Genomic DNA, 288,358 nt, shown 5'->3' with positions numbered 1-288,358 from the left:
TTCTCATGAAACGATTTTTCTAAAATAATTTAACCCTTCTTGTAAGTGAGTTCTGTGTAACTCCAGGTTTAATTTTAAATGTAAATTTGCCCAATGCTATTTTGTTTCTCTTGACTTTCTTCAACTTACGGAGATAGTATAAGGAACTGAAAGTAACTTCATGATTTGCATATAATCCAAAATTCATATTCATGCATTCTATCATTGTATCTTAATTTTTAAAAATTAAGTTTAAAGTCATATTTCTTGTTAATAATTGGTTCATCTGAAACTTTATTTGAAAGTGATATTCAGATGTGACAATTTTTATATTTAATGTCTATTTCTAAGCTTGTAAATATTTGTAATATTGCAGCAGTTTTCAAAACTAGGGATTCCAAACTCTGAGGAATTGTAATAAATCCCTGACATGCTTTATTACAATTTTAATATATGTGTTTATTTTATAATGATTTGCTGACAGAGCTTACTGTCTGAGCATCAGCAATTTCTGGACAGAAACACAAGTTCAAAGATAAAAATATTATTAAGAATTTCAAGACAGCAACAGCAGAGGATTAAATTGAACACAGAGACCTTTTGAGTCTGGGGCCCCGTTCTATAGCACAGGTCAAACTTCTGTGAAGCCAGCCCTGGTCTAATATGCACGGTTCGTGAAATTTATAGTCTAGGGGAAGACACCAGAGATGAACAGATAAACAAGGCAATGTGTCTCAAATACCTGGCAGTGATGAAGAAATATTATAGAACATAAAGCAGGGAAAGGAGACAGTGTGAGGGGTGCCATGCATCTACCAGGTAGGGTGCTCCAGTAAGGCCACTCTGATAAGATGACAATTGAGGAAAGACTGGGAAGAATTGAGAGAGTGGAGCCTGGTAGTGACTGGGGGCAGCTCATTCCCTGCAGAGGACAGAGCAGGCACCCAGTTCCTGAGATGGGAACACGCTTGGAGAATTCAGGCATAAGCAAGAGAAAGGGTGTACCAGGAGGCCAGCAAGCAAGGAGGACAGCAGTAGGAAGTGAGGTCTGGAGAGGTCAATGGGGCCTGATTGAACTTTGGCTTTTATAGTACAATAAGTGTGTGGGAAGCCACTGGAAAGCAGAGAGCTGGGACCAGACAAGATCACGAGGTGGGTGGAAGGTACAAATGCATGAAGTTCTTCCCTGCAACCTTACTGATGCCACTCTCCTCCTCTCTCATTACCTCGCTCATTGCCTCTTTCCTAACAGTCTTCTCCCAGGTCTTCAAAGACTTATTCCTCCCCAAGGGTCCTTGTTCTTGCTGTTCTTCTTCACCTGGATGCTCTCTGACCACTTTTCTCATGTCAGACTCCTTTCTACCCTTCTGGTCTCAGCTTAAATCTTCACCTCCTCTAGTAGCTGACACCCTGTTACATGTATATCCCCAAAATTCTGTCTCATCTCTTTTCAAGTTTCCTTCATGACCTTGACTTATACCTGTATTATCTATTTACTTACTTGACTACGATGTGGACTTCTTGTTCATTTATTTGTTTACTTATTTTTGGTCTCTATCTCCAATGAAAATGTGAGATCTAGCAGGGCAGGGACTGTCTTCCTGTCCCCTACTATTAGGACACAGCCCTCTCACAGAGCCTGGTAAATGCTAGTGATGAATAACCATTTCCTGAATGAATGAACCTCTCCTCTGTGCTTACCACCACAACATTCATCCTGTGGCTTAGCAATTCTGCTCCATTGCCTAACATTATAAAATTTCATTCTCAAATTGTGGTCCAATAAGTGTGTATTCAGTTTCAAGTCTTAGCTGTATCCTTATCTTCACTGAGCGAAGGCTTGTATGTTACACACAGCCACACATACACCTACACACGTCACCAATCCATCTACTGTTTCTTCCTCGTGTTTCCAACACACTTTGCCCCTACCTGTCAAAGAACCCATCTCATTGTATCACACTGTGTTATAATTATTATTCTGTTACATCTTTGTCTCACCTTAATGCTGTAAGCCCCTTGATGGACAAGAGCAAACCTAGCTCACTTTGGCAATCCCTGCTTCTAGCATTGCCCTAGCACATGGAAGTGACACATATATGTTTGGGAAATAAATACATAGATGCATCTTAAAACATTTTTTATGTGTGGGCTGCTTCTGTGATCAGATCAAACATTATTACACCCTGCAGTTATATTAGCATGGTGTTATTTACATCGCTTTATGATTTTTTAATGAAATCTAAATGTAATAATACACAGTTGTGCTTTTAGAGTCACTCTTCAGATTGATATCCCATCTTATCTCTCCCTCTCCCCCAGCTGTGAAAGAGCATGGTGTATATTTGCGATGCCTCGGGCTCAAAGAGAGGAAGTGCTGATTCACAAAGACATCATGTTGGCTCGAAGATCTCATTATTAACCAGGATTTATTGCTAGACAGATCTGGAGTGGGAATGGGAGAAACCAGAAATGGAAGAGGCTCTACTTGGTGTCAGCTCTGAAACTAAACAGCCTAGTAGTTTTTCCATTACAGGTGCATACAGTGAGGCCAATCTCTAATTGGCTAGGCAATAATTATCCTTCAGCTGACAGCCAAAACCTAATTCTGACTCTACCCCAGCCTGGCAGATGGAGCCGGCGCATCGCAAGGTGGGCTTATTAAATTCATTAGAGATTATGGCTGCTGCTCAGACAGTGGTCAGTGCAGAAAGGGATTTGTAGCTCGATTTAACCCTTCTCACTCTGATTCTCCTGTTACCAGCACAAGACTTGGTGATCCTCTGACAAAACCCTCTTCCCAGTTGCCTCCCTGGGCCTCCCACTCAAAAAAGTACACACACACACACAGCATGTAAGTCACTTTATGCTCATCATCTTACTTAAGCCTCAGGGCAGCTCAAAGAGGTAAGCATTGCAATATCTACTTTATAGATCAGGACATTGGGCCTCCACTAGGTTAAATAACTTGCATAAAGAATCCTTGGCTTAGCCAGGATTCAAGCTCTTATTCGTTGATATATGCATGCTGAGAAATGTACAAAATTATTCAGTAGTGACTGAGAGCAAAAATTTGTGCCTGAACTTAAAATCATAAACATAAAAACATATTGATTTAGAGGGACCTTAAAGATTATCCAGATCATCATTCTCATAGGACAGAAGAGGATAAGATGGTCACAGAGCCACTATGGGACATCTAACCCAGAATTCGTAACTTCCAGTTTGTTAAGCCCTGGATGGGAATGCCCCAAGAATAGGTCTGTCCTATTGGAAACCCCCTTTTTGCAGTTCTCAGCTGTGATTATAGCTTGAGTCTCACCTGGTCATGGTTTTCCTGTTTGTTCCTTTTTCTTATTAAACACCTCAGCACCTAGCATAAAGACCCACTGCCCCAACCCCAATACAGATGTGTGAACATTCTGCTGTAACAGATTATTAGCCAGGCCTTCAAATTTGCAGACTTCTTCCAGGTGAAAAACCAATGCACCACCAGAACTTGTGATGGAAACATGTTTCATGCCCCAGGGGGGCAAAGGCTAGTGTTCTAGAAGTTCCATAAGAAACTAGGCCCTTATAGGCCCCCAAAAGCCAAGTCAAATCTTTACTATTGTTTTAAGACATATCAAAGGACTTTGATGTACAACCACTCAAAGCAAGCATAAGCTTCTTGCTCAAATAAAATATATTTTATGAGATCCCCAGGGTCACCTCTTTGGCCGGGGGTCCCGTAAGCTGAGATTCAAAATCTGTGCAGCTGGGTCCAACGTGCAGGCCTTGAGCTCAGAGGCACTCCTAACTGCAAAGGGAATAGGCCTATGCATAACCATGAGCCCAGATCAGCTTCCTCTCACAAAGCACAAAAAGGAGGAATCCTGGGGGAAAGCTCACATAAGAACAGATGCCAGAACCCATTCCAGAAGTCTGTTTCCCATCAAGCAGAGAAGATTGAACATGTTTACCAGCTTACAAGCAAAATGATTGCCGACTCCTTTGGAATCAGCTCAAATTCCACCTCCTCTATGATTTGTTCCCTAAGCCCCAGAAGCAATATGCATCTCCGTCTCTTCTGCTTGCCCCTCTAGGACTCTTTTTAAACAAATGAGCTTATATGGCTTTATGGCTCTTTCTTTCTACATCTTTTATGACACAATGTAAGTTAATTACCAACCACAGTCAGACACAAATTTTCACTCTCAGTCATTCCTGAAAGGTTTGGTACATATATCAGCATGCATATATCAACAAATATGAGTTTGAATCCTGGCTAAGCCCCTTCCTTATGCAGGTTTTTCAGCCTAGTGGAGGCCCAGTAAATGAAGATTGCAATGCCTACCTCTCTGAGTTGTCCTGAGGTTTAAGTAGGATAATGCCTATAAAGTGATTTACATGGTATTTGATACTCAGTGAGGTACTCAGTAAATGTTTTGCTCACCATACCAGTCTCTCTCCTTATAAAGCCATGTAATTCATACATAGAAACTCTTACAGCCAGAAGCATTCAGTAGTCAAAATTTTCTTAACACCTGCATCGAGTCTAAGACAGCGTGCCATAAATTAACATATTAATATTCTTCAGTGAGCTATCTGAATACATGGCGTATGTGTAAATAATTGGTATGAAGTCTATAAATGGCTTCAAATCAGTTGGGTTAGGTTTGCTGTCAAACAAGTGTTGTAAACTTCTGAAAAAGCTTTGTTTCAGAATCCTTTGGACTTTGGAACTATAGGTAAGGGATTGTGGACCTGTGTTATGATTATTTTTAAAGACATTGAATCCCCACTAGATATTAAGGTAGATTTAGCTTTTGTTTTCCTTAGTGCCTGCCTCATAGCAGAAATTCAATAACCTATTTTGAATGACTAAATGAAGGAAAGGATGTTAGTCCTTAAGAAACATAAGAGTGGCCCTTTTCTTTATCACTCACAGATGGAATTACTCTTTGTTCTTCCTCTGTATTTCACCTCCAGCACGCAGACATTCGATTAGACACTGAGGAGCGGAGGTGGAGATACAACATCAGAGCAGATCTAAAAAGATAATAAAGGGTTTATCTTTTAAAGGTAGAAAGCCATGAGAACAAAGGAAACAGGAGAGGAAAAGAAAACAACAAAGAGTTGAAAGCTGGGAAGCAAAGGATAAAGGGCAACTGACTCAGCGGATTTCAAAACATTGAACTCTAATCTAGCCACAGGAGAGTCCAGAAGCAAGCTGATACATAAGACAGAGCTGCAGAAGGACTCAAGAACGGGCAACACTAGGGATCTATGAAAATGTGTGTGTGTGTGTGTGTGCATGTGTGTGAAGACTGAAGATCTATTTACAACACAGTCATATTCTTTTTCCCTTCTCTCACATCTGTCCTTTCCATTGAAGGAGAAGACAGAATTTGACTCTGGAGACAATGATCCAAAGGGACTCTAGATTAGAGGCCATCTGGAAGTAGGGCAGGGATAATAAACTGAAAAACAGGGAATTTAATGAAAATCCACATATTGAATTCTCATGCCCCCTCCTCCCTTCCCCATAGGCTGACAGTTGAGTTTAGAGTCTCCAGACTGGAGATGAGAAAAGCCTTCATTGGGTAATCTGCCCACCCCAAGAGAAAAGACACAGAGATAATGACATTGCTGATACTGACCTGCCTATGGCAAAGCCCCCCCACCCACCAGCCTGGCCCCTGCCTCTCCAAGTCTCCCTGTGGCTTTTTTAGTATCCTATACTTAAATATGTGCTGACAGCCAGAGGCTGACTTGAAGACACTTGAAGAAAACCTGTAACTTGAATGTTCGACAAAGGCCAAAACAAATACCAAAAATAAGAGGGGGCAGGAACTTATAGAAAAGAGACAATGTAGGGAAAAGTGTTTAAGAGAGAAAAATAACTATCATTCATATCTTTGTAGAGAAAAGAGATTTTATTGCATCCACAAAATAACAAGTTTTTATAAGGATTATTTATAAAACAAAAAAGCACTTGTAAATCTAAAAATAAGTTACCAAAGATGAAAAGAGGAGTTGGCAAATATCAAACAAAAAAAATTGTGCAAGAGAAAAGTGCAAACTTTATGGCTGGACTCTGAATAAAATGTACCTGGTCATTTTGATGTCACCAGATACTATGATATAAATATTTTAAGAAGATGGGTGAAGCAAAGTTTGTGTTTTCTAGGAGGAGGATGAAAGAACTGAGTTCTCATCTTCCATAGGAGAAAGTCAAGGTGTAATCCCTAAAATAGAGAAGCAGTAATGTAAGAATGTTATTGAGATATTTTTAGATAAATAACCAAAGAAATTGCTCTAAGCATTCAGAGCAGTTGACTCTGGGTCGCAGAAATGATGTGACGGAGGCGGGCGAGTTTGGCAGGACAAGTTGATTACCTGTAATTAGCTTTGTAAAAATAGTTTCTAAAACCATGTACATATACATTTTTTAAAATTGCAATTAATTTTTTAAAAGACTAAATAGATGTACAGTGTCTGGCACATAACAGATTACTTTTACAACATTATCCTTAGTTTTCTATTATTCTTATTTTGCAATTCATTCTTATTATTTTGACTCTTTGAATGTTGTTTATAATATTACAGAGAGCATTCTTTTGTAAAAAACAAAACTCTCTTCTGTATGCCAGCAAAGACACTTACCAGGAAGTTTTTAAGGTATATTTTATAATGAGAATGAATGAGGTGTCCCACTTTGCAACCAACCCATCTCCATCCCACTGCTGATGAAACCAAGTACAGGACGTGTTCAACTCCATTTACTTAGCCAGGGTCTGGAGTGAGCTGATCTGGTCAGGGATGGCAGGAAAGCCACTGGTCTTGCTCATATGGACCGAATGCACCAGCAGGAACCTCCAAACGGATAGATGAGAAACAGGAGAGGGAGGACCTGAGCAGCTCAGTTTCCAGTCAGGTGGAGAGTTGGCAATTCTGATGCTTTTTGCACATACACTTAAATTACTTTTCTGGTCCTTCTAAGTGGCAACTCATTAACACCTTGAGGCTGATGGCTGGCATTTTACATTCTAATTGAATGTACATTAGCATAAGGAAATGTGTGCTATGGCTGCTTCTCTGGAAAAGCTGCCCTATTTAGTTAGCTGTCCCAGAAAAAAGAAGGAAGTTTTTCTGACAGAAGCAAGAAATAGCTACACACTGCACTGAACACCTTAGAGTTTTAACTTTCCAAGTGTTGTTCATTTATACTACCTTGTAACATCATATAATGTTGGGAAAATACATATTATTTGTTGTCATTTGGCAAATGAGAAAACTGAAATACAGGTAAGATTTGTTCATATAGTCTCACAGCTCAACAAAGATGAGTCAGGGAATTCACTTTGATTCCAAATAATTTTTAAAAATTTTTTTAATTGAATTTATTGGGATGACATTGGTTATTAAAATTACATAGATTTCAGGTGTATAATTCTATAATACATCATCTGTATATTGCATTGTGTGTTCACCACTCAAAGTCAAGTCTCCTTCCATCACCATTTGTCCCCCATTTACCCTCTTCTACATCCCCCCACCTTCTTTCCCTCTGATAATCACCATACTGTTGAGTCTATGAGTCGTTTTTTATCGTTGTTGTTGTTGTTAATCCCTTCACCTTATTCACTTAGCCCCTAAGTCCCTCCCCTCTGACAGTTGTCAGTCTGTTTTCTGTATCTATGAGTCTGTTCCTATTTTGTTAGTTTATTTTGTTCATTAGATTCCACATATAAGTGAGATCATATGGTATTTGTCTTTCTCTGACTGGCTTATTTCACTTAGCATAATGTTTTCCAGGTCCATTCATGCTGTCACAAAAGGTAAAAATTCTTTCTTTTTTACAGTCAAGCAGTATTCCATTGTGTAAATATGCCATAGCTGTTTTACCCACTCAACTACTCGTGGACACTTGGGCTGCTTCTAAATCTTGGTTATTATAAATAATGCTGAAATAAACATAGGGGTGCATATATTCTCTTGAATCAGTGTTTTGAGTTTCTTTGGATATATTCTCAGAAGTGGAATCCCTGGGTCATAAGGCAGTTCCATTTTAAATTTTTTGTAGAAACTCTATACTGGTTTCCACAGTGGCTGCACCAGTCTGCATTCCCACCCACCATACACAAGAGTTCATTTTCATCCTTGCCAACCCTTGTTTGTTGATATATTGATGATAGCCATTCTGACAGGTATCATTATGATTTTAATTTGCATTTCTCTGATGATCAGTGACATTAAGCATCTATTTATACTTCTACTGGCCATCTGTATGTCTTCTTTGAGAAGTGTCTATTGAGGTCCTTTTTTCTTTGCCCATTGTTTAATTGGATTGTTTGGGGTTTGTTTTTTGGGGGGAGGTGTTGAGTTATATAAATTTTTTCATAAATTTTAGTTATTAACCCTTTATCAGATACATCATTGATGAATATGTTCTCTCATTCAGTGGAAGATCTTTTCATTTTGTTTATGGTTTCATTTGCTGTGCAAAAACATTTCAGTTTGATGCAGTCTCTTTTGTTTCACTTTTCTTTTGTTTCCATTGTCTGAGAAAATATATTAAAAAAGATATTACTAAGAGAAATGTCCAAGATTTTACTGTCTATGATTTTTTTCTAGCATTTTATGGTTTTGAGCCTTACATTTAAGTCTTTAATCCATTTTGAGTTTCCTCTTATGTATGGTGTGAGAAGGTGGTCTACTTTTGTTTTTACTTTGTACTTACCTGTTCAGTTTTTCCAATACCATTTATTGAATAGACTGTCTTTACCCCGTTATATACTCTTGCCTCTTTTGTCAAATATTAATTGACCATGACGTTGTGGGCTTATTTCTGGGCTCTCTGTTCTGCTCTATTGATTTCTGTCTGTAATGCCAATACCATGCTGTTTTGATGACTATGGCCTTGAAGTATAGTCTGATATCAGGTAGTACGATTTCTCCAACTTTATTCTTCTTTCTCAAGGTTGCTCAGGCTTTTCAGGGTCTTTTGTGGTTCCATATAAATTTTTGGTATTTTTTTTCTAGTTCTGTGAAATGTGCCATTGTTATTTTGATAAGAATGGCATTGAATGTAGAGATTGCTTTGGGTAATATGAACATTTTAATGATGTTAAATCTTTACCCATGAGCATGGTATATGCTTCCACTTATTTGTATTTCCTTTCTTCAGTGTCTTAGAATTTTTGAAGTACAGGTATTTTACATTCTTGGTTAAATTTATTTCTAGGTATTTTTTATGCAGTTGCAAGTGGGATTGTTTTCTTAATTTTACTTTCTGGTAGTTACATATTGGTGTATAAAAATGCAACTGATTTCTGGATGTTTATTTTGTATACTGCTACTTTGCTGAATTCATTTATCAGATCTAGTAGTTTTTGGTGGAATATTTGGGGTTCTCTGTATACAGTATCATATCATTTGCAAATAATGACAGAGCCACACATCCCAGTCTCTCCTCACATGATTCTAGTCCACTCTGCCCTCCCTCCTCTGGAGCCCATGGTGAACGGCTGTGAATGAGATTTTGTGTGCTGGCTTTTAACACAGTGTGCCTGTGTCTCTAGCAGACTCTTGTCTCTCTCTGGTGAACAGAATCCCCTCTGATTTTCACAGTCAGATGTTACGTAGATGCTTCTTCCTTCCTGGCTCTGGTGCTCTGGGCTAGGGAGTCCAATGTGGGGTTGAGACCCCACACTCCTCAGGGGGAATCTTTGCAGATGAAATATTCCCCTGGAATCTCAGCTGCTGCCCATGGGAGCAGGGCCAGCCCTTTTCACATTCTTGCCCTTCCTACCAGCCTTGATGTGGCTTCTGCAAATCCTTGGCTATAAGACTTCCCTTCAGCTAGTCTTTAGTTGATTATTCAGGTCCATTGTTCTATATTTTAGTTGTAATTCCAGCTTGGTCCTGAAAGAACGTGAGTGTACCTTCCTCCTACTCCACAGCTATCTTGGAAGTTGATTTCAAATCTTGAACTGTTCTCTCCACTGTATCAGATTACATACGCTTATTTCCACATGGATCTAACCCAAATGTTTAAACCAGCACAGAGGAATATAAAGATAGTATGAAAAATACTAAGACCCCATAAAAGATCACTAAAAGTAGGGAAGAGGCATGGCCAATGGCCTAAAACAATTTAAAAATATTTTGGAGAACTGGCTCCTGGGCAGGCTAATGGTAAGAATCAAGAGAAGGGATTCCTCTCCAGTGAGATGCCATGGTTCTGGGAGTCGAGATGCAGAGATGAGAGTTGCAAGAGCAGTCACAGGGCACAAATAAGGGTCAGCTGGGCAGAGGAAAGAAATAGGCTTCACCTCTCACAACAGCATTCATTGAATGCTGACTCTTGTCAGCTATTAAATGGTAGTAGCTGATAAGGATTCTGAGGCAGAGGCCAGGCCTCTCAGGAAAGAGTGCCACGATCAATTTGCAGTGTCTGCCCAGGGCTTCAGCAGAGGGTTTTGAAAGCTGTGGCTAAGTATTTGTCATCCTGGACAAGGGTCTCTGTCAGACATTCCCTCCAGGATGACAGGGCTGTCCTTTGAGCCATGTTGTCAGGAAGGGCACGGAGGTCCCATCAGTCAGACAGTCCAGAGGTGTCTGCCAACCATGCTGGGGCACTCTGTCTTGGATATCCACATGAATCAGTAATGACACTTTATAAAAAGATACATGTTTGGGTCTCACCCCTATTATTCTTATTCTGTGGGCCTAGAGTGGGGCCAGAGTCAATATTATTTAAAACTCCAAAGTATATTTTCATGTACATTCAAGATTGAGAAAAATGTATGGCCTGTTTTGTGTAGGGCATGACCATACTTGCTTGTTGTGTGTGTGTGCAGGTGTATTCTTAGCTCTCCCTCACCCGACTGGTGAGGGAGGAAATCTCGCCCAGGGTTCTGAGGGTGCACGAACACACCAACCTGACACCGGAGGGATGGGGTCCACACTAGCTGGCTGTAGTTCCCCCTTATCCTCATTTTTGCGTTTTGTCATTTTAGTTCCCCTAACCAACCATGGTCCTAAGCTATTAGATAGAAAATTCCAAAGTTAAACAATTCATAAGTTTTAAATTGTGCCCTGTTCTGAATGGCATGGTGAAATTTCACAGTCCCGCTCCCTCCCACCCTGGACGTAAGTCACCCCTTCCTTTGTTCAGCATTTGCACGCTGAATACCGCTCCAGCCTGTCACTTAGCAGCCATCTGGGTTGTCAGGTCCACTGTCATGGTATGTCAGTGCCTGTATTCAAGAAACCTTATTTTACTTAATGATGGCCCCAAAGTGCAGGAGGAGTGATGCTGGCCATTCGGACATGCCAAAGAGAAGCCATAAGGTGCTTCCTTTAAGTGAGAAGATAAAAATTCTAGACGTCATATGGAAAGAAAAAAAATGTATGTTGAGGTTGCAGGATCTAAGGTAAGAATGAATCTTCATGAAATTGTAAAGAAGGAAAAAGAAATTTGTATTTAGTATCTAGTTCGAACTGCTAATGTTATGGCCACAGTGTGTGAAAAGTGCTTGGTTAAGATGGAAAAGGCATTCGATGTGGGGGTGAAAGACACGATATTGTCGCAGCTCCAGGATCCTCCTTCTGAAGTATCAACCGGTCACCCTGCCTGCATCACTCACCTCACTTCATCTCATGCCGTGGGCACTGTAGCATCTCACGTCATCACGAAGAGAAGGGTGAGCACAGTGCAGTAAGGTATTTGGAAAGAAAGAGACCACATTCACATAACTTTTATTACAGTATATGGTTATAATTTTTGTATTTTATCAGTTATTGTTGTTAATGTCTTACTGTGACTAATTTATAAATTAAACTTTACCATAGGTATGCATGTGTGGGAAAAACCTGGTGTAGGTAGGGTTTGGCACTATCCTTAGTTTCAGGTATTCTCTGAAACAACCCCATGATGCAGGGAACTACTGTAGGAGACACATAAACTCACAGCCCAGGAAGCAGGACACCACACACCAAGCAGGACTGCATGGAAGTTGCACTCGGGGGAGCGGAGCGGACCAGCAGGGTTTGTTGCAGAAGAGGGTGAATTGCCCCCAGTTTCCTGTGGGAAGATGTGATTGGACTATTTAAATAATTCTGTGGGCAGTCCGGAAACTGAAACCCATTAGACTGGCCGATTCTGCTGATAAGAAGCTTTCCTGCCGGAGGGGAGGCGCATCTGCCAAGAGCAGTAAAACTCTGGGGCCCCAACAGGCTCACAGATTTCAAGGCATCACATGACATTTCTGGCTTTGTAATACAGGCTGGGATGGGGGCTCAGTGGGTAGGAGGAAGTAATAAAAGTGAGCAAGACAGAAATAGTCCCCAGGAGTCTACTGGAAAATAAAAAAGGCTAAGCAGACCAGTACTTATTGTGATAGATGCTAGGATATGGGACTCAGTTTCTGTGGGTGCACATAAGTAGGGCAGCTGTGATAACAATTTGGTTTTGTTTTTTGAGGGAAGGAGGCCATGGAAGTAACATTTAACCAGAAGTGTGAGGGTTAAGAGGAGCTGGTAAAATGCAGGTCTTTCTGACTACAAAGCCCAGGCTTCTTTTCTCTCCACTACACCAGAATGCCTTCTTCTTCAAGATGTATCACATTAGCACAATGCTTGCATGTGGCAGAGACTATGTATATATACGTATATATACATATACCTATGTATATATATGTGTGTGTATATATATACACACACATACTGTGTATATATGTATATGTGTGTATATATGTATATATACTATGTCTCTGATACACATATATACATATATATGGCAAGAATTTATTCCTTAGAGAAGGTGTAGAGGTATGTGCTAAGGCTTAACCAAAGATAAGACAACTAATACTCATGTTTGTCAGACTGAGAAAATGAAGACTTAAAAAAATAAAACAGGCCCCCCTGTGTATTTGCCATCATTCTGCTAGGCACTGGGGATGCAAGAAGCAGATATGGTCTCCGGCTCATTGAGCTTATATTCCACTGGGGACACAAACAAAAAAACAACACAGAAAACCATATCAATGGTGACAAGTGCTCATCTAAAGGACATGAACAAGGCACAGAGAAAGACAAAACTGGGGGAGGAGGGAGAGCACCTGCTTTGGCTAGCATGGTGAGAGTTGGCTAGGTCTCTCTGGAAGGTACCATTTAAACTGAAACTAAAAGTATGAGAAAGCCCTTCATGTTAAGAGTGGATGGGCTACTATTGCAAGTAGAATAACTAGTATATGTTAGGATTCCGAAGTGAGAGAAGCTTGGATTGTCTGGGAAGATGAAAGACAATTCATATATAGGGACGCAGAGAGCAAAGGGAGAACAGACAAAAGGCAGCAGCAAAGGTAGCAAAAATATGCATATTATGATAAGGAGTTTGGATTGTTTTCTGAATGCAACAGGAAGGCTCAGTGATTTTTAAGCAGAACAGTGCCATAATCTAAGAATCTAGATTCTAAGATCTCTCTGGCTGATATTGTAATTAGACAGATTATAGGGAGAGGGGACAAAAAAGTAGCAAAGATCCATTGAGGAGCTTATTACTTTAATGGCAAGAAATAATAGTCGGCGGCCCCATCCGGTTGACAATGCAGGGGGGAGAACTGGATAGTCTTAAGATGTTAGGTATTTTGGGTGGCAGAATCAATAGGAATTGCTAGTGGGTTGGATGAGAGTGGGAGTAAGGGATCAAAATTGTACCTAGGTTTCTGGTTTGAGCAAATAAGTTGATGATAGTGCCAATCTTTGGAAATTTAAAAAACTGTGGAAGAATGACATCTGGAAGGTGGGAATCAAGGGGCCTTAGGCCATCCAAAAGTTAGTAACTTGCTAGAAGTCACAGAGCTAGAGACTGACAGAGCTTGAATCACTATTGATCCTGTGGTTCCATCATATTTGAGAATAAATTATTACAAATTTCCATGGTTAAATCTTGGCTAAGAGGGAAATAAATTCATTATGATTAACAGGCAATTACATTAAGTTGCAATCAAGCCTTTGCACTTTGGAACTAAAGCTAAGAAAAATAAGAAAATATTAAGGAGAGGATTGCCAGAACAGTCACTAAATGTGCATGTGGGGACAAATGTTTTTGTGTACAACATTGCTAGGCACTTAGGGGATGCCAATATTTACAAGACATGGCTCCTGCCTTCAAAATGCTCATACTGTAATTTAGCAGTTTCCAAATAAGTGTGTATCAAAGATATCCGGGAGTGTTACATAAGAAAGTGTCCACACGGGCAATCAGCTAAACCGAGATGGGCAGATTGCTATATTACAGGGCTTCTCAGAGACTTGAGTCAACTCACATACTTGGTGAGAACTGAGAGGGGAGAAATATGGTTTATAGACCTTTCTAAGCATATTTGACCAAATAATCTTTACTTGGAATGTCTTTGTCTTGTAACATTATAATATACCTGTGTTTCATAAAGCCTGATTTGAGAAAACATGATCTAGTTGGGAACATGCCACATTTTCTTTACCCATTCATCTACTGATGGACATTTAGGCTGTTTCCCTGCCTTGACTATTGTAAACAATGCTGCAATGAACACGGGGGTGCAAATATCTTTTCAAATTAGTGTTTTCATGTTTTTTATTGAATAAGTACCCAGCAGTGGAATTACTGAATGATATGGTAGTTTTACTTTTAATATTTTGAGGAACTTCCATACCGCTTCCCATAGTGGCTGAACCAATTCACGTTCCCACCAGCAGTGCACAAGTGTTCCCTTTTCTCCACATCCTCACCACCACTTACTTCTTGACATTTTGATAACAGCTGTTCTAGCAGGTGCGAGGTGATATTTCATTGTGTGTTTGATTTACATTTCCCTGATGATTAGTGATGTGAGGCACTGGACCTTGATTCCACCAGAGTGTTTGGAGCCCAAGGACATACAGAGACCACAGGTGAGGTGTCGCTCAAAGTTCACCCCTTGCAGAGCCTAAGGAGCTGTTCTCTTAGGAGCCGAAGGCAAATCCGTCAGGAAGGCAGTGACACTGGGACTGTGGCTCCCCACACCAGGCCCTCATCCCTCTGGTTGTCCTCTGCTCTGCCAGCTTCTAGTTTACAGATGAATAAACTGAGGCCTGGTGGGTTTTTTAAATTTATCTAAAGCCACACAACTAGTAAAAAGTGGAGCCAGGATGCAAATCTAGGCCTGTAGAATTCAGGTCCTTCTCATTGTTCGTTTTGCCAATTAAGTGCATACGAGGGGAAAGGCCAGCCATGGGAGCAGAGAAAGTGTGAGGCCTCCACCCACTCATTTTCGCCTCTGTGAAGGTTCTGTTGGGTCCTGGCCAGGACTGTGGGAGAAGGTGCATCTGGCATCCCAGCGAGTGCACTGCAATCTCGGGAAGGCCAAGGCTCTCTCTGATATAAAGATTTCAGACAGCTTTCCAGGGAAGACTCACCAAGACACAGAGGCCACCCTGATGTCAGGCTTAATTTTAACAGCAAAGGTGCACAGAGTGCTCACTATGTGCTGGGCACAGACTTAATTGTTTTGCAGGTGTTAACCCACCTGTACAATCTTTTACCATCCTGTGAGGGAGGTAGTACTATCATTATCCCCATGATTACAGATGGGCATGCCCACTTACTGCTCGGGCAGTAAGTGGTAGACCCAGGTTTCAAACTGTGATAATCTGTCTCCAAATCCCCACTCTCCTCATTCAGCCTCTCCACACTGAGGACTGCAACCTCTGAAGTTATACTGATAGGTTCAAATCCTGGCTCTGCTGTGAAGCTTCAAGCATGTTACTTAAGTTCTCTGGACTTGTTTTCTCAATCACAACAAAGTGCTTCCTAGACCTGTTGGGGCTTTAATGACATATGAGGCACTTGGCAAGATGCCTGACACTTACTATACTATATTGCAATTCTTACAGTACTTGTATATACTATGTATTGCATATAGTAGGTACACAATAAATGAGTGTGGGTTTTGCTATAGGATGGATTTAAGTTCCCAGGAAAACCCTCAACTGATCCAACCCAGCTGCCCATCTGTAACCTGGAGAGTGACTGGCTGAGGTGAGAGGAGGGGGTGCAAGGATTGGGATGGGGTTTAGGGGTGAGAGGCAGAGGGAAGCTTCCTCTTGGGGCTGTGAAGCTTGAAGCTGGAGAGCCTCCAGAGGATGAAAGAGGCCAGCAGACCCCTCCCCTCAGCTTCTTAATAAACCGAGAAGGGGGTGCTTGATTTACAAGGGAAGGAAGAAGAGAGAAGCTGGATTGAGTTTGCAAAGGGCAAAGCCAGCTGATTTCACAACACCCATTGCTGTAAGCTCTCTGGGTAATCCTGGACTTTCTGCTCCATGGCTGATTCCTTCCAGAGCCTGGCACTGCATATCAATGAGGCCATTTTCTACACCCACCCCCTCCTGGTGGCTGTAACCTCCTCAGTCTGAACCAGGCTGGTCTGAGCCGGTTCCCCCTAACTGTCAGGTCCCTGACCTCAGAAACCTCTCCAGGTTCAGCCTTTTGCTATTCCTATGTGTCTCTACCTCTAGAAGCCTCAGCCACCTGTAATTATTGACAGGAACCCACAGATGGCCTGGAAGGACGTACAGGTCTCTGGTCTTCCCACACCTACCCCCAGACATGACCTTACTGAGAAAGAACATTTCTGGAATGTTAGAGATTAGGAAACAGGTGCCCAAACTCACCGAGTTGGGGACGGAGCCCAGTAAATAACTGTAATCATGTTATAATAGCAGCTAGAGTGTTAGTTAGCAGTTAGCTGAGCACCAGATGCCGGGTTTACCTGCACCATCTCTGTTAAGCCTCATAAGAATCCCACGAAGCAGGTCTGCTTAGGACCCCCATTTTGAGGACAATGAAAGAGGCTAGGGAAGTGAAGTCTCTGACCCCCAAGTCACACTAGGAATTGGGTGTAGACCCAGGATGTAAACACAGGTCCGACTAAGTCCTGAGCCCTTGCTCTCAGACCCTGTCTGTGCACCAAGATCCTGACTGCAGCTTCTGTACTCTGCTCACAGGTCTCGGTCCTGCTGCGGCTATTAACCAAACATCAGAGCTTGCCACTTGAATCAACTATACACTCCCAGTGAAATTAATTGTCAGTGCTTTTTAAAATCAGAAGCAAATGTGAAAACAGAATATTTTCAAAGGTTAATGAATTCAACTCAACCTGACAAATACTTTTAGAGTATCAACTCAGTGACAGGCACAGGTTTGAATTCTATGGGGAATGTGAGAAAATAAAATAGGGAAATGCTCAGTCCTTGTTCTCAAAGAGCTTTTTACCTACAGGTGAAAACACCCAGTAATCAAAACTGGACCTGAACAAGTTTTGGTGTTTTTTTTAAATAACTGGGAGAATAAAAAAAAGGTGGATAAAAATATTGTCCCACATGAATGCAAGCCAGGCTGATATTTCACTGGGCTCAAGTATCAGACAGCGACACACACACCCCAGTCTCTGGCTCTGCTCCACCTCACCATGGTAACCGCCAGAGCCCTCATCTGCCAGACGGTTTTTTATATCTTCTGTGTGTAGCCGGAAAGGAGAACATGCATGGATGGATGGCCGAAGTACCTCACTCTCTCAGCATCCCTGAGACCCTCAGTGTGTTTTTCAAAAAGAGTCCCCTTATAAGGTGCGCCTCTGGAGAAACCCCACTGTGTGTGAGAAGCTATGTCTGAAACAGGTGCAGACTGAATCCCAAGTGTTCCAGCCTGCGGGGCAGACCTGGGATGGTGTGCCCCTGTGCTTGGGCTGCCATGAAAAAGTACTACAGACTGATGGCTTAAACAACTATCCATTTTGTCACAGGTCTGGAGGCTGGAAGTCCAAGATCAAAGGATTCAGCAGGTTTCAATTCTCCTGAGCTCTGTCTTTGGCTTCCAGGTGTCCGCCTCCTTGTTATGTCCTCACGAAGCCCCCCTCTGTCGAGTGTTCCTGGTGTTTCTCATGGGTCCGCATTTCCTCTTGTTGTAAGGACACCTGTCAGATCAGATTAGGGCTCACCCCATTGGCCTCGTTTTAACTCAGTCACTTCTTTAAAGGCCCTATCTCCAAATACAGTCACTTTCTGAAGTACAGGTGGTTAGGGCTCCAACATATAAATTTGGGGAGACGGGACACAATGCAGCCATAACACCAGACATTGCTCTAATCACATAATTTCTATTCCTTCAGTTATTCCTTACAATGAGCCAAGGGTGAAGTACTACTATTAGTAGTATGTATTGCGGAAACTGTTGTTCAGACAGTGAAGTAACTAACTCTAAGACTCTAGCGAGAAAGGGGTTGTGTTAGATTCCTATTGCTGCTATGACAAATTCCTACAAACCTGGTAGCTTAAAACTATACAGGTGTATTATCTTATGGCTGTATAGTTCAGAAGTTCAAAATGGGTCTCACTGGGTTCAAGTCCAAGTGCCAACAGGTTGCATTCCTTTCTTGGAGGCTCTAGAAGAGAATGTTGCCAGGGACTATATTTTTTTACCCCTGAAATCCCAGTGTGTAGCACAGTGTTTGCATATTGTAGGAGTTCAATGAATTAAGTAAATAAATAAACATTAAAAGATGAATGAATAAAGCAGGTAGCGAATAAGAAACTTGGGTTCCTCCTGGTTCTACCACTATGCTACTGTGGGAGCTGGAGAAATTTATCTCACTTCTCTGCGGTATCTTTTTCATCTGCATTATGAAAAGGTATCTGCAAGGTATCTACAAACACCATCTGCAAGGTATTTGTCTAACTTGACTATCGATATCAACTCTAACATCTTGCGATTCTCAGCCAAGGTACCAGCAGCTCCTGCTTTGCTTTTATTTTTGTTTTCCTACTTTACAAAGGCTCCGGTTTCCCGCAGGTCCAGGGAGCCTAATCCTTATCACTTGTCAGTCTTGTCAGTCACCACGTGGCCGCCAAGCCATACTTTCTCATCTTTCCCAGATTGCTTCCTGGCCTCTACTCAAGCCATTAGCTCTGCCTCCTTCAATAAGCCCTTTTCATCATTGGAGCCTCAAAGCAATTTTCTTCCTTTGTGAAATGCTCCCAGACACGCCAGTTCCCAGAGCTCTCTCCTGCCTTGGTATGGCTCACCAGACACTGTAGGGCTCAGAAGAAAAAGCTTTAGTATCACTGCCTCAGGAGTAAAGGGACAAAGGGGTTATTCATTCATTTAACACATATTGGTTGAACACCTCCTGTTTTCCTGTATTCCACCAGTTGCTGAGGTACAGTAATGAGCAAAACACACATAGTCCCTGCCCCAAGGGAACCCATTGGTCTACGTATTCTGGAAAACAAAAATGCCAACTGTGGGGATATGTCAAACATCACATGTTAGAGGGTGGGGAGGACAGGAGAGATTATAAAGGGTCAACAAGAAACATTTGGGGGTAATGATACAACAGCATTCTGATCATGGTGAAGATTTCATTAGTGTGCGTACATATGTCAAAATTTGTCAGACTGAACATTTAAAATACATGGCTTATTGCATATCAAGCACACCTCAATAAAGCTGCTTAAAAGTTGAGTTTTTCTGATCAAGATGAGAAATTGTGTGTGTGTGTGTGTGTGTGTGTGTCAGGGTGAGGAGAAGGGAAGTGGAAGGAGGCTTTTTGAAGAGAGAGAAAGAGGACATGTATGAAAAAGCATACTTAAAATTTGACATTGCCCCAAAATTAGAAATTGTGTTGTATGTCTCTAAACATTAAACATTTACATATCGGAGCTTAGAAACTTTCAGACCCACACTTTTAGTTTCCATCTGGGAGGCTAAGGCTCAGAGAGTTATGATAATTTTCCTGCAGTCCTATAGCTCTTCTCTGGTCTTTAACACTATGAATAACAGCTACCATCATTTAGGCAACCACTGAGAACCATGCCCTGTGAGAGGTGCTTGAAGTCCATTATCTCACCCATCCTCATAATTTCCCTTCTAAGTAGACATCATTATTCCCTTTTATGAGAAATGAGGAAACCGGCTCAGTTAAATAACTTTCTGAAACCCACACGGCTAGGAAATTGAAGGGCTGTGATTTCAATCCAGGTCAGTCTGAGTCCAAAGACAGAGCATTTTTCGTTTTGATAAAACCTAACATTAATAATTACCTACAAAGCATTTCGATTTCAAGTATAAGGCAAAACTACCATATAAAGTCTGTTTTATAAAACACAGGGCCTTGAAAATGTTTTGGAACTAGGTAGAGGTGATGATGGTCACACAACATTGTAAATGGACTAAATGCCACTGAATCGTATACTTCAAAATGGTTGCTCTTCTGTAATGTGAATTTCACCTCGATAAAAACAAAAGATAAATATTTAATTTTAGTTAAGGTAAAACAGAACTTTCTTTATATTAAGTTTAATAAAAATGGAGTTATTTCCAGCCCAATATTTTAATGGAGCTATCAGTTTGAAAGACCTCTGGAAAAAAATTTTAAGCTTCAGAATAATAATATATGACAAATGAGAGCACATTAACAGTACAGAGGGCATAGCAGAAAAAACTCTCGATGTGATCAGGGGTCTGTGTGGAGTTGGGTGGGCTGGGAGTTTACCCACCATCTATCTTGGGTGAGCCTCTTTGCTTCTTGAAAGCTTAGTTTTTTAAAAATGAGGATAGTATAACCTGCTCTGCTTACTTCAAAGTCTTATTGTGAGGCTGAAATGAGAGATTCAGCCAGAAGCCTTTTGTAAATCTAAAAAGCTAATCAAAATTGAGGCATGATTATTATCGTTCAAAACAGTGTAATTGAAGGGAGAGTGCGCCTCTGTTGTATAGCCGCTGGTGAGGAGCGGAGATGATGCTCACAAAGCCTCTAATGAGGTGGCGGTGAATCTGGACAGGCTGCGTGACTCATGTGGCCATTATATTATGACAAAAGTCAGACAGGGCCAGTTTCTGGGCTTAACATTTAAAACCCCAGCAGCTCTTAACTCCTGTCTCTTCCTGTCGTTCTTGGAGAAGCCAGCCACCATATAAAAAATCTGACTATCGTGACATGGCTGTGCTGTGTGAGAGCCTGAGCTAACGACAGGGAGAGGCTGGGTGGGGACAGAAAGGGGTCCTGTTCTAGCCCCCAAACCCAAACACCGAATAGTGAGTGAAGACACTATTCTGGACATCAGTAGATGCAATGTGGAGAATATCCAAGGAACCCTGTGCGAAGACCCCAGAAATATGACTCCAGTAGAGCTGGCTGAGACCACAGTGACTGAGGAGCAAGTAGGAGAGGCAAGCCATTCCTACTGTGCCCTGCCTAAATCCTTACCCACAGAATTGTAAACATGATAAATCGTTTGTTGTTTTTACCCCACTTCCTTTCGGGGGTGGCTTGTTATGGTGGCAACAGCTAATAGGAACACCAAGACAGGGGAAAGATCACAGGCCATGGAATCAGGCTGAATTGGATTCCAGGCTCCTCCACTTTCTTACATATTGTGTGATTTTGGACACCTTAATTAGCATCTCTGAGCCTCAGTTTCCTCATCTCTCCAGAGGAAACAATCACATCTACATTGCAGGGTTATTGTAAGGAGTATACAGACTATATGTGAACTTGCAGGCATGGAGCACTTCATAAATGGTGCATATAGTACTTATTTTCATTCTTGCTGAACTTTGGTCTTCATACCTAAGAAAAGTGGAAACATTTTGGGAAACATTTCTACAATTAATTTTTAGTTTAATTCAGCTGAATCCAAATAGGCTATAAGATTGCTTTCCTAATCAGAGTCCCTTTGCTGGGACTGGGCCCAGCTGGGAGCTGCTTTTCCTTGGGGATGCCACTTCCCATACTGCCAGCACCCTTTCCAATTGTCCACATTTCATTTCCTCTTGAACCTGGGCTCTGTGTCGGATATCCAGGGGTTCAATGCCACAAAAGGCTTCCAGGTCAGGATTACAGTGTGGGGGTTCAGTCCTTTTGACTTTTCTAGCTAACTAAACTCCTGGCTGAGAGTCTGGCAGAAGGCATGATTTATAATTTGCAGCCAGCTTTAGACTAGGCACTCTGGGCCATCATTTCTGCACGGCCCTATCAGTCCTGGCTGGGGTCTACCCGGATCTTTGGTGATGATGTGTATCCCAAGTACTCCCCTCACTCACCTGGTTCTCCTCTTTCATTTGCTTTCTCCTACCCATAACCACTGTCAAGCAGGGGTGCAGAGAGAGAGTGTGGGTTGACAGCCCCCCTTCCAAGGCTATTTAATTTCCTGTCCCTCCAAATGAAAGCAGCCTCTCTTAGGACCTGTTTAGAAAGACTGATTTATCAGTTGCAAATACCAACAGCGGGATTGCAGGGGATCATGAGCAGCCGGGCTAGAAATTGGAAACATGGCTTCTTTATAAATGTTTCAATTAACTAGACAATTTTCCTTGCTTCTGTTTTCTCCCTCCCATAACCAAGTACACGTGGAGAAAAGAGGAGGTGCTGAGAAAATAGAAAAAGTGAGAGACCTTCATTCTTGGGCACCAGGCCCTGTGTGCCATCCCCATGTGAGGAATCTGGATGGCCTTGAGCATTTGGACCAGCCACCCTGTCACATAGAATGTGTCATCATTGGCCTCTATCCTGTGAAACAGCAGCCAGAACACCATGGTCTTGACATTTTCCCATCTTCCTGTAAACACAGTAACCCCTTAATTAGTGCCCAGCCGTCTCTGACGTCAGACAGCAGCCCTCCTATGGCCAGCAACGCACTTATCACCAGCTAAAACCAGTCTGGCCTCCAGGAGCAATTAACTGGTGCCCCCAGATGGTTTTCTCCATCTGGAAAGAAAGAGCCAGAAGGGAGTCCCAGCAGTGAAGAGAGGAAAGAGCTCACACCACAGAACAAAGCTAACTTTCTCAGGAGCTGACTGTTCACATAGTCCTGAGAGTAGCCGACAGATCTACCCATAGGGGTGCTGTGGGCACCTCTTCCCTCTGTTTCTCTTGGACCAGAACTCAAATTTACTGAACTGGAGGCTTTAGAAAATCCTACTATATGTGCATGTTCTTATCCCCATTTCTCAGAGGAAGAAACTAAGGCTCAGCTAAGTTTTAATCACATCACTTATGTTCACTTCAGTACAAAAACTGTGTGGCTGAAAACAACTGGAATTATTCTCTCAGGGCTTTGGAAGCTAGAAGTACAAAACCAAAGTATCGGCCCAGCCATGCTCTCCATGAAGGCTGTGGGGCAAAATCAGTAGATGTGTAGCGGGTGTTGTTGCGCCCCATCCAGATACGCGTGTCCCAGCACTTCAATAAACTTCAACCTGACTTCCTACCACCAGCACCTAGCTTTGTCCTGTTGCTGCAGCCTTTGTTGCTACCCAGGACACAGGCCTGTCATGCCAGGGAATGAACACTTCCTGGGGTGGCTGTCAGGGGTCACTGTTTAAATATCCCTCCTCTCTTGTCCCATGAATGGAATGGCTTTGAGCTGCATGCTTTGCATTGCTCCCAGAAGTTCCCCAGCCTGGTTAAGCTCCAGTTGTCCACAGGGGTGGGTGGCCTGATGAAATACCCTTTCTTGGCCATGTAACCCTCTCACACTCCCCTACTCCTCTCCCCGTGATCCCTCTTTACTTCTCAGATAAACTGCTGGCACCCAAATTCTTATCTCAGAGTTGGCTTCTGGAGAATTTTAAACTAAGACAAAGGTAATGCTGTTATTATGGTAATGATACACATCTTGTGGGTAAGACTCTGCAGTTGTTGAAAAGATTTCTTGTATTGAGCTGAAATCTGCCTCCAGGTAGGTTTCAACCATTGGTCTCAATCTTGCCCCTGAGCAATATGAGCTGCTTTCTTCTCTGAGGCTCAATTTCCTCAGTTTAAAATATCTCTAAAGTTCTTCTCCGGGAGCAAATGGTATGGGGAAATACTTGAATTTACTTTTCTTGTACAATGCTACTTGAAGTAGGACAGGCATGATTAGAGAAAGACAGAGAGGTAGACAGAAACTTTCCAGGAGATGCTGAAGGAGACTTCTGAGGACTTTGAAGGACTTTGCAAGTGATGGCACCGCTATTATCCTGTCTTCATTTTCCCCGAACACTTACAGCTCTCTTCTTCCCAGCTGTAAGCGAGTCGGTAAAGTATCATTATGCCCATCATTTGTAATTAGGGTCATTTTTGCACTCATGACAAGTCTGGAGAGAGGGAATTTCATGATATAATTAGGTAAGAGACAGAAAAGGATCTGGGTAAAGGAGAGGTATTTGTGTGAGGAGATGGCTGGTGATGATGCTAACTGGTTTGTAAGCAGAGAGTGACAAGAAAAACACAGAAATGATGTTCCTCGTGAGCAGGAAGGAAGGAAGTGGCAGGGAAGAAATGCTGGATAAACCAGCTCTTCATGCTGTGCATCAAAGGCAATATCAACCCAGAGTGACTTGAGGCAAAAGAGAAGAATTTACCTCTGTGAGAGAGGAGAGATCAGTGACTCTTTTGCTGTTTTTAATTTTTTTTAACTTTCTGTTAACAGAAGACCTTCTCTTTTTACTCAGTACCTCAGTTCTTGTGCTGTTTTTTTTTAAATATTTTAATCAATCCTATATAAGTTTCTCTATATACTGACAATGAAGCAGGTAGGCAGCTCTGTGCTAGCTGCCTCTGGGGAGGAATCTGGCAGGCCTAAAGGAAGCACCGCCCTAAAAATCTCTCCCTAGGTAGTCAGTTCGTGGTGGAGAATCAGGAAGAGAGAAGGTTATTCTCTAGGGCAGATAGAGACCAGCCTGAATGGAGGAGGAGATGAGGGCAGAGAAGACTGTGGATCCTGGAACGAATGAAACCACAGACAATGTGTCAGAGTCACAGAGGCGAGGGCACCAGCCTCTGCTTCCTGGATCGCTATGAAGGGGAGGACCTGCAAAATGATAAGTGCCTTCTGGACCCTACACAGTACCAGCAAAATCCCTGTGTCCCAAGCATGGCATTGAAGAGTGTCACTGAATCTGAAAGGGATAATAAGTTTCAGTGGCTTTTGGGGAGGGCAAGAAGGCATTCCACACTCCTCAGCCCTCATTAAACATACATATCTTGGTGTTTGCTATGGTTAAATTGTGGCCCCTGAAAAGACACATTGAAGTTCCAATCTTCAGTGCCTATGAATCTAACCTTATTTGGAAATAGGGTCTTTGCAGATGCAATCAAGTTCAAATAAGTTCTCACTGGATAATGGTGAACCCTAATCCAATATGGCTTGTGTCCTTGTAAGAGGAAAAGAGATACAGACACAGAGGAAATATGACCTTGTGAAGACAGGTGGAGATTGGAGTCATGCCACCAAAGCTAAAGAACCACTGGGGCTACCCACAGCTGGAAGTGACCAGGAAGGAGCCTCCTCTAGGAACTTCAAGGGAGTAGGGCCCTGCCAAGACCTTGACTTTGGATTTCTGGTCTCCAGAGCTGTGAGTGAACAAATCTCTATTGTTTTAAGCCACCCAGCTTGTGCTACTTTGTTATGGCATCCCTAACAAACTAATCTAGCACCCCGAAAGAGCTTGGAATTGTGATACAATCCGAGAGGAGAAACTCTGGAAGGGTAAATAAAATTTTGTTTAATTAAATTTAAAATTCTCCCTCTAGCCAATGGGGAAAAAAGCTTTCCCCCTTCCCCTCAATTTAATGTTTTCTTTAGACAACTTGATATTATAAATGCTTTCCCTGTCTTTTTGATATCTATGTAAATCTTTCTGAAAGCTAAGTAAGCTACTTGCCAATTTTGTATCCCGAGAATGCCTTCCTCAGGGTCCTCTGCGCCGAGTCATACAAATGTCAACATCAAAGAGGCGGTGCCTGTCCTGTGGGAGGTTAAGCCTACTACTGGCTCCTGGATGTAATGTCCTCTTTCTCATAATAACAGAAGTTTTTATTTCTCCTTTGGTACAGATAACAGGTATGCAGTAGATTGTGTCTGCCTGACTACATCGACCTGTGAGAGTTCTTTCTCTTTGGGCAGATTGCCTGTGATATTCATCGTGGCGTGATTGAATACTGGGTTGGCAGGAGATTTTACATTTAATTATTTTCCTTAACAACTCCAAGACAGACTGAGGTTAAGTTTTGAAGCAGCCGAGCCGGATGGGGTCATGTTGGCAGAAATTAAGTTGAGTTTAATAACTCATTAGGAAGAAGAGAAGTTATTCCATACGTCATCAGTTCTAACAGGCATAATTTTTCACATTTTAATATAGCTTAACACCTCTGGAATTGGGGTGCACACTATTGATGGTATATCAGAGTTTAATTGACAATACTTCTTTTTACTGATATATACAATAATTGTGTGTCATTGGAGCCTATACAGATGGTACTTCTTATACACCCAGATTATAAACTGAGTTTTGTTACATTTGGAAGAAACGCTGGGTGTTGTGCCAAATGCTCTGGATTTGAATTTCATCTCCCCCACTTACTAACTGCTTTATATTACTACAGTGACTCAGCTTTCTTGTGCTCAGTATTTGCGTGATATACCTTTTTCCAGTTATAATTTTTAGATAAACGAACTCTATGATTTTCATGCTTAGACATTTCAGTGGTTTCCCACTGTCAACACACCGTCCACACCCCTTGGCATTGTATGGGAGACTTTGTTGTCCAACTGCAATCTTCCCAGCATCATCTACTGTCAGTGTTTTATAGCGGGAATTTGTGACATCCTTATGTGATGAAGTGATGTCATACTGAGTGAAAAACTAAGGGAAAAAGTGATGTAGAAAAGTTTTCTAGTCCTAATGAGGCCATGAACTATTATTAGACTTAGGTTAAAAAACCCACCTCATTTCTTTGGTCTCAACATCTTCATCATAAAGAGAAGGTTGTAATAAATGGTTTCTAATGTTTACATCTGGTACACATCAACTGTGATATTTTCTGGTTCTAGCAGAATCAAGTTATAGTTTTTCAAGTCACTCACCAACATGATGTTCTGGTACCTTCGTTGGATGTTCAAAGACAAAAAAGAAAGAAATTGTGATGTTCTTTCTACCCCTCTGAAACTCACAGGAACTTACTACTCTTAAAAGGAACTTATTACTCTGAAATGACCAGCTGGTCCCTCTCAAGGTCTCTCCAATCTTGGATCTTCCCTCCTTCCTCCACTCCCTCACCATTCCCTTATTCATTAGCGAGAGCTAGCTCGAATGTTATCTCTGCCCTGGCCATGGGCTCTGCATCATGGAACCAACTCTGAGTGTCTTTCTTGACTGAACCCCCTCACCAGAAAATACAAGGTTACCATTAGGATTGGCCTAGAGAGGAACATTTGGCTGGTACGTTTCTGCAGCGAGCCTGATTCCTGCCTCAGTCCTGCCTCACAGGTGATGGCAATGGTGTGCTAAAGCTTGTGATTGCCACTTGTCAATATAGACTGCCTTTCCATGGTTTGGCCCCTGTTCTCCCTGAAATACAAATGTTGAAAGAACATGGTACCTTAAACTAGACTATTCATCCACCCATCAAGTACCTACTGTACAGCAGACATCATTTCACACACTGGGGATGCAAAGGTGAATAAATCAGGTTCCTGAACTCACCGTCACAGTCCTCCTAAGTGCAGGAAATCTTCAGGTTGTCTGTGTCCACAAATCCAGGGAACACATGCATATTGTGAATATGTGACTAATAACCCCCACCACGGCACCTTCTCCCTACCCAAAACTGGTGCAGCACAGTGTTCCTGCTTGACACGTTCCTCTGCTCTCACTAACATTCAATTCATTTTGAAAGAGACCTTCAGGTAAGCCAAGTATGAGATTATCTTTAACTTGAAAAAAGCTAAATAGCAAGAAACCCATTAAAAGGGTCTTTAAGTTTCCCAGTCTCTTTGATGTTAGCTGTAAATAAGTCAAAGCTAAAGAAGGCTGCAAAAGTAGTTCCTACTTGGACACATTCCTCTTCTGTTTAATTTTGACCTGCATCAGTGGTACTAATGGTTTCAGAGGCCGCATGGATTGACATCCCTAAAGAATGTTCCATGAAACACAAATAAAAGAGTTATCCAATGAAAGGATTCTGAGATTAGAAAAGTCTGGAAAACATTAGGTCAAATAGGTTTCCTTATTGCGAAGTCTAGAGACATGAATGTACTAATGAGGACCATGGATCTCTAAGAGAAGGAATATTGTATGGAAACAGATCGGGGCTGGTCTTCTTTGGGAAATCTTCTTCCATGTGATCGTTTGACTTTGGCCAGGGTCACCCGTCAATACACGTATCAATGGGGGATATAATATGTGACAATAAGGAAAGCTGGTCCCTCAGGGGAAAATTAAACTTGAATTGTATAATACTTTGTGTCAATGACTTTCAAAGAATAACAGTAAACCCAGACATTGAGCTCCTGGTGGGCAAGGATCGGGTCTGCCTCCTCAGTGTTTGGGGCAATATCCAGCACAGCCTGGCATTCAAGACATGTGTGCTGAGATAAATTTAATGTGCAGGTTTTCACACACAGTTCTGGCTTCACATGGGTATATATGGGTTTATATGCATGAGAAACTGCATTCACTTAATTCATCGTAAACATTTTGCTTCCAACTAGTATTTCTACCACTGCATGTATTAAAAACTTTTTATCAACAACACAGAGAACGTAGTACTTTTTGGTTCTAATTTCCTCTGAAAACCAATAACACTGTAATCAGAAGAAAATCAGTCCTGCTGCTGAGGCTGAGAGCCACTTACAGGTGACCTTTTCAGCATGGAAATCGTTACCCTCTTAGCTGTGCCCGCCCAGAAACTGCCCAGCACCACAAAACAGCTGTTATTCGTACACCCCAGCTGATTGTAGGGTAGCACAGAGCAGCCCCAGAGCGAGTAAATGTTACTTTTACCTATTCCTTTTGGAAGAAGAACTCAGTAGCCATGACTTGCTGTGGGCCAGATTTCCCCCCAGATGATATTATTTTCCTCTGGAGTTTAGATAATTCCTATATTCTTAGGAGAAAGGAGGAAGCACCTCCCAGAGAGTGCTGTGCCAGGGGCTGCCTGATTCTCTCAGTGTGTGCCAACAACATGGCCAGCATGATAAGTATTTTGTGGGGCTATTTTTCTTTTCTAAAATGTCAATGCTGTTGTGATCTGAAAGAAGAATCATGCCCCCGGGGAGCATTTGGAGAGAGGCTTAGTATAAGGACACAGGTATTGATTGTATTGACTTTCCCTTCCATCCCCTGCAAGGACCTGGAACTTTCAAAGAAACAGGGCCTTTATTCTTTACCTCTATCTTTGGACTGAAATCTCTCCATTGACAGGGCTGAGCCAGTTGTGTGTGTGCAGGAGGGGTGTTTTATGTTTTTGTTTGAATTTTCTTACTGTAAAAAAATTTTAATAAACCCCAAAGTAAGATGATTCAATAATTATCAAGGCTTTGTCAAATTGTTTCTTCTTTCCTGACTCCCTTCTCTTGCTGGAGTGGTTTAAAGCAAATCCCACACATTATGTCATTTCATGCTTGCATGCTTGAATTTACATCTCTAAAAAATAGTAATAACGCCCTGGTCGGATGACTCAGTTGGAGTGTCGCCCCATACAACAAAAGGCTGTGGGTTTCATCCCCAGCCAGGGCGCTCACTTAGATTGTGGGTTTGATTCCCGGTTGGGGAGCTTAAGGGATGCAGCCAATCAATGTTTCTCTCTCTCTTTCTCCCTTCCTCTTTCCCTAAAGTCAGTGAACATGTTCTCAGGTGAGGATTTAAAAGTAAAAATTAAAACTAATAATAGCCAAAATATTATTATCTTATCCAAATATGACATCCTAACTCACAGTGGGTTATCATATTTGCAATATCAAGATGTTTTCAATTACCCAATTGTCTTTCTTATTATTGTTTATTCAAATAAGAACCTAAAAAAGGGCCACATATTTCATTTAGTGTATGTCTCTTAAGTTTCTTTTAATCTAGATCAGTACCGTCTCCCCTACTTTTTCACGCCAGGAAAAGGGGGCTTTAATATCCATGAAAGAGACCACTAATTACCAATATTATTTCTCTCCTTCTCCAAAGGAATGGAGTTTTAAGTCGGGTCCATCACTGCCCAATATAAAGACTACATATCCCTGTAACCCTCACAGTGAGATGTGACCATGTGTGCAAAGGCGACAGTGAATTTTCCAAGTCTCAGGTAGTATCCTTTAAGGATAGAGGCATGCTGTCCCCTTACCCATTCTTTTTCCCCACTGCCTGAACTGCAGGCATGCTGTGACCCACCCTGGATGGTGCAAACAGGACAGCACCCTGGGAATGGCAGAGCCAGAGCGCCGGAGGTATCAGTGCCCCTGAGGATTTTGTGGAGCAGAGCTGCTCTTCCAGCTCACTCTGCTCCCTCCTACAAGCCACTGTTACCTTGGAATTTTGTCACATGCAGCCTCATATTTATGCTTACAAATTTAATATCTATATTTCATACGTCTTCAACCCAATTTTCTGTTCTGTGCCTTTAGGAAGGTATTTTATCTCAGTAATTCTGGGTTTCTTCAATTATTAAAAGGAATGATATCAATATCTATCTCATAGCATCATTGTAAGAATTAATTCATGCATGCATTTACTCAGCAGATATATAAAGTGTACCACGTGTCAGTTAATGTACAGTGCACTGACTTAGGGTCTGTAGTGTCAAAATAAGACACGCTTCCCGACACTCTCTCAAGGGAGGCAGCGAAAAGAGATAATCACCTTATAGTGCAATAATTTTTACAAAAAGAAATGAAGCACGTCGTGCTATGGAAACGCATGTCAGGAGCATCCAGCCCTGCCGGGGTGGGGCATCACGAAGGAGTTCCAGGTGGGGAGTATCTGAGGCAGGGTTAGGTCAAAGGAGCTGATGTTCAATCAAGAACTCATACACTGTCAGGAGCTTGTACACCATTGGGAGCTACACACACAGTTTGTTGTCTCTCCTCCTTATTCACTTGATAACGTATGTTGGTGTCCTGTTTTGTATGAGGCACCGTGCCGAATGCTACCCATACAGCAAAGACTGAAATATGGCCTGTGTTCTGCTTGGGGATGTTCACAGTCAAGTGAGGAAGACAGACATTAAGAGAGAACTTATAAAACACAGTAAGAAGTACTTCAATGGGACCCAGAATGCATCAGTATAAAAACAGAGCACAGATAAAAATAATAGTAATTAGCTCTTACTGAGCTCTCCTCTTGAGCTCAGCACTATGCTAAACACTTTATACACATATGTGATTTTTAATGACGATAACAATAACACAGAGTTTGAGCCAGGCACTCTTCAAAATGCTTTGCATCCATTAATTTAATTATTCTTCACAATAATAGCCCTAAGAGGTAAATAATATTATCTTCATTCTCTGATGAGAAAACTCAAGTACAGAGAGCTTAAATAATTGCTCAAGGTTGTGTGGCTGATGAGTGGTAAAGCCAGGACACGAACTTGGGCTTCACCTCTGCATTCTCAGCCACTCTGCTGGGGCTCCCCTCACAGAGCACCCAACCACATATGGAAACAAGGGAAGGCTTTGGGGAGTTGAAAGCCGATAAGGCCCTGAGCTAAAGTAGATCAATGATTACTTGGAGGAGACTGTAGCTATCTGAGGGAGTCATGACAGGACTTGGCTTATTAGATATTGGTGTGGGTTGTTCTTAATTTCAATGTCTCTGGTTATATTTTATTTGCTTTTTTCTTCTATTGATTATGTTCCAGTTAAAGGTGAGATCATATGGTATTTGTCCCTTACTGCCTGGCTTATTTCACTTAGCATAATGCTCTCCAGTTCCATCCAATAGTGGGGGGGGGGGGGGACAGTGGGAAGAGGGGATTACAGGAACTACTATAAAGGACACATGGACAAAACCAAGGGGGAGGGTGGAGGTGGGGGAGGGAGGTGGGTTCAGCAGGGGTGGGGTGGAGGGATGGGGAGAAAAGGCATACAACTGTAATTGAATAACAATAAAAATTTTTAAAAAATAATAATAAAATAAAATAAAATAAAATCTCTCTAAAAAAAAAAAAGAATACAAGAGAGCCAAGAACAGAGCCAGGGGAAACCCTAATGTTCAAGGGTAGACTGAGCTGGTGAGACCAATAAAAGAGACAGTGTCAGAAAGTTTTCCTCTTCTTATTACCATGAACATAGAAATAAATTCTGGAACTTCAGCAGCCGTCTTATAAATGTGAGGCTACAAGAGGAGGAAAAATCAAGAGAATCACAAATACATTGATCCTGACATAATTAGGGCACCAAATCACATTAGCATTTGGCTTTTTTCAGACTTCTTACTAAGTGCTCATTAAACAGTAGAAATTATTCTTAGCTATAGAGTGAGAATAGCTGTCACAAAAGGCAGTTGTGAAAGCCAAGCCTAGAACAGTGTTCGTTGCATATTCTACACTTCCTAAGCAGACGGCACAAAGATACATGGCAGTAAAAGTTTCTTAAGCAGTCATGTGACAGTCTGGGGGCAAATCGAGGAGAGCAAATGGTTGAGTAGCTCTAGTGTTGGGGACCAACTGCAAGGGATAGAGTAAAGAGAACAGGTGAGGCAGAGTATATGGTAAAAATATGTTTCTTTGATCTGTGGGCTCAAGGTGGGTAGGGGAGAAAGAAGATAAATCCATTTGAGTGTTGACATCTTGGATCTCCCCATTTTGTAGAGAGGCTGAATCTTCAATGAGGACCAACTACAAGATGAGTAGGTGAAAATGGATAGAGGAATAGATATGGTGATCAAATACAGGGATTCCCATAATTTAAGATTTCAGAGGTAAAGTGGTTTCACAAAGAGACAAGTACAAAAATGAAAGGTTGTGATGCAGTGGAAGTGAAGCCTGTTGTCAAAACAATTAATATTAATAGCTAGGATTTTATTTTCGACCTTGTCTACCAGATCCCAGGTATTGTTTTGTTAAGGCTGCCAATAACAAAACACCACAGACTGGGTGGCTTAAACAACAGACTTTTGCTTTCTCATGATTCTGGAGGCTAGGTCTTCAAGATCCAGGTTCAACTTCTTCTAAGGCCGCTCTCCTTGGCTTATAGATAGCTGTTCTCTTGCTGTGTCTTTACATGGTCTCCCTTCTATACCTCTGTGTCCAAATGTCTTCTTTTTATAAGGACAATAGTCATACTGAATTAGGTCCCACCCTAATTATTTCATTTTACTGAATTAAGACCCTATCTTCAAACACAGTCTCATTCTGAGGTACTAGGGTTTAGAATTTCAGCATATCAGTGTGGTAGAGGGAGAGGGAGAGACACAATTTAGACCATAGCACGAGCAATGTGCTGTTTCTTCTATACCTGAGTGTTTCTCTGTATACTAGGTTTCTCTATACACTAGGAGGGATCCCAAAAACCCAGAATTTATTTGTAAAAAATTGTGTATTTATTCTTACATGTTTAAACTTCAGTCACCTTCAAACTACTGTCCATTTGACGCAATACACCTATTGAAGCATTTTTTCTACTGCTCAAAACAATTTTTGAACTCATTGATTTTAATGCCTTTTAGTGCTTCTGCCATTTTTTTTGTTTCACCTCTTCCACATCACCAAAACATTTCTCTTTGAGGACTTTTTTCATCCAGGGAAACAAACAAAAAATAAAACTCTAGGTAAGACAGGGTAAATAGGGAGGGTAGGGCATTGGGTCTTGTCAGTTTTTTGGTCAAAAACTGCTGAACACTCAGGGTGGTGTGGACAGGTGCACTCGTAAATCCCCCGATATGAAATGGGCGAATGTGTTGAAAGAGTCTTCAAAAAAAAATTCACTGAAGCTAAACACAGCCTCTCATAACACCACCAGCTGGTGTACTGATACAGATGAGTTCCTAGAACACTCACCTAACAGGGGACTCCTGTACTACAAAGGGCCCACTATCCAGAAGATAATTCCAGTTTTACAGGGGCCCCCTCATAGCATTTAATCCTCACACAAGCCTTTTGACACAAAGGTACTATTTTCAATTTTACACATTAAAAAACCCTTAATACTCAAGTAGTTCAGTAACTTGACCAAGCTTGTTTTGGGGGCTGCTATAACAAAGTATCATAGAGTATCATAGAGTGGGTGAATTACACATTGATTTATTTCTCACAGTTCTGGAGGCTGGGAAGTCCAAGATCCAGGTACCTGCAGATTCAGTGTCTGGTGAGAACTCTGGTTTGTAGATGGCCACTTTCTCACTTCATCCTTACAGGGAAAGGAGAAAAAGAGCTCGTGTCTCTTTCTCTCTCACTTTTTAAATCCTCATCTAAAGACAGTTTTTTCATTGGTTTAGAGAAAGGGCAGAAGAGAAAGAAACATTGTGAGAGAGAAACATCAAATGGTTGCCTCCCATACACTCCTGGACTGGGAAATCGAACCTGCAACCCAGGTTTGTGCCCAGACCACAAATGAACCCGCAACGTTTTGGTTATCAACCAACTGAGCCACATCAGCCAGGGCTCTTCCTCTTTTTATAAGGACATTTATTCTATCTTGAGAGTCCCGCCCTCATGACCTAATCTAACCTTAATTACTTCCCAAAGGTCCCATCCCCAATCACACTGGAGATTAGAGCTTCAACATATGAATTGAGGGTGAGTTCACAAACTTACAGTTTACAGCACCCAAGTAGACACTACTGTTATCTGGACATGCTTGCATTGGAGCTTGAATCTAACTGATTCCCAAGCCCACGCAATTTATTTCTATTTTGCTTCTTTCTCTAAAACTTATATACTATCTTTTCCCAAAATGTATTAGAGGAGACATCTTCCTTCTGACATGGGTCAAAATATTTTTATCCCCAAGTCCTGAGCTTGGATAGGTAATAAAAAATAGAAAGTAGGGACCATCGATCATCAAAGAAAAGTAATAAGAAAGTTTTGAAGGAGACCAGTAGGGGAGAAGAACTGGGTGGGAGGGCTGTGAATGGTGCACAACTCCAGGATGCTGCATTCCTGTTTGCCTGCAGAGTTAGTTTCCTATTGCTGTTATATCAAATGAGTGCAAATTTACTGGTTAAAATGCCACAAATATCTGACAGTTTTGGAGATTTAAAGTCCAAAGTGAGTCTTATGGAACTAAAAGCAAGGTGCTGGCAGGGCTGTGTTCCTTCTGTAGGTGCCAGAGAACTCATTTCCTTGAATCTTCCATCTTCAAGAGGCTGTATGCATTCCTTGGAAAAGGCCCCTTCCTTCCATCTCCAAAATGCAGCACTCCAAGCTCTGTTTAAATCATTACATCTTCCTTATCTCACTGTGACCCTCCTGTGTCCTTTCTTATAAGGACCCTTGTGATTATATTGGACCTACCCAGATAATCCAGGACACCCTTCCCAAGTCAAGACACTTAATTATATCAGAAAAGTCCCTTTTCCCATTTAAGCAAGATATTCATAGGTTCCCTATGGGCATCTAGGGGTGGAAGAAAGAATTGTTCAGCCTACCACACCTACTAATTGTCCATTAGTGAATAGTTAAACTAGGAGAGAAAGTACCATGGGTTCTCTGCATTTAAATACTTTTACAAGAAGAAATTGGGACTATAGCACTGATAAACCAGTTGAATAATGTTTCTTTATATGGTAACGTATGCAATATATATGGAGTAGTCAATGGGGGCTGATAGTGATTGCTTTGAATAATGAACGTGTCCAGACATAAGATGTATACCTGTTATTATGTTAATGTTTGGGAGCTTAAAAGCAGAGCATGGATTATGGTCATGATTCACTTTCCTATGTGAGATGTGAAAGAAGCAATAAGACATTACTATTGTCAAGCACGGGACTTTAATTGTTTCTCTACCCTTTATAGCAAAAGCCATCTTAGGCAAGCATGGTATACTTTCTCATCTGGAGAAAGGAAATAATAATAACTTCCTTGTAGGGTTGCTTGGAACTTAAACGGAGGTAGGGGATGGTGCATGAGAACACATTGTAATGTTACTTTAATTAGACTACCTATGGCTGTGCCACTGTTCACAAGTATTTGGCACCCACTTCCTCCAGACTTACAGGAAAATCCCCTTCTTCTACTCCCTTGAAGTTAGAAGGAGCCACATAACCTGAATTAGTCAACCAAATATGATGGAAGACTCCCAAGCTCCCCTTCCCCCACAGTGGTCGTTGTGGGAACAAGTCTTGGCATCAAGTGTCACAAACACGAAGTGCCTGAACTTCTGAACCTACACATGGAGGTCAATTGCACTGAAAAGTGGCCCAGTCTCAAAGCAGAATGGATATGAACCAGAAATAGACTCTTGTTTAAAGCCACTAGAACCCTGGGTGGGGGTTTGCTTTTGCAGAATTAAACAAGTTTAACCTAACATACTAACACAGAGATAAACCTTTACAGGTAGAAGAGGCTGCCTCAGACAGATTTTGATGATAAACTGCTTCATGGCTTTAAAAATTTCACACTAAATTTATGTTATAGCAGTATTAATAATAATATAACTGCTGTTGGTGTTTATTAAACTCAAGGGACCATATCGAGCACTGAGATTCTTTGCACGCATCTGTACAGTTTACACTGGTATCTGCAGTGCCAAGAACAGTATAAAAATACACAGCAGGCACTTAATAAATATTTGCTGAATTAGTAAATTTCTGTTTTCTGTTAGGAAGGGATTTTAGCATTAAATTAAAAAAAAAAGTTTGATTAAGTAGTAATTGGTAGAAGTTAATGTTAAATGAATAAAATAACTCACTTTATGTAGGCATTCATTTGCTTTTCAAACTCGCTCTTTCATATTAATTGTCATAATCTACCAATGTATTGCATGTTTGCTGTAACTACATCTCCTTCAATCTTTAATGGTTTTCCTAGGTTCTTTAGGACTTTATAACAAAGGGCAAAGGAACAAGCAAAAGATAAGCATCATGAGAGAGCACAGTAAAATCTTTCTTTTTTTAATTAAGCAACATATCCTAATTTCAAAACAGTATGTATGATTATTTGTCTAGTTTAAAGAGGTTACATGCAAGGTATGCTTAGAGTTTCACAGAAATTCTGGTACCTCTGACGTCCTCTGCGTGCCCCATCCTGACAGACTTCCCCTTCAGATGTTGTGGTAATCACTCCCTCTTTCTCTTAAAGTTGTACTTCCTATATGTGTACAATGTCCCTAAAGAATATATATTTTTGTATATTTTTGAACTTTATTTTATATGTCATATCATACTGGATGTCTTTTTCTGAGTAATTTTATTACACTTAAAAATATGTTTTGGAGATTCATCCGTATTTGTGTGTATGCCTGTCATTCAATCACTTTCATGACTGTAAAATATATTTTATTACTTTGCAGGAAAAATTTGACTCATTCCGGTTTTGATGGATTTGGGCATTTCCTTGTTTATATTTGTAATAAACAATTGTTCTATGGATATTCTTGTACCTGTGCAAAATTTTCTCTAGGTATTGTTTCAGTTAGGATTTCTTTCAGCCACGAGTGATAGACTCAAAAAATAACGATGCGTTAAACCAGATGAAAATGTATTTTTACCTAAGTGAAGACTGGATGGATGTTTCACAGCTAGTAAAGCAGCTCTGTTCTTCCAAGTCCCTGGAGCCCCAGAGTCCAGCTCACAGTGCAGCCATTGCTGCTAGGGGGTGGCTCCCATCCTCCCAGTCCCAGATAATGGCGTTCTGTATTTCAGTCAGCGAAATAAAGGTCGCGTGAAAAAGTAGGTGCAAACCACATATATCCCCTGTCTATTAAGTTTCTCAGGAAATGCCACGCAGTATTTCTACTTATATCCCATTGACCAAAAATGATGTGGCCACAACAGAGGGTGAGAAACAAAGTCTGTATTCTTGGCAGTCATATGACCAGCTAGAAATTCTATTTCCATGAAGGAAGGAAAGAATTGATATTGGGAAAGAACTAGAAGGCTCCACCATAGGTACCCACTTTGGAATAAAATTGTAGGTGACAGGGTATGCATGTATTTATTTGTGCAAGGCAATGCAAAATTATTCTCCAGATTGTTTATACCAAACGGTAGAATTTGAATATCTTTATTTATTAAACAAGTCTTTATTGAACACATACTATGCACAAGCATTGTTCTAAGAGTTGGGCTATCACAGTGAGCTCACATTCTAGTGGAGACAACAAATAAACAGGTAAATAAATACATGTTACCATTTGGGGAGTAACGTGAGTAGCAGTGAATTAGAGTAGCAGATAGAGATGAGGAGGGGGTACTAGGTCTTAGTGGTCAAGGAAGATTACTCTCCAGGGCCCTGAAAGAATAAAGTTGAAAGGGCACGAGAGGACTAACTTCAGGTCCTTTTGTGTCTTCCCTTGGCACATCAGAAGAAACTTGTCTTTTCTGAGAAGTGGCCTTCTTGTTAGCCCATCAAAAGAGCTGAATGCAATGGTACTAATTATTCAAATAATGATTATTCTAGTGAGGACCTCTTACCTGAATGCAACAGAACTAGAAGTTCAGAGGCCAAGGCCTTTATTTACCATTTATTCATCAAGAACATCACATGTGGCCCTGACTGTTGTGGCTCAGTGGGTTGGGCATCACCCCACAAACTGAAAGTTTGCCTGTTTGATTCCTGGTCAGGGCAAATGCCTGGGTTACAGGCCAGGTCCCTGGTTGGGAGCGTACAAGTAGCAACCGATCAATGTTTCTCTTGCACATTGATGTTTTTCTCCCTCCCTCTCTCCCTACCTTCCCCTCTCACTAAATAAATAAATAAAATCTTTTAAAAAACCCATCACATATGCAAAGCATTGTACTGACTAAAGGGGTATTAAAATGCACAGAAGAGCGAATTCCAGTGAAAATGGAGGTATAATAAACATGCTTCACCTCCTTGCTCAACTACACAAAAGTTACAACTTGACCTCAAAACAAATAACACCCAGAACCATCAGAAAATTGAACTGTGTGGAAGTCCAACAACCAAGGATTAAAAGAAGCCACATTCATCCAGATGGATAGGAGGGGCAGAGACATGGAGATGGAGCACGGAAACACAGAGATGCGGTATGGCATGAAGAGGCAGTGGGATGGGTGGTCCCATATTCATGTGTGGCGGATAGAAATCCAGAAGGATACCTTGGGACTGAGGGATCCCAGCCCCAGGCCAGGCCACATAGCCCAGGGTTCTAGTGCCGGGAAGATAAATCCCCATAACTTCTGTCTATAAAAACCAGTGAGGGTTGGGGTGGCCGAAGAAACCACCAGATTTTCAGGAGACCCTGCTTAAAGGGCCTGCACTGACTTAGAAATTACACAGACCCACCCATCTGGGATTCAGCACTAGGGCAACAACTGGAAGGGCACCAGTTGCATATGGGGAGTAAATGAAGAGACTGGAAACAGGGTGCGTGCTGGGCAAACCTCCAGAAGCCAGAGTGCAGCAATGTCCCTCTCTGAGCCCTCCCCCAACACAGAGCCACAAAGTAGTGAAGCAGGTTGCCCCTCCCTGGCAATTACCTAAGGCTCTGCTCCACACAATTTACAGGTGTCTTTTCTATAATAGGCCATAGTACTAAGACAGGGAGTCAAAGCAGCTCTACCTATTACACAGAAACAAAAACACGGGGACTGCCAAATTGAGGAGACAAAGAAATGTGGCCCAAATGAAAGAAGAGAACAAAACCCCAGAAAAAGAATGAAATGAGATGGAGATAACCAACCTATCAGACGCAGAGTTCAAAACACTGTTTATCAGATGCCCAAAGAACTCATTGAGTACAGCAACAAAATAAAAAGACCCAGGAAGAAATGAAGGTTACATTAAGTGAAATAAAAATCTACAGGGAAACTGTGGAGGGGATGAAACCTAGAATCAAATTATTGATTTGGAAACATAAGGAAGAAGTAAGCATTCAACCAGAAGAGCAAGAAGAAAACAATTTTTAAAAAAGGAAGATAGTATAAGGAGCCTCTGGGACATCTCCAAACGTACCAACATCTGAATCATAGTGACGCCAGAAGGCAAAGAGGAAGAGCAGGAAATTAAAAACTTATTTGAAAAAGTAATGAAAGAAAACTTCCCTGATTTGGTGAAGGAAACAGACATAAGCCCAGGAAGCACAGAGTCCCAAACAAGTTGGACCCAAAGAGGACCACACCAAGACACATAATAAGTAAAATGCAAAGAATTAAAATAATAACAAGGTAAAGAATTAAAATGCAAAGAATGCAAATAATTAAAAGGTAAAGAATCTTAAAAGCAGCAAGAGAAAAGCAGAGGGTTACCTGCAAAGGAGTTCCCATGAGACTGTCAGCTGATTTCTCAAAATAAGCGTTACAGGCTAGAAGAGGCTGGCAAGAAGTATTCAAAGTGATGAAAAGCAAAGACCTACCACCTAGATTACTCTATCCAGCAGAGCTATCATTTAGAATGGAAGGGCAGATAAAGTGCACCCCACACGAGGTAAAGCTAAAGGAGTTCATCATCACCAAGTCATTATTACATGAAATGTTAGAGGGGCTTATTTAAGAAAAAGAAGAAGATCAAAATTATGAACATTAAAATGGCAACAAATTCTTGATTATCAACAACTGCATCTGAAAAACAAATAAGCAAACAACCAGAACAGAAACAGAATCATAGATATGGGTATCATTTGGAGGATTATCAGCTGGGAGGGGAAGAGAGAGAATAGGGGAAAGGTGCAGAGATTAAGAAGCATCACTGTAAGGTACAAAATAGACAAGGGCATGTTAAGAAAAGCATAGGAAATGGAGAAGCCAAAGAACTTACATGCATGCTCCATGGACATGAACTAAGGAGGGTGAATTGCTGGAGGGAATGAGGGTACCGAGTGGAGGAGAACAAAGGGAAAAATATTGGGGCAACTGTAATAGCATAATCAATAAAATATATTTTTTAAAATGCATAGAATAAAAGTACAAAGGCTAACCTAACAGGCACAAAGACAATGCAGTTTCACTGGCATTAAGGTAGGTATAGGAGGACAGGTAACCTGCCCCAACACGTGCATGGCTGGGGTGTGCACTCTAGGAAGCAAGCTTCAGAATATGCTAAGAAGGCTTCCTATGATAGAGCAGCCAAGCTGATGACTTTGTCTTTGCTACTGTAGTTATAATTGTACTGCCACATATACAGCTCTCCTTGCCTAGGAAAATTATATATGAACCAACACAACTTGAACATTATATAGATTCTCTCTCTCTCTCTTTCTCTCTCAATAGTGTATGAGCTCAAAGGTATTGTAAAAACACATGTAATATAGAAAGTTCTATTTATAGACCCAAATTTCCCATATCTGACTATTAAATCCTTGAATGCAAAACCTTACTTAATATAACTCAATATCCCCATTACCCTGACCCTATCACACTATTTGATCACTTATTACCAACTAAACTTTTGCCCCAATGGTCAAGTAACAGCATGAGGCCAATCTACTCATACCTGGCTTCAACTTGGAACCTTGTCCTAATCAGGCATCAGCTTCAGGCCACTGAGTGAACCAACCACCAATAGCAGGGAAGCCAAAACAAAGCAAGCAGCTACCATTCAACAAATGAACATCAAAGTAAGTGTAAAAAGGAATCTCTGCATGAACACCAAGGCGGACCCTCTAGGGTGCCTACCCTTGAGGAGCAAAAAAAGTCAAGTGGGGTATCAGATCTACACAGAACTAACATTGTAAAGCAAAGCATAAAATGAAGTAGGTGCCATGCAACCTGGTGATGAATGGCACTTGCTGCCTTTGGAGCCCTATAGATGCTTATGTGAGCTCCACTGCTGGGACCACCTATTAAACTGACTATTTCTGTATGTTACATCCCACCCCATCCCCTGCCACACACACCATCTTAGAAGCAATCTTGGCACAAAGCAATCTTGGTTACATTACATAATTTCATCACCCTAAAATAATCTAAAGACATTAAGTCAGGAGACAGAGTAAGACATTTGGCAAACCCCTTCCCCAGACTGCCAAATTTCTGATGTTCAGAGTGCCCTTCACTTCACTTGTGAGATACAAGTCTAAGGTCAAATTCCTAGCTTTTAGTTTTTCTGGGTCCAGAAGACCATCACATTGCCAAGGACACATCCTCATCCAAGTACCATTGTTCGAACCTAGGCATTCAGGCTCTCTGTGGACTTCAGTGAGAGGAAACGGAGACTTTCTTAGCCAGTTATCAATGCCTGTGTCCTGCGTTTGTCCCTCACTTATCTATATCCAGAATATCCATCAGCACCCCACAAAAAGCGAGGATCACTTCCTACGTCTTCTGGAAGCCTTCACACTTCACCAATCCACACATCTTCATTTCCTGTCCAACTTACCCCCATAGATTCCCTGCACTGAAGTAACCAACAGCTGATGCATCTGATAGAATCAGGCATTTAACAATTATGTGTTAAAATTAAGTGAGTGGCATGGGGTTTGTTTGAAGTCCTGCTGAAGCTACAGGACTACTGAGAAATGACTTGGTAATTCCATCTATGGTGGGGGTGAAAAGGGGGGAGAAAGCCTCCAGGAGGTGTCATCTGAGCCATATATCATAGAGTATGGAGTTGGTCCTCATAGGCAAAAAAGAAGGTCAAGGTATCCAGGCTGAAGGAATAGCATGAGTAAAGGCATATTCAGGGAACATAGAAATTTGGTGGCAGCACAGACATTATGAAGTTGATGGAAGATAAGACTGAAGAGTGGGCTAGAGCTGGATCATGGAGAATCTTGATCAAAGCCAGGTTAAAAATTTGGCTTTGCCTCAGTGGGCAACTGGAAGCCACTAAAAACTGTTGTGGAAAATACTTTACCTATCCTTTAGCAAGGCAGAGAGACAAACTTGGCGACCAGTTAAGGCTACTGGAGCACTTCAGGTAAAAGAGAGTAATAGAGTAAAATTGAGGGAACCAGATTAAGCAAGGCATTGAGGAAGCTAGGACTTGGCTGCTGATTTTGTAATTCTAAATTGAGGTAGTTTGTATAACCTAAGGATAAATAGAAAAGTTGTGGGTCTGCCCATGTTTTTATTCAAGGACAGAAAAAGAACTAGGCCTAAAGGATAAATGTATAAAAATACAGGAAACACAAATAAAATTGATTTGTAGTTAAGTTCCATGAGTCATGCCTCTTGAACATACTGATTACCTTAGGGTTTTTCTTATATATTCATCAGGAAACATAGTGTTATCTCTAAGAGCAGTTGAGTGTCCTTAATAAGTAGAAAGAGCTTCACTGATTTATTCTTCAAATATTTATTGATTGCTTACTACATGCTAAGTGCTCCGTACATAATGAATACAATGCAGTCCTTGGCCTCAAGCTGTTTATAATCTGGGTGATGGAGGGGGTGACACAAATGAGCCAATTCCTAAGAAGGGGGTAGCAGTTATGACACGGGCAAGCAGAGGGTGCCAGTAGAACACTGAGGGGCAGCTAAGTAAATCCTGAAAAAATTAAGAAGCATCAGCCAGAAAAGCAGGAGGGCAGTGAAGGGAACAACACTCAAGTCAAGAGCAATCTGAACAGAGCCTTAAGGTGAGAGAGGCCACAGTGTGTTTAAAGGAAACAGTATGGTGCAAGATGAGAAAGAGTCCGGGATGGTGGGCACAATGCTGTGTTCAGGCCATGCAGCCTCCCAAACCATCCCGGGGACTTGGGACTAGGGCAGTGGGAGCGACCGAAACCTTTTAAGCCAGGAAGTGACAGCGATGTGTTTTAGAAAGCTCACACTGGCTGCAGGGTGGAGGATGGATCAGAGGGGAATGAGGCTGCAGCATGAGTATCTACCATTCATCACGGGGCCGTTCCTGTGCAGTGCACCCCTCTGCAGAAATCTACCTCATCCATCAAAATTCAGCTCCTGGGACACCTTCTCTGTGCCTGCCAGCCACTCACAGTTAATTGCTCCTTCTTCAGCACTTCCACCATTCAGTTGCACGTACCTCTGTTTCCCTTAATAAGCCCAGTTCTATAACACCTTCTGGGAAACTGAAATCATGAGAATGACCTTTGTAAACTGTAGTATTGTACAAATGTTTGCGATGTGATAACAGTAGCACTGAAGTTATTTATCTTCCCAGCTGGACTGAAAGACCTCTGAGAACAGTGACTGTGTACTAACTGTCCCAAGGCCTACCCCTCAGTTTGTGCAACTCTCATTTCAAATGACCTTTCGTGCAGAAGAGGCACTGAGATATACTCCATTAGGGAGGGCTCTGGATCTAGACAGCCCGAGTTTTCATCTTGAGCTCATTTTACCTCTCTAAGCTTTAGTTTCCGTATATTTAAGTAGAAATAAAAATAGCTTACCCCACAAGGTTGTTGTGAGAATCAGGGGTAACACTTAGAAAGTGCCTGGCACGGCACCTGGTACAAAACGGGGCCTGTACAGTGTACCCATGCTGGCGACACCAAGTCCCAATTTAGGAAAGGATACTCTGAAGAAACTAATGATGAACAGGAAAAGCTGTGACAAAAAATCATTTTGCTCAGATAACAGTCAATGAACAGGCCCCAGAAAGTCAAACAAGCTCCTCACGGCGACAGTTTGTTCACATACAGTTTCTGTGAGGATGGAAACCTTTTACGTCTGCACTGACCCCTGCGTAACCACCGGCCGCATGTATCTCCTGAGCACTTGGGATGTGGCTAGTTTGAACTTTATTTAATTTTAATTGATTTCGATTTAAATAATGACTCATAGCTTGTGGATACCGTATTGGACAGTATAAGCAGATGCTCTGTGCTGAACTAGCCCTTAAAGTCTATGGTAAGGGGAGGGAGGAGCTTAGGAAGGATGTGCCAGGTCAGGAAGGGTGAACAGGGAGATCTGTTTCCAAAGCTGTCCAGGAGGATTTAGTCAGTATACAATAGTTATAAGAAGTTATAAAAAGGAAGGGCTAAATGGCCAGGTAACAAGGTAATAGGGGCTAAGGAGGGCCAATGCCACTCCTAGCATATGGACAGAAATGAGCATCACTATGTGCGAGGAAGGAAAAGCCAGCTCCAGAATCCTGTGCTAAGTGCAGGCCCTCTCCAGGTATAACATCCTTGCAAATGAATTGCATCAATAGGTTGGACAGTTTGATGTGTCAGGGTCTTGTGATCTTGCTTCATGACCTTTGGCTGAAACCTAGGTTTTACTCCAAAGGCAATGCAGTTCTGGGAAGCGATGAGCAACTATCAGGGAGACTGCAGCAGAGAGATTCAGTGCTGGAGTAGCATTCTGAATTCCAGAGAAGGACCTCCTACCCTGAGTCATCTCTACTCACAACATCGTAGGTGAATTTCATGACAGAATGAAAGAGGAAAGGGGCCCTGAATACCTGCCTTCTTCTCCTGCCAGCAGCTAGACAACTGTCTAGTACATTCCAGGTCACCATGGAGACAGTCCCACAGAAGGTTACCTTCCTCTTTCTTTGTAGGACCGTGGAACAAGCCAGAGGAAGAATTAAGCTGATCCCATGCTACTGGCCATGTAGAGGAGGGGAAGGCAAGCCAGTGACTGAGACAGAGATGAGGAGAAAGAGTGGGACAGAACAAGGACCTCATGAGGCAACAGTTTCAGCTTGGTGGCATCTAAAATGTCTAAAAATTTGGAGGGATCAATAGAACATAACCCTATGGAATCTATACCCACCCCCTCTCCTCATTTTTCTTCCTGGGTGATATAACCAACGAATTAAACTTGCTCGTAAAAGTTTAAAAAGCTCAATTCAACTAATGTGCATTGAGTATCAGTTATTAGCCAGGCCCTGAGGGGATAGGTTAGGCAAAATCCTAGCCTTCCAGGAAGGAGCCAGGAAGAGTGTAACCATTGTCATAAAGGAGTGGACAAAATGCAGCAGGAGCAAAGAGGGAGGGATCCCAACAGGTCTCAGGGAAGTCTGACGAGAAGGCAGAGTCTGCAGCTCTGCCTGAAAGACAAGACAAATCCCTACTAGCTTTAAAAAAATGAAGAAAGAAAGAACATTCTTGGAAGAGAGATTAAGTGAATAAAGGCCCAGGGACGTGGAGGTGTAGCTGGTGACCGGGGACAGAATAATGCTGGAGGCTGTGTTGTAGGTGAGGACAGTGTATGAGAGGAAAAGGGAATAATGGGGAATGGACCGGGAAACACTGATTAGGGAGGGACTTGGGAGGCATGTTAGATGCCACGCCAAGTTCCTCAGACGTCAGGCAAAAGGGAGTGGGGAGCCAGTGAAGAGTTTTGTGCAAAGGGGTAACATTCATTTACATGTCCTTTCAGCACACTTTACTGAAGACAAATATTCATAAAGGTGAAAAGACCTAGACCCTTTCATCTAGTTCTCAAGGTGTAAATAACAAAATTCAGGCTTTTAAGAACTCTAGGGCAGGAATGGATGCAGAGGTCAACGTGGAACACTGAAGGATGACTTCAGCAGGTGGCAGGCGGGAGCTGATGGAGAGGGCCTAACCTTCGGAGCTGTGATGGCAGCAGAACAGCGAAGACGGGGTTATGTGGGAGATACTCAGCTGGCCAAGCCACTGAGATTTGGGATGGGGGCTGGGAGGAGGGAGTGAATGGAGAGGCTGTATGAGGAGTTAGGAGGTGCACAAAGGGAATTTCTCGGTTTGTTTGAGGGAAATGAAAGGATCAACTATTCTCTCTCCTATGCACCCAATAAAGTGAATTGAAAAAAATAGTAAACTGAACCCCAGGGCAGTTGGTAGTCAATATTAATCACCATCCCAGAGAAGACCATCCGTCATCTTACCCAGCTGTCCCAATAGCTCTGGGTCTAAATGCATGTGTGCATGTGTGACAGGAATACACCTACACCTTTACTTGGTTTCTCTTACTAACCACTCTGAAATTGCTACCGTCTAGGGGAATTCATTCTGTATTCCCTAAGGCAATGGGCTGAGGAAGAAATTACCGGCTCAGGATAACCAATACCATAGTGTAATATTTCATAAGATCACTGTAAATTCAAGGTAACTTTGGTTTGGGTTTGCCAAATTTACCCAGTGAAAGCTGAAGAAAAAAGAGCACCAGCAAATAAGAGCACTAAAAACAGTTAAAATTTTGTTTGAACTTAGTATTCTATGGTCCAAAAAAAAAAAAAAAAAGAACAAAATAAAAAAAATGTCTGGACACTACCAGGAAAGTGAAAAGATGACCCACAAAATGGGAGAAAATATTTACAAAATATATATCTCATAAAGATCTAGATTAAGAATATATAAAGAACTCTTGTAACTCAACAATATAAAGACAAATAATCTGATTTAAATATGAGTAAAGGATTCAATAGACATTTCTTCAAAGATGTTTATAAGTAATCAATAAACATGAAAACATATTTAATGTCATTAATGATTAGAGAGATACAAATCCAAGCCACAGTGAAATGCCACTTCACACTCACTGTAATGGCTACAATAAAAAACACAGACAACAAATGCTGCTGAGGATGTGGAAAAATTGGGACCCGCATACATTGCTGATGGGAATGTAAAATGGTGCAGCAACTTCTGGAAATCAGTTTGGCAGTGCATTAAAAAGTTAAACATAGAGTTACCATATGGCCCAGCAATTCTACTCCTAGGAATATACCAAGAGAATTAAAGACATGTATGAACACAAACATTTGGGCATGAGTGTTCATAGCAGTATTATTCATAACGTCCAAAAAGTAGAAACAATACAAATGTCCATCAACTGATGAATGAATTAAAAATGCAGTGTATCCATTTAATGGAATATTACTCAGCCACAAAAAGGAATGCAGTACTGATACATGCTGCACCATGGATGGACCTTGAAGACATTATGTAAGTAAAAGAAGCCAAACACAAAAAGCCACATATAGCATGATTCTGTTTATATAAAATGTCAAAAATAAGTAAATCCATAGAGACAGAAATTAGGAAGTTGGCTGCCAGGGGCTGGAGGAAGGGAGTGGAATGGACAGTAACTGCTAATGGATATGAGAGTTCTGATTGGGGTGATGAAAATGTTCTGGAACTAGGTCGGTAGTGGTGGTGATGGCTGTACAAACTTATGAAGATATTTAAAATTACTAAATTGTACACTATAAAAGAGTTATTTTATGGTATGTGAATTATATTTCATCTTTGAAAAATCTGTTGACTTCTTGGTCTAGTAGTCAAGATGTTCTTCTGAGGGTAATGTCTTTCTCACTTGCTGCTTTTAATATAGATGTTCCCAGTAGTGCATGTCTTTTAACTTAACCTACTCTGAATTCATTGGTCTTTGAAATTTAAGAATTAGTCTTCCATAAATTCTGGAGCCATTAGTCTTCAAACATTTCCCCTCTTCCATTATCTCTGTTTTCTATTTTGCGGCTCCAATTAGAGTCATGATAGATCTTTTCACTCTCTTTTCCATATCTTTTATCTTATTTTTCATATTTTTAAATTTCTTTGTCTCTGTTTGCCGCATGCTGGTTGATTTTGTAAGATACATTTTCCAGTTCTGTCTTGATCAATACCTAATCAGCTGTGAAGTCATCAATTAAGTGTTTGATTTGATTCATTATTACCATCCAGGTAATGGGAATTCAGTCTAAATGAGGCTGTAGTGTGCTTATGAATGTCCACGTGGGTATTTCCCCTGCTAATAAGCATCTAAGCTAAAAGAAAAAAAAAAAGTAGGCAGTTTTCCCATCTGTCCTCTGCTGGTGAATATTTTCATGTTTGTACATGAGCAAAAATGCCTGGCAAAGTATAAATGAATGGCAAAAACTAATTAAAGATAGTGTATAACCCTAGAGAGATTTGCAAGTTTATCTCCCTTGAATTACTTCTCTACATTTCAAAGTGTTATAAATACCCAGGGACCTTCCCCTTCTCTTCCCAGGAGGGATGTGTTTACATCCGGGAGCAAATCTTTCTCTCTCTGCAGAGAGGGGAAGGGGGTGGCCCCTGGGGTGGCCCCTGTGCAGCAGTTCCTGCATAAACTCTGAGATTCATAATTTCAGGGCTCCCCTCCTGTAAGACAGACTCCTTCTGTATATGCCGGGTGAATGCAGCCTTGGGAACCACCACTGTTAGTGCTTTGATCTTTGATCCAGAAACCTGGGGTTTGCTATCAGGATAAAACGACTATAGGTGGATACAAAAACTTATCATCCCCCAAGTGTGCAGGGCGGAGAGGCTGATTTACTTTACGGTCGCACTTACATTAGCGGTGTAGAACTTTAAGGTCCCAGCTTCCACCATGGGCTCTGTTATTGCACTTACCCATTTGGGCTTTTTCTCTTTTTCCCCTTGCCCGGAGAGGTTCTGAAAGGGAAACTCAGGATCACTAGTGTGAGGTAGCCCCTCAGGGTAAAACTATTTCACGCCCAAAGTTTAAGTCCAAGTTCCAGATATCACTTTGTTTTTTGTTTTTCAGCTAGTTTTTTTACAAACATATTGCTATACAGAGGTGGGCAAAGTGGGTTTACAGTTGTCACTACATGAAACACAGTTTATCCTTGCATTATATTATTTCTTAATTATTGCATTATTTTCCACAGGAACAACTGTAAACTTACTTTTGCCCACCCCATTATAATCAAAGTGCCATTAACTGTACATATTGGACCAATTTGAACAGTATACATTAGTGAAACCATCACTATAATCAAGACAACGAGCATTTTCATCAGGCCCGACCTTTCTCCTGTCTCTTGTAACACATCCCTCTGCCTGCTCTCCGGGAAACCACTTTCAATCACTGTATGTCACTCTCACTGTAGACCTACTTTCTATTACCAAAGATTTACTCGCATTGTCTAGAATTTTATAGAAATTAAATCATGCAGTATGCACTCTCTTTCGCCTGGCTCCTTTCACTCAGCATAATGGTCTTGGAATTAATCCATTTTCACTTTTTTTTCTGCTTTGGTTTTCCAACTATAAGTATTCTCTACTTTGTTTCCAGCTTGTGCTTGCACTTAATTTTAAAAAGTATTTTATCCAGACCTTTCACTTGTTTTTTTGCAGGAAGGTCAGTCAGAAATCCAGTTTGTCATACTTCCAGCAACAAATATTTCATCTTAATGTCCCACTAAAACATGTCTTCTGAGACTTCTTGATAACCATTGTTGGGGAGTGAATGGGTCATGCCTAACAGATCCACTCCAGCATCCCTATCTTCTTAAGAATTTCATTTCTTTTGCTACATTATACCAATGTATGCCTGACATCTCAGCTGCATGTGGGTAGCAGAAGGCTCCCTAAAGAAGGACTTTATTTAGGGAGCTACAGAGGAGCTACAGGGTAGTTTGAGGAAGGTTTTAGCTTTCTCCAAGATCTCTATCTGCCCTTTACACTTGGATGTGAACAACTGGTATTTTTTTCAATCTTATGTAGTACCAGGCAAATGCAGTTTGCCACGTATCCTTTCCCTTCCAATTTGATTACACCTCATAATTTCCTCCCACATTGACACTCTAAATTACATTCTATGTAGGAGAAAGTTATGAGGCCATTTAACAAAGAATCAATGTGTATTGGGTCAGCAGACAGGATCCAGGACACTAAACAAGCTAAGGACATTAGAGGGGGACTCGGAAATCCTAGGAGGCAGTGGCTACCTCCAAGGCAATAGAATGGCTATAAACAGGGCAATTACTATGGAATAGCAGTCCTAAAATTTTCCCTATGCATTATACCTTCACCGCCTCCCAACATGTTTAAGCAGATAAAACAAGGTTAAAATGAAACCTATGGCAACTCAAAGGTGGGAAAAGAGGTCAAAGGCATCCTATATTAAACTGTCTTCGACTATTTGTGTTGTTCAGCCCAAGCCTTAGCATACAGTAAGTGCTTAACAAAAACTTACTAATTTGGGTGACCTATTTAGGGTTAAATACTTCAAGTACTGAAGAGATTTCCTTCTTTAAAGTTGAAGTTGTAGACTTGGCAAATGCTTGCTAAATATTTGCCAAATTCAATCCAAACTCAAAATAAATAATTTCATTGTTCAGCAGGGGCTAGACAAGGAGAGACTATCAATACAAGGATTGTGGAGAGAATGGACACGGTGTCAGAAAAACCTGGGTTCAAATCCAAGCTCTGTCACTTATTCACTGTGTGGACATGTCACTTTGCAGGGAGGGAAGATGCATCTCAGTCTCTTCACCTTTAAATGGAACAAAAACATCCTGCCCTGATTTCCTTATTACCTTACCAATTGTGGCAACCTAGAAATGAGAGAATACAGATGGTCTGTCTTTGAAAAATGTATAGTGGTAAATCAATGCAAGGAATGATTATTATCATTTTTGTTGTTGATAATAATACCAATGTCTCAACCTACTCTTCCATTTGAATGGGTGCTTTTGCATAGGAAACCCAGGCAGGAAAATCTATTTATTGTTTTTTCAAACAACTGCAAACATTTATGATGTTTGTCTGAGTCATGGTCTTCCTTCCCCCTCACCAACCTCATGACAGACTGGAAAATACCTCAAATTAAATGAGGAAAAAAAGTGAAATGACAACCATGTGGGCCAGGTACTTAGAAGGAGAGTTTGCATAGGCTGGACCATGGGGAACGTGGTTGCCTCAATGCCAAGAGTTATTTTTACCCCACTTAAGATGGGGGGCCACAGACTATTTAGAGCCAGGAAGCTCCAGAGGCAACCACCTCATTCTGACTCACAAAGATATTGATTTTTCCACTCAACAGTCTTCGCCCACCTTCCTGGCAAACAGGGTTTGCATTTTATTTTGGTGTTTAATCCTTTCCTTGAATGAGTCGGAAGGAAAGTTCTGATTAGTTTACGTCAGCCTTGGTGACCCCATTTCCCTCTCAACCTATATTTATTGAACACCTACTAGGTTCTGGGAAATCAGCAGTAAGCAAAACACAGTCCCTTCCCTCAGTCTAGAGGGTAGATAGATAACAAACAAAACAATATAATGTTTTATCATATGGAAAGAAGTGCTTTAACAATAAAGAAGCAGAATAAAGTTTCAGAGAGAGTCACAGAGGGTGCTGTTTTAGATAGCATGGTTAGGGAAGGACTCTCTGAGTTGACATTTTAGTAAACTCAGATTTATTATTTAGAAATTTAGATACAAGCAGGTGAAAAAATAATTATAAGCACACCTTGGTATACCAGTATCTAAAGCACCTTTGTATAGGGACACCTTCCATTTAAGCTTTTTGGTAATACTTGTCGCTCAGGATTCAGAATGGAGTGGTCCGGGAGCAGACAAGCGCCACAGGCTACCATTACAGAGAACAAGACCAGCATGTAGAACCACAGCCAGACACCAGCCGGTGGCTGGCCTCCCGTTGCTTCATGAGTCACTTGGGCGCTGTGTTTATGTTCATCTGCTCAATGACTATAACACAACCAGCTGTGCGGTGTTACATATTTTGCAGAAATGACAGCATAAGATGGATGATGAGTTTATAATTTCAAGTGCCTTTAAAATAAAGAAAAAACATCCTAAGGGCAGTCTTCACAGACATTACTTCTAGAGGCATGGGGGGACCAGTTCACAATCCCGTCATCACCAAAACTGTGTTTCTGTAATTTGTGTGACTGACCCCTGATGGCTTTGGCTGGGAGCAGCCATGTGACTTGGCTCTGCTCAGAGATGTGAACAGAAATCTCCTGGAGGTATGCAGTTAAGCTTTTCTTGGTCTTAAAAAGAGACACCTAACTGAAAAGGCCACATACTATATGATACCTATCAACACATTCTGGAAAAAGCAGAACTATGGGGACGGTAAGAAGATCAGTCATTGCTAGGAGTTAGAGGGGAGGCAGTAATGAGTAGGTGGGGCATAGAGGGTTTTTAGGGCAGGGAAAACATTCTGTATTTTGTATGTATGATGGATACATGTCATTATATTGTACATTTGTCAAAACCCATAGAATGTACACCAAGAGGGAATCTTAATGTAAACTGTGGACTTTGGGTGATAACAGTGTGACAATGTCGATTCATTCATTGTAACACATATAGCCCTTTGGTAGGGATGTTAACAGTTGGGGAGGGGCATGTGTGGGGGAAGGAGCTATTTGGGAACTCTGTACTTTCTGCTCAATTTTGCTGTGAACCTAAAACTACTCTAAAAAAATAAAGTCTAATGAAAGAAAGAGAGAGAGAGAGAGAGAGAGAGAGAGAGAGAGAGAGAGAGGAAACCATCCCTCTTTCTCCATTAAGCCTTGTCAGGGTAACAACCACTCTTATGAAACACAAGGGCAGCCAGATGAGGATAAATGAATAAGAAGTTAGAAAGAACTTGAGGTTGTTTAATTTCTGAATTAACCAACTCTAGGGCCAGCCTAAATTTATCTATAGTTTAAGCCTGTGGACCTAGGAGTTTCTATAACTTGCAACCCAAACCATTCTGGTTAATACAACATTATCTAGGGTGGTCAATTCCTCTTGGTTTCCCCGGAACTCTCCTGGTTTTAGCACTGCAAATCCCACATCCTGGGCCTCTGAGTCCCAGGCACCGGGGAACAGTCAGTTACCAAGTCAGAACTTCATAGACTTCATTGACAAAAGTCTTCGCGTCTTCTCTGTTATTAAATCCAGTGGACATTTTTAAAACATTGTCTTATTTGACTCTGAGTCAATTGGCAATTGGCTCTGATGTTTCTGAATTTTGGCACTGTTTGCCACTCCCTCCTAACTCGGCAGGCACATGTACAGGAGAAGTGTAAGCATAGTGGCAAGATTTATTGGGGTGAAAGGAAATGACACACCCCCGGGGATGTAGGAGGGCAGGCAGGCTGTAGTAGCAAGTGCTTTGAGATCCTTATAACCCTCCACATATTTTCTTGGTTTGGGGGAATGACTGCCCTTTTTTCAAACTGTCCAACCTACTTTTTTGTTTTTTTCTGGGCTTGTTTTGGGCCCTCTTCCTAACCACTCCCTTTCCTGGACCTTCCAGGGTTCATGCCCTTATTCAAACTGATCCTTTTCCCACAATTTTTCTGGCTAGACTCTGCCCCTTTATGTCACTATTTTGGTTTCTACTGCTCACGTGCTTACCTTCCCCTGCATCATCTTGGTTTCTACTGGGCATTTGCCGAGCAAAGGATTTTCCCTTCCTGTTTTAGCCCTCTCCGTCAGTAATCCCAGCCACTAGGCAGCTGTTCCCCAAGGAAACTGGGGAGTGACTTCTTCCTGCTGCTCTGGGATTGCTCAGGGATTAAGTCTGTGAATGTTATGGCCTCTCAGTGAATAGGGCTTCCTGTCTCATTGAGCTACCTAGTTCATGGCTTCATGTCCGATTCTTTCTGCTCCCTTTCTTACCTAACTAGCTATCTCCACTAACACTATGACTCGACTCTATTATGATTCTCCTTCTGCAACCTGGTTATTCCTTTTCAGAGGCTCCTCTTTTTCTTTTCTTTCTCAAATGTAGTGTTCCTAAATTTGGGTCCTCAGTCTGCTTTCCTTCTGACTAATCCTCACAGGCTCCCAAGATGATCTCATTCACCCTCTGACTTTACTGCCCATCTCTATGATTGCAATCACCCACCTTTATCTTAGAAGCTCCCAGGAGCCCCAAACCCCTGCAGGTAACTCTTCTGGATGCTCAAATCAAGACTGGGTGTGCAGAAGGTATGTACAGTTTCCTTTCTGCACCCTGTACAGGACACCTGACAACTAAGAAAGAGAACTATAGCTGCTTTTTTTTTTTACACAGTGGGGAGCTCTTCACTTTAATTTTAAAAACAAACAAATAAAATCATCACTTTCATCCTTTCCACCCACTGGCGGCATCAATACTTGCGGCTAAAGCATTCACTTGGATGAACCATCCCACACTCTGGACTCTCAATTCCAGTAACATTTTTTTCACACCACTTCAGGCATGTAATCCATGATATTTTCTGCTCCTTGTCATCATCAGAAAATGATTAAATTTACCATAAAATAAAACACATTTTTGAATTTTTTAAAAGATTCATTTATTTATTTTTAGAGGAGGGTGGAGGGAGGGAGAAAACCATTGATGTGAGAAAGAAACATTGATCAGTTGCCTCTCATATGCTCCCTGACCAGGAACTGAACCTGCAACCCAGGCTTGTTCCCTGATTGGGAATCGAACTGGCAATCTTCAGCTTTGCAGGACAATGCCCAACCAACTGAGCCACACCAGTCAGGGCTGAGTTTCTTTTCTTAAAGAAGGACCCCCAAATTGTATAAGCTGCAGTTCCCACAAAACCAAGTCTACTTCTGCCAGCTGTTGAGTATTTTGAATATTACCTCTGGCCGTCACCCAAGCAGCTGGACACTGCTGTGTAATACACCCATCGCATCTACCCATGGCTAGTAGGAACTGGTCCCTGCCCATGTCCCATCTGTATCTGCTCATCCACCATAGTCCTCTTCACTCTACCCTCAGCCACAGTGGTCCTCCTCTACTTGTCTGATCTTGCCAAGTTTGTGCCCTCTACGTCCTTCACACATTGATTCTCTCTGCTTGAAATGCTCCTCTCTCACTTACCCATCAATTCTCCACTCCTGACCATCCTTTCTAAAGCAGGTGCCCCCATGAATCACTTTTTTCTCAGCCCTTCCTTCAAAACACTGCAAGATTAGATTTTATTTTATTTTCTGTCAAGTTGCTTTTTGTCCATATCCTCCATGCAACTATATTCTCCACAAGTACAAGGATGGGATCTGTTTGTTCACTGCTGTGTCCCCAGCACCTGCCACGTAAATAATTTGAGCTAATTATGAATGACACTGACTATCTGGGGTTGTTAGTGAGTGTCTACAGCTGAAGGAAAAGTCTGTCATGACCAGTAAAGGTGACAGAGTGTCCTTTCTGTGAGAAGTCACCATCAGACTAAGCTCCTTCTGTGGCTAAGAATTGAGCTGTCTTCCCAGTCACATGGCCTCTTGCAGGCTGGTTTTCCTGATTCCTGCAGAACCCTGACTGTTTCCAAAGCCTCTGCAGGAAGGCACAACAGTTTCATGATGCTCTAGACAAGCCACAGTACTCCATTGTCTTTTGCTGTAGCAAGAGTGAGGCCTCCCTTTTGGGCATCTGGGTGCCTCCTCCTTTGCCTGCAACTTCTCATAGCTCTCTCTATTTGGCCAGTATCTCTGGGCTCTGACAACTCCCCTCTGTATTAGGAGATGGCTCAGGGAAGAGGATATCCCCAGCATGGCCACCGTAGACTATAAGTTGGAGACTATTGAACATAGCATGCAAAATTATACAAGTGTTCATGCATATTCATGTGAATGGTAATTATATGAAATTTATGTTCTGACTGCCTGGGGCTGGAAACACGGTGACTTTAATCAATGATTTCCTGAGGGAGGTAATGTTGACAACTTGCCTGGGATGTGAGGGATTCCAGGTGTGTTTGTGAAGAAACTGATCTGTAAGAACAGCTGTTTTTTATTCCCACAATCAATTACTATTAACAAACATCTCCTGAACCCTTTTTTGAAAAGGGCACTGTATTAGTCACTATTACCTGCCTTTCCTGCCTACTGTCATCATTCCCACTGGCACAATGCATGTTTTCAAAACATTTTGAAATGAGATAATACACATTAACTCATGCAATTCTCACACTAACTTTGAAGTACGAGAAGAAAGGTATTAATATGTCCCTTTTACAGGAAACTGAGGACATTCAGAAGCAACAAACACTACAAGAAAGCATATGATATACACCAATGCCTATGCCTACAATTCGTGCTCCCAGGTTAGACCATAGATGCCTAATGATGTACTGGCAGCATAGTGTAGAAGAAAAGCCAGGCCTAGGCTTCCAAACATCTGTGTCTGGCCCCATCTATTCCACAAACTAGCTTGTGATGGTTTACAACCCTTTCAGGGGTGTCCAACCCCTGGCCTGAGGGCAGCATGCAGTCCAGGATGGCTGTGAATATAGCCCAACACAAAATTGTAAATTTACTTAAAATATTATGAGATGTTTTTGTGTGATCACGTGTCGCAGTGTATTTAATGTGTGTCCCAAGACAACTCTTCTTCCAGTGTGGCGCAGAGATGCCGAAATGTTGGCACCTGGGCTAGATGTTTGTTTCTCTGACTACTAAATGAGTCATTGGACTAGCCAGTGCTTCTCCACCTGGACTGCACATGAGCATCATCAGGGGAGCTTTTAAAAATCCCTCGGCCCAGATCCCATTCTGGATGAATTAAATTCAATCTCCGGGGCTGAGGGACTCAGATTCACCCATGTTTGTCTAATACTCTCCTGGCTATTCCAAAACGCAACGAAGGTTCAGAATGTTCACTTTGAACTAAATGATCCCTTGGATTTTATAACACACTGCAAACTTCTATCTAAAGACAACTTGCAGCCTCTTGCCATAGAACTGTTCACTAATTGAGCTGTCCCCAGAGAAACCCATTTAAATTGTTTTGCCAAGCCTCTCCCAATCATACACGACCACAAAATGCTTTCTTCATGTGATAATTATTAATACCCTATTAATGCTGCCCCAGAGACAGGTATCCTGGAAAACACTCTATTCAGGGTCTATCTTGAAAAAAGTGATTTTGAAGAGTTTCATTCTCTGAGTTGTTAGGAGCTGCAGATACCTGCCTCAGGGACCACTCTTTTGCAAATTGGCAACACTTCCCAGCACATCCCCAGGTGGGATGATGGCCACTTCTTACCTCTCTTGGGTTTGGGTTTAGCTCTATAATTAGCATTCTCTTCAGCATGTTCTGTGTCTACAATAATAAGATAGAACCTTTTGCATATTTAATGTGTTTCATATGTTTTAAAGAATCAAATATAAAAGCAAAACCATAAAAGAATAAAATACAGCAGGATACACAAAGAACAAAGTGAAAAAGTAAGAAAGATAAATAAATTTGGGCACATGAAATTTTAAGTGACAGAAGACCTCACAGACTAAAATTGAAAGAAAGTTTAGACTGGGAGGAGATATTTACCACATATATAATGAATCGCAGATATGTGGAATATGTAAAGAAATCTTATTAATCAACCAAACAAAGATAAATAGTCCACAATAAAAATAAATGAAGATATGAGGAGGTAATCTGCAGAAGAAAGACAAATAGCCAAAGTGAAAAGGTGCACAGCCTGGCTTGTAATCAAGGAAAAACAAACAGAAATAAGCACAACACCCCATTTTTCACACATGAGATTGGCACAAAATGTAAAAAGATTGATAACAGCAGGTTTTCCTGAAGAATAGCTGAAGGTGTATTCTTACACACTGTTGGTGATTAGATTAATCATAAAGGCCTTTTGGAGAACATTTTGTAGTAGCTAATAATTTTTTTAAATTCTCGTTCCCTCCCACCCAGCAATTCCACCTCTTGGTCTCTGTCCTGAAGAATGACTTGCGAGTTCATAGAGAGACATACAGCGATGGTCAAGGCCATGCTATTTATAATGGTAAAAAAATAACAAAGGGCAAAGTCTAAATAGCCATCAAATGCCTATATATAAATGCAAAGAGGAACATCTGGAACCTTGGTTAAAGTGCACTACTCACTTGTCTTTTCCTTTTCTCTGTCTTCCTTTCTTCCTTCCTTTCTTTCTCTGTATAAAACGGTCTCAATGACCGTGCCAGTCTCATAAGGTTGTGAGTATTAGATGAGTGAACACATATAAAGCATTCAGTGCCTGTCCCATAATAAGTATTCAAACACATGTCGTTGTTAGTGTTTTCATCATCTTTAGCAATAGAGAGTGGTATTTAATAACTGCCTGTTTCTCAGAAGTGTTTTCTTGCCTCTGCTCTGCCATTGCTGTGGAAGGTCTTATGTCACCTACTCTGGCTTTGGGGAAGTTGTATCTTTAGAAGTCTCTTTCTCCTATATTCATGCAGTGATACATGCAGTGATCACAGAATTTAGTGTTCCTGCCTCCAGATGACAGAACGCATGTATTTTCTCAAGCCTCAGAGGTGCGGCTTGCCACAGGCATCATGGGAAATATGCCCACGATGTGCTTAGTAATTTTGCTTGCTGACTACCCAGTCACTTCTCCTGGAAAACCCATTTTTCCTTATATCAGGAAAGATCCCCATCTCTGCTGGGTGTGGGGAGAGTGTGGAAGGGCGAGGAGACAGTAAAGGGGCATCACAAATCCTCAGTCAGATTTTGGAGATAAATTTCTCAGCTTCTCTAAAACGCATGGACATTTAGCCCTGGAAGAAATTAACCAGTAACCATGGAGAAAATGCATTTCAATAAATTAATTTTTCTCCCGGCACTGATGAAGCAACAACAGAGGATAAGGGAAGGGCTCATTTTAGAGACCGTTAGGTTGGCAATGCCCCAAGAAGGGAGCGAGGCCTCCAGTGGTGAGTCGCTGGGCAGGGAAGCCATCAGGCACAGACTAGAAAAAGAGCAGCGCCTTACGGCAGATCTGTTTATTTCTCTCTTTTTCTCTCCAGTTGCTTTCACAAACACAGTTCTTTTTTTAACTTCAGCTTTGTAAGTAGGAAGACCCTATATTCCAAGTCAACCCTATCAGCTTTTCCTCCCTGCTCACTTGAAAACCTGCTTCCCTTGACCTCGTTAACCAGGGTACAGCTCTGGCCTGCCCGAGGCCTTTACCCCAATCACCTCTTTCTGAAATTGACTTGCTTGACTTCTCTTCTCCTTAAGGAGACTTGATCCAGAGATTTGGTCCTATTCCCTGCCTTTCTTCTCTTCCTCTCCGTTAGGGTGTGTCTTCATGATCAAATTTTCATTTCTATTCGGAGGCTTGGTCTTAGAGATAGATTCCTTGCAGGTCCTACAATTCTGATGCAAGGCTATTACTTCCAAAGCTTTCATTCTGCTCCATCTCCCTGAGCTCCCACTGAAGTCCCAGCTACCTCTGAACCCTGAATTGTTAGGGAATATCCTCCTCATTTCTCTTTGCCAATGTAAAGTTCACCAAGTCAAATGCAAGTTCCACCTCTTGTAAGGAGCCTTTCAGGTCCTCCCCAACCAGAAGTGATTTCTCCTAGACTGAATTCCTATAACACAACGTCTAAATCACGTAAACGCCCCACCATCTATGCAGTGTGTGAATGACGGTGAGGAATGTATGAGATTCTGACAGGTGAGGCTCTATGCATATATTCAAAGACACATCTCTACCTTCTAGGTGCAGCGCTGGGCATGAGGAACGCAGAGATGATCAAAAAAGGGTTTCTCTTTTCACAGGCTCTTACAGTCTAGGAAGAAAAACATATTTTCCCTGTATACAAACCCCCTGGTTGAATCGGAGGGTTGAAAGTATTATCATTTCTGGGATCCTTCTGGGGTCCTTTGCACCTAATGCCTGAACTCTTCAGTATGACTCAGGACCTTTGATGGGACAATATGTACATAACACTTTAATAAGGACAATTTTTGGATTAATTCCTTGAGACAATTAGTTTCATGGCATAATTTCTCATTAGTGTATTTTCCTATTTTCTTTTCTTACTACTCTAGGAAATAGCAGGTATATAGGGCATACAGCCATGATAAAATCATAACAAAGATCACATCATTTGAAGAGAAAATGCTATACAGAGTACATATTTCACATTCAATATGCAGACCGTGTCTAAACCCTGAGGACCCCGAGTGAACCCAGTCTCTAATACTCATTCACTTTGCCTCCACATCTGCTTCCCTAACTCTCCGAACAGACTCATTTCTGAAACCTCAGATTTCCAATTTTCATAGCTGTCCTAACTCTATTATAATTGGTGATTTAAATTCCATCCAAACCTACTCTTAGAAGGAGCTACAACTAATTTTGTGCTGCCCTTGCCCACAGGATGCTCCAAATATTCAGACTGAGCAGAAGATGCGCCCTGAATTTAGCAACGCCATTTCTCTGCACCGTCCTGATATCACGAGCGGCTTTTCAGGCTCTTTCACTTTGGCTCCGAACTTTCAAAGCCATGAACCTTCCCTTAAAAAGGTCATTGCACTGGTGGGAACTCTTCTATTTCTGTTCCCTTTCAAATATGTTCACATTGTCTTTCTCTCTCTCTCTCTCTCTCTCTCTTTTTTCTGTTCTTGCTCTCCCAAGTCATTTCAGGGTCCCCTTAGACCACTCCCTCAGCCGATCGATTTCAAAGGTTTCTCTATACACACAGCATTCCTATACTGTGGCCTCCTTCCAGGTCAATCACTTTTTGTTAGCATCTTTTATTACTTTGTCTCCCAGTTCTGTTACCCCTCCTGCATCAGAACCCCTGTAGGACATCTGACTCTCGTGCATGTCACTTTCTCTCTCAGTTGAGAGTTACTCGACTCTGCAGCTGACGTACCTCGTGGATTATAAATTCCGTGAGAAGAGGAGCTATGGCTCACTCATATTTCTACTTGCCATAGCACCCAGTATAGTGTCTGGTTCATTACAGGCACTCAAAAGTTTTGTTGAATGAATTAATGATGAATGGTTCGATGGACAGGTAGGAAATATGAGTTGAAGTGGAAAAACTTTGGACTTAAATTCAGAAGAATGGATTTCAGATCCAGGTCTTCTCCTCCTGTGTCCCTGGCCACATCATCATACCTCTTTGGGTCTCAAATTCTCCAGAAGCAAAACGAGCTACCTTACCTAAGGTTGCTCTGAAGATCAAATGAGATGTTTTATGTGAAAGTGTTTTCTGAACTATAAGGAACCTACAAAATAGAAGGAATCAAATGGCGATTTGAAGGCTTTGCATGTAAACTGTATTGTATTTAAAGCATCCAGATAATTTCTTCCTCTGGTACCATCACAAGAGCACTAGCATTGTATAAATATGGCAAGATAGGGCAAAGATCCAAAATCCAAAGATATTAAGCATATTAGCATCAGCCACCCTTTTAAATTGCTCTCTCAGTAATAAGTAGAAATGAATTTTGGTAATTAGGTAAGTTTATAGCACTGTTATATTACAAATTAATTATGATATCTTACATTACAAATTTCTGTTGAAAGCATAAAATGTCTCCCGTGTGTTTTATAAACACTACATTGCTTTAATCTTTCCACCTTGGACAGTTGTGCACTGTATTTCCCAGGCCCTGGCTGCCAAGAGGGAAGATAGGGGCCTATAACCAACCACAGGCTCCACCTGTGATTTCTGAGCCAAGGAGACTCCAGCAGTCACCCCTACCTGCTCAGACACTATTTCTGAAAAGTAGAACTCACAGACTGGAGGTCTTTTGGGCCAGGAGGGTGCTAGCTGACCCACTCTTGTGATAGCTAGAGGTCTGTGTCAATTTTCCAGCTTGCTAAACAACTCGCTCTCAGCTGGGACCAGGACGTTTTGCATTTGCACCCATGCCCAGAGTTTCCATCAGCATGTATGCTAAGGTTACATCACCTAGGAAATGAGAAGGATTAATGATCAAAATGTGACTCATTATCCAGGGTTATGAATTAACCAGTTCTAGTCTACTTAACAAACATTTGTGAAGCAGCTACATTTAGTTCGACACTAGCTAGGGCAACAGTGGCATTAAATGCAAACTTCCAGATGGACTGGTTAGAGAAAAAACTTGACTCTCCACCCAATTCCAGCCAGGCTGCTCTAAGAAATGAATGATGAACGAGGAATGGTAGAGTTGGAAGTTTTGTGTTCTAGTCCAAACTCTGACACCTTTTTGCTCTGTGCCAGCAAGCAGGTTTATGAACCTTGCTTGCTGTCACACAATGAGGAGTTAATCAGTCACAAATAAGGTAATGAATGTGAAAGCTGTTTTAATGCAGTTGAGGGGGCTCTTTGTGTGAGGGGTACAGAAAAGTGCTTCCATTTTTGTAAAAACAGAACAAGAACACATCCATAAACACTGGTAAACGCATAGACTGTCTTTGGAGTGTAGACAGAGACTAGTCATATTGCTGACCTCTAGGGCAGGTTGCAGTGAGGAATGTCAAAATGACACGAAGGAGAATTCTTAAGGTAAGAAAATCGAAACATATGGAGGTTAAATAACTTGCTCAAGGACACCGGGTTAATATCTTAAAAAAAGAAAAAAGAAAAAAAGGAGAGATTCAAACTGAGGTAGTCTAATCATAGAACTTTGTCTGTGACCGCCAGGCCCCACTGCCTCCTGCTGTTCTGAAGAGAGGGTGTCCACGCCGGAAAGTTGAATAACCTCTGCTCTAAAAGCACATCTCACATATTTAGCCATCATCTGGAGAGTTTAGTCTAGTCTATCGACCATTTTCTCCTCATTTCCAGGCTGATGTGCTACCCGGCTGAGAACATTATGTATTTCATTAAATTACTTACTTTCTCTGGTACAAATCAATACAAACCACAATGATTTCTCTAAAAACATACACATATTTCTTTTCCCTGTTCTCTTCTTCAATATCATATCCCTGAGAGCTAGAGAGAAATCATTTATTTTAACAGGAATGATCCTCCCTGTAGGACACTAATTGAAATGTTGTTTGTGTTCAGAAGACGTCTTAACAGAAAATGTCTAATTTAATTTGTTGGTGCCTTTCCAAAAGTCACTGTCCACCTTGGGGGTCTTGGGCCAGACATCCCCTGGCTCTTTTCACTGAACTGGAGATGTTTGCCCTGCATTTTGGCTGTGGTGGTGGTTTATGCACTCACCTCACAATGCCTGTCTGGCTGCCCTGTTTTAATCACTGGTCGTCGGCCCATCATGGACTTCTTTCCAGAAACTTTCAATGCGACCTGCCTGTTTTAAGATGGACACTGAAGTTATTACTCCTCTTGGTTTCAGTTATGTTAGCAGACTTCAATTGATATCAATTGATACCATACGGGCTCACTTCAGTGAACAATCTCCCATTCAAAAAAGGCCCACAATTTCTGGCCCTCCTTTATACCAGTCACTTCATTTCCTTTCTACTGCAGCAAGCTCCTCAATTCCAGGGCCTCACCCAGGCTTTAGAATTGTCATTCCCTTGATGTCTACCACAGAAATACCAGCCTTAGAAACCCCACTGCCTGATCACAACTTCCTGAGCTTCTACCTTTAAAGCCACTCCAAAATTCTCTTCAAGAATCCAATACCCTCATCATTAGTTCTTACCTGGCTTCACTTTCTTGTTTCAACCTGGATCCCAAGGTCAAATGCTTCAAACCCAGTAGTAACAATACTCTCATTTCCTCATTTGACAATCATTTTGCTATATCTACTAGAATGGCTCCCAACTCAACAAATTTACCACATCTGTACCTCTGCTTCGTCTCGCAGGCTTCTAGGAATCAAGAAAAACACATAACCTTGCAGACTGATGACTCCCTCCACTGAGGCCTCAGCTGATGGATCCCTTTACTAGTAAGTTCCCTTTCCCACTCACCATGGAAACTATACTAAGGCTTTAATACTCTCCTATTTCAGTTGGAATTATATTTGGGTGCATATAACTAAAACACTAAATAACAGTGGCCTAAACTTGATAAAAATTTATTTCTCAGCTAGGTAAAAGAAAATCAGACATTGGCGAGCCAAGTATATCATAGAGACACCACAAAGTCATGGAAACCTAGGTATCTATCTTTCTGTTCTGCCACCTTCAGCAGATAGCTTCTATCCATGATGTTGCCTCATGACCCAAAATGGCTGCTGGAGCACCAATCATCATGTTCACATTTTAGAGAGCAGAAAAGTACAAGAAAGGAAAGGAAAATGAATGCTCCTCAAAGCTGAGTTATATGGCTTTAACAACCTTTATAGATATCCCATACAACACTATTGATATCTTGCTGGCCATAACTTAATCACACAATCGCACTTAGTTGTAAGAGAAACTAAAAGGTGGCAGTACAGTTTTCTCTGCGGGCTTTTTCATTTTTTAATATTCTTATAAAATTTTCAATTACAGTTAACATTCTCCATTCTATTAGTTTTAGGTGTACAGCATAGTGGTTAGACATTTACATAATTTACAAAGTAATCCCCCCAATAACTCCAGCACCCACTTGGCACCATACATAATTATTACATTATTATTAACGATATTTCCCATGCTGAACTTGACATCCCTGTGACTATTCTGTAACTACCAATTTGTACTTCTTAATCCCTTAACCTTTTTCACCCAGTCTCCAACCCCACCTCCTATCTGGCAATCCTCAGTTTGTTCTCTGTATCTATGAGTCTGTTTCCGTTTTGTTTGTTAATTTATATTGTTCTTTAGATTCCAAATATAGATGAAATGATATGGTATTTGTCTTTCTCTGTCTTATTTCACTTAGCATAATATCTTCTATGTCCATCCATGTTGTTGTAAATGGTAAGATTTTATTTTTTATGGTCAAGTAATATTCCATTGTTTATCTGTACCATGTTTTCTTTATTTAGTCATCTATTAATGGGCATTTAAATTTTTTCCACATCTTGGCTATTATAAATAATTCTGCAATAAATATAGGGATGCATGTATCCTTTCAAATTAGTGTTTTGGATTTCTTTGGACGAATACCCAAAAGTGGAATTGCTGAATCATAAAGTAGTTCTATTTTTAATTTTTTGAGGAACCTCCATACTGTTTTCCATAGTGGCTGCAGCAATTTGCATTCCCACCAGCAGTGCACTAGCGTTCCCTTTTCTCCTCATCCTTGCCAACATTTGTTGCTTGTTGATTTATTGATGATGGCCATTCTGACACATGTGAGGTGATATCTCATTGTGGTTTTAATCTGTAGAGAAATGCAATCTTTTAGCTATGTACATCACCAAGCTAAAGATAATCGAGACTCCATTACTAAGCAAGAGGGGAGAATGGATTTGGAGTAAGCATTTAACTGCCTCCACCACATCTACTTCACCCTCTACTTCCACATTCACCTTTCCAATTTCAATCTGGCAGCTCAACTCTTACCTGGGAAAGAGACCTTCGGGTGGCAAATACCTTAATATCTCTCCTCCTCTATTTTTAACTTATCAGTTTATAAAACCAGATTTCACTTATTTTTATTCCTATCTCAGAGGAAGAAAGGCCCCTACTTCTCCCCAAGGCTATAAACTGCTTTTAACATGTGCAGTTTATCATATGTCAAGTACACATCAATAAAGCTGTTCAAAACTTAAAAATGTTAAACTCTTTCACTTTTTAAAGTTTGCCACAGTCATTATTCTCCTGAAAGTCTTCTAGCTAGGCTCACAATTAATATCAAATTGCCAAATCAAAAGTAAGTTTTAAAAAAACGGTTGGTTCGCCAACCGGGGATTGAACCCACAACCTAGGTACGTGCTCTGACCGGAAATCGAATATCCAACTTTTTGGTGTATGGAATGCTGCTCCACCTAACTGAGCCACTTGGCCAGGGCTTGTTTTCTTGACCATTATTTTCTTTCTGGTATTCTACCTACTTTTCTGACCATTCTTATTCTGTCTCTTGTGCTGGTTCAACATTTTTTCTAATCATGTGATTTGGGAGAATTCTCCAGACTCTATTTTGGTCCTCTTTTACTCTTGTTCTCCTAGGATTCTCACCTCCATTACCTCCTTTCTGTTAGATAAAACTTTATGCTCCTGTCCTCTTGTCTCTGGATAAAATATTTTCATTTCCAAGAAGAAATAGTATTGGAAAACCCCACCTAAATGGACCCTTTTTTCTTCTATAGAAGCAGTGGTTTATCTGAGTAATTTTCAACCTTTTTTATGTTATGACACGTGTAAACTAATTACTAAAATTCTGCTGCACACCAAAAAATCTATTATGTTTTTGCTGATCCGACTGAAAAATAAGGTATAATTTTGATTCATTCTCACCAGACGGCTATTGTGTTGGCTGTTGTCCTTTTTTAGTTTGACAACCTATGGAAAAAGAAAGAGGTCAGTGCTCCTCACTAAATAATCAGGTATTGCATATTTTAAAAATTCTTGTAGCACACCAGGGTGCTGTGGCATTCCAGTTGAAAATCGCTGATCTAATTGAAGAATGCCAAAAATCCAACACCTAGTTTTACACAGTCCTTCAGTGGGAGAAGTTAAGGTGTTGAAGCTGGTGGTTGCCACATGGCCTGGCCTCTCTCCGTTTGTGTTAACCTGTGGAAAGCACAGATTCTGCTCTCTTCTATATGCTAATGAAACTTAACCATGGACCTTTAGAAGGAAATTAGTCATTTCAAATCAGAAGGGATAGTTTTAGGAAACCCCATTGTGACAATTCACTGGGCCAGTCTTGTTAGTAATGAAACAAAACGTTGATCTCCATCTACTGACATCTTTGTTTATTTCTCTACTAGTTCTTAATTCAGAGGGAGAAGGATATGGTCTAATGGCCCCTTAAGCCTCAATAGGTTCCTCAACCTTTGCATCCATCAAGCACCAAGGCAGCTGACCTTGTCCCTTTTTAAATCTTCTCCTTATTGTAGGAGCTACACCCGTGACCTCTCAAAAGTACCCCTTGGTTACTTTAGGTGGCTTTATAGAGTTTCTCTTACTTGCAACCAATATCTGATGTTTACTACATTCTTTACACCTTCCATTATTTTCTGTGTTTTCCTCAAGCATGTAACAATTAAAACAGAAGTTTTTAAGTATAAAGTAGCATGCCCACATGTCTTAGTCTATCTGGGCTGCAATAACAATGTATGGTAATCTGAGTGACTCATAAATAATGGAAATTTATTTCTTACAGTTCTTTTTCCCCCGAGCAGGGATGATTTTTTTCTTTTTAAGTATTTATTTTAAAAAGTGTTTTTCAATTACAGTTGACACATAATATAATCGTAGTTTTCAGGTGTACAACATAGTGATTAGATGTTTGCATCCCTTACAATATTGCTCATGGTTCTTGAAGCTGGAAGTTTGTGACCAGAGTGCCAGCATGGTTGGGTTCCGGTAAGGGCCCTCTTCTCAACTGCAAACTGTTGTCTTCTTCTGTTTCTTAACCTGGTGGAAAGCAGAAAGAGGAAAGATGCTCTCTCATTGCTCTTCCTCAAGGGCACTAATCCCATTCAGCAGGGGTCCACCCGCATGGCCTAATCATCTCCCAAAGGCCCCACCTCCTAACATAAGCACATTGGGGGTTAAGATTTCAACATACGATGAGCGGACACAAACACTGCATTCATGATACTAAACTACCCTTCACTTGCTCCCTCTGAAGGACTGATGGACTGACTGCCTGCTCAGCCTCCTATTTCCCCTCCTCCAGTGTGCCTGTCTATACTGCAGAGGCTGGGAGACTTAAAACTTCATTCTCAGACTCCTTTGCAGCTAGGGTAAGGAATAAATGATATCCTACCAATTAGATGCACTTGTGCAAGGCAGAGGACTTCTCCTTGTGCTCTTTGGACTGCTTTTTTTTTTTTTTTTTTCATCTGGAAAACATTATCTTGGGTATGGGAGATTTTGCTATGGCAGGGTTCCAATGTTGTGATGGAGGCAGTGAGGGGGAAGCCTCCTTACTCTGGCTTCCTGATCCTTGGAAAGTACCATGCAGATCATGCAATGCAGGGTCCTTGGCTACAGAGTGGTGGATTCTTCTACTTAAAATTTCCAGGGGCGGCCTCAGAGGTGGTAATTCCCAGGGGTTGATCCAACTGTTACTCTTTTGTCCCTCCCATACTTCCACTGATTTTTATTGGCAGCTAATTTCCTTTATTAAATCCCTTCTTCCATAAAATAGCTAAAGTGGCTTCTCTTTCCTGTATTGAACCCCAATAAATACACTACGCTTTCTATCCCCAGGAATTAGAGTGAGATATCAGTGACTTCATGACCCAGGAATGCCCAAATCCTTCTCTGCATATCACCCCTTCCGTTGGAATTTCTGATGGAGACATCTGAAAAAGGGCTAATAAATACAAATCAAAGTACGACTTTATTACAAGTTGTGCACAATCTTAAAATGAAAATACAATGCCTTGATAAAGGTTACAATGGGGGGCTTGGGGAATCCCGCCCCAAGTTTCCATCTTGACATTTATTTCTGAGGCAGAAAGTTGAAGAGTGAGCCAACAGAGTCATCTAGAACCCAGACTTATTCATCCAGCTGTGAGAAATAGGAGAGAAAGAGAAGGTTACTATTGTATTGTAAGATTTAGTAACCTTGCCCACTAGTCACGATGATATAGTCAATTGTCCTAAACTCTGACTACTCAAACTAGCAATTCTTCTCCCCTGGGGGGAATTAGGAAAGGAACAGAGAGAAACGGTCAGCCCCTGAGGAAAGGGGTGGTTACACAAGAAGAGACTGGCAAGCGGAACAGGGGAGCAAGCATGAGTAAATACCCCTTGGGTCTCCTCTTCTGCTCCATGTAAATGCTCCAGTGTGTGTTTACATCTTGTCTGTTCCTCTGAAGTTACTTTCAGAACTATATCCTTCCAGTTTGCATGAACTTGTACTAGATGCAAGTGTGTGTGAAGGAAAAGAGGATAAGAAGGATGGGGAAGTTGGCCTGTGGGTAGTGGTATGAATAAGGCAGGAGGTGCTGATCATCATCATAAAATCTGAGCACATTTTTAAAATTAATTGGCCCTAATGGAAATACTAGCAGACGCTGTCAGAATAGACTGATTTTCTGGGTGGGAGAGACTGAAAGCAGAAATCCTGCTTGTACCTCTGACAGGCTGTTGGACTTAACCAAATGGGAGAGAACAGGTGAAAGGAACTTTAAAGTTCCTGCTGACTACTCTGTACTTCAAACTGGAAGTGCCTCAGAGTTTTTTTGCACACTCTAAATAGCTTGTAACTCAAATATACGAACAAACACTCCCCTCTATGCTGGTAATAACTACCTTCTTAAAGACACCTTGCCCATCGCCTTTACTTTTTCCTGCGCTAAAGAACAGAAATACACCTTTCTGAAAGAAAAAAAAATTTAAAAAGGCAGACTTTGAAATTTTTTCAAATTAAAATTGATCTTTTGTGAAAGTAGGCCAGAGAAAGTCAGAGGGGTTAAAATATATAGAAAATAAAATCTTATTTTGTTTGTAATGTTGAAAGTATTGTTTATATTGTTGAATAATCGGATTGTGAATGATTCATATTTATAGCCACATCCTTAACTATCACTCTCACAATATTTTAGAGCTTTATATTAATACTGTCCTTGAGGGTATATCCCAAGAATTATATCATGTCCACCAGACACAAAATTTCGTAGGGGCAAAATCTGTCTCATTAACACCTATGTCCTTCACAGCATAGGTGCTACCTAGTGGGCTCTAGGAAACTTTGGATGAATGGAGAGAAGGTGGGGTGGACAGTTAAACAGATGGCTGCACAGACGGCTGCATGGATAAATGTGAGGAGTTATTTTTGTTATCTCAATCAATGTACTCCTTTGGAAAGGCTTCAAGATGACTCTGTATAATGTTGAATTCTGTTGAAAGAGAGTCAAGAGGAGCCAGGGATTAGAGTAAAACCCAGACAAAACACAACAAAATTCATTAGTATTAAAGGTTTTTAAAAATGTTACATTCTAAAGTCAATAACCCTGATTAAATATTTTTCTTTTTATATTTTAAAACCCTATTTTTCATTTCTGATCTTTCAGTATGCTCGAAATAATGCCGTGTCAATATTAGCTCCAAGGAGGGAATTGGAGCACCGCTACGCTCTAATCTAGAGCCGGACACTCTTAAGTATCATGGTCCACCAAACAGCAGCACCCTATCTCCTGGGACTGCGTTAGAAATGCAGAATCTCAGGCGCCTCCCTAGACCTATCAAACCAGCATCTGCTTTGTAACAAGTATCCTGGGTGATTCCTACGCACCAGTAATTTTTCAACCGGTGTGCTACAAAAATTTTCAAAACATGCGGTACCTGACTATTTAGTCAGGGGCTAAAGACCTTTAGATTGTCAAATTAAAAAATGACAACTTACAATTATTGATGTTATTATTATTTATTATTATTATTATTATTATTATTATTATGGTTATACATACATGTCTTGTATTGAACACAAATAATATTCATAGTCTTGTATGATGAAGAAAAATATTTAAGACTATGTCTTCACAAAGATATATTTGTTGGCAGAGATGTCCAATTAAAAAAGATCAATACAGAAAAATGACAACAACCAACACAACAATAGCTGTCCTGTGTAAATTAATCAAAATTTTACCTACTTTTCTGTCAGATTGGCAAAAAATATAGTACTTTTTTGAGGTGTGCCACAGAATTTAGTAATTAGTGTATGAGTGCCAGGAGGTGGAAAAGGTTGAAAATCACTGCTATACAAATTCAAGTCTTAGAATACTGGTCAAGATTGGAGATAAAGAACAGGAAGTGAGATGGGCCTAGAAGCCATGGCTCTGGCACCGTAGACTCAGTCCAAGCAAAGTGTGGTAAATCTCGCGTACTGTCCCACTGGTGGAACGGTCTAAGGTGCTGAGGGATAGAGTTTGATGTACTGCAACATAAAAAGTGAGCTTTGGAGGTAGAGGATGGAGGCTGTGGGGAGGTGGGGCTGTGTGTGTGAATGGGGGGAAGAGGACGGCGGTAAAATTCATCGTCTGAGGAACAGGAACCTCAGGAAATGCAGGAGGCTGCAGTCAGCTGATTGAAATACAGCACAAGGCCTCCCTCAGATTCCATTGCAACGAAAGAGAATAAAAATTGGGAGGTACTCAAGTCACCCCCAAAGCAACCTGAGTTCCCTGACATCACTGCTGAGAGCTTTAGCCTCAAGGAAGGGCAGCCAAGTCCATGTGTTCAGGGAGGAGAACAACGGCGACTGCTGGCCACATAAGATTTTCTAACTGGGGCCAGAGGCCAGGCAGCCTGCAGTGTGCTGGGTGCTTTCTTCAGAGAGCCAAGTCAGATGTAGGGTGGGAGGTCAGAGCCTAACCGTGAAGAGATACGGCTGTGTTACTGACCTGAGTTGACATATGGAAAACTGAGGCACACAGGCGAAGTGTTGCCTCACTCCCACTAGCTGGCTAGGTGACTCTGTAAATCAATTCACTCTTTATATATTTCTAGTTATCTTCTTCATGGTTGCCCTTGAAATTATAATATATATCTTACTACAATTTATTTCAGGTTAACACTGACTTAATTCTGGTAAAATGTAGCAAGTTTGCTCCAGTATAGCTCTATTTCCTTCCTCCTTGTTTGTGCTATTATTGTCTATATATACAAGGGGGGACCCCCCCAAAAAAAAACACAGAATTATCTACAATTACCTTGTAGTACAGGCTTCCCCTGCTAGGTGAGTGTTCGAGGAAGCCATCTGTAGCAATGTACCAGCTGGTGTTGTTGTGAGAGGCTGCGTTTGGCTCCAGTGAAATTTTTTTGAAGACTCTTTCAACACAGTTGCCTATTTCATGATGGGTGATTTACAAACACACCTACCCACATCCCACTGAGTGTTCAGCAGTTTTTGACCAAAAACGTAATGACCTCTGTGCCTGATCCTCCCTATTCGCCTGTTCTCCCCCCAGACGACTCTGTTTTTGCTTCCTCAGATGAAAAAAGTCCTCAAAGGGAAACATTTTGCCAATGTGGAAGAGAAGAAACAAAAAACAGCAGAAGCACTAAAAAGCATGAAAATCGAGTTCAAAAAATGTTTTGAGCTGTGGGAAAAACATCTTGATAGGTGTATTGCACCCAATGGAGAGTAATTGGAAAGTGACTGAAGTTTAAACATGTAAGAATAAATACACCACTTTTTATAAATAAATTCGGGTTTGGGATATATATATATATCCAGAAGTACAGTAGTACAATACTGTAATCATTGCTTTGTACAATCTTATATCTTTTAAACAAATTAAGAAATATATATTTATCAGATAGTACCTTGGATCCACAGGAAGAAATTAAGAACACTGGAAATGGTAGATATAAGACATGTGTATAAATATAATAATACGCACACACACAGGCAGGTTTCAAGTGGGCCCCGGCTTTCCCTTCCCACTGGGCCCCACCAGGACTCTGCTCACATGCATCCTCTCAGTCAGCCAGTGATGTGTGGAGAGTTTATCTAATTTCCAAAGTCTCCCTGTTAAATTTCTGCCCACAACCTCCAGCTGGCAAAGCTACAGGCTCTCCCTGTTCGCTCTCTAATGAGTTCTCTAACATCACTGACACCGCCCTCCACTACAGTCTGTCCCCCGCAATTTTTCACAGGCAGCCCCACCCTGGTAGCAGTGCTGTGCTCACAGATCCAGGGGAGGGACACTCAGCAGCCCTGGGCAAGAAAGCCACAGACTCCCATTGTTCTTACCCAAAGTTCAACAGCCTTTCATGAATAAATGTTTCTCAATTTGTTGTTTGCCTTTGTCAGTCCCCAGAGGGCTGAAATGGGGTTTTGGATCATTTTTGCAGTTGTTTTTGGGGGAGAGGATTTGTCATCTCCTCCTCTCTGCGTTGCCAGAAGTCTCGCCTCCCATTCACTTTAATGGGTTTTGAGTTTCTCAGCAGTAAAATCTGGTCTCTTCCTCCCTAGTCCCGCGCCACTTCCACTGGACCAGGATTTCCAATGGTGGGGAGGAAGTAGAGGAGTATTAGAAAGTGACACAGGATGCATCACCTGAGGTTCAGGTATGAAAACCTCACCCGGCTCTGACTGGCTGAGGTGGTTTAGAAGGATATGGGGCAGCTCAGAGACCAGACTGCCACTAGAACAAATGTGAAAGGATGCTCCTTCTCCAAATAGAAAATTGTTAAGTTAGTTTATTATTGCTCAACTAAACAGCATACTCAGGCTACCCAGGGAAAGTGGAGAGTAGACAGGTAAAGGAAGAAGAGAAGGGAGAGGGAAAGGAGTGAAGGAATAAAATGAAGGGCAGGAGGGGTGCTGACATCAGAAATGGTCAAACCTGCAGAGAATTTTTATTAGTATATTTGAGCTTAACTGATGACAGTTGCTGGGAAGCAAAATCTCAATGGATGGAGAAGATGCTCTGGAGAATGGCAGTTTTGCACCTTATACCCTACAATCAAAGGAGCCATAAGAAGAGTTACATGAAATCCACTGGTGGTAGATTAAGGGGGAGGCAAATCTCTGGAGTTGGATAAAAAGTACAACAGAGAGACACACTTGTACTAATTAACACTTATAGCACCTAGGGATAGTATTCAGGAATCAAAATAACAATGAGGGGTTCCGGGTCTTGTGCTCTGGTGCAAAAGTTGTGCCCATTTGTGCCCTGAGGGGTCTGGAAAAAAGATTACTCTGACATTTCAAAGGTATGTTATCTTAGATTCAAAAGAGACAACAGACAAGTTTACTTAAGATAAAGGTTGAGCTTTGTCAGGAAACCTACAGGGCTAGGATATGAATACCTGCCAGGAGTTTGTAAGGTTCACCATGCAGGCCTCCCCTGAGCTTGTCAGCTTTAGTCTATGGCCCGTTTTTCACTCCCAGAGGGATGGCTTTGATTCCATAAATCAAACTTATTAAAAATTGGCGGTCCAAGTATATGTGTCCCACTTAGAATAAAGTAAAACTAAGTCTTCTTGCTTCAACACTGCTATAGTCGGAATGTTTCTATCTCCCTCAAAATGTGTAAGTTGAAATCTTAATGCACGGTACGATGGTAGTAGGAAGCAGACAGTCTGGGGTGGGTGACGAGGCCACAAGGGAGAAGCCCTCATGAAGGGCACTGCTGTTCTCATAAAAGAGACCTCGCAGTCTGGAACAGGGCCTTCTCCAGGACTTGACTATGCTGACACCCTGATCTGGAACTGTGAGAAACAAACTTCTGTTGTTTATAAATTACCCGGTGTTAAAGAGAAAATGGCAGGCCCCAAATGGCATCACTTGTGCTGAAGCCCATGATACCAAACAGAGAGACAATACCTGCTCTAACTCTAGTTTCAGGAGAAATGTGATCTGAATCAACCAGTCTGGAATTTCCTGGTCGGCACCCAAGTTGGTGAGCTGTATCAGGGGCCTTTCCCATCCCCCCACCCCACAGGAAGAATAGGCCATCTGCATGACAAAACTGTTGCTCATCCTTTATCTTCCCCAAAAGACTTCCTGGTCTAAACTAATCATTTTTTTTCTTTTGCTAATAACTCCTCTGCCACATCCTCCTTCCTATAAAAACTCTCCATTTTGTACAGTCCCTCAGTATACCTCTCTGCTTGCTAGATGAGCTGCTCCTCAATTCATGAATCATTTAATAAAGCCATCATTAGATGTTCAAATTTACTTGGATGAATTTTGTTTTTCAACACCAGCCTGTGGTGTTTTGTTACAGCAGGTAGAATGAAATAATACAGAAACACACCTTGATCTTTCAGCTGTTCTAAAGGAAGTTTGCAAGGGCCTCAGCAAGCAAAAGCCGTAGCTACATGCTCACAGGTACCCACATTCCTAGCTGCTCGGCCAGTCCCGATAATGGAACATACACACCTTTGGCAGTAGGCACACTCTGTGCCCCCAACCCTACTCCCCAGCCAAGGTAACTGTGTCCAGATGGGTTATCTCTCAGGCGGTGTCAAAACATCTGAGAGAAGTGGAAGAATGAAGAGAATGAAGGAAGCAACCTCAGCAAATTCCTGGGGTTACACAGAGACAGGACTGGGTTGTGCATGTGCAGGCATCAATGAGATGGTGCGGGCGTGTATGCAGATCTCCAAAACGAATGTCTATTTCTGGATGCTGATACAATTCTGCTTCATCGGGAGCTGTCTCTTCAAGATACAGCCAGAAGTCACAGCCCCCCATGATCCACCCCCATTCTCATAGGAGTTGTATAGGTATGCAATACGATTCACGACCCAAACTGTCATATAAGGGGAAGCTCGTGATCAAGTGAAAGCTCAAACTGCTCCCCGCACGAGACAGCCACTGGTCAAGTGACGAGGAGCTGGGGCAAAAACTTTATTCAGAAAGCCAGCGAGCTGAGAAGATGGCAGACTAGCTTCCTAAAGAACAATCTCGAGAACATACAGAAATCAGGCTTCTTTAATGTCAGAGGAAAGGGGGAGCGGGAGGGGTCTGCGGTAAGGAGGTGATTGATGACCGCAGACATCTGGACGTCAGCAAGGGTCCAAGGGGGATGGTGAAACTCTTTTTTTAGTCAATAAACTCTGGTTACTGTGGTCTCAGTCACAAAGTTCCTATAAATCTTTTTGATAAACAACATTATTTTTGTACATACCTTCCTTATCTCCTCGAGGAAGTAGTTTTGAGCGGGGTGGCTATTTGAGTAATCCCTTGGCTATAAGTTAGATTCCTTTAATAATTAGCATTTCTGTGTGCAGCATTAAGCAAAATTTCCTAACAAACAGGTTATGGGAACCAGGCAGGCTCAAGCAAGAGGGAGTCAGAAAGATTGATTATTTTATTCTTTTACAAGCTGGATAATCAAAAATTTTAAAGCACAGGAAAAAGAACAGTTTGAAAAATCCAGGAAGAAGGGTACCACCACTGGGATAAATGAACTTCAACCATCTTTAATCACTGCATTCCTCTACTCAAGATGCACATTCCAGAAAGAAAACCTCTGATTGGCCTCTCTTGGGCTGTGTGTCCAAACCTGGAGCAGGGCTAGGCACCTTGGTTAACAGCCTTCTAGCACTGTGTCTAATCAAGGGCAATAGTTCTTCAGAGCAAAACTAGGGTGCTGTTCCCAAAAAGGAGAACCCATGCTAAGCAGGTAAAAACAAGTGGTTAACACAGAAAAATTAATCAGGGATTAGATTGTTTTACTGTAGAATATCTCAGAGACTTTAATTAGTAAACTTTGTTTTTGTGAATCTTTAATAGGAGATAAAATATGCAGCATTCCTCATTTATTTTCCCAAGGAACCCCTTTTTTGGACAGAATATTTCAAGATACTAACAAGTGTCCCCAAAACACCTATAGGGTTTTTAGATCATGTTGCCTCTGGACCTGCTTGTCCTGTACCCCGTGAGGGCAAGAAGTTGTCTGTCTTACTTACCATTGACTCTCCCATGCTGAGAACAGGCCTGGCCTAGAGAAGGCACCCAATAAATGGGGGCATTAAATGGATCTGTTCACATTTTCTGTGTATTTCATCCCTGAAAGTCGGAATTGCATGAGGCATTGCAAGAGCCATGTTCGTGAAAGAGGAACTCAGGTTAATTGTATCATGCTCACTAAGGTCCCAGCAACCTGTCCATCCTCACAGAGCCCCAGAGTCATATCACTAAATGGAAAATCTAATCACATCACCCCCACACCTAGAACTCTTTAAGGCCTGTTTCAGGCCTAAAGAGCATAAACTCTGGAGCAGGGTGTACAACAGCTTTCCAATTCTGGCCCAGATCCATGCTTTTCCTAACTGTGTCTCCTGCCTCTCTCCGAATCCCACTTTATTCTCCTGAAAAACAACTATGTGTGTCTAAATTTGGACGGCTGTTTTACACCTCTGTAACTTTGCAAACAGTGTTCTTCTGTCTGGAATGCCAGTTGCCCCTCCCTTTAACCACTCAGAAAACTCATCTTTCAAAATCTCACTTAACTCCACTGTGAAGGTTTTCCTGATCTCATCCAGCTGCCAGTCCAGACCTCCAAGTAATTTCTCTCTCCTCCAAACTGTGCATATTTGTGAATTGCTGCATTCATCACATGCTGCTGCTTTGTATGCTTGTTTATCTTCCCTTTTAGCCAGAGAGCCCCTTGGGAATAAAGAACATGCTTGTTCACATGAGTCGTTATCATACCTAGTACCTAGCCACATCTAACCAGGATGAGAAAATCCTCCAAGAGTTTAAAACAAAGGGAATGTTTCGCTGGAAACTGAATTCATGGGTGATAGAAGAGGCTGAGAAGCCAACCCGGGGCAGTGAGTGTCTTGGTTTAAGTTTCCAAGAAGCTAGAACCAAGTTCAAATGCAAGAAATTTATTGGGAAATACAAGGAATATGGGTCAATGAGGGCTACTGCTATAGAAAGGGAAAGCAAGGCAGCCATTACAGAGATTCTTATTAAGTTGAATGCCCAAGTGGACAGCAGGATCTTAACCCTGTTACCAGTCCAAAGTCCATGTGCCTGACACCTTGAATGAGCATATAGAAACATATTGATTGAGATGGCACTACTTAACAAGACAAGAGACCTAATTCTCAAATCCTTCTTAAGAAAGTACCAAGTTCAGGCTTCTTTTATGTCAAGGAACAGGAAAATGGGAAGAGCTATTTTTGTACAACTCAAGTAGCAAGCAGAATTTCTCTAACTATTAGCACATCTATATACAAGACTAAGCAGAAATTATGAGCCCGAAGGCCATGGGAACAAGGCAGGATTGAACAAGATGGACTCAGAGAGATGCAGCACTTCACCCTGTTATAATCCCACATGGACTTTCTGGAAAATAGCGCAAATACACAGCTCAGAATCATCCCGGCAACGCTGAGAGAGAGCTGGGTATTCATGCCAGTCCATCACTGGTTATGGGCTGCCCCCTAGAAAATGTTAATTCTCAGGCACTCTCAGCCTGCTGTATATACAAACAAAGTGGGTTCCAGAAACTGGGTTGCTGGGGGCAGGTAGCCTCCCAACAAAGACCCAGGCGGGAGCTGATGTTTAGAAGTCAGGCTAGCTTGGAAAGGAATGGTAAGGGGATTCTCAGAGATGTGGCCAGAGTACTGATAATATGGGCTAGATGAAGTTAACAAAAACATTAATTGCTCTACCCCTAGGCTTGACCTAAGGGGTCAAGTGGGCTTGTTCAGCAGAGCTAGAGCCATAGAAGGCATTTAGTCACTCCCAAAGACTCCACAGGAGCTGAAATTATTCCTTCCTCCTGCCCTCCAGTCTCCCACCAGTGCCTCCCATTGGCCAAAACCAGCTAGAAGACTCTTGATAAGAGTCTGCGAAACCAGCCTGCGCTTCAGTGATGCAGAGGAGCATACGGTAGAGTAGATCAGAGGAACAGCAAACTGGCCCAGGACCAGATACTGCCATGACATGGAGGGACTACACTCTCCCCCAAAGCAGCAGCGTCAGAACTACCTGGGCAGCTTGTCTAAAATGCAGATTCCCAGGCCCTAATGAATTCTTGGCCTAATTCAGAACCTTACCCATAAGGATGGGGATTCTAGGACCTGGTATTTTTAACAAATTCCCAAGGAGAGTCTTATATATAACAAAATTCAGGAACCACTATAGAAGTGACTTAACACTTGTTTTGGAGATTAAAAAAATTAAATTGAATGGAATATGTAACAAGATGAAAATTCTATTTCTTGCCAGTCCAAGAACTCAATTAACAAAAATGGTCCTTTTCAGTTCATCTGAATTTAACTGCATAACAATAAGTCCTTGATATTCATTTTACAGAAAAAGTAATAAAAGTCAGAGGATATTGGAAAATGTATTCATACGTGCCTGAGGTAGCACCAGAGAGCAGGGTTCGAATTATAGAAGCTATTGTCATACTATATAGCTATAGGTATTTTATTTTTGTTTTTATGTTTGCTTATTCATTATGGATCATGGGTGTCTCCTTTCACAGACTCAGGTCCTTGAGGACAAGGATCGCGTCTTCTCACACTCTGTGCGCCCACCACAAACCGTGGCTTGTTACACAGCAGGAGTCCGATAAAAGTTTGTGCAATTAAATTCAAAATCTAAAGCTGCCCCTTAGCCAGTCACGCCTCTGGGGCTGCTCTTTCCAGCACAGGCCAACTCAGAATGTGGCCCAAGAATTTTCTTTTTTTAATTTCTAATGTTTTCCATTAAACTGGTCTTTACAACTTTTTCCCTTGGTTTTGAGCATTCATGTGGTAAAGCTGTTCAATGATGCATTATACATGATATATTGTGTTTATTTCAGAATAATTAAGCAATTGTTATCATAGAAATTGCATTGCTCAATTTTATTAAGAAAAAGCCCCTTTTCCTAAGACAGTAATGTATTCAAATTAAAAAATATTCCAAGGCAAGAATCAGACAAAACAAGCATTCAAGAGCGCAAATCCAAAATAAGAAAAAGATTAACTGTGTTCTAAAATGAAATGAACAAAACCAATTTATCAATTTTACTGTTTCAAGGGAATGGACAAGAGGATGAAATATGTATAAAAATTTTCCATTACCATAAAAACTCAAATAGGGACATTTATTTACAGGGAAATAAAATAGAAACATAATGTTGCATGTAAAATAAGAAGCATGTTGGTCCCAAAGCTAGAACCATTTAGGGGACAGTTCCCACAAATTAATTAAGAGGATACACGGAAGTCAGCCCGACATGGATTGAAATCCAGGTAGACACATGATCTTGAGCAAATTGCAAGCTCTGTGCCTTTATTTTATGTCAAAAATACAAAAAAAAAAGACACCTACTTGATAGGGCTGGTTAACCAGTGCACTTCAATTATTAACTACTGTCTCACTATAAAGTTTGGAGCTAAATAAAAATACTAACTGTGACCCCAGAATAGTCTTCTAGCTATCAAGTGTGCCTAGTGAAACGAGCCATCATGGAAAGTCACCACTGCAGGGACACCTGGCAGTGAAGGGACATGGATCAGGGAGAGGCCCACCATGGAAGGACATCAACTAGGAGGCAGAAAGGAAATTATTCCCGGGTCAAGCAAGCCAGGGGCCTCAAGTTGGTGCATGTCTACAGCAGACAGTTATGGGAAGGTGATGAAGAGCAGGGACTTTTCAGTCACCCTGCGTCCCAGTCCTCACTCCACCATGCACTAACTAGCTGTGTGACCTGGGAAAAGTTACTTAGTCTCTCTGTGTTTTAGTTTCATCATTTAAAAAATAGCGTAACAGTGCCTAACTGATGGGAGAGCTGTCAAAATTAAGGGCGACTGTGTGTGCAGGATGTTTGTCACAATCACATAATAAATGCTCAGAAAATGCCAGCTAGTGGCACGGCAATAGTGGAGGCTTTGTTTCCATGCTCTGGTTCAGGAATAAAATAGCAGGATACAAATGCTGTAGCTAAAACAGGGACCAAAAATCCAATTTTAACTAGAAGCAAGGATGACCCTATGGGGTTGGGTCGAACCTACTAACAGATCAAGCTGGCTCTGCTGTTGATAGAGAAGAATTCTGGGAAAGGCAGATAGGAAACTCATAAAAATATTTTTAAAAGCAGCTTGCCATTTACATGGAGTGGACCGTGAAGTACAGTTAACTCCTTATCTAGCTAGAAATCATTTATGCGGAAAGTGAACAAAAAAGGCTTTTGAGCAATCTAAACCATTGTCATAAAGCCCAGGAAACAAAAATTTTTACTCATGGAAAACGTCTCATCTCCTGATTCAAATCCTATTTACTCTTACTTCACATACAGTTTTAATCAACATCTGTGTCTGGCTTCCTACCCCAGATGTGAGAGAGAAGGGTGAACGTCCAGCGGTGGGAATCCTTTATAAAAGGAGCACTATAAAATCACACAACCTAACAAGCCTTACAAAGCACAGCAGCCTCACACCATGTCCTGTGAGGGTAAATTGCCCCGGGAGACTCCTAAACTAAGACCTCGCAGGATATAGTTAGTGCTCGACGGTCACAGTGATAATACTGAGTCCTTCCATCAGGACACATAGTACGGCCAGCCACCCAGTGGATCAACTCAGAAAACCAGAAGTCACTTTCATGCCTCATCCTACACAGCCAACCCATCAGCAGGTTTTAGCAGCTTTAAAATATATTCTGGGTTTGCTCACACACGTCTTCTCACCTCCATTTTCAACATCCTAGTCCAAACCACTACAGTCTCTTGCCTGAGTCATAGCAATATTCCTAACTGGCCTCCTCAGTACCTAAGTGAGCCTTCAAAAACAAATGTTAGTATATGTCAGTTCCCTGATTTAAACCTCTAGGAGTTTTCTATCACCTGAGAGGAAAAATCAAAAATCATTGTTCTGTTCCTGAGACATAAGGTCTGACTACTGTTTTCCTCATCCATTTACCACCTCCAGCCACACTCCTTCTCTCTGTTCCTTGAATAGTCCAAATCACACTCTCTAAGACCCTCCTCTCTCCCTGGAGTGCTCTTCCCTCAGATCTTCACAGCCACCAGCTCCAGTGCCACCTCCTCCCACAAGTCTTCTCTCATCACGCAGCCCAGAGTAGCTGCCTCGTCATCCTGTTGCTCTGCCCTGTCTCAATATTTTGCATAACATGTAACATCACCAGATATTTCTGCTTATTTCCTAGAGCACAATCTGTCTGCCTACACTGGCAGGTGGCTTTGGCTCTCACATTCACTCTTGTGTCCCTAATAAACGCGCCATAAACATTTGTGAGGTGACTGTAAATAAACAAATCTTCCCCCCCCCAAAAAATGTAAAAAGGACATCATCTACAAATCTTAGAACATCATTACTGGATACATACAGACAAGTCACTTGCAGTGAACGCCCGCTCCACCACCACCACTATTCAAGTCCTGCCAATGGCTGGGAACCTCTACTATGTGTGATGACAAGCGGTAGGAGTATGTTCCCACAGCGGGGCAGCATGACAGAGAAGGCCTTTTAGAAAGGTGAACCTGAGCACCATGTGCAGGATAAGTAAGAGGGAAAAAGGCACGAGCCAAAGTGACCAGTGAAATGTCTAGTTTACCTGTCCAGGCATGAATGGTGGAGCCTGAAGTAGCAGCAGCAAAAGGCACAGATGCAAGGATCACAGTGGGAAAGAAACGACAAGGCTGGAGTCTGACTAGATTTGTGGAGGGAGTCGCAAGGGCGGACCTCTGGGAATTCTGACTCTTGGCCATGATTTTCTCCCATTTATATCAAGACCGCTCTATGTAAACGACAAGCTGCTTGATTTAATAAAAAAATATGGGTTTATAAATTGATATAACAGAAAGTTGTTTTTTAATTTGATTTTCTTTCCAGATAATCATGAAAGTCATGCATTCCTTTCTTCTTAACATTTTTTAATTTTTATTTTTTAATTGCAGTTGACATATTTATTGTATTAGTTTCAGGTGTACAGCCCTGTGGTTGACATTACAGACCTTACTAAGTGATCCTCCTGTTACATTTCACACCCATATGACACATACATAGTTATTAGAATATTATTGACTATATTCTCTATGCTGTACTTTGCGTTCCCATGAGTATTCTGGGACTACCAATTCGTACTTCTTAATCACTTCACCTTATTCACCGAGCCCCACAACCCCCTCCCATCTGGCCACCATCAAAAAATTTTCTCCGTATGAGTCTCTTCCCATTCTGCTTGTTGTTTTTGTAGTTTAGATTCAATTGTTGATAGATATGTATTTGTTGCCATTCTATTGCTCATATTTCTTAAGAATAATGTTTAAGAAAACAACTAGTATTTTAAGCATTATTTCCGAAGTATGCCCTCTTGAACAAAGTCCAATCGTTTTCCCCTACAGCTATAATTTTGTTCCTCAAAACATACTTTCAGGATGTTTTCATACCTTATGAGTTTCATCAGGACCTGCAAGATCCAGCCCTTGGGGTAACAGGGTTCCTTTCACACTCCAGGACCCCCTGCCACATCACTTCCTGTGTGCGTCGCCTCCAAGGAAAGATTCCGTAAGGTTTAGAAGTTCAGAGTTTGAGTCAGAATCCTTCCTCACTCTCCACATCTCGCCCTAGAGGTTCAGGATAAAGTCGTATCTCCCAACACTCTAATGTTGTTGCCCTCATCTTTTCTTCTTCTCTAAATAGCTTGCTCCCTACTCTGTATTTGCCCCGGGCTTTTTAAGCCTCCCCTTGTGCTTTTTCTAGCCTGTGCTCAGCCCAGCCCCCTGGTGTCCTCCCAATCCTCGGTGACTTTCCCATGATGGTGGCCCTTATCTCAGTTGCTGAGGGGCTCCAATTCTAAGGATGGATACTCAGTCTGTGACTCGGATCTGGGTGTCCAAAGAGTGGTAAAATCCCAGCTGGACACACACGCTGTAACCAGTATGTCCTGTCCCACAGATCCAGAGCACAAATGTGGCCACACCACCTTTCTTTTTCACCTGAATACTCAAACACCATCATGCCCCATTAGCAAAACCTGGTATCTTGGGTTGTTTTCAACTTTCAGCAGTCCAACAATCTCCCAAGACCTTATACAATGCAACAATGCTCAGGCCTGCTTCTCCACACCAAGCTGAAAGAGAAGTAGATGGCTGGGCCCAGGGCTACCATGTCTTCTACCTGGTGTCACTATGGGGGCTTGTTCTGCCCAGTTTTTCAGACGACACCCTCATTCTCAGGAATTCTTCCCTGCATTCCTTTTCTGTGCCAGGATAGCTGGTCCAGAAGAGCAACTGGTATGAATGATGCATCGTGTAGGAACCAGACCAGTATCACAAACTTTAAGGTCTTGATCCTGGCCATCAGCCTAGACACCCCCCATCTATAAGTTGACTTTATGTTAGGAATCTTATAGCCCCTTCTTCCTTGTCTTGGGTCTAAGGGGAGCCCTTCACCTTTCCTCAGGTGCTGGACCTAACCAGACCTCAGGGAGCAGAGTTTGGTACCTTGGCCCCTGGTCTTCCAAAGCACCTTGGGCTCTTAGGCAAATCATTTGTTATTTTCCCTTCCAAGCAGTTTCCCCAAGTAGCAGCCTTGCTGGATGACAAAACTCAGATATGCCCAAACTCAGAACAACGTGGGGCTATAAACCCTGCATTAAATCACTAAAGGGACCGCTGAAGAAACAACAGCAGAGAGATGAGCCTATCTTGATGTCACAGATGCCCGGACATTTCAGATGAAAAAGCAAAGGCTGATGACCAGAATCAGATAATGCAGTGTGAGCTATTTGTATCTGACACATTTTTTATTTGATCTGTCTGAACATCACAATACATTTCATTAATTTCTTCTTTTGTCTGATTTGGGTGAGCCTGCGAAGGCTTGAAGAATTAAGAAGTGCAGACAGTAATGCAGATAGTGTAACTCTTCTTTAAACACGTTAGTTACTGACAGAGCTCTCAGAAAGATATTTTGATATAGAAACTCCATTTTCTCCTCGGTTAAAAATGTTTGTTAAAAGCAAATTGCTACCAGATGGAAGCCCTCAAGCCCCCTCACAGCACGAGGAAAGTGTTGCTGCTGTGGGTAAGCGAGACACAAGGTCCACAGACATTAACCTGTTTCCTATCTTGTGCTGAAAGGAAGTGATAGCTGCATGCATCATTTACTCTGAATAGTGCATTATAGCCTGGAGACATAATGCTTTAAGATGTGTGATTTGAATAAGCTGGGAGAAACACATTCCGCTCACCAGAATTGTTAAACAGTTTATGAAACGACACTTTGGGAGAAGCTGATCCCGAGCCAACAATATCCGCGGCCGTCTTAATCTCCAGATCTGTCTCCACACGTCTTTTTGTCTGGAGCTTATTAGAAAACCTCAATTTCCTCTCAAAGGGAAAACTGATTAGGAGTCAGCTTGCTCAGACTCTGAATGCACCCCCTAAGCCAGGGATAACAAACAGATCTTCATCTAAAGGGCCAACTCTGATCAATAATGAATTCTGCAGCTACGTGCAGCTGACAGCCAAGAGCAATGTCTGTTTAGGCATGAAAGGGGGATGAGGAGCTTGTCTCGTTCACCTCCGTGTTCTCAGGGCCTCTAACAGTGCCCAGCTCAAAGGAGGCACTCAATCACAGTGTGCCGGATGAATGAATGAATGAACAAATTAATCTATTGCCTCTGACTTATATCTTTGAAAAAGTGCAGGGTTGTAGAAATCACACTATACTAGGAGCTGTTAGTCCCAAGGCTACCGACTACCTAGTAAGTGTCTTTACTACTGAGTGTCAATGTCCCTCTCTTTAAAATGAATACAGCAATATTCACCGTGACTGATCAGCAATTGAAATAATGCATTATACTGAAAACAACCCAGTTTCATATATTTTTCTGTACTGAGTCCATCAATTCTCCACTTTCCCATCAGTCTCTCAGAATAAGCCTGCCTTTTGCAGCCCGTCTCACCCTCAGGACTTCCTACAGACATACAGGGCTCCTTTTCAGGTGCAACGTCCTCCTGGAAAGCAGCCTCAGAAGGACTGAGAAAGAGCAGCAGTCAGAAGAGCAGAAAAGGGAGTGTGCGACACCCAGACTCACCGGTAGTGAAATCGTTAACTCCTGAATGAACTTTACAATAACGTAATAAACGGAGAGCATGGATAATCTAAGTGCTACACGGTGACATTTAGATACAAGAGAAGAGGTTTGCAGAGGTATCTCCTTGACAACCAAAGGCAGAGTAGAGGGAGCGTAACCTTCTGCAGCCTGTTTCTGTCAAAACAAGCTATCACTCCGTTACATCTGTTCTAGATGGGGGCTCTCTGTGTTACACACACACACACACACACACACACAAATCGTATTTATTTATAAGAGTAGATTTTCTACTTGTTTTAAATGAATTCAAAAAATGAAAAGTTCCAGGGACAATGGAGAATCACATTCAAAATTTTAGAGCAGCATTCTAGCTCCTTAATGATCAGGGCCCATTCATCTCTTCCTTCTCTCTCCTCGGCTCAGATCTCCCCAAAGGCTTTCCATTCACCCCAAACCCTTATAACACTGGCAAGGTCTGCATGATCTGGTCCGACAGTAGCTCCCACATGTGCCTGCTACCATATCGTCCCTCAGCCACTCTTCTGTGGGCAAGTTATTCCTCATGGTGATTCTCCTGCCAGACCTTTGCGGGTGCTGTGCCCTCATCCCAAAACACTTTTCACCTAGACATGCACAACACTCTCCTTCCCTTCTTTCAGGTCTCTGTTGACATAGTACCGTATCAAAGAGGACTTCCCTGGCCATTGTATTTGAATTAGCACCCCAACCCCATCATTCTAAATTTTCTAACCCTTTTAACATTTTTTTCATTGCTCTTATACCATCAGACATTTATATATATATGTACCTATGTATATATTTATATATTTGTTTATTTACTTTTGCTTTATCTTCCCTTGCCAGAACATAAGCCCCTAAAGGCAGACACTTTGCTTTCATTTCATTGCTATATCCCAACGCCTAGAGCAATACCTGGTATGCATTCAATAAAAATGTCTTGAATAAATGAATAGACCACCCCACCCATCCGACTCTCCCATCATGTTCATCCACTCTCCTTCCCCACACTCATTACACATCACATCTCCAAACCTTGGCACATTGTTGTCCCTTCATCCAGACCAGTTTTTCCTTTGTTCACGAGTCCCAAAGGGAGTCTGTCTACCACATGCAAGAGTGGAACTGACTGGGAGGAAAGGACAGGAGGTGGGAAGGGGGAGGCTGCCAGAAAAGAGGTTGCAGCAGAAAAGAATTGTGAGAGGAACACAGGGAGACTTGGAGGAATAAATTACTCTAGGGAAGGAAAAGGGAAACTGAGGGGAGACCCTGAGTGACCATCCTCACTAACCTCAGCCTTGCGCCTCAGACCTGCATTTAAGTGTCTGTTTTGCTGCCAGCATCTAGGATGCAGTCCTCACTTCTCTCTTCCCACCTTTCCACCCGTCAAAATCTTTCTTATCCCTGCAGGATTGATTAGATGCCCACCCAGATGCCCACCCAGATGCCCACCCATCTAAAACTTCTGAGTGTGTGTACCCATAAAACCTTGGTTAGTTAGGTCCTCTGTCTGACATTCAAGAGAGGTACTGTTTTTCTTGTTTTCCACTTTTTTTCCTTCCAACTAGATGTAAGTCCTTGGGAAACATAAGTATATAGACTTTTGCCCTGGCTCAGTGGCCCAGTTGGTTGGAGCACCATCCTGTAGACCAAAAGGTTGAGGGTTCGATCGCCGGTCGGCACATACCTAGACTGCAGGTCAATCCCCACTTGGTGCATGTACAGGAGGCAACCAATTGATGTTTGTCACTCACATCAATGTTTCTCTCTTTTCCCCTCTCTCTAAAATCAATAAACATCCTCGGGTGAAGATTTTTTTTAAAAAAGTGTACAGGCTTTTGAGATATATTTGAATCCTCACTCTGATATTTAGTATTATATTTCATTCAATATAAGCTGATAGAAGGCATGGCATTATTTTATATAATGCTATATAAATGTTATTTAGTGCTACACAGCATTTAAATGAGAAAAATACTGCAAATTAACTGTAAGACACCATCAATTGTATAACGCATCCTCACTGCAGAGATCTGAGAATGTGAAAAGGATGCAACAGAGAATTGGTGAAATATGGAAGGTATGTGGACTTAGACAAATGGCTAAAGCTCTTTGAACTTCAGACTTTCCATTTGTGAAATGAAAACCATACTTTTTTAATTCATTGAACAAATATTTATTGAGTGATAAAGTATTAGGCTTTTTTCATTGAAGGGAATAGGAAATGGCTCTGGTTGACTTAAGCAGGATATTTACCTGAAGGATATTGGGAGCTCAGAGAACTAAAGAGTCTGGAGAAAAAGGCTCCAGAGAAAATGGGAACCATGGCAACAGTATCCCCCAAGGAGGGATGTGGTCAGGACAGAGATGCTAGTGTACTCAACACTTCTTGTTCTTGGGCAAATTCAGAATCCTCTGATGGATGGAGTCTGCCCCCTGGTGTAGGGGTCTGGGTCAGCATCTGCCCCCTTTGGATTCCAAATTAGGAGGTAAACACGTGAATTTTCCATCTATACATAAAAGGAGAGAGATAATTCTGCAACGTGATCTGAAACACTGTTAATAAGGCAAGGAAGGGAGATTGACTGCTATGTGGCAAAACAAAAACCCAAAGAAAGATAAATTTCACAGTTCCTAATAGGTTTCAGGCAATGAGCCCAAACAATCATGGTCCCTGCTTTCTTAGGGGTTACTATCCAGTGAAAAAGGCAGGCATCACAAAATAGTAATGATTAATAATAATAATAACAATGGGATAGTTTCAATGAAGAAGACAAACTGCTATGGGAGAGAATAACTGGGGAGATGTACTGCTTGTCCAAACCCAATGACCCACTTCCAGTCTCATTTCACATTAACTGACAACTTTTGACACAGTCGGTCACTCCCTCTCTGAGAAACAGTTTCTTCACTTGGCTCCAAGGAGACCATGTCCTCTGGTTTTCCTCCTTCTTCACTGGCTGTGCCTTCTCCTTTGCTGGATCCTTCATCATCCCAACCCTTAAATGCTGGCAGACCACAGAGCTCAGTCCTCAGACTCCTACTTGTCTGCACACACTCCTTTGGTGAATCCATCCAATTTCAAGGTTTTAAATAACATCTATACACTGAAGACTGACAAATTTATTTCTCCAGCCAGAACCTCTACACTGAACTCATATATCCAACTAATGTCTCAGTATCTCTATTGAGATGTCTAATCAGAGGTACAAACTTATCGTGTCTAAATCTGATTCTTCATTTTGCCTTTGCCAAGCTGGCCCCATAGTCTTCTTTTCAGACAGTGGCAATTCCATCCTTCCACCAGCCTTGATGCCACCTTGGACTCTGTCTTTTTCTCACACCTCAAAGCTAATAATCCATTGGCAAGTTCTGGTGGCTCCAGATCTGACCACTTCTCACACCTCCACCACCACCAGCACCACCTTCGTCCACGCCAAGCTCATCTATCCCAGGCTGTGGTAACAGTCCCCAAATTGTTCCATCTACCGCTGCCTTTGCACAATGCCTTAAGTAATCCTTTAAAAATCTAAATCAAATTATGCACCCCTTCTCAAAGCCTTGTGACAGCCGACAAGTCCTCACAGTCTTCTCCTAACCTCTCCAAACTTTATTTCCTGGCTTTCTGTTGTTCATTCACTCTGCTCTGGCATTATTTCTTCTTCCAAGTTTTGGCAATGGCTCTTGACTCCTCCCAGAATGCTCTTTTGTTCCCAGGTTTCGGGTCTTAACCAAAATGTCGCCTTCTCAATTAGGCACTCTCTCACTACCATTTTTAAAATTGTACCTTCACCACCTGAAGAGCACCCAACCTTCTTCCCAATTCCCCATGTTATTTTTCCATGTCACTCCTCCCAATGTGTCATATGATATATTTTACCCATTGTGTATTTCCCCAGTAGAATGTAAACTACACGAGGGCAGAGCTTTCGTTCACTGGTTACAGCAATGCTTGTCACAAAGAATACTCTCAATAAATATTTGTTGAATGAACCAGGTTGCCTAATCTTTCTGAATATCAGTAAAGAAAATGTGAGAAATAACCCGTGCTTCCAATATAAAATTCACGTAAGAAGCCAGTGAAGGACTGTGACTAATAGTCACATGTGCACTGTTCACATGTGAGGAAGTATGAGAACCTGTGCTGCCCACGGGGGTATTTTGACACTCTGCCCATTCAGCAATCATGTGTGTAAAACTGAACACATGAAACTTTGTTTTGCCACCTGCAGTACAGGTTAAAGACCAAAAATCTTCTCCTTCCATCTGTATCAAAGGTACATTTCCTATCCTCTTCTCGCTCACCTCATTACCCACCCCCCAATAATCCCACATGAAGTTAAAAGCTAAAAACACCCATAAATCAATGTTACTGAATACTATAGTGATTATTAGTAGCATTTCTGACACATCTTTTTAAAGCATCCAAATATTTTGGGAAAATGAAGCATCTGGTGGGGTGATAGAATAGGAAAGGAGGGAGATAAATAAATCCACTGGGGGGAGCTGGCTGGCCCCTGCTGTAGAAATAGTCCCTGTGGCCGAACCACAGGTACTAGCAAAAAGCCAATTTCTTCCCAAGACAACTCTAAGCTGCATTCACGTTGCGTCAGCCTCCAAACAAGATGAGCTTGGACCTATCCCACCTGGCAGGCTGGGAATATATAATTACAAGCCTGCAGATAGCAATTGTACATCTTTCAGTGGCTTAGGAAAGGCAACCAAACAGAAAATAATTGAATGCAATGCTGTCTGTTAGTCAGGGGCTGATTTTTTGGCCTTGGTGTTTCATCTAGGTGCTTCCTCTCTCTCCCCCTTCATGGCTTGCCTGTCCAATTAGACAAGTCAATTGCAGAAGGGTTCCATCTTCCTAAAAATAAAGTTGGCGGGAAGCAGTATCAAGGAGGAGCCCCTGCCGTGGACCCAGGCTAAGAGGACCTGGAATGGAATCCGCCATCTCGTTGTGCTTCGGCTGTGAGATCACGCCTGGAAGGCTGCCCACAGCCAAGGTTGCCATAGGGTGAAGCCTTGAGGGAGGGAGATTGCGGATAAGGGTCATTGTGGGCGTAATAACAATGTATTAGGTGCTTAGTTTGTACCAGGACTGTGCTAGGCACATTATAGGCATGTGTTATCTAATTTTATACTCACACTAGCCCCATGAGGTTGTGATAATGTGCTCACCATTCTGCAGGTGAACAAAGAGGCTCAGAGAGGTTATATGAGGTTTCCAATGTTACTCATGTGCTCACATGAACAACACTTAGGATTAAGGGGCTCTTCATGAAATGAAGCACCCAGATCCAACACACACACACACTCACACACGCGCACCTTTGTCTCCTTGTAAGAGCCGCATAAGGATCTCGCTCATAAAGCTGCGGCTGCCTGTGCACATTCCTAGAAGTCAGCAGGCGGGGCTGTACTTGCAAAGATTTTGAGTAGACTCTGGCTGTGTGCCCCACAAGGATCCACCTTGGTGTAGATGAGAACATACAGCTTCTACAATAAATCTGGGCTTTTATAAAGAAATATTGCCATCTGGTGGACACCTGCCCACACTATTTAAAATTTCTGTGAAAAATCCGAAAAGCTAGGGGAAGGAAGATGTACTTTGGACTTGAGTTGTTTTCTTTTAGTCTCAACTCTTTCAGCTTCAGTTGGCGGTCCCTGGTATTTATTACACCATTAAATAGATTTACTGTTTTGTAGACATACATCTGTCTTCAGAATTTACATACATCTAAAAATAACACGACCGCTGCCTACAACCCCCCATACAAATCAAGTCCTCCTCTTTCTTTTACCATCTTAGTAAAGTCACCTCCATTGACCCACTCGTTCAATCAAGCAAACTGGGAGCTATTTTTACCACCTCCTTCCTCTTCACCTGCCCTCCCTGCCCCCAACATACAGTCCCTTACCATGTCTTGTCAATCCCCACTCCAAAATATACTTCAAAACTATCCACTTCTCTCTCCATTCCCTTGGCTACAATGCTGGTGCAAACAAGTTGGACTTCTACAGTAGCCTCCTAGGTGATTTCCTTGTTTCTTACCTGGGTCCTGCCTGGATGCTCAACTCGTCTCCTATCCCTCTGCCACCTGGCCCTGCATTCCTGCTGCACTAGCCTGCCGTCGCAGTTACACATTTCAAGCTCTTTCCTGCCTCAGGACCCTCAACACATGCTGTTCGCACAGGCTGAGTGGCTCCGGGCCCCACCAAACTTGCACAGCACCTATTCATTTTTCGGGTATGAAGACTCTCAATGTACATTAAGTCTCCAGTATTCTTTTTCATGATTTTTTTTCTTTCAAGACATCACTTTTTATCATTATACATATGTGTATTCATTCTAAAAGTTTCCCACATCCTTACCTACCTCATGATTGTAAGTTCCGTGAGGGGAAGAGCTGTGTCTGTTGAGTTAACCTTTGTACCCCTGGTTCCTAGCACAGGGTTTCATGCATAGGAGATTAAAAAACAGATAGAAAGATTGAAAGCTTACTATTATGACACATATTACTACGTTGGTTGATGATAATACTCTATTTTCTTTCAACACATTGTCTTACTAAAAATGCTGCTATCATTTCACCGAAGAGGACATACCAAAGATGGCACCAGGGACTGTATGTTTGGACCCCTCCCGCCCACCAAATTCATATGTTAAATCCTAAGGCCCAGTGTGATGGTATTAGAGGTTGGATGTTTAGGAGGTAAATTAGTTCATAAAGGTGGAACCCCGTTGATAAGATTAGTGTCCTTATAAAAGGATTTGAGGAGATAGTCAACTGTACTCCAGGAAGTGGGCCTATACCAAGAACCTATCAGGTAGGCACCTTGATCTCAGACTTCTAGCCTCCAGAACTGTAAGAAATAAATGTTTATTGTTTAAGCCACCCAGTCCATGTTATTCTAGCATAGATGCCCACACTGACTAAGACAAATGGCAAATAAACACATGAAAAGATGTTCAACATTATCAGGTGTTAGTAATCTCTCTACCAATACCTATAATGTTATTTTAATTGTATTACCCTTTGCAGTTATACCAAATTGCTTCCCTTTGTCAGCCACTCCTGTCCAATCCATTCCCTAATTCCTGCTTCACGTATAACCAAACAGTCCCCTGATATGTTTTATAAACAAGAGCAGCTCTTTCCTCCAAAACTGTGTCACCAAACTTCCTAGAACAATGTTTTCAAGTTGAGGGTCCAGACCCATTAGTGGGTCAAGAAACCCACTGAGTGAGTTGCAACCAGCATTGATTTAAATGATAAAACAAAAGACACTAGTTACAAGCACTGTTTTTAATAATTGGCATTTTTATCTCCACCAAGCAGTAATGTTAAGAAGGAAACCTGTTGTTTTCTTCTCCCCTCATTTCCACCTCAACCCATCCCAGCTTCCAGAATATTCCTACTCACACTTACAACCCTTTTCTAGGCCCCTTCACAGTCACCCCAAGGAGGGAGCCAGCAGGCACTCATCCAAGAGGTGGGAGCCTAATTCAAATCAGGCCACTTCTTAATGGCTGCTGGATCTGTTCTTTGCTTCATCTTATACTTCGTGGTCCTGTCTGCCTTTCCTGTCCCTTTATGGAAATCCCTCCTTGGGCACAGCTGTCTCTTGGAGGTAGGCTTAGCAACACTTGTGCTCCCTGTCCAGCTTTTGGTCTGTAACGTAAGGGTGAGGCAGCCAGACTTTCTCTGCTGCACAGCAAGTTAGGTGGCTAGATTAGAACCTGCTGCACAGGCCTTGCCCTTCTGGGCCCAGCCAGTCTCCACAGAAGGGAGCAGGAAACCCCACGTTGTCTTCCAGACCCAACCCTGCAGCACAGCTAACCAGACCTCCCTGCCATTGCATCAGATAAATCTGGTTCTCTGTTTTCTAATTGGCTATTGATCTTTAGATATGTAGCTCCATCAGCAGGGAGCCTCTGTGGTTTGGGACACCGAAACCGTGCTTCAATGTCTGAAAAGGAATATGGGTGGCTTTGATTCATTTCATGAATATTTTAAAACTTCACTCATTTGATGTAAGACTTTAGGCAAGTTTTTAATCTCTCTTAGTCTTGCAGTTACAAAAAAAGGTGATAGGACCTGATAGTGCATCCATAAAGCGGACTGAGAGTAATACCTATCTCATAGGAAGATAGAAGAATTTCATAAGACAATGAGTGTAAAGCTCTTAGGACAGTGTCTTGCACACAGTAAGAGCTTAATAAATATTAGCTATGAGTCATCCTATTATTTCTTTCCAACTTAAAAAAATTATTTTACTGTATCTCAATACATGTATGCAATGACTAGGAATTTACTCCAAAATACTCTCTTATTATGGACATCAAAACAAATGAAAATATGAAGGTCAATAATAAAAATTTTTAAAAGGGAAAATATGATTCAAAGGAGAAGAAAGTTAAGTAAAATATGTTCTAAGTTCTGAGAAAAAGAGTGAAGAAGGGAAAGAAAACAAGCCACAATAATAGAGGCCTAGAAACATTAAGCTTATGTATCTTTTATGTGATCTCAGTTCAATTCAAGCAATACAGCTTCCCAGAGATGTGACTGTCAGAAAATCAGAGCCTGATGCCACCACCAACCAGGCTGGCACCATTTTTACCTGGAAAGCAAGCAACTTTGTACCTGTATAGAGAGTTACTGGCACATGATTAAACATAGCTGATTGAATGCAAAATTATCTCTATGCATCCCCCTCAAATCCCACTAAAATAATATTAAATGAAAACAAAGAAGTATAAGCCACAAGAACAAGGAAAGCGGGAAAGAAAGCGAAAACAGATCAGGAGCAGAAAGCAGATGAACAAGTAGCAAGTCAATGACTTAGCAGAACAAAGGAAGCTGAAATTCAAATACGAAGGGGAAGGGGGATGCTAACATCATCAAGCTGGTTCCTTCCATCCTAAACCAGAAAAGCTCTGGGATGGGAGGCACTGAGCACTTTTAAAGATAGGACGTGAGGTGAGGCTGAAATAGGAAGATTGGTCCGAAGTGTTCATTAGAGAGCACTTAGACCTCCCTTGCAACTTTGTTTTGCAGTCAGCCACTAAAACCACCCCCACCCCCATCCCCCATTCCCCCCCACCACACACACACACACACACACACTTCAGTGGAAGACTGGAGATGTATTCCTTTTAGAATGTAAGTTCTGTGTGGGCCGGATTTTCATCTATTTTAGTTGCTGGAGTATCCCCGAACACCTAGGATTCTGCCTGGATAAATATTTGTTTTATAAATATTTGAATGAATAGATGATTCAGACAGTATGGCCCTGAGCCACAGTTCAAGTGTAGGGTACTAGAAAAACAAGATTAAGTGAGAATTTAGATTTAAAGAACAAAACAAAAAACCATGATGAAACTTCCAGGCTGCTGGAATGCAGGCAGCCAGACGTAAGCCCTCCCTCCTCCCAAGTGGAGGATCTGCCCTCCTTTCTGGTGTATCTGACTAGACCAAGAGAAGAGACCTACAGAAAGCCCTGAGGTCTGCAGACAGAGCGCCAAACCTCTGCCGTATTGCCCACTCCCACCGCTCAGTAAGCCCTGCACACAGAGGGGCTCCCAACAGGTCAGCCAAGGATCAGCAGACATTTGAGGAAAGCTGCTAACATGAAAAACACAGCTCAAAAACAAGACAACATAATTTTTTTTAAAGTAGAAAGAAAAGAAACTCAAAGGAAACAACAGGGACAATTTTTAAAAAAACAGAAAAATATCTCCAAAAAATATATAATGCTCTCGAAGAGATGAGAAGATAATGCCTGCGTGTAGCCAGAACATTTCTTATTAAAACATAAAGTCTGTATGCAGGGGGAGAGAGGTAAAAAAGGAAGCATTCAGCAAATAAAAGAAGCTTGATTTTTTTAATGCCAAGAAGATAAAAATAATTGCCAGTAACAATAGATATCATTAGAATGTATATCTCTTAGAGGCAAAATTTATAGTGGGTGATGCTGTTTTGGAGGAAAATATGGATCACGTAATACTAATTTGAAAAATTCTTAAGTATTATTCACATATAAAAAGAGTATGCAATACCATTAATATAAGACTAAAATACATTACACAAAATAACAATATATTTCATAAGGACAAAAACAAGTAAAAAGATACACATCAGAATGATATTTGTCTATGAACAGGAAGGGAATAGGAGTAGGAATAGGATAAAAAGTATGAATGAAAATCTAGTCAATCAAGCAAGAGAAGTTCTTTGCACAGATGAACAACGAGGGTAAATTAAGAACTGAGAAATGACTAGCTGAAGCTTCTGAACAGAAGCTAAAACACCATCACTATATTTTTCACAATTCTTTTGGTTGGAAATGGCAGAAACCTAACTTGTACAATACCAGCATGAACCAATAAACTAAAAGCTATGTACTGGCTCACTGAAAAATTACAGGGGTAGTACTGCTTCAGACAGAGTTGGATCCAGGTACTCAGGTGATACCTACAACTCTCAGCTCTGCTGTCCCAAAACTCCAGGATATAAAATACCAGTTCACTTTGTTCATGGACCTGTGTATTAGGAATTCAGGACAGGTTCAGCTGGACTCTTCATTGCCCATTCACTTAGCACATGGGGTGTCTGGCCAGGGCCAGAGGTTCTTCTTCAATAGCTTCTTCGTCCACATGCCTGGTACCTTGGGTGCCCTCCATCCTCACTTCTACACACACACACACACACACACACACAGTGTGTTGTAGCTTAGTGTTTTCTCAACTGCTATTTTTATAAACTACTCCAATAGTAAATAACTTAGCACATGTAAAGTTCTTTATTTCCATCACATCTTCAGTAATTCAGTCTGTTTAACATATATACTGATGGAATCTAGGCATATATTCATGGCCTTGCAGTTATTGTTCAGGGTTCACAGTTCAGTCTCTAAGTGGTGGGGCTAACAGGCTACATAGAGGAGAACTAGATACACGCAAAGCTTGGGTGAGAGCAGACCCATGTTCTTCTGAAACCAGAAGCCCTGTAGGCAGAGTTCAGTGCGTTGTGAAAGTATAACATGCCGTGGAATCATGGGGCTTATTACCTGTTGTGGACGGCGTACTGTGTCTGCTTAGAAAAACTCCCTTCAACTTCACATACTGCAAAAAGTGTTTTATACTGAAACTTTAGTATATTTTGGGGGTTTGGTTTTGTTTGTTTTAGTAAAGGAAAGGGGCACAAGTAGAGGTGCCTTCTAGAAAGAGCAATCTGGCTTCATTAGGGGGAATTGGCATAGAGACTAGACCTGTAATCTCTAAATATTTTTCATGGTGCATTTCATCAGGAAAGACTTTGAGCATGCAGCCCCAATATATGTTTTTACTTATATATTATATACCTGAACCACTGTACTAACAAAAGGAAAGGACACAAAATAAATGCAGGTATAGTTTCCAATATTTCTTTCCTACTATAATCTAATATTGTGCCCCAGAGGACAGTCTTGAAGACTGGGGTCAGATCAGTGGAAAGGCTATTGCAATTATCAAATGAGGTCTTTTCAGAAAATTACTCAATTGTGAAGCTTACTGATAAAATACTAATTAATTTAAGGATGTTGGTAAAAATAGTACCCCAGCCTTTCTCTTTTAGGGAAGAGGACTGCGCTCGCTGCTATGGGGCTGGGGTGCTGAACACTGACTGGTCCCGGGGTGGTCAGGCTAAGAAAAGAGGTGAAGGTGGCCACCCCATTGGAAGACATAATTAATATTTGTAAAGGGCTTAGAGCCAATCAGATTAAGGGGCAGGGTCAAAGGCAAGATTCATAATTACTGCCAGGTTTGTGAATTCCGAGCAGACTCCAAAAATGTGACTTAATCCACCAAAAGTTTTGGCAGATTTACAGAGTAGCTTGAGTGAAGTTTCCAGCATTGCACCCCACAATGTCCTCAAATTGCAAATGAGTAGAATTTGACCTTTTAGTCTCAGAATAGCAGCCTCTGCTTGCAGCAAAACTTGTTCAATTTTCTTGCTTGTCATTCAAAGCCTCCCATGATCAGGCCCTGATCTAGCTTTCATTCATTCATCATTCATTCATTCATCCATCCATCCAGTATTTAGTGAGGACTACTATGTGTCAGGCAATGTTATAAGAACTAAGGATATAACAGTAAACGAAACAGACATAGCAAATGCCCTTGTGGAGCTCACAGCCTGTCAAGGGAGACAGACAATTTTTTAAATGTACAAAATAATATTAAGCAATAATAAGTGGAAAAGAAAGATAATAAATGGTTTAGAGTGGCAGGGGAGACTGTGGCTGGCAGTCAAGATGGAGAAGAGAAACTGGCTTTATCCTTCTACCTGAAACAACCTGAAAAAGACAAAATACATAAAACAACAGCTTGCAAAATACAACATACTGGGTGACCGAAGGGCAGCATCCCTGAAAGTCCCCCTGTTTACTGCCCTGAGGGAGCTTCCAGGTCTTAGCAGAGATAGGGGAAATTTACAAAAAGCCTGGTGCTTTCCTCGGGTTGAGGAAGTGGAGATGAGAGTTGGGAGAGATCAAGGCAACCAGGAGTCCCAGGACAGAGAACCAGAGGGGAGAGTGCTGAACAGGAAGAGAACCCAGAGCATAGCAGAAGGTCCCCTTTGAGCACGATGATACCTGTGATGAGTTTGAGGACGGAAGACGAACTCACGCAGGTGAAGCAGCTACTCAAGGCCAGGGAAAGAAGCATCTGTCAGAATTAGAGGTCCTGGTGCCTGATGCTCACACAGGGTCCAGAATGATGCCTCTTTCCACCAGACTGGAAAACCTCAAGATTTATAGAGCATTGAGTAGACATACAGGTCTTGCTCCAATAAGGGGAAAAATTAGCCCTAGAGTGATAACTGCTCCAATTCTGCTGAATAAATCTTAAAAGCAAGATCTAAAAGAATAAACCTCTTTCCAAGTAACTTAACAAAGCTCAAGGCTATTTATAGGAACACAAAAATATTCACCACAATCCATTAGAGACCGTTGGAAGTAGATCCATGCCCAATTTGGTACTGGGTCTACACACGACTAATAAATGTACAAAAAGGTGCTCAACCTCCCTAGTAACCCTAGAAATAGGAAAGAAAACAAAAAGACACCTGGGAAGTGTTTAAACAGAGGAATATGGTCATAATACTCTTTAAAATAAGGAACCTATTTTACATCTAAAATTTTAGTGTGGTTATGTAATTCTCAGGATAGTTTCAAGACCAAAATAGTTCATGTTTTTATTTTGAAAACTACTAAGATAATATAGTAATATTATCTTACATGGCTGTTGTGATTACTCTATCATCTCAGTATTTCTAGGGCAATGCTGGAATACTAAAACAAAACAAAACAAAACACATTTTAATCACATTTTTTGAGATTCTCTTGCACTCTGGAAAAACATTTTAGATATTTTGAGAACCATGCAGTGTAAATTGGAGTCACAGAGGTTGCAGGCTTGGTATTTTCCATTCTCACCAGAATGTAGAGCTAAATGAAATTAATAGGTCTGTTATCAGAGCACCAGACAAAATACTTTCAATTCCCAACTAAGCTTACAGGTCCACACAGCTGACTATGTCTGAGTCAAAGCCCAGTAGCACAGACCATAGGTGGACCAATCATCTAGTCATCATCTGCCAGGCTTCTTTGCTTCCCTTTCTGACACTGCAGAAGCCTTATATTTTCTTCAGGGAGGATCTTGGGTAGGTGGTTGACAAAGAGAATGTTTCTGTTGAACCATTTAATTACTTAGCATCTGAGTGCATTCCACATCAGGGCCAACATCCAGCTTTCCTGGCCAAGTTCTGGAAATGAGCGAGGGCCTGGCACCCCTCGGACTGGCATTAGTTACCCTGGCCCGAGTGGTTTCTGTAAGTGAGAGCACTGATGCCTGGTACCTCTGACAGTGAAGGAGAAAAATCTCTTTTGTGTACCTGGAGGCCAACGGGATTATGCGGGAGGGGAAGCTTTAAGGAAAACTGCAGGAGAGTGTGGTGGAGGAATGAGGGAGGAGAGAGGATTCTTCTCATCCAGTTCCCACCCTTTCTCCCTACAGCCCAACACCTTCCTTTCCTCCACAGCTCCCTTGGCTTTGGGACCTCATCGCTCCTGCTCCAGGATGATTTATTTTGTTCAGGACTTCCTCAATCATTCTTTCTGGACAGACGTAAGCCAGAAGGAGAGAGAAATTTCAGTCTTCAACCTGACCTGCTCTTAAGTGGAACAGCATGAGAGGGCAGAGGAGAGAACACGCTGCTTACCTTATGTCCTTGGAAAAAAGAGAAGGAAGAGGTCATGCAGGAGGAGGAGGAGGAAGAGAAGGAGGACCAGGCAGAGAAAAGAGGGAAGAGGAGGAGTAGAATTAGGATGGGGAAGAGGGGGAGGGAGGAGACTACATTAACTACTTAAATACTGATATCACTCTGCTCTTTTATTGTAATCACTACTTGGAACTGGGAGGCACTTTCAGATAGACAGACCATTATTTTTAGAAAATTAACTTTGGAATCTGAACAATTCGTAATATCTAGGTTGCAATTTGCCATTCTGAAAAAGTTTTTTGGTCTAATTGTCTATACCAGAGGTTGCCACACTTTTCCTCTAAAGAGGTGGATACATATTTTAGGCTTTTCAGGCCTTAAGATCTCTGTCACAACTATTCCACTCAACCACTGTAAAGCAAAAGCAGCCAAACCACGTAATAAATGAATAGTCGTAGTTGTGTTCCAATAAAACTTTATTTACAAAAACAGATGGCCAGGGGGGCTGATCCCTTGTCTGCACAATGCCTTTTTCCTTCTTTATATAAAATATTTTTTAAAAGAAACATGTATAATGTGAAAAAACATGTTATTCATAGTAAAACTGTACATTCATTGTAAAAAAATTCATGCATTATAAAAAAGCATAGGTTACCCAAAATCCCACCATCCTGAGAAAATGCTGTTAACATTTGCCAGAAGAATTGCAGATATACATTTGTGTGTATGTGCTTTTTTTAAAGTACATGAGTAGGAAAGTCTATACACACTCTTTCACAACCTGAAATGCTCAAAAATATATTCAGGGCCTCTTTCCACGTGAATACATCCGTATCTACATCTTTCACAGGGCTCTTTGGATGGAGGTACCGTGTCTCCTCTGGTGGACTTTGGGTTGCTTCCCCCAATACCTTCTACATTTCCACTTCCTAGTTGACCACCGGTTGAACCCTTCCAATAATGGGAAACTCGCCAACCCTGCAACCTATCTATTTGACTTCTAGACAGCAGTGTTCAGACACATCCACTCTCTAGAACTAGAGGGCCTGGCACTGTCATAAGCCAGAAAGCTCATATTGAGTTAGTAATCAACTAACTTGAGTTAGTACCTCAATTTTGAGCCACTCCCCTCAAGGCTTCTGAAGGGCCTTTGAGGATGGAACTGTGTTAAATTTCTTACAGATCTGTAGCCATAGTTCTGGCCAAACTCCTGCCCGTGGGGATACACGCTTCAACAAGTTACTTGGGAATTTCCGGGATGTGGGTACTTCTCCCTGACCTAACTTCTACATGGGAGTATGGCAGCCTCTGACTGAGCAGAAAAACCAGTTTGTGAAACATTTACCCAGGTAATCTATTTAAAAGGTGGTAGCTCTCCAGCACTTCTAGGGCAGGTCCAGACAAAGAGTGTGGCCACGTGCAATAGGATGAATAAAATCCTTAAGATGCAAAGCCAATATCCCAGAATATTGCTCTGAAGCCTGTGAAAACCTAGTCACCCACGGACTGACTGATTTGCTTCATTTTTCATCTTTTTTCACATATTTCTTTCTGACTGATGCTTTAGTTGGGGTATTGTTATTGAATATTGAATAGAAGTTCACAGAAGTAGAGCTTCACATATGAATTGCAGCTAATTTTAAAAATCAGTTGTCCTGAGTCATAAAACCATTTTTCTTGCTTGCTTCGTGAGGGATCATGCAGCAAAGGAAGCCATCTTTTTTAAAAGTGCAATTTTTGTAGAGAATTAGAGACCATTCTCTTACAATCTCTTTATTTTAAAGACAAGAAAAAGCCCCATGAAGTGATTAACTGGGTTAAGTGAGTGGCCCAAATTCAGAGTTTGTTAGTGACAAAGTCAGAATATATTGCAAAGGCTTCAACTCATAATGCATAATATTTTACATTGTTTACTACACTGCCATTCTTTCATAGGCAACTGTTTTATTTATTTGTTCATTTCAAGTTGCCATTGGAGGGATGGAAAATAGTTGGACCAGACATAAAAAGGGAAAGGAAAGAAAGTTGAAAAGAAGTCTGGAGAAAGAAAAAAATAGGAAATTAAATAGGCTCAGTATGAGAAAGGTAAAGTACAGCCAAGAATTGTCCAGGTGCCACATGGAAGACCAAGGGGTCAGGCCCTGGGCGGGGCGGAGTAGTTCTGTTATCCCTGACTGTAACCCCGAGATCTCAGAGATAAGCAATCCTGAGTGTGTGTTGTGGAGTTAATCCCAGACCCCTGTTCAAGGCTAACACACTTATTCCTGGGCTTCTGGCAATATTGGTTCCTGACCACTCACAGCTGTGTCAATCAGTGGGCATGGTGCGCAGTGAGCTCCTTTGCCCATGACTATACCTCTTCCTGGGAATGCAGGATATGGAGATACACAGGCCCAGTCTCCCCACACTGCCGGCCCAGCTGTAACCATGTTGAGGGGCAGCTTCTCCCTCTGCCCAATCCTGCCAGTCTTACCTCCTTACAGGTGCATCTGTTTAACCACTCACCAATAAACTGTCTTCATGCAAGGTGTGTTTCCAAGTAACTCAATCTATTCTAAGATACTACCTACCCCAATTCACACTTTGTGTGTATCACTCAAAATCGGGACTAAAACCCAGGTTTCCTACATCATCATCATGTTAACCCAAACCATTCTCAACTGCGATACCTCTCTCTATGGCCAAAGCTCTTTTTACACACAACTTGACATAACCCACCCCCCTACAAGCGGTGGTCTCCCAAGAAGTGGGATGCTGACCATCCGTGAGGGTGTTACACAGGTGATTTTGATAGTACATGGATGGGCTGATTTACACGTTAACAATTGTTATCTCAGCTTGGGACTCCCCAGAATCAGACCCTGAGATGAGGACTCAAGTGAAAATGATTTATGAGCATCCAGGCCAGCTTCACTGATGTACACTCTATAGAGTCACACACACACCTGTGTGGTCACATGGCCTGGGACTTGGTTTAATATTCTTGAAATTCTTAATAATTTATGAACTTTTAAAAAGTCTTTCGTTGGACCTTGCAAATCACATAGTTGATCCTGATTAGAATGTGCTCCTGGGAAACACTGATAGGGGAGTGAGGAGTGGGACCTGGAAAGATAAGAAAGGCAAGAAAGAATGGGTAGAGGAGGTCAAACATGGTGACCGATGGACATTTGGTGGTAAGCATGCGATAGTATATGAAATTACTGAATTATAATTTGTTTTCCGTGAAACTTAGATGTTGTTAACCAATGTTACCTCAATATATAATAATAATAAAAGAATGTGATGTCAAGCAAGGTTCCATAGAGAACGGGAAATAATTTGGCCCAATCTCATAGGGAGCTCTGTAGACAGTGGAGATCCAACCTAGAGTTGTCCCAGCTTGGGGCAAAGGAACTGGAGTGTTTATAGTTCCATATTCCTTAGTCATTGGGAAAAGGCTGGGCCAGGGGCAGGGTCACATTACTTCCTAGGCACTTTCAGCTGTGCCGTGTGCCCGCAAAGCAAATCCTGCAAGCGGAGGGTGGTGCTCTGGCAGGGTGATTCAGCTCCAGTGATGAGAATGAAAGCGCACCTGAAACCAGGATGTACAAAATTCAGAGGGGATCGGAGGGGCTGTGGTGGAGCACTGACAGGGATTGCCAGGGGTAAAGCATATACTTCAAAGTGATCTAGGGCAAGAAACAGATGCTTGCCTATCAAACCCAAGATTTTATGGGTGAAATTACCAATAGCAAGGGTCATAAATGTAAAAAATAACCAAAGTGAGTATATCAAAAATATAAATTATAAATTATATATGATATGAAGATGAAATATGAACGACTGAAGTTTGAACACATCAGCAGAGTAGAAAGAACACTGGACCCAGGGCTGTGGGTAAAAGCGCGAAATTCCACGGGTTTGAATCCCGGCTCTGCCATTTTGGACTGCATAGCTTGATTTCCCTATGTCTACCTGTTAGGGTTGTTAGGAGGATGAACAGTTAACATACGTATTTAAAGCAACATCTGCCATGTAACTCATTATTCCTACCTAGCTACTAACTAGATCTGTACTTCTCAAACTATGTGTGGTATGTCATTTTCTATCTGTTGCAGACTGATGCTTTTATACAACAGGATGGATACAAAATGGGTAATAAGAAAATGAAATAAAAAACACACAAAACATAAGGCCATTTTTTTAGTTATTAAATTCAACAGGCAGAATATTACTCAGTCAAACAGCTATAAAAGTTTCTACACACTCGTCTTCAACTTCTATGCTTAATCCATTACAGACAGATAACAGATCCCAGACCATCACTGTTCTATGGGCCACACTTTGAATAGCACTAAATTAGAGTAAACCTTCAATAAGCCACTTAAGTTTCTGATGCCTCAGTGTTTAGGTCGTTGCAAGAGATGAATGAGATCATGTACATGAAAGCATTTACTGAACTATAAAGTGCCCCAGAAATGGAAACTACTGGTAGGACTGTAGGAGTTGATTCTATAGTCTGTGGCCAAAAGATAGAAACTCCAGCATATGACAGTCTCAGGCCCTGTTTGCATCATGCTGTTCTGTATAGGGTGTATCCTTGGAACTGTCAGTATCTGTAAACCATTCGAGCATTTTCTCTCACTGTACAAAGCAGGAAATAAGGGCTCCCCTGGCAGGCTGTGGCTTGCACCCCAACAACTACTGCCATCCACAGGTTGCTACAACCACACTTCAAGCATCCAAGCACAAACTTCCTTTTCCTGCAGCATGCCTTCTACAGCCTGGTCAAATTTTACCCAGAATGATATCTGAGTAGCTGTCAAGAAGAAAGTAAGACAATGTCCTTACTGCGTTACTTGGCTCCTAGGTTCCCTGGGCCTCACTTCCCTTCGCTCAACTCACAGACATCCCTCCCCACTGCTCTTAGACTCCATTTCAAGTACAGACTCTTCCCACACTGGTTCTAAGTGACCTACTTTGGCCTCACCTCTTTTATCTCCACCTTGTCAAACAAGAAAGCAAATGCTTAGGGATATGTGGGAAGTCGGGTAAGTGGTAAGATTTCTGGACATCCATCTTTTTTGCTTTCTGGATTTTTTGAGGTTGGGCCCCCTGTCTGATTCATCTTGGTTTCTCCTCCATCACCTTTAATGCAATGTGTGTGGCACACAGCAGGTGCTCAATGAATGCTCATTGAATAGCTTTATGTACGAAGAGTTTGAAGTCTTGGAAACAGAAGTGGCTCTTCACACTACTGGATCCTGAATCCACCAAGGGGGGGGGAAACAATTCATTTCGCACAACTCTGTCAGGTACTGGGCATTCGGAAACAAATTTCATGGGGGAGAAATGGAAGTAAAGTTCGTAATGTGTAGATGTATTTCAAATACAACAATCCCTCGCTATATCTCCACTTTCTGGGGAACAAAATCACTCTGTCGCCCCAGGGCCCTTTAAATTTTACTGTGACTGTTTTCTTAAGAAACTCCTGGAGCGGAGCCTAACTTTGGTGTGGGGGGTTGGCAGCGCACATATTCGCGGTCCAAGGGACTGCTGGCATCGGGGTTGACGAGGCGTTCGCACGCGAAGGAACCTTCCGAGGAGTCAGAGCAGCCCCCTGGAACATCGTGAAGGGGGGTCCCCGAGAGTACTTGAACTCCAGGGCCTCAGCGAATCCGGGGAAGGAAAAATAGAAATGGCCAAGGCGAACAGACGTTTGCGGAGCTTCACAGCTCCCGACTTCCCCACTCTGCTTGCCCGGACACTACATGCTGTCCGCGGCCGAACCGAGAACAGCCAGGGCGTCTGGGGCAGCGGCAGGGCCAGGGCCGCAGGAAGGAGTCTGGGCCGCCACTGCCCCGCCCGACGGGCTGTCCGCCCCGCCTACCTCGAGCGAGGCGGAGCCGGCGCGGGAGCGGCGGGAGGAGGAGGTGGTGGAGGAGGAGAGGTCGGAGCCGTCTCCAGGAGCCCTTAGAGACAGAGTGCCCGGCGGCGGCGGCAGGGCAGCTCCTGTGCAGACGAGTGAGCACCAGGCGGAGGACCCAGGTGGTGAGTCGGCTGCCCGCGGGGACACGGGCGCAGCGCGGGGCGCAGCGCTGGGCGTCGGCCGGCCAGTTTGGGGGCCGCCTCCGAGTTCCCAGTGCTGGGAAGCGAGATGGAGGGAGGGAACAGAGGAAGGAAGGAAGGAGGGAAGTGTGTCCCGGAGGGCGGGGACTGGTCGGGGCACTGGGCGCCTGAGAAGGGGTTGGGGGAGGGAGGGCAAGGGACGCCGAGACCCGGGACAGACGGCGCGCCTGCTTCGACGGGCGGCAGCCGTAGGGCAGGGGAAGCCGGGGGCCCTTCGGGGCTACGGCCGGGGAAACGGCTCCTGGGATGGGGGCGGGAGCCGGGGTAGTCTCCCTGCTCGCTCGCTTCCTCGCCTTCCCGGGGCCGTGCGCCCCGCGCTCGGTTGGGGCTGGGAGGCTCCCGCGTTCCCAGCCCTGGCTTTGCGGTGGTGCCAGGTTCTGGAGCAGAGCCGGCCTCCGGGGGCGACCCAGCGCCACGCCCCTCTTCCCTACTTTCTTCCGCTCTTTCTTCGGACTAGCCCGCGGGTGCGCAGCCCTGGAACTGGCTCCGCGCTGAGGGTCTAGCGGGGAGATAGCGGGTCACAGAGAGGAGGACCCAGAGCTCACACCCCGCGAGGTACCCCCGAGCAGGGGGTGACCCGGAGACTGTATTTGCAGGGGTAGGTGTATGGGAAAGTCAAGACTCAGACATGAATCTTGAGTGATTTTTTTAAAAGTACTGTCCAGGCACTTATCTCATGGATCAGGGTGACTTCCTTTTTAATTTAATTAAAAAAAAAAAATTTAACTAGGGCATATCACCTAAAGCTAACTTTCAAACGCTGTAGCTAAAGTCTCCCGACGCTCACTTGTCCCTCGCCTTACGTTTGTATCTTGTAAACGTGACTTAAGCCATTCATAACTTTCGAAAAGGAACTCGTGATTCTCGTTAAATCACCGCCGTGGAGTAAAACTTCGGACAGCAGGAAATCTAAGAGAAGGAATTGACAAGCCTGTCATCTTGTGGTCACCCCTGTCCGGGTGTGGTTGTATGTATCCAAACAAGTGCATAGAGAAGGAAATGGGCACAAACCGGAGAGAAGGAAGGTCCCCTGTGCCCGCGTGTCAGGGCACGTTTAATGGCTGCTCCGAATGGAAACAAGCTGGGAATTTATTAGACCTTGTGGAGTTGGAGAAACTTCACATGATCGGCTTCCTTCCCATCAGTTATCCCCCACCCCCGGCTTTGCGGACACTGTTTATATTTCCTGGGGCTGTTGTAGCTTCGTCTGAATAGATTGTCTATAATGAATCTTTTAGATCTTGTCACAGGCAGGGTCTGTATCTGCGAGTTCTCTACTTTAGAAGCGGAGTTTGCCCTGGTTTTTAAAGTGCTAGTCACTGTAGTGCACTATTGCTGGTGCCTCTCAGCTCTCCACGTAAATTATCGCAGGATGGCGGCCCTCACCTAGCAGAACCAGGAAGGCAGGCAGCGCTAGAGGGACGGGTTGGGTTTTACTATTGCCAAAACAATCACATCCAAGTAAGGAGCTGTTTTTTATTTCCAAGGCAAATTGTATGTATTGTATTAGCAAGTCCCCTTTCCAATAAACAAACATGATTCACACACCCCAATTTTTAAAAGTAATCAAACGTTTTATAGAGACTTCAGTGATAAAAGGACTTTCGAATTAAATATTCAGTCCTTTGAGTTCCCTAACAGTTAACTAGCCCCATAAAACCTTGGTGTAGGTCCAGAAATGCTAACCAGTGTAGGAACTGCGACTTTACACCTTATAAAAAATGCAGTCATATTTTTACTATGTGTAATCCAAGTCATTCCTTTGATACTGAACCCCAACAGCATTTAGATTTGCATGGAAAGACATAGATATGTGAATCCGTGTTTCACAAGAGACTGAAAGGTTAATACAAAAATTCTTTATGCAGGGAGCTCCAGGCACATTTGAAAGACTAGCTCTCTAACAATGAGGTTTGCGGGCTGGTGGTGTCACTTGTTGAAGGACATGGGTGGTTTGTCAAGTTGGAACAGCTAAGAGCTTCACAGTGAACACGCTTGAGGAAATGGTTAGCTGATACACGATTAGGTTTTTGTTGTTGTTTTTGAAAACCTCTCTCTGGGAGAAAAAGAAAATTCACATTTAGAATTACGTCATTTATTGTGTTGGATTTGTAATTGGGAATGTTGGGTTTTTATTTTTATTTTTTTAACTTTACATGTCAGCTTAAGCTTACTCTAGAGAAGAAAACTGTGGAAGTTAAATACAATTTTTCCAAGGCCTGGTTTGGAAGAGAAGCAGTTTAGCAGTGGTTTGTGGCATGGGCTTTGGTGTCAGAGACAGACCTGGATGGGAATATTAGTTATTTAACCTTTTTTAGTCTGATTTGTAAAATGAGGATGAGAGCAGTCTCTATTTCTAGGGTTTTTATGAAAGTATATGAAACAATCTTTGGAAAACACTTTGTAGCTAACACACAGTTAATGATCAAAATTATTAGATATTTTACTTATCCAGCTGACTCCAGCAGCAGGCTATTGGATAAATTACAAGATGGCAGCTTGAATGTTCAGGAAGCACTAGATATTGCACTTTTAAATTTCAAAGAAGGTGCCTGATTTTATAGAGAGAGAGATGTAAAATATTTGTGTGCATGTGTCCTGTTTCTACCACAGTGATACAAATGATTAGGATTAATGTATTAACAGTTTAACATGCTTTTAGTGTTCAGGTAACAGATGTGTAATGTTTTTAGAACTAAGCAGTCAGAAACATTCATTAATCATATTTAAATTTAAAGAGAATTTATATTTCAAATAGTCCAGTTTATTAGCCCTGGGTAGGAAATTAAACAAGGAACGGAAGTATTTGTCTTTAACCAAGTATGACTTTTAATTAAAGTATGAAGAAATGTGACCCAAGGGCATCCAGTTATTTACTTTTTCATGTACTGATGTCCAGTGCCAACAGATAAGCCATAAGTAGTGTTTAGGGCTGATTGGGGGTGTTTCATAAATGTTTTATAAAAGCATTATGACTGATTACATAAACTTTTGTGGGAATGCATGTTCAGTTAATTCAGGAAATCTACTCATCATATCATTGGATCATTTGCAAAATTTTAAAAATCCTTCCATCTTTAAAAACAAACCCTTTTAAGTGCCCATTGTTTTTTTCCTAACGCACATCGGGTGCACAGGATCAGGCTGATGGGAATCAGCTCACGCCACACATGACTTCTCATTTTAGTCATCACTCCGCAGGGACACAGAGATGGTGCTCTGTAATATTTTAAAATAACTGTAAAGGGTGCAGTGTTGTTATGAATCATTTCTTGCCTATCACATTATACTCTGAAGCAGTGGAGGACTTGATTGAATAAAGTATTGATTTTTTTGACTCCTACAGCATCATGGCACAGTGATGTGTTCCTGGCTTATGCTTCTAGGTGTGTCTAGTGTGGGCAAATTAACATAATATCTCTGAACTTCAATGAGGTGTTGTGAGGAATACGAGCTAATCTATCTAAAGCATTTAGATCAGTGCCTGACACGTAGTTTATGTTCAATAAACATTAATGTTAAATTATTACTTACTGAAATTTTCTCTTTCTAAATATTATGTGATGTGCATGTATTATTATTGTAACAAGAAAACAACTATATGACATTTCAATGTTTCCCAAAAATCTAAAAAAGCTTAGTAATTTAAAAAATCCTGCCAAGCAGTGCTTATGAAGTAGGAGAATATAATTAGGCAATTGTCATTGCATCTTTTAAATGTGAAATGGATTGCAATATTAGTTTTTTCAACAAGTTAATTCTCCTAGATCTCAATCTTATTTTCCTTTCTTCTTAGAAACTTTTTAAAAAATCGGTAATCCATGAAATTCATGTTATGCTAGATTAAGTAGGGGAAGGGCGATGTGCACAGTTATAGTGCGTTATTACAATTACAACCAGGATAAAAAAAAATGTATGCGTAGAAAAGGAAGTCTAGAAGAAAATACAGAGAAATGGATGGTGGGACTACAGTGTTCCCCCCACCCCGTTTTCCTCCAGTGAGCATGTATATATAATAAAAAATAACCCATTTGTGTAAAAGTTACTCAGTAACAATTCTGGTTTATTAGCTACAAATACCAGAACTTTATTGTTGTTTTAGAAAAAACACCAGCTCACATAGCAATTAAATGTCAAAACCTTGGTAGTGAGAATTGTTTAGCAGTAAAAGAGAGGCTTTTTTTAGAAGTTTGCAGGTTTATCTCTGTATGTTTGTAATTAGCATCTGCCTACAGACCAAGTCTACCAACCTGGACTTAGGGAAATGGTCACTTCCCAGGCCCGGGCCTTGCATCAATGAGCTGCACGCTCACGGAACCTTCAGCATGTCAGATGCCCACGAAGACAGTCACGAGGAAGACATAAGTGCACTTAATTTAACAGGAAAGTTCAACAGATAAAAATACTTATAGCAGAATTGTGTGACTCCATTTATCGAGCTGTTCTACATCCTGGGCCTAGGTCTAAGCCTTTTACATACGTGGTCTTGCTCAGTCTTCTCAGCAGCCCAGATGAGGAAGCTGAGGCTCACCCAGTGGCCAGAGCAGAAGTCCACCCATAGTTGTTCTGATTGCAGGTCCCATTCACTAAGCACTCTGCTAAGAGCTGAAGTGGAGGTGTGTCCAGCCCTTTTTAGGGATGAGATGACCCACTGAGAATTATCATTGCCTTTCATTGGTCTCATGCTTCTTCAGCCATAGAAGTTGAAACTTCCAAAATTGCCTCAGAGACCCAGCAGGCCTGAAGTGGTCTGTCAAGTCAGCCTCTCGAATCCCTGGACTCCCAAAGTGGGCTTGAGAATACAGGTGAAGGAACTGGCCTTCTAAGTTCTATTCTAGAACCAGCTCATCCCAACAGGTCCTGTCCTCCACACTTGTCCTTTCTTGGGAATGAAAGGAGAATAGTGAGCAGGTGGCTTGGATCCAGGGCAGAAAGGGGAGGTGATTTGACTAAAGGTTACCTCTAGCTGAATTACTCCACTTATTGCCGAGTCTCTTGAAAATCATTTCTAGTGTCACTTAAATGTTTGGTTTATCATGTCAGGCTTTATTGGGTATTGTACAAGTGCTTAGCTGTGAGTGTCTGGTTGCCATCCTGTGACAAGGAGGGTTTTTGTCTTCTTTTAATGGATCTGCATTTCAGAGGATTACTGTATAATAAAAACCAAGGTATTGCAGTCTCTTAAGACTTTTGATACTTTCAACTCTGATGGAGAATTAATAGCTAAAAGAAGAATCTCTTTTAAGTCTGCCTTAGTGAATCAATTGCGAAGAATCTTTTGCAGTTTTTCACATTCATTGATTATAAGCAGGTGACTTTGGAACCAGAGGGACAGAAGCCCTTACATCCCATGTGCTTTCTTACAGAATAGACTACCATTCACTTTGTAGTCAATGTCACATAATTGACATAGAATCCCCTTTGTTGATTCAGGAGAGAAGAGTAACTTTCAGTTTAACTTGGGCTGGCCTCATCGCAAATGCTGACTGAGCGGGATCTGGATCAGTTGTCCTCTCTGCTCTTGTATTCCGTGCATAGAGAGTTGCCTTTATTCCAGATGGCGTAGTGTGAACCAACGTGAACCCTTCGAGGGTGGAATCTGAACTTTACTGATATAGAATAATCAGGCTTTTATTTAGCTGCAGGTTACCAGCCAAGATGTCCCTGAGCACTGGACATTAATCCCTCAGCCCCTACTGGGACCCTTTGATTCAGACCTGAAGCTTGTGGTAATCTCAAATTATGTCTATTTTTCAGGGAGAAATTATTACAGGGGAACAACATGGTTTAGCTCTCAACATGAGCTAAATAAACATAAAGATGGAGTGAGGAATCAAAATCTTGGGCAAATTGGAAAAGTGTTGAAACTAGCAGACGTGGTGTCCGTCCTGTACCTAGACTGCCAAAACCTCTTGCGTTATTAGACCGTGGCTGGTACAGGAGACCATGGGGCTTCACATGGGTGAAGAAGGTCATGATTGGCCGCTTAGACTGGTTATCAGGGGAGGCCGGATGTCTGGCCAAGAAGCAGAAGGTTTGCATTGTGACTTCTTGACAGGACTGCCTTGAACTCTTGTACAGGTTGTTCACTGAGCAAGAGTGCTGGCCAAGGAGATAAGTGCGAGCTCAGATCTGCTCAAAAAACCACGTGTCCTGGGCTCACACTGCCTCTGCCGGAAGGAAGGGGCAGTTCTTTCTGACGCCATCAAGCCTGCAAGGTGGTGTGGACTAGGAGGGGTTGCCTCTTTCTCACTCACACAAAGGCGTGATGTGGCCAGCAGTAGTTCTGCCTCTCACAGCCCCTGCAGCCACAGTCACCCTCTAAATGCCATCGGCCAGCAGAGCGTGGCACATTGTGGGTGCTTCATAAATGCTAGCAGAATCGAGGAGTAAAGCCACGTTCTCTGCAGTGTGTGCCAGCCAAGTACATGAGCCACTGTTCTTTTTTAATCAAAAATATAAAATTGATTGTCTTGGATGGGAAATGCACGTTCACTAGTGCATGTTTCCTGTGACAGGCTTCTTCCTCGTCAGTTCATCATTTCCTAAGGTGCAGGTAAAGACTAATACCTGGGGTGTTGGTGACATTGCTTACTGTTAGTCGACTACCAACAACATGCTTGGCATTGCCTGCTATGTACCAGGGTCTCGAGCCCCTTTTGTAGTCCACCTGACAGAGGGGCCACAGTGCTGACTCCTGGGAAGGTTCACAGGGCTTCTTGTTATTTATTGACCAACTGTGGGCCCTCCCCTGGGGACAGGATGCAAAGGACAATGGCCTCAGAAGCCTTTGGAACTTACCTATGAGCACTACTTCTTGTGTAAAAAGATTTTTCTAGTTTAGGGGGTAAGAGATGGGGAGCCTTATTGCTAAAGCTACCAAAAACTAAGAAAGGGAAGTTGTGTGTGTCCCACTCCGCCCCATGCGCCTGCCCCCCCCCCCCCCCCCCCCAGTGCCAGCTGGTAGCTTCTTGTACATTTTCTCTTAAGTTGATCCTTTAGAAAGCCTACTCTCAGAATTAACTTCCCTTTCCTGGCTCCTCTCCTGGGATGCAATCTGCACAGCAGGTAGGATCAGCCACGCTTAGTGGATCAAACTGCTAAGGCTGTGGTTCTGAGGATAAAGGCCTGGGATTGAATTTAGGACCTTGGTCTTCTGCTGTCTCTTGGAGAGGCTGCACCTTATGGGAAATGCCCACAGGCACTGAAGGGTGAATGTTTTTCACATTTAATCTGGTTAAATGCAGTGTTCCTCAGGCAATCTCAGATTCCCAAAACAGAAATAACAGGAGATAACAATTCCTAACAAGGATTCCGGACAGAATTTTTCAGATAGCAAATTTACCTGTTGCATTTACAGCATGATTAAAATTTACAAAATCCCAGGAGTCTCCACTTTTCAGGAATATTTCTCTGTCGAATTAAGCAGAATATTCCAGCACATGCTTTGCCTTTTCTTTTCTTAACATAAATATATGACGAGCAGCATGCTTCAGCCATTACTTTCCAAATCCAGAAAATAAATAAATATTCCTGGTGCACAGCCTGGGAGGTAACCCTCATGCCTCCCATTCACTTACAGTTCTCTTGACTTCCTTCTGACCGTGATAAATATCAGGGGGCTAAGGGACACCCATGCCCAGCGGCTAACATAAAACAGGGCAGAGTTCACCTCTCCACGTTCACTGTGCTCATATCCTGAACCCTGGACTAAGGTTTCTCTGATTTACTGATATCAACTTGAGAACTAACCCACCTCAACCCAGTTTCCCGGACCCCTGCGCTAAACTTAGCCTTGTGTCTTCCAAGATGGTCTTGTCCTTCACACTCCTTTGGAAAATGGCTTATACAACCTCTTCATTTTTTTAAAATAGGCAACATATGTATATGGTACTAACAAACCTTACAACCCTAGTAAAAGGTACACACTGAGAAATCTTGCTCCCATCCCATCCAAGCCTTTCCCACACTCCCCACAGGTAGCAACTTGTAAATACCATCAAATAAGAATATGTATTTTTATTCTTCGTTCTTTCACAAAAGGTCATATATTATATATACTCTTCTGTGCCTCGCTTAAATTAGCAGTATGTGCTGGAGATCTCAGCACATAAAGAACTCTGTCTCTCTGTTTCTCTGTGTCTCTCTTTCAGTATTAATAGTTTTCCATTGTGTGGACGTATCATAGTTTTTTTAGCCAACTCCTATCACTGGACCTTTGGAGTATTTCCAGTCTTGTGCTATTATAAACTGTGCGGCATCAACTAAAGATGTAATAAGTCATCTTGCTCTTGTGGAGGTGTACCTAAAGGGTGGATTCCCAGAAGTGGGGCTGCTGAATCACAGGGCCCACAATCCCCCTCTGGAAGGGTTGACTCATTTTGCCCTCTTCCAGGCAATGTACTGGATGGCCTGTCTCCCTGTAGCACCACCAGCATCATCAGCAAGAAGTGTGTCATCTCAATTTTATTTTTCCTAATCTGGTTAGGAAGAACTGGAAACTTCAAGTCATTTAAATTTATCAAATGATGAATGAGGTGGAAGTTGGGGACCATTTATATTGGGTTGGCCAAAAAGTTTGTTTAGTTTTTTTCTGTACGATGGCTCTACTAATGCTTAGTTGTCTTTAACTTCATCCGAAACAATTTTATTAGATTGTACTGTGATGTGACAGCTGTCCTATCAGTGTGCACTTAAAAAAAAAAAACTTACCAAAATTGGTGAATTTTTGTGCAGCCATTTTAATATTGAAGATGGAAGAAGATACTCAACATTTTTGGCATACTATGCTTTATTATTTCAAGAAAGGTAAAAACACAAAAAAATGTATGCAGTGTGTGGAGAAGGTGCTGTGACTGATCGAACATGTCAAAAGTGGTTTGCTAAGTTTCTTGGTACTATTGACATTTTGGCCAAATAATTCTTTGCTGTGGGGCTGTCATATTCATTGGAAGATGTTTAGCAGCCCCCCTGACCTCTACCCACTAGAAACCAATAGCAGGAGATAGCTGACATGCTCAGACTATCCAAATCAATACAGTTATTGGTGAAAATGAAAAATCTGTCTTTTATTTTACGGAAACAACCATATGGACTTTTTGGCCAACCCAGGATATCTTTTCCTGTGTGCTGTGCATGCCATATTGATCCTCCTGTGGGCATTTATTGACCTTTCCTCCTGAAGCAGGCTTCCTGCCTACACTGTTGTCAAAGTCTCTTAAATACAGACTTAAGAATGTGATGGCTCTTTTGGGCCTAAGGGTAAAGTTAGCTGCCAAATTGTCAGTGCAAAATCGAGAGAAGTGGAAAGTAGGGGTTTATGCCAAATGCTAATGTCTGATTTATAAATAGTTTTCTGCTAATGGCATTATTAAACTGGGGCTTCTCCAAAACCAGTACAAGGATGATCCTCTAGTCTAGAATTTCTCCCTCTCAGACAAAAACAAGAGAGAGAAGTTGAGAATATATAAATTCCAATGACATTTTCTGAAAAACCTTTTAAGAAATCTAGAGTTTTCCACTTACATGCATCTCTTGAAAGATTGTACATGCTGCATTTTTTTTTAATCTGCTGAATTGGGCTCCTGTTCTCCATTTGATCTCACCATCAGAGCCGTTTACACTATTTCCAAGGTGAAAGAGAAGAGAAAGTAAAAGCACAATGTAAGGAGACCGGCCAGAGTTCAGGATTTGACAGTGGGTGCGGGGTTGGAGGAACACAGAGTCGTCTTTCTTTTTGAGGTGCTCTTCCAGTCAGCACTTGAGATGCTAGTATAATATAATTTCCCTCTTTTTAAAAATGAAGTCCATAGAGAGAGATTATGGGCTAGGACATAGACTGTGGATTTTTTGGTATGCATGTAGAATTTCATACAAGGCAGTCCTATATAAAGTTAGCCTACAACTCCATTAAACAGAAACAAACACAAAACCCCAAGAAGACCTCGGAACAAAGATAACAAAAACTCTCCTCAGAGTTCCTACATTTAGTAGCATCTCATGGCAGCTCCAGAAAGGAGGATCTGATCTTCCAGGCCCTGCTGCCTTGTCAGCTCCTGAAAATGTGGATTGTTATCTTTGTGAAGATTGCTTTCAGCTCTCTAGATGCTTTCTTCTTCTTCTTCCAGTGCTTCTCTTTCTCTGTTACTGTAGTGTCGATCTCCCCCACTATAGTATTGGCTCCCTAAGGACAGGCTCATGGCCAGTTCTGTCCCCAGTATTACTCTAGAACGCTGCCTAGCACTTTGAGGTGCTCCACTGATGGTGGATAATCGAATGCGACTGCAGGTACCTTCCATGACGTTCTGTTTAAGTGCTGAATTGGGCTCCTGGCTAGGTCTTTGTAGTGAACATGTTAGGGATCCCATGCCTGGGTGGAGTTGGTGGGGGGCAGTCACGTTAGCCATTCTTTGGCCCGTTAGCAGGATTTCCCAGCTCTTCCATGCTCTCTGACTGTGTGCATGGTGGTTTAGAGCCCAGGCTTGCAGCCTGAATCACCTAGACAAGTCATCTGACCTCTCAGATGACTCGCCCATTTTCAAAATTGAGATAATAACACCGTATTTCTACAAATCTCAGAGCCATCAATAATGAGACCTGCCATTATCCTGTGTGCTGCAAAGAAAAAAAATTGCTCATTCAACCATAACCCACATCAACCCTAAGAGCATATTAGTTTTCCATGGCTGCCGTAATGGATTACCACAAATTTAGCAGCTTAAAACAACACACGTGTATTATCTCACAGTTCTCTAGGTCAAAAGAGAACTTGTCACGGGCTTGGCTGGTTTCTCTGCTCTGGGTTTGACACATCTGAAATCTCACTGGGGAACTTTGGCAAGAATTATTTTGCAGCGTTATTTAGGTTGTTGGTAGAAACCAGTTCCTTGCATCGTGGGGCTGAAGTCTGCCTACTTGCTGGCTGTCAGCTGGAGGCTACCCTCAGCTCTTAGAAACCTCTCTCTGGTCCTTGCACTTGGCCTGTACATCTCAGAGCCAGCAATAGCACAGCAAGTCCTTCTCCTGCCTGGAATCTCTTTGAGGGCCCATTCTGCTTCATTTCTCTGCCTGTAGCCAGAGGAAATTCTCTGTAAAAGGCTCATTTGATTCAATTGGGCCCACCTGGAAAATCCAGGCTACTCCCCCTATATTAAGATCTGTAACCTTAATTATACCTGCAAAGTCCCTTTGCCATGTAACAGAACATATTCACAGGTTCCAGGGATTAGAACATAAACATCTTTGGGGGAGCCATTCTGCGTATCACAAAGAATTGTCCAATATCAGAGGTGTTAAAATGTAAACAGAATATGCTTCTTCGAATTGACAAAATACTACCTTTATCTTTGGTTTGGGAATAAAGGAGCTACTAATGTATATAAAGCATCCAGCATGTTAATAGTGAGTGGTCAGGTGTTAACTATTATTATTGTAATTAATATTTATCATAATGCTCACAGAATACCGATCATTTTTAATTTTAGTTGAAGTTATTCTCACAGGTAAATGCATTTGGCAAACACTGAGAGAAAATAGTGTACCAGCAGTTGATTTGATAACAGTGATGATAATAGCAACTCCTTGAATGACAACTACACACCATGTGCTAGGAGCTTTACGGACGCTTTCTCTTACCTCGCTGCAGCCCTCTGTGGTAGGTCATGCTGGCTGCATTGACAGGTGAGGCAGCAGGTTCAGAGAGGCTGGGTACTGTTTCACAGCACGGTAGTAAGTGGTGGTGGCATCTTGCTTTCAATCCAGGTCCGTCTGATTCTTCAGTGAGTGGTCTTCATGGTGCCATGTGACCTGTCCCTCAGTCCCTGGTGGTACTGTGTGAAAAGTGCAAGAGGAAGAGGTGTCCACCAGGTGTGCGGCCTGGAGGGGTGGCCTCCCAGAAGGAGAAGGAACACAGGGAATAGACATTGCCCTGTGAGGTGTCTCTGTTGCAGACAGTTCTTTGCTGGTTACTGTTTAGCTCATTGAATAATAAGGACCTGTCTCATCATCTTTTTTTTTTAATAAGCACAAAATGATCTTTTTTTCCCCTCAAAAAGTACTTATCAGTTATCTACTCTATGGGGGCATAGCTATGAACAATATTGTGATATTTTGATTTTTAAAAGGTATATGTATATTATACATATACACATACACACACACACACACACACACACTTGATCTTCCTCCCTTTCCTGGCACAGAGCTCCTAAAAACCTTGGAATTCCTTAAGTGAGGAGATAAAGGTATCTTTTTTCTGTTAGTGAGGTGACTTTTGGATCACAGTGAAGGATAGGGGCCGTTTGCCAGGAAAAGCAGCCGTGTGATTGGAAGATTGGAACTTTCAGTCCTACTCCTCCGACTTCGTGGAAGGGAAGAGGGGCTGGAGTTTGAAGCAGTCCCCGATGGCTAATGATTTAATTCATCAGGCCTGTGTAATGAAACCTCCATAAAAACCCAAAAGGACAAGGTCCAGAGAGCTTCTGGGTTGGTGAACAGGTGAAGATGAGGGGAGCGTGGTGGCCTAGAGAGGCCTGGAAGCTCAGTGCCCTTTCCCCATACCTTGCCCTGTGCATTTTCCATCTGGATGTTCATCTGTGTCCTTTAATATCCTTTGGGATAAATCAGCAGTCTAGTGAGTAAATGGGTTTTCCGAGTTCTGTGAGCCACTCTAGCAAATTAATCAAACACAAGGAGGGGGGTCATGCGAACCTCTGATGTGTAGCTGGTGTGTGAGAAGTGCCGGCGATAACCTGGGTTTGTGACTGGTGTCTGCACTTGGGGGAGTCAGTGTCGTAGGAATGAGCCCTTAACCTGCGGAATCTGGTGATATCTTCAGGTAGGTGATGTCAGAGTTGAGTTCAATTTTAGGACACCTGGCTGGTGTCAAGAATTGCTTGGTGGTGTGGAAACACTCCCCTTTCTCTCCTCAATGAGAATTTGGATGGGTGACCAGAACCCCTTCAGACATTGCATGTGATTTGAAAGGGAAGAAAGTAGGGACTGTCTTCTTTTTAAGCCATTTTAAGTATTACCTGGACAAAGGGGAAAGGAAAAAAGGAGGAGAGTGGTTTAGCAGAATTGGTTAAAAGTAGTAATTACCAGAATTTGATAAACTACTCTAAGATCAGTTTCTAGAGTTTTCTCAAGACACAACTGCAGATCGTCTATCTTAGGCTCTTCAAATTCAGGGAGAATTGTTGGAAACCATCTCGTTTTCTTCCCATCAAAACGTACTTTTCTTCTTGTCTTCTCTGAAAAAGTCATTGCAAAATATTTCCCTCCACCCAGGAAGCCAGGCTCTGAACCCCTGAGTACCTGGAACTCCTCCCTGCTCTTCACCTCCCTCCAGCTCAGACACCTCTCACTCCCCACCATGCCTGCTCTGTACCCTCCCTGCCTCTCACCTGGACTGTGGCCATGGCTTCCTAGCTGACCTCTGCCCTCCACGCCAGCACCAGGGTGATTTTTCTAAAACACAGACCCGAACATATGTCACTTCCTGTCTCGCAGCTCCCCAAAGGCATCGCACTAATGGGTTTCACACTGACCAGGTCCAAGGCCTCCCTACGCTTCTTATAAGCTCTGGAATCTTGGAAGAATTATTTAGTTACTATATCTCAGTTTCCCCATCTGTAAAATGGGAGTGATGATAACACCTAACTGACAGATTGGTTGTGCAATTGGAGAGAGTTAATGTGTGTGGAGCTCTTCAGACAGTGCCTGGCACACAGAAAGCCCTCAATAAATGTTTTTATCCTTGACAGCACAGCGGGAGCTCATCTTTCTTACTACTCTCCATGTCATCCCTCCCCCCGCCTGCGGCCACTCAAAACGTGCGTGGTCTGCAGACAGAACTGTTAATGACCTGCTGCTAGGTGAGTGTGCCCACATGGAGAGTACATATTTAGAGGTTTTCATGGCAATTTAAGAGTCATTTTTTGCATCTCCTGAATCTATTAAAAAAACTGGGCTTGCATTTTATGTTTCATTTTTCTAACAGTTTGCTTTTATTGCATTTTATAAAAGTATTGGTCCCTGATGAATTGGAAATAAAACTAAAAAACTAATCTTTCACCATGGATAGTTTGAGAAGCACTTCTGCGTTCCCACACACCCTTTCTATTGATTCACACTGGCCAAGTTACCCATACTCACTGCGTACCCGTATTCACTGCGCTTGAATCTCTCTGAATTTTGCCTGTTTCCTCTGCCTAGAGTTTATTACACAGTTATTATAATAAGTGCCAGACTCTGGGGAGATAGGCTGACTAAAGTACTTCCTCTACTTTTGGAAAAGTTTCACTCAAACAACCCAGTGAATTCCTACCTGTCTTTTGAAACCTGGCATAATTTTATTCTCTCTTTCATTCATTAAGAAAACGTGTATTAAATATCAACTGTGTACTAGGCACTGGCTGCATTCCGTTCCTGCCCTTAAGGGCCACCAGGCTAATGGGGGTGATGGACACAAACACACAGACACTAGAATAGAAGTGTTAAACAGCAATGTGAGTAGCGAAGTGTGGAAGTACAAAGAGGGTGTGCCTGGCTTTGCCTCAGCTGCGGCAAAAGCATGGGGAGGTCAAAATGGTTTCACAGGTAAAGTAGATGCAGTGTCATCAAAATATGAAAATCCTGATGTTGAGATCCAGCCCAAGGCCAGGGCCCAGCTCTGCCACTCACTAGCCATGTGACTCTGAGTGAGTGACTACTACTCTGTCTTAATTCCGTTCAGGTTGCTATAACAATACCATAGACAAAGAGGCTTATCAATAACAGAAATTTATTTCTCTACTTCTCTTCCTGGCTGGGAAGTCCAACATCATGACACCACAGGTCCAGCATCTGATGAGAGCTCACTTTCTGGTTCATAAACAACTGTCTTCTCCCCGGGTTCTTGTGTGGGGGAGAGTGGCGAGCTCTGTGGGGTGTCTTGTATGAGGGCACTAATCCCATTCATCCACTCTTAAGACCCAATCACATCCCGAAGGCCCACCTCCTAATACCATCACGTTTGGGTTTAGGATTTCAGCGTGAATTTTCAGACCATAGTACTCTCTAAATTTTAGAATCCTTGCCTGTATAATGGGGACAACAGTACCTGTCTACCTCACAAGGCCACTTTGGCGCTCACCTGAAATCGTTGCATACACAGTGGGTGTAGAACAGGGCCTGACGCCTGCAGCTCCGTCAGCGTTAGGTGATGCTACAGTTGCTGGCACCATTTTGATCTCTTTTTTACCGTCATCGTTGGGCATACTTAAAATCTCCCTGGTCTGGGTTTCCAGTGGTATGCCGTTCGACCAATGAGTACACTGAATTGTATGGTTTTGCCTGCCATAGTTCTGTGTCCCCTCAAGAATGGGATGTGCCCCTTGAATGTCAGTGACATTCTTTCATCTGTATGTTGCCCGTGACAGGCAGTATCCAGTGTAGAGAAAACTCAATAAATGTTTAGAGAATTTATATTGTATTAAAATAATCCAACTTTGAGTGCTTCTTTTCAGCAGGAGTTGTGAGGAGTCTCGTTGTTACGGAGTGAATGTGTCCCCCCCAGATTTATGTGGTGGAACCCTAACCTCCAGGACAAGGGTGTCAGGAGGGGAAGACTTTGGGGAGTGATTAGGTCATGAGAATGGAGCTTTCACCAGGGTTAGCTCCACCCAAGCTCCAGTAGGGTTGGGGTCGTTATAGAAGGGACCCCAGAGAGCGGTCTTGCTCCTCGCACCGTGTGAGGACACAGTGAGAAGACGGCCGTCCATGAATGCAGAAGCAGGCTCTCACTGAGTCTGCCAGTGCCTTGATCTTGGACTTTCAGCCTCCATGACTGTGAGAAATAAATATTTTTGTTTAAGTCACCCAGTCATTGGTGTTTTTGTAATAGCAGCTCAGTGGACTAAAACACTGGTCAAACATTCATTTTCATACAGACGGAGAAACTGAGGCTCTTTCTGCACAGTTTCTGTTACTGATCCAAGGGCATGGAGCTAGCAAATGGCAGAGATGAAATCAGAACCACACACTTCTTGTTTTCCTGTTTTGTGCAGCCTTGTCCAATTTACCCTGTGAGCAGGGGGGCTATTTGGATTCTGGCCAGGCTCAGAACCTCTCATCACCCAGTCCCCGCCTATACCAGAAAGGCTGAGTGGGCAGGGACCAGGCCTGGCGGAGCCTTGTGACACACCCTCTCCCCACCCAGCTGCTCTCTGCTGCCTTACTGGTATTTAGAGTTCACACCCTCGGTTGTGAGGGCCCACCGGGAAACCTGGGGTGGAGGTGGGGGGCAGCGGTGGCTTGGGCTGGAAACAGGAAGCTTCAGGAGAATGGAGGCGGGAGGGAGGACCTTGTGTAAGAGTGGGTAATTCGTAGTGAAGAATATAGGGCTCAGTGAGGAGGAGGTGAGTAAAGGTTGGAGACTTGGGAAAACTTGCAAAGCTACCCAAAGGGCAGTGAAGCTGTTCCTTAGACTTCTTTCCCCCTCCATAAATGTCTTGGTGCATGTCCCTCCCCACCCTCTGTGAAAGGGGTAGGTACCCTTTATTCCCAGGAAATAGTCTGTGTTCTAATCACTTATTAGGGAGGCAGGACAAAGGGGTGAATTCACATCAACGACTTTGTCCTCAACCTTTCCCACTGAGAAAAGTTTAAAATTTAGGACTTTGTACATTAGTTATCTTTTTAAAAATTTTTTATTAGAAAAAAAAGAAAAAGAACAAAGGGAATTTTAGTGGCTCAGGCAGCCTTGATAACAGAAGGGACCAAGGTAGTAGTTTGGAAACTCATCTGCACATTAGAATCAGCCAGGGAGTGACTTTGAAAACCACCAAGCCTTGGCTACACCCCAGACCTGTGAAGTCAGTCCCTCTGGCATGGGGCCCGGAGGGCAGCATCTCTCAGAAAGCTCCCAGGTGCATCACGCTCCCAGTCAAGGGTGGGGAGCGCCAGGAGAGTGGCCTTCTTGCTGTTTGACTTAATTCCAAGTCTCAGAGGCAGTGAACATCTTTGACCTGGGGGGACGTTGTGATTTGGCCGCAGATGAGTCTTAGGAATGTGGGCTGTAATTATGGGGCCGGGGAAGCGCCTTCCAGCACAAGTGCTGTCAGTGTCGGCCCACACAGCCCCTTCCTCAAAACACCTGAGCTCTATCTACCTTTACGCACTGTCTAACCCAGCTCTTCTACTTACTAGTATATCTACTTATTTGGATATACTTATAGGGTATATCCGGTGAGGTGAAAACAAAAGAGGAGTGTCCTTGAAGGAACTGTCACCGTTTGTGCCCATTTTGACAGTCTCCCATACCATACAGCACAACTCTGGGGGTGCGCTGTGTGTCTGCCCAAGGAGCCTTAGCCAAGAACTCTTTCTCCGAGGCAAGTCATACCATCTCCTGCTCAGTTTTCTTCAGGAAACGGAATCTTGGGATTCTGCAACGTAAGTGTCACAGGTTCATCCGAGGGAGCCTAAGAGCAAATTACTGTTTGTGAGGGCTACATGTAGGCAGGCTCTTGAATTTTGACTAGAAGTGGCTTTAGTGGTCAGCGCTCATTTTGTTTTATGTCCAATAGCATATTTTATTTTTATCAGACACTTAGTAAAGGAAACATTGTGAGGGAAGGTGTCCTGTGAAATTCACGTTTATGGAAATGATTCGTGGATTTGTTTTGCTGGATACAAATACTTTTTTCTTTTCAAGGTTGTGTTTGGATTGAATGTCCGCTTCACGTAGATTTTCTCTTGAGAGCTAGAAGCCTTCTGTATGGTAACACTTTCCAGAAGCATCGGAAAGTGAGAGTCCCTCGGGAACTCTTAGGGTCATAACTGAATAAAAATGAAAACTGAAATCTCAAAAGTGCAGCTTGTTTTTCATACTAACTTCACTTTTTACAACTTTGATGATGAGGGCAAGAGGGAAGTAATTTTTCTGCGTGCCTGTTCTTGACCAGGCACTACAACCCCATAAATTATAATTAGTTCATTTTACTGAAGAAGAAACTGCATCTCAGAGAGGTTCAGTAACTTGCCCAAGGCTGCACAGCCCTGAAGTCAGAGTGCAAACCTGTACCGTCTTGACTAGACAACACAGTCTTCTGGTTCTAAAAAAGAGAACACACACACACTTAAACTCAGGAACTGTTAATTTAATGTTCTAGTCCTTTTAAGAGACTTTTCTTTTATTGTCCTCAGAAGCATATGAAACATAAAAAGCACAGTAAAACCTGAGGCTTTACAGAGTCAGCATTTATGTGAGTAGCGAAGTGGAACTGCTTCCTGGCAGGTACCATGTTGAAGAGCCCAGCAATCACTCATGCAAATTTGTTGTTAAACTGACTCATAACAGCTGCAAACACTGGAATTATCAGTTCCCAGCTCAGTTGTCTTTTTTATTATCTGTGACTTGCCCTTGTTAAGTATGGAGTTGTCACAGGTAGGAATAGTTTTGCTCAGTGTTTTTATGCTTTTAGTTGTTTGTTGCTCCGAATGCAGACACTTTGATTATTTCACCAGAAAACAGTGTTGAGGAAGTTTAGGGTAAATGTTGGAAAAGTGACAGAACTGAAGGGTTGGCATTCTCTAGAATTTCTAAACAGGAACGGCTCAGGGCTGGCAGTGGGAAGGGGTGTTTGCTTAGCAAATATAATTTTTTTTATTTTGCTTGCATGTTTTGTAATGTTTTCTAAAGAGGTTTTAAAATGTATACTTTACAAGGTGAGACAATGCTCTGTAACGGCAGACAGCAGGAGCCTGACTGAGGGAGACCAGTCCCAGGTCTGCCACTTGCTACTCTGTGACCTGGAGCAAGTGACTTAACCTTTCGATGTCTCAGTTTCATGTCCTGGAAAATGGACATGATCATGTGCCTTTTTCCTGGAGTTACTGTGAGACATAAGTTAATACACATAGAACTGTGCCTGACAGTAAACTAAGACACTCACTGGGAATTGAATTCATTTAATTGGAGAGGCTAACAGGGGAAACAGTGGGGAGGAGCATGCCAATGTCCCCCTAAGCCAGCCTTTTGCGAATTCTGCCAGAAGTAATTCTGTTCAGCTCATTGATTTGAGGTTCATGTATTTTATTCTCACCGTACTCCAAGTTTTATCATTCCGCAGTGTGGTGTAGTGGGAGGGTCATTGAACTATTAAATTTTTAAACATATTATCATTCTGGCTGTACTAAGTATGAAACTAAATGTGAGATGTGGCCTCTGCTGAAAATACGTTTCCAGTGGGGCAGAGCTACGCCCGCAGAAGCCATCAGGACAAGATAGATCGGCGTTTCAGGTGCTATGGAGATGGGGCCCTGTGCTCACCGTTGACTGATGCTTCCCCATCTGATCCTCTGCGTGTCCAATACCCCTCCCCTCCTCTCTCAAATCAGAGGGAACGATGGAGGTTCATTCCGTGCTGAAAGGAAACATACCAGCTTTCTGGAGAAATGCACTATCTTTCTGGCCCTAAACCCCAACAAATGGGTCATATAGGTCCTTACTTGAAGGACATTAGTAGGGATAGGTTCCTTAGTCTTTAGAAGTTGCTCCTGGGGAATATTTGGAGAGGTGGTTCTTCTGGCTATTTCTTGCATCAACTCTTGAAGTAATTAGAAAGATGCTGCTCAGTTCTTATTCAGTGACTGCATTTCTCCAGGAAACACTAGAGATCTAATTTGTTAAAGGGTCAGCGTGGGAACCCTGGGAAAGAAGCATAGGTGCCGTCAGGAACCTGCCAGCTGGAGCTTCAGGTACAGAACTAGGGAATGTTACAGTTGAGAGAGGCTGTTGTGAACACGGAGCCCACCTTCTGCTTTTTGCAGATGAGGGAGTGAGGTTCATAGAACTAATTGCTGGCGTCCCCGAGACTCCTGGTTCCAGGTCCAGCTGCCTGTCCACCTGCCTACATCCTTGTCATGGCATCTGTGCCGTCACGCAGCTCTGCGCCATGAAACTCTGCAGTGATGGAAATGTCAGTCTGGTCTGTACGGTAGCCGCCAGCCACATGTGGCTCTCGAGCACTTGAAATGTGACTAATTAACTGCGAAGTATTTTTTGCTTTCTTTATTTTTAATTGAAATTAAAATTTATATAGGTACATGTGGCTAGCGGTTATCATTTTAGACAGCCCTACTTTAGAGGCATTGGGAAGGAGAAAAGGCCTGTCCTTACCTCCTACCTCATTTTCACCAGGTGAGAGGCTCTCTTTTCCAGTTGCTCAGGTACAGCTGGCCTGTGCCAAACCAGGGGAATCACCCTAGGCCAGTCACTCCCATTTTCTGGATGAAAGGTGGCTCCGCTGTAAAATGAGGGTGTTGGACCAAATCTCTCTCCAAGTACGGACCTGACCATCCACTGATCAGCAGTGTGATCTTTAACAGGGCACTTAGCCTGACAGTGCCTCCGTCTCCTCATTTGTCACCTGACATCTGTTCTATCCCACCTTCCTTCCCCCTGTTCTAACTCCCCTTCTTGCACCCCCTTCTCCGCCCTGGTGATATTGAGAGAGACTCAAACGAGAAAATCAGTGAGAAGAAATCCTTGTGGCAACTTAAAAAAAAATTGTCTTTGGTGTCTCAAAATATTTTTGGTTTTGATACAAGTCATGAGTTCTTTTCTCTTAGATGTGGCAGTTGGCGAACTTACTGCGTCAAGGTTATCCGCATTGTCAGAGTAGAGACAGTCATAACACAGCCCATGTGAAACGTGAGCTGGAAGTCATGGTACTGATGACAGGTAGCTGATTTGATCAGCGGAAGCTAGTTTTTCATCATAATCTTGCTTAACTAGGCATTCCTCCCCTATCACTCATGCTCTGCTGTTTCACCTGAGAAACCAAAATAGATTTCTCCCCCTCCCCCAAGAACTGTTACTCTCCTATTGGCTTTTCTTTCTTTTGCTTTTTTTCTCACATCAGCCTGTGAAAGTCCCGTGTGGAATACATGGTACCGTCTGTTCCTCAGCGAACAAATAAAAGACCCTCAGGATGGTCTCCTTGGTTATAGCCTCTGCCTTAGTGGTTCTCAAACTTATTTCCAGGTAGCAGTTCTCCACTGGTGCACCCACAGCTCACTGGTGCGTGGTTTCTTCAGAAGTGTGCCACCAAGTTTGGATCAAGTCGTAAAATGTATTTTTGCTACCACAGATTAAATGGATCTTCTGACCTCATGTGAGTAGGTTACAGCTTGCTCTGGGCTGCAGGTGGTGTAACATCAGTCTGGGGCCAAAGAAAATAGCTAGGTTGTCAGAAGTTTGCCCCCAAGCATATATGATAGTGGAGTCAGTTACACAGTGCAAACTGGCTCAGTTGTAGATGCCTTTAGGACCCAGGGAATCATTATTTTACTATAGCAGGGTTTGCCCTGTGATTAGGATTGTGTGGTTTAATGTTGTGTTGAGTCTTTTAATTCTTTGCATGGTGCCACCAAAAACTGTAGCGTCTGTAACGATGCCAAAGACCACTGCTTCCTGCCCTCGAGGTCCCTTGGGATGGCTTCAGGGAATGAGGCAGGACCCAGGGCCTACATGTTGGTGTAGCTGTCTCTACCCAGTACCGGCAGAGCTATTTCAAATTCACATGCTTCACAAATCAGCCTTCTGAGTAAGATCCCTTTTGAAGGAAGGATTCCTCTACCTACAAGATGAAAAAGGTGAAAACACCTACTCTAGAGTAGTGCTTCTCAAATTTTAGTGAGCGCCAGGCTCCCTCAGAGGGCTGGTTAGTACCAAGATTGCTAGGCCCACCCCCGGGAGTCAGTGTGTCTGAGTGGAGACTTCAGAATTTGTATTTCTAGCCAGCTCCCAATATTATTAATGACCTATTCTGTGCTGGATACGGTGTTTGATAAACTCAGTCTCATTTAAAGCTAAAAACCTCGTATTACTATTCACATCTTACCAAGGAGAAAACTGAGGCGTACTGAATTTCAGTAACTCAGTTATCATTCAATTGCTGGTCATCAGAGAACTGCAATTTAAACCGAGATCAGGGTCATAATGCCAGACCCCCTTAATCTAGGATGTCACCTGCCTTTTTTGTACACCATTTGTCCCCAACCCATGGTCCAAGATGGGGATGGGGATGGTTTTATTGCGAGGGGTTTGCAAATCCAGATGTAAAGCAAGCGTGGACTCAGACCGAATGTCTCACCTCTTGGCTGTCCTCTGTTCAGATGGGATTTTGTGATAAAGACACTATGAAGTCATGTTGAATGTCTCAGCTGGACGAAGTTAATGTGTATGAAGCACCTTCTCACACAACGATGGATACTAAAGTGACAGCTACTATTACTGAGTGCCTGGAAAGGTTTTTTTGTTTTTGATGGCAAGAACTTGTCTTCATACTAGGGAAGGTTGGGAGTTACTTCACTAAGGCATGGTGTCCGGTTGCCTTTTCTAAGTCTGGGCTTTAGGGAAGGAGGGAGACATCGTATTCATTAACTGATTCTCATTCAGGAAGGTTGCTAGAGAAAATAACGCTCTCCCATTGGGTGAGTCCATCAGGAATTCATGCAATCAGCCTTCAGCTGCTGCCCTGTCCCTATCACCTGCCCACGCAGCCCTGAACTGCTCTCTCAGCTTCCTTCCTGTCTGTCCCCCTGCTCTGCTGCTTGCCAAGGCCAGCCCTTCCTCCTGGAATCTATCATGTCCTGTTGCCTGGATTCCTTCTCCATCAGTTGTCTCCTCCCAGTTGCATTTTCACTTTTCTACTGTCTTATTCAAATAATATATATATTTTTTGGTACACTCACTGCCTAGCAGAAACTTATTCCCGTCTTCCAACGGTTGTGCTCAGGCGTGCCAGCTCTCCTCATAGTAGCAACAATTACATTCCTACAATGTGTCTGACCAGGACTAAGTACTGAACTTGCATCATTTACCACTGACCTCTGGTGGGTTCTTGGATACCAATGTTCTCTAAGCATCTGTAAAAAGGGAACATGACTTCATGAGGTTGTTGTGAAAATAAAAGTAAAATAATACATGAAAAGCACTGAATGCAGGGCCTGACATAAAGTAAGTGCTTGATGTAGTTATGGCTCAGGAAGCTTACCCAGGAAGGGAAGGAGAAAATGTCATTATTACGTCTATTTGCTCCACTCTCTCCTTCCGCATTCAGTCCCTACAAGGAGGCCCTTACTTCACCCTTTTACGGAATCACCTTCTTCTAGATCAGGGCTTCTCAACATATTTTTTTTTATTATCACCCCATAAGAAGAAAAGATAAAATAAGTTTAAGTTAATTAATTAATTAGTTTGAATTTCAATCAACTTAAATTTCTCCCTAATGAGATAAATGAAATATTAAGGAATATGATTTTTATTAGGTAAGTTTGAACATTATAGGGCCATAAACTATTATAATATCTAAGAATTTTTTACTCCCCTTCTCCCAAAACCAATTTTCACCCACTGGGGAGGGCAATGCCCCTTCTAATGAGAATGCATGCATTAGATCTCTAGCAGTCTTCTCTTCGTGAAATCCACTAGCTTCTTCTCTACCTGGCGTCCTTGGTCTCTCCTCACACTGCCGGCCAGTGGTGTCCCATCCTCTGCCTGCTGCTCCTCTTATGGCTCTTTCTCTGTCAGCTTTCCTGGTCCACTCAGCCACACTGGGACTGAGCATCTGAGACGTCCAGGACAAGGTCAGATCTCAGGAGAGAGACACACCTTGCTCTCCAATAGCAGAACACAGACCAATGAGTAGTGGGCAGAAGGAAGCCAGTGGGAGCTTGGGAAATGAGCGAGGGACAGGTGAGTGTGGTAGGGCGAGGAGGACACAGCAGGCAGGACAGGGGGAGGTAGCAGACAGGATGACTTGGGGGCAGTGAGGGAACCAGAGCTTCAAATGTCCCATTTTGAACACTACTCTCCCTAATGATTGTTTGGTTTTATTTCGCCATAATCTTAATATATGACCTTAAAAATAATAAGTGCACCAAGTGCCTCTTTTCGAGAAACGCTGCTTCTGGGCAGCAGTGAGTGCCTTGCAGGCAGTGAGAACAGAGTATATAGACGTCTGGTGCTGCGAAAGCATCAAATGTCAGGTTTGGCAGAGCAGCGGAGTGGCTGGCTGGAGACTGAGCGGTCAGAGCCTGAATGGACCTTGCAGACAAAGGCGCTAGAGCCCGTAAATGCTTTGAAACAGGTGCTTCCTTTTAGTGTCTCTGATCCCGTTTTCCTCTTTTTTCCATTTGCTCTCCCTTACAATGCCATATGTCCCATTGGCATTAATTGACCCTTAACTTTGTGCCCTTCCGTGACTGTCAATTCCCTCTCCGCAAAGGACCTCCAGATCTTTGTTGGAAGTCTGTCTCTTTAGCATCCACTGTGCTAGCCTTCTGGGCACCTCTGTTTGGATGCCCTTTGGGCACCTGTATATTAGCTCATTCTTCTGGTCACCCAGGCTTGAAACCTTAGAATGATCTGATGGGGTTTTTTCCTTCTTCTTATTTTCTAGTTAAGAAACCAGAAGAACAGTTTATAGATTAGCTCTCTGGAACTGCCACGGTTCATTCAGGCATTCAACAAATATTTCCCTCTCCTTCCCCTTTTTTCTCCCCCTTCTCCTTCTCTACTCCTTCTTTTCCTCCCCCTTTCTTCCCTCCCTCTCACCTTTCCTTCCTTTTTTTGTAGCTAATATTTATTGAGCCAAGAACTGTGCTGTTGCTTTGTGTGCATTTTTTTTTTCATTTAAACATTCTGCAGATGAAGAAATTAAGGATCAAAGAGGAAGCGTACGTAACTTGTCCACATTCACACAGTTAAATGTCAGAATGGGGGGAAATCTGTAAGGCATGGCTGACACCCCACCAACCACCCAAGTCATGCTTTTCACCTGGACCACTGAAAGAATCCAGATTGGTCTCTGCTCCTCTCATTCCTGTCCACCCCAAGCCTTCCCAGATCCTGCTGGGTTTGATCCTCTGCAGCATGAATGTGATCATGTAACTCCCTTTCTACAAATTCCCCAGTTTGTAAACCACTTGTACTGACATCCAAGCACAGCAGGGCCCTGGTTTCTGTAACTTTGAAAACATCAGGGCATACCCTGATGTGGGAACAACATGGGATTTGGTGCCAGGAGACCTGGGTTCAGCCCTGGCGCCACCACTTCCTAGTTGTGCAACCTTGAGCAGATGATTAATTTCTCTGACCCTTATTTGTTTATTTATTCACTGAGTATTTATTGTGTGCCTTTAATGTGCTAGTCACTATGTTAGGGCTTTGAACATTCGTTAGTGAAGAAAACAGACAGGGTTTCTGCCTTCAAAGAGCTTCCAGACTGACCCCAGTTTCCTTCTCTGTACAAGAGGGATGGTGATAATCCCTATATCATTGGGCTGTTGTAGGGAACTGGCAGAGATGGTGGGCGTGGTTGTGCTTTGCTATGTATTAGGGGCTGGTTACCTGAAGTTGTATTTCCTTATGCTTATGCTCCAGGCAAGTTCCCCCTGCATTTCTACCTCTTTCCCTTTGCTTGTGCTCCTCCCAGCCTTCTCTACCTTAAACATCCTATGTGGTCTTGATGGCCCAGCTGGATGTGTCTTATCTAGAACCTCCCTGCTTATTATGAAGTTTTATTCGTTCATTGAGGGATTCAAGGATATTTTTAAAACACTTTTTAGAACAGTGTTTTTTATGGTGTGGTCCATAAATTCTGAGGGTCTCAAATCCTTTCAGGGAGTCCACAAGGTCAAATTTATTTCTATAATATTAAGGTACTATTTGACTGTTTCTGGTTCCTGATCAGGGCCGGGCTGTGCCCATGCCCACACTCCTCACCAACACACACTCACAGTAGAGAAACCAAATGAAGTGCCATTTTTACTTAAGAATGTCCTTGAAGCGGTAAAAATTATTAACTTTGTTAAGTCTCAACCCTTGATCACATCTTTTTAATGTTCTGTATTAAAAAGAAGAGGGATTATTAAGCTCTACTGTTAATAATTTAGTGTGATGATTGTCTCAAGGAAAAACACTTATGCAATTTATTTGAGTTGCAAGCTAAACTAGCCGCTTTTTCACCTACACCATTTTTCCTTGAAAGAATGTCTCACAGACAAACTATGAGTATTTAGACTTGGATATTTGGTGGATGTTTACTCAAAAAAGAACAAAACCAGGCTATCCCTTGAAGAAAAATACCTGCCAATATTTGTTGCCAGTGGTAAAATTCTAGCTTTCAAGCAAAAATCAGAATTTTGAAAAACTTGTGTCTGCCACCATAAGCTTGAGAATGTTCTAATACTTAACGGCTTTCCTGATGCGACCAGTGGTGATCGAGTGTGCTTTTTTGGGTATTGCGTGATGAACTGCATCACCATTTGGAAAACCTGCATAATTCAGTGAACCAGTATTTCTCAATGACCAATGTGTGGTGTTACAAACCTGCGTGGTTAAAAGGTCTATTCAAATGCAAGATACAGTAATCCATTTTAATGCCAGAGCAGAGTCTGAAAACTTCATTGAAAGGGTTCCAGCAAACCTTTAAAAAACTATCCCTTAAGTTTTGGTCTATTATCACAGAAGAATGTTCGTAGTTATCTGGAAAGGTGTTCCTTCTATATCCACGTGAGGCCAGACTTTCTCCATATACTGCAACCCAAACAACATGTCACAACAGATGGGCCTTAGAAGCAGAACGAGAATCCAGCTGTCTTCTATTAAAGAGATTTTCAGAGACTTGATATTAAAGAGATTTACAAAAATGTAAAACAGTTCTCACTAAATTTTGTTTTGGAAAACTTAAAATGTTTTTCATAAAATGCTTTTGCTAAATCTAATGGATTTATCATGTTATATTTTGTAATGCATTAGCAGATTTTTCAAATTGTCTTTTAGAGAAAGAGGAAGTGAGGAAGAGGGAGAGAAAGAAAGAGTTACTATTCAATGTGAGAGAGAAACATTGACTAGTTACCTCCTGTATACACCTGAACCGGGGATCGAACCCACACCTTAAGTATGTACTGTGACCGGGACTGGAACCCATAACCTTTTGGTGTATGGGATGACACTCCAACCATGTGAGCCATCTGGACAGAGTGTAAATATTTTTTAAATTTCTGTTTTGATTTCTAACATTGTATATATATCAATAGATTAAGCCAAATAAAAGCCTTTTGTGAACCTCAATTTCGAAGACTGTAAAGGGGCCCCAGAACCAAAAAGTTTGAGAACTGCTACATTAGAACGATGTGTAAAAAGGTCTAGTCACTGGTGTACGTCAGTGAAATCTTAAGTTCCTCCTCTAATGAAATTTATCTGTGAGCATCATTGTGGTCCTGGGTTGTCTGGCATGACCTAGTTAGGTGCAAAGTTAGGACAAATAGCCATGAACCGAGCATAGAATAGTACACAGTGCTCTGTCATCCATGGCCGGGCCTGGGGATGCCATTCACTGTAAGTCCATTCGGGCTGGGAAGAACAACAGTTCACTGGAGAGACTAATATATGTGTCTGCCATGCCTAAATCACTTCTAAAAGGTGCAGTGCCTGTTGAGGGAAGCAGCCTGAATGGGTGGCCACGTTCCTAAGTGTGACTTCTTGTGCCCCTGCCCTCTCCCATAGCCTCAGTTGATCTGGTCATGAAGAACCCCTGACCCTAATGCAGCTACAGTCTGACAGGCAACCTGCTCTGCTGTGAGAGCCTCAGCCCAGTGTAAAGACGTCATGTGCCCGGATTGGATTCTTTATGAGAATTTGTGAATGAAAGATACCTAGGACTGGGAAAGTTGGCAAGTGACTTTCTACTCTGTGGCTAGAAGACAATGACAAAGAGCCCATGAGGCAAGCCCTGAGTCAGCAGAAACTATGAGGAAGCAGACACAGAGGGGAAGACCCAAGGTGTAAGGCGGGAGGAATAAAACAGAGAAGAAAACTGAGTCATCATCAGTGCAGGGGATCCCACACTCTCGCTGCTGACGGGAAACCGGAGAATCCAGTCCCTAAAGCTGCCTTGGCTCCTCTCGGTTCTTGCACTACGTTTTATGATCTCAGTGAGGCCTGTTCCTATGGCCCTTATTATCTTGTGTATCCTTACAATAAGCCTCTAATATTTGAGGTTACCTGAGGGAGTGTGTCCTTTTTTCCACAGAAGAGCTCAACATACAGGAAGTTGGGGGGATGGGGATGGGGGTGGAGGAGATGGTGTTACCAGGACCTGACAGGACGTGAGTGGACAGAGGGCATTCCAGTCTGTGACTGCAACTTGGCTGAGAGGCGTGTGTGAGGGAAGGAAGAGGATGAGAGGGGAGGTGGCCAAAGCAGAGTGAGGAAGAGACTGGTTAGCTCAAGCGGCTTCATGTTGTGTAGGACATTGAAAGCAGAGAGCTCTCATTGTGGAACACGAACTGAAGCAGAGGTAAAGGGGACCTCCTGTAGATTGTTGTTATTTTTTATATAGATTTTTAAATAGAAGACTGGAAATAGACTTGGGGAAGAATAGACTGGCTTGGTGAATAGGACGGATCTGAGGAGAGAGCATTTGAGTCAGAGAAGCTGGTTTTGAGGCCATTGTCATAATCCTGTAGTGTCAGTGGAGGCACTGATTGCCTGAGGCCCGCTTACAATTGAACTGGGAGAGCCTGGCTCCTGTGGTCCCCTGAGAAAGGTCTTGACCCTGAGGCAGTGGTTTTCTTATCGGATGCCCTGCTGCCCATGTTAGGGCTTCTCAGAGGCAGCACCCATGGTTGACCCAAACTGGACTGATTTTTTCTCCATCCCCCACCCTGCTTTCTAGGTCAGATCTGAAAAGTTCAACTGAGAATTATTTGAATAAAATCAACTAGAGATTTTTCAAAAGTCAAAAATACCACAGCAAGGGCCCTTTTCCCTAAGCCATATAACCTTAGTTGGTCTTCTTGAGATTTCAGGGGTGGAATGTTTTATTTCTGTGTTATTGATGCTTGAAGGTTTTTTTTCATAGTTGATTTATGATTTTGTGCTGCCTGACTCAACTGTGCTTGTGGATCTGGGTCTAAGTGCTCAGCAGGCACAGGACTGCCTTTCTCTACAGGCTCTTCTCTTGCACTCTGTGATGCGTTTCAGGAGTGGAATTTCAATGAAGTGAAAGGGGTAGGGGGTCCCTGCTTTTCAGGGCCTTTATGTTAATGGCCGGATAAATTAGGTATGAATACAGAAATAATTTTAAATATTATTCTGGTGGGTATTTTTTTTTGTTTTTTAACTTATAAAAGTGAGGTATTGCAAGTTAGAATGAGTCAGGCATGAAGTGGGGTGAGCTGAGGTGGGAAGCTAACTAGTCCATTTCTGTTGACCTTAGCAAAATGTTTGCTATTAAGCAGTTGACTTTACTCTCTACTCCCCATTTAGAAAATGTTAATAATTGTAATACCTCTTAGTGTGGACCTGAGAGTTAAATGAACCGAAGTCTAACTCGACCGATAACCATGTATCATTGAGCATCTGCTCTGTGTCATGTACCCTGTGTTTGGGGGTCCAGAGAGTGAGATTGAAATGGGGCTCACAAGAAAGTGCATACAACTGTGTTTAGTATGTAATAAGATACTCAGTAAATGGTACCATTGCTATGACTTTCATTTAAGGGAGATGCACCCAAGGTCAGGAAGTCTTGAACAAGCCAGAGTTAGCCAAAGGAAGGGTATAGGAATGCAAGTCTCAAGCCGTAAAGCATCCTGAAGTATGCTGGTCTCAGCAAGGAATGGTTGTCCCTGCAAAGCACAGACTTGGTTATCTGAATTTACAGTTTGGGAAGAGTCATGTATTGTGCTTTTCACACACAGGCACACGCACAGAGCATTCATTATCACGTGGCCTCCAGACACTGAGAACAATGTGTATGTTTAGCCTGGCATATAAACGGGTGCCTTTTGTCAGTAGGGCATTCATTTCCATTGTAGGCACCTAGAAGGCATGCTTTACAAAATTGGTCACATGTTAAATTGTGAACTTGCATTTTATAAGAATTCTGTAATATTAATCATAAGAAGGGCCATGGAGATAAAAGAGTAGAAATAAGAACTGATTGGGATTGATTTTATTAAATTCTGAATTTTTACTGGACCCTTAAGATGAAAGCTGTTCTTCTGAGTCCGGACTGACATTCTCATGCCAGGCAGTTTCCACATGCATATTTCTGTATAGTTGGGGTCAGCATGTACATCCTTTTTCTTGGTCTACTTTCGCACCTAATCTTGGTTCATGTAGCCTGTATCCTCGCATTCCGTATCTTCCTCCTTGTGATGGCAATAAAATGATCCCCTCCACAGATAAGTAGCTGTTGGTTTAACTTTTCATTCAATGCTTGAAATTTGGGTTGTTTCCAGAGTTTCACAGTGAGGAACATATTTGCTATAAATATTGTGTTCAGATTGCTTAGTCAGCAACTACTTATGTGCCTTCTAGAATGGGACTCTCTGCCAAAGTCTTGGAAGTGATATCAACTCATTAAACTAAGAGTCTTAAGAACTGGCGTTCAGAGTTTCCTGAGACAGCATCTTATTCTTTGGCTTATTTCTCTTCATTTAATTAGAAGATATGTAGGGAGGACCTATCATGTGCCAGAGAATAGCAGGCACTGGGGAGCAATGTCGAAAAGGTCCCCAGCTGATGGTGCAGAGAGTGGCCCATAGATGCACGATGAGAAGCAGAAGTCGTGGTGGTGACATTGCCATCCCGCACATATAGGGTCACACTTCAGTTGAGATGTGGACATCTGGTCTGAGTGCTACAGATGTCTGCATACAGTACAATGGAACTACTGTATTTTGCCATGTATAATGCACACTTTTTTGCCCAAGTTTTTGAGGGAAAAATGAAGATGCACATTATACGTGGGTATAATGGTTACATAACATAGGTATAATAACGGATATAATAATCCCACGTATAATGCTCACAAAGAAGTCGGTGTGCATTACACACGGGAGCACGTTCTGCACAGCAAACCATGGCACTTTAGATTAACTGTAGATGGCGGAGAAGGGGCAGTCAAAATTGTAGAATATTACAAAGCGGTACGGCTTTTGGTATTTCTAAATTAGGCTAACAAAGTGATGGCTAGGTTGGCAGCTGCATCTATAGTGAGAAGCACAAGGCCTGTGACTGCAGATAGTCCTGGATTTGACTCTTAATTCTACCACTTGTAGACTTATGGTCTAGGGACAAATATTTAAATCTTCTGAACCTCAGTATCCTTTATTTCTAAAAGGGGCGTAGTATTGTCCGTCCTTTGGGTTGTTTACGTCCTCAAGTGCAGTGCCCAGCACTAGGTAGGGGCTCAGCAATTGGTTGTTGGCAGGAAAAAAAGAAAGGGTGGATGCATAGATAGCTGAATGGGTGGAGAGACCACTCTGGATTAAGAAGACAGAGGGCCTCTGTGCTAAATAATATACATAAAAATAATATATGTATAGTACAATATATATGCATAATATAAGTGATTTAGGCAAGTTATATTTGCCCTATTAGCTTGAGATTTGCTAAGCAAATTCTTTCACTTCTGTTAGTAGGGACCAAATTAAGAATCCACAAACCTCTTTTGTCTGTTCACGTACATCAGGGCTATAAGTTACAGAAAAGAAATCATGACTAATTGACCCTAGCAGGTACGGGGTTAGTTTCCACATCTTCAGAATATCTGAAAGAGGTGGATGCTTCTGCCATTTGCCACTGGTCTTTGCTCTTTTTATTCCTTTGACCCACCCTCTTTGCTGTGTGGAATTTTTAAGATTTAGGCTTGCTTTCTAATGGTCACCAAATGGCCGTCGCAATTCTGTGCCTCATGACCGGTTTCAGAGTTGAGAACTGAGGAGGCATCTGTCACACAGCTCCTGGCTTTCATGAGGAGACAAAAGCCTTTCCCAGAATCTTCACAAAGTTTCCCCTCAGGTCTCACTGGGTTGACAGGCCTTGTGCCCCGCCCCCCTTGGGTTAGGGTTCCCACCTTCCCTGGGCTCACTGCTTCTCTCCCCAAACTGAGGTTCTGTAAGCAGGGAAATGTGGAGGGGGAGCCCTCGTAGTGTGAGCCACATTTTCACCCAAGTAAGCTGGCTTAAAAAGAAGAAAATGGCAGAAGTTCTACTGGATGTGGTTTACTGGTAAGAAGACTGTTATCTGTGTTAAGATCGTGTTGGTTTTAAGCTGGATAGAAATGTTTTTGTGACTACATGTCTCTTTGTTGTGTGTGTGAGGGTTTTTTTTCCTTCCTTTTTGAGCAGCTGAAGAAAAGAGGAGTAAAGAGTTAAAATAGTTCATCTTTCCTGAAGTTAGTGCAAGGCCTCTGAAATACTGCAATGCTGACAGCCCAATGCTGAAACTGGCCAAAGGACTGTTAACAAAATACTTCTCTCTACCCCAACTCTGCCCAAGCTAAGTGAAGAGAAGAAATTTAAAACACAGTATTCGAGGAGGAGGCTCTGGTGGGGAGGGGTGGGGATGAGGGCTGAAAGGAGGGTTGGCCGTGAAGCTTTGCAGAAGAGTGTAGGAATTTGAGGATTGGTCCGAATGTCACCAGTGTGTGGTTTGTTTGGCTCTGCCCATGTTCATCATTCAGAGAACAGAGGGAGAAAGGAAGCCCCTTGCACAGCCGAAGCAGGATGCAAAGGCTACAGTGGAATGAAGTTCAGAGTTAAGTTGCACACACACACATTCTAGGAATTCACATTTGTGGTTTAAAAAAAAAATCAAAGTGTTTTGTGGAAGCTTTTGACTTGGATGGCAAAATGCTTAATAATCAGTACCCACCATTTTCTTCCTTTGGAGAAGCCACCTAACAACTTCTATTCCTAACCAATTAAATAAATAGAATTCCATGTAATAAACATCAAGACTTAAGCTTGAAAGAAGTACTTACACATGTAGGTAAAAGTTCACCAAGACTTGCCTCTGACTATTGCACTTTATTTAGTGAGAAGGTAAAAGCAGAGCTGATATTGATCAATGTCTATTTATGTTATTTTTAATGTTAGCATTTGGTCATACCTTCAAGTGTCTGGAGATTAATAATGTCCTAGTTTTTATATGGGAATTTCAAAGTCTCCCGTATAAAAGCTCCAGAAAGGTAATGCTTTAAGAAAAGGAGAAAAGATACAGTGGACGAAAATGCCAGGTGACTGAACTCTCTGAAGCTGAGGTTTGCTAAGAGGCCAAGTAAAGGAGAGAGAGGCGGAAATCACAGAAGGAGATACTGGGCTGTGCGGGGAGGCATTCACTGCCACACCGGGAGAGGCCAGGGACTGGGAGAATGCAGCTAACACTGACCACTTGGTGCATCGTGATAAATGGGGCTCATTCATGAAGGAAGGAAGACACTATGCTTCTGAAAAGCACCCATATAGAAGAAGCAACCAGAAAACCCAAATGCACTGGAGATGCCTGGCAGGAGGGATCTGTGCCTCCTTCTTCCTTCTGTCTCTCCTGACGGGTTTTCTTAATATTTCACAATATTTTCCATGGTCGCTGGGCCCAAGCTGCCTGAAAGCATATAACAAAAGCCGTGTAGCAAACCACTTGGCATTGAAATCAGAGCCAGCCGTATTCAGAATTAACTGAAAGGAACACAGACTCTGCCATAAATAAGGCAGACAGTCTCTTTATTGAATTCTCTGAGCTTTTTTTCTTTAAGGCAGGAGGCAAAAGATTGCAAAACATGTCAGATGCTTAGTGAAAACAGGGTATAGCCATGAATTTGTATACATTGAACCTAACTGCCACATCACTCATCCCCCATGGGGTGGTGCACTTTCTAGCTCCCTCCCCAGTGGGCTGTTTTGGACAGGACTGACATACCACAATCTGGGAAGCAGGGCACATGTCACCTGAAAATAATATATTATCTTCATAATACAAACATCCAAAAATGAAGTTCACCAAAATATTTCTGGCTGGTCGAGAACGTGCATTCATTCAGTAGCAGGAAAAAATTTTAATTGAATGCGTAGTCCGTGTCAGGTGGCGCCTCCGGCCCTGGGGGTATAGCAGTGAACACACTACCCCCTTTTCTTGGGGAGTTTACATTCCGGTGGAAGAGACAGAAAATAGAACATTAAGCACCATGGAGAAAACAAAGCAGGGTAGGGAAGAGAGAGCAGGCCGTCTCTGAGGAAGTGGCTGTTGTCACAGAGACCTGCAGCATGTGAGGTTGTGGAGTGTGCAGGCCTAGGGTATCTGTGAGAAGTTTCAAGTAGTTTCCCAACGCAGCCGAGCAAGGGCACATCAGAATCTAGTTGGTTTTTATGGAAGGGAAGGGAAGATGAGCGTGAATTTTAAAAGGTTAAGACACACTGTCCTATATCATCAGTACCCACAGCTGTTACCGAATGCGAGCAGGCATTCACGGGAACAAAGTTAGCTTTGGCCATAGAAGGTAAACAGGAACCTAATGCATGAATTAGTTGTTCCATTACTTCTCCACTAGGCCACCGTGGGCACTTTAGGTATAGATAATTAAGTACAAACATGTCCATCCACAGCTTTTTCTTTTTCCCCCATTTATTGGAAACCCAGGGTGTATTATCTAAAGAGCTCTTTCTTGTGGGCAGGAAAACATACATAGAAGTATAAGGTATAGTATATGCAGTCAAAGGACCTTATAATCAAGTTTTCCTTGCGGATATGGAAGCGAGCGAGGAACAGGAGGGCCCGAGGAAAGGGGTTGAGTGTGGAAATGGCGAGCCCTGTAGAGCCTTGTTCCCCACGCATGCTGTCTTTAATCCCCCTCCCTGTGATACGGTGGCCGACAGACTTTTTTCTCGGCTCTGGGTGGTGGTTTTGTTTTTTTCTGGCACAGTGTATGTGCTTGTGTACATGCTTGTGTACTTCCCCAAAGGGTGAGCAGATTGCCTGTGTTGTTCAGAATATATGCAAAATAGCAAAGTCCATAAGAGGGTCTAGAAAACTAATGGTACAATTGAGGCAGTGAAGGTGACTTTGCCCAGGAAGCAAGTGGGAGGCAGAAGAACAGGTAGGTTGTACAGGATGTCCTCTTCCTGTTGAATTATGTGGCTTTGAGTGGATTATGCTGAACACAGTGGGTTTGTTTGTTTTTATAAGCTGTTCATCTCTTGATGATATAGGCAAAGAGGACCAAGTCCTTAGAATCTCTCTATCCTGTCTGCTCCTTTGATTGGTTTTCATTGACAAAAAGACTCCCTCAGGCCCAGCCATGTTTTGGTTGCTACAATTTAAGACCGAGCCAGTCTGTGGAGCCAAAGCCCCACACCAGGGTGGAGATTTTACGGCACACCGGCCCCACACGTCTGGGGAGCTGCACTCTGGGACCTGGCGGGAGCCACTCACCTGAGGAGCACGTCTCATTTCCTTCTCCTTTTCCTTCCAAGTCCAAGGTGTGGAGAAGTACGCTCCTCCACACCCAGGGTCTGACCGCATCAAAACAAAACTGACCATGTCCTGTTTCTCTGACCCAGGCCCTTTGCTGTATCTGGCCCCTTAGGTGCTGCCCGACTGTGCAGCGAACATAACCTGAATATTTCTGTGATGACTTCCTCTCAGTGTCTAACAGAAAGGGTGTCATCAAAAGGGGTGACACAATGAGAGAGCTGATAACACAGCGGAATCTCAGTTACCCACTGAACTTTTTAGAGGGACATGTAGTTCTAATACACATTACCAGTGATAAATGCTGCTAAATGTTACGCCTTTGGGTTTTTTTTTTTTAAGTTCCCTGGGGCTAATAAAAATCAGGAGTATGAAGCCTGGCCAATGTTAGTGGAGCTTCCCAGCAGAGAGGGAGAGTCGGGGGCAGGGTGCCTTTGAAGCAGGATTTATTGTTGGGCCCTTGGCTCTTTTACCACCTTGAAGTCCCTCTGCATCTTCCTGGGAGGCTGTTGTACTCATTGCCCCTTTCCTTGTTGCAAGGAAAGGAGTGCTCTAGAAGAGCTGTGCTCCCTTTTATCGGGGGAGCTGTGCGCAGCAGCCTCCTGCGTCACCAGCACGGCCACAAAAGCCCAGTTGTTGCCATCCTCTCACCCATAATCCCTGGTAGTTTTTTCTGTAGTTTTAACATGGCTCAATTTTTCACTTTCATTCAGTACAGGTTTACCAACCACTCTCTGCCTGTCAAATACAGCCATAAAGCAATATCTTACTGTGGCTGTTTTTATTGCAAACTGTGTTGTGTTGTTTTTCTTCATCTTCTAAACATTCTTAACTGTCTGAACAGTAAGACTGTGAGCCATTGCAATGAGTGAGGCACCGGAAGATCTGTTGTTAACAAAGGTGTATGAAAATATGTTTACTACTCAGTGTGGGTAAGCAGACTAAGTTTTTAGGAAGATTTTCTATACTAAAAGTTAAAAGAATTATCTGGTTAATTCTCAGTTAACAACAAGAAAAATTAAATTCAATCTTTCGGCTAATTACCGTTTTCTGTAAGCATTAAGTGATTTCGTTCAGCCTGACAGCTGGTGGTCACTAGGCTGTAACTAAGCTAGTCTTTGTGCTTTGCAGACATTATTTCTTATGAATTATTATAAGTGATACAGGGTCCCCAGGAAAGCCCCCAGGATATCCCAGAGGGCCCTGTAGCTCAAAGGGTCCAGGTTAGCTTCTGAGGGGTCAGATCACATTTAACTTTGCGCCAGTTCCAATAACCTGGGGCATAAACCCTATTGTCCGCTTCATGCACCTCCCCAACCATCTCGGTCTGTGCAGCACCTAGGGGATTCCTGAGACGTGGGACTTTTGGTGCTAAAACTAGAACGCCCCAGTCACCCCAACACGAGTTGGTTTCCCTAGTCAGAAGTACTGTCAGTGACCAGAAAGGAATATCAAGAAATATTTCTTCTAAAACCAGCAACTTAACTGTAAAATGGAGGTAATTCTGTCTTCCTCCTGGGGTTGTGATAGGGCCTGCTCACTATCGCTGCCTGTGGGGTTGGATGGGGGGCTCCTGGTTTGGAACTGGGGGACCAGCGCCATCTCTGATGGACAGTCTGTCTTTTGTCCTCCAGAGGCCCGTGACCTCAAAAGGGCCTTGGCTGTTCCCTTTGGATGAGTCAGTGCCAGCTCTTTCTGATGTGAGGATGCTAGAGCTGCTGGGTTGTTTCCATTGGCCTTTTGGTTCTCACTGTAGGTACCCACTTTGGGCTTGCCCCTTAGGTCATGGGGCCTCTCTCTGATCTGACACTCCTTCACTGCAGGGCCCTAAGCTATTTGCAGCCGCCAGCGAGCACAGGTACATGCTTCCTCTTGGGCATTTGCACAAGCAGGTCTTTTTTCTTTGCTCACACCGCCCTCCTCTCATCTTCTGGCTAACCCTGGTCATTCTTCACATGTTAGCTTCAGGACCACTTTCCCCTGGAAGCCTTCCGTGATCATCCCAGCCCAGTGTAGGCACCTCTCCTGAGTGTTCTCGGAGCTCGTCTTACATACTGCAATTAAATTATGTGCCCTGGGAGCTGTAATCGCCTGATCCGTTGTCTGCATGACTTACTGTAGGTTCCTTGAGGAGAGGGTCTATATTCTGCTCTCTGTTGTACCCCCAGTACCTTCCACACTGCTAGGGACATGGTAGGTGGAGAGAGACCTAGAAGGAGCAAGATGGTGGGAGACCCCCCAACGAACAAACCGTCTTCACCTACAATTTGCTTTAGCCTCACTGTGGCCCTGGCAGCCCCTGTCCTTCCTATTCTCCTTGGGAAACAGAAGCCACTCTGGAACTTTCTCAGAAGAGCCACCCCTTCTCCACCCAGGGACCACACTCCCATTGAGTTGGGTCTTCATTTGCCCTGTAAGTCACCGAGCGTGTAGGAGAGTGCACACGCAGCAACCAGCCAGCTGCTGCTCCCTAGCGGTAGGACCTGAGAGTGTTATGTGGGGTGGGGACATGCAGTTTTATGTGTGTTTGTAAATACACGGAATGAAAGTACTCCTGCTCTGACAGGTTTCAGTAAAAGGTGAAATCTCCGCCTCAGTTCTGAAGATCTGACGACTCAGCAGGCCGTCCAGGACGACGCTGTCAATGTCGGACGCTGCATTTCACAGTTTGATACCGATTATTTTTCTTCCTCCGTACTGAACATTAATTGTTTCCTGTGAATTCTCCTGATAGTAGGAAACAGATGTTCCATATTTTTAACTGAGTTTTTCCCAAATGCTGAACCAGGACTTTTGTGCCGAAGTGGTGCGTGCGCACAGTAAATTTTTGAGGAATGAGCTCGATGAGAATTTGCGAAGAAAAGCATAACAGATATATCTACAGAGTTACACAGGTCTGTCCAAGGCTGGAAACGTTCTGGGGCCTTCTGTTTAGTGCAGCCTAGTGCTGTCTGACTACTGCAGACTGCTGGCCTGAGGACGCCTGAGACCTGTCCCATGACCGCTTGCTCGCCAAGTTAAGGCGTGGTGTCACAGAGAGCACAGTTACCGCAACCCATGTTCAATGCTCTGATTTTTAACCAAAGTGTAACTGTTTTCATTTTGCTATTGTCTCTTAGCTGTATAAAATTCATCCCCCTTCCGTGTGTAAAACACGGAGTGAGCGCCACTTCTGTGCAGGGCAGGGTGCCAGGCTCCATGGGAGAGACAGACACAGAGGCCATGTGGACCCTTGGTACCTTATCAACCAGTAGAAGAGGTGGAACGTATTCTGAAGTACCTGTAACAAAATGTAGACAGTAGTAAAGGTTGTAGCAATTCAAGGAGTGGGAGCAGTTTCCTGGAGCTGAAGAGAAAGGGCATATGGAAGAGGAAGAGGTATTTGTACTAGGTTTAAAAAAAAAAAAAGAAAGCAACACTTAATTTTGGTCTGTTATTTAAATTATTTTAACTGGTTTATAAAAACTATTTAAGGATGGTCCATTATGTGAGCCCTTGTTTGGTGGTTTTACTAAAATAATACCAACATTTCTTCAGCACCTTCAGTGCAGCAGACAGAGTTCCCTGAGGCTTTGTATAAAAGCTTTTTTTTTTAATTTTTAATAGAAAAATGATGTGGAAATAGTGCTCTAGGTAATAATGCATTTTGTACAGAATACATCTCTTTCTTTTACCTTGCAAGCTTCCTTTCAAAAGGAGTCCTTTGGTTCAGAGACAGAAGACTGAGTTCAGAGTTCACCAATATCAGGATTTGGTGACTCTGCTTAAGTCACCTGGCCTGTCCGGGGCTCAGCGTTTGCCGCTGTGCGGTAGGAATTGTCAGGCTCCCCGGCTCACTTGTAAGGTTGTTGTAAAAATCAAAGTGGGTGTAAGTGGACATTAAAAAGCAATCAAAAGGCAAAAGTTTGCCAAGAAGCAATATCCTACCTGGTGAGGTTTAATACAAAATATAGCTATTGCTTATTGTTTATTAAAATGTTGTGTCAATGAAAAAACTCTTAAAATTATAAAAATCTGAAATATTTTTGTAGCAAGTGCATCTATATTAACTCTTGATTATCATGTACTATGAAGGACTCATTCAAAAAATTATCAAGATCTACATAAATAAGCAAAGAATGTAAACTTATTTTTCAAGGTGACAAATCGTTAAAGCAGGAAAAAATGTCTCTCCTCGCATTATGCTAAGTGAAATAAGCCAGGAAGTGAGGGACAAGTACCATATGATCTCACCTTTAACTGGAACATAAGCAATAGAAGAAAAAAGCAAACAAAATATAACCAGAGACATTGAAGTTAAGAACAATCTAACAATAGCCAGGGCGGGGGTGGGGGGTGGGGGCGGGGATAGTGGGAAGAGGGTATTACAGGAACTACTATAAAGGACACATGGTCAAAACCAAGGGGGAGGGTGGAGAGGGGGGAGGGAGGTGGGTTCACCTGGGGTGGGGTAGAGGGATGGGGAGAAAAGGCATACAACTGTAATTGCATAACAATAAAAAAAATTTAAAAAAAAAAATTAAAAAAAAAAAATGTCTCTCCTCACTAATTATCTTAAAAGTGCAAACTGAAACAGCACTAGGGGTGCTATTTTGTGGATAAAATGTCATAGAAATCCTCCATAATTTTTAATGGTATTTATTGTTTGTTAATAAAAGAGCCTTTGAAAGCAAAAAAATGAATTCTACTGTAGGAATTTAGGGATGCTGGGGAAATGAGTAAAGGAATGAAAAATGCTAAAGCATGAAGATACAGACTCTTATAATAATAAAAGTTGGCTATAACTTAAATATTTAGCATCAAGGTCATTTGGTAAATTAAGATTGTTCAACCTGACGGACTAGCATCAGGTCCCTCAGGCAGTCATTATGAATGTGTGTAAAAACACACACAAAAATTGTAAATGCAAAGTAAAATGGAAGAAGGAAGTAATAGCCATCATCTGTGGAGGTTTCCCTAGTGACACTGTGCCCATTTTCTCCCTTGTGCAAAAGGTGTTTTACAGTTTAGAAATTGAGGCTTAAAAGCCAATTGCCCAAAACCTTGCAGCCAACATTCAAACCCTGATCTGTCCACTCTGGTGCCTTCGCCAAGTTCACTGCCGATAGCGTGTAAACTATGGCCATAGTCATGGGAAAACATATGTCAGTGGAGGGTGACAGACAAGAGTATGGTGGGAATGTGAGAGAAACTTGCTATCCGTTTAAAACTATCATTGAAAAACAAACAAAAAAACTGTCATTGCCCTTTTAATAGAAAAAAATGTTATATGTAATATCTCAATGTACTGTTTACTCTTTCTGTGTTTTCTCTTAAATGCTGGCAAAAATAGAAATACATGTCTGTTTTTAAAAAAATTTCTCACTGGCTTTGACATCATCACGTTTACCCCCCACCCTAAACCTGTCTACAAATTAGTTGAGGGCGTATACCACCAGCTCCTCAATTAAAAACAAAAGTTTAAGTCTCTGGAAGCTCTTGGAGGATGGAGGACAGTGCCCGGGTGGAAGAGTTTCTCCCTGCGAACAGCCCAGACCAGCTCTTCCGGACAGGAGCCGATCTCCAGGCGGAGATAAAGGGGTGGCACCATTCGATTGAAGTGGGCCAGTTCGCCCACTCAGGGCGTGTCCTTCCCTGGGACAGAAGCCCTTGCGCTGTTGGGGAGAATGTCACCGTTTGGGTTCCTGCTGTCTTTTACCTTTGGGGCTCAAGACTTCACTTGTAGCACATACATGTAGCATGACTTTATAAAGTCGGTATCCCTGCCAACATCTAAAAACAGGCAAGTTTCTGTGAAGGACTCAAGGCACAGGGTGTATTTCTTTCAATTTAGCCTCACCTTCGCAGAACATGTACCCTTAATGCCTACAATAGGGTCTTTTGTATGTTTCAAAGGCCCTTTTATATCTCATTTGCCATTGAGATAACATCATGTCAGAATTTGCAAGTGAAAACATCATAGACCTGACCAAGGAACAGCGGAGATATCTCCAGAGCTGGAAACATCTCCAACATACTTCTCAATACAGTCCATTCAGGGTCCCTTCCTGTTTTGTAGTTGGGGAAATTGAGGCACATCTTAGTTAAGTGATTTACTGGAAGTCGCCGGTAAAGAAGACAGCTGGAAGCCAGGCCTGTAAATCTAGTCTTCACTCCACTCTCCTACAGCGCCTATGTTATGTTATTTTCTAGAGAATTAAAATGTGGCCAGAAACCAGGCCAGTCAGACAGATCGGAATCCAGTCGCCTTTCAGAGCTAAAGATCTCCCAGGGCCACACAGGAGTCCCTTTATCCACAGTGTTACTCTCTACACTTTGTTACCTGCAGTCAACTTCAGCCTGAAGATATTACGTGGAGAATTCCCGAAATAAACGGTGCATAAGCTTTAAATTGCACTCCATTCTGAACAGTGTGGTGAATCTTGCATTGCCCCACACCGTCCCACTTGGGACATGAATCATCCCTTTGTCCAGCACATCCATGTTACACACTCCCATCCCGTTGGTCACTTGGTAGCCCTCTCCGTCTCAATATTGCAGTGCTTCAGGTAACTCTTGTTTTACTTAATAACGTCTCCCTCACCTCACTTCATCTGATCGCATGGATATTTTATCTCACATCGTAAGAAGAAGGAGGCTGAGTACAGTACAATAAGCGATTTGAGAGACCATGTTCACATAGCTTTTATCACAATGTATTATAATTGTTCTATTGTATTGTTAGTCTCTGACTGTGCCAAATTGATAAATTAAACGTTATCATATGTATATGTGTGTATAGGGAAAAACACAGTGTGTGTAGGGTACAGTACTATACACAATTTCAAGCATCCACTGGAAGTCTTGGAATGTATCCCTGCAAATGAGGGGAGACTGCTGTAGTTTTGTATTTTATAATTGTAATAAACTTTATAGTAACAAAAGGAGTCTAGCAAGTTATTTATGTTCTAGACAAGTCCTGCCCAATAGACTTTTTTACGGTGATGGAAATATTCTATCCCCCTGCTATTCAATAAAGTAGTCCTTTCTGTGTCTACTTGCTCTCTTGAAATGTGGCTTGTGCAACTGGGGGAATGAGTTTTTAATTGTATTTAGTGTAAATTCTCATGTGTGCTAGTGGTCCCTGAACTGGACAGCATGGTTCAACACTTTTCAATATTTTCTTGACATTTCTACTTAGATGTCTCAAAGTTAACAAGGTCAAATCAGAATTCTTTATTTTCTTTCCCCTCTCAACCTGCTTCTCCCCCAACAAAGCCATCACTGTCCCAGTTGCTTGAGCCAAAACCTACATGTCGTCTTGACCCCTTCCTCTCCCTCATCTTCCACATCTGCTTATTTAGCAGCAGGTCCTGGTTGTTTTACCTCTAGAACCTATACTGAGTCCATCCACTTCTCCCCATCTCTGCTGGTGAACTAAATCTCATCATATCTCACCTGAGCAATTGAGTGGCCTCATAATTGGTCACCATTGATTCATTCACCCACTGTTGCCTCTTCTAGATTCATCCATACAGCTACCGAAGAGACACTATTAAACACTTAAGCAGGTCCCTCACTCCCTGCTTGTATGGGAACATTTGTAGAATGTATCACTGTTTGAAGTTCTCCTTCTTACTTCTGTGTGAACTTATTTTCACTCTCCCATTACAATAGGAGGTCCCCTCCATCAGGAACTTCGAATACTTCCTTCACTACTGCCTCTCCAGCACCTAGACTCTGCCCAGCACACAGATGTGCACTCAGTAAACCTCTCAATAACAATTCAATTAAAGTTTAGTGTGGAAGGAGGTGAGATAGCAAGAGTCAAAGTATGATTTATAACTTAGTTGCTAATAGCTGAGGCGATGCTGACACCCATACACACGGGAAACTGATGGCTTCTCTTGCATTCTGGATGCAGTAGGAAGGGCGGGCATTCTGGCTAATCGCATGTAGCTGTGAGTGGGTAGGCTGCTCCACAGCCCTGATGTAATCTCTGATGTAAGCTAGAAAGAGCTCTTTTTCTCCCTAGAGCTCTGTGTATGTCCCAGATCTTGAAACTTTTGTCTTTGTCCTTCCCACTGTTAGAGAAAGAAGAGAGTGTCCTCCGACAAGGTCACTCCTCCTATTCATCCAAGGGGAGTTTAGATAGCAATGGAAAGAAACGTACTGTGGAACTCCAGTGCAGTGAATGGCAAAGTCATGACTGGACAGCAAAAGGAGATTTTCAATATGAGACTGTTGTTTAAAAAAAGTATTTGAGATATGCTTATAGTGAGTTTTGTGAAACCAAGAAAACCTTAGGGAACAGGATTTTGTGTCCTTTTTTTGATTTTTGCATTTTTTAAAGGAATGTACCTTTCTAGCATTCCTTTATAATGGCCAGCAAGGCTTTCAGAAGGCCTGTTATTACTTAGGTCCATTGGTCCATGTACAAAGTTAAATGAAGCTGATATACTAGCTGAAGATATGATCAAGTTGGCCAAGCTCTGAGCTGTGCTTGCTTCCTCTAGTGCTGAACAGGCACTGGCTGGATTCAGAAGATGACGTTAAAGCTTGCTTTATTAAAGTACATATTCAGAGACTCTCTATCCCAGTGGGTTTTCATCAGGCACCTAGTATGCACTGAATACCTTGCTAGGTCCTGGAAAGACAAAGATGAGTTAGACATAGTCTCAGCTTTCGGAGATTCTTCAAACAAGTGGGCAGAGAGACCAGTAAACGAAAACCCAAAACAGAGAAACCATTTGCAGTAACAGAGGGAAGTCAGTGAAAATGAGAGTAGAAGGCCATGGGAGGCAGGTGTGCTGTGGCCGTCAAGAGTGCAGGCTCTGCAACCAGATTGTCTGGGCTCGCCATCTGGCTCTGCAGCTTATAAGTTGTGTGACCTTAGGCTGCCAACAACATCTGTGCCTCAGTTTGCTCACTTGTTAAATGGGGTAATTAAAGAACCTCCCCCATATGGTTACCAAGTAGACTTAAAAAGCACTGGGAACCATGCCTGCACATAGCTCCATAAAAACCAGCCTTTGTTATTGCCAGTAGTTGTAGTACATAATTATTGGTTGAATTGAATGAGTACTACTATTACTGCAGAGAACTGTCCCTAAGCCAGTGAAGGAAGTTCACAAAAGCTTCCCAGAGGAGGTGACTTTTGCACTGAGATTTGAAGGTAGGCTGATATTGTAGGGAAAGGACATGTGTGATAGAATAATCTGCTGAGGCATAGCAGAGTGAGCCAGTGTGGGGTCTTAGGGGCTTGTAAACAGGTCTGTGGGGGTAAAGCACAAGATGCCTAGGAGAGCGCGCCCAGAGAGGGAGGCAGACATATCACTGGAGCTTTGGAGACCGGGCTAAGGAACTTGGACTTGGTCCTAAAACCGAGGGGAAGCCCTGAAGAACTTCAGTAAGTTTGGTGCTCAGCCTGCAAGACTGGGCAGCAGCGTCCCTCGCTGGCCTCAGCCTGGGGCCTGTTGACTGAAAGTGTCACTGACCCACCTCCTTCCCTAGGATTTGAGTAGGGGTTTGCAAATGTGGGTCTGATTTTTATCCCTAGATGTGATTTCTTTGGGGAGCACAGATTAATAAAGTGGAAAGGGTGTGTTTTCTTGATTCCTCTCTACCCGATTCTTCCTCTTACTTCCTCTTACTACTCCTTACCCCTGCTAAGAGAGAGAGAGGTCTCTATCTCGCAGACCCCTTCGAGAATCTGATGAACGTGACAGATCCTTCTCTCAGGAAAATCTTTAATTCAAGAGTTTCCAGAGACCCCACATTTACCTCCCCCTGCACCCCAACTTGGTCATCCAAACAGGCACCCAGTGCCATCTTTTGACTCCAGGCCTGCTTGTGGTTTTTGTGTTCTTACCCCCAATTTTTTTTCAGTTAACTTGCTAGCACATCCACTCTTCCATCTGCGTAGGAGCAACCCTGGATCACATGGAGGTTGTAATTAAAACTGAAAGCAATTATCTTACCTGCGCTGTCCACATTTAATTGAGAGTATAGTGGCTAAGGACTTGGGCTCAGGGGGGCCAGACCATGTGGATTAGAATCCCAGCTCAGTCACTGTCTGACATATTTAGTAAGTTACTTAACTTCTCTGTGCCTCGATTTCCTCACTATCAAATGGGAGGATATAATATGCTTACCTTGTGAAGTCATTGTGAGGATTAATTGGGGTAACACAGGAACATACTGAGAATAGTTCCTGGCAGGCAGTTAAGTGCTGTGTAAGTATTTGCTATTATTTCATTGTTATTTATACTAAAATGATATCATGAATGGAGTAATGCTTACTAGGAGCAGGAAAATAGATGAATAAAATGTCCATATGCAGTTGACTCACTTTGGAACCTTGCCAAAGCGAAGGCCCAGAATAGATTCTCTAGGCCGGTATGGTCCGGTGTGGTTGGTAGTCACAGGCCACTGTGACCCCTGACAGCTTGACATGTGACGAGCCTGAGTTGAGATGTACTGGGTCTTAAAGATTCAGAGTGAAAAAAAAGTGAAATGTCTCAATAATTTTTATATTGGTTATGATGAAATAATGCTATTTAGAATAAATTAGGTTAAATTAAATGTATTATTAAAATTAATTTTGTCTGTTTCTTTTGCTTGTTTAATGTGGCTACTAGAAAATAGAAAGATATATATGTGGCTTGTGTTTTATTTCTGTTGAACAGCCCTGCCTTGGGCTCACCATTATCAATAAAACAAAAATGTGTGGCTGTGGTCGGCGGCCACTGTAGGAGAGCCTTGTACACACCCCGACTGCCATTCCAGTTATGCTGGGCCCTGGACCAGTCAGTTTTTCACTGGTTCCATAAAGGGAGCCATGCCATGGTCCTAGCAGAAGGGGGTTGAGGGGCCAAGGCCAGAACAACGACTAGGGAGGCTTCCGCTGACTTGGAGGGGTTTGGATGAAAACACTACCATTTATAGTTATACTGGGCTCAGCCGTTCAGCACTCCCTGAAGTAGATGAGAGAATGCTCTCTATTCAGGAAGTTGAAATATGTAGGCGAAAAACTCTCCCTATTCCATCAGGAGCCAGAAAAAGCTTTGCTAATCTTTAACTAAAAGAATAACACTTAGCTTTATGTCAGTCATTTGGGTTCAAAAGCATACCCTTTCCAAATGTGATTTACTTATGAAATGTTTTGTTCGATTCTATTTCAGATTCATTTCCCCCCCGCCTCCTGGAACTCTGAAAACAGTCAGCCACACAAAGTCTTACTGGTAAGTTCTCTTACATTTTTAAAACAAAGTGACTGACATTATTTTTGAAATGATATTCACACTTCTAAGTTAGATGCATCTCTGCCAGTACTATGATTAGATGTCTATTTATTCACACTTTTTTTTTCTCTCTCTGAAATGATTTAAAATGTTTCCATGACTTAAAAAAAAAATAAAAGATCAATCCATGTTCTTTTGCTAAGAACATAGTCAGGGAACACTTCTGTAATCATATGCCAAATACTATTAAAATAAAAAGGTTTAGTGGAATTTTTGTTTTGTACTGAAACCATTTCCAAGCCCCTGTTGATGGTCTGCTTGTTTCAGGCAGTATCCACAACAACAAAGTGCCACTTGGGCCAAGGTATGCAGACAGTCCCTTGCAGTCTGTTGTAATGAAAATTGGCTCACAGCTATGACATACTAGCTTTCTTATTGCTCTGTTTATTCTTTCTTGCCTCCTTGAACTTGTAGATAATAGTTCTGCGGGGATAGAAAACTGCTTTTAGAGCTAGGAAAGTAATATACTTTTTAACTGGAAAAGCTTCTGAAGCTTTTGTGTGACATCACGCCCTGATACCGTGGCAATACTGTATTTGCAGTGTGTAGCAGATAGCTGTTGCTGCATAACAAGCCATTTCCAAATTTATAGCCAGAAATTTGAGCTAAAATTTACTGACTCAAAAGGAACAGTCGTTTCTTCATCCCACAGTTCTGTGGGTTGCTGCCTTGGGATGGGCTCAACCCTGTGGTTCTAGATCAGGTGGAACCATTTCATGTGTCTGCAGTCAGCTCCAGGGCCAGGTCAGCTCTGTTTCTGGAAGTCACGGGCCTCTTGGCTGGAGGGATGACAGTGACTAAGACGTGTGTCTCACCTTCCTGCAGGCTACCCTGAGCTTGTTCACACGGGGGCTGGGCAGGGTACTGAGAGAGAACAGAAGTGTCCTGAGGTTGATTCTCAGAACTGTCATGTCACAACATTGCTTGCGACACTTGTTGGCTAAAGCAAGCTATATGACTAGTCTAGATTCAACAGGTTAGAGATATAGATTCTACCTCTTGGTGAGAGGAGCGCAGAATTACATTACAAGGAGCATGGTGACAGAGAGGGAAAGAGTTGTGGCCATTTTTACAGTCTACCAGGCATTGTTTAAGAGTGAGACATATGGAAACAGCTGTGATCGAATGAAAGCACATGGAGAGTGAGAGGACCCGGATCATGCTCCCATCTCATAGTGCATCCTTTCATCCCATTGTGATTGACAGGCCCCAGAATCCTGGTCTTACTCTTCACCATCTGCCATCCAGATCAGTTCAGTAGGTTCCTAAGTAGCCCTTCCAATACCACTCTCCAACCCTCCCTTTGTTCAACACAGCACAGCCACACTAAGTATCCTTAATCTTTCAGGCTGTTACTTATTTGCTCAAAAACTGTTAGGACCTCCATATCACCCAGAATGCCAACCCAGACTCCTCTCTGCCTTCTCTACTTCCATTTTCTGGCCCCATTCTCTCTTGCTCACCTCCCACTGTTCCTTTTATTCTAGCAAGACGAGGCTGTTTACCATTTCTGTTGAGGACACCTCATGCTACTCACCCTTTCTGTACTTTGCAATCCTTCCCCTTGTGTAGGTATCAGTAGAATCTTCCCTTCTCCATAACCTGGCCTTGCCTGTCTGTCCCTGCCATGTTTGATCACCCCTGCTCTGAACCGTTTTAAGCCAAACACTGTTTTTGGTGGTACATTCTTCTTCACCTTGGCTAGTCTTACTTCCTCTGTTGCTTTGTTGGTGCTTTGAGAGCTGAAAGCTATCTGTGCCTTCCTTGCAGTAGTCAGCACAGGGCTGAGAGTACAGGAAGTACTTAGCCAATCAGAGGGCAGCAAGGACACTGCACTGGGTCACGTACCAGCAGCTCATCAGGATCACATGAGGCACTCATTGAAATATAAGCTCCTAGTCCCTTCCACTGGGCCGTCCACATTCAGTAAGGTCTGGGGTGGACCCTGGGGATCTCAGCACTCCGATGATTCTGATATGACTGCTGTTCAGTTAGCAACCACTTGTCTGGGTGCTAGAACAAGAAATTTATATGAGACCTGGGTTTGAGCCCTGGCTCTGCTACTTCCTGGCTCTGGGACCTTATAAAGTCAAACTTCCTGCATTTCAGTTTCCTCATCTGTGAAATGGCAATAATATTTAACTTGAGGGTTGCCAGGAAGGTCAAAAAGGTACAAGTGTTTTATAGACCATAAAGTATAATTAAAATGCATTCATTGTGGATCTGCAGCTAGCCAGTGTTGAGAAAGGAGCATTTACATCCATAGTGGTGGTTGTGGTAGCGATAGAGAAATAGGCAGTGGGGGGGGAGGGATAAATAACAACAGCAATATCGTACAGACTTTACATTTTATTGACTGCTGACTGTGTGCTAGCTGCTTTACATAGAATTACTTGAGATTTACAAGAAGATTCTCCCGTTCCACTGCATCTGTATGATAATTACCTGGTTAAAATATACTCATATCCAAGAGAGGAAATACTTGGTTAAGCTTCTGTGAACCATTGACAACTTATCGATATCAAGTACAAGGTCTTGTAGAGGTATGAGCTGCTTTGACTTGATGGGAGAAGTTGAGGGCAGAAGAGCAATCAACAGTACTAAAAAGAGAATAGGAGTGGGCTGCACAGGAATAGACCAGAGGACACCCAGCAGCCCAAGGAAGGGTGGAGCGGGGTAAGACACTCCGGAGGAGGGCAGGAAGATGTAGGGGAGGACTTGAGAGTTTGGCCCAGGGCTTTTCCTACCCAAGGCCACTACCTTAACCTGCTCACCTGGAGCTTCCCCACAACAGCAGGCAGTGTTTGTGAGACCATTCTCCAGTCACCACCCAACTTTGGTACATTGTTTTTATTGCTATTGACCTACCTTTCAGAGATTTCTGAGGCGGCTTTTAAATACACATATAATATAAAGAGATTCAGACAAATAAGGAAGGAAGGAGATTTCTGGAGAAATTTGCTAGCAGGTCCCACACTCTTGTCTCTGAGCTTCTGAGCAGTGAGTGTCACAGTGGATGGGACATAAAGACACACTAGTTACTCAGAAAAAGCAAAGTTCATCATGGTTCGGTTAGTTCTATTCTTGCTTTCCAGTGATGTCCAGTCCTGGGGACAAGCTCAGAAGAATGAAGTGGCAGTCATGTTAGCAAGGTTATGAGGGTATTTGCAGAGGCCTGCTCTGCAGATGGTGCCACGATAGCAAATGGCACTGGCTTTATCCTTTCATTCCCCGCTCTGGTTTGAAAATGGATTTATTCTTAGTGACCTGGCCCACTTCTGGTTTTGGGGGGTAGGGATCTTCTGTAGCTACGTCAGTCGGGGCTGTAGAGCTGTCCCTGCCTGTGGGTCCAGGTGTGGGTCGTCAAGGGGAAGAGGGTGGGATTGGACAGCCCAAAATGTGAGAGCTATGGCTGGAGGCCATTTATGGAAGGAATCTTCCAGAGCCTGGACGCTCTGCGGAATGAAGGATATGAGGCATTTGAGGAGACATGGCCTCAAAAGAAGAATGAAGAAAAAGATGGCTATACGTGCTAGGAAGGGAATTAGCCAGGGAAACCAGGACCAGATATTGGCCTTAAAGCCCCAAAACGGGAGAGGCAGAGTAGTAGGTGAATTCTGTATGGCTGACACTGCATTAGTGTGTTTCAGTAATTCCCAGTAAGGGATGAAAGGGGAAAAATGAAACATTAACTTAGAAGGAAACTAGAAAAACTAGGATTCGGTCAGTGTGTGGGTTACAATTGGACATTGTGATTTCCATTGAAACACAGTTTCTCTCCCAAAAACCACCCTCATTTTGTCAAGCAGACTGCATTAAGTCCAGTTTCAATTTGGCTTGATTAATTGCATGAAGACAAGAATAGTCATTGATCATACAGGCTCTTTCATAATCTACTCTGCTGGAATTTTACAAGGAACCTTCAGCTCGAGCTGTAGTCAGACTCTCAGGGCACAGAAGCCAGCCACACAGTTGCCATCTGGCTTTGCCTGCAATACCTGTTAGTTTGAGTGGATTCCTCAAGTTTTTGAGGTCCCTAATATGTCTTGAGGTTCCTTCCTTGCCATCTTTCAGGAAATCATCCTTTGTTCCCTACTGGAAAGAAGATTGCCAGGAAGCACATGACCAAGCAAGGGACCAGGCCATTTCTCCAGGGGTCTCTTACTGGCTTCCAAAGTCTATCTTAATTCCTTAAAGCTTTTTGGTGACATCCAGAGTCCAGGTATGACTCTCAATCACTACATTCCAGACAAAGACTTGGTTAATAAAGCCACATTTGGAAACTGGTGCTATTATAAAGAGAACAGACTCTTACTGGGTTTATGCAAACTTGCCATGAAAATGATACTTGTTAAGAGTGGCCAAATTCTGGAGGGAGTAGGTAGGGAGAAAAATGTAAATGTTTCAATATTGCTTATGAGGGTATAATGTACAAATTGTTCTAGGGGGGAAAAGTTTCCTTATATCTGGAAAACAAAAAGATTTAAAATTAGCTATATTTTGAACAAAGTCATAAGGAGAACAATAATCTTTAGTTCATTTAGTCCCATATAACCAATTTTGTCCCTTTGTCTTGATTATTTGCCAGTATTTCCATGAATTCAGTTATTCTGAGGGTTCTATAAATTTTCATTTACTTCAGAGACATGACCCACTTAGATACCTGTAATGTAGAGTAAGCCAGAGTCCTTTCCTGGATCCATGTAAACATACATTTGCAAATGCATTAGAGTAAAACAGTGACTGTTTATAAATGACCAAATTTAAAATGACATGGCTATAGATTCGATTAAAATGCAATTGATAAAGAACTTCGCTTCTTTGTAAAATATATCAAGACAACAATTTCTTGATAAGTTGTAATTACCATGAAGTGACATAAAAGAACAATGGAAAGCCCATATTTTTAGATTTAACACACAATTTTAATATATATATATAAAGACTTAACAGTATGCAAGGTTTTGAAGCGCTGCCCAGGACTTCCTGGAAGTGTGCACTGAGCACTGGAAGTGACACATGAAGCCCCAGTGTGGGGGGCACGGACACCCAGCGCCCCACTGTGCGACGTCCCCACGAGGGGCATCGCTCTCAGCTTGTCCAGGGTCACTGACAGGATGCTAGTTACCCCTGAGAACTTCCTGTTGGAGCTTGATTTTGAATCTTTGCAAGTTCCTCCCTGAGGCAGGTTGAAATTTCTAGCAAATCTATTTTGATAAAAATGTATGTATACAAATAAAGTAGTTATTATTCTGTTTGGCAAAGCTTCCCATGTACTTTTGAGCATATTAAGTAGGTCTAATTAATTCAAAAACTTTTATAAGGAGAGAGAATAAATCCTTGAGGTATTCCAGGAGCCTGTTGGAATAACTCAAAGTCATTTCTTGGTTTTTAAAATTTAAACTTTGGGGAGGTTGTCAAATATTCTTAATCAAAAGATTATAACATAAACTTTTTTGTAAAACACTTTTCTTTTGATAATAACCCTAAAAGACATTAATCAAACTTAAGCCAGTCTTAATATCAAATATTTTGTCCAGATCATAGGATCCTGCTTAATTTATGTAAGTACTGAATATTTTTAGGCCAATAAAATATTACATCCTCGTTATGCCATCTGGAGGCAGAAAAGGCACCACATGTAACACAGAGACACACACACATCACGTAAAGACCACACACGTGAAGACCAACCACATAAAGACCATACATATAATTTGAATCACTAAGTTTTGTAAAGTATAAGATTTCTCTTATTTGCTTTTGAAAACTTTTAAGAGGACTGGAAAAGGACTGGAAGGTCCTAAATACCAAGCAAGAAGACCTGTTGAGACTCTCAATAAAGGCTTTAAGGACTGTTAATGAGTGGTGGGAATAGTGTGGGCTTCTTTAGCAGTGTCTCGCAGCAGGGAACAGCCTGGGCAGGGCTGCTTTGTCCCCTGAAAGGGCAGAAACCTGGTAACAGAAGATGAACGCTCCAGATGGAGGACCAGGAGTTACAGTCCACGCAAGCAGAGAAACAGAAAGAGGTGGATGTGTTTACCCTGTGCCTGAGGGTGACAGTACCAATGAGGAGAGCATCAGCCAGGTGCTTTGGGAGTGGATTTAACCTACTCAGACAGGGGACTCAATAGAACGCTCATTTGAGAGAGCCACACAGGCAGTGGGAGAAAAAGCATGTTTGAGAGAGAAAGCCCATTTAACCTGTGGATGTGTTTACCCCGTACCCTGAGGGTGGCCTTACCAAAGACCAGGGTACCAGCCAGATGCCCTGGGAATGGATTTACCCCACCCAGACGGGACTCAACTCCACGCCTGCCCGCCAATGTGTTTACCTCATGCCCTGCGGGCGAACTTACCAATGACCAGAGCACCAAACAAAGGGGAAAGAACGGACCCTTCGGACATCAGGGAGCGATCGTTCCTGACTCCCTGGACCCCGTGTCCCAGGGGTCCCCCAGAGACAGTCATGTAGGGTGACTCCATGTCCAGAGGGTAGCCTTACCTTCTATCTCAGCATTGACAAAATGCATCTTGATGAAGGATTTATCCCCCGGCTAACATGTAGCTTTCCCCACGCTGACAAGGGCGAGAGAAGGTGTAAGGGAAACGACTCCAGGTACCTCCAGAGTCATCAGAGAATGTCACCAGGGAGAAATCAGGCGGAGGTGCAGCGCGGTTCTGGAGCCTGAGGTTTCTTTCTTCGCAAATTTAAAACTTTCACAACCTTCACAAACCTTTCTGCAACTTTCACAAACTTTCTTATTTATCCCTTTAGAAATAACCATTTTTAGAATATCTCACTTTCAATCCCCGTCCTTCAAAATTGCATCTCCATGCCCTGTGCCTTCTATTATAAAAACTAAACAATTTCTTTCCAACTTAATTTGAACGTAACTTTTAGAAACCCTAATTTCCCATAATGAGCAAGAAACAAGCAACCGGCAATCCCTAGATTGACTTAGGAACACATCTGATGGCTGTTGGAAACATAGGTTCCTCCACTGGCAAACACACTCTCATTTCCAAGAAGCACACCTCCAGTAAAGCACAAGGCATTTATCCACAGCTCCGAATCCACTCCACAGCCGCTCTGTAATAAAAAGCCAAAAGCAGACCTCGCAATGTGTTTCGGTATTTCGTGTTATTTCAGAATTCCTAGACATGCAATAACTTTTCTCAGAATTTACTAATTTGGAAAGGAATAGCTGCTCAGATATAGCTAAGGTTTTCTCCGTTTTGATAAGAATTGTCTCCCCAAAATTTGTATTTGAAAAGATGGCCTAGACAGGAGTTCTTGAAAAAGACCAGGTGTTTGCATTTCAAAAAAGTAGGGAAAGAAAAGCAAGCTTCTCCTAGAAGGACTTTGGTTTCCTCAGGTGAAGCGGCAGAAAAGTGGCTTGAGTTTAAAATGCCACTTTTTTCTCTGCATTGACGGGCAGGCCCTATTTTTCCAAGATTTAGCAGCTCCCAGGTCTCCAGGAGGAGAATATAGAGTGTTTTACAGTCTGGGGGGCGGGGGTGAGATTTTCTCCCTCTTTGTACCCTTGTTTTTACTTAAGGTAGACACAGTGGAGCCACACCTACCTCCAGATGGGAGTTGAATACAGGACTTGGGTTAGGCAGGTAAGGAATGGCGTCACCCCTGCTGGGTAATATTGATTAAAAGAGCGTGGTCTTAAGGGATTAGGGTGCCGCTCAGCTGGAAAACAGTTAACTCCGTACAAGATAGACACGAGTGGGGGGGGGGTGGTATAGGGAGGTAAATTTGAATGAAGAGGCATAGTTAGGAGAAAGAAGCCTGGAATCCTCTGCTGAAGATTCAAATCTTGTCTCTTCCTCTCAGGAACCAAACCTAAGGAGGGGACTGAGATGGCGGCAGTACAGGTTGAGTCGAGGATAGCATTACAGTTAAGAGATCCTGTCATGGGCCAGACTTCCGGTCACCCAGTTTGTGTTGGAGCCAGGCCGTGTTGCAATAGAAAATCAAGGGTTTGGGCTTGATGTCGGTGAAGTCTGAGAGCCTTCAAGTTACATCCCAGTGGGGAGACCTTGGACGTGGTGGATTGAGTGTTGCCTGGTTTAAAAGGGAAGGATATCTCAGGGATGAGAACAAATGGTGGGGGGGGCGGGCAGTGTTTGAGAAGGGTGTTCCCAACTCAAATGACCTAGAGATCTGTGGTCAGAGCCGAGTGTCCTTGGGCCTGAGGGCAGACCGAACACCGAGGACCTGCCTCAGAGTGAGGTGTCCCTGGGTCCCAAGAGCAAACTAAACCACGAAGGTCTCTCTAGAGCCAGGCTTCCTGAGCCCCGAGAGCACACCAAACCAGCAGGGGGATGGTTTTGGGGTTTACAATATCAACAACAATGAGACGAGGGGATAAGCTATCACTTTCGTTAGGATGTTTTCATCCTGAGATTCAGGGGCTTAACGGTCACTGGCCATGAAGGTGGGCAAGGAGGAGGCTGTCCATAGAGCCCCTCCAAACTTCACGGAGACAGGATCGGGGGTTAGCCCAGGCTGAGCCTCTGCTGCCCACTGCTCCCCTAGTTGCAAGTCCCAGGAGGCTGGAAGAGAGGGAGAGATAAGAATGTCCTCATACAGGCCACCATAATGTTAGGGTGGTCGGTGACGCAGGCTGTGAAAGAATTCACAAACAGAAGAAAGTACAGAGAATAAAGTTTTTACCCACTCTCCAAGAAAGGAGAGGAGCAAGGTGTGGAGAGATACACCAGCACTGAGGAGTGGTAGCTTTGAGCTTTTATTGGGTTATAATCAGATTAAAAAAAGGTGGGGGTGGTTTGCTGTTGTGTGGCCCCTGGGCTGTTGGGCCATTGTACAGGAGGCTGCAGTTTGTTCCAATGTTATCTTCCGCCTGTGGCTGTAGGGAGCAGTTAGTTCTGTTCTTGCTTTCCAGTAATTTCCAGTCCTGGGGACATAAGCTCAGAAGAGTAAAATGGCAGTCAGGTTAACAAGGTCACAAGCCTGCTGGGAAACGGTGCCGGTGCCATGATAGCTAAAGGCACTGACTTTATCCTTTCAAGGACTGCCCTCAGCAAATGATGTAACGCTGAGTTGCAGTCTCAGAAAAGCCCTTCCAGTCCAGCTTTGCATGTTTCTGCTGCCTTGTTTAACCCAAGGATAAAGTGCAGTGGTTTCAGCTGGAACAATGCATACATACATTCATCCGCACCCCCTCCCATGATGAACTGCCCAGATCATCATGGCTCTTGATGCTGAGCCTGGGCATTTGGCTGTGGATTAGGTTTGGCACAAGAGTTGAAATCTGCTAACCAACCCTGTTCTAAAAGAATAATAAACAACTTCCTGAAAATACTCTGTGACTATTATTTCTCCCCACTCCCAAATCATTCTATGCCCTGATTCTATCCCCCTGACTCAGCCTGTGGAGTGGATTTTTTAGGCACAGAATTTACACTGACCCTGTCCCCTGTGACCTGTGAGGCCCTTTTCCTTGTTCCAGATGTCTCTCTCCTTCCATTCTGAGCCCCAGGGGTCTAGGACACTTATGACACTAAGAAGGTTCAGTACCTTTCAGGAGAACCAAGGCAGTTTGAGAAGCTCGTGGGACGAAGTGCTATAGTGGACTCCAAGTATCTGCTTGGTGGCAGCAGACTGTACCCTGGGCTACTGTTGTCCATGTCTGGGACTCTCCTCCTGGCCAGTAACTTCAATATTTGTTGCAACAGGTAGGGCCTGGTTGGTGGCAGCATCGGTAAGGTCAACTGTCAGGGGCAGAGGGTGGTATGTTCAGCCTAGACTTTTTACAAAAACGTCATAGAATGAAAAAAATTTAATTCAGTAAAGATCATTGTCAGGCAGGAGCCTGGAATTCCTCAAGGACTATCCATGAACGGAAATTTCCTTTTGTGCTGTATTTTTGTTTAGATCAGGTTTATTAGTTAGAGTTGTTTTGTTTGCAAGTCACAGAAACCAGCTTAAACTATTTTCTTGACTTAAATGACTATGTCCATGCTAACATGAACTGCAGGGATAGCTGTGTCCAGGGGTTCAAAAAGTATCGTCAGGCCATTATGTTCCACTCATTTCATCTTTCGGCTCTGCTTAGCTGTCAGCTTCATTCATGGGCAAGTTCTCCCTCAGCATGGTGCCAGAGGTAGGCACCGGCGCTGCGTTTCCGCCATCCTCATGGCTATGGATCTTAATGAAAAGAGTGTGCCTCTTCGTCTCTTCTTCTAACAGTAATACCAAGGAGGATTCCTAATGGGCTCTGTGCAGATGTTCTTGCCTGAATCAACTCAGCAGAAGTAGGTAGTAGACAGAAAGCAGCACCTATTCGGCCGTGCCTTGTTCGTGTGTCTCGTGAGAGAAGGTGAATACCACAAGAGTCACATGGAATTTAAAAAGAAGGAGTTTTGTTACCAGAAGAAGGAAGGAAGGATAAAATTTCTGGGTACCACAGTCCACTGATTTAGAAATTCTTAATTTGGGGTCCACTAACCTCGAAAGGTTTAAAATTAGATTCAGCATCAAATTACTCTTACTGTCCACTCCAGGTTTGGTATTCGGATTGAGACCAACGACAGTGAGCCTTTGGTGAGGATGAGGAAAGGTGACTCCCCTGTGGGTGGGTAGCTTTTGACCTGGGGACGTCACATGACATCCTCAGGATCCACAGGTGTGGCTATTCACCCGGAGATAAGGAGTGGTCTTCAGTGGATCTGTAGCTATCAGGACGGCCTTCTACAGTTATTTGCAAAGTTGGGTGAATGCTTTTTCCTTCTTCTTTTTTCCTTTTCTTTTTTATTTTTACTGGAGCAAGGGATTCATGCTTCTCTCACTTTCTCATAGGACTCCATGGTCCCCTACTGCTTCAGAGCCATTGCTTCAGACTTACTTCAATTGTTTTAGATTTGGCCAGGTTAATCTTGTGCGTTCATTTCTTGTCTTGGCTCAAGGCTAAAGTTTGGCGTCCATGATAAACATTAGCTCCTTATGGAGCAGAGACAGTGATGTCAGTGGCTGAGTATGTTGCATTAAATTACATGTTGAGGATTTTAGGCATATGTGTCAACTTTTCACAGTTGTAGTTGCCATCTACCTAATGCTTACTTGGTGTGAAGTACTCTATGTGCATGATGAACTATATACTTATACACATAACTATAATTCTGTGAACCTTGGGTCTGTGCTGGCTTCCCCTGCTGGAACCCACTCCTTCCAGCCGTCTCTCTGGAAACATGGGATACAAACTCTAAGTTTGTCTTCTTCTTCATGTCAGCTATTGTGGGTCCACCTCTCTCCACCCTTCCACCGCCAGGTGATAGAGACGTAGAATCCCAGAGTTGGAAGTGACCTCTAAGGTCATGCAGTGCAGTGGTTTTTAAACTCTGATATTTGGTTTTCTAGCTCAAGGACTCCTGAGAGGAGAGAATGAGCAGGAGCCAAGTCCCTGTCCTGCTTCGGTCACAACTATCTGCTGAAATTCACTCAATGTGGGAAAATAAAAGTGTTCAGGGTTAGATATCAGACATGAGATTGAGTCCAGGCTACTCTTTACCTGTCTACCTGTGTGACTCTGGGAAAGTTGCCTAACCTCTCTGAGCCACAGTTTCCTTATTTGTCAAGCGGATAGTAATATGTGGTCACAGTTATTAGGGGGACTGAATGAGGTAACGTCTGTAAAGCCCTTGGCCTTGCGCCTGGCACATAGTCAGCGCTTAGCAAGGGTTAGCTGTCACTAGCACGTTGTACAATGAGACTTGTGGGACATACCTAAGACACAGCTTTGTTTTTGTCTCCCACTGTTCCTTTAAAGTTTATTCAATGGGGTGCGTTTCCCTCATTTCCTGATAACTTTTTTTAATTTAAATTATCTCTTTTTTATTGCGAAATAGAATGTGTAGTACTCTGAAAAACAGTCAGTGCGTGTTTCCACCCAGTCCCAGCACAAGTTCCTGCCGGGGCGTCAGACCAGGCCTGCTTCCTCGTCGTGCGGGCAAGTGCAGGCTTCGGCGGTCTTCGGAGTCTCTTCTGGGCACAGCGCTCTGTGACTCTGTGAACTCCAGTGTCTGTAAAGGAAAAGGGGTTTGTACTTTTCCTTCTTCAGTTAACAATTACAGGCCAGGGTTCTTTCTGCAGGGGGACACCCTGTTTTGGTGACAGGAAGACAGGAGAAGCAGTTGCATTAGTTCATTCAAGCCCCGCCAGCCTGAGGTGGCCTCGTCCGTTCAAGTTCCTGTGGCACTAAAGACACGGCTGCTGCCTTCGAGCCCGGTCCTTGAAGATGCCTTGGTTTCAGTAGCAAAGCTAAATGCCACCAGAAAGATAACTACTTGAAAGTTGTAAAAATACTGCTTCAAAGGAGATAAAGTATTTTCAAATTATCTCATTTTCTTCCTATCAAATATGGCAAAGTGGGTGACCAATAAGATAAGGGGACGCCTTTTGCTGCGTAGGTGTGCTGATGCCAAATTTCCCTTCGACAGACGAGGGGCCTGAGGTTCAGAGCCACAGAGAAGGCTCAAGGTCGCACAGAGCCTGGCCTTGGGCATTGGTGTTCTGAATGCAAGTCTCTTTCTCTCACACCTCCTTTGCCTTCAGTCCTCTTGCTGTGAAGAGACATTGATGGTATAGCAGCAAATCTGGGCGTAGTCAGCATGTGGTGGGAGAAAAGTCAGGCCGAACTGGGAGATGTAGGGTCCTAGCACCTCTGCACGCTTGATTAAGCATTTGCTCCATGAAGTCTTTAATCCTCTCGTGGCCTTTGTTATTTCAACCAGTAAGAAGGAGAAGCTGGGGGAGGGAGCTTCAGTGATTTGTTAGTCAACTAGCAGTGATCTGTTTGGGGGGTGCACTCTGACTTTCTGGTTACTCTTAGGTAATAAGAGGTCCTAAGGCCACGTTAAGTCACACATACACACATATTCACTTTGGCAACTGGAAATCTTTGCCCTGCTTTATGAACAGCAGTCAGCATTTATTCCAAAAGAAGATTCTCCCGTGTCTTGGCCAGTGAGGGCCTCCCCTCCTGGAGGTGAGGCCCACTGCTTCCAGGCGTCCCCAGATGAGGCCAAGAGAGAGGAAGGTTCTTACCTGACTGCTGCTGTCACGCCGTGCACTGGGTTCCCTGAGCCTGGCTGATAGGTAGGGAAGTCTCCTCTCTTGGCTGCTTCTGTGGTTTTCCTGAGGACTCCCACTGGAACTTTCCATCTGGGATCTCCCAGGACTTGGGCAGTGCCTCTCCTGCTGGCTGCTCCCGTCTGCCAGCAGCTTCTGGCTCCCATTCAGATTTTCTCTTTGGGGTCCTCTCACCCTCAGGCTGAAGCCCTCTTCGGTAGAACCTGTTTTAAAGAGACCCAGGCTGGCATTCCTGGTGCCCAGGGTTCACATTCCTTTAAACTATCCCCATGGGGTTGGGGGGAGCAAGCACTTTGCCCTATGTGGCCTTCTACTCTGCTACCTGGGGCCACTTTGGCCCTCCTGTCACATTGGGTTTTCTCAGGCAGGTGTCATATACCAGTCCCCAAACTCTAGATGTTACCTTTGAAACCACTTCTCTAAACTTGAGATGAAAGGCTGACCCCCTCCGCCCCACCTACCATAAGGAGGTGGGAATGAAGCATTTCTGAGGAATCTGCCTCACAGAATCCTCCGTCACTTCGCACCATCCTGAACCTGTTTTTATCCTGCTTGTGGATCTTTGAGACAGTTAGGGCCCACTTCTTAGACATTTACACATAATGGTCTGGCCCCTTGCTCTGGAATTTCCCATCTGTTGAATCCTGATGCCGCCGTGGAAACTTCCACTTCAGGATCTTGCTATATGAACTGTTCATCCCCAGCCCAGTCCAGGGAGCTTCTCTTCAGCACCCCTGAAAGCTGTCCTTCGTCCTGCACTTGCAGCCTGTCCAGGCAGGGGCATGCGGGGGCCTGCCTCCCAGGCATCCCAGATAACTTGGAATTGTTGGAAAAGTGTCGCTGTGAAGCCAGGCCTGGCCCCTGGGAATGTTCCCGTTAGTGGGGTCAGAGTGTGTAGGTGAACCTCGGCTGACCAGGCACTCACTGACACCCTGTTCTCTAAGACCACAGGGAAGCTTTTGACCTTGTCTCTGGGTCGGTTTTCTCTTCCATCTCACCAGAGTGTACTTGATATAAGCCCGAGAGGAAGCTGGTATTTGGGAACACTGTGCTCAGTCACCACTTTGCATGCTCGCGACCCTGATGTAGCTTCTCTTGATGTGAGAGCTGATTTGCTCTGCTTCATGGGGGCATTTTGATCAGGGCTCCAACCAGAGTTTGTGAACTCTGCAGAATCAAGCCTTGCAGAATGTGCCCTACTGACCTCCAAAGACACCCCTCCCTAACTTTTTTGGCAGTCTTTTTTGTATGCTGAAGCATCATTTGGAGTCAGCAGATTTTCTGCCTTCTCTAGACCCAGCATTGTAAACCTGGCCTTTCTGCCAAGGCGTCGTCCTTCATCATGTGCAAGTTGGGCCCCTGTGATGGAAGACCCCGTAACAAGTAGACCATCCTGTGTTTACGTCCCCCACCCCCTGGTAGAGGCAGCCTCTCAGATGAACTCTGACATATGTTAGCAAGACACTTGTCTCAGCTGAAGTTGGAGTCAGTTTGGGGACAACGGCCTGAGAATGTATTAAGTGCATTTCAGGTAAATCCAAGTTTCCCTGGCAAGACCCAACCTTACGTATTCAGATGTGAACCCGATTTATTTCCTCATGTTATTTTTGCTGGCTGTTTACAAAGACGGTAGGATATACTCGCATCTCCCATCATCCCCTCCCCCAGACCCATTGCATGAGCCTCCTGCCCCAGGTGATGTTGGAGACTGCGGCAAGAGGACAGAACTGAACTCCCTGGCCCTGCTCGCCCATCTTCTCTTGGCCTGAAAGAACACAGTGGTTTCCATTCGGCCATTCAGAGATCTAGATACGTGAAACAGCTAACAGCCGGTTAACTGAGACACACTTTCTCCTTGCATACATTTTGCAATAGGGAGGTGGCATCGTATATAGACAGATGAGAGTAAGAGTTTAGACCTCTCCTTGCCTGAGACACTTTGAGTAGTTTAACTTCTCCGAGCCTCAGTTTCCTCGTCTGCTAAGCAGAGATAGTGCCATTGCCTCACACGATAGTTGTGTTAAAGGAACCAGTGCATGTAACGAGTTCTTCACAGTCGCCTGTCATACAGTATATGTTCAGTAAATGGTTGCTATTATCATTGTTTGCATTTGACTATTTTGATGGTTTCTAATTTTTAAAAAAAACTTAAAAAAACTGACAACAGTAGCACAATTCTCCAGCAAGTTTTTAAAAATCAAATAGGAATTTGAGAAAATATCAAAATATGTACAAATACCTGCTTTTAAAAAAAAATCATTATCTTATAAAACTCACTAGTTCTTTATAGTGTACAAAGTGGTTTTGGTTGCAGGGGCAGCATGGCCCAGAGGCTAGGAATAAAGCTCGCCTTCCCAGCTTCAAATCCATCACTAAACACCTATGCAACCTTAAGCAAGTCACTTACTCCTAAGGCCTCCATTTCTGCATCAATAAAATGAGGATAATACTGCACAGTGTTTTTGAGAGAATTAAGTAAAATAATCCACATGCAATGAGAGCCTAAGCCTGGCACACAGTTAGCACCCAAATAATGGTGGCCATTATTTGCCTACTTGATTACTTGCCCCATGTTATCTCCACATGACAGATGAGAATCTGCAGAACGCTTCCCCCCCCTTGTGATAAATGGCTTCATGAAGACACTTTTATTTGTAAGAAGTTCTGGCTGTTTTGTTCAAGAAAGAACAAGAATGTTTAATAGCTGTTTTGCTTATAAATACCAAACCCGAGCATTTACAAAAGCAGGCTGCGTTAACGGAACTGAAAACTCTCCATGTTTTAGGCCTCACTTCATCTCCTTGTTAAGATTTGGGTAAGTGATTTCTCCACTAGATTAGGAGAAATGTATACATTATTTTTACAAGAACTGTGAAAATATGCAAACATAGCTGTATTTAGGAAGGTGCTTTAAATTCAGACCAGTTTAGTTTGTCCTCTTTTAATAAGATTGGCAGAGTTGGCAACTTTGTGGAGCCCAAGGGTAGTCTTGGAAGGATGAGGAGGAGGCAAGGCCTGAACCAACCGAGTGACACAGACTGGGACAAGGCTTGGCCGGGAAGGGCAGAGAGCTGGCCTGGGGTAGTGCTGGAATACCTGACTAAGGATGTTTGTTCCCTTAACCAGACAGATTCCCTTGAGCTGTTCTTTCCTAGGAATATTCCTGGGGCAATGGGAAGTCCTGAGTCCGTAGAGCTCACTGGTCCCTTATGTCTCAGGGACCAGGTGTCCATGCTGTGCCAAATACAGGCTTTGCACAGATGAAAACATCATTATTTGTTGAGTTGATTTTGAAGTGTGTGTAACTCATGCCTGGATCTTTGGTGAATGAATTATCCAGATGAGCAGGAACTGGCCTTATACTGGGTATGACTTACTTGCCTCATTATCTTTTTTTTTACACAGAGGCTTGAAAGGTTGCTGGTACATCAGAGAAAAGGGCAGCAGTGGAGCCTTAAGAGGAAAGGTGAGGAAGTGGCAAAGCGGCCACTTCTGTTGATGGGTCGGCAACTGTTTATGGAGCATCGGCTCCGTGCTTGGGGCAGGATGAGAGTGGGCAGAACCAAAGGGAGACCCGCCACCAACCACCTCTCATTCTTTCCCAGCTCCTTAGTCCATTCCCTGAGGCAGAAGCTGAGCCTCAGGACCTTGGAGAAACCATCTGTCAGCATTATGTGGACAAGGCTGTGGGAATCCTTTGCCAACATGCTCCTCAACTGGCCGGGCCAACCGCAGAGCTGATGCTGGTTATGCAGCTTAAGCTTTAGAGTCTTTCACTGCCCAGGACCCCTTCCAGTGCCTGCAGCTAATGTGATAGTCCTAATATAGTGTTCTTTTTATAAAGAGACCCCTCATACCTAATGACATAAGGCTCAGAATCCGCAAAAACTGGATGTGTCCCTGGGCCAGGGAAAATGGTCACTCACTCTGCGTCTTCCTCTCTGCGCTGTTTTCCTATCACAAAGACACTGGAAACTCCAGTTTGCCTCTCTCTCAGGAGCAGGCTCTGCCCTGTGTGTGGCCCTCTTGTGCGTCTGAACCTGAGTTCCCACTGGGAGCTTCAGGTGAGGGGGAGGGAGGCCCAGCGAGGAATTGCTGCCTCAGGTCATTCCTGGACACCAGACACCCTCCACAGAGTGGAAAGTTCTCACCACTCCTGCAGGAGGGCAGGGCCGGTGCTCTCAGCTTTGTGGTTGCACGGAGGGAGCCCCTGCAAAGGAGCCGGTTAGGAGGGAGCCAGTGTGCCTGTGCGAAGGTTGTGTCAGCTGGCAACATAGGCCCAGTGGAAAATTCTCAAAAAAAAAAAAAAAGAAAAAGAAAAAGAAAAAGAAAAAATAGATAGAAAGAAAGAAAAGAAAAGAAATATCCTTGAAACTATACCAGCTTTGGCAAAACCATAACCCTGATCTCAAGTTTTAGGAGAATGGGCCAGCCAATCTATAGGGCTGTGCTAAGTGTTCTGCTCACCCTCAGCCCTTAATCATGGCCCTTCCCTCTTATTCCACGATAGGGCTGGAGTGCTTTTCTAATCAGCCAGAATTAAGTGTATTGAGAAGGAGCAGGAGGAGGGAAAGGCCTTTTTGTACGGAAAGTCTTTCTAGCACTATGTGAAAATCCAAGTTTGAAAATTTTTCTTTTCAGCAAAATGCTGGCCAACTTCGCCCCCTGGTGGAAAAGTGGAGAATTGTTTGAAATGAGCCATTTAGGCATCCTCACTGTTCTGATACTTGGAAAGAAATGGTCAGCCTGGAACGAGTCAGGATGGTGACAGGGGCGCAGTCTATAAGGTTTTTGATGTTTTTGTGGGGACTTTTTTTTCTGCCTTAAAACAATCATTCTAAATTCAGGGTTAATTTTTTTTAATGTCTATAAACAATAAAATGGTTGAAATGCTACCAGGTTTAAGGCTCACACCCATTACACTGTGGTAGACTTTTTTGCAAAGCCTCTGCCACTAGGGCTAGTTATGGAAAATGCTCCCAGTCTTGGGGCTCCTTTCACTCCTTGAGGTTGTGGCAGAGACAGAAAAACAACCGGAAAATAGGAATTCTCAACCACCCACCAGATAATCTGTTAGCGACCCTAACTTACAAGCTCGAGCTCGTTCTTGCCCACATTGAAATCTTATGATTTAGTCCTGCTCATTTAAATTACTGGCTCAGTTTGTTCATACTTGCTGTTAACAATTGCTAGAAGTAGCTTTCAGTCACAGTTAGGTTTACGAGGTAGAATTGTTTTAGGATTACTTCGTACACTTTTTGTAAATTTTCAAAAGCAAAATGCAAAGCAGGCTTAGAAGGATAAACGGTTGAAGTGTAAACACCTTCCCATTTATTTCATCTTTTGTTAAAATGTGATTCTATCCTGACACCTTGGTTAATCCTGTTAATTACTCAACTGCTTTAATTACCAGATCTGACCCGATTATTTAGTTCCTGTTGTGTTTGCTATAATGGGAGCTTTCGTATTTAAAATCTCATCTATCTTCCGTTCGCAAGTGATCGCCCCTGTCCCTTGATGAGTGTTTATGTCTCCATTGTTCCAGATCTCCATCCCCCAGGAGGGGACAGTCATAGTGTTTATGTATTTCTATTAGAAACACTTAGAATAGTTGGGTTTTTTTTTCCCTTTCTCTGTTCTCAGAAACCGTGAGCTGCGCTTCAGTGTTTGAGGGCATGGCATTGTTAAGAGGTCATTACTCATACATGAGATTAATTGCCTATTTGGAGTTGTTTTTCCTCAAAAGAAGGATGTACAAACAAAAGCGTGTACACACACCATGTGAGTTATGGTGATTTTTTAAAATATTTGACAGATTTCTAATGATTATCGGTCATATTTTTATGTACTTTGTCTACTTTGATTTTTCATTTCATGTAATTTTTATGTAAGAAAACAGATTTTTTTGGCAGTACTGTCTGTTTCCTATGGAAGGAGGGGCATATGTTTCCCCCAGAATCAGTTTCTGGGAGAGTTTTCCTGTTTTGGACTCAGCTGAAAAAGCCCAGAGGAGGGAATGGGCTGGAGAGCTGGGGTTCCTCCTAGTCCAGCCTCAGTCCACAGCGCAGGAACATCCACCCTCCCTGCCTGGCTGCAGCCGCCACCTCTGTTATTTGGAGGAGAATACACACTCGTACCTTTTTTCTTTGGGCACCTGTCCCCTTTCCTGTTGAAAGTGGCCATTAGTCTAATGTGAGACAGCCTGATTCATTAATGATTCCTTGGTGTTCAGATAATTGCAGGGCTGAGAGACATCAGAATGGTTTGTGAGTTCCCTGTCATTTCAGGACATTTTCAAGCTTCCCTTATTATTCACAAACTGTAGCACACTGAAGTTCAGACTCTGCCTACTGGACGGACCGGAGGGAGGAGAGAAGGGCTTTAGAAGTGGGTATTTGAGATAGGGCAGAACAGGGGTTTGTATTTTCAGGAAAGGGCAACATTTTATAGACATTTGGTGGAGTTTTGTGGTAAGCGCTATGACCTGAAACTGGAGAGGTTCCAGAGGCCGACCCTTCTCTCCCTCGGTCCCCAGCTGCAGCCACACCGGCTCTTGTGTGTCCCCACCTGGAGCATCCCCTCCAGTGACTTGTTACTGGAGTCCTTCATAGCCTTCGGCACCATCTGTTTATTTGCTAGCTTGATTATTTGTTTACATGACAGCTTGACATCAGCACCCAGAAGAATGCTGGCATAGAGTAGATACTCCGCGAATATTTGCTCTAAGAGTGAAGGTTCGAGCAAAGGAGCAAATGCGCTCGGTGTCACGGGAGGCAGGTGCCCTCCCTAACCATACTTTAACCTGAAGCCGACTCACACAGCCACGCAGTATTACTTGTCTTTCTGGGTCAAGACGTGTCTTCCAGCGTGCCAGTGTGCGACCGGTTGGCCCGAGGCGGAGTAGACGCATCAGCGTGGGAGTGCGAATGGGCAGGAGCTTTTTAAAAAAACTTAGTAGTGTAATTTTGTTAACCAGTGTCACCCCAAAATTCAATTAAAAAATAAGAATTTAAAAGAGTCATTAATCTATCAATGGCTTTAAAATATTTACTCTTTTAATGCCACAAGTAAGTCATTAATACAGAAATGAAAGAAGAAAAGCCAGTAGATCGTTAGTAGAAAGAGAGAGAAAGAGCTTCATTTTCAAATTGTAGCAAAATGATAAGACAACCCAAGATTTCACATTAAGGGAATGTTTATGTAACATACCTTATTACTACAGTTGTTAAAAATCACGTGTGTGCACTTCTGTGGGCCCAAGGTGAGTACCCTGAGTCTGATCAGGAAGAAGTAGCTGGCAAACCCAATTGAAGGGCAGTCCACAAAATAATTCACCTTTGCTCTTAAAACAGTCAATGTCATGAAATACAAATACCGACTCATGTGCCAGGCCCAATTAAAGGGGACCAAAGAGATACACTAATTGAATGCAGTGTAGAATTTTGGATTATCTTTTGCTGTCAAAGATGTTATTGAGACAGTGGCTGGAATTTGAATAAGGTTGTAAATTAGATAATAGTAGTATATTAATAGTAGTAGTATATTATTCATGGAAAACGCACTGAAGTACTTAGGGGTAAGGCGACATCATGTCTGTCTGTCTGTCTGTCCCCCTCCCTCTCTGCTGCAGAGGGGAGCATAGGGATGTGAAGTGTTGACATTTGAGGAATCCAAATCTGGGCGAAGGGTGTCAGAGAATTCTTTGTATTATTCCTATAACTTTTATCTAAGTCTGGAATTATGTCAAAATAAGAGATTTAAAGCATAATGCTTAGGAAGAGTTTGTAATCATACAGGGAAAGGCCTTTGCCGAAAAGGAGCAGAATTTAAAATTGTGTAATAGTGTGATTTTCCACCACTTTAAAAAACTCATGGAGAAAAGATCAGAAGGAAATATAGCAACATGTTAACTTCTATCTTTTATCTGAGTTAATACATTTTATGTATTTTTCTCTAAATAGTATGTATTTCTTGAAAAATCAGAAGGAAAAAACCTAAACAAAGATATGGCTTTATGTCAAAGAAAGAAGATCAGAGTGGACCTTCCTCTGTGTTTTTACCACTATGTTCCCCCCTTCTAGTAAAAGGATATATGCACACATCCACATATTTTTTTAAACATTGTTTTCTTTAGTGATATTTTGAGGGAGATGCTATTTGTGCAGGAGTTAGCATGTAGTCCAACGACTCCATTTTCAGAAACTTAGAAAGGTAGAGAGTCCTAAGTTTATGACATACCTTAAATGTTTTCCCACATTTTTCAAGCTGGAGTAATAATCACACCCTCGTCATATGATTGTTGCAAGGATTACAAGTTAGTGTCTCGGAAGCTCTTGGCACAGTGTTGTTATTTCCGATTCCCTGTTATTATCCTAGTCTCCCGTTTGCCTGGGAAGACTGTGACCTGTCCTCCTTGCTTGTCGTTATGTCCCCACCCCCTGGCACAGTGAATGGCACACAGTAGGTACTCAATGTTTGTTGAATGGTTGAAGGAAGTATCTTGCTAAAGGTAGTAGCATTTACGCAAAACCTTAAAACCATGTCCTAACTCTGAGGTCCATGTTTTCCACATGGTGCCACAGCAGCTGCCTTCTCTCTTTGACTTTAGGCAACAATGTGCTTTATCAGTTTCCTTACTTTGGAGGTGACTCCTCAGGTGCCCTCCTGTCCTGAGCTCTGTGTGTTCCACAGGCCCACCAGCCTTTTGAAAAGACCTGTGTGTGCGTGTTTGGCCACTAGGTGGCATGGTTGACCAAATATCAGAGAAAGCAAAAAAAAAAAAACAAAAAACAAAAAACAAAAAAACAATGGGGAGTGTGGGGATATCATTGAACTGATCGCCTAACAAGAAATAGTGAGAGTTGTCTTAGAAATGGAAACTAACTGCACTTGGGTGAGTCTGGAGCTCCCTTGGGAGGAGGCAGTTGTCCCAGGATTTGTGTGCACGGCCCCTGGAGCCAAGTGTAGGTTGGAGCCCATAACTCTGCTCACATAATAGTAGGACTTCCCAGGGGCCTTGTTTTAGTGATGTCGTGCATATAGCATACCCAGCCCTTGGGCAGGATGGAGGAAGAGCTCTATCAGGTTAGCAGCCATGAGAGCTACTTCTGGCATTTGATATCATAAAATGTCATGTTTTTGTTCCTGCCAAGCTGTGTGGCCTGGCTGCAGAAGCCTTTGCAGGAAAAGCCTCTGTGCCTAGCTCCCTGATTTCCAAAGCCAGAATTTTAGTATGGCTGAAGTGAGCATTGCAAAGCCACAGCTTTAAATGACCCCTTACATGGCAGAGGGGGTGGCATATGAGATTCAGTTAAAGGGAAGCCTAGAATATTTGGGGGGACATTGGAAAAGTCACTGTGGAGTCCAGTGAGCCCACAGCAGAGTGTCCATGCCTAACTGGGACTCAGTGGCAGGGGTGACGAAGGCACACTCACAACATGCCCTTTGCTGAAATTGTTCTAAGAAAGAATTTCTTTGTTGCATGGACCGTCATTCAGATCTGAGTGTCTTATTTTTAAAGTAATTTGCAGAGACTCTACAATAACAACAATTAACACTTATTGCACACTTACTATTCGTGACTTATTACACTAAGCACCATAGATGCATTATTCTATTTAATTCTCACAACAACCCTATGAGGGAGGTTTGGTTATTGTGCCCATTTTATAGATGAGGAAATTGAGGTGCAGAAAGATTACAATAATAATAGCCAACAAGTACTGCACGCTTACTAATAGTCAGGCATTATTTATTCTAAGACATTTAAATATTATTCTCACAATAACCCTATTAGGTAGATACTATTATTACCTTTTACACATGAGGGAACTGAGGCTCAGAGAGGTTCTGTAGCTTTGTGGAGGTCACACAGGAGTGAGTGGAATAGAACACACACCCTCGCCCACCTGATTCCAAAGCTCCTCCTTAACCACTATACTGGGCTGCCTCCCACAACGCTGTGTAGGGTAGGTACTTGATAAGAGTTCCTGGAGTTGAACAGCTCTCAGACTATCATTAGCCAACATGGAGAAGACTCTCTAAGAAAGAACAAAACAGGTCTTCATCCTCCTACCCCAAGCCACGCTCCCTGGCCTTCATTAATATTATGGGATATACCATATTTTTTCGGACCATGAGACGCACCAGACCATGAGACACACCTAGGTTTTAGAGAAGGAAAACGGGGGGAAAAAACCTCTGCTCCACCGCTGCCCCCCCCAGAGGGCCAGGTAGGCTACATTCGGACTATAAGATGCACCCCGTTTTTCCTCCCAGATTTGGGAGGGGGTGCGTCTTATACTCGGAACAACACAGGGTGCTGCTCCTCATGCTTTTTGGTGGCAATGAGATTTTCTTCCATTGGAACGGCCAGAAAAATGCTGTCATTGTGGCAGATATTTCCAGAAACACTTCCACAGGGAGCATCTCAGCTAATTTCATTTCACATTTTTCTGGCAGACACGTCTTGGGTTTGTTTGTTCTGGGGCCATCGTGCCAGGGCCCAGGGCTGCCAGGGTGTCGAGCCAGCCCTCGTGTCGCACCATCAGGGTGCGTTCTGACACGCACAGGGCCCCCACCGAGCCCCAGGTGGGTGCGCTCCCCAGTCCTGATGCCAGGCCGAAGTCGGGGGACATGGAGAGCGGAGGGCACCTGCCGCCCTGTGAGCGAGCTGGCCGTTACTACCAGACAATAACTTTTGGTCGTCATGGTGCCGACAAGGTCTGAGGGAGGAAAGAAGGGCCCGGGCCACATTAATCATTCTGCAGGTATAATAATTCAGTCCCAGCGTTTGGTTCCTTGTATTTTCATGTGTCACTGCAATAGGAAACCCAAACAAAGTCAGACAAAACTTTTTTCTTCAGACCTGTGACTCAGAGCACTGAGACTTGTTTTGGTAACCCTCTGTCCATCGCTGCTTTTTCTCTTCAAGTGGACTGAGCCATCTTGACCTTCCTCAGACTTCTCAGCATCTCTGGGGGCCTGTGTGAACTAGAGGCCCCAGGTTGAGCCGTCTCACAGAAAGCAGATAGTGGGACAGTTTGGATCTTTGCAGCGGGGGTGGGGTCGGGTGGGGGGGTGATCATTAATAAGACAAGGTCTCCAAGCAGGCAGAAAGGCGCGAGGTTCAGAGCACAGGTGGAAAGATCCTCCACTTGTCATTGTACCTTTACTCCTACTACTCATCACCTTCTGGCCATGTCGGTCCTGTGCTTACCTTTCCAGGATGCAGGTGAAAATGGGTTGGTGTCTGCTTTGTCATTAAGGGAGCTGGTGGACACTTGAGTGACATAGGCGAGGCATACATGATGGTCCAGAGGAGATTCTGGGCCCGTGTGGGGTTGTCTTCCTCCCGTCTGGAACAGTGCTTCCTGCTTGTTTTCTCCTAATAGCTCACTTAGAACACTCCTACCATAGTGTGGAGGGCAGAGCCTGTGCCCTGGGGCTGCAGACAGCTGGGTCCTGCCCAGCCACCTCGGCTGGGGCTCACCTACACCTCAGCCAGGGGAGCTGGTTGGGAAGCTGTGCACCTCAAAGAATCTTGAACCTCAAAGTGCAGGTTAGCCCTGCAGTCAGTGATCAAGGACCCTTAGTTCACCAAACCCTGTAGTTGCCCGAAGTTGGAGATTGAAAGTGGGTGTTGATTTGAGAGATTTTCAGATACAGACCGTTCATGGGACTTGTGGAAAAACTGAGGTCACGGAGGCTTGAGCGGGGTCACAAAGGAATCAGTGGCAGTGTCGGGACCAGCACCATCCCTGCACTCACATCACTCTGGGCAGGGGTGAGTAAGGCAGGACTCCATGTCCCACGCAATCACATGTGCACATGTGTGCAAACACACACCCCAGATTAAACAGAGCTACTCTGTTTCTTTTAAAGTTTCAGGTATTCCTATTTCATCCTAACAAAGTTTTTTGCAGCCAAATAGAAATTTTAAACCACTGCAGACCAATTTTAGACCATGTTGCCTCCAGCTTCCCGTCCCAAACTGAGAAGCTGGGAGGCTGACGCCCAGAGCTGTCATCCTTTGAGCAGCAGCCATAGCACCATAAGCTCCTGGGGGCCCGTGCCCGACATAATTTGTCATCAGCCCCTTCTGTCCTGAGAAGTCTCTCTGACTCCACAGTGAACGGCTGCAGCCACCTCCCCAGAGGTCTCCCTGACGCCACCCTGGTCTCTGCCACCCCTGAATGCAGCCAGAATAGGCTTGTTATAAACAAGCTTGATCACGCTACTTTTTCTTTTCTTTGTCCCCCTCCAGTTAACTAACTTCATTCAGGTGGAGCATCGCGGTTCCTCTGGGAGGTCTTCCTGCCTCACCAAGAGCAGCGAGGGCACCCCCATCGCACTCTCTGCCTTGCTACTTGTAACACCGCCCACATTGTTTTGAAGTTGTCTGTTCTCCCTCTGCTCCCCAGGTGCTAAGCCCCTTGAGGACAGTGGGTGTGTCTCACCTGGAATAGCCCCAGGGCCCAACACAGACGGGATGGACACTGAGTGCGTGTTCACCAGGCATCCGTGCTGCTCAGACGTGGGTTTTTGCCTCTGCCCACAAGGCCTGGCTGTGCTTGGTGTTCTGTTTTAAAGCCTGCATGTCCCGGTGGTATCACGGCTCTCGTGTAAACAAAGAAAACCACTAGTGATGTCCCGGGACCAGGATATATTTAGCACAATTTGTTGATAATTAATGTTCATCGTTATGACCCTAGGACACTCTAAAAGTCTTAAGTGCCCTTGACTCATCAGAAGCAAATTAAATTATTCACTTAGTAAACACTTTGAATATTCACTTTGCACAAAGCATGGGGTCAGTGCTATAAGGTACATAAGGATGGGTAAGATAGGTTTTGCCTCCCAGAGTTGACCATACGGGCAAAAGTTTTGTTCACGTTTCTTCCCATGTTTAACATTCAAAAGGCACAAACAAGAACAAACAAACCAAAAAGCCCTAAAGAAGGTGAGACTTTTTTAAGGGTAGTAGGACCTCACAATATGAGCCCAGAAGACAGTGTGGGTTTTTCCTTTGAGCTCAGGAGTGGGATAAACCACTCTGCCTTTGGAAGGTACAAGGGTCATTCATGTGGCCCAGATCAATCTGGACTTAACCTAGTCGCCTGAGGAAAGGGTGCACTTGTTCGGCCAGCAGAGGGGAAGGGGAATATGACTGCTGAGTGGTTGACCACAGTGCCTGCTACAGAGGGAATCATAAAAAACCTTACATTGCTCACAGAACAAGGTAGACCCTCACAGAGCTTCCTTCTAATGGAGAAGACCCACATGCACGCTCATTGTCTTAATGGAAGAAATACAGGTGCTGCAGGAGCACATCAGGAAGGCTTCCTGGAGGAAGTGACATTAAATTGTAGAAGTCTAAAGGGACACAATCAGATTGTTCTTTCAGAAAGACCCCTGGCTGCGAAGAAGGGATTGTGACGGAGAGTGGACCAGCTAGGAAGCTGTTGCAATGTTGTAATAATACACTGGGGAGCTGCTCATAGTCTCAGCTAGGGTGATGGCAAGCACTGTAGGGATAAGCATATATACTATTTTGAGAAACGTTGAGGTAGAGTGAGCAGGACTAGGAGATAGAAAAGGAGGTGCAGAGGGAGGGAGAGGGGAAGCCAGGGTGACTCCAGAGTGTCTGGCTTGGACAGCTGCCCAGATGGTGGTGCCACTCCCTGAGCTGGAGACCAGAGCAGTGGGTGGAGGTTTGCGGTGGGGACGGGAATGATGAGTTCAGGTATGATTGGCGCTTAGTGTGTGGGAGGTGGGTGGGGTCAGAAACTAGCTGGAGGAGGTAATCAGGAGTCAGAACATGCAGGACCCTGTGGGCCATGCTGGCAGGTTAGTTACACTTGACCCTCCTACAAATTTGTGCATAGACAATGGTGAGGAGAAGTGGAGGCAGAAAATGCCACGAGCAACGTTAGAAAGGTCACAACTCTGCAGGCCTGGGCACGGGCAGGGGACAGCAGGATCCTCATATGTTAAAGTGGGCTGCACGAAGTGGAGTAGAGGAGAGTGTGAGGCGGCCATAAAGGATGGGGACATGCCAGAGTGACAGTGCCTCCCCTTTGCATGGCAACATCACAAAACAGAGAAGTGACAGCCTGCTTTTAACTTGGCAGAGTGCTTCAACACACTGTCACGCTTGGTGCGCACCGCCTGCCCTCCAGGGCAGGCCGTCTCCCATTACCACGCCCAGAGTGAAACTACCCACGGGGGACAGGGCATGTTTGGGAGCAGGTTCCTGCTCTCCCAACTCAGGCCAGTGCTCTTTTTACTACTGAGCCCTTCCAAGAATCTTTATTCACCAGTGCCCAAGCACTTTACTAAGTGCTAGGATATAGGACTAAGTTGACCACAGTACAGTATGGGAGGCAGGGGAAGGCTAACAAGAAGAAAGAAAGAAAATAGCAGCGAGATGTGAAGGCAGAAACAGAGCAAGAGTGACCACGGTGCTTTCGGTGCTCAGAAGCCGAGGTGGGGGCCAAGAGCAAGCCCTTGGGGCTGCCGGGCCTGTGGGCCTCGGCTCCATTCGTCAGTTGCAGAGCCAGCACACCTTGCTTTGGACTGCAACTGTCCTCCCCACGTAGTAGCAGTTGTTTTGGATCATCCGTTCACTATAGACCATGAGTTGAAGCCCTGAGAGTATTTAAAGACAGGAGTTTTTTTAAAATGCGTTCCATGTATTTACTGAACACCCACTGTGTACCCAGTGGTGTTCTGGGTGCTGGGAGTGAGACATGGGTCTTGCCTGAGTGCGGCTGAGTAGAAAGGACCTTGGCGTGGACTTGCCATTGTAGCACAATGAGGTCAGTGCAGTGGTGGCCCCGTGGGAGGCCAAAGGGAGGCCACTCATTCAGCCTGGAGTCACCAGGGAAAGGGTGAAGCTGTGATGCAGGTCAGTTTGAGCTACCCTTCCCTTCTCTGGGATTTTTGTAGAGACATTTAATGTCTAACAGTGTCTGGCACATGCAGTGCATGGTAGCTCACATTATTCGTAGCTCAGACTAGCAGAGGGATTAGCTGAGAATAGAGGGAATGTTGCTAAAACAAAGTAATGATACCTTAGCCAACTGTCAGTTGCATAAAGCAAGAATGTAAAGTGTGCAAAATCAATTAGAACAGGAATAGCTAATTGTTTTCAACATTTGAGCCACCTAGAGTGGATTCAAGCCAGGCATTGAAAGAGGTATGAATTAACTCATGTCTTGGGTCCAACAAGAAAGAGCATTGGGATCCGTTAGTGATGTCTGCCGTGGGTGCGGAGGCGGAGGGGGCAGCACACATGCCACCCATCTGCCGTCCTGAACTTTGAGTAGTTCAAATAACTGGGATCTGACCACATAAAACCTGCTGTCCCCACCCCTGCACACTTGGCATTTTTCAGAGACAAACAGCAAGGCTCTGTTCATGTGTAGAGTTTTTTAAAGTAAGCAATCACACTTTCAAAGGTGTCTGTTGGAATCCAGGTCATTTAGATTAATCTTTTCAGGATATTACCGCATGGGAACAAGGGCTAAGGTATGGCTTTTTGGGTTTCCTAAGTGTCCAGGGAGCAATTACAGGGACCAATACAAAGACAGACATTTGGGTGCAAGTACTTTCTACTAGTGGTCCCAAACACAGTAACCCTGACCTTCTGGAAGGCCCCATCCCGGAGAGCCGACAGTGTTTGCACAGAGCCGCTACCCTGTGGACTCTGAAGGACACGGGGCACTGAGGCCCAGGCTGTCCTCACCGTGGGCCGGGCGCCACTGGTGCTTGTCCTCTCGAAGCCGAGCCGTGGCAACCCTTCTCTGCACCGCCGGTCTACTCCCAGAGGCACATCGTTGAATGTTCTGCGCCCCAGCAAAAACATGTCTGAACGTCTCTTCCTTCTTTTTGAACTATAGCTTTTATTTTAAAGGCTAATGTCATTTACTTATTTAGTGCCTAAAAAATATTTTAATGGCCCAAAATAAGTAAATACATATAACATATTAATACATATTTATTACATATGATATTTATGAACAAAAATACAAATGGCCAAGTCATGATTTTTTTCTACATATCTTTTTTGGAAATAGGTAGAGCATAAATGTGTATATAGAAGAATGTGTGTGTGCAAATGGTTGGGAAAGTCCAGGGTCACTCAAATAATAATTGTAGGTGAAAACCGTTGAAAAAATGGGGGCAGGGGAGGCAAAAGTAGATTTACAGCTGTGAGTACACAAAACAGTGTTTATCATTGTATTATTATTTGTTAATCATGGTATGATTTATTTGCATTACAACTGTAACCCACCTTTTGCCCATTCTTGTATTTTAACACAAAAGGAAAACAAAAGCATGTGCATCTTTTTTAATAATGAGCAAAAATAATTTCCCCTTAATGTTATTTTTGAAGTGTGTAGTCATTACCTACGTAAAGCATCATAAAATATGAAAATACACCCAGTAAGGGGGTGAGGAGTCTGTGCAGGTTGCTGGCCTTGTGACTGAGCGGAGCCCTTGGACGGGAAGCACACGCTGCCAGTGTGATTGAGACAAATGGTGGGGCTCGGCGAGAGGGCACAGAGACGTGAACAGGATATTCTGAGAAATGAGCAGGCTTATAACGCTGTTTCTGTGGGGAACTATGCTTTGTAAGGACCTTCTCTGAAACCAGCTTTTGAAACCCTGCCTATTTGTCAGTTGGGGGTTAGTGGTATAAAGCGATCACCTACTGATCTCTAAAATTCTCAGCAGTAGACCATCATCAAGCATGTATTAACTGCTGGGCAGATTACGCTGTGATAAGTGCAGCAGGGTGAAACAAAAGATGTAAAGGAGGTTTCTGCCCTCAACAAGCTTGTGCCGAGTTGGAGAGAGACTAGAGACTAAGTGGGTGTGCAAAGCAACCCCGGCCTACAAAGCAATAGCCCTGCAGACAGCAGAGTGAAGGAGGGCTGTGAGGCCAGTGTGGTTAATCAGGAAAATGTGGGGTTCCACCGGCAAAGCATGTTCCAAATTCATTTGTAATCTCCATAGGCACACCAAAGACTCATTCTCATTCTTCCTGGAGAGCCTTGCACAGGCGTGAAGGGATGGCTGCTGCGAATGTCATATGATCCTACTGTGCTGAGCAATTCGAAACCACAAATGGCATGTGGCATTACCTTATTAGGAAAGGTTCGCCTTTTTTCTCTTTTTTTTTTTTTTTAAAGGAAGATTGGCTCTCGGCAGGCTGGCAGTGGTGTACCTCCCATCCCCAAAGTTCCAGCTCTGAAGAACGCCCTGGTGAATCAGAGCCTCTATGAGATTTGGAGGCTGCCTTTATGTGTTTTGTGTCATTTTCTGGGAGAGTCATAAACAGGACAGGCCTTAACCTAGTGACTTGGTACCAGCGCGCAGGGTCCTTGCTTTAACTGGGAGGAGGAGCTGTTGTTTTTCATTCCTCTCAAGCCTTGAGGTCACCAAAATGGAGAAGGGACAATGTGAGGGAGGCAAGTTGCCTGTAAATTCTGGAATCCAGGGCTGGGTTGCATCTCCCTGACCAGGCGACGGCCTGTGCAAAGGGGCATGGGGCTGAGGCTGGACCGTCAGGTGAAGCATCCAGATCAACCCCTGTCCTCACTGGCAATGCCTGAAATTAGGCCCTTTTCTCTGGCCTGCATATTACTTCTGAGAAGGGCTTCCCAGGGGCTGCAATCAGCAAATAACTGCACCTAACTGTACCTGGCTGCACCGGAGCGTTCCTTCTGGTTTTGTTCTTGAGCTTGTAGAAGTACTGCGGTCTTGTTGCTCTTTGTGCTCTGGGGGAAGTAAGGTGACCTTCCTATCCAAAGGGTTTACACTAAAGTAATAATCTAACAAAGCAAACATTTGTCTAGTGTTTACTGTGTTTCAGGAACTAGAAGCACTTTGTATTCTTTGTCTTTTTAAACTCTCCTTACAGCCCTGGAAGGGTTTTTATGATATTATCTCCATTTTGCAGATGAGAAAACTGAGGCTTAGGGAGGTTAAGTAACCCATGAAAGCCTCACTGCTAGTAAACGGCAAAGCCAGGGTGCAAACCCGGAGCTGTCGACCTCCGCATTTACTTACAGGACAAGTCGTCCTCTCGGGCACATTTTTTTTAACTTCCAGTTTCTTACAGATCTCCTCTCTGTTCTCCTGTGGGGCTTTTGTTTTTTTCCCCCAGGAGAGTAAGAAGAGGGAGAAGTCTTGGAAAAATAAGTCAGAGATCAATTTATTTTGGAAAATGAGGGTTTGTGAGGGAAGTGTTGAGTTGGCCGGCAGCAAGGGAGAGGCTATTCTGGACTTTGCATGTGTTTCAGAAGAATGCGTGGAAATGAGTGGGAGAAACAGAAAGTAAACCAGGGCAGGGCAGGATCCGATGGAAGGAAATGTGATCACCAGCAGAGAAGGCGGCAGTCTTACCTTCAAAAGCGGCGTGTTAATGATTAGCGCTCTGCAAACGGTCCAGCTCTCACAAGCTCTCAGCGGTATGCAGAGCTCCCTTGTTTTGGGGGAGTTTTGCTTTCCAAAAAACAAAACCATGACATTTAATTCTGAGTTTCTGCAAGGACTGGATGAAATCGCAACCGGAAAAACAAGAATGGCAGTGCATGTTAATTACTTCAGGAACTTTGAGAGGGTGCGAGTGAACGGCCAGCCATCCCAAGGAGAAATGCTGCAGGCTTTCTCTTCTTGCTGCCCCCAGCCCTTGGTCTGTTTACGGTCCCCTTTTTGCCGCCTTGACTGAATGTTCCACATCCCCAGTGTTTCTCTGAAGAAAAAAAAAATTGCATAAAGGAGATTTTTATAAAGCAAATTGCATCTTCTTAGGAGCCTACAGTATCCTTCTGGGCTTCTCTGACCTTCCTAGGGGATTGATCTTTGATTGGCAGCCTGCCTCCTGAACACTTTAGTTTCTCAGCCACTAGCATCTGAAAAGCCAGAATTTCTTTATTGATCTTTAATCAAACTCCTAAATAAAACCAGGGCTTTCCCTCTTCAAAAGAATCATTTTGTAAAAAGAAGAACCCTTTAAAAAGTAAATTGTAGTCCACTTTGCAGGTCCTCTTCCTTTTTTCTCTCTAAAAGGAGGGCTCTTTATTCCTGCTCTCCCTCTCTCCACACCGCCTCCCCGCCCCTTTGCAGACTAACAGCTCAGGTTTTAATATAGCAAGTTCTGTGATTATTTGTCCTTTGCCGTTAGGGTACTGACACGTTGCAGCCACTGTCAGAGTTCCCACTTTGTCCCCATGCGTAGAACTGTGTGCTCCACCATCCTTTTCCTCGTGGCCAGCTGCCTCAAGTCCCACAGTCTCTCTCCCTTGGCACAGGGAGCCGACATTGTTTGCATAGCGTACATTCCTGGACAACTAAACCATCCAATTTAACCTTCAGAGCATCCCCATCAGTTTGTGGGTGTTTGTTCCGGGGAGAGGGGGAGAGGTGGTGGCTCTCATGGTTCACACATGGTACTGCCCCCCCCCCCCACACACAATTCCAAATCTTTATACTCTAGAGATTAACTGACAATTGTGCTGCTAAAATTCACAAGTGAATTTTTGTCCGGAAATGCATGGCTTCTTCTAACACTTACCACTTACCCCACTCCCATTATATGAGAACTTTAAAAAAAAATAGCCCCATTTCATGTGAAATTAATCTTCATTCACTAAGATGCTATAATAACACATATTTCTTGAAATACATTCTGATTATGATTGGTGCCTAATGGAGACCTTAAAATTCTTATCTCAGAGATCAAGTCCGGACTACCCAGCACTCAGGAGATGCATCATGCTTCCAATGCTGCCTTTAGGAATTATTTGCAGTTTTGTGTGCTTGAAGGTTGGTTCCAGAAATGACATTGGGAAAGATATAAACTGAAACTTACCAGTTTTTCTTTCATTTTGAGTGAATGAACCGCCCCCCCCAAAAAAACTTTTAAAATGTTGTTTGTTTTAGTGAAGTCTAGCTGCCTTTTGCTTTCAGACTGCCTTTTGCTTTGCATCACCCACCTTCCTTTTGTCTCCTTTCCTTTTATCTTTGCTGTCCCCCATATTCTAAGAGAACAAATGCCTTAGAACTTTGAAATCAAAATAAAATTGCAACCTCCCTGAATGACTTACCAATACATAATTTAAAAATGCCAACTGGTGGATGTAAGCCAAACTCTCTATTTTTAGAACAGTATTAAAAAATTGCAGATTTTATTTTAGGCCCCACAGATGAACAGTGATGGGGGAGGTTCCTGGGCATCTCTCCATCCCCCAGCAAAGGGCTGGTGGGACCGCCCCCTGGCCTGGGTAGCTGCCTCCCTCCGGATGCTTCGCCCAGCACAGCTACTTCCGAGCCTCTGACGAACTGGTTATTGGGAAGAAAGGATGTTGTGGGCTTAATTTTTTAAAGTAAAGGAAAGAAAAACAAACAGAAAAAATAGTGTAGTTCCTTTTAGTTCTAGTGAATTTGAGTGTTCCATGAGCTTGGGGCCAAAGTGGAAACTTATTTTTAATTAAGAATGGAGGAGAAAAGTTTCCTTCTGTTTCTTACAGGAGTCAACTTAATTATGCCTTTGTCAGCAGGTAGTTTATAAGGGAGTCAATTTAAAAAAAGGAGAAGGCTCTGGCCTTTAATTATCTCGGTTGGTATTCAGCTATAGAAAGTGTGTGTACCTGCTGAGTATGTTAATTTAACCACTTTATAGTGTCTTCCCTCTGCCATTCCCCACCCAAACCACCTCCCCAGAGAAAAGAATTCAGAGGAGTCAGGTGGTACAGAAGAACTTTATACCTGCGTGTCTTCCCTTCTGTTTCTTAGCACTTTGGGCATTAAAATCTTTAGGTCAGTTTTGTGTGTGTGTGTGTGTGTGTGCGCGCGCGCGCACGCGCGCTCCTCAAGCAACTTCAGGTTCATTTATTCATTGATTCACTCATTCTGGTTTCCCACAAATTCAATCAGTAAATATGTCTTAGGTTCTTATTTTTATCAAGTACGGGGATATAGACAGAGATGTCCTGCCTTTGGAGAACTTAGATTCGAGGGGGACAGAGAGACCAGTAAGTAAGGTGGATTATTCCAGACTGTGCTAAATGATAGAATCATTTCTGCAAATATTTATTAAGTGCACACTTGTTACCCAGAAACAGGAGATGCTCCTATAGAACCATCTTTGCCAAGGGGCTCTCAAATGTGCTTTCTTATTTGCCCCTAACCCTCTGAGTTGAGGGGGACAGGTACCATTTTCTTTAGCTTAGAAGAGAGGAAACTGAAATTCAAAGGAATGAAGCCATTTGCCAAAGGTTATAAAATTCTGGGTGGAACCAGAGCCCAGGGCACTGGACCCCATGTCTGTCTGTGTCCTCTTTACTTCCCTGTGCCATGCCACCTGGTCACACTGGGGCCCAGCAGCTTTTAACGTGGGAGGAGCTGAGGCCCAGGAGAAGGAAACACCTTCTCCAAGTCACACAGCTAATTCATTTGGTCTGGGACTGAAGCCTCGGACTCTTCCTGATGTATTCTTCAGTTCAGCAATTCAGATCAAAGCCTGCTGGGTCCCAGGGCCAGTGTTTGTGGTGGGCTTGGTATGCGGGCCACTGCGAGAGCTGATTAGATACATACTCCATTGATAACACACCCGTTAGTGCTTGGTTTGTCAGCTGCTTACAGAGGTTTGTCTGTTTTCATTTGTCACAAACACTTCTGTAAGTAAACACTTCACAAATATTAACTCATTCATTCCTCAGTACCACCTGAGAGGAAAGGCACGACGTTATTCCCGTCTCACAGATGAGGAAAGCGGCACAGGGGAAATCAGCGATTTGCCCTCAGTCAACAGCTAATCAGTGGCTGAGCTGGTCAAGCCCAGACAGCCTGGCTGGACTCTGGGCTTAGGCTCCACTCCTGGCTCTTTTAGATGGGATGACACACTCCCTTAGGCGATGCGCTAGGAGAGAGGGTGTGAAGCTAGAGAGGCCTAGGTTCAAATCCTGGGCCTATCCCTTACTAGGTGTGCGACTGAACCTCTCAGGCCTCACTCTTCCCCTCTGTAACATCAGGCTCATGCATACTTTGTGGGGTTGTAGTGAGGATGAAATGGATAGCATTTACATAGCCCTTCACGAAAACACCTGAGTCCTCCCAGCAACTCGATGCGTCCCGGTTACACATTCTTGATTCTGGACCCATTCCTGTCTCTGTCTCATTTCATAAAGATGTGTGGGCTCCCTCCAGAGACTACACATTGCCACCTCTTCTCATGAACATTCTTTTTTTTAAATTTTATTATTTTTTAATATATTTATTGTTTATGCTATTACAGGTGTCCCATTTCCCCCCCTTCACTCCACTCTATCCTGCTCACCCCCTCCCTCCCACATTCCCCCCCTATAGTTCATGTCCATGGGTCATACATATAAGTTCCTTGGCTTCTCCATTTCCTATACTATTCTTACCCTCCCTGAACATTCTTTATGTGTCTGAAAATCAGTGGTTTAGAGAGGTACCTATGGTGTGGACACAGTGAAGGAGAAGTACCACCATGAGCCTCTGCCTTTCCTTGGACACCCTGAGAATTGCAGCCTGGGCTCTGGGCTCACTTGCAGCAAGCAGTTGGGAGTTCCAAAACCCTGCTGCTTAGCCTGCAACCGGCTTGCTTAGAAGGCAACTGAGGGACCAGCGTTTGAAAGCAAAGTTTTGGAGTCAGTCTACCAATGCCAGCACTGCTTTGCTAGCTCCAGTTTACTTAACTTCCCATGCCTTAGTTTGAAGTGGGGGTGATAGGATTAGTATAAAGATTTTTAAATGAGGTGGCCCTTGCAGAGCACTTAGCACAGTGCCTGGTGTATAGTAAGAACCCAATAGTAAACCCTGTTAAAATTATCGTCCGTGTTACATCATCATTCGAGCAATGCCCTTTAAGAATTTTTTTTCTCTCTCTCATTCTCCTTCCCTCTCCCCTCCTCTTTCCCTTTCTCCCTCCCTCTGTCTGTCTCTTCCACTCTCTCTCTCATACCCCAAGTGACTTATTATATTAGTTTATATTGTTTTTTATAGTACTAACCATTTTCAGTACTCTACAGATAAATACCATTTTCTTCATCTTGATATATTTCCAGAAAGTTATTTAGCACCAACTGATGTTCCCAAGTCTCTTAGGGACCCATCCCTTTGAAAAACACTGGATGGAAAGGGGAAAAAAAGGAGGTTCTATGGAAAGGAACTTCACAGGGTGATCTGATCATAAATTCCTAACTGGGCAGGTCATGGTGGGCAGTCACACTCAGCCTGTAGCTTTTTCAGTAAAAGGTTTATCTCTGCCTTAAACAAGCCCTGTCCATTGGTTCTGTGCCTCTAGGTTAACGCACCTTTGAAATGAACCCTCACCATCCCCCGGAGAACACAGCATCTTCACTAGCCCGCAGTGCTACCCCCAAGTTGATTCCGCCCACCTTCATGTAATCTGCCTGCCAGTTCCCTCCTTAACCTCAAACGCATAAAAGAAACTGCAAACTGTTATTCTCTGAAACATTTATCTCAGTCTATTGAGATCATGCTTTCAGGCCAGGTGTTTCCTCTGTTTGACTTAAACAAATTTTTATAGAAATTCTCTACAGGTTTGGATGTTTCTTATATAGACATGCCCTGCCTCATAACTTAGCTCCTATTTCCAAAGACAAAAGAATTTACTTTGCTCATGAATGAAAATATAGAAATATGCTATGTATTACAGCAGCCTTTATTAATTGCTCTTTGAGTTTTCTGAAGTTTTAAAAATGTATGTCAAATTTAAATAGGGTGTGTGTGTGTGTGTGTGTGTGTGTGTGACAAAGTTAAGAAGCAACTGTAAACAAAGGTCGAGGTGAGTAAACCTAACTGTCTTCTTTCTCTGGGGTCTTACCTTGCAAAGGATCCTTATCTCCAAAGGCATCCTGGACTGTCCCTCTGCTTATCTAATTCAGCCATATCTAGATTTCTTTTTTTTTTTTAATAACACTATTCTCTCTCTCTCTCTTTTTTTTTTTTTTTTTTTGGAAGATTTTATTTATTTATTTTTAGGCAGAGGGGAAGGGAGAGAGGAAGAGAGGGAGAGAAACATCAACATGTGGTTGCCTCTCGTGCGCCCCCTACTGGGGACCTGGCCAGGAACCCAGGCTTGTGACCTGACTGGGAATCTAACCAGCCACCGTTTGGTTCATCATAGGCCGGCGCTCAATCCACTGAGCCACACTGGCCAGGGCTAGGTTTCACTCTTGTACTGTTGCTTTATGTAGTGTCTGCAACAAATATAAGAAACATTTGTGCAAATATAAGAAACATTAGGTGAAGTCCTTACTACTTTTTAACAAAAACATGTTGCATTATGTTTTGTTTAACTGCATTTTGATGTTGTTTTGCCTACTCCAGGCTGACAATGGCAGGAAGAACCTTGCTTCTGCTTCAGGTACTAGGTACAGTACATACTAAATCTTGATGCTGAGAATTCAAGATTCAAATTCCTAAAATACCACACAGCATTTGGTCTTCACCCCGCTTCCCACTCCTTCCTTACTTCAGTTTCCGGGAAGGTGACTGGGTAATAACACTCCACCCAGACGTGCTATTGTTAGTGAATCCAGTGTTACTGAGAATTTTGCACTAAGCAATCAGAGACCTTTGTTCTCCCTGATTAATTAATAGGCAGCTTGTATCTTTAATCTTCTAATGAGGAAAACGCCAGTATTTGGATACCACCATCTGAATATTTATTACTGCATCATACCATCTTATACATATTTATTGTTTTTCTTTAAATATTTTAAATTAACTCATTTGTTAATTTAACCTTTTCTCAGACAGTATCATCCTTAAAACTATTGGCCTGGCGTGTATGTATCTATCTTTTTCTAAGAAGCATTAAAATAAGTATTGGCTATTATTGTGAAAATAAAGACTGTATGACTGTACCACCAAAAATCGCTGTTCCCAAGAGTGGAACATGGCACTCCGCTGTCAGGACCAGTCAGACGGTGGACTGTGCTAGCCATCTTCCATGAGAGCAGTGACTCTTATTTCTTTATTTATGCGGCGCGTGTCACTTGGTACACACTGTTCCACACTGCTTTTCTTCAGCTTCTCTGGACTTGACCGATCATTTGAGGCTCTAAAATGCATTCCTCTTTTGAGATGATAATCATACTATTTTCATAGAGTAATTGTGAGGATGAAAGCTCTGAGCACAGTGCCTGGCACAGAGCTAGGGCTGTCAGGTCCTCTTTCCTCTGTGTGGGAGTTTTCTCCGCAGCTGAACTGGTCAAATCCTCGGGATCAGAGAATTCCTGAATTCTTTTGTGAATATATAGTATGGTGGCTTGTCTTCAGAAGATGCCCAACACATATCTCTTAAATGATTAAAAGTTAGGTGGTTGTAGAAGTCAGGGGAAATAAACAGAGGCTGGGTCTTGAGGATAAAACATTTCTTGGTAGCAGTGCATTAATGCCCACTGTCCTGGGTGAGGCCTTTTAGCAACGGCCCTTGTTCAAGTCATTCCCAAAAGGCGGTTGGAGACCCTCTCTCTGGCTTGTTTCCCCTCGTTCATGCTGCCTCTGAGTGGAGAGGGAGAAAGAACTGAAATTCAGTCTCAGGACTTGGAGGTTTTTGGTTCCTAAACTTGTCATTGGTCCCATCACCTGCTTGAAACATTGGAACCACTTTCCAAAAGATCATTTACCGCATGGTCACAGACTGAGACGCTGGGACCCAGGCCAGGACGGCCGAGCAGTGAGCGGGACTTCACCCCTACCTGGGGTCTGCAGCCAGTAGGAATGTGCTCTCTGTAAAAAAGCCAGGAATCTGGATTTTTATGTGAAAACTCCCTATTTCTAAATGTTGGCTCCACTTGTTGTTGTTGTTGTTTAAATAATTCTCTGTGGGCTAAATAAGATAGGTCTGTAGGCCAGCTCCAGTCCCCCAGCTGCCAGGTCGTGACTTTTGACTTAAATTTTGCTTCCTTGATTGATTTTTAGAGTTTTTCGTTAGACATACAATTTATTTTCTCAGTAATTCAGTCTAATGTCAAACAGCTAGTCTGTTATAAACCCTAAGAATGCTTGAATCAAAGAGCAGTTTATAACTTGGGTGGTCAGTTTCTCTGTTGAGGGCGACCCCAGCTCCCCCCAAATCTGAGAATGAGCTATTGGCCCTGAAGCATAGGCTCCAGTCTTTCTCCTCTTTGCAGACAAAGGAAAGAGATTCCAGACAGTCAACTGTACAGGTAATTTGGTAGGGATTTTGGTTAGAATATGGTAAACTTACTTCCAGGGTCAACGCATTTTTGTATGCGATAAGGGACAGCTTGGAATAAAGTCCACGTTGGCTGCACGTGTCAGTGACCTTATACCAGAAGGTGGTGGCCTTGAAGTCCAGGTGTGCAATCAGTCGGAATAGCCAGGACCTCTCGTTTGTTTGTTTTTCCCAAATGCCAGAGAAGCTGTAAAAGGCAAACAAAAAGTGTAAGTTGTAAGAAATGGTTTTTAGTTTTCAGATCTAGTCTTTAAATTCAGAAGCATTTCTCTGTCTCTTCTCCAGTATGTATTTTATAAAAATGAACTGAGGTTCAGAGTAGATAAGCTACGTGGATTAATGCATGACTTTCACCATCCAAGTTGAAGTGGAAACAAACAGTGTGGAGATGTATTGGGGGAGTAGTTTGTTTTAATTTCTCTTTTTAAGAGCTAGTGGAAGAAAGCATAAAACAGGTGATGTCCTGTTTATTCATCCATATTCATGGAGTACTGGTAGGGTATATGTGTGGTGGACTTGTGAAGCCATGAACTTCCTTTACTCTAGATCGGACTTTGGCACCCTTTCTTTATAAAGGATCAGATGGTAACCATTATAGGCTTGTTGGACCGTACACACTCTGTCACAGCTATTCAATTCCACCAGCACAGGGCCAAAGCGGCCACGGATAATACATAAGTAAGTAGACACTCCTATCTTCCAGTTAAGCTTTATTTGCAAAAACTGGCTGTAGACTGGATTTGGCCCATAGGCTGTAATTTGCACATCCCTATTCTAGGTAAGTGACAAAGAAATATGGGAGACTTAATTGTATTTGTTTTGTGTTATAGTTTTGTTTTTATTGCTCAAACAACAATAGCAAAAAAAAAAAAAGATTTATAGTCCTATTTAGCAAATTAACTTCATCTTTCTGTGTTCTGACCACTCTGTCCATTTGCATGTATAATTTTCATGCAGCTTAGAGTAGCATGGATAAAACTGTTTTACTTAATGTAATGTCTTAAATATTTTTCTATGGCAATGCAATCTCCAGAAGCCTGCCTTCAGTGGTATGGGAATCTTGCTCTGGCCAGGCCGCCAGTTGGTTGCAGCATCGTCTTGTGCACCAAAAGGTTGCAGGTTTGATCCCTGGTCAGGGTACATATGGGAGGCAACAAATCGATGTTTCTCTCTCTCTCTCTGTCTCTCTCCCCTCCTCTCTCCCTCTCCTTCTCTCCCCCTTTCCCTCTCTCTAAAATCAATAAAGATATCCTCGGATAAGGATTTTAAAAAGAATTTAAAAATTAAAAAAATATTTAATGATATATAGGATTCTCCATCTAGCTGACATGACAATTTATCCATTTCTATACTTTGTGAATTTTTATTTCCTTTCTTCATTTTTAATATTTTAATCAATAACACCACAGTGAATATCTCTATGCACCTGCCTTTTACTTTGTATTATTTCCTAAGGATAAATACCTGGGTTAGGATTATTGGTTCAAAGGATATGAACACTTTTATGCTTTTTGAAAAAGCTTGAAAGTGGCTTTAAAAGAATTGTAACTACTCAATAGCCCACAGCAGTTCCAGTTTCACAGGGGCCTTCGCGGCCACGTTAGGCTAACTGTGTCATTTGTTCCCTGAATATCTGAACGCCTTGTGTCTGCTTCATGCCCAGCTCTGGTCGGCTCTAGCCCGCAGGAGTGGAAGCACACTGCCCTCCCTCACCACTGGTGCTCATCTGCCAGATACCCTCAGGAATGGCAGGACCACTGGGATTAAATCTCAAACCTTCCCAGTAGACTACTCTGAAGCAGGATCTTCCTTTGAAGTCCTAGGCCTTGAACACCACTTCCAAAAGGCCAGCTCTGATGTCCTGGGCCAGTTAGAGCCCCCCTTTGCTCTGAGATTTCCCAGCATGGGGCACAATTCCCCATGCAACACCCATAACACTTTTTCTCACCTTTATAAAGTTGCCCTTCCCTCACAGCTGCATCCCTGGAGCCTCACGTGGGGCCTGGCACACACTAGGTGTCCAGCAAACTTAGGTTGTATTAAGATCGGACTGGTCCCTCTGTGGAAAAGCTGCCAAGCAAGTTGGTGGTCAGTGGATAGAAAGAAGGTTGTAGGGACTTACTGTTCTCCAGCAGAGTCTGGGATTAAGGTGTTCTTCTGAGACTTGAGCTGGTAAAAATGCGAACACAATGGAGGAGGTGGACTGTCTGTAGAAGTCTCCTGGAGGGCAGAGCTCAGAGCAGGAAGAGCTCATCATGACTGGGAGCAACAGGAAGCGTGGTCCTTGGGATTCCCACGTCTGAAGACAGAATGTGTTAGCAGAAGACAGGTCGGCTTGGAGTCTGGAAGATGGACTAATTGGTTGATGTTTACAGCATTGTCCAGGACAGAGACTGGCTGGATTTGAGGCTACCAAAGAGGTGGCCTGCTTGAGGGACAGTGAGAGCCTCGCCACAGCGCAGTCGAGCCGGCTCTCGACACTATTTGCTTCCCTTTGCTTGTGCTGTGTGTCACATGGCTCACTCAGCATGCCCAGTGTCCCAGGGTCTTATTCGGCATGTTCCCAGGGGCACTCAATCTCGGGGAGGGCTGCCTTGTGCAGCGGGCGCAGGCCTGGTTTCTCTCTCGTTGACCTCGACTAGTGCGGATGCTTCCCTGAGAGGATCCCCTCTGGGGGAACTGATGGAGTTTCAGAACCTGCTAAGCTGAGACCGAGACCTGACTGTAGTGTCTTCACTGTGGTGCTGCCTGGCCCAAGCAGGTCATAGCTGAGGTGGCGAGTCACCTTCCTTTGGGTCATCTTCCTATAATCCCATCTAGCTGCCTCAGGACTGTCTGTCAGCCCTAAAGAGAGCTGACCATGTGGTCAGAGAACGGGCTCTGGAGTGAGGCAAACTCAGAGCCTCTTACGTTTACTAGTGGGGAAAGAGGCCCGTGTGAGCAAGACCCTGTGGGAAGACAGACCTCGAGCGAGAGCCCGAGGATGGTTAGGACTGGCTGCTCCGTGGGGCAGGCAGAGCAGCCAGCGAGTGGTTCAGCGTTTCCCAGCTCCACCCTCACCACCAGGTCCCTTTCAGCTTTTACTGCTTCTTCCGTGGCTGTGGAGTAATTTCAGTGAGCTCCTTCTCACAGAAGTGTTGCGAATCCCACTAGCCATAGACCCGCCCAGCAGTCACTCTGCCATGTCCTCAGCTTTCTCATGTCACATATGAAACTTAAACCCTGTGTCAACGCTGCTTCTTCCAGGCTGTGAGATGGCAGTTTCACTGTGTTTCCTCATTTGTGAAATAGTTATAATGTTACTCACTTTGTCACGTTGGCGTGAAGGTTAGAGATAATGTGAAAATAGAACCTGGCACATAAGACACATTCAGTAAGTGGTACTTGTGGTATTATGTCACTCATTTATTCATGTATATACCACGCCCTGTGCAGGAGCTGGGCAGAGAACATTGAAAAAGACAGACCTTGCCCTTGTGGACTTCAGATTCAAGGGGCAGAGGCAGACAAAAAAACATGTAGAATATGTCAGGGAGTGATCCATGCTCAGAATAAAATGAAGCAAAGTAAGAGGAAAGGAAGTGACAGGTAAGGTAGATTGATGGCTATTTCAGGCAGGGCAATTAAGGAATGCCTTCCTGAGAAGGTGATGTGAGCAGAAAACTGAAAAAAACAAAAGAGCATAACCCATGCACATACTAAAGGAAGAGCATTTCAGGCAAGGGGAACAGCATATGCTAAGGCCCTGTGGTAGGAGCAGGCCTTGCACATTTATGGAAAAGCAAGTAGACCATACAAATTAGGAGAGTGGGAGACAAGACTGCAGTAGTGGCCAGGGCCCAGATCCAGGGTCTCATAAACCATGCAGAGAACTTGGAATTATTCTGGGAATGATGGGAAGCCACTGAAGGGTCTGAGTGAAAAGAGCAATGTGATCAGATTGAATTTTGAAAGCTTCCTTCCAGCTGCTGATTGTGAAATAAACTATAGGGCAGCAAAACAAAAATGGGTAAGGCCAACTAAAGGGCCACCTCGGGAGTCTAGGAGAGAGATGAGGGTGGATGGATCTGCAGGGAGGATGGAGTTGCTAGAAGCCTCAGTTCAGGGTGTGTTTTTATAGGTGTGTCAGCAGAGCTATCTCTGGGATTAACTACTAGATGTGAGAAGAAGGAAGGAGTAAACGACTCCAAGTATTTTGGGCCTGAGCGTTTGGGTGAGTGATGTTGCCATCTCAGAGACGGGGGAATGAATGACGGGGAATGAATGACAAGGGAGGAAGGATTTTGGCCGGCATGGGGAAAGGACTCTGAGATTGTTTACACATGTTAAGTTTGAGGTGTGTTTTAGGTATAGCCAAGTGGAGATGTTAAGCAGGCAGGTGGATGTGAGAAGCCAGAACTCCAGGGGGAGGTTGGAGCTGGAGATAAACAGCAGGAGGGCTCAGGGTCATGGGAAAGACTGGTGTAGACCAAAGCTCTGTGAGGACAGTGACCCGGGCTATCTTACTCACCTCTGTATGCCCAGCGCAACTGCTCAGTCTGTCTGATGAGTTACTTAATTATTCTGCGGCTGTTCAACTGCGGCATGATGAATGTGGTTTAGTGCAAAACGAGAGTCACTAACTGAAAAGGTGCTTTTTATTCCAAGCAAAAAATAAAAACCTGGTGTGTTGTTTCTTAAGAAATAATTGGCATATAATAAAATTGAGCTTGATACTGGAAGGAAGCCTTGAGGCCATTTAATGCGAAAGTTCAAAATTTGTGGATGGAGGATGATAAGGGGAATAGACAGTTTACTGCCAAGGGCGAGAAAGTGTTCACACGGGCCACACATTGATAGCAACCTGAATAAGTAAGGTCTTGAACATCAATGCTCTTGTTCAAGTATATGAAGATGTTGCAATTAATGAAAGAAAACAACATTTCTGTTAACATTTTGTCATGATGCATTCTTGCAACGACAGGCTCCGAAAGAACAGCTGTCTTTGGAGGGGAGAGAGTTTAGTGAGTGTGCGAAGGAGTCTTTGTAAGGAAATGGGCGAGAACGCAGATCCAACCCAAGCCCTTTGTTTACTGATACAGAAAGGGAAGGGGAGTGGGATTAAGTGGCCTGCATAATTATGCAGCTAATTAATGACTGGGCCTACACATACCCTAGGTCTCCCTAACCTGGGCCCAAAGCTCTTTCTACCGCCCATCTGCCTGTTGTGTATTTCAGCACCAAGTCTCCTTAGACCAATTAACGAGGTATTGCCTTAGAAGAGAAATCATTCATGTTTGGCCGTGGAATTATTTTAGCAATTTATTTTGCTAATGATTTAATATGAGAATTATAATTAGATTTTGCTTTGGCTAATTTCAAAATCCATGTACAGTTCCCTAAGCACATTCCATTTGGCAATACAAAAGAATACATAGTCCAAGAAGGATCTGTAAAAGTAAGATTTTTAATTTTCAGTAGGTAATTTACCAAGTAATTTTCATGTCAGAAATTAAGACTTGAGTTTAGTTACAAATGTCATTTTAAGAAGCTTAGAAGCCCATGTAGAATTTCAGGAGGGGAGGCATTTGAATATCCAGTTCTCTGTTCAAACCCTGGCTGCACCACTCCGGTACCTGTACAGACCTTGGCCATGCAAACTCACTCCTCCAGACCTGTTTCTGCATCTGCAAAATGGGGAGGGAGACGCTTACTTTCCAGTGTTACTGTGGATATTAGGAAGCACACGTACATTTGATGCCTGCACAGACAAGGCCTTGGGGAAAGAGATAAGACCCTGTCATTTTACACATGAGGAAACTGAGGCTGATTAAAAGTGACCCAAAGAAACCTTTCTGAGTTTAGCCTGGAGTGCAATCCCCTAGGTTTTAATGACCCACGAATTCACTTCTCATCTCCTGATGTTGCTGGCTGCTGTCTTCCCCAGGCTGTGCTTGCCAGGAACTTGGCGGTCCGTTACCACATGGACGGTTTCCCTGGCAGAGAAGGGGGGCCCCTGTCCCTGGGGCCGGCATCTCAGGAGTCTGAGCCGGTGGGCTGCCTGAGGGAGTTTCGGAGAGAGGCTGCGCCAGTGGCTCCACTACTCACACGTCCCTGCCACACGGTGCAGCTGGCCCTGGCCCAAGCACAAGTTATTTACATAGTTGCACAACAGCAGGCTGGTCCAGTGTTAAGAGCCACTCTGGCCCACTGAGAGCAGATTGCCTCAGGCGCCCTGGGTGCTGGAGCCCTGGGCTGTGCCCTTGTTCCACTTTTGCATCAGGGAGCAGCGCCTTCTCCAGCAGTTTGTGGGGGGTGCGAGGGGCAGGGGAGAGGGTCTGGTGTTATGTTTTGGTTTGGTTTTGGAGGGTGGGGTGTTGTTTTTTTGTCAACTGTAACATGTTTGGCCTGCATGACCGGAAGAGGGGGATTGCCATGTCTGGCAAGAAGGGGGGTGCCTTCCGTGGAGTCAGAGCTCCTGCACAGTTCTCCCACAGAGGCTGCTAGCGAGGCGGCAGATGCGTGAGTCACTCCCTAGATCGGAACAGGAAGATGTCTTGTTAATGCCAAACCATTTTCAGTCCAATTATGAGAACTTATCCCCACAGACAGGCAGCCTGCAGCTCCCTCCTGTCCCTGAGCCCAGTGGGTCCAGCACATGGATCCATCCCTTGGGAAGGAAGTCTAAGCTTGGTTGAGTGCTCAGCAAGTCAGCTCTGGTGGCCTTGGTCCGCTTCTACTATGGCATCAGAAAACCCTCTTTGTCAAAGAAACTTTCTGTCTGAGCTATTTTTTTAAAATGTTTCCCCTTGTTTCTCTGTCCCTGGGAGTGATAATGCACTCTGTGGTGTTTTAGAATTTTCTGTTTGCACACAGTTTTCATGTTACTCTGATAGGACCTGTCATTAGCAAAGATCACTCCAGATTGTTAATATTTGCAGGGATTCTCTGCTTTTTTAATGGGTTCTCATAATTCGTTTGTTCTTAGATTATTCTGTATTCTTGATAATCATTATAGTATCTCCCATTTCTCAAATGCTTAGAGCCAGGCACCATTCTAAGAATTGTACATGTGCATTGAATCCTTACTGCAGCTCCACAAGGTGTAGGGACTGTTGTAACTCCCATTGTGCAGGTGAGGAGACTAAGGCTCAACTGAAGCAATTTCCAAAGTTACAAAGTAAGTTAAATGGCTAGAGCCAAAGCTTAAACTCTGTTCCTGACAGCTCCCATTGCCGACATTTACTCAAAATGTGGTCAGCAGAACACTGTTCTCACAAACTGTTCCTGGGAAAACATGTCTGTGTCCAAATAATAGGGGGAAATGCTACAAACCACATGCCTCTTGCAGACCGTAAATGCATTTTATTGTAGAAAGACCTTGAGAAGTCATGCATGAAAGAAGCCTGCTTATGTTTGTTTGAACTAGGGCTTTCCAAAATATGCTCATATGTGCCGTGGAACCTTTTCTCCACGTGTACCTGTTCAGTTGTAATGCATTTTGAGAAGTACCACACTAGCATATGAAGGCTTGTAGCCTGGTGGTTAAGTGTGTGTGCTTTGGAGCCAAAGTAGCTGGCTTTAAATCCTGTCTCTGCTACTACCTAGGTAAATTACTTAGCTCCCTCTGCTTCACTTTCCCCATCTGTATAATGGGGAAATATACTAGCATTCTCTCACAGGATGCTTGTGAGGACTGAATTGGTCAGTGCGTATAAAGGACGTAGAAGAGTGTTGTGCACATAGAGAAGTACTCAGAATCAAAACATTTGCTACTCTTGGGTCTGGCTGCAACCAAAATGCTGTTTCACGGTGTTCAGAAAACACTGCAGAGGAAGCTTGCCTTCCCTCTGACTCAAGGGCAGAGACCTGCTTTTGCCCTTGCTGCTCTCTCCAGCTACTCTGGTTTCTCTCTGCCTCTCACCATCTGGTTAGTCCCGATAGCAGCTCAGACCTGGGCTCGGGTCTCTGCCCTTGAGTCAGGATTAGCATGCACTCCTCCTGGGACAGAGGATAGCTATCAGGGTTAGCCACATTGCTTGTGGGTGGCCCAGGCAGAAACTGCAGAGAAAACGTGCTGGTGAGAAAGGAACTCAAGTTCCCTATGTTTAAACAAAGCAACTGCCCTTGCAAACCACGAGCCCCTGGATCTCCAGAAGGGGAAACAATTGCAAAGCACTGCACTTTCACTGAACGTGCCACTCCACCTTGTCACCTGCCACTAACCAGAGCAGCTCGCCAAACGGGGAGTGGGCCCTCTGTGAGGAGCCTTGCAATTCTGCAGGCTCAGCTTCTAGTTGCTGGTGTCTCAGCACCCAGCCAGCCTGAGCCACCACTTGGAAAGTCCTGCAGCAGGCAGATAGCACTTGTGTGGTCTTGCTTCTCCCCTCCCCGCATGGTCTGAGGCTGGTTGGGCCTTGACTCCCAGGATGATGGGGGGGGGGGGGGGGAAGAGAGCAGTTGCGGGAATTTACTAATTTTTAAAATGAATCCTATACCTTTATATTGTCCTTTGTATTTTTTCTATAAATTTTAAATGCCTCAAGATGGAAAATTAAAATTAGAAAAATGCACCAACACCCTGTATGATGAGCAAGGCCGGCTGCTCGTGATACATTTATTGTTGGGTGAAAAGTGAAATTTGCAGAACTGTATGTAAATATCATACTGTTTATTTTTAAAAACCACGTATGTGTGTATGACGTGTGTGTTTCTGAAGGCCAGAAGAGGGTGTGGAAGGAAGGAAAAAGAGTATGGACAGTAGTTACCTTTCTGGAGTGAAATCAGAAGGAAAGAGTTTTTATTCTGTTCACATGCATATTGTTTGAATTTTTCAACACATTCCTATTGTTATTTTTAAAAAGAAGAAAATAATAAAAGGCTAACAACCCCGAAGTAGCTCCAAAAATAGGGCTCAACTAAATAGTGTGGCCAGTACTGGATGTTGCCCGACTGGTCCGGGGGCTTTGCAGAGAGAAGGAAGGAAACTCAGACCAGAAAATGGGCCAATTCTTGTCACCGTCAGCATAGCGCACACTCAGCTCCACCGAGCAGTGTGTGGCTTTGGAGCCTGTGCCATTGCAAATGGTGCAGAGTTTTGCTTTTGCTTTCCCAGGACTTCCCTCAGGGAAGCCACCCAAGCTGCTCAGATCCTCGGGGGTTCGGCTGTGCCTGTATTGCCCTTGGCCGTGATACAGCACATTAATCACCCAGGCTCTGACCAAGTGGAGGGGCCCACCCTAAGCTCAAATACAAGTGGGAACAACTGTTGGGAGGACAATTGTTATCACTGGGTCACCCCTGCGGAGTCCTGGCTCCCGTGAAAGTTACCCCTCCCCCCAAACCCTGGAGGCCTGCCAGGGTGGAAGAGATCAGAGAGTGCGAGGCGAGGCGGAGTGGGAAAAGCTTGTCTGAATCAGGAACTGGGGTTCTTTCCCAGCGCTGAGGGGCCTGGGACACGTAGCCAAATTTCCGTTTGTCTCCGTTTTCTCATACTTAGATATGCAAAGTAATTTAATTACAGGGTGATTCTGAGGGATGATAAAAGAAGTGGAAGAGTTTCAAAAGGTAAAAAGTGGTGATGTACAAAGAAAAACCAGCCCAGTAGACGTTATCAGTGGTACTGAGCTGGGGGGCCCACCGCTCATTGCCTGGGCTGATTTCTCTCCCAGTGCAGTGTTTTCCTCTTGGTTTCGAATGGAGGCAGAGCCCCTTTCTTTGCACCAAAGTACTTGCTGTCCTAGAAATCCCCTCTTTGTAGATAAGAAACCTGAGGGCCTGAAAGGATGAATATAGTCTGTCTCTTTTCTCTACCTTCCCAGGTCCCACCAGAAGCCAGGGAACAGGGCCCCAAGTGAAGCTGCACGCCTACATCTCATGTTCTAGGTGCTTATAAGCATTTAACTGGACTTTTCTGATGAGCAGACCCATTATCCTGAGGACACCCTTGGAACTGAGAGTTTCACTGAGAACAGAGGCTGGGACACCACTCCTCACATACACTTCCTGTAACATGGCCTTAAGTAACTTTAAATGCAGTTCTCCTTTGTGACTAGTTTTTCCTCTGGTTGCCATTCAGCATTGAGAACATTTAAGCAGAGACATTGAGTTTTACGGTTGAACGGAGCCCCTGAACTGGTCCAGCTCATTTATGTTACACCCTGTGTTTTTTCTGTCTCACTTTCCCCCTCTCTCTCCGCATTTACTCAGAACCCATTTTAAGGGGACATTGCACCTTCATTGAAGTAAATATTTATTGAGTCCCACCATGCGTAAGACAGTATGCTAGTACTAAAACTGTTTTTGTCTTCCTCAGCTTCAGTCCAGTGGTGGTGGGGAGTGCGGAAAGATAACCACAGATAACCGCGGTACAAGCAAGAGGCAGTTATGTGCCACAGAGACAGAACAGTGTGTTTTAGACCCGTAAAGGAGGAACAGGTTGTCTGTATCCATCTGATATTCCAAGAAGGCACATTTCTGATCATATCATTCCTTGCTTAAAATTTTTCAGTGGCCCTCAGTTGTCTGCAGCCTAAAAATTCGAACTTCTGAGGCTGCCAGCTAACATTGTGATGCCAACTTACACCCTACCCCTTCTAGCTCTTCTTCATGGTCTCTGCTCTGGGTCAGCCTAACTACCTGCCTTTCTCTGCACAGCACCAGGGCTTTCATATCTAGCCTTTGTACTTCCATGTAGAATGCCCAACCCTCCCCGCCACAAATCCTGTGGTGCAGTGCCCCCTCCTCCATGAAGCCTTCTCAGATCTCCCCAAGCCAGAAGGAATCACTCTCTCCTCTGAACTCCACTTGGACTGACCTCTCTTCTGATGCTAATTTTCTGCTTAAAGTTATTTGTGGATGCATCTGTTTTCCCTCTACTGTATCGAAAGCACCTTGAAGGCTTGTTTATTTGTACATGCTCAGTGCCATCAGTGCCTACCAGAGGATCAGAGCCAACCCTGATAAATAGTTATGGTAAGGAAGGCAGGGACTAGTTTCTGGTTGGAGCATCAGCAGGGACGTGATGGAACAGGTAATCTGACTTGACCTGGAAACAAGGGTGGAATATCACCTGGGGGAGTTGGGAGGGGCCAGGGCTTTCTGAGAGAAAATAATAGAGCAAGTCAAGAGTTCAGTTCCAGCAACCATCTGAGTCACTACAAGTAGAACAATTTTTCTTGACCCCTTTTGGGTTGCGGGGTGTCTTAGATTAATGCTGTGGACCCTCTCCCCAGAAAATGTGTATACCCACAGCATCTCATTGCATCTTACAGAGGGTACCTGGATCCTTTAGAGATAAAGAATCCTCCAAAATAAACAAACAAAACAGTTGAGAGAAGGCTGAAAGGGTATGTTACAGCCACATTGTAAAGGGCTTCTGGGCCACAGAGTAAGTTGATTTAATTGGGAGCAGTTGATGGTTTTATTTTCTTTTTGTAACTTTTTTTGAAGTATCATATAGCAACTTACCCAAATCAGAGTATAATTTGTTTTCGCAAGCTAAACCCACGTGCACATATGCAGCCAGCACTGAGAAAAGCCCCCTGTGCCCCTTGGCACCTCCTCCTTCAAAAGTAACCCTCGCCCGGTGTCTGACGGCACAGATTAGTTTCCCTGTTTTTGTACTTAATGGATTCCTATGGTATATACTCTGCTTTTAACTTCTTTTCTGGCTCCCTTCACTCACTTTATGTTCGTGAGATTCACCTACATTGTTGCATGTATTTGAGGCTTGTTCATTGTCGTTGCTGTAGAGTATTTCATTGAGTGAGTTGTTGTTCTCCTTTGTGGGTCATTTGGGCAGTTTCCGTTTGGGGCTGCTAGGAACGGTGCTGCTCTGAATGTGCTAATGCATGTCTTTCCGTGAACCCGTCCACAGGTTTCTGCCAGGTACACACCGAGGACTAGAATGGCAGTATGTTCGGCCAATGGCAGTATGTTGGCAGTAAGTGAATACCGCCAACATTTACATTCCCACCAACCAGTTGATTTTTGAGGAGCAGCATTTGATTAGAGAGGAATTTTAGGAAGCTGTATCTGGCTGTGGCTTCTATGATGGCTCAGAGCAGTGGTTTCAGGTTGTTTCCAGGAGCCCTGGGACTCTGCAGCATCCTCGTAGGGGCTGCTGCTGGAGAGAGCAGGGAAAGCTGTGAGTGAGTGCCCCAGGTTCCATTCCCAGCCATCCTCCGACATAGCATCTTGCTCCTGTCTGTTTAATGAGCTTTTGTCATTATCTAGGATTACTGGTCAGTGGCCAGCAATGTGACAGGTTGACAGCCACTGGGGGAGAGCACAGGGATACCAGAAAAATGAAGGCCGTTGCTGTCATCTCCCAGCAGGTATCAAGGGGAGGGCCTGACCAACAGGTAGATGGCAAAGGTACCAGGGAGGAAGCTTTGGATAGGACAGTAGAACCTGTAGGACGGGTTGCAACCTCTTTGGATGTCAGGGAACAAGGGGGTGGTCTCGGCAATAGAACTAAAGTTTTAAGTGTCAATAACTGTAATAAAAGTTGTTTTACTAGCAGAGAGTTTGAGAAGCCAGCCCAGAGAAGGGCCTCCCGGGTCAACGAAGACGGTCCTGACTGTCGCTGAGTTGGAGGGGCAGGCAAGCTCTCTGGATGAGGGTCCCACAGACAGGTCCAAGGCCAGATACAAACGTCAGAGTCCACTGCAACCCCTGAGGGCGCATGAAAGGGAGGACAGAGAGGAAAAACTGGTGCTTGGGCAAAACCTTCAAGGACAGCTGAGCTCAGAGGGCATGGAGAGAGACAGATGTCAGCCCAGGAGCCAGAGTAGGATGGTTAGAGACAGGAGGACGGCCCAGGGGAGGGCAGGGCTCAGAGAGCAAGCACAGAGTCAGGAGGGTGGGACTGCCCAGCGGGGTCTGTGCCCCACACAAATACACCTGCATCTGGAATTATGAAATTTCCAGAAGTGCCTTCTTAGCCATCATTTATGTTCAGGTTGATGTGTGTATTCTGCTGTTACCATTGAAACCGGCAATGGAGTACCCTTGTACAAGGTAACTCAACCAGACATTTCAATTTGTTCTAATATCTTTATCCAGAACATTCTGGCTGAAAGAGAGCTTACTGTATCTGTGGTCCCAGCTTTATTTTTAAACAACCATAAAGACTCTTTTCTGTCCTGTATACTTGACTGCTTTAGGACCCACTGGGTAAGGAAAGCTGCCCTGTCCTGCCCCTATTTGGGCTGGTCCCCAGCTGTAAAGTCTTCTGGGGCTTCAGAAGCAGCTCATAATTCTTTCAGGTCACTAGGTGTTTGTGTCACCTACAGGCTCACTTTAATAACACAATTCCTGCCTTGATCATTATGACAATATGCAAATATTAAGAGCTTAAACCAATGGTCTGAATCATTTTGAAGAGCAGGAGACAGAGGACCATACTGAGAGAGAAACAAAGAAGAGGCACAGAACACCTATATTGTTCTCCTTTGTTAAGGATGAGTAAGCTGGAGTTCAAAAAGGGGAAGTGACTTGCCCAGGCCCCCCAGCTTACTGCGGGCAGAGCATCTGGGGAGAGGTGGGCATTGTGCCTGCACAGTCCTGATGTGTTCAAGTCTGTGGCTCTTTCCCCAGTGTGTATTCTGAGATCACCTGGAGCTTTTCCAGAATGCACTTTTCTCAGGACAGACCCTGGTATTCTGATTCTGGGGGTCTGGGGGTGAGGTCTGGACCTGGGTGCATCGCAAGAGCTGCCCAGGGGATTCTGAAAAGCAGCCCTGTTGGAATTCAACTTCTAGTCACTACACTTTTAAGTGTAGGTATAATCTACTAAGAAAATGTCATTAAGGAGGTTGTATTTAAGAGAGGAAAACCAATGCTTTCCTCCATTTAATAAGCATGTGTAATTACTCTAAATATTAAAAGTCAAAACACGCTAAATATTAAGAAGAGAAGCACCATAGGCTACTAAGAAATAGAAGTCTCATGAGGCGAGAATTCTGATAACTTTTCCAATTCTCTGCAAAAATATCTTATGTATTGATTTTATAAATTTGCATGCTAAATGTAAGGTGTTCACACATAAGTAGCAATTAAAATACAATTAATTAGTTGACCCTGTCAAACATAGGTGGTATATGAGAAAACACTTTATAAATGACAGTCTTTTGATGGCATTATCATATCAGACTTAGCACATGAGATATGGAATGCCAGATTTCTACTCTGGACAAAGGCAGAAGTGACATACAAATATGTGGCAGCATCCACATGTGACACTGAGGTGTGTTTCCCCAGAATTTAGCTGGGGGCTGTCTCCATGTCTGAGTGAAGGAGCAAGCACCCTGCACTGTGTGGTCGCCGGGACCGCTCCTTTATGCGTGCTGACACTGACAGACACTGACTGTTTAGCAGACTTGTGTGCGTTCATTTCCTCAGTCTACTGAAGTCAGTCTCATAACTTTGACGTGTAATACAAGCAGGTGCCATTTATTTGTACTTATATTGTGCATACAAGTGTTCCAAAGAATCTCACGCACTTCTGAAACTATCCCAAGGATAAACTTCTGGTAGGATTGACTCTAGCCTTCGGAAACTCACATTTGGTCACAGACAACTAAATGCTGATCTCCGGTGACCTCTCCCAGGAGTTTAATCCCTGGGCTCATTAAGTGTTAGCAACTTCAATTACCTTAACAGTTAAATACATGAATATATAAAAGTAATTAATATCGTTGTGCTAGCTATTAGGATTTGCTTGAAAGTATATGTTATGCCCTGTGCCATTCCTAAAGTGATTATCCCTGGGAAGTTTCCCTTTGATGATTCTCCTTGGAAAGCAGCCCTTTCTCTCCACTTTGACTACCTGACCTGCACAGGCAGAGTTAAGCAACAGAGACATCTGGGGGTACTTCTTCCATTCCAGAGCTTGCAGCCTCAGAATTGGACTTTCCTATCTCAGTCCTTAATTCAAGGGGGAAAGTGCCACCACAGATAGAGGCCAGATAAGAGGCTGCTTTTGAAACTGAGGGGAGAAGGTAGCCTAAAACCACAGTCTGTGTCACCCCCCCCACCCCCGCCCTTCCTGTAGGCACGCACAGGAGTGAGGAAAACACACACTAGGATTGCACTTTGGAAATGCCGACAGAACTGTGCTGAAGACACAAGAAAGAGTTGTGCACAATGTTATGTTATAATTTAGAGATTTTTATTATGGTTCCTAATTGATATTTAATCAGAATCAAAGCTAAACAGTGAGTTTCTCTGACATAACCTCTTTGCGCAATAGACAATGCATTAGGAAAGTATTATCTGAAGAAATTCTTTTGTAATATGACATGATTGAGCCCCATTTGTCTCATTGATTCTGATTTTCATACATTGGTTCAGGCCCTTACCACTTACCTAAAATACTTCAGATCCTTGTGCCGTCATTTCGTTGGATGGTTTTGAGTTCCTGCTCTGTGTCCGGCGCAGGGAATATATTGTGCATTCTCTTTCCTGAAGTGTGAAGAGGAAAAATTGCAAAGCTGTTGCTTCCTGCCAAGGTCATCCATGTGACTCAAAACAGATCAAGTCAGCACATCTTTATTCTCTGTGTCTCATATATGGAAGAGGGAGAGAACTATGTAATATGGGGTGCTTGGCCTCCGGGGACTACCATCACGTAGAGGATTAGACTTAGAGAAGGGCTCTGCTGGGTTTAAAGGAGATGTCAACATTTGTGAGAGAAGTATGATGACCGTAGTTTTAAAGCCAATTCTTGGGACTCCTGGTCTGGAAAGTGACTTGTACACCAAAAGAAGCAGAATATTTGAGGTTGTTTTAGCCCAAAAGGTCTGGGGCTGAGAGTAGCCATAGAAACTCTTTCTCGGGGCTTAAGGGCAAACATCTTTCCCACTGCATTTCAGTTGAAGATCTTGTTTTGTGAAACTCTCGAGCTTAAGAGAACAACACGCAGTAAGCAAATTGTTGGCAGTGTGTGACATGCTGTGTATTTAAATTGGTGTCATCTTTCCCATCGTTTTCAGCAATGCCTGTCGCAATTTGATGTGTTTAACTCAACCCTCTTTCACAAAAGTGCTATATCTCATTTAGAGAAAACTATTAATGAATCTGAATTAATTCATCTTTCTGGGGAATTTTATATTACTCTTTAAGATGAACTGGAGACATTCTGAAATTTTACAATACTCCGTGAGCTGAAGTGAAGTGGAAGGGCGCCTTTTGGGTGCAGGTTGTTTTAAACTGCATTGATGTTGCTGATTCCGTTTGGACCTGCAATGACTTGGTTCCTATTCCATGTTTGCCTCCAAGTAACTTTTACTTTAAAGAGGAGTCACTCAGCAAGCTTGCTTTCAGAGGGAGAATTCCCTCTGAATATCTTCAGCACTTTTCCCTTGAATATATATAGACTTTTAGGTACTGTGAGGCTCAAAACAAGTACTTTAACAGTGAGAGCCACGTATTATGTTCATTTTGCTGGTCATCCCAGGAATTCGATAGACTTTGCTTTTCCTCAAAGTAGCTACCAAGTCCAGACATGTTCGAAAGAAGTAAGGGCATGTTTCTTGGGAGAAGGTGAGATAAAGACAAATTAAGTATCTTTTGTAATTTTGTAATCTTTAGACGTGTTCAAGGTACAGGTGTCTGGCCAGTGTCGGGGCCTTTCATTTTCTGTGGGTACACGCAAGAAGAGATGCTTCCTGGCCACTGAAACGATGCCCTCAGTGACCCAGGGCCTGAGCGCTGTGTAAAGTGGGCAAAGCGCCAAGTCCTGGCTGTTTTAATCCCATCTGTGCCTCCTCAAAAGGCAATTACTTCCTCTGCACTGTGGACATTGGCCATCCTTGCCAGATCCGGAGGAGGAAATAGTAGATAATAATTAACGTACCTTACATTCTTTAATGACAGAGTTCATCTTATAGTGTTAATAATTATTATGTTATAGGCATTGAAGGGTTTAAGATCATAGAATTTTACTTTTAACTTTGTATTCTTGAAATTTTCAAACGTACAAAAGTAGAAGTCATCCCGTGTACCTGTCACCCAGTTTCAACAATTAGCAAAACTAACTCGTAGCCGTTCTTGCTTCATCTGTCTCCCTGCTTATGCAATCCACTCTTTTAGTTTCTATCACCCCAGATTAGTTTTGTCTTGAACTTTATGTAAATGGGATTAGACAGGTTGTGCTCTTTGGGGACTGGCTCCCTTTGCTCAGGGGGATGTCTGAGAGATTCCAGGACTGTTGCATGCATTGGGAGTTGGTTTCCCTTTTCTCCTCACCTTTTAGACTTTTAGGCTGAGCTTCTTGGTGCCGTGTTCCCCTGCCTTTCCACCTGTGGGTTGGTGGGGTCTCCTTTTCTCAGCCCCTGCTCATCCTCATTGCCACGCTCAGTCCCGAGCCCTGCTGCCTGGCTGTCGCCAACCTCTCTCTAGCACCTGCACTCTCTCCCTGGTTCATCAGAACTCCTCCTCTGCTTTTGAAAATGCTCGCAGGACCACCATTTCTTAAAACAATCCGCCTCCTAAAACTTTCCATTAATTCCTTGTCCTAACCATACTACCACATTTCTCTAAATACTCCCCTACACTCACCACCTAACTTCCTTAAGTAATAGTTCTCTTCTAGGCCGCTTATCATTTGACCTCCATGTCCTTCATACTGTGTTCACCCCTAGCGCAGAGCTCCCCAAGAAGCCCTCATCACCAAGTCCCATGAGCTGTGCTTGCTCCCTCGCCTTCCTTTTCCCTATAAAGTGACTAGTAACTTGCTGTTCCTCCTGGTTTTGTGGATAACAATCACTGGGGTTTTTCTTTTTAATCATAAAAGTATCACGTGGTTAAGAACACAGCCTCTGGAGCCCAGCTGTGGGCATCAGAGTGCTGGCCCCTGTACTTACCTTCTCTCTGACCTTGGCTGTGTTCTAAGCTTCTGCTGCCCTCCCTTCCTTAATCCTAAATTGGGGAAAACAGTAGTAACAACCTCATAGCGTCATTTTGAGGATTAAATAACTTAGCATCTGTAAACTCTTAGAACAATGCTCAGCAGTTGTAAGTACTATTAAATATTAGCTATTAAGACTGAAAAATAAAAATTTAAAAACTGTTGGAATGCATGAAAACTCTATAAATCCCCTAACATTCTTACCATCTAGCAATAGTTACGTTTTGGAGTACATACTTCCAGTGTGTTATCTGGGTAAAATATATTTTTAACTAAACATAATCTATACAGCTTTGACTTTGGCCCTGCCTTCCCAAACTCCCTCTCTTATCCTAGCTCCTGTGACAGAGTCGCTTTGTCCCTTCCCAAATGCTTAGCACCTCGGGGTGCAGTGGAACTGTGTCTTGGATTTGTTCTTACCTTCTTTGGAAATCATTCTCTCACTTCATACCATCTTGTTTGCCCCCCAAAACAATTAGCCCTTCGAGGGCAGGACTATAGTCTTCTGCTTCGCTGATCAGCCCCCCTTCTCTCCTCAGCACCCGGCTGCTGGCAGCCCCAGCACTCACTCACTCATGACTCACTAGGTATCCTTGAGAGCTTCGGTTTCCTTATTGGAAAGTGGGTCAATAATACCTTCGCCATGACCTCTGGAATGTAATGTAAATTAAAATAAAAAGCAGAGTACAGAGCAATGCATATAGCATGCTCTTGTTTATATTTTTTAAGACAGATATATGATAATCATGTTTGTATATGCATGGGGCATCTTCAGAAAGAAACAGAGAAGCCAACAACAGTGACGCCTGGCAGGGAGTCTAGAGTAGGACAATTAGTTTTTGTTTATACCCTCCAGGACTATTTACAGTTTTTACCTTATGCATATATCCTTTCAAAATTTGAAAACTAGTTAATGAAATAATAAGTTCTTTTTCAGGGACGTTAGGAAGAGTAAATAAAATAACTTTATATGAACTTTTAACATAGTGCCTGACACAGAAAAAGCACTGTGGATATGTTAGCTTTTGTTTTCGATATTTTAAATAGTGGTTGCATTCATCAATTCATTTATTCATTCGTTCTTCAACAAGCAAATCAGACATCCAGCTATCTTAAGTCAGCCACACAGATCTGAGCAAACCATGGCTCAATCACTGTAGCCACTCCGGTGCAGGGGCCAGCTTGTTTGTAAAGGTCAGCCTCCGCGTTGACTGTAAACACATGCCTCTCTGCCTGTCTGGACCCTGGGCCCGCACATCCTGGAAGGGGCTGGCTCCTGCACCTCTGCAGGTCACCGTCAGAGAGCCTCTTCCCCCCAGACCTCCCTTCACCTGGAGGAAAACCTGTTTGGGGCATGGTATGGCAAAGCAGCACTGCCCTTGGAATCCGGGTGCCACACAGTGCTGGAGGTGAAAGTTCACAGCACCAGCAACCGGCTTTAATTAAGTGCATGGGACTCCACCCCCAAGTCTCAGAGCTAAGTAAGGAACCAAGCAGGTGGGTAACCTTTGGCTTAGAACACTCAGCATTTGCAGGATATTTGTGGGAAGGTGAGCAGGGTGTATCCTGTTTCCAGGAAACAAACACTGTGTACATGAACACCCCAGGGTGAGAGGTTCGAGCTGGCTGATGTGTTGGTTGCTACATCGCGTGTCCTAATCTAACCCAAGTATTTGCGGAGGCCCCATTCTCTGCATTAGTCAAAGTGAGAGAGAAGATGGCATGGTTAAGGGCATGGCTTTGAGGAAGGAAAGATCTGGATTTAAATCCTGTTTCTACCACTTACTAGCTGTCTTGTCTTGTGCCAATTATTTAATCTTCCTGAGCTTCAATGGATATGATCAATTCAACCTCCATGGTTGCAGATTCTGTTAAAGGAACTAATACCTGTAGAGGGTACTTGACATAGCAGCTGGCACACAGTTAAGTAATGTGTAAATGCAATTGTTATACCACTATTATCGAGCTAAACTTCCCATAGGTTAGTGAGAAGACAGTCTTCACAGTCAGTTATGTAACAATAAGCATTAAATAACATACGATTAAGCAACAAAATAAATGGTGTTTTGGGTCCCTCTGAGAGCCTGATCATCATCACTTTGGGAAGAATAAAATAAGCACCCACAACTGAATTTTGCATACAATTTTAGGGAGTTCGTGCGCAAACCACCCCACTGCCTCTCTCATGCATGGGCCAGCCCCTTAGAGGTCCTCAACCCCTGAGCTTTAAGCCTATAGCAGGAATTCACAAAGGGGATAATGACTATAAGCAAAAGTAGTCAGGGAGACCTTCCTGGAAGAGGTTAAAATGTGAACAAAAGCCTAAAAGAAGAGAGAATTTAAATAGCCAAAAGAAGCAGACAGAGAACTAGGGCAGACACTCATGGGCAGGACTTGTAAACGCAGCCCACAAAGCCAGGGAATGGGGTGACGGCCCCCGACACTACAGGAGTAGATAGAGCATAGAGACTTGGGGCCCAGCGTCCGCAGTCAGACTACCTCGGCTGAAGCCCCAACCGAGCAGCTTGCTGTCTGACACCAGGCATGTACTCAACTCCTCTGTGCCCCAGTGTGTTCATTTGTAATGGGGATGAGAATAGAACCTCCCTCACAGATGCAGAGTGAGGATTCATTAGGATAACATCTGGACAGTGATTGGCACATAGTCTGGTGGCCGGTGTGTGGTACGCGCCATGCAGTGTGACACGCCGTCTTTATGAGTAGGATTTCAATTATGGTGGCAGAAATATTAGGGAGGATTTGGACTGTAAAGCTGAGCCCTTTGGACTTTCTACGGGGGTACTGGGGAACCCATTTTTTCAGACAGGAAAATAAGCTGCAAGCGGTACTCTATCCAAGTGGAGTAGTCGAGGAGCGACGAGGTTGGAAAGAGTGAGGGGCACGAGTTCCGCTCTGAGGCTGACATAATAGCTGTAACTTGAGGTGCTGGGAGCCAGTACTGAGGTAAAATACAAGCCAGGAGAGTGGGGAAAATAAAAACGGGGCCGTCGTCAAAGTAAGAACCAAGAAAATTTGGAAAGTGCTGGGGTCTCAGGTTGCACCGTCTGATTAGGCAGTCACTAGAAGTATTGAGCACTGCATGTGCGGCTAGTCCAAATCCAAGTCAGTTTCCCAGTTTTCGTTTTCTTTTTTGTTGTGGCCACTACAAAACTTAAAATCCCACACTTCTATTGGACAGCACTTACTCGGTCTAAGGAATTAGAAGGAGGGCCGAGGCAAAAAGATGCCTCAGTGACCCGGACAGTGCTGGTGTCACTCACGGAGAAAGGGACATCAGAAAGGTTGGGGCAGGCAGGGATGTTGCACGGGGTTTAGGCGTGTTGTGGTTGAAGCAACTGTGCACCACTTGAGTGTAAATTTAAATAGGCTTTCATTTAGCCATTAGAGTAAGGTAAAGGGCCAGCGCTATGTGTGGAATGCACAGGTTGTAGCTAAAGTCATCAGGGTAGAAATTCATCTCCCGTAACTGAGGGCCAGTGCGGGTCAGGCAGGTGCTGGGTAATTTGTGTATGTTCTCTCATTTCCTCCTGGTAATAACCCTGTGAGGTAGGCACTATTCTTATCCCTTCCTATTTCATAGATGAGGGAACTGAAAATCAGAACTAAAGCAACTTATAGAAAGCAATGAGCCAGGACTTGAACACAGTCTGACTGTAAAAGCCCTCGTGCAGTCGGCCACGCCAGGTCCCCATGACCGAGCCCCTAAGAAAACCAAGTCCGAAGAAGCAACGAGAGCTGTGGTAAGGAGTGTCATTGCACAGGCAGGGAAGGGGAGGCTAGCATCCCTGAAGCCAGGGAGGAAACAATTTCCAGGAGGATGAAGCAGTTAAGAAAACAAAGTTAGACTATTGTAGCAAAGAATTACATTAAATGATTAAGAGCCATTTCAAACTGAAGGGTTCTTAATCCTGTAGGTTAAGGTCATTATTTAAAAAATTAGAATTTTTGAGGGCTTGTTCAGAGCTTTGAAAAAGTAAGCTTAGATAGGAAGGGACATTCTTTTAAATGGGTAGGTTCTAATACCCAGGGAGATATAAACATGGGGAGAACTAAAAGGCAGAGGAAGCATTATTATATCAGAATCACCTAGGAAGCTTTTAAATACGGATTCTTGGGCCTTGCCACAGACCTGCCGAGTGCCCCCAGTGTTCTAGATAACACGGTGAAGTTAGGAACCCGCTGCTCAGGCTCTGCAGCTCTCTCCTCTGGATTTATTACCCAGGATTGGCTCATTCTCATGGTTCCCTGCCAGGTTCGTTAAGGCATGGGAGGAGGATGGGATCATCCTGTTCTTTGGCAATAGTCTTACCTGGAATCTGGGGCAGTTCTCCTTTCAAATAAGAGCAACCAATTCTCACTCAGGTATTCTCCTGAGGCCACGGAACTGCACACTTAGTGCTGTCGTTGCTGTGGAGACCACCTATGGGGTGAGCACCGGGCCCTAAATGGAGCCCAGGTCTTCTTTTGTCCAGCAATCCTGGCTCACACTTGTCCCTGCTTCCTGCCAACTTCTTTCTTGTACCCTTGATGTTCAGAGGCAAGCAGTACAGAGGAGTAATTAAGAGGATGACCTTGAGAGTCCGGTGGCACAGAGTCCCAGCTCTGCCACTTAAATCAGTGTAATCCTCAGCAACTTTTTTGACCACTCTTTGCTTTGTCTGTAAAATAGGAATGATAAAAGAACCCATCTCTAAGAGTATTAAATGCAGTGATTCATGGAATTTACTTACCTGGCACATACTAGGTACTGAAATATGGTCGTAGTTATCCTCTTTTATCAGTACAACAGCAACATCATCATCATCATTATTAACGTGCCCTGGATGGCAGGGCAAATGAGCTCATCAAGGGTACCAGGCAAGGACCTCAGAAGGGCTTGCAGGTATGAAAGCACACTCCTTCCTTTCAGAGGGTGAGCTCTGTTGAGGACTAGAGAGAGAAAGCTGTTCTCTGTTCTTTTGCATTCTGCTGGTTCTGAGCCTCTGTTAACTTCTCTTAGAAGAGCTCTGGCCCCCTCTCCTCCCCACCCCTAACCACGTTTTCCTCTGCTCCATGCAGTTTTTCCTCGTCTCTCTCTCATTTTCCTCCCCCACAGACATTCTGTTCTTTTTGCTCTTTGCTGTCAGAACTGGAGGGGGGTGGGGGGTGGGCCTCTGGTCACAGGTTCAGCTACTCTTGGCCCCATGGCCTGGGAGCTTTGGTTGGGGAGAAGGAGAAAAAGAATTTTGCTTTACCTCTCCCTCTTTGCAAGTCTTAGAGTTTAGTGTGTTCAGCAATAATGGCATGATATTAATAGAAATCATAGTTGATCTTTGTGAGTTATTTACAGATCACAAAACGGCACATTAACAGTCGTGCATCAGCCAGGAATCAGCTACAGCAAACAGAAAGCGCTCTTGGCAACGTTAGCAGAATGGGCTTTAGCACAGGGGATGGGGTGCTTGCACAATCAGTGGAAGGCCCAGAGGAGCAGGCTCCGGACGGAGCCCTCGGGACCAACTTCCAGACCTCACTGCAGAACGGGCCCCAGGGCCAGGCAGAAAGTGAAGAGTTGGGAGGCAGCTGCAACCCCATAGCTTCTTAGCACCATATTCCAGTGACTGAACACCTGACACCACCACCTCCACAAAGAGCAACCTGCCCACCACCCTGCTTGCCAGCAGAAATGAGCCAACAGCAAGAAATTGGCCTTCTCCCTTCCATCATCCACAGCGCCAGCTGCTTGAGAACCTGGATGTCGTAGTTGGGTCTGGCTGCCATAACAATGAACTCTAGACTGGGTGGCTCGAACAACAGAAACTCATTTTCTCAGTGTTTTGGAGGGTAGAAGCCTATGCACAAGGTGTGGGCAGGGTTGGTTTCTTCTGAGGCCTCTCTAGCTCATAGATGGCTTTCTTCTCCCTGTGTCTTCACGCGCTCATCCCCTGTGCCTGTGTCTACATTCCCTCTTCTTATGAAGCACCAGTCCTATTAGATTAGGGCCCACTCTGATGGTCTCATTTTAACTTTCCAGATAGAGTCCATTCTGAGTTACTGGAGGTTAGGACTTCACCATATGAGTCGGGCACAAATCCCGTTACCACCAGGAGAAGCGGTGTGTTACTTTCCACCCCTGCAGTCAGCAAGGCACCCGAGGAGGGCGGGCAGCTGCTCAGCCCCAACCATCAGGGACTGCAGGGTGCTGGGGGACTGCAGAGTGCTGGGGGGGCTGCAGAGTGCTGGGGGGCTGCAGAGTGCTGGGGGCTGCAGAGTGCTAGGGGACTGCAGAGTGCTAGGGGGGCTGCAGAGTGCTGGGGGGGCTACAGAGTGCTGGGGGACTGCAGAGTGCTGGAGGGGCTGCAGAGTGCTGGGGGACTGCAGAGTGCTGGAGGGGCTGCAGAGTGCTGGGGGGCTGCAGAGTGCTGGAGCACTTCACATGGGATGTGATTAGCGGGTGCATGTACTTAACGCTTAGCCAAAGTACTCTTTATATTTATTACACTCACATGCGTATATTATCTGATGTTCTTAACAGTCCTTTGAGATACAAAAGTATTATTATCCCCTATTTTTCCCATGGGAAAATTGAGGCTCAGAGAGGTGACCATTCCTAGCTAGGTTCCCAAAGATAGGTGGTGGCAGGGGTAGGAGTGAGCTCAAGTCCCCTGGCCTAATCCTGGCATTTGTCTGAAACTAAATAGCCAAGGCGTAGTATACAGGAAGGCCACGTCACAAGGTCAGATAGAGGGCCCAGCACATGTGCCCGCAGACGTTAAAGAGATGGCCACTGCTCAGATCCCACCCCCCATTTGTGAGATTTCTCTAATTTTTCCAGACATCTTTCATCCCTTTAAAGTGAAATAGGTCCATTTTTTTTCAAATGTTGACAACCACTTTAAAGTTAAAACACACAGATACTACTGAGTTAACCCTTTGTGGGGCCCAACCAAACACATCTGTGGGATGCATTCAGCCAATGGGCTCTGACAGAAAATAAGTCACGTTTTCATGAAAACATGAAAAACTGTTCTAAAGGTCTCGACTCTGCACTTCCCACATGTCCTGCCGTATCAGAAAGGTGTTGCCACGGGGTCATATGACCTTGACATTCTTCTTTAGCTGTCTGAATTTTTCTCTTGTGTTTTGCCAAATACATGGTTTTTGTCTTATTAACAAGCCTAGAGGCCCGGCATTTTAAGCATTTGTATGTACAGGGTGCATTACTGATAGGCACTCCTGTCTGCCCTGCCGACAACCCTCTGAGAGAGGTATTGTCTCCCCTTTAACAAATGAGGGGACAGACGAGGAGCTGGAGTAATATCCTGACAGTTGAAGGCAAGATCAGAGGGGAAGTGGAAGCCTGTTGTCTTTTTTTTTTTTTTTTTTTTTTTTTTTTGGCTTGCTCTTTTATTACAGCCACAAGGGGTGTGTTTGCTCATGAACGCTGGCTTCACTCCAGTGGTTCAATTACTGGCCAGGCCATGATGACTTGTGCTGCAGAACCTGGTGCTCCCTGGTGCCCGCGTGTCCCGGAGCAGCGTGCTCCACGACACTCTCCACCTCCACCCTTCTCGCCCTGTTTCAGGTCTCTCTAGACAAAGATTACAATGCTCATATTTCCCTAACAGAACATCTTGTTCCTAGGAATATCTAGGATCCTGAGAATTCAGATGAACAACAGCATTAAAACCAATGCAAATTATTCGAATAACTAAATACTATGTATATTTATTCAAGCCAGCCACATGCAAAAGGGAAAACAAGGCTACAGAAGCGATAGCCAGAGTTTTATCAAATGGGGGGGTCTGCACAGGTATGCACAGGCCTTCTGGGTGGGACCGAGCTCTGGTGGCTCAAGATCTCCAGATGCTGACCTCAGTCAACAGCAGCAACAACATTCTTGCTCGGCTTGTGGATAGGAGAGGGGAGGCCTGTCCTCCAGGGCACGAGACAGACAAGCAGGTGATACCTTTAGCTCCAGAAGGGGTATTGCACAAACATGAGGCAATCAGCAAGCTCGCAACTCCAGGTCATGGAGCGTCAAGGTCACCGGGATTAGGAACATATCAGGGACTGTTCAGTGATGACCTGACTGTGAATCAAATCATTTGGAATTGCATCCTTTCCTTGCTACAGTGGGAAGTGTGGCTTCTGGGATGAAAAGGCTTACAAGCTAGGCTTACTTGGAGCAAGTTTCTCTAGCCTCAGTTACCTCATCTATAAAACAAGGGTGATATAGTAATATATCTTTTGGAATTATAGCAAGACTTCATGGACCAATGCGTGTGAACGCACCATGTGCAGTCTAAGATCCATACAAATAGCAGCTATTGTTTGCCTTGGAAGCTATCCTCGGAGTAAGAATAAAGCATGCTTTTTCATCCACCTAGTAGCACAAGCAGCCAGACATACTTGACATTAGGGGAAGACCGAAGAAAACCCTCTGAAGGTGCAGAGATGTTCAGAGATATTTGTTTCCCAGGCTCTCCCTGTGATTCTGCCTCAGCCCAGCTGTTGAGATGCTAAGCAGCAGCTGTAAGTTAGAAGTAGATCCTCATCTAGACCTTTAGCCCCTCTGCACACCTCCCACTCAAGAATCAAACAGCAATGGCCCTCCTTGCATAGACATGAGGCAACTCAACTTCTTAAATTGAAATAATATAATTTGGATCTGATTCTCCACAGGAAGAATGTTATAATAAGATTATATTCTTTGAAAAGAGGCATTGTATTTGAGCTGGGAGCCTGAGAGCAGCTAGCTGGCAGGCCAGAAGGGGATGGCACTCTACCTGAAGCAGAGGAGAAGCTGTCTGGGTGACAGGGCAGGCTGGCTGTAAGGGGCTGGTCAGAACACAGATGTGGGAATGAGGGGAAGCTGCAAGGAGCCACGCTGGCGAGTGTGCATTGGGGATTGCAAGCTGTTTTTAATCATGACTGTAATACAGTCAGGAAGTAAGACAGGCCTCCATGTCCTAGATGCAAAGTTTCTCACCAATTTTAGAGGGGCCTACCCGAACATTTTATAAATAGAGCCTGACTGTGGACTATTTGCTTAAGGCCCTGTGGGTGGGAGCAATGACTGAGCCCGTCCAGATCTGTGTGGACTGTTCCGAAGTTACAGGAAGACTTGCCCAGGCCTTGGAAACTCAATGCCCTGGAGGTTGAGAAGAAGAGGAGAATGCTTGGCGTTATTCTCATGCAAAGAGAACATTTTGAAAGTCCTTAGGGTGCAGCCGGGAGACCACAGGCTACTCAGAAAGGGTATCATGTTCGCCTTCTAGAGGCTGGGGGGGCCAGTCCTCAGAACTGGGGCCAGCTGGCAGGGCCAGTTCAACGTGCTACGGGGAACAAAATATGGAACCAGCGTGCGTGAATCAGGGCACTTCATACTTTTCACAGTGAGGTTGCCTACCACTTGGGTTCCCTTTCAAAAGCTCTGTTAATAAGCCCTGGTCTGGGAGCACTGAAACGGGCTAAGCCAGGCCGCTGGGTGTGAGCCAGATCACCGGGAGGAGATCCTAAGCCTCTGTTTTGGGTGGGGCAGGATGACTGAAGAATCTGAGGAAGAGGCAGCTGGTCAGAGAATGTATTGAAACGAGGTCACCCTAGGCCTAGGCCTCCCTGCCCTGCCCAGCATTCCTCCTCCCAGTTTCCTGCACTACTAGAGCTTCTTTATTTTAGGGGAATTTTCTGTTGGATATTATGAGTCATTTCATTCTGTCCTGACACTGGAGTGTGGCAGAATGGCCTAGAGATGCTCAAAAAAAAGGTGGGGGGGGGGGGGGAGGGCTGATGCCCGTAGCTTACCAGACCCAGCCAGTCAAAACCCTTGAGGCTCATTGACCAGGGGAGGCAGACAGGTACAGGGAAATTTCGATTCACTGTGTGAGGGGAGACCCCCAAGGATAAATATAATAGCAGCTGCTGCCTATAGAGTGAGTGCCTTGGTCCTACACTAAACACTACGTGTGCATCAGCAAGTTAAATCCTCAAACACAATAGTATTCTTATATTACAAAAGAGAAAACTCGGGCTCATGGAGGTTAAGTCACCTGCTTCGGTGACCAGTTTCATCCAGCTAGTATGTAGCAGAGGCAGGGTCCAAACTCAGGAATGTGAAGCTTGCTGATTAGGCTGGATTTTCCAAGTTCTGCACACAGTTTTATTTGTGCATTTGAGCCAAAGCTGCCTCTGATCTCAGAGGCTACAAGCTCTACCCAAGTCCTTGAACTCAGCCACTGGGAGCATTCTCAGTGTGGAACTCGGGTGGACACTGTGGAGCCTGTGGGTTGCCTGTGTTTGCGCAGCCTTGTCTGATGTAAGCCTTTAGAGCAGATATGCTTTGTGCAGCTGCGGCCCCTCCACAAAGTTGAGATAGTCTGGGTTTGCTACCGGCGCCGTGGTGTCCTGAGACTTTGCTGAGCCCTTGCACAGCTCCAAGAAAGCACACCTACCATCCACCTGCTCCTATGAGTCATAGAACTGCCACAATGCTACCAGGCCTGCCAGCTCTGCATTTTCCTCCAATTGCTACTAAGCCAAGAGAGAACTTAGTTGTGTGTGGCAGGGGCACCAGACAGCGCTCTTCAGCAGCCTGCCTTCCTCTTAGGCTATGCCACTGGACCACCAGCTGGGTTGAAGCTCAAGGTCCAGGAGGTTTCCTTTGATTTTCACTAGGTGGCTGGGGAAAAAGAGAATGAGGGGAGCCTAGAATTCAAGGGCTTTGGAGCCTGAGAGGAGAGTCAGCCCATGAATGTGTGGTGGGTACAGGATTAGCAAGTGTCCTGGCTGCCAGGTGGAGGCCAGGGAGGCCAAAGGAGGGAATGGTTAAATTTCATTAAATATACAGACTTTAAGGCTGTTCTGTGTATCTGATTTTGACATTTGTGGATCTGTCTGTTGAGAATCTCCCAGGTGAGAAGTTTCCACTTTTTCATGATAGGACCTAAAAATGCACCCTTTGTGCAGAGTTCTCCAGAGGCACTGTCTTTTGCCCTTTTCTGCTGCCAGTCCTTGCATCCTTGTAATAGTTGGGTAAGGGAGCCAAAAGGAAATCAAACCAAACTTTCCATTAAAGCACATAGCGGTAGCGTTAACTGCGTGTGGAACGTGGCCTCTGGCTACACATGCTCACATTTGCTGGAGACCCCCAACTACTGCAAATGTTTATGTGCATTTGTTTCCCTTTAGAAAATCCTCCAAAAGGCTACTCTATGCTGTGCGTGAGGTGCATGGATTAAACTGCTAACTAGTACTGGCTTTCTGCAGACGAAAGATGTATGAAGGTGCTCAGATGGGTAACAGGCTTAGACACCAAGACCACTACTCAAGGCCAAGGGTTATTTTAGTAACTACCTACCTCACAGAAGTTGTTGACTGGGGAAATGCATTCTTTCCCCCCTAAGGCAATGCAAAGCATTGTAAATGTTTAAACAACTTAAAGATGACTGTTACTCACCTTTTTAAAAATTCTTTTCAGATTTCGGGTAAAAACAGTAACTGAAGATGTCAAGCAAAACAGCCAGCACCAACAACATCACCCAGGCAAGGAGGACTGTGCAGCAGTTAAGACTAGAAGCCTCCATTGAAAGAATAAAGGTACGATGGTTTGACTGGCCTGTGCGTGTTTTCTAACCAGTTCCCTCACTCTCCGAAGGCTAGGCCACGTTCCAGAGAAGGTAATGCTATTTAATGCAGCTTGCTGCCAGGATTTTCCTAGAGCAAGCTGAGAGTTTTAGAATCTTATCTTTCATTTCTACCTAGCACAGGCCTCGTTTCAAAAGCACTGGGGAGCCAAAGTGTCTAAGTTAGCCTCTCTATTTGGACAGAAAACCTAAAACCGGTGACAGGATTTCCTGAGGACCTGCCTTCCCTGAACAAACATGGTCAAGGCCTGTGATCACTGTGTTTTACGTTGAGACAGGGATTCCTCATCACCCCTCTGGAATGTATTAAGTGTTCTGGATTTATCAGCGAGCATAACAAGTCAACAATTGGGGTCTCCTATTTAGGAGAATGCAGCTTTTTAAATGTGTGTGGACTTTAGGGACCACATTCTGCACTCAGGGTGAGTAATGCCAGCCTTAGTTAAGATCTGGAAGAAACTGGAGAGTATTTGTGAGGTCACCTGACTTTGGAGTCTTTCTCCTTCAAAGTCCCAAGAAAGGACAAGGCAGTGAATGTCCTGGAATGTTGTGAGTAATGCTGTTTCCTAGAAACTGAAGCAGTCACCTGATAAACTTCTCCTGGCCTGGAGATAGTCACCTGTCTTCCAAATAGGAGGCAGGCTCTGCTGTGTTTGACAGGGTTCAGCCGAGGACACCGATCTGAGCCTTCCAAGGGATCTCCCACCCAGACTTCTGAACAGGGCCTGGCATTTTCCATTTTTAACTCATGCCAGAGGAAGGCACCACACCTTCCCATGCCAGTTTGTCTCTCTTTTTATTTCCCTAAGCCCAATCAGTTAATCTTGAAACTCGAGTAGAATTTAGCTCTGTTGCTTCAGAATTTTGGCTCCACATCCATAATTCTGTTAACTCAGTTCTGCATCCTCATCAATTTTTTTTTACAGAAACTAAGATACAGCCTTCCCTTGATTCACATATACTTTTCCTTACCTTCTCCCAACTTTTTATTTTGAGAAATTTCAAATCTGTGGAAGAGTTGTAAGAGCAAACACCCATATACTCTTTACCAAGATTCATCAGTTATTAGCATTGTGCCACATTTGCGCGCGCTCGCTCTCTGTCTCTGCACACACATACCCACAAAATACATATAATTTTTTTTCTTTTTACCACTTAAAAGTTATTGGCAGACATCGTGACTTTCACCCCTAAGTACTTCACCATCTATCTCTCCAAGGTACAAGAACGTCCTCCTACATAACCAGAGTACAAGGAAAATATTCAGGATCAGCTAAGAATGCTCTCTAACACACAGTTCATTCATGAGGAATCCAGGCCACGGCCTTTGCAGAGTGGCCCTCACTTGAGATGGAACTGTATGCTGACGATTAGATTCCAGTTACATGTTTTGGCCGGAACACTAGCTAGCTCGTGGCGTGTCCTCAGTGTTCACACTAGAAGATACGTGATGTCAGTTTAATCCCATGATTATTAGGGAGGCTTTTATGTGCCAGATTTCACCGTATAAAAAGTACCTTTTCCCTTTGTGACAAGTAATCTGGGACTGATACCGTGAAACTCTCGTTATCCTGTTTTCTGACAGTCTTCCCCCCAATGGGTGAGCATTCAAACAACTTTTATAAAGTTTGCAAATAAAGTATTTTCTTTCTTGCTTGTTTGCTTTGGTTTGTCTGCGTTTCAGGTTTCAAAGGCCTCAGCGGACCTCATGTCCTACTGTGAGGAGCATGCCAGGAATGACCCTTTGCTGGTGGGGATACCAACCTCAGAAAACCCTTTCAAGGATAAAAAAACTTGCATCATCTTATAGAGGAAGAGAGAAATGGTCCCTCACCTCTTCTCAGCAAATCAAATGATGAGCAGCTCCTTGAAGAAAATTACCTTCAGCTTATTTGGTAACCACTGCTAATAACTAAAATGCTCTTAACGTGGAATAATGGACTCTGAAGTCTTTATTTTCCAGGTTGTCCTTTCTCTGAAATATGCTTACTGATCTAACACAAAATAACAATCTTGTTTTCCATTTGGTAACTATGGTGTCCTGTTGGGTTCCTGCTTAACGAAAGTCCGTCGGGCCTTTTATAAAACACAATTACATACTTTCAAGTATATGAATGATCCAGTTATATCAAGGCCTAAATTGCCTAAGCCCCTGTTTAGAATAAAATGCCAAGAATAACTTAAGTCTTTAAACCTTTATGTCCTAATTGTTCTTAATAGGTTTGTGCCAACCTGTACAGTGTACACGGGTGAGGAGTGTTTGTGTGCGTGTGTGTGTATATATATATATATCTTTGTATATACACATATCAAAGCTTATTTGCTTATTATGATTTCTCTGTCTCCATACCATCAGTTCCTCAGCTTCAGAAGTTATCTTAAGCTATGTATAGGTAGAATAAGAACTTCTTTTCATATAGTTATTGTACAAAAAGTAAAGAGCATCCTAAAGGTTGTATTCGTTGTGATCAAGTAATGAAGTTATCTCTTGCTGACCCTTTTAGGCTACAATAAACTGTACCAGTTAAAATTTTAAAATTGAACTAAAAGTCCTTTTATAACATGAGGTGTTCGTTCACAAGAGGCCTTTCAGGCTTCAGCAATCATGAGTCTAGAAAAAGGGGAAGGCGCCCTTGAGGAGAACACCAGGCCGCTGTGCCCCCAGGGCTCACATTTGCTGGATTAGGGGTATACGCTTCTGAAATTTCCACCTTAATGATGGGAAGGAGACCAAGTGCACAGGAGCCTGGCAGAGAGAGGAGCAGGACGGTACGAAAACCAGCTGCTGTTCCGGACCAGACTTTGTAATTTAGCTCCTCTTTTTCTCTCTGCCTTCCTCACCTTTCCTCACCTCCTAGGACATCTACTTGCAGAGGTCATGTTCACCTCCCCAGCCCAACTGGGTGGAACATGGTGGGAATGAAACATAAAAAACATGAAGGTATCAAGACACCAGCTCTTTTCAAACAGCTGCAGTGTCATCCCTACCTTGTCCACGAACCATCCAAGAGAGGCATGGATTCAGTGGCACACGACTTAAGCCAAAGGGTTCCAGCAGCCGGGAATTGGGTTCCTTGATTTGAGTGTAGCCCTCACATGCTCGGAGTTTCCGGTGGGGAATCCCCAAAGGAGGACCCTTCCTATGACCAGAGAGTGTGTTAACTTTATCAAAAGGGAAGAGAGGTTCTTTTTTTTTTTTTCAAATGCTCACTAGGGGCCAAACCATACACTTATTAGCCTTTGATATTTTAATTCATCTTTAGTTCTTAAAAATAACTACAAGTGAAGGATAAAACACGTATTATTTACAATGGATTTTTCCCTAGTTTTGTACAATCTTGCCCTACAGTGCAAGCGCCTTTTAAAATCTAATGTCTGGGCTTTGAGAATTACATTAATTGTGGACTGTTTTAAACTGCTCAGATATAGCCATTGTTTCTCCACATCGCCTACCTGTTCAATATTGTGAGCTGCCCTCACCTTTCCAAGACCATGTGAATCATGCTCTTGTCCTCCAGCGCTTCCTTCTGCACCAAGCCCGATTCCAAGTAAATTACCGGCACCCGTTTAGGAGGGAGAAGGGTTTTACCTTTCAAAAGGTGAAATTTGAAATGTACACTAAAAAGACAACTTTACATTTAATGCCTCACTTAAGGAGACATTCATGTTTTTAATAAGTATATTTTTCTGGTAGTTACAAAACACTAATCTTATTTTCACTCTGATTTTTAATGTTTCTTAAATATTTATAGTACATCTTATTACAATAGTTTCATGAATTATGTTTATTATACAGTTATGTGCACATTTTCAGTAGCAGGCATAGATTATTCAGTACTAAAACATGTTCTTTTACCTAATAGAAAACAAATTTGTTTTGTTATATATTTGTTAAGATGGTAGTAGCGATAAGGAATGGACTTGAGGTCCCAGGAGATTTCATTTTATTTTTGCCGGCCTGAGAGCAAAGGCCGTGAGGATAAATGTCATGTAGCTTCCTGAACAGGTATATGGCCTGTTCAAGACAAAATGAAATCAAATCTTTTGCTCCTGGACCCAAGAGGGATAGAGAGGGGGTGAATTGTAGCTAAATGTTGGTTTACTTATAACTTAGACATCTATGTGAAAAAATATAATATATGTATACATATATATAATATGCAGAAGTCACTTTTATTTATCAGGCTTTATCCTACTTATGAAGCCAAGTTTAACTGTTCTGCAGTAGCTGGTTTGTGGTAATAATGAACAGATGCCCAGAATGTGTTATGTTTTCCCAACTACCACAATAATGACACATCACACATACACATGCACCTTCTTGGCTTCAGGTCTGTGAAGCCATTTAAATACGTTAACTATACTTTGTCTTTGATGCTGCTTCTCTTAACAGCTATCTTTTGTTGTTGTTCTTCTTCTTCTATCCTTATTAATTCATCATCACTCTGTCCCACTGAGGCCTCAGGATCATGGCAAGGTACGCTAGACAGAATTTCATGACTCCAAAGAATTTCACAGAAACACATTAGTTCTCCTAGAGAGAAAACACTTTATATACCAAGTGATTCACAAGTTATAGGTTGTAACTACATTTTTTCTAAAAAGAATCAGGTTTTTACATTTCCTTACCTTATTAAAATAAAAAGTGCCATACTCATCTTTTACAGGAAAGACCTGCTTTGCTTTCTCTTTGTTTGGACTATTTTTGTACTTTACTTATGTTAAACCATCAGAAAAAAATCATACCAATAATTTAGTAATTTTGAGGCATAGCTTAGTTTAGGTAATGGAGGATGTGCCAAACTTTCTCTTCAGATACCTTCTTCTCAGCTGATTTACTAATAAAACAGTGTCATATGAATGATTACACAAGTTTTGGTTTAAGATCTAAATAGGCCCAAGAAGTGAATTACACTGTATGTCAGTTCTTTCTCAATAAAATAAATATAATACAGAGTATGTTACGAATTGTACTGATTTCTTTTATGATATGTCTGTTACTAGGAAAAAGTACATTGGATCAAATAGAATTACATGTATATTAAAATCGAGCGCTTATCTAAAGTGGGTGGCCTAGATTGTTTTCTAGCCAGTCCTGTGTCCCTGTGTCGTGTGACTTTGGACAAGGCGCTTCCTCTCTCTGGGCCTCCATTTTGCCATCTGTAAAACAAGGGACTTGAAGTAGATGGTGGCTGTGATCCCTTCCTGCCCTCGTAGTTCTCCGTCCAGTGGCTACCCTTCTACTCGTCTGCCAGCCTGTTGGTGCTATACGCTGCTTCAAATATCAAATTAATTCGTCTATCGTGTATGCTCATTTAATAGCTTCTGAAAGGCCTTTTTGTCATACAGCTTTTTTCTAGTTTTATGGACTTGATTACTGTAATAATGTCTTGTTTTTAGCCATGTAACTAAAAACATATATCCTCTTGATGTCTCAGTAAATTTGATATATAGTTGATGGAATTTTGTTATTTTAAAACATTCTTTGGCTATTCATCTGTCCAGCCTCTTATTAACCTAAAAACTGTGATCATTGTTTGGAAACCTGTCCTTTGGAAAGAATAAAGCATTTATTTCACAGCTAATATGTTCACAGATTTGAAAGAAGTTTCATTAAAGCACCATTGCTCTCTTTACTGGGTCAGTGTCTCATTGCGCCATCCCGCCCGTGTTTGGCTCCACTAAAAGACCAGTTCTCTTCCCTTCATTCATTCAGTCAGCGTTTTCTGAGCACCTGCTGAGTTTGAACTCGGGCTCTGATGACACTCAAATGAATAAGACACTCCAGCCCATGAGAAGCTTACAGTCCAGAGTGAGGAGGGCAGGAATAAGAGGTATTGTAAACTGATAATTATGTTGCCTTGTACGAAGTGCCATAATTCGGGTGAAAACAGTGCTGTGAGAACCCAGAGGAAAGAGCGCTTTGTCTCAGCCAAGTCTGAGAAGGATTCCCAGGCTGGTGATGTGGTGTTTGAACTGAGTCTTCAGAGAAGAAACCCTTTAAGCATTGGAATGAAGTCTTAGGAGGAAATGGCAGGAAGAGGAGAAAATGGAGCTCAAGCTAGTGTGCAGAGTGCCTCCCCTACTACTACGTTTATCCCACAAGAAACAGGAAGTCGGTGGAGGTTGTTAAGGAGTGATATAAGGATTCCCCATGTGTGAAGGGCTTTTTCCCATCCTGAGACCCAGCAGTGACCATGGAAACAGATAACAAATGGAAAGGTCATTAAGACTTGCAGTGACTCATATTCACAAAGTGTTTGCCAAAGGTACGTGCCTCCTCCCTGGCCCCTTCCCCAGGGCTGGGATTCCCACAGGGATGAAGGAAAGACAACATCCAAAAATGGAAAAACGGCCAGTGAGCACCTGGTTGCAGACTGGTCCACTACAGAGGTGGCCTCTGCTTCTGAGCACCAGTAACCACACTGCAAAGGGCAGGAGCAAATGATAGTCACTCAATCTTTCTAGAAAAGGACTGAAGAATGTGACACTTCTGTCATGAAAAATAGGCAACAACTAGCAAGCACTTTCTCTGGTACACACAAAACTACCAGAAGTTCTTGTGACTTTCAATGGCAGACAGTTGTATTGAGGACGGTAGAGGGTTTGGGTAGTATTGAGTTTAAAACAAGGTGAGGGAAGGAGGTTAATGAGGCTGAAAAGGGTAGACTATCTAAGTAATCCTGGCAGATGAAATGTTACACTTATTGTTATGAACATGGGACTCAAACCTGAAGGGTATGGTGGGAGAATGAGCAGCAATCAGCTTCTCATTGGCAAGAGGGTCAACTACACGTATACATATGGATACTCATTATAAGCTGTCTTATTTGGGGCCAGATAGTCGGTCTTGAGCATTTCTCCCTCCTTCTTTCCCTATGCCCAGGTTTACAAACTTGGCTTATACCTCTGACTATAGAAACTGGTCCCACTGTCAGCCCTAGCTACCTTTGCACAACCTGGGGTGACTATTGCCTTTAGTTGTACTTGCTCCTCTACCTTTCTTACCACTGTCAGCAGCAAATAGCCTTTGTCTTCAGATGAGCCCTCTTGTGGCTCCAATTACTATCTGAGTCAGTCACGTCTATGAAAGGTTGTTTGACTGTACACTTGGTCTCAGGAACCCTCACTTCAACTATCAGTTTTTTAAGAAACTAGCATTTTGTCTGCCCTGGAGGAAATTGCAGTCCAAATAAGTTCATCTTAAAATGCTAATGACTGAATATATACAGGTCTGTCTAGAAGGTATCCAGCCATGTACTGTGAAAAACAGACATTTATTGAAGAAGATACAAGAAACATTGTACATAGGACAATGACATCCCAGTCCCCTTTAAAGTAGGCACCTTGGGACCTCACACAGTTTTCCCAATCACCACCAGCTGCCCCATCCTATTTTCCTAACTCTGATTAACTGGAATCTCTTCCCTCTCAAAGCTGATTTTAGTTTGGGGAAAAGCCAGAAGTCACAAGGCTCCAAATCTGGGCTGTAGTGGGGCTGAGTCTCCTGGTGATTTGATGTTTCTCTAAAAAAGCTCTGCACAACCTGAGATGCATGAGCAGGTGCGTTGTCGTGATGAAGCTGACAATCACCAGTTGCCCATAGCTGCAGCCTTCTAAATCATCCAAATAGTTTCTACAGAGAGATGTTCGAGCTTAATGCAAAATTTGATGCAGATTCTTTGCTCTACTCGCTTATTTTGAATGCAACGGCCACACAGTACACATGCTCACTCAATAGTGTCTACCACCCCCACTGACGAGTACAGTGAAGTCATCATTTTTCACGCATGAGTATTCCAGTCCACTCTCCTTGGCTGCCAGATTACATCAATGTTGTGTAAACCGTTCTCATTATATTAACAATGGCTGGACTTTTTCCAGACAGACCTCATAATTTTGTAGAAAATCATGACCCTACAGGAAAGAGCAACACTTTGCACAGAGGAGTAGAAGTTAATAAAGTATTAGGTATCCCTGAGAATTAATTTTAAGTATAGAACATTGCTATACTCCTAGATCAGGGGTGTCAAACTCATTTTCACCAGGGGCCACATCAGCCTCATGGTTTCCTTCAAAGGGCCGATAGTTTTAGGACTGTATAAATGTAACTACTCCTTAACTGTTAAGGAGTTGAAATTACATTCAGTCCTTTGAAAGCAACCGCGAGGCTGGTGTGGCCCCCAGTGAAAATGAGTTTGACACCCCTGTGGACCTAGATAATCTATTCAATTATGAAAGCAAGTAACTTAAATGGTTGGGTTACATAATGGTAAGATCTTGAGTTTGGGAGTCCAAGAAATTTGCAGCTGAGACATCTATGTGCAAATTGCTACCTCTGGCCTCTAGATCCAACCCCCTACCCCATTCCTACATACACACACACACTGCTTAGTGACAGAAGTGAGAACTCCCTCCACTAAAGGACCTTAAATCTGTCCTGACGTAGGACATTAATCATGTGATGTCACAAGGATGCTGGATCCACAAATTTGTATGCTAGCACAAGTCTAAGGCAGTCACTCACTGAAGAGATGTGCCCAGCAGTACCTGCTCTGTGACAGGCACTCAGAGATCTGGTCACTAATGTCACCTGAGATTAAGGTAAAGATAACCTTAAAAGCTGGCATGTGAGATGTATTGGGTTGGCCAAAAGTTTCATTTAGTTTTTTCTGTAAAATAAACATTTTTTATTTTTACCAATAGTTATTTTAACCAATAACTATTGATTTTAATATTGTGAGTATGTTGGCTACCTCCCACTATTGGCCTTTAGTGGGTAGAGGCCAGAGGTGCTGCTAAACATCTTCCAATGCATAAGACAGCCCCACAGCAAAGAATTATTTTGCTAAAATGTCACTAGCACCAAGAAACTTCATGAACCACTTTTGACACATACCACCCTTCACAGCACCTTCTCCATATACTGCACAAGTGTTTTCTTTGTGTTTCAGTTGTGTTTTTACCTTTCTTGAAATAATGAAGCATAATATACACTGAAAATGTTGCATGTTTTCTTCCATCTTCAATATTAAAATGGCTGCACAAAAATTCACCAGTTTTGATAAGTATTTTTTAATGCAAGCTGATATGAGAACTGTCACAATTAATCTAACAAAATTGTTTCAAATTAAGTTAAAGACAATTAAGCTCTACTAGAGCAATCACACAGAAAAAAACTAAACAAACTTTTTGGCCAGCCCAATAGATAGTATACAAATTTTTTAATTTATTATTTTATGTGTTTATATTAACCATTGATTTTGAACAACATGGGTTTGAACTGCATGGCTCCACTTACATACAGTTTTTTTTTTTTTTCCAATAAATACCTGTACTTTTTTCCATCTGTGAGTGGGAGTCCACAGATGCAGAGAGCTGACTTTATGCACCGATCTACTCCATCTTATATAGAGAACTTGAGCATCCACAGATTTTGGTATCCACAGGAGGTCCTGGAACCAATCCCACATATATACCAAGGTACAACTAAGTATTTGAGGAGTCAGAAGTTACACACAGATTTTTGACTGCTGGGGAGTCAGCAGCGCTCCTTGTCCCCATGTTGGTCCAAGGTCAACTATATCAGGAAAACTAGAACTAGCACAAGTTGTGATATAAGTTTTCATCTAAAATAGATGAAAATAAAAAGTAAGCCAATTTATATTTTCAAAAATATAAACATACAATAGTACAGCTTGTACTTGGATATGTTAAAAATCGTAAAGGAACCTTGCTGCCTGTCAGAAAACAAACATCCCTTTGGAGAACTGCACTCCAAGCATCGTCCGTGTGCAACAGGTCATTGCTACTTTTAACCTTCCAACGGCCAGTGTGTTTTTTCATTGGCCAAAGCATTAGATGGGTTAGTTCTAAATAGACCTTTTTATATCTGACATCAGTGAGGAACATTTCCATATGGGCTATGTAACATCTATTGATATTGACAGGCATTTGTGTGCGGCACTGGGGACTGGAAGGACGCAACATGGACCCTAGGCTGGCACTTTGCATCTGTTGTCCCACTTGAAGCCTCACAACAAGTAGGTATTATTTTACTTTATCTTCCAGATAAGGAACTAAGGCTGAGAGAAGCTAAGAATGTTTATGCAGGATCCTACAATTAAAAGGTACAGATGCTAATTTCATATACCTACGACACTTGGACTCTACAGCAAATGGACTGTGTTCATATTTGTAGCATGGTTTGAATAGGATAAAAAAAACTTTGAAATTTAAAATTAATCAAAGTAAGGTGAGCAAATAAGTTCTTCAGTAATCAAGGGTGTGATGGCCTAACCCTGGCTGGTGTGGCTTAGTTGGTTAGAGTATTGTCCTGTACATCAAGAGGTTGCGGGTTCAATTCCTAGTCAGGGCACATGCCTAGGTTGTGGGTTTGATCCCCAGTTAGGGTCCGTACAAGAGGCAACCAATCAATGTTTCTCTCTCATATCAACGTTTCTGTCTCTCTCTCTACGCCACCGCTGCCCACCAAAGCAATGGAAAAATGTCCTTGGGTGAGAATTAAAAAAAAAAAAAGTATACTGACCTAGGCCTTGACTAAGAATAAATAAATTCCCTGTCACTTACTATGGCCAGGTATTGTTGTTCAGTATTTTGAGTCTATTAATTCATTTAATTCTCACAACAAATCCATGAGGATGCTATGCCATTATTATCCCTACTTTCACATAAGAAAATGGAAGCTTGGGGAGATCCCAAAGTGTGTTTGACACACTTTTCAAAAAAAAACACCACCCTGCATTTTAATGAGTCGTCAGTTGAAGTAGGAGAGAGAACACACGTCTTGAACTCAGGAAATGTGTGTCCTGGCCCGAGTCTGACTGACATTAATTTGCTGTGCAGCCTTAGGACCTCTGTGACCTCTGGTCCTGTTTCCAGAAAAAAAGAATCTACTTTTTTAAAAAAGGATTTAGACTTAGTAATTGTTAACATTTCTTCTAGCTTTAAATTTTATACAAATTTTAGAAAGGAGAACAATTTACTTTTAGTTCCTTTTTGTCATCTCCACCCAAAGTCATCCCACATTTTCCTTCTTGAATTGAAAATCAGGAAGAGAAGAACCAAAGTCTAGAATATGGGGTCAAAGAAGGGTATGTGGGTTTGCTGTGTATAATTATAGGTATTTAAAAGATATTTAAAGATTCACTTCCTGATACTTCAGCTACTGACTCATCAGCAGGACTGGGAAGAATTTTTTAGGAAAAGTGAAATGTAGAAAGGTATTTTGTATATAGGCAATTGACAGAATTAAGTGAGCAAAGTTCTTCAGCAGACTATTAACAATGTCTTATAAGAAGATCTCATAAGACATAACTACAAAAAATAAAAACAGTCTACTCAGACATTAAATTTGAATAACAGCATTTGCTTTTTAGAAGCAGAACAAAGAGGAATTTATTCATTTGTTGAGCTTCTACTAGGAGAGTAGTAGCTCTGCTAGCACTATGCTAAGTATGACCTAGGATAATCCCAGAAAAGACAAGAATCTCTCAGGATTGGGGGTTGGGGTGGGTGGAGGGGAAATGGGCAGTAAGGGGTAAACAGATAAATCACTTTACAATGTAGTAAATGCTATTATAAGAAGCTGCTCTGCCTTAATGAGTCAGAAAAGATTTCACAGAGGAGGCAATAAATCAGTTGGGTCTTGAAAGATAAGTAGGAGTTTGTTAGTAAGAATAGAGAAAGGATATTCTCAGAAGCAAAAACAGTGGATCAGAATGCTAAATTCTAAAGATTTCTCCTGTATCACAGATCTTTGTGGCAGGAGTATGGGAAGGAGACTGTTGATGAGGCTAGAAAGGAAGTTTGGGTCCAGTCAAAGTGTAACAGTTTGTATTGATTATATAAAAAAAGGGGATGGGAGTTGGTAGAAATTTTAAAGCAAGGTCTTGACATGATAACTTTGTTTTCCTAAAAATAATTACACTGATAAAGGAGAATAAATTAGTGGAGACAAGCTGGCTGTATTTCTAATCTTTGTTGAGTCCCAATTGTATTTCACAATCCTTTTATTACTCCTTGTACAACTCTTCCAATCCAAACCTTTATCACCCTCCTCAATGCCTACTATTTATCTCCTTCCCACCATGAAAAGAAATCCTTCCTTCTCCATCAAAACAATGTTGGGACCTTTTGGCCTGAATTCTTAAAACTTCCTACCTTCCCACATCCCAATATCTCCATCACACCCCTCTAAATATCTTCCATCAGATGCATAGGTTGAGAAGCAACCTATTATTCAAGACCAAGTCTTCCAGCTATTCCCTAAGTCCCTAATCCTCCTCTCTCCTTCTTTATCATAACATTCCAAAGAGTGGTCCACCTTCCCTGTCCTCTTCCCACCTCCCGTCTTCTCAGTTGGCTGCTTTTCCTCCCACTTATATTTTGAAACTGCTTTTTCCCAAGAAAATGACCAGTGATCATCTAATTTCCAAATTTAATGCAACTTTTCAGTCTCTACCTCCAGGTCCCCTCTTACATGTGAATCATTCTCTTCTGTAAACTCACCATTCTGTACTATGGTCTTTTGTGACATCAGTCTCATTTTTCCTCTCCTTTGTCTCTTCTTTCTATGTCTACCTCCTAAAAATCCCACCTTTGGTCTCAAGTTTCTGCTCTTGGCCCACTGCTGCTCTTTTCACTCTGTCCATTCTTAAATATCTCACCCATAGTTGTTATATGCTCAGAACAAAACAAAATCAAATCAAAACATCTAGCCTATATTTGTCCAAGCATCAGACCTACCTATCCTACTGAACATTTTGACAAGATGGTAGCCCAAGGACCTGAAAAATAATGTGTCCAATATTAAAGCCATCTCCTTTTCCTAAAATTTCATTGGTAGCACTATCATCACTAAATTGCCTTAGCTGGAAACCTGGGAAGCATTTAAGAATTCTCCCTCAATCCTTACATCTGATCACCCAGTCTTGCCTATTCTATTTCCCAAATGCTTCTCAAAACCATCCCTGATTTCCCTCCTCAACTACAAATTCAGGGCCATATCATCTCTTGCCTGAACTGCTGCAAAAGCCTCCTGTCTAGACTCCAGCCTCCGTGGTTGACCCTGGTATTAGGGTGATCAACTGTTTTGGTTTACTTGGGACTGTCCAGCTTTTAGCCCTGATAATCTTGCCCCCCAGAAATACTTCAGACTCCATTGCCCACCCTACTTTAGTTGCAAATGAAACTAACTTAAGTCCATTTTGTTCTTCTCATGGTTCCAGTGGAGAGAGAAGGAGGAAGCAGGGAGCTGGGGTTGTTGGGGCAGACAAGGGGTGGGGATCCACCATGGCTACTGCCACCCTGCTGCCACTACCACTTCTGTGCTCCTGGTGTGGAAAGGAGGTATGAGCCAGTGCTGCCACCTCTGCTGGAGGGTTGGAGATGGGAAGGTGGTGATGGATATAGAAAAACTCAACATCCAGGAAGAAAGCTAAGATGGCGGCCTAGGTAAACATGGCTTGCCTCTTTGCACAGTCACATCAAACTGACAACTAAATTACAGAACAACCATATTCAGAAACACCAAAAATCGAGCTGAATGGAAGTCCTATGACTATGGAATTAAAAAAGAAACATTGAAACTGATAGGAGGGGTGGAAAAGCAGAATGGGCTGATCCCACACCCACATGTGGTAGATAAAAATTGGGAGGGATACCTCAGGAGCAAGTGGTCCCAGCCCTTCCATACCCCCAGCCCAGGGTTCCAGTACCAGGAAGATAAGTCCCCATAACCTTTAGTGGTAAAAACCCATGGGGATTGAGGCTGTGGAAGACAGAAACTGCTAGATTCCCAGGCTATTCCTCTTAAAGAGCCTGCACATTGACTTACTTAGACTTACTCCCTCTGAGCTCCAGCAATGGGGTAGCAGATTTAAAGGCACCAGAGGCAGACGGGGAGGAACTGAAATGTCCAGCATCAGGGTGAGATCTGGAGGGGCAGATTCTCTCAGACAGGACTGCTGGCAGAGGCCATTATTCCTTTTCTGAGACCTCCCCCCACAGAACTGGCAGGCAGGGGCCATATCTGAGACTCCAACAATTTGGCTCACACTGTTTTCCCCACCCTGGTGATTCCCTGAGGATCCACCCCACCCAACTATCAGGCCCACCCAAGCTGTTTCCAGTGGCTGCTCCATACCAATGGCTTGTTTTGGCTCATGCTTCACATTTTCCTAAATCCTCTCAAACAAGCAGCATCTGCCATCAGCAAGCCCTGTACCTCTTGCTAAGTGGCTCCAGGCCTGCCGCTAGCAGCAGCCGCCTTGGATCACAGCTTGGCCTTGTCTGGGCACCTCTAAGCCCAGCACCAGTAGCTGCCATCTGCAGATAGCTGTGTCCTGTCCAGGTGTATCCAACCTGGTAAGAATGTCCAGCTACAGGAAAATGAAATCAGAGGACTGTGCTTAAAATCCCAAGAGATCTTTCTCAGTTAGCCTATCTACTAGAACTTGGAGCACCACTCAAAATAATGTGGTGGTATCGATATCAGTGTGGCAATATGATTTGGTTCCACTTTTTGAGCACAGTGGTTTCCCACCAGAAAGCAACTACCTGTTTCTTGGGAACTATGTGAATGGGGGAAGTAGTCACTGGAGACTATCTGCCTCTTCCTGTCATATAATATCCAATATCCCAAGACCATGAATGCACCAGGATCAACAGAATTTATAGACTTTAATGTTATATCTTCCTTTACATTCATTGTAAACTATGGAAAACTTTAACAGACTGCTTTAACTGTTTCCTGATAGCAGCCATCATGGCTGAGAAAAATATCTTGCTGTCATGGAGGTTTAGCACCAAATTCAGAGAATTATATGATCAACCAATGCATCAGATCAAAGTCTTCTTTGTGACCTTTTGTGGCCTGACCTCAATGACGATGTCTTAGGCTGGGGTGAAAATGACAGAGAATGGCCTTCACATTTGGTGCAGAAGTGGTTGCACAGTTTCCCCACAGGCATGGTGTGGGTGGTATATGTAAAGCCCACCAGGGGGTTGAAGGTGGGTATGAATTTTTTGCAAAGAGGCCATTGGTCTATCTGTTTTCTGCACCCGATTATTGTGAAGAGTTGGACAATGCAGGTGCCATAATGAATGTGAATGAAACACTCACTAACATGCTCTTTTTAGATTTTAAAGCCTGCAGAGGAAAAGAAGCCAAATGCCACAGGACCCATAACACCTCCAAGGGGTATGATCGCAAAGCAAGCAAAGAAAGGGATGTCATTTTGACATTGCCCAGTTGGGACTGGTAACATATAGTACATAACCTTCAGTTTTAAAACTGTACTATGTATTGGTCAGCTTGCTCAACTAGTGTGTTTGTGGGGTGCTCCCTTCCATTTTATGAGATAATTAATAAGTGGCATTGGCTGGTTATAACAGCAAATGAAAGGCTTCACTCCCAAGAAAAAATGTTTTGTGTTTTAATTCTCTCTTCCTTTTGCAAACAACTTTAGCGATGGTGTTAAAGCTGTACACTACAGGACAGTTTATCCTGCCAAAGGGGTAAGTGTACAATTGACCTTTATAAAAAAAAACAACTCATCACAATCCATGAATAATGCAAATGCTCATTTCCTTTAGGGTGTAAAGAGAGCCCTGAGGTGCTCAGTTGGTACGTGTTATTGTCATTAAGTGCACCGTGTTGGTACAGACCACTGTGAACATTTTTTTTTCTTTTAAAAATTTGTTTCCAAGGGATTGCTTATTTCTCTCATTATCTTGTCATGTACAAGCAGATTTTTATAGCGTCAACATTAGGAGTAACTTCCAACCTGGCCAGCATCACTGGTATAATGCATATTTAATTAAAGCACACTTTACTCTACTGTATACTTAAAATGATGATTCAAGCCATTATTTTAAATGTTTGTGTCTCTTCTTAAGCCAAAGTTTCTGTTGAAATACATATTGACACATCCCCAAGTACAAGGTTGTACGGTTGTGTACCCATGCCGCCTTCTTGAGAATTCAAAACCAGGCCTTTTAGTTTGAATAGCAATTAGTTACAGTGCAGTTTAAGCTATTAATGATTAAAGTTAATAACATTTTGTACAGTTTCCATATAGTCTATTCATTAAGTAATCTTTTTACAGTTGCATCAGGCCTGAACCCGTCTATTCGGAAAGCTCCAAATTATAGAAATCACACTGTTCTGTACAAGTGACTGATGACGCTTTCTCTGGCCTACATTCTTTATTCTGTGGTGAAGTGAGGTTTATAAGTCAAAACAAAGGATCCAACTTACTATCCACCAGTTTATACAAAAATTACATTATCTATGACTTTATAAAACTAAGATATGTTAAAAAGAAATCTGTTCCAACAGATGACCATGTAAAATATCATGTAATAAAAGTGAATTCAGGCTTATTAAATGATAAACTTGTTTAATCTTCTCAGTGTCTATTTAGCACCACAAAAGACACTGGAGAATTGTTGATGGCATGTTGAATAGGTTTTAATGAATAAATTACTCTGGAAACAAACAAACAAAAAAACCTAGCTTAAGCACATTATCAAAAATCCATGGGCCTTGCTTCAGTCCAGCTGGACGCAGGAGCTCTGCTTTCAGGTTTCAGCTCTGCTCTTTGCTCCAGAATGGGCATATTTTCTATAGCAGGTGAGATGGCTGCCAGCAATCACAGACATCCCTGAGCTTGGCAACACGGCAAGGAGATTCTCTACTCTGGCAGACGAGTCTCAGGAAGACCTGATTGGCTCAGCTGAAGTCACAGATTGATCCCTAACAAGTCATCATGGCAAGTAGGTTTGGCTAGACCTATATTACAACTTTACCCTTGAGGCAGGGGTGAGGGGTGCCAACCAGAAAGAAAGTTTGCAGAAGAGAAGGAGGTGGACAGGAAAGACAGGAACAGTGAACAGCTGTCCCTTCACAAATTACACTCCCCTGAAATCCCATTTAGCACACTGGCTGGGCAATTGGATCCATCTGCGAAGAGTGAGCCATAGAATACTCCAATTTGACCATTTTAGTTTTCTACGTAATATCCTTAGAGCACTCACATTGCTTGCAGGCCAAGCCCATGCTCCTTAGAAGGGCAAGCAAGGTTCTCTACGATCTGCTCTCTGTCTACCTTTCAGCCCACCTCTCTCTACTTCCTTCTTAACACTTAATCTCCTAGCAAACACCACAGACTAAAAAAGTCCCTCATTTGTTTCACCCTCTTCCCCTGACCAGCTCCTAACCATGCTTCAAGACCCAAGTCAAGCATCTCCCTTTCCTGGAAGGCTTCCTCACCACCACTACCTCACACACATACCATGACACCACACTGACTTGAAAATTATGTCTGTCAGCTTCCTATTCTAGACTGCAGGTAGGAATTGTACCATAATCATCTTTATGTAGCAAGTTCTAGCACAGTCCTCGACACACAGTGCATGCTCAGCCTTGAAGAGAAACTGTTCTGATAATCCAAATGAGCGATAAAGAACCAAATTAATAGAAACAGAGAGGAGAAACTAGACTAGTGGAAATTAACAAAACTTAATTGGATGGTATCTTCCCATATTCAGTTCTGTTGGGCTATGTACTGAATAGTTTACTGGGGGTTTCCTTTTTTATACTTAAATCACCCTCTAATTTACAACATAGCATAATTATGTAGAATACATATATAACATACATACATAGAAAACTATCCATTCATGGGAGATGTAATTATTATTGGCTTACATATATTAGTACTTCCAGGAACTGAGTTAAGTGCTTTCTATGCATTGTTTCCTTTAATTCTCACAACAAATCTATGATACAAGCCTTGTTTATTGTCCCATGTTATAGGAGGGATCACTGAGGCTTCAAGAAGTTACACTAACTTTCCCAAGCTGTAGCTAGCTAGGATCCAAGATCCAAGCTCAGGGTTCTTCTGGCTTCAGAAGCCCATTGTCATAACTGCTATACTCTCTCTTTTGCCAGCTCTTCCTTAATAGTTACACAAAGAAGCAAAATGAAATCAGAAGGCTCTTCTCCAGGGGAGCCATTCCTTGTCAAGTGATTTTTTTTTTTTTTTGATGATGGTAATATGATCACAACATAGGGATATAATCAGGTGTTAAGTAAGGATATTATGAAAGTTTGCAGTTTTGATGCATAAATTCTTTCTCAGGCACTTAATTGCAGAAAATATGCCAGTGTAAGAGCACCCAGGGACACAAAGAGCACTTCTGCCATGAAGGTTCTGAGATAAAAGAAAACACTTCTTAGAATTCTCTCTTCCTGCTTTTTGTCTCCTTTAGTTTTCCCGAGGCTGTGTCCCACTTACTGGATAAGTAAAAGATTAGATCCAATTAGTTTCATTCTCCCCTAGGTTAACCTCTGCTGTCTGGTTGGTCTCTTTGAGAGACAGCTAGATTTACAGAGGACTGAGCTCACAGGACAATTCTGATTTTTCCCCTTCCTTGCCAGGTGACTTTGGATGTGTCTCTTGACCTCGCTGAGCCTCAGTTGCTTTAGCAAGGAATTGAATTTATCAGTGTGAGAACACATTATCAGCCAGAAAGTATTAATGGTTATAAGAAAAACAGAAAAGCCACTCACTTCCCAAGCTCCTTCCTTGTGCCTGACATTGAGAGTAAGCTGTACAAAAGCAGGTTTTTATCAAGCTGATCAGCCTCTTCCTTGTCTGGTCCCAAGTACCAGCGTGCTGTCTGACACATAACAGTTCAGCTTATCAGCCAGTTCAAGGCAGTGCCGAGAGCATGAGAGCATTCTGTCTGTGGCCTGTCCCACAGTTCGTGGTTTTTGTGCAGAGATCACCTTGCAAACTAGTGAATTCTCAGTCCCAGGTAGCAAATTGTTCTTGTTAAAACTCCCTGGAAATCTCTTCAACCTTTGCAGAGAAACGTGTGTTCCTCAGCTCCTAGTGGACTGCCAGCAAGGAGACTGGAAGCTGACCAAGTGAAGCTTCTCCCTCTCATTCTACTTCCCTGAGATTTGTGAAGAGTGCTGCTACTGAATTGTAGCTGGGAAAACTCCAAGAGAGCATGCAACATTCCTCAAATTTCCCTGATAATAAGAATCACCTGAAGTACTTGTAAACACACACACACACACACACACACACACACACACACAAATTCCCAGTCTTTCCCACCCCCACTTATCTGAAGCTCCTGTGAAGAGGTCTTGAAGCTGCATTTTAAATTCTGGTAGTGCAAACACCTCTTCATTTTACACAGGAATATTCTGAGCCCCAGACTGAGAGATAGCAGTTGTTGGGGATGAAGGGTAGACCTCACATTCTTTTGAGAATTAGCAAGAGAAGCCTGAGTCATTCCAATAGGACTGAATTTACAATAGGGAGGGGTGAGGTCTGTGGCCCCTGAAAAGCCTTTTATTTAAAAGGGAGGTGCCTCCTCTCAGCTCTAGCCAATTGCTGCCAAGCAGAATGTGGACCCATTGTTGCCATATTAGCAAATTTTTAAGAGACAATAAATGTCAGGATTTTTCTAAGAAACTTATCCATGTTTAAATGTTGACAACTGATTCCAAAGAAAAAGTGTTCGTTTTTTTTTTTTTTTTTTTTTGAACACCATGTAAGCCAAACTTCTCTTGTCTCCCAGTGTCCAACCTTGCATTAAGACTTTGTAAGCCATGGTCTCATCTTTTCCTTGCCTCGCTCATGTTTTAAGTTATTTTTAAATGGTTGTTTATTACGTAATGAGAAAAGCCTGGCTTGTAGGGCCCTTTGTGGTCTGGTTCATACCACCTTTCCCACACCACTTGTCATTAGGGAACATGGATTCTAGAGCCAGACTGCCTCAGTGGGCATCCTGGATGAATTTACCACTTAGCAATAATATGATTCTGGGCAAATTAATATCTGTATATCAATTTCTTCACCTTCAAAATGGTGATAATAATAGTACCTACTTCTACAGGGTTGTTTTGAGTGCTAAGTTACTATAAATAAACTGCTTAGAGTAGTGCTTGGCATGTAGTGCTATGTAAGTGTTGTGGGTGTTCCCAGAAGCTGGCCCCAAACATGTGGAATTCATACCCTCCAGAGCTGCAGTTCCTCTTCCTGGAACACCGGCTCTTCACAGTCCCCTGGCAGGTGTCTTCATCCCTCAGGTCTTGCTGATCTGGCGAAGCTTCCCTGCCCCCTGGAACACTTGGGCCTTCAATCTACCCCATCACCACTTCCCACCCAGTATTGCAGGTATCAGGCATCTCCACTACATTATGTGTAACCTTGAAAGCAGAGACCTTGCTATTTCACTTTTCAAGATCTTATTTATTTTTAGAGAGGAGGGGATGGGAGGAGAGAGAGAGAGAGAAACATCTCAATGTGTGGTTGCCTCTCCCGCACCCCCTAATGGGGACCTGGCCTGCAACCTAGGCATGTGCACATGTGCCCTGACTGGGGATTGAACCCACTACCCTTTGGTTCGCAGGCTGGCATTCAATCCACTGAGCCACACCAGCCAGGGCCTATTTCACTTCTGTAGTCTCGGGAACACAGTTCCAGGTACACAGTGGGCTTTCAATAAGTAGTGTTAAAGGAATGAAGGTGCTAACTTTGATTTTCTTATTCGATTATAAACTTCTTGAGGACAAGCGCTCTAGTAGGCTACACCAGTGCCTTCTCTGCAGGACCTAGCAGAATTATCAATTAAGTACAGATAGTCCCCCACTTACCATGATGCAACTTACAATTTTTCAACTTCATGATAGCGAGAAAGCAATATTCATTCAGTACAAACTGTGCTTCGAATCTTGAATTTTGATCTTTTCCTGTGCTAGCGACATGCAATACTTTCTTATGGTGCTGGGCAGCAGCAGCCAGTGCAGCTCCCGTCAGCCATGGGATCAGGAGGGGAAACAATGGAAATTCCACACTGTAGTATTAAGTACGCCTTTTCGACCTTCATGGGTTTATTCTGATGTAACCCCATCTAACTTGAGGAGCATTTGTAATTTGTGCTGTTTCCAAAGTATGGTGCTAGCTTCTGATCAAAGAGCTTACAGCATTTACTCCATTCCATCCCCTTATGCCATCCAGAGATCTCTGCCCTTTGAACTCCCATAGCAATTCTCTGGGCCTTTCTTATGTTACCAAGCACATTTTTTTGCTTTGGATTATATCTATTGATGTGCATGTCTCATTGCTTTACTAGACTATGAACTCCTTGAGGCTAGAGTATGTGTCTTTTTGTAGACTGCAAAATCACCAGCATAGTTCCTTGCCCGTAGTAAGCATTTATTAAGTATTTCTTGGTGGTCTTCATGAATACACATTTTCACAGTTTCATGTATTTATACCTAAGGATTGTTGAAAGAAAAAAAGATTCAACTCAATCTGAGGGACACTGCAGGGTGTTAAACCATTGAGAGTTTTGTTCATTTGAAGGAAACATTCATCACTCCTTGAAGCCTTTTACCACATATCAAAAAATAAAATTTAACTCAGAAAATTTAGTTGAAAATTGAGGAAACAATGGCTTCACAAAGGTTACAGTAAGGCATCTCAAAACATGATTTGGAAATACTTCCAATTGACAATACAAAAACAGCTCTTTCCTAGAAATGACCGTTTCTTTCTTTAGTTGGGAAATAATATGTGTAATATAGGAGATTAGTTAATTTCATTATAGAAGTTTAACTTGCTGAAGGCCTTAGTTGCTTGTAGAAAGGAGGAGGCAATGCTGTTTATGACACTGAGGTAAAGTGGGAAAAACCAGTATTTTCCACATATAACACACCTAAGATAGATGAGGGGATTTTTGTTCCTGTTGTAACATTTCCACCAACTTTCAACAAGCAGGTGTAATGGCATTTAAAGTGACAACGGAAGAATATTAGCATCAATTTGAGGTAAAGACTGTCCAGGTAATTAATTGTACACATGTTTGCAATCAGCTCATGTTTCATGATTGGATTTTTCAATGCCATGTTAATTTTATATCATGTTAGATCAGGAAAGAATAACAATTTAAAACTTGAAAAAACCATAACAATAGCTTTGCATTAATTGCTGAGGTTTTACTAAAACAAAACAACCTGAAGAAAGGATGCTATCACTTCATATCTTTAAGCACTATGATTTAATACAGAGATTATAAACTCTTTTCTTAAAATACACATTATAAGCAACAGACATTTCTCTGATGCCCTAAAATTTCCCTGTTGCCATCACCGGGGTTTCAGGAATAGACACAATATCCTGAGCACCGATCATATGCCAGGTAGTTTACATTGATAAGTATTTCTAAATCATTCATTTAGTCAACAAATATTAATTCAACACATACTGCTTGCTGAGAAGTGTGCTAAGTACTGGGCTATAATTATGAAGGAGATATTAGTTCTTACCTTGAGGACGTTACATTCTTATAGCAGAGGCAACAACTCTGCAGTGTGGGTAAATTTATCTCAGTTTTACAGATGAGGAAAACAGGATGGGGAGGGGCTACTACTGGCTAATCCCCATGCTCTTTCCTCTGAGCCACTCTGCTTCTCTCCCGTTTTCCTAGTTTAATTCACTCACCTTTGCAGGAGGGTTTTTAATCAAGTAATTGTGGTAAAGAATTGAAAATCCTCACTTTGGTGGGAAGGTAAAAAAAAAAAATTTTTTACTGTTTAACACTAACTGCCCTCAATCATTTGGTAATATAAGAAACAAATATTAAGTACAAATTATGTTTTGGATTGGGGACTGGCTTACATGAAATGCAAGCCTAAACAAAGTCCAAAAAACCACATTTCTCACAGATGTGAAAAAACAATTGTAATTGCAAGGTGAAGGGCTCATGGGCCTGTTACTCACAAGATATGCAGAAACTTGGAGCTTTTCATTACAAGCTGGACTGTTTTTCTCCAATTTCTACATTTTCCCTGATTGCATGTAGTCATGACAAGGATGGGAGACACATGGCAGGGGAGCCATAGAGGATATGGTTTGAGAAGTATGCAAAAATCCTGTGGACTGAACTATGTTAGGTTTTGCCTCAGTAAGCATTTTTGCTTTCTTTGGCTATATCTACAGGAGATTGTTGCAGTTAATTATCAAGGAATTGTTCCAACTAAAAGATGATTGTTCTGCTGATGCCTTTACTTTCTTTTGCTCTTTTTTTCCATTGCTCCCGTCTGACATAATGTAGCCAGACCCCTCAGAACCATTGCAGAAATGTCCAGCTGGAAGTCACATAGCTCTTTAAAGAGAATAAGGGCAACAGAACTCTTTACTAGGCCACTTCCCTGTTTGTTCCCTAAGTATGGTTCTGCAAAATGCACAGCAGTGGACTGTTAGTCACTTCCTGATTGGCCTTCTTACCTACAGCCTCATCTCCCAACACTCAGTGTTCTCTTCCTAGAACACTGATCACGTCATTCCAGATATGAAGGCCTCTGCTGACTGCCCAAAGTTTGTAGAGGGAAGCCCAAAAGCCTAAGAGGGACACAGAATGCCCTTTAGTCTGAGCCTAATCCCCACCTACATTTTCAGCCTTATCTCTCCATATCTTTCTACACCAGAGGCACACAGAATCACCCTTTGTTCCCAGAACAGGTTTTGGTCTTTCAGGCCTGCACCCATTTGCACAAACTAGTGCCATTGCCAGCTATATCCTTTTACTCTCTCTAGCTGGTGGAATAAAACTCCTGTTTTAAGACCCACATAAAATAATCTTTCTAATACTTCTTTTCCCTAACTTCAACCCCAACTCCTCTTAAATCACCTTTGTTTTCCGACTTTGCACATAGGATAGAGTAGGGCATCAGTAATATGTCTGTTAAATAAAGTAAATAAAAAATGAAATTATGCCATGTCCAGCCGAAATGTTTAAAAGTAGAAAAACATATACATGCATACATACACTCAGATATATATCTATATAGATACATACATGTAGTATATGCGATTTCAGAAAATTTAATTTTTTATATTAAAAACTTAAAAAAATAAAGTTCAAGTTAAAAAAATAAAAACACACATAAATAATGCAATTATTCCATATGTTTATTGTGTTTCAAAAGTTTTATAGCATAAATAACCTTTCATGTCATAAAATAACTTAGTACAATTTATAATAAAACTTTGAGAATTTAACATCTCATCAAAATACAATAAAATATGGTTTTAAAATGATTAACCCTTTCTGCTTTTTTTTTTTTTTTTTTTTTTTACTTGAGGGCATATAAATCAAAAATAACCAAGCTACTGCCGCACATTTAAACTTTAACAAAGCATATTTGGTTTAATTAAATGTAACTCAGCCATCCTAAATTAATACATAGTTTGTTTTCCTTCCTGCATGGTTCTTTGTAATTTTTGTTCCTTTTGACTGTGTTTCTGTTTCAACACAGTTTCCTTCTTCATTTTCACCTCTTTCCACCTGCAAAGTCATCTAACTCCAGGCTCCCAGAGCATGTAGTTGAACTCAGCCCCTTGACATCAGTTTCTGTAATCCTTGCCTCAGTGTAGGGAGTAACTGCTTGAGTAACTACAAAGGTATTTCAAAACTTCAGTGCAATTTGGTTCAGTTATTTTCATTGAGATGCCATCACCGTTCAGGGAGATTAATCACTGGAACCCACTGATCCATGTAGCGACTTTCCCGGCAAAAACAAATAAGTTGACTTAAGGCAGGATCCTTCCATTGCGATGAATGTGGATTCTAGGAACAAATTTAGAAAAATAAATTTAGTATTAGAAAATCAGTATTTGCTAATTACATTACTATTGAGGGGAAGACACCTGAACATTCTATACTTTGGCTGTGTGTCACGGAGTCCAGTGACAGCCATAAAAAATAAAATTTCTTCCGGGTAGTTGGGTTTCCTGCAAAATCATTAAGGGTAATTCTGTACTAAACTATACTCTACAAAGTCTGACCTAATGCAATACACTGAGTCACATCCTTATACACATGTTTGCATGACAATATTTATTCAGTTTTGCATGAGGTATCATTCACAGGTCTGCCCTACCAAACTTGTACTGCGGTAGAGACCTGAATCAAACTGAAAAATATTTCCATGCTGTGCTCACAATGCGATGAGAGCTGCTTAACAGTTCACTAGAATTGCCACCTGTTATCCTTCCCAAAAACAAGACTGGTATTTTTCAAAAGTGCAAAACTTAGGCTGCCAGTTAACTAGACAAGCCAAAAAGCTGTACAGTGTAAACAACAAAAAGCTATCACATGTACGTCTGCAAGTTACCTAGCTACCAAAGGTTTTTATCAGGAGGGGGGAAATCTCTTTATAAAAAAACTGCAAGATTGCAAAGAAAAAATTTCCATTCTATCCTTTTAATGTATTTCCAGGGAATTAATGAGGTCTGTCTCCTACACCATTTCTATTTTTAGCTTTGACTGGCAGAGAATGAAGCTGACTCCTTAATGAGGGTGAGCCAGGAATTTATTTGGCTTTATCTAATCTGCCCGGCTAAAGGAATTAGTCACGGGAGGCAGTGCAGATGTAGGTAGGGAGTAGCTGGGCTGACAGTGCTGACTCACAAGGATCTCTTCCGCTGCTGGCAGCCTTCAACGTGCTTAGACATGTTCTGTACCAGAGAAAATCCTGATGATGAAACTGGCACATCTCGGCTGAAAGTCCAGCCACACTCTAATGGGGCAAAGGCAGCCACGCTCTTGACCCCCACCCATTCCTCTGTGCAATCAGGCGATTCTCAGCCTAGGCTCACTGTGTTCCAGGACTCTAATCCCGACCAGCACGAAGTTTCCTTCTCCCTCACCGTCACTAGCACGCAGTGCAAGTCTGGGGGCTGCTCTGCGCCCTCGCTCGCCCCCGGGCTCGCGTCGGTCTCCAGCAGCAGGAGTTTCGCCAAGCGGCCAGGGTTGCTGACGCGCAGGATGTTGATGTCGTTCTCGCAGCAGAATGCCTGGATTAGGGTGAAGTGGATCTGCAGAGCCACATCCCTGTCGTCGTCCTCGTCTGCGGCCAGCAGGCACAGCACCACGTTATCCGGGTCGCTGTGGGCAGTGTGTGGGGGCGGGTGAGCGCAGAGGTACCACCAGCCCCCGTGGGCACCCGCAACACCCTCCCGGGTCCCGGGGATCGCTCCCCGACCCACTCGCTCCACCTGGGGTAGACGGAAAACTGCAGAGAGGCGCTGCAGGGTAAGGGGCGCCCCGCGTGGGCGACCTCCTGGGTTGGAGTGGGAGGGGGTGCCACGAGGGACACGCAAGGGCCCCACTTACACGTTGAGAAGCTTGGCCGCCTCGTACACCCCGACCGTGATGGTGCGCTGACTCAGGGCTTTGCTCAGCACTTCCTCAAGGGCATCCCCCACCTCCTTATCCATCCTACACGCCAGCGAGAGCAAGGGGTCCCGTCAGCCCCAGTCCCCTCGGGGCCATGGTCCCGCCCCCCGCCCCCCCTGCACCGCGACTCGGGAAGGAGTGCGTGAACCACCGTGCACCTCAGCTTTTTCTGCAACCCCCCGACCCCCTCATCCTCCATAACCCCTCGCACGTCCAGAGGCCGTGCGTCCTGGGAGAAGCCCCGAGAGTGCCGTCGCCACCCTCGCCCGAGGTCGCTGCCAGTCCCTGGAGCTGGGCGCTGCCACGGGCTGCCAGCTGCAGGAGCCGCACGGGCAAGGAGGGTCGCTTCTACCCTTAGCAAGGGCTCGGAGGGGCTCGGCAGGGTTTGGGGGCGCGCTCTTTCGTCAGCGGCCATGCCTAGCAGGGTCCGCGAGGAAGAAAGGCGGGACGTGCCCTCTGCAAACTTTTACCGATTCACTCCCCCGAGAACCCCCCACTGCCGGGCTGCACTGGGGTGCGCGCAGCGGGCGAGAGTTCAGGGAGAGGCTCCAGCCGACTTACCTTTCGGTCTGTTGCTCGCCAGCCGAGAATTCCTCCAAAGTCATATTGCAACTACAGGTCCCCCACAGAGAGAGAGCGGCGTGGGGGCTGCTGCTGCCCCCGAGGGCGCCGGGGCGCCTGCTCTGCACTCCCTCACAGGTTCCTGCTGCTCCCGCCGCCACCGCGCGTTTCTCTTCCCTCTCCGAACACTCGCAGTCACCGCTCAAGACCCTCTCCTAGCCCGACCTAGAGCCGTGTCACCCGCCGGCGGCTGCCTCTTAGCCACTGAAGGACAAAGGCCCCGCTTACTAGAGTTATCCTGCCAAACCGAGCCAACCACCTCCCGCCTCATTTACATATGTGCTGCCATTGGGTTATGCAAATAAGCATTGGAGACAATTTGACCCCGGCTCCTGGAACAGGGCTGACGAGCGGAAGGGGGAGGAGCTGAGCGGAAGCTAGCCTACAGTGCGGGGGCGGGGCCGGGATAGGGGAGGGAGGGGTCCGGAGCTCGCTGATTATTCCTGCGGGCCGAGTCCGCAAGACAGAAGGTATTTGCAGTGAAGGGGAGTGGGAAGGGGGGCGGGGGGTTGTCTCTATCTTGGGCTGGAGCAGGCTGCCAAGTGTTTTTGTAGTTGGTGCACAATTTTTGATCGTCGCTTAATGCCTTTTGTTTTTAAGGGTTGCTATTAAAAATCTATTTTCAGGGTTAAAGCACCCAAGTCTAGTAATTATTAGTAAGCAGGTTACATAAAAAGAATGTGTCCAGACCTCCGGGGTAAAGTTTACCTTAGAACTGTTGTTTATGAAAGTCTAAGCAAAGCTGCTTAGGAGTAGTAGTATTATTTTGGTGCCCTGATGGATGGTTTGATTTATTTTTGGAAGGTTGAAAGGGTTGGAAGCTCAAAAAAGAAAAATCAACAGATTTGTGTTTGGTGGTGGCAGGGAACCAAGCTGGAATATTTTCCACAGAAAGCAGAAAGGCTTCCCACCTGCCCTGGGTAGCTCGGGAAAATTATGTTCAGGAGGAGCTGGTTACCACATGTGTGTATCCTAGCCTTACAACCCGAGTTTGCCTTTCTGGGAGAGCCTTTTCCAAAGTAGGATCCTTCTGCACCCTCCACTAGCTAAGAGGCAAATGTCTGACACCCACACAAGCCACAAGTCCAGATTCAAAATGCTCTCAACATGCCCTACGCTTCCTTTCATAAAACAAGTATGTCACTCACTACCTTCCACAGAATGCCTGCAAACTCACTATGAATTATTGATGTTAGATGCTGAATCATGGAGCTGCAGCTATAACACCTTAGTCATATGCTAAAATTTCACCTTTGAGATAATGCAACTTGTGGTTGAAAAGTAAGCAGTAGTGACATATTTTTGAAAAGCAAACTTTAATGTATAAACTTTCACTGAATAGGCTGAAAGTTCTTTGTTTTATGAGTTTGTGCATTGAAGGCAAAAACTTGTCTTAAATCTACTGAGGATGGCAAAAGTGGTGAAAATGCCCTCCTGTGCTTGCATTCGAAACAGTGCTTGCATTATTAAGGTTACTGTATTGTCAAAGGTCACAGAAGTAATTTTTTGCAAAGGTACATGGGAGTTTTTGCACTCAAAATTTGTATCATTCTGGACAAAATATTCTCCAGCTCTCTTGGTCTTAATTTAGTGGAAAAGAAAAGTGATAGGTTGCTTTTCTGGCTCATTTATTTGAGCTGCTAGTTTTCACTTAACCACTAACTTCATTGTCAGCAAGAGACAATGTCTGAGTAAAAGAATGGTGGTGGCTAATGCATAATTTTACCCAAGGATGGTTGTGTGTCTTATACCTACACCTTAAATCCTAACATGTAATGTCTTTGTTTTAAAAATTCCTTAAACTTGAAATTTAGGTAAGTGTTGAAGCACTTTTAGTTGTGCAAACAAAACCTGAATTACACAATCTGGCCTGAGTCATCATTTGGAGATTGTTGAACTGTGTTCTGTGGAACTCCGAGGTTCTATCCACGAAGCATTTCTTAGAGGTTCTTTGGGAGAAAGTGTGATTACAACAAGCTGACAAAGAATGAGGGAATTATGAGTTTCTTCACAGCAAGGATGTGACTTCACCAACTGGGTGTTCTCAGCACCTAGCACAATTTCTGCATTTAGTAAAAGCGCAGTCAATATTTATTGAGTTGAATAGAATCCGGGAGTTAAAGAAGATCTCAGAATTCCGACTTCCCATGCATTGCATGAATTCTAATATATTCCACATTTAACTGTAGTTCAAAAAAACATTTGATGTCCTCCTATATACCAAGAACTGTGCAACTCCTGGTCCTTTGCCTTTAAAGAGCTTGCCATCTAATTGATATGTCCACGGTTGAACTGGATTTTGGAACAAAATAGTATGCACTGTCGTCAGCTTGCTATGCTGAATGCCCCATGACTTTAGTCACCTGACCAGAACTCTCAGAGAGTGGAACCCCACGTATTGTTTATGGCAGTTCAAATGAACCACAGATTTAATAATGCCTCACCCAAGTCAACTAATCTGCTATAAAAATTGACATAAAAATGGTTATTTCTAATGTAGATCTAGTCCCTCACTCAAGAACTATACTGCACGCTCTATTTGGCCTCATGTGAAAATGATTTGTTCAAGTGCTGTTGGGTTGTTTTCTGTGAGATAAGGCAGTCTTCCAGTATTCAAAAATATTCATGTCATACTCTCTGACTCAGATAGGTTACATCATTGAGTCTCATTGCTGAGTCTACCTAGAATGTTTCATCAGTGGTCATCTGAAAACTTGGTCCTCGTGGCTGGGAGTAGAAGCTGCCTTTTGCCAGTTACACTGCAGTTATACATTAGGATGATCAGAGATGATATATTTTGTAAATGCTTATGATGAGTCCTGGGGGAAGTTGGTATCCAATGATAAATCAGAAGAACTTCCCTAGATCAGTATTGTTTATATATATTTATATACATATGTTTAAAATAACGCCAATATATGACATCATTTTAAAAACCACCCCAGGTAGCTCCTAGTACTTCAACTGCACAGGACTGGGATGACCTTGTAGTGATATTTGTACTCAAAGGGTGCCAAATGGTTATATTTGAAAATGAGATGGAAATACGTACTCAAAATTGTTAAATTATTTTAGAATTGCTAACTACTTTGTATATTTCCTTCATTTTTAGTGCATATATATATATATATATATATCTCCATACTACTGGTTCTATTGAATGGTAGCTTTTCTCTCTTTCAAAAATTAGTCAATCCTTTAACATCTGAAAGAAATTTGATGCTTATTATGTATTGGATAAGTGTTCACATAAAAGATTAGACTATGACAAATTCATTTACTACCTACCTAAACTGTATTATATTGTATTTTATTGAGAAAAATCATAGGGCTCCTGATATATTTTTGTGTGTGTAGGTCTGGTGAAGTTAGTTTCTAAAGGCAGGTTCTGAATTTTCCTCATTTTTTCCCCCAGAGAATATTATTCAGACAAGATTTACTGTCACCTAAAAATGTGTTATTTCTTAGGATCAGTACTCTATTTGAATTTAACATAGGTGTTCAGTTTCTTAGACCATTACTGGGGTTGGCAAATTCTAAGATTTTCTCTATGATCTGTGACTCCTGTTATTAAGCTCTTTATAATAGTCTTTGCTTGAGTGTGGGCAGAACCCATGCCTACTTCTCTGACATTTCTTTTTAAAGATTTTATTTATTTATTTTTAGAGAGGGAAAGGGAGGGAGAAAGAGAGGTAGAGAAACATCAATGTGTGGTTGCTTCTTGAGCACCTCCTACTGGGGACCTGGCCCACAACCCACACACATGCCCTGACTGGGAATAGAACCAGCGACCCTTTGGTTTGCAGGCCAGTGCTCAATCCCCTGAGGCACTCCAGCCAGGAAAGATTACCCTGACATTTTTGTAAAATATTTTATTTATTCCATGCCTACTTCTAACCAAGAGTTAGAAATGATGATGAGATGATGTTGGGTTTTCACACTCACAGTTATATTACATTCTATGGCAAAAGTGAAAGGATTCTGCAGATGTAAGGTCCCTAATCAGTTGATTTTGAGTTAATCAAAAGGAGATTATGCTAGGTGGGCCTGACCTAATCAGTTGAGCCCTTTTAAAAAAAAGCCTAAGTCTCTGAAGAGAGACTGAAAGCATAAGAGACTCTTTCTCTCCATTGCTGGCTTTCAAGAAGCAAATTTCTAATAATTCTACAGCTGCAAAAAAATGAATTTTGCCAACAACACAAAGGAGCTTAGAAATAGGCCCTTCCTGAATCAGGCCTTTGGATGAGTGTGGGCAACACTGATTTTAGCCTTGTGAAACCCTGAGAAGAGAACCCAGCTAAGCCATACCTGGGCTTTTGACCTGCAAAAATTTGTGAGATAGTAAGTGAGTGTTGTTTTAAACCACTAAATTTGTGGTAATTTTTCTGGAACATTAAACACTTAATATAGTCCCCTTAGTGCCATTTTGTATGTTTAGTAAATCCTTACTCTATGAAAATTTTCTTCAACTATTGCCTTGGCTGATGTGGCTCAGTGGACTGAGCACTGGCCTGATGACCAAAAGGTCACCAGTTTGGTTCCCAGTCAGGGTACATCCCTGGATTGTGGGCCAGGTCCCTGGCAGGGGGCATGTGAGAAGCAACCGATTGATGTGTCTCTCACACATCAATGTTTCTCTCCCTCTCTTTCTCCTTCTCATTCTGTCTCTCTAAAATTAAAATCTTTAAAAATTTTTTTCTTCGGCTATTAATATTTATGGCAGTGGAATCATGGTGTTCCTTTGAGCTTTAGGCTAACCACCTGTGCTTCCATCAGCTGTTCACATTTCACCAGTCATGCAAGGGCCATCCAGTGGAGGTGTCAAATGAAAAGACTTACTAGGACATTTTTCAAGGATCCCCTCATCTCATTTCCTCCCCTCCCTTGAGTTAAGTGTGTGTCAGAAGACTTCTTCATAGTAGGAATGTTCTCTCTGTGAATGTCTCTACTTGGTAAGCTAATCATGGTGAGGAAGGTAGGTAGTCTGGGTTGGTAATTGGTCATTGGTAGTTTGTTTTGGTTCCTCGAATAGATTTTTGAATTTTCTATCTCTGAAACAAAAGAGATGATTCTTTCCACCTGTGTATTATAAAGTTTTCTTTTTCCTAAGTTTTAACAGCTCAGTCCTTGGACTTCTTCTCTATCTGCACTCACTTTCTAGGTGACCTCATCCAGTCTCATGGTCTTAAGTATTTATGTGCTGATGACTCCTAAATATATTTCTAATCTGGTCAGTCATCCCTTCTGAAGGTCAGGCTTACTCATCATCTCTGTCTCACTATACAATTAACATCTCAAACTTAAAATGACAAGAGTTGACCTCCTTACTCTCCTCCTGTAGTTCAATGCCAAGTCCACTCTTCCCAGTCCCCAAACCATGGTGTCATCCTTGACTTCTTTCCTTCACAACCCACATCCAGTCAATCAGCAAATCCTATCAGTTTACTTTAAAATGTAAAATAATTCAACCATTTCTCAGGGCTGCCACCACCACCACCATCATCTCCCACGTGGATAACTACTACAACTGGTTTTTCTCTGTCTGCTTTTGTCCTTCCTCTACTCGCCTCTAGCAGCCAAGATGATTCTATAAATAGCAAATCAAGTCACAGTCAATCTCTGATCCAAACTTACCGAACTTATCAACAAATAAAACCAACAAAAGTAGGATTCAACCAAAATATCTTTCCTTTCTAATATATAAGAAGAGATGACTTTTTTCACTTAGAGTAAAAGCCAAAGTCCTTACTATGGCTTAAACGCCTCCACAAAAATCCGTTCACTGTGATGAAAACATTCTAATATTAATGATGGTGATAACTGTACAACTCTATTAATAAATTAAGAGCTATTGAACAAGCCCTGGCCAGGAGGCTCAGTTGGTTGGAGCATCGTCCTGTACCAAAAGGTTGCAAGTTCAATTCCCGGTCAGGGCACATTTCTAGGTTGTGGGTTTGATTCCCCCAGTAGGGGCACATATGAGAGGCAACCAATCGATTTTACTCTCTCACATTGATCTCTCTCTCTTTCTCCCTCCCCCTCTCTCTAAAATCAATAATCATATCCTCAGGTGAGAATTCAAAAAAAAAAGAACTATTGAACATTACATGCAGGGTGAATTGTATGGAATGTGAATTATATCTCAATAAAGATGTTATTTAAAAATATTGGATCCTACTGCAGTTTCATCTTTCACTGCCGTGCCCCATGCATATTCCTCTGTAGCCACATTGGCTTTCATTTAACCTCAGGGCCTTTGTACTGACTGTGACCAGAATATTCTTTCTCTTGATAACCACATTGTTCACTCCCTTCAAGGTTCCTCCTCAATAAGGCCTACCCTGCACCCTCTACTTAAGCCCTCCTCCTGGCATTACAGATCCTCAGAACCTTGTTCTCCCTCTCTAGGAAAATTATATCCCTGATCACTTTCTAACATAATTTACTTACATATTATCTATTATCTGGCTCCCCTCTCCTACTCACTCTATTCCCCAAGTGTAAGTTTAATGGAATAGTATTTGTTTTGTTCCCTGGTTGACCCCAAATGGTTAGAATAGTGGCTTGCACAGAGTGGACCCTCAGTAAATATTTATTAAACTAGGTATTGTTGAAAAAATAAGTAATAGAGATTTCAAGATATAATTAATGAATTAAAATATAAAGCTATAAATCTCTGGTCTTGTACGTGTTGGAAAGGAAGATGTCCTGATTGAATCCTACATTTTATATTTTTATTTTGTTTTATTTTATTTTATTTATGTTTAGAGAGAGGGGAAGGGAAGGAGACAGAGAGGGAGAGAAACATCAGTGTGGGAGAGAAACATCGGTCTGTTGCCTTTTGCACTCCTCCAACCAGGGAACCCGCCCGCAACCCAGGCATGTTCCCTGACTGGGAATTGAAACAGTGATCTTTCACTTTGCAGTACAGCACCCAAACTGAGCCACACCAGTCAAGATGAATCTACTTTTGTTGGTTGTATTTTTTTAATCACAGAGGTTTGTGCACCCTTATCTGCATTTTAAATTCTGCTTCATACTCTCTCTACCCCTACCCCCAACGGTTAAAAAATTTTTTTTTCAGGAGCTATAAAGCAGACCATTTTATAAACTAAGGATTTGTGATCTCAACCAGTTTGTATTGTATACACATATAAAACCCAATAGATTAAAAGGTCCTTAATGCCAAACTTCAAGGCTTGTTCTTCCAATGTAGCATAACAGATTATAATGATGAGGAAAACAACTTTGAAAGATTTTATGAAGGTGAGTTTTGAAGTGGGAGATTTAAAAGAGCAAACATGGGGTGTTTTGTTATAAAAACAAATGATAAGAGACACAAATGGAGATGAAATTAAAGAAATTGAGAACTACTTAGAAGACTGCAAACAAAGAAATAAGGGGTAAAGGAAAATAATAGCATTCTTTACTACTATGTGAACTTTTACCCCTTTCTCTGGCTTTAGTGCTTGTACGCATTTAATTTCTATTCACTGGGACTTTCTGTCAGTAGAGCTCTGGAATTGCACGTAGGGTCTGTTCCTGTTCTGTGAATGACATTCAATCTTACATTTCTCTTTGGTCCTCCTTTATTTTGGCCAGGAAATGTCAGTCTCAAGGACTGCAAGATAATTATTAGAACCAAATAATTTATGATTAAGTCCTATAAGACTGTGATCTTTTGAAGAGGCTCTAGGACACAGTCTTTTGAAGCCCCCATTTCTGGATGGCTTGTCTTGGAGGTTGTCTGACTGCTCTGTCTGGCTACTGTTTGACTTTATGTTGGCAGGGCCCAAAGTAGCCTCATTTTTAGTAAGCAAAGAATGCAGCGAGCAGACTGTTATCTGGCTGTCCATTATGCACCCTTTACTCCTGTGCTTCATGGACCGTATCAGTTTGTGGCAAAGTGATGGATTGTGTTTAACATTTTGTTGTTGACCTGTAAGGATTTTTGCCATATGTTCTAGCGCATCCCCTTAAGATATAGGAGGGGGAGAGCACATTAGCACACTGGCCACTAAGCAGAAATGTGTCAGGGATTTTGCTTTTTCAGCTGGAACATCACCCTTGTCAAGTCATCCATCCTTATTTTAAGAAAGCATCACCATCGAATACAAGAAAGCCTGTTTATAGATTCACTTGATTGTTTATATTTTATGTCTGTCTTTTAAAGAAGTTTTGAAATGATGATGTAAAATAAAGATCTATGTGGCTACTTTGCATGCACAGCTAACGTGATAAATCTATAATTTGATGTCTTTCCAAGAATGTGACTTGAATGATGCATAATCTGAGGCAATAATACCCTCTTACCTCAGTTTCCCCACTTATGAAATATTTTTGAAATTTTTTGAAAAGCACTCCACTTCCTCAAAAGAAATAGTAGATATAATCCCCACATACAGATAGATAAAAGCAAAAGTGTTCTGGCTGAAGCAGCCAAATTGGAGAAGTCCTGAAGGACAGAGGTCCGTAGATTTAGGTCTCTTCTCAGCCTCCTCTCCCAGCTCAACCCACGGTCTTTGAGACACACAGTAATCACAGCTGGAAACTGAAAAGTTTGTTCTTTAAAACCCTTCTAGCTCTAGCATATTTTTTGCTTAATAATTCTATTCTAATAATTATTTCATAATTTTCAGCAGCCACTGAAACACTTCTAATATCTTACTTTATCACAAAAGAGTTATTTTTCTGGACCTTAAAACTTATTCACCAGATAATCTGCCTACAGAATTAAAAACACATATAATAAATGTATATAAATATATTCCTCTGTTATGACACCAATTTCCAAAAATTTCAATTCATTTTATAGGTTAGTTGAGATTATGTTACGACTTGCCTTATTAACCTTAATACATTGTCTGGCTACCAAATTCCATGGAGTATGATATGACACTGTCTTAATAAACAGGTCGCACCTGGGAGCTAGTGGGAACTCTCCCCTCTGAAAAGAAACAGCTACAACAGATGGTAAAACGACTGAAAACCAGGTGGAGTCATTGTTTAATGACCATCTGACTTAAGTTTGGTTAATATGGCGTGTCTCTCATTATCCCCGGTAACTGGACCTTCTATTTTATAAGTTTGAGTTTATGTCTTTTACATGAACTATCAAAACACATCCATCTGTGATCCTGAAGCTATTGTTGCCTTCAAATGAACCACAATGTAAATCCTCATTTCTTCGGTTGTAGCTGCGAGAAGTCCTTATATGCGGGGCTTTGGCAGATCTCTGCAATTTGCTTTTTCTCAGGTTACTTCTTATTAACTGTGACATGAATATTTCCCCTCACTCTTTTTTAGTTTTTATTAATAATATGAGCTTTCTTTTAATCTGAAACACTTATTAGCATGGTTTCCAAGAATCTGAGATGTCAAAATTTCAACCTATGTGCACCCCTTTAGAAGAATTTCTTCACAAATCTCTGCAACAGCGAGTTGGCTTCTTGGGACGATTCAGAAAAATTTAAACTAGACTTGTGATTTATTCATAAAAACAGCTAATTTGTTAAATGCTTATCATATGCTTGGCACTATAATAAATTCTTATTTATAAGTCATCACTTGACTCACAGCCACCTTTGAAGCTGATACTCTTCTCTTCATTTTCCTATTGAAGAAGCTGTGGCCAATTGGAAAGGTTAAGCTGTTACTAGCTCAAAGGACCCACATTTAAGTGGTGGAGCCAGGATGAAAACACACATCTGTGAGACTCCAGACCTCACCTTCTTAGCCCTGGCTTATCTTCCTCTGAAACAGCTGTAGTCCACCCAGCATCGGAGAAGAGTACTGAGAATGGAGACTCTGCAGTCGGGCTTGGGCAGGTCAGCTAACCTCTTTTGTCTCTTTCCTGAGCAGTAATAGTACCTATCGCGTAAGTTTGTTATGATGGTTAGATGAGATATGCACAGCACTTGCAGTGCACGGCGCAGACAGCACCATAAATGTCAATGATCTAACACCCGTTTTTCCAACTCCCACTCTAATTTTCTTTGTTCTTAAATTCTTTATCAAGTCAAATATTATATTTCCATTGTCTCTAAGTTTGGGATATCATTGCTGATGGTAAAGTACTAGACTTCCCTATTCCTACCTAATGCTGTAAAAAAAAAATTCCACTGAATTTTAATAGAGCCACAGAAGAAGCCAATCTACGTGTTTCCTAACTACCAAGCTTCCCCATTTGTGCACTTTAGATCTTTATGTTGTTTTGATAGCCTGCGTGCAAAGGAAAGGGCTTGATGTTATTCAGACCCTTCTTGTGTGTGTGTTTAATACAAACAATGAGTTTCTCAAACTGTAGAATGCCCTTACATTTCTTTTATCCTTTGAGAGCTTCCTGTATTTGTGAAGTCCTTTCAAATCAGCAACTGCAGCCTCAACATCTGGACCCTCCCTACTGCAGAGGACATAAATTAACTGGTGGCGCCCTGTAAATATTATGGGCAGGAGCTCTGGGAGTACACAGAGGCAGGCCAGGGTGCTTTCAGTATCTAGCAGCTGGTCCCGAGGTAGTGCCTCAGAATTGGCTTTCGCTGACGTCAGATAACGCTGATGGGCACCAGATTGGCTTGTAGTACCAGTAAAGCCTATCCCTCCCACTTCCCCTACTGCCCCTTGTGCTTGCCAGAATGCTGGAGACCATTATGAACTCACAGTTGTCATTTGATCTCCGTCTGGCTGCTGTCACTAAAGCTGCCTTTTATCACTTGCCAAAAAGTGTAAAGCTGAAGACACTCCTCTTTCTCACAGATCTTTGCTTCTGGTCCTTACTCTTCTAATTTTCTGAGTAGTTTCAAATCATTCTCTTTCTGCCTGAGTCTATGTACTACCATCGGGAAAGTTAACAAAGGACCCACTAGAATATTTACCCACATGCCTTCTTGGTGAATTAGATTTAGCAATAGATTTTTAGGAAGTGTTAGAGGTGGACTGTGGTTTTGTTGACTTCAAATATTATGTCTTCAGTTTAATGTGGTTTAAATTTCTGATAAAAATGTGGGATTTGACTGTCTGATCTCATGCTGTGGTAAATTTTACAGAGCTGTTGATCACAAGAGTCTAGCCATACAATTATATGAGTCCCTGTGTGAATTAGAATCTATACAAATTAAACAATAAATATAAGGGTATCATGCCATAAATTGGATTTTATAACACCTTAATAACCTGAGGAGGACAGAAGAATAAATTCTGAGATGATGTTGAATGTACTTAGTCACTAGAATATTCTTAAAGCTCATTATAAATCTGGTGTCAGCTTAAAGATTTGCTGTTAGTGATTATTCAGTTTAGCAATCACCCCACCACAGCCTAAAGATTATTCTTAGTCAAGAAACCTCTTTAGAGATGGCATTTCACATTCAATAAGTGTTGATAGTGATGATGATGAAATATTATAGGCTCTAAACAATTTGAAACAAATTTAGAATCCTGATTTTTACTTACTTTAGTAAATTAATCTAAGTAGTAATTATAAAGAACATTTTATGTATGCTTTTAGTATACTGGTTATAAAAAAAAGCAAATTAGGAGGTACTACATTCTGTATGAATCCATATCATGTGTTTATGTATAAAAAATGAAGTAATTTAGAAGGACATACTCCACAATATAAACTATGTTTCTCTTTGAGTGATGACATTGCAGGTCATTTGGGGTTTCTTATTTTTACTTACTTTAATTTGATAAATTTTCATATAATATGCATATGTTCCTTTTTTAATGTGGTATTGTTAAGAAGTAAAATATACCTTCAGTGAAAGATGCAGATTATAAGTGTACAGTCTGATGATTTTTTTAAAAGATTTTATTTATTTATTTTTAGAGAGGGGGAAGGGTGAGAGGAAGAGAGGGAGAGAAACATCAATGTGTGGTTGCCTCTCGTGCGCCCCACATTGGGAACCTAGCCTGCAACCCAGACAAGTACCCTGATAGTAATCGAACCTGTGACCCTGTGGTTCTCAGGCCAGTGCTCAATCCACTAAGCCACACCAACCAGGGAATAATCTGATGAATTTTGACAAATGTATACACTCATGTAACCCAAACAATATATAAAGTTCAATCAAGGTGTAACCTCAATATGATCTCATCTATAAGGGGAACCTAATGAACAAAACAAACAAGTGAGCAAAATAGAACCAGAGAAATGGAAATAAAGAACAAACTGACAGTGACCAGAGGGGAGGGGAGAGGGGGATAATAGGGGAAAGAAGAGGAAGGGTCAAGTCAAGGAACATGCATAAAGGGCCCGTGAACAAAGACAATCAGGGGGAGGATTGAAAGTGGAAGGTGGGGGGGGTGGGTAGGACAGGGTAGAGTAACTGGGGGAAAATGGTGTAATTGAACAACAATACAAAAAAGGTTATAGAACTAAAGCTACAAGCTCTCAGCAAGTGTTTGTATCTATAATTAAGAAAAACCTTTACCTCTCAATATGTGTTTGATGTTTTCTTGCCTCTAGAAGATGTAAATAAATTAAATTATGAAGTAAAGAAAAAGATGTAACCTCAATAATGATATAATCCCAGTCAAGATATGTAACACTTAGAAAGTTCCTTTACACCCTTCCACTCAATCCTCCCATCCCACAAGCAACCACTGTTCTAATTTCCATCATCATAAATGAGTAAGTCACTTTCTAACCAAAAAACACCCCACAATTTTTTTAAAAGAAATTTCTGTGTAGACTGGGCTAGGAACCAAAAAGGGAAAAAAAAAACCAACAACAAGTTGAAGTAGTTCCCTGAATTCAAGTATTTTACCTTGTCGGTGAGAAGATGAGAAAAATAATAGAGCTTAGGAGAGAGTATTTAAGAACTAAATCATATAGCCCAAGAAAACTCAGAGAAGAGCAAGATAATCACATAGGTTTTATAAGATCTCAGATCCATTATTTAATTCCAGTAGAAAAGGGAGAAAGTAAGAAAAGGGGAAAAAGAGAGGAAAAAAAACAAAAGAAAAAAGGGGGAAAGGCTACTAGAATGTAAGTTCTAAGAGGTCAGGGACTGTGTTTATTTTGTTCACTGTATCCTCAGGGCTTCACCCATTACCTGGCAGAAGTACTGACTCCAGAAATACTTGTGGACTGAATAAGTAGATACTATTATTCAGTTACTCAGTCAACAAAGATGTATCCACTCTTCCAACAAATATTTATTGTCCTATTACTGTGTGACTTGGATTATGCTATATCCTAGAGATAGAATGGTAGATAATGGTCCCTAAAAATGATAGACATACTCCCTAACCTCACAGAATTTACAATATGTCTTGTCAGGAAGACTGATATTCAGTGTTTTAGAAGGAGACACAATGGCATTAGTGAGGGATGAAAGAGGAAGGAGCTTAGTGAGCCTGAGGAAGGGAGAGAAGGCCAGTGGAATGAGCAGGGGTACAGAAGCAAGAGAAGAGGCTGTTGAGTTAAGTCAAGGACCAGATGACACAGGTGGGACCTTACTGGTTGTCAGATGGATTTGGGATTTTATCCCAAGAACAGGAAGCCATTGAAGGATGTTAAGCAGGGGAAGGACACAGTCAGTTTTGTGTTTTTAAAATAACTTTCTGGCTCGTGGACAGAGAGAAAATGGTTTGAACAAAAGCAATGGTAGACACAGGAAGACTAGTCAAGAGATTGGTATGGTAAGGGGAGTTGAGGACCTTGGAGAGGATGACAGGAGGAAAATTCAGAAGTGAGCCTTGGCAAATGATTGGCTGTGATGAACACATGAGTAGAGGTGTCAAGAGTGACTCCAGGGCCTGGCATGAGGGTGGGACCACTTCATTTTTTTTTCTCATATTATTATGCAAAAGAAGCTAAGCTCATAGATTGACCTTGTTGAAGGTCATACCACTGTTGGGCAGAGTTCAAACCATGGACCTATAATGTGTCCATTGCATACCTGTGGTGCAAAGGTGGTGATTTGGAAGGGCTGGTATAGGGCAAAATAGTGATGGTGGAAGGCTCTTTATGCCTGCCACCTGTTCTCTGGGGTACCTTTTCTTGCGGATGCCCATGCTCCTCCCTTTCTTTGTTTTACAATACATGCCCCCACAAAAACCCAAAAAACAAAAGGAAAGAAACTGGACCACCCTCTAACACTATATACAAAACTAAACTCAAAATAGATTAAAGACTAAAATGTAAGTCCTGAAATCATAAAACTCCCAGAAGAAAACATAGGCAGTAAGCTCTTTGACGTCGATCTCAGTGGTATTCTTTTGGATTCGTTTCCCTGGGCAGTGGTAACAAGAGCAACAACAGACAAATGGGACTACATAAAAATAAAAGGCTTTTGCACAGCAAAGGGAACCATCAATAAAATAAAAACATAAGGGGTTAATATCCAAAATATATAAAGAAATCATAAATTCAATACCAAAAAACAAAAAAATGATTAAAAAATGGGCAGAATACCTGAATAGACATTTCTCTAAAGAAGACATACAGATGGCTAACAGACATATGGAAAGATGCTCAACACTAATTACCAGGGCTATGCAAATTAAAACCGCACTGATACGTCGCCTCATGCCTGTCAAAATGGCTATAATCAACAAGTCAACAAAAGATAAGTGTTAGCAAGAATGTGGAGAAAAGGGAACCCTTGTGCACTGTTGGTGGAACTGTAAATTGATACAGCAACTATGGAATATAGTATAGAGTTTCTTCTAAAAATTAAAAATAGAATTACCATACAACATAGCAATTCCACTTCTGAGTATTTATCTGAGGAAAACAAAAACACTAATTTGAAGAGATTTAGGCACCTGCATATTCATTGCAGCATTATTTACAAAAGCCAAGATATGGAAATAACCTAGGTGTCCATCAATAGATGAATGGATAAAGAAGATGTGGTATACATATATACACAAACAATGGAATATTACCCAGCAATATCAGAGAATGAAATCTTGCCATTTGTGACAACATGGATGGAACTAGAGTGGATTATGTTAAATGAAATAAGTCAGACACGGAAAGACAAATATCATACGATTTCACTTTTATGTGGAACCTAAAAAACCAAACCAAGCAAGCAAACAAAACAGAAACAGACTCATAGATACAGAGAACAAACTGATGATTGCCAGAGGGGAGGAGGTTGAGGAGTGGGTAACATTGTAAAGGGTGATAAGAGATACAAACTTCAGTTATAAAATAAACAAGTCGTGGGAAGGTAATATACACCATAGGGAGTGAATTCAATAATATCATAATAACTTTGCATGGTGACGGATGGTTGCTAGATTTATCATGGTGATCACATTGTGAGGCATGTAAATGTCAAATCACTATGTTGTACACCTAAAACGAATATAATAATTTATGTCAACTGTACTTTAATTAAAAAACAGATGTGTTTATCCAAATTAGTTAATAATGGCCCAGCACTCACTCATTTATTTAGTCACGCATGGTTAGGCACCTACTATGTGCAAGAGCATGCACCAGGAACTCAGTCCACAGTGACGGACATGACAGAGTTTCAGTGGAGTTCACGTTCTGTTGAAGAAAATGCACCTAAAACAACGAATTACATAATTAATTTCTCAATTATAATTGTGGTAAGTTCTACAGAGAATCAACTACAACTTTTCTAGGAAGATTTATAGCAGGGAGAACTGATCAAATGGGGAGGTCGGGGAGTTGGACGAGACTTCTGAGGAAATTACTAGGACACACCGAACATGGAGGCAAAAACAGTTCCTGGGAAGGAAAGAGAAGAGCTAGCTCCCCAGCTGTTTGGGAGATAAAGGTCCTGAGTTTCCCTGCGCTGGTGGCGCTCTCAGAATATGACCTTTGGTGATGTGTTGGTCTGAAGCTGGAATCTGCTTCCCTGGTTACACCCAAAGGGAAGAAACCCACTAGGCATCCTCAGAACCAATGAATTCAAGTTGGAAGAGAGTAGAAAGGTATAAAATATCACTTAGTTTTCCTCACCAAAGACACACACAGGTGACTCAGGAACCTCACTTTATGGAAGGTCTGCTTGGGGACAACTGATTTACACATCTGTGAACTCACTCAATCTTCCACTAATCCCGCAAGGCAGATATAAACCCTCACCCCAGGTAGCCAAGGGTGAGAGAGATTAAATAAAGAGCCCAAGATCACCCCACGAAAGCCCACAGCTTTCAGCCACACCATGCTTCCCGATCGGTTTGAAGACTGCTGTCTTCCTTAGGAGCCCTTAGAAAATTAAAAAAAAAAAATTTTTTTCTGAAGTGACAGGGAACCCCAGAACTAGGGAGTAAATCCAAGTACAATCTGCAATTTTTCTATTTTTAAGAAAGTGTTATTTAAGCCCTGCCCAGGTAGCTTAGTCGGTTACAGTGATATCCTGATACGCCAAAGTTGTGGGTTTGATTCCCAGTCAGGGCACATACAGGAGTCAACCAATGAGTGGATAAATAATTGGAACAACAAATTGATGTTCCTCTCTCACTAAAATCAATAAAAAATAAAAATATGGTTACTTAACAAAGATAATTATGGCTAGTGAGCAGGTCCATGCTTTGACTATTTAAACGTGTATTTTGATATTCTAGCTCCCTAAGTTTTATTGGCAAAGGGGTGAAAGGAAAGTCATCAAGGTTAGGAAAGCTTCTACACATGAGCTATACCTTGAAAAACTGATGGAAGAACCCACCATCGGAGTGATAAGGAGAAATAATTTAGTTGTGTGAACTATTGTCAGCCTCCCAGAATGCCAGGATGAAACTGATATTGCTGTATTTACGTTGAACTTTCATTTCCAAAGCACTAATATATAATTTAATTTTATTCTTATTATATTGGAGATCACATTCAAATAGTGCTAGAAAACCAGACAACTCAGGAAGCTTCTTGAGAACAGTTTGGCAATTGAGAAATCACATCAGAAGGGTTTAAGAATTCCTTTTTTTCTGTTTCATGGGAAAAACTCAAGTGACCCAAAAAGTCATGGTTGTTTGGAAGGAAATCAAGAAAAAATAAATAGACTCTTCGTGTGCCACTTTGCTTGTGGGAGTTACAGAAGGCGAAATCTACACAAGGACTTTATTTCGTGCAGTCTGTGCATTGACCTTCTCCAGGTCTGCAGGTGTCCCTGATATAAATGATGCTAAATCATTATATAAACTAATTTTATAGCACTGCTTCAAATTGGTCTGGCAGGCCTAAACAAAATGGTGACGCGTTCTGCTGAACCCCAGCCCCTCCCCAGCTCCTCTTTCCTCACAGGCTCCTTGTGCACATTGAGTGTAAACTCTTGCAAGCTGTGCCTCCTACTCATTTCTCAGGTCTACCCTTTTCCCACATCCCCACTGAGAAGGGCAGATTCAAGATCTGAGCTTCTCTGGCCAGTGTAATTGCTACTGCTGCTGTGCTTTCTTCTCGTAACCTCCACTGACCTTCTAGGCGTCCCGGAAGTATCTTTTTGCAAACGATCCTACCAGGTTGCAAAGTCCAGGCTACTGAGCATGGCATATAACCTGACCTCTGCTGTCCTCACCAGTGTCGTTTTCTGCCTCATAAAGTACTTTTGCCCAAGGTACTTCTTGTTCCACCAATGATGAAGCATGTGTGATGCCCAACAGGTCTGGCTTTACAGACATGCAGCCTGTGCCTTTGCACAGGGCCCTGCACCTAAAAGGGACGTTTGATTTAATGTTCTGCTATAACTGTGTTGAAATTCTTAATAAGTTATCGACAAGAGGCCCTGTGTTTCCAGTTTACTCTGGGCTCTGCAAATTACGTGGCCGGTCCGGTTGCCCAAACATCATGTTGCTTCCTTCCTCTATGTCTTGCATGTACTCTCTCTCTGCCTAGCATATCTTTCCCTTCAGCTCTACCTCATGTGCTCTTAGCCTTTCAAAACTAATTTGAATACCATTTCTTTAGTGAAACCTTCCCTGAACATTTGTCTTCTACCCCCAACTATGTTAATCATGCCCCTCCTGTGCTATCCCTTTATGTTGCTCAAACATATATTATAGTCCTTCCATGATACATACTAATTAGTCCCTCACCTGCCTGTCTCCCTCTAATAACCTTTGATCTCCTTGTGGACAGGGTCCATGCAGGGCCCAGGCAATAGAGTATAATGGTTAGGAACTCTGGAACCAGACTATCTGGCTGGGTGTGATCCTAGAGAAGTCACCTGGCTTCTTTGTGTCTTAGTTTCCTCATTATTAAAAGGAAGATAATCACAGAGTTGACCTTAAAGGGTTGTTGTGAGATCTGAATAACATAATCTATGTTTTAAAGTGCTTGGGACAGGGCCTCAGTATTTATTAAATAAATATTTCAATAAATATTTCTCATCCACATACATTATTCTCTTTTGTGTTCCTAAAACCTAATGGCTAGAACATTTGTTTTTGAACATTTATTGAATACCTACTGCACACCAGGCTCTGTGCTGGCTGCCTGAGGTATGAAGCAAACTAAAACACGGCCTCTGCTCTCAAAGAATTAACTTTAGCTGGGGAGAGAGGCAAGCAATTAACAATCACGGTGCAGCTGATAAAGTACTACGTGCAGGTTACTTTGAGAACACAGAATAAAGGCGTCTGGAACAGACTGGGGAGGTGGAGCCCAATCTGAATTGTGCAGAATTAACAGGAGTTAGCTAAACATGGAAAAGGAGGAAGATTATTCTACAGAGAAGGAACAGCATAGGAAAAAGCACATACCTGTGGAAATGTATGGCATTTTATGTGACTAAGCAGATGATGTTTGATGATATTTAGGGGGACTAGAGAAATAGATTGCAGGACTAGCAAATTGATTTTAACTCTGGTCTATTGGTGGTGGCTGCCTGGAACGTTGTGTTGAAAGGGTTTCTGAAGCCATGACCAGTCTCAGCGGGAAAGAATGATGGGATACATTAGTTGCATTTATCATGGGATGTGAAGAGGGGAGTGGGAGCCTGCACGTCACATATCTGCCCTTATTGATAGATTATGTAGGGTCTCATATGCTGTATTGGGAGGTTGGATTTTATCCTGAAAACTGTAGGGAATAATTGAACGTTTTAAGTATGGGAGTGACACGATCAGATTACATATAATAGGTGTCCCATAAATGCTTGTTAGATTGAACTAACTATGAGCCCCACTTCACCTATTAATGATTTAGTGTGTCAAATGCACCCAAATGATCTGAACCAGCAAAGAAAACACGCATAGCTGAGCCTGTCATGCTCAGAGCACTGTGCTAAGTGCTGAAAGCATTAGAGCAGCATCTAAGGGTGCTCAGCATGCTCCCATGGTGTCATTTACACAGTAAAATAGTCTGATTGGCACTGCAGTTTCAAACCGAAGATTAAAGTGGTATTAATAATTTATGCAGCTATAATATTTCATGCCATGAGCTGGACATATCTCAAAAGAAAGACTTCCAGGGGGCCTTTTGAATCTTTCACCATCGTGCTGATTGCAAATCAAGCAGTAAGAAATCAATTGGAAAAAACAGATTGTAATGTTTTAAAATATAAATACCTCAATATGTTTTTATAAATATTTCTAATAGATATTTCATTTGTAACTAGGTACAGACAGCTCTGAGATTTGTGTTATTTAAAAAAAAATACCCAGACTTATTATTCTTATTAAGAAAAGAAATTAAAACCCTCTAAAATTGTCATTTGTTATTGCAATTATTATGTTTTCACTGCGACTGGTTTAAAAAAATCTTGTGAGAAGCTGTGCTTCTGAAGGAGTACACAAAGGAAGGTTGTCTTCTGCAGATTCAGTATACTAGCCAGAGGCATACATTTCTATTGATTTTTCCTTGATTACAAAGGGATTGGAGACAGCATAAAACAATGCAAGCAATATAGCAGGGAAAATTAATTTAAAATAACTACAAACGTTGGGGTGAGGGAAGTTGAATGTAAGGAAACCCAGTGGCGCTCACATGTGGGATGAGTGCGGAACACATGAGGAAGCATATGTACCTCAAGACGCTCCAGCCAAGCAACACTTGAGTTCTTACCATGTGCCAAGAAGAAAAGCGGAGTGAATGACATTTCTGATTTAATTATTGTAAGTGAAAAGACTAAAAGCAGATTTTTCAGATGCTGCCTAGAAATGATTAAAAGAATCGAAGAAGGTACTGAGATGAGTTAAAATGCGCACCACACTGACCAGCCTTTTCGCTCTTTCTGATGCGTCTGTTTTGTCTTCGGAGCTTTCTGGCATTTCCTCCCTTGGACTTCCTATTGTTATAGAGGCTGACAATGGTCACAGATCAGGATGGGAGAGTTTCGTCTTTGTAAAAATATTCTTGTTTGCAGTGGTTTCAGAGGTTGAGAGTAAGAGGAAAGGATCTGGACTGTAAGCAACGTGAACAGGGTGTTATGTCTGTATTAACTAGTTTCCAGCACAGTTCCTAATATACATTTGATACTTGATAATTGTCAGTTGAAAGAAAAAATAAAACTTCACAGAATTTACTAATCCTTATAAAAATGTGTAGCCAGTAGAGATTTATGCCTCTGTTGGAATTTTATAGCTTCCGTAACTTAATTCTTAAGTTATATGGTTACCTTACGTGGACATTTAGTTCTAAAAGTATCCAGGCTACAATGCAGCTCTAGAGAAGAAGATATGCTAGAAAGACAAGGCATGGAAGTCAAAGAAAAATCAAAGAGAGGCCACACAGCAACTCTTCCTCCTTTGCTGCTCAGTTATTTGCTGTTTCCTTAATTCATGCTTTTGTGAAAACAGGAAGACCTCCAGGGCCTCAAAAAAGGCACTCCCAACCAGCTGCCCTTTATTCTCAGAAAGTTTTTTTTTTTTTTGTCTTTTTAAAACTTCCTTCCATCAAGACTAGAACATTAAGAGCTTTGGGAAGTTAAGAGAAGATTGCTTATTATTATTATTTTTTTTTTGTATCTTCTTTGTGCCAAGTACTTTGCTAGGCAATTTAGCAGAGATTATATTATTTAAATTTCATAGAAATTTTGATAGGCAGGTATATTCTCACTTTATAAATGACGAAAGAACTCACAAAAAATATCCAGCTTCAAGAATCACAAATAATGGGATGGAGCTAGGATTCAACCACGCGTCTACCCAACTTCTTTCCACTTTAGCGTCCAAAATAGGTCCTTCCACTCTCAAACCTTTCTCAGGGTCTTTCTTGTTTTAATTGTTGATCAAGATCCTCTATACTCCACAATCATGAGGTATGGTAATTGTCCCCTGAAATGGGCATTAATATTGTTTACATTTCTATAAAGATATTATTACTTACTTTTTAGAGAGAGGGGAAGACAGAGAGAAAAAGAGGGAAAGAACCTTGGATGTGGGAGAGAAACATTGTTTGGTTGCCTTTTGTATGTATTTCGTTGCCTCTTATATGCACCCCATCCGGTATCCAACCTGCAACCAGGCCCTGACTGGGAATTGAACCAGCAACCTTTCGGTTTGCAGGCTGGCACTCAATCCACTGAGCCACACGTGTCAGGGCAAGATGAATCTTGCAAACATTATTTTGAGTGGAGAAAACAAATCATTAATGAACAACTTAACACTATTATTTACTATGTATTTAAAATTATTTTAGACTACCCCAGAATTTAAAATATTTTATTTTTGTGAATACATAATATATTGCAAAAGGTTGGGGGTGTTTTGGGGTTTTTTTTTGTATTTTTGGTAAAAGCATTTTTTAAAAGCAAGGGAATTTAAACTTCTGTTTCTGGCTAATATGTTAGACTGGAGAGTAAATTTACCCTTCCGCCTTAACAACAAGGAAACTAGGAAATTATATGAAACAATGGTTTTCAGAATTGGATGACAGGAAAGCAGGACTGTAATGCCCGAATGAAGGAAAACAAGCAAAAGCAAACAAGATGAGCTCTGATTGCACCATCTTGCCTGCTGGCAGGAATTTCCAGGTGGTAGAGTGGAAAGGTGAAACCCAGAGTCCAGTGGTCTTGCTGAGTGGAGGAAACAGATTGGAATGAGGGGAGAGCCAGGCAGCCGCCATTTGCTGGGCAGTGTACAGCAGAGGAGGGAGCCGTAGAGAATGAGAACTCCAGAGATCTGCAGAGGGATCGCGTTAACGTTGTTGGTGAGTACTTACCTATGCTGGAGTGAGACCAGCTTACCTGAAGTCAGGGAAAGACACATAAAAAAGGAATACAGAGCAATTCCTGCACTTCACAAAACACTGGGAGGCATACTAGTGTCAAACAGTAGTGGCACTTCATAAGGAATTTGATCCCGTACAGCAGCTCTTTGTGGACAAGATTAGAGAATACATAATTGACTGGGCAAAAGTTATCTGGAAGACCTGTTGACACTGGCCCAGAGTGTCAGCAAAGTTGGAGAGGGAGCTTTTTAACCTTAAGTAAATACATGGCAAAGCAGACATGAATGCATTCCCTGACGTCAAATTTGAATACACCAAATTTGAAGATACCAAATTTGGAGTCACTAAAAAACCTCAGTTCTGAAGGAATAATGTAAAATTTAACTGGTAATTTGTCCTAGATAAGTGGTACAACTGATCAGAAGTATTAGACTAAACACACATTTCACAACTGTCAATTGTTATTTTCATTCTGATTTCAAATAAATAAATGTTGGGTGAAAAGAAATAACTGTGAGGCATGCAAAGAAGTGGGAAAATAATGACACAGAATGTAGAAAAAAATGAATCAATAGAAAAAGGCACAGAAATAATATTCATGATTGAACTAATAGTTAAGGATGTTAAAACATCTATTATAAATATGTTTAAAAAGTAGAATAAAATATAACCAGGATGAAGAGAGAATTTAAAGATGTAGAGAAGACCCAAGTGTAACTTCTAGAGATAAAAAATTTACGATATCCACAGTAAAAAATATACTGGATAGCATTTGTGCCACTGAATTTAAAGGACATCACTGATAGAAAATACATATTATATCTCTGATGAACATAGGTGCAAAAGTCCTCAACAAAATATTAGCAAACCAAATAAAACAATGCATCAAAAAGATCATATACCATAATCAAGTAGGATCCTTGCATTCCAGGAATGTAAGGGTGGTACAACATCTGCAAACCAATAAATGTGAGTCACCACATAAACAAAATGAAGGATAAAAACCATGTGATTACATCAATAGATACAGAAAAAGCTTTAGATAAAATCCAGCACTGATTTATGATAAAAACTCTCAGCAAAGTGGGAGAACAGAGGGAACATACCTAAACATAATAAAAACCATATATGACAAACCCACTGCTGGCATCATACTCATCATACAAGCATTCCCCTTAAGATTGGAAGCAAAACAGGGATGTCTGATTTCATGTCTCTTATTCAACGTAGTACCAGAAGTCCTAGCCACAGCAATCAGATAAAAAGAAGAAATAAAAGGCATCCAAATTGGAGAGGAAGAGGTAAAACTGTCTTTTTTTTGCAGATAACATGATACTGTACATACAGAATCCCAAAGAGTCCACCAAGAAACTACTAGAACTGATCAATGAATTCAGCAAAGTAGCAGGAGAAAAATTAATATTCAGAAATCTGTTGCATTTTTATATGCCAGTAATGAACTAACAAGGAAATTAAGAAAATAATCCCATTTGCAATTGCTTCAAAAATAATAAAATACCTAGGAATAAACCTAACCAAGGATGTAAAAGACCTGTATTTGGAAAATTGTAAGACACTGAAGAAAAAAATTGAAAAAGATAGAAATAAGTAGAAGCAGATACCATGTTCAGGGATAAGAAGAATTAACATCAGTAAAATGTCCATATTACCCAAAGCAACCCATAGATTCAATGCAATGCCTATCAAGATTCCAATGACATATTTCACAGAACTAGAACAAATATTTCAAAAATCTATGTGGAACCACAAAAGGCCCTGAATAGCAACAGCGACCCTGACAAAGAAGAACAAAGTCTGAGGAATCATGCTACCTAATATCAAACTATACAACAAGGCCATAATAATCAAAACAGCATGGTATTGGCATAAAAATAGACACATAAATCAATGGAACAGACTAGAAAGCCCATAAATAAACCCACAACTTTATAGTCAATTAATATTTGACAGAGGAAGTGAGCACATACAATGGACTAAAGATAGTTTATTTAATAAATGGTCTTGGGAAAATTAGACAGATAGGTGCAGAAAAATTGAAGTAGATCACCTTTTTATCCACAGACAAGAATAAATTCAAAATGGATCAAAGACATAAATGTTAGACCTGAAACCATAAAAACCCTAGAAGAATACATAGGCAGCAAAATCTCAGACATTGCTCATAGAAATTATTTATCATACATATCTCCCCAGGCAAGGGAAATAGAAGAAAAATAAACAAATGGGACTTCATCAAACTAAAAACTTTTTTCACAGCAAAGAAAACCATCAACAAAATAAAAAGACTACCCACAGAATGGGAGAACATATTTGCCGATACATCTGATAAGGGACTAATATCCACCATTTATAAAGTACTTCCAAAACTCAACACCAAAAAAAAAAAAAAAGGCCCAACCCAATTAAAGACTGGGCAAAGGACCTGAATAGGCACTTCTCCAAAAAGGACATATAGCTGGCCAATAGACATATGAAAAGATGCTCAATGTCACTAATTATCAGACAAATGTAAATAAAAACCACAATGAGATACCATCTCACACCTGTCAGAATGGCTGTCATCAATAACTCAGAAAACAAGTTCTGCCAAGGATGTGGAGAAAGGGGATACTTTTGCACTGTTGGTGGGAATGCAGACTGGTGCAGCCACTGTGGAAAGCAATATGGAGATACCTCAAAAAATTAAAAATGGATCTGCCTTTTGACCCAAAGATCCCACTTCTGGGAATATATCTGAAGGAACTCAGAACACTAATTTGAAAGAACATAAGCACCCCTATGTTCATTGTAGCATTATTTACAATTGCCAAGATATGGAAGCAGCCCAAGTGTCCATCAGTAGATAAGTGGATAAAACAACTATGGGACATTTACACAATGAAATTCTACTCAGCTGTAAAAAGAAGAAAATTTACCCTTTTCAACAATATGAATGGACCTGGAGAATGTTATAAGTGAAATAAGCCAGTCACAGAAAGACAAATGCCATATGATTTCACTCACATGTGGAATCTAATGAACAAACTGAGTGAACAAGCAAAACAGAGACAGACTCTTAGATGGAGAACAGATGACAGATAGTGGGGGTGGTGATCAGGGGGTGGAGGGACTGAGCAAAAAAGAAAAAGGACTCATGGACATGAACAACAGGGTGGTGATTGCTGGGGAGAGGAGGGTATAAGGGGAATAAATGTAATGGAAAAAATATATAATAAAGATAAAAAATTAAAAAAAAATCAAAGTAGCAAGAGAAAAAAGAATTATCTACAAAGGAATCCACTAAAGACTGTCAGCTGATTTCTCAAAGGAAACTTGCAGGCAAAAGGGATTGGCAAGAAGTATTCAAAGTCATGAAAGGCAAGAACCTACAACCTAGATTACTCTACCCAGAAAAGTTATCATTTAGAATGGAAGGGCAGATAAAGTGCTTCCCAAATAAGATCAAGTTAAAGGAGTTCATCATCATCAAGCCCTTATTATATTAAATGTTAAAGGGCCTAAGAAAAAGGTCAAAACTATGAATAGTGAAATGACAAAAAACATGTTATCAACAACTGAATCTAAAAAAACAAAAACAAACTAAGCAAACAGAACTAGAACAGTCATAGAAATGGAGATCACATGGAGGGTTATCAGCAGGGAGGGGGAAGGGGGAGAATAAGGGAAAAGGTACAGGGATTAAGAAGCATAATTTGTAGGTATAAAATAGACAGGGGGAGGTTAAGAATAGTATAGGAAATGGAGAAGCTAAAGAACTTATATGCACGACCCATGGACATGAACTAAGTGGGGTACAAGGCAGAGGGGGACAAAGGGAGAAAAATTGGGACAACTGTAATAGTATAAACAATAAAATATACTTAAAGAAAATATTAAATCTTTAAAAAATATTTTATTTATTTATTTTTTAGAGAGAGGAGAAGGGAGGGAAAAAGAGAGGAAGAGAATCATCAATGTGAGAGAGAACATTGACTGGTTGCCTCTCACACATGCTCTTGACCGGGACCAGACCAATAACCCAGGCTTGTTCCCTGACTGGGAATCGAACCAGCGACCTTTTGCTCTGCAGGATGACGTCCAACTAACTGAGCAGCACCAGTCAGGGCCACATGTTGAATTTTGCTTTTTAAAATCCAGTCTAACAATCTCTGACTTTTGATTGGAGTGTTTAGCCCATTCATTAAATATAATTATTAATATAGTTGCTTGAGGTAGACCCTTTTGCCATATTTTTAACTTATCTTTTTTGCTGTTGTTGCTTCTCTATTCCTTATTTACTACTTTTTGTGCTTAGAAAATTGTATTTTTCATTCCATCTTAATTCCTCTGTTAATTCGATAGCTCTATTTCTTTGCCTTATTTTTTTAGTAGTTCCTCCAAAGATGTAGTAAGCATCTTTAACTTATCCCAGTCTATCTCAAGTAAATGCTAACGTACTTCCGACAAAATGCAGGAACCCATCACCAGTCTAGTAGCATTTTCCCCCATGTTGTGACACTGTTGCCACATATGCATGTTGTAAACCCCACAATAAATTATATATTTGCTTTAAACATTTTGCACCTTTTAAAGAAATTAGGAAAATAGAAGAGAAATATACAAGCATAATCTTTCATATTTATGCACATATTTACCAGTTCCAGTGTTGTCCTTTCTTCCTCTGCTTCTGAGTTACCATCTGGAATCATTTTCCTTTAGCCTGATGGACTTCTTTTAGCATTTCTTATAGTGCAGATATACTAACAACAACTTCCCTCAGTTTGTTTATTTAGAATTGTCTCTATTTTTGTCTTCACTTCTAAAGAATAGTTTAGATATATAGTTCTTGGTTGACAAGTTTTTCTTTTAACATCTGAATTGTCATTGCAATGTTTTCTGGCTTCTATTGTTTCTTACAAGAAGTCAACCATTGTTTGTACTGTTTTCACCATTTATTCATTTAAATATGTTTTCTGCCCCTTTCTCTCTCCTCCCCTCTTAGGACTTTAACCATGTGTGGGATAGATTGTTTCCTGTGATCCCACACAGGTCTCTAAGAGCGTTTGTTTTTCTTTAATCTTTTTTCCTCCCAACTCTGCAGATTTATAATTTCTATTGACCTAACTCTAAGTTCTCCGACTACTTTTTTTCACATCAAATCTTCTGTTGAGCTTATCTAATAAACTTTTCATTTCAGCGTGGTACTTCTCAGCACTAAAATTTTCACCTGGATTTTTTTTATAGGGATTGTTTTCTGGTGAGGTTCCTTATTTATCAGTCAATATTAGCATATTTTCCCTTAATTATTTGACCATATACTTTTTTATTCCTCAGACATATTTATAACAGCTGCTTTTAGGAAAAAATTTGTTTTCCTAAAGCCAACACCTGGGGCCATTAGAAATCAATTTTTATTGACTGGTATTATTTCTTATGTACAGATCATCGTTTTCTGTTTCTTTACCTAATTTTTTTTTTGCTTAGCAAAGATTGTAAATAATCTGTTCCGTGATTTATTCTTCTTATGATTGTTGTTTTTTGTTTCAGCAGGTAACTGCCTTGTGTGCACTCAGAATTGCAAAATCTATCTGTCCCAGAGTGTGCAGCCATTGACGTCTCTGCTCATTTTTGTTTTGTTTCTTCCTGGAAGAAGAGTGCTTGGCTCTCTAAGGTCTTCCCTGCACCGACATGGTTTATCGGTAAGTCAGTGATTTGGGCAGAGGTTATGCTCAGACATCTCAGGTCTGTGAGCTCTTTATCCGTTGCTGTCTGAGTCGTGTGTAGGCTGAGGAACGCATTCAAAAGTACAGCGATTTTACAAGTCTCCCAGACTGTCCATTTCTTTGGGTTATACACGGAGTTTAGCACTTATTTATTTATTTACATTTTTAAAGGTTATATTTATTTACTCTTAGAGAGAGAAGAAGGGAGGGAGAAAGAGAAGGAGAGAGAAACATCAGTTGTCTCTCGCATGCCCTCAACCGGGGTCCAGCCCACTCCACAACCCAGGCATGTGTCCTGATTGGGAATTGAACTGGCAACCTTTTGATTCACAAGCTGGCGCTCAATCCACTGAGCCGCACCCACCAGGGCAGTTTAGTACTTAATTAGAGCTATGCAGAGATTCTATTATATCAGCCCGTCTCTGGCTCTCTCAGTTCTAAAATTTCCCCATACTAGCTGTTCTGCCGTCCTCCCCAAACCAAGACAACCATTTTATGCAGCTGATAAAGCTGTAGATTTTTGCTACTCAGCATGGGTGTAGGTGCATGGGAATGCCTCCTGCCCCCTGCCCAGCATGAAGGCCACGAATTTATTCTTCTCTTGGGTATGGTAGTTTTCATGAGTAAGACTTCTTACATTGTTGCCTCACTTTGGTCACTTTCCAGTTCTATGAAATTGTAGTTGTTAATAATTTTGTCCAGTTTTGTACTAGTTTGCTGTGGAGGGGAATTTCTCTAACTCTCCTTCATGCCACCATTATAGAAAGTAATCTCCAAACAGATATTTTTTTTAAGAAGAGAGAGAGAGAGAGAGAGAGAGAGAGAGAGAGAGAGAGAGAGAGAGACTGATATGAGAGAGAAACATCGTTTAGTTGCCTTCTCGTATGCACCCCGTCTGGGGATTGCACTTACAACCTGGGTATTTGCCCTGACCAGGAATCAAACCCATGGCCTTTCAGTATGGGAGGACACTGTAACCAAATGAGAGCCACACTGGCCAGGGCCAAACAGGCTTTTTTGGTAGAAATTTACAAATTGATTCTAAGATTGATATGGACATGCAAATGACCTAAAATAAAATAGTCAAATAATTTTGAAAAAATAAAAGAAACTTATTCTATGACTATAAGACTTACTGTACAACTAGTATGATTTTAGCATAAGGAGAGACACATAGGTCAATGGAGAGAAGTAAAAACAGTCTCAATCACATATGATCAATTTATTTTTGACAATGGTGCCGAGGTATTTTAATGGGGACAGGATAGTCTTTTCAACAAATAGTGCTACAGTGGGCCCTGACTTTACACCACACACACAAATTAACTTGAAATGTATCATAGACCTAAATGTAAGGGCAAAGACTATTAAAAATATAGAGAAACTTAGGATCTTTGTAACTTTGAAGTAAGTAAAGATTTTTTTTGATGGGCACAAAAAGTATAAACTCTAAAAGAAAAATATTGATAAACTGGACTATATCAAAATTAAAATCATTTTTTCTTGGAAAAACTTTGTTAAGAAAATAGGAAGGCCAGCCACCAACTGGGAGAAAATTTTGCAAAACATTTATCTGGTAAAAGACTTGTATCCAGTTTTCTCTGACTGGCTTATTTTACCTAATGTAATGCTCTCCAGGTCCATCCATTCTGTTGCAAAATGTGTTAAAGTTCCTTGTAATTTTCACTTGTTGGAAGAACTTGAAGAAGGACAAAAAGGAGTAGGTATGGTATAGTTAGCCGGGGCCTTAAAGGTGATGAAGATGTGACACTTACAAGGTGGATGCCATGATTATTGGACCACCAAGACTGGAATAATTGAGGAAAGCGGAACCGTGGAGAAAGTTACGCTTGGATTGAGCCTGAAAGAACTGACTGGTAGGATTTCAGAAGGTGGTGATGGGGACAGAGAACATTCCAGGTACAGAGGAGAAAAGGTAAATTATGAAAACAGAATACATACCCTGAAAGTAGAATGTGGACCTAAATACCCAGAAGCCCCTCTATCAGTTAGATTTGTAAACAAAATTAATATGAATGGAATAAATAATTCCAGTGGAATGGTAGATGCACGGAGCATATCAGTGTTAGCAAAATGGCAAAATTCATACAGTATTAAAGTTATACTTCAAGATCTTAGACATCTAATGATGTCCAAAGAAAATATGAAGCTTCTAGCCACCAGAAGGACAAACACAAAACAATTAATTTTAGTGGATCTCAAACTTGTCTTAAATCTACAATCTTCTAGTCATGTTAATGTCTTGATTCAATATCACAATGTAAAATACCCAAAAATTAAGTAAAAGAATTCCACCTGGTAAACATGACCTGAACGTTTGTAAACATATATTTAATATATGTATACACATTACATTTTCAGGCAACAGGAGGAAAAATGCAGCATAATTTTTTTAAGGCACTGTCATTTAAACATGAACCTGGAGTACTCAAAATAGAATTCAAGTTTACAAGATGAAAGGGTGGTGAGAACTGTCAGATAGCTGTGGAAGCATGTGTGTCTCTAAAAAGTAAAAATCTCAAGAAGGAGAAAGAGAAATGGCTTACTTTATCCATCTTGCTCAGTGAAAGAGCTTCAGTTTAAATTGTCTCAACTAGCAGGTACAATGAATATTGGCACAAATTGTTTTAGTTTTTGAAGGGGTGTGGGTGCTGACCACCAGCAGTATCAAAAATATGCCCAGGATTGTTTTGATGCATTTATTTGTAATAAAAAAATTTCATAGGGAAGGATGATTCATTTCTGTTAAAAGATGTTTCTGTGTATTACATGTGACAGACATGGGAAGTTTCCTTTACAGTCTTTGCTTGATGAGACCATGCATTTAAGTTTAAGTGAAATCAGCAAAAAAGAAATAGGTATATGGATATTTGATTTTATAGTCTTAAAATGTAAATAAAATGTGGACTATGTCCTCAGAAATGGTGCCATTTCTATAATATTACATTGATGTGGCATATGTACAGTGCCTTGTCGAGATAGCAAAAATTGGAATTACTGTAGCTTTTCCTCTATACACCATTTTTATCATTTATCTTATTTTGTATGCTTCTTGTGATTGGAATTGGCAGAGTATTTCGGAGAACAAATTACCTGATTAGTTTAATTTCTCCTTTGGAGAAGGAGGAATCCCAGGTGTTATATTTTGACTTTGATTTCACCAGAAATATATTAAAAAGATGTTTGAAATCTAATAATTTTTATAGAATTATAAATTGTAAATTATCCAGTTACACATTCTATTTTTTCTTCATAGCATCTTTTTTCTTTATTTTTCTGTGACATTTCTCTCAATGCTTTTAATACTAACTGGGATTCATTTTATCCATTTCATTTATCTTTCACTTTGCAGATACATAATTCTTAACTGCTGTTCTGGTTTTACTGAAGTGATGAAAGGTTGTAAGTTACTGGTTTTCATTTCAAAGTGCTAGGTATACTACTATTGAAAATACTATTTTCTTCACTAAACAGAAAGAAAGGTAATAAAAACAAATTTCTTAAACATGTCCTGACATGTTTTTATCAAGTTCATTCAAATTTAAAGCTTTGAGCTACCTTTCCTTGGTCACTAATATATTAAACTCAGTGACACTTTGTCTAAACGATTACATTGAACATGGCTATTCTATTTTAATTATCAAAGATGTTTAAAGTGCTTTAAAATGACACATAGAGAATATATAGATACAGATTAGTGCATGTGTAATTTATTAAAATAGGTTGACATCAACTATTACCTTGGCATACATTCTGAAAACTTTTAAATTGTTAAAACACATTAAGCTGAATTACACTGATGTCGTATATAGGAGTCTGATGGTTACTGATGGTCGAAATCAATCTATTTAATAACTTCTTTGCCACTTAAAAAAAAAAAGACTTGTATCCAGAGTATGTAAAGAAGTCCTATACCTTAATAAGAGGAAGAAGTCTTAATTTAAAAACTGGGCAAACAATATGCAAATATATTTCACCAAAGAAAATATTTGGATGATAAACACATAAAACAGATGCTCAACATTGTTATTCAGTAGAGAAATGCGAATTAAAACAATGAGATGCCACTACATTTTCACTAGAATGGCTAAAGTTAAAAAGATCAGCCGTATCAAGAGCTTGTGAGAATATGCAGCAGCTGGACCTCTCATACATTACTGGCATGGATGAAAAAATGGTGCAACCACTTTGGAAAAAGCTTGGTTGTTTCTTATCAAGTTAAACACAGAACCCAGCAACCCCATCTCTGGGTACTTAGCCAAGAGAAACGAAAACATATATTTACATAAAGACCTGTACCTGAATATTCAAAGCAGTCTTAGTCATAGCAGCCCAAACCTGGAAACAACCCAAATGTCCTTCAGCTGGTAAATGGATAAACACATTGTGGCATATTTGTAAAATGACATACTGGTCATTGTACTATTTCATTTCTTATGCTGACTGCTATTCAGCATAAAGGAATGAAATATATATATACACACGGACACACACACGTATAATGTAACAACGTGGATGAATCTCAGAAGTATTATGCTAACTGCAAGAAGTCAAACACAAGGACTGCACACTGTATGATTGCATCTAGAAAAGGCAGGACTATTGTTACAGATAAGTGGTTGCTAGGGACTGAGGGTGGCATGGAGATTGACTGCAAAAGGGCAAGAGAACTTTTCGAGGTAAACGAGTATGGCAGATTATGCTGTGGCGGTGGTTAATAATGGTATATATTTAGCAAAATTTATTGCATTGTACTCTCAAGTTGTGTGAATTTCATTGTATGCACATTACTTGATAGTATGTCTGATTAAGAAAAAAGCAAGGGAGTGATAAAGACAAAATTCATATAGTGGTTACCTTTGGAGGAGACACAGGGAGAGGGAATGTGAGAGATGCTCATGAGAATATTGGTGATGTTTTTAATAGTTTTTTCTGTATGTTAAGTTAAAATTTAAACTAATAGGGGGAAATGAGTCAGTAAGGGAAAAGAAATGTGGACACGTGCAGATAACCTTAGGAGTTTAAGGAAGAGGCTGCAGAATAATGTGATGGCAAAGCTTTTGTTTGTTTTTAAATATGAGAGATGCTAGAACATGTTATACCCATGAGAATGACTCTCTAGATGGGGAAAGAATAATATGGAAGAAAAAGGGAACTAAGGAGGAGCAGAGTCCTTGGGGCGGGGCACGCGGGGATGGCTCCTGAAGCCAAGCAAAGCGACTTGTCTTTGGCCATGGGAAGGTGTCCTTCTTTGTGGTGACAAGAAGGAATAAGGAAATGGGTACAGATTCAGTTGGGCATAAGAATTTAGTGGTGGGAAGAGGAAGCAATTTCCTTGTGAAAATTTCTATTTTCTCCATGATGTATGAGTCAAGGTCATCAGCAGAAGTGGGGAAGGGGAGGGGGTTTGAGGAGAGTGTTTGAATGACCGTCTGGAGTGTGCAGTGAGGGTCCCGACAGGGAGTATATGCTTCCTACCTGGTTCACACACCCCTTCCTTCTACACCAGCTACATGCAGGGCCTCTGTTGGCTGAGGGCTCTGTGCTCTCCTGGCTGTGGTCTGCAGGGGAGAAGGCTCAGTATGAGTAAGAGGCAGCAGAGGAGACAGCTGTCTTCCTGGCAGTCTCTTCGTCCCGGATCTGCAGTCAAAAACATTGCTAGAGATTTGTTTACAGCATTTTGTTATCCATGGAAGGTTTGCTTGCTAATCTAAGGTTTCCAGCTAGGCCAGTGCTAAACAGAATGTTTTTTTAGGTAGTTTCTGTTTGGGGCATTTGTACATGGTGTTTGTGATGCGTACCAAATTGATCAGTTGATTGCTCCTTTTGTTGTGCTTGCATTCTGTGTGCTATACTGTTATGTGTACATACATACACACAGTATACATACACACATGTACATACATACAGTATACATACACACATATACATACACACACATATATACACACACACACAATGTATGATATACTATAACAGTTTTAATTTGTGCTTTACCTTTCTGTCTCTCTCAGGTTGTAGGCATTCAATAAAAGTAAGATAAACTAATCAAGCAATCAAAATGTATTTATTGATGTGTATCACAGTGCTTGGGAGACAGGCTTTAGCAAGAAGTGCAGACAGACACTGCCCTCAGGTCACCTACGATCTGGTTGGTAAGACATATATGTACATATTAAGGAAATGATGTGCTGTAATATCAATATGCAGAATTTGGACTTGAACTTGAAGTCTAAAGAAACTAATTATATTTATGACCTTGGGCAACTTGCTTTACTTTTCTGGGCTTTGGTTACCTGGTTGATAAAAAATGGGGGCTTGAATTATTGTGAGAAATAAATAGTATAGGTATCATACTACCTAAGCATAATTAGAGTTCAATCAAGTTGACCTTGTTGCATGAAAATATCTCATTAGTTCAGTGCCACATTCAAAGTGCAGACAGTTGTTCTCTCACCTGTAAGTGGAGACCGTATCGACACCTCCTTCTTATGGTCATTATGGGAATTGTGCTGTAACAATACCAGGTTAATGACCTGGATTATTTCTCTTGTTTTTCACAATCATGCTGAGGTTGGGGGATTCTTATACCTGTTTCACAGATGAGGAAACTAAAATATTGAGAGATGAATTAATTTTTCCAGGGTCACACAACTAGAACATGGTAGAATCAAGAGATACGAACCCTAGCAGCCTTTTAATGAGATGTTGGTAATGGTAGTGGTATTAGTAATACCAGCACTACTACCAATAGGTGTAGGAATCAAGAATAGAGAGTTAACTTTGGAGGGAGTGGGCATAACACACTTTTTGGCCAGAAGTAGGCCTTTTTGACCCCTGCAAAAAGTCTGCCTTACAGGAAAGCAGTGCAAGACGAGGCCAGAAAAGATGGTCAGGGCTGATATGGAGAGAACTACATATATATAACTATATATGTAAGATGTTCATTGTGAGCAAGGGGAGTCTTTGGTCTACTGTGCCAGCCAGGAACTTAAGACATAGGTAGGATAGAAATAAAGATTTGGGATGTGTGCACCCAAATGTGGTAAAACATAATGTCTTACATTCTTGCAGAACTTTAGAGTTTGCCAAGAGCTTTCACATCCAAGGTTTTTGCTGATGCTCACAATAACCTTGTCACTAGGGAGTATAGGTCATGGCCATTGATTACCACATACGAGATGCCTACTCTAAAGTGGACACTTAATTAAATCACTTCCTTGTTTGTAGACAAGACAATGAGGGTTAAAGATGTTAAGTAACTTGCCCAAGTTCACAGAGCCAGTAAGTGTTGGAGCTTGGACTTGGACATAACTCCTTTGCACCCAGCTCATTCAGTTTTCCACACTCTACATCATCAGCTCAAGAGTGAGTCCTACATAACTTACCCAACAAACAATTGAGCACCTACTGTCTGTCTCATACAGTATCAAGTTACAGGAATGTAAAGATAAGTATGTGTAATGCTCACAAACCTTTGGGGAAAGTAAATTGTTTCTTAAGAAAAGAATTTGACAAGCGCTGAGACAGTGGTAGGAGAACAAGTATTACAGAGGGGGAACATGGGGGGAGAATGACTTCACAGAGAAGGTGGGGTTTGAACTCAGGCACGTATCCAAACGCTCTCCCAGATGGTCTGAGTCTTGCCCTTAACTCTCCAGGATGTCATGGGTTAGTGGACACACTGGAAACAGGGAGCTTCTAAGAGGAGAAATAGTGTAAGCAACAGGCAGAGGGAGTAGATGGATGTAGCTGCCAGGGTCTTGCACCCTGGGATCTCCCTTTGAGAGAACCAGCTGTGAGGAGTGCAGGAGCGGACAGCCTCCAGCTGCTGCCCCTCCAGGGTCCACTGCAGCATTCCAGTGAAGGTGACAGTTCCAGGGCTGCTCCTGGCCTTGTCAGAGCATGGCAGAGGTACCAGAGCTACGCCGTTCCTGTCCAACGTGGGAGCCTTCCAACAAGTACTTTTGCTTGGGAGCCCAGCCTGGCCAATACTTTCTCAGAGCTGCACGTCTGGCAGCCTAGTGACTCTGGACTGATCATCCTTCCTTCCCCTCTCCTTTCACAACTATCAGATCTGCATCCTGGTACAAGGCTCTGCCCACCTATGCCCACTACCTTCTCTTTGAAATGACACACACAGTCGGACATGGAGAGACACCGAGGGCAAAATATGTGGAAATACCTTTATTGTGTAAGTGAGGACAGGAAAATGAAGAACACCATTGTGTTAGGAGGAAACTCAGCAGAAAGCCCTGTGACCACAATGTGGAGAGAACAAATCTCAGGAGGATGGTCCCCAGCTGGATTCTGTAGAGAAAATAAGGGTAGTGAGAATACTCACAGCTACATACCAGGCATAAGAGTCAGTGCTAAAAAAAGTGTTGATTGAATGAATAAACAGAAACAGAGAACTATTGGGGTATTTAAAGCCAGCAGCTGCAACAGCAAACCCCTAAATTCTCAGTTGGTTTAATCCAGTAAAGTTTTGTTTTTCACTCACAGCAAGACCAGTGCTGGTCAGGAGACCTTTTTCTGTGGCTTGTCCATATAAAGCAGGTTGCTGTGGATGCCAAGAAAGGGGAGGAGGGTGGGAAGGTTTTCAAAGGTCTGACTTAGGAGTAGTCTGCATCACTTCTTCTCACACCCCGTGTGCCAGAAACCCAGACACTTGGCCTCAATCTAGCAGGGAGGGGGTGGAGAAAAGCTCTGTGCCTGGGTGCCCAGGAAGAGGAAAGCGAAACAAGGCCAGGTAAGCCCATGGCATTAACTGTGCCACATGTTAAATGCCGAAGTGTTCGGCAGATAGGAACCCACTATAAACCTTCAAAAAGATGAGTGTATACGTGAGGAGTTGGGGGAGGGGACATTTAAACGATTCAAATATTTTAGTAGAGTGAGCAGACGGTCCGATTGCAAGAAGCCAGTAAAAGGAGCTCTGCCTCCTGGAATCCTCCCATGCTGCCCACCTCCACCCTCTGACCCCAGGGGTGAAAATAGTTCTCAGCTCCCACACACCGTTGCGTTTGCCCACCCTGCAACTGCATGGAAACCACCAGGTCCCCTTCCTAGACCACGTGCTCTGTAAGGAGGATGGCGTGTGTGCTGCCTCCTGCATCCCCAGCCCCTTGCACAGTGCCTGGCACAGAGCCACTATCTGTTGGATGAATGAAAAGCGTTCTCCACTTTGGAGATTCTGGTGTAGGGGACCTGGGGTGAAGAAGGGGCATCTTTCCGTTTTTAATATTTATTTTTTAAAAATTGTGGTGTAACGTACATAACATAAAAATCACCACTGTAACCACTTTTAAGTGCACAGCTCTGTGGCAGTGAGTACATTCGCATCGTGCAACTATCACCACCATCCACCTCCAGAACTCCTTTCCTCTTGCAAAACTAAACTCAGTACTCATGAAACAACAACGGCCCATTTGCCCCCTTCTGAATGCCCCCGCCACCCCCATTCTACTTCGTTTCTATGAGTTTAACTCCTCTAAGTACCTCCTATAAGCAGAATCATATAGTATTTGTCCTTTTGTGACTGAGTTATTTCACTTAATGTAATGTCTTCAAGGTCCTTTTACGCTATAGCATGTGTCAGAATTTCCTTCCTTTTTATGGCTGAGTAGTATTCCACCGCATGCATATATCACATTTGTTTGTTCCTTTGTCTGTGTATAGACGCGTGGGTAGCTTCTTCCTTTTGACTATTGTGGATAATTCTCCTATGAACATGTGAGTACACATATCTCTCCATGACCCTGTTTTCAATTCTTTGGGGTATATCCATGCTTTTTTCAGGTGCTGCAGGTGATTGCAAGGACAGCTAGGGTTGAAAGCCTCTCTTTCATACAAAAGAGAAGAGAGTTGAGGGGAAGGAAGAGGAATGCAGGCATTGTGGGATGAGTGACAGTGTGGGTCAGGGTCAGGAGGAGATGGGCTCAGACAAGATGGTGGGTGCAGTGCACGAGCTTATTATGGCCAGGAACCACAGGGAGACAAGGAGGAAAGCACAGCGCTCTGAAAAGAGAGGATGTCAGATGACCTAATTTTTTAAGTAAAGGTGGTGTCATCTGCTGACCAGTGAAGGAACCGGGGTAGAAGTCAGGTTGGAGCTCGAGGAAAGAGAGGGTTCATAGCAGTGTTGAGAGGAATGCAATTGGGAGATGATAGGAAGACAAATGGTCAAAGGACAGAGACAAGGAAAGGGCCCAGTGGCCTGTGTGTGACGAGAGGGGCTGAAAGTGAAAGGAATTCCTTTTTATTAAAATCAAGCTCACATGAGGGCAGGGAGTGAAGGAGGTCTGTGGCAAGTGTGCTCAAAAATGGATGAAAAATCATTAGAAAGCTAGTAGGTGGCCATGTGGCAACCCAGCTCACATGGTGGGCTTTGGGGCTCCAGGGCAAGGCGGAGAAAATGGACCACAGAAATGAAAGAGGTTTGGAAATGGGCCAGAGGATGTGGCAGAAGGTCAAGGGAGGGGAGGGAGGCTAAATGCCAAAGTGCTGAGCATCGCATACCTAAACAAACCCATGGACTCACAGAGGTTTCCTGGTACAAATAAGGAGAGTCGTCATGGCAAACGTAGACACTATTATCTTATCCCAACAAATCAATTGCAATGTTCCTCTGAACCTGCCCTTGCTGAGAGCCGTCTCTCTCTCTAGACTGTCCTCCTAGCCCAGGAAAACTTACCTAATAGATCAGGGATTTCCCCGCTGCATCCAGGAAGCAGAATTCTCCCTTCGTGCCTGCCTCATAGCTCTGTGGCTGCGGCCTGCAGCTCAATCCAGGGCCACCAGTAACAGATATCGGAGACCTCAGGGAGTCCTGCCAATGACGAGTCAAGGCAGTCGCTTTGCACTTCTAGAAATCCTTACCCTTTTTACTTTACCCTGGCAGCTTTGGGCTGCAATGACAGTGTCCCCAGTGACCTCATTGTGAGCACATCTTTGTAACAAGAAGAAAATTGCTAAGCAATTGTACTGAAAAATCCATTTCCACCCTCCTTCCTTCCTCCTCGATGACCCAATCTATCTTTTTTTTCTTAATCCTCACCCAAGGATATCTTTATTGATTCTAGAGAGACAGGGAGGGAGAGACAGAGAGAGAAACATCGATGTGAGAGAGAAACATGCCCTGATCAGTGACCAGATTGCACCTAGGCATGTGCCCTGACTGGAGATTGAACCCACAACTTTTTTGAGCACGGGATAACACTCTAACCAGCTGAGCCACCTGGCCAGGGCTGATGACCTAATCTGTCATTGTGATCTGGTACTTTCTTTATCTGGTATCTTATGACCAACAGGAAGCTTTGCTCCTATTTCCCTGGGATGCCCATTTTCCCCTAAGTCTTTGTTGGCCTTGTTCCAGCTCTTTTCACTGCTCTGCGGGTCCCAGCTCCATCCCTGTGTAATTTGCTCAGACGACCCGCCTGCTCTGGAAAATCTGTCAGCTGCTGCCTGCTGCTTGCTGTCTGTTATCTTTTACTTGCTCCACTGGGTTTTCTGGCTGCCCTGTGGACATTGCTGCTGTTCTAGGACTAGATAGAGATCTGTTTGTTTTTCTAAGCAGCCTCTTACACTACTAGCATTTTGCTGTCCACATTTTATTGCCTTTCTTTCTCTTTTTCCTCCTTACCAACTTCCAACTGAGGACAGGAGTGGGAGCAGAGCTCCAGAAGTCAGCCAGCCTGGGGAAGCCACTGTGCTAGGAGAGCCCTTGGAAGTGTCCAAAGTGACAGTGTCCTTCAATTGCAACTGCCAATAAGCAGGCAGCCTGGCAACTGGCCAGCTGACTCTGGGACAACCCAATCCTCAGATGATATGGAGGAAATGAACTTTAATATAACAGCCAGACAAAGTTAACTACAGATCCTGTGGGGCTGGGACAAGAAAAGTGTGTAAAAGGAAGTG

The 288,358-nt window shown here is 42.7% G+C and overlaps 2 protein-coding genes, 1 long non-coding RNA gene and 2 pseudogenes across 10 annotated transcripts; 3 read left to right on the top strand and 2 right to left on the bottom strand.

The window, feature by feature from the left end:
* Positions 1-105,588: 105,588 nt before the first annotated feature.
* Positions 105,589-227,323, top strand: GNG12 (G protein subunit gamma 12). Of its 8 annotated transcripts, none has more exons than XR_008426392.2 (5): positions 105,589-106,091; positions 152,643-152,702; positions 169,291-169,351; positions 221,524-221,642; positions 223,374-223,510. XR_008426392.2 is itself a non-coding variant. In XM_053920493.2 (5 exons), exons 4-5 carry the CDS (start codon positions 221,550-221,552, stop codon positions 223,497-223,499), a joined length of 219 nt encoding a protein of 72 aa, XP_053776468.1. In that variant the 5' UTR covers positions 105,642-106,094; positions 152,643-152,702; positions 169,291-169,351; positions 221,524-221,549; the 3' UTR covers positions 223,500-227,323. The 8 variants fall into 8 exon arrangements, 7 of the variants coding, with proteins under 7 accessions (XP_053776465.1, XP_053776468.1, XP_053776469.1 ...); XM_053920493.2 differs by having other exon boundaries at positions 105,642-106,094; positions 223,374-227,323; XM_024565426.4 differs by lacking the exon at positions 105,589-106,091 and adding an exon at positions 119,930-120,046 and having other exon boundaries at positions 223,374-227,323.
* Positions 227,324-235,003: 7,680 nt separating this feature from the next.
* Positions 235,004-237,954, top strand: LOC112309107 (serine/threonine-protein phosphatase PP1-gamma catalytic subunit pseudogene; annotated as a pseudogene).
* Positions 237,955-245,688: 7,734 nt separating this feature from the next.
* On the bottom strand, positions 245,689-248,803 carry GADD45A (growth arrest and DNA damage inducible alpha). Its single transcript, XM_024565486.4, has 4 exons — positions 248,540-248,803; positions 247,916-248,020; positions 247,450-247,687; positions 245,689-246,367 (listed from the first exon to the last, which is right to left on the bottom strand). The coding sequence occupies exons 1-4, from the start codon at positions 248,581-248,583 to the stop codon at positions 246,254-246,256; spliced, it is 501 nt and encodes a 166-aa protein (XP_024421254.1). The 5' UTR covers positions 248,584-248,803; the 3' UTR covers positions 245,689-246,253.
* A 29,242-nt stretch (positions 248,804-278,045) lies between these two features.
* Positions 278,046-278,625, top strand: LOC112309106 (ubiquitin-conjugating enzyme E2 variant 2-like; annotated as a pseudogene).
* Positions 278,626-284,646: 6,021 nt separating this feature from the next.
* Positions 284,647-288,218, bottom strand: LOC123480284 (uncharacterized). The gene is made up of 3 exons (XR_006656204.2): positions 288,084-288,218; positions 287,136-287,270; positions 284,647-284,749 (listed from the first exon to the last, which is right to left on the bottom strand). It is a non-coding gene; the product is annotated as an uncharacterized lncRNA (long non-coding RNA).
* Positions 288,219-288,358: the final 140 nt, after the last annotated feature.

Source organism: Desmodus rotundus, chromosome 3 (assembly GCF_022682495.2).
Source record: "Desmodus rotundus isolate HL8 chromosome 3, HLdesRot8A.1, whole genome shotgun sequence".
In the NCBI taxonomy this organism is placed as follows: Eukaryota; Metazoa; Chordata; class Mammalia; order Chiroptera; family Phyllostomidae; genus Desmodus; species Desmodus rotundus.
Note: the sequence above shows the minus strand (reverse complement) of the source record. Positions and strands in the feature narration are given on the sequence as shown.

Bases quoted from the DNA above. Each gene is read 5' to 3' on its own strand.
- GADD45A (XM_024565486.4), bottom strand. From the start codon at position 248,583: ATGACTTTGGAGGAATTCTCGGCTGGCGAGCAACAGACCGAAAG. The intron at 247,688-247,915 runs GTAAGTGGGGCC...CACTGCCCACAG, and splicing joins GCGGCCAAGCTTCTCAACGT to CGACCCGGATAACGTGGTGC. The intron at 246,368-247,449 runs GTGAGGGAGAAG...ATTTGTTCCTAG, and splicing joins TGCACTGCGTGCTAGTGACG to AATCCACATTCATCGCAATG.
- GNG12 (XM_053920490.2), top strand. From the start codon at position 105,815: ATGCTGTCCGCGGCCGAACCGAGAACAGCCAGGGCGTCTGGGGCAGCG. The intron at 106,095-152,642 runs GTGAGTCGGCTG...ATTCTATTTCAG, and splicing joins CCAGGCGGAGGACCCAGGTG to ATTCATTTCCCCCCCGCCTC.